The sequence below is a fragment of the Diceros bicornis genome, unplaced genomic scaffold (assembly GCF_020826845.1).
Source record: "Diceros bicornis minor isolate mBicDic1 unplaced genomic scaffold, mDicBic1.mat.cur scaffold_56_ctg1, whole genome shotgun sequence".
In the NCBI taxonomy this organism is placed as follows: domain Eukaryota; kingdom Metazoa; phylum Chordata; class Mammalia; order Perissodactyla; family Rhinocerotidae; genus Diceros; species Diceros bicornis.
Genome location: NW_026691440.1, coordinates 180,512 through 466,548, shown reverse-complemented (window position 1 = coordinate 466,548; position 286,037 = coordinate 180,512).

The window sequence follows — 286,037 nt, the reverse complement described above, 5'->3', positions numbered from 1 at the left end:
TAGATTCCATGGACTATGATCACAATAATTTCCTTGGAAAAATAAAAAATTCCTTACCACTCATTTATTTTGCAAACCTTCAAACCCAGAAGATCTCGATTATCTGCCATGCCACAGCTACTGCTGGTCTTATGACACGCTGAAGAAAAAGCACGAAACATGATCTTTTTGTACCACTGTAAATACAAAGCCATCTGCATCAACAGGAAAGCACCCATAATGCCTGGAAATTTTGTTCTCTTTTTTTGTTTGGCTCAAAAACAAAAAGACAAATCAATTTAAAAAATGGTCAAGGCACCAGAGTAAAATTTTTCCAGTGAAGACATACAGGTGGCCAACAGGTGTATGAAACGGTGTTCAGCATCACAAATCAGGGAATGCAAATCAAAACCACAATGAACTATCATTTCACACCTGTTATGATGGCGATTATCAAAATAACTAAAGATGACAAATGTTGGTGAGGATGTGGAGAAAAGGAAACCTCGTCGGAATGTAAACTAATACAGCCATTATGGAAAACAGTATGGAATTTCCTCCAAAAATGAAAACTAGCCTATGATCCAGCAATCCCACTTCTGGTATACAGCCACAGGAATTGAAATCAGGGTCTCAAAGAGATACTTGCCCTCTAATGTTCATTGCAGCAAATTCGCAATAGCCAAGATGTGGAAGTAACCTAAACGTCACTGATGGATGAATGGATAAAGAAATAGAATATTCGTCAACATTGAAAAAAGAAGAAATTGCTGCTATTTTTGACAACATGAATGAACCTAGAAGACATTGTGCTAAGTGAAATAAGGCAGACAGAGAAAGGCAAATATTTCCTTATTTGTGGAATCTAGAATAGTCAAACTCACACAAGCAGAGGTTAGAATGGTGGTTGCCAGGGGCTGGGGAGATGGAGAAATGGGGAGCTAATGTTCAAAGATACAAAGATTCAGTTATCAAGATAAATAAGTTCTGGAAATCTAGGATAAGGCATAGTGCCTACAGCTAACAAGACTGTATTGCATGCGCTACATGCATACATATTAGCTACATTTGCTAATAGAGTAGATATTAAGAGTTCTTACCAGAGAATAATAGTAATAAAGGAGGTGAGAGAAAACTTTGGGAGATGATGGATATGTTTGTAGCCTTGATGGTGGTGACAGTCTCAAGGGTGTATGCTTATGTCCAAATTCATCAAGCTGTATATGGAAAAGTATGACATAATCGTTGATTCTTCTGCACCTTGAAATATGCCATATCCTCATCACAAGAGAAAAAATTTGTAACTCTATATGGGGACAGATGTTAACTGGACTTATTGTGGTCATCATTTCAACATATATACAAACATTGAATCATTATGTCATACCGCTGAAACTAATTTAATGTTGTATGTCAACTTTATCTCAATTAAAAAAACACAACAGACAAAACCATTTGAATACTGTATATGAATTCAGTGAATCCCTGAAACTGCCCCATTCTCATATGGGAATTACAGGAAGCAGAGAGGATGAAGTAAATGGAAGAAAGTTGTATAAAACAGTATTCAAATTAAAATCATTTAAGTTGCTATCAGCTCCTTTTGGCAAAGTTCTGCGAGCACCGATCTACTCTCACATTTTTCCTGGAAAAACATACTTTCACATCCAACCCATAATAGTTTCATCATTTTCTCTAATAAGAAAATTTCAACTTAATAAATAAAAAGAAAAGCATCTCTTATGTATGAATAAAGTTAGTGAACTTTATAGAGAAAAGAGCATATTTGCACAATCCCAATAAAGTAAACAGAAGAACTGAATGATGATCAAGTCTCATTCAAGTTTATCTTTGAAAGCCAGTAAAACCAGGCTATCTTTTCAAGGATGTGTGTAGAGCTGTCAGCCTTGGAAGATAGAAATAGTGGCCTACTCTGGAGCAAAGGGCAGGCTTGCTTACTGTCCAGTATAATAAAAATAACACCCCCCAGGGCAAAGGTTAGCAGACATCCTCCCCGTTATCAAAGATTTGAATTCCTTAGGCTCTGAGATCTTGCAACCCTCTGCATGTCACCTGGCCCACTGTGTATCACCCTGTAGGAAGTGAGATTTAGTGAACCGGTGCAAATGCTGATACTCTGGCCACTGCTATTGTTGTGTCATTAAGTCCTTTGTCTCTGAGGCATGGGACTCCTGACTTTTGCCAGCATCTGTAAGACCATTGTAGGCTAACTAATTGGTTTGCACGTAAGGTAGAACATCAAACCTTTCACAGTTCCCGACAAGCCCTTAAAATAACTAGTAGTCTTAGGAACAGAGAGCTATCCAGAACAATATGCATGGATGGTCTTCATAGAAGACTTCATGCAACCAAAACTTTAATAAGTCTCTCTAATCTCTTTTATTTCTACCCCAAGTAGAAGGAGAGGCACCAAGCTATTACAGACCTAGGGCTTGTGCAAGCCACCTGGAGACCTAGTGACCAGAAACTTCCCATGGGGAGCAAAGACAGATGGGCATATTTCCAAAATGGACCCATGTGCCTCCCGGTCATCAAAAAGACAGTGCATTATCTTAATTTATGGTTATTTGAGTCATTAAAATCTTGTGATGGGCCAAAGATACACTTCTAAGAGGAGTGAGGCACATGGCAGTTGTAAGCAGATTAACACACTTGGTGAATATCAAACTCTGAACTAACTTTAGTGTTCTAATCAATTAAAAGGTACAACAAATTTAATTAGGTAGATTAAATGATATTTAATGGTATCCCTGATTATTACTCTACAATAATGAACAAGAGGCTCATGTAAATAACTATAATTGGTCTTACTTTAAAACATGATAGTCAGGACTGTTTGAGATAAGCTGGAGAGAAGGAAGGGGAGAAATAGACAAAAGTTAGCTGCTCTGAAGCCACTGTCAAGACCTCTGGATCTGCATGTAACCCAGGAGATCGAGGCAGACGGCTATGCCCCTATATCCTCCTGCACTGTGTTTCTCTGGGATGTCACAGGGCTGAAGCAGCCTCCTAAATCGTGTTTACATATCCATGTGTACAATACCCCTGACCGTGGGGATGAACCACCATTCAATCATCCCTTACACCCCTCTAATTAACAATTAGCTTTCAGAATCATTGTATCATTACATGATAATTTATTCCTCAAACCTGTAGGATGCCGAGCTAAAAGAAAATCAAATATCAATGGCTTCTTTTCTTTGCAAGACCAAGATGTTCTTTCACACTTGGAATCCTGATTAGAGGATAAATCCATCAAATCAATGGAAACAACTTAAGAAATGGACAGAGGGATATTTCATTCGTATATATACATTTTGCATTGTTGCAAAAATAAAGTTACATTTAAAAAAATTAGAACTTTTTGAAATTTCATAGATATTAAAGACTTTGTTCTGCATGTACTCCCTTTGGTTTACCAAATCAAACTCACTCTTTAATGGGCATTTCTAGCATTCAGTGCTAGTAACAACAGTTTTTTTTAATTCTTATTTTTCCCAGGTCAAGGAACAAGGGCAGAGGTCATAGAGAGGTCAAGTCTAATCTACCTAGGGATGTGGCAGCCTTAACTATGGATGTTCAAGCCAGACATTGCCAGCAGAACCACATCTCTTCATCCATAGGTGAGTTTTTACTAGTAATCACAGAGACTTGAGGATATCAAAGGAAATTCTTCATTAAGATCCAAAGTTATAGATTCTTATCTTGGGTTCATTACTTTGAATTTTTGACCCAAATCGTATATATCGATTGGACCATGTTCAATTCTATGATCTTTAGATGATGCAGCCTACAGCTGAAGAGAAACAGATACAACACCAACATCTTATCCTCTCTGAAGCCCAACTGAGAGCCCCTGGAGTCAGAAGTTTTCAAGACAAGATAAAGTCATCCTTCTTCTGAACAAAGACTGTAGAGGCTATACAAACATTCAACTTTATTTATTTTGTTTTATTTTTGTTTTGTGAGGAAGATCTGCCCTGAGCTAACATATGACAATCCTCCTCTTTTTGCTGAGGAAGACTAGCCGTGGGCTAACATCCATGCCCATCTTCCTCCACTTTATATGGGATGCCGCCACAGCATGGCTTGACAAGCAGTGCGTCGGTGAGTGCCCGGGATCCGAACCTGCAAACCTCGGGCCTCCGCGAACCCCGGGCCGCCGCAGCGGAGCCCGCGCAATTAACCGCTTGCGCCACCGGGCCAGCTCAAACATTCAACTTTAAATTGTTAATCTGACTTGTTAGAATGTGATGCAGCAAGCATAATACCTTCTAAGTTTCATGATTTTTCTCCAGAATACTGAGATGGTTGACCTTGAAGTCAAGTTTCCCCATAAATGTCTTTATTCAGAGATAAAATTAATTTCCCTATAAAATAATTCCCATAAAATTGTTACAAATATATCATAGTCTCTGACTAAAAGGGAACAAAGCAAATTGAGCAGTTGAGTAGCAGTGTAATAAATTCCATACAAGGATCTTACTGCAGCATTATGTATAATAGTGAAACTGGAAATAACCCCATCTCTATCAAAGAAGAAATAAACAGATCGTGGTATTCCTGTTCTTTGGAGTAGCTCCAAAACTTCTAAACAGCTAAGTTAGAGTGACGTACACTGATAAGGAGAGACATCTATGATATATGGTTTGGGAAACAGCAAGTTGAAAAACGATGTAGTTATGTAATTTATGTTAAAAAAACTTTATGTGTATTTATAAATTCATTGGAAATGTCCAGAAGAATAAGCTGCAACCTCTTAACAATAGTTCCTTCTGAGTAGGGGAGTGAGTTTGCAGGGAAGGGGATGGAAGGGGAAGGTTTCACTTTACTCTACATAGATCTGTATAATTTGACTTTTTTTACAAAGTATGTAATTCTTTCATAATTAGAAAAATGAGTGATGTGACCGTTTGGTGCAGGACAACAGTATGATGTTCACCAGTCTCTGTTCTCTATGTTACTGCACAGCATGGGCTGTAGGAGAAAGCCCAGAGGAGCAAGGAAGACAAAGAAGACACGACACCTGCAGAAAGTCAGTGGAGTATTTCTCCATAAGAAACCTTCCAGGCGAGTGACGGTCAGTATCTTCCACTGCTCCAGCTCTCGCAATAAACATAGAATCTGCCCAGGGTAGTCCGGACAACCACGCCCTGCTAGTCCACTCCCCACCCAGGGCCTGTTTGTGCAGGGTGACTGCCAACAATCAGACAATGGACTCAGGATGGGCCGTGTGCCTTTGGGGCGGCTGGCAGAGAGGGACAAAGTGGAACACCTGCTAAGTGCACACACCTGAGAGGCGGAGCTCCAGGTGGAGACTCAAAATGCACCAAGAAACTGTCTCAGTGTCCCCCCTGTAAAATGGGGATCACAAGTCTACTTCACAGAGCTGTTGGGGAAGATACATAGAAGTGCCTGTGACAGCCAGTGTCACATTATTAACAAAGTCGTATCCTACTTCAGAATAATCGATGAAAAGAATAATGTGATGAGACCAAAGACGAGATGCCCAGCTTCGTAAACAGCCCCAGCAGCATGAGAATGAAAGGAGCTCCGAGTAAGCAGGGTTCTTCACAGCTCCACTTTAGAGGATGAACATGGGCTACACCAGGATAAATGGCTGTTGTACAGTGACTCGTGTAGTGAGGGTGGGTCCCTAAAGACACTGTGAAATCCAGTTACACACAGTGGCTCCTAGGAAACAACTACAAAGCAATCAATGCAGCAGTTAGGAATGGGAAGGGGGTGAGCAGAGGAGGGTCAGAGCCACAAAATCTGATGGAAGACACTTCACCACGACGAGCGCCCAGCTCTGTCAACAGCTTCTGTGGTTGCACCAGGAGATCAAATGTCTGAGGCAGCCATTGTGGGGACTGCTGGGAGCACAGTGGTGACTGAAGCCACACTCCAACAGCAGTGCTTTGGAGCACACAGACCCAGAGACTTTCCTCTCCATTAATCCTTGTTTCAAGATAAGGAATATCCTCATGTTACAATGTCTCCTTCCAACACTTGTGGACGAGTGTCATCAGAACCCCCTGAAGAGGTCACAGGCCAGAGTAGGATGGAACACTGGGGGCTGGGGGAGCGGCGTTGCACCTGACAACACGGACTATCACCCGGGCCTGTTGAACAGGAGAGAAGAACCCGAGGATGTGGTCTAATGATAATTCCCCATCTTGCCACATTCAGAGACACTGCAGAGTTTCTCATCCTTTCTTTACAAAAACGTTAAAGAATTCATGTGTCATTAATTCATAAAGAGGCAAATTCTTGACAAAGTGACAGGGTCTAGTTTCCATGATCAGGTTTTCCAGTTGTTTTGATAATATTCCACATTCAGTAATCAGAAATGTAACCTATTGGGATGTGTAATATAAACAAGGACTTGTTTTCATTTAGCTCAATGCCCAGACTTTTAAGGATGACATAAATCAGGAAAACAGCTAATCATCCCTCCATAGGTTTCAATAAGACTTTTAAGTTAATTTACCAATCTCAGGAAAAGAGAATATGACAATTCAAGTTTTTTGTTTCTGCATTCAAGCGTACAGTACAGCCAAGAGAATGAGCAGAAAAAAATTAACAAGAAAGTCTTGCTTGCATTTTATCTTTTGCAAATGAGCAGGATATCTAATGTTCTGTTCTTTTCACTGCTGTAATCAATTTTTAAAGAATACGGTACATCTGACTGTCCCTAGGCATGTTTATCCGGGAACCTTGCCTGAATCCAAAGCAGAGATGTTAAAGCTGACGGGTTTCAAATGTTGCCCAGGTGCTGTCTACCATGAACATCCCTCTCCCAAAGCTGGACCACCAATCTCTTCCTGAGGGATCAGAGTCGCCAGCCCTGTCCCTGAGAGACTGGCCACTCAGGACTGAGCTGAGATTAGGTGATTAATCTAAAGAGCAAAATACTTAAGCTATTCTCATCTTAACGGTGCTGTTTAGGAGGCCTCTGCACTGGAATGGGTTGGTGAAAATGGCCTACTAGATACTTGCCTGGGAATTGATTTGTTCTCCTCTGCTCTTAGCGGATCCTGGGGAAAACAGTGATTAACCTCACAGATGCCTCAACTTCCACATCTGCAAAAAAGGCAAGCAACAGCCAATGTTACCACCCTACAAAGCTCTTAAGTTGTGCTTTCAAGAGGGGCCACAAGGGCGAATGTCTCCCAAAAGCTGATGAAATGATGGCACTTTGGCTGGAGAAGGCAGAGGGCAGCAGGCAAACTGGAAAGTTTCTGGGATGTCAAACCAGCTCCCATAAGCAGTTTAGAGAAGCACCTGGCCCTGGACTAGGTAGGAGGCTGTGGAAAGACCCACAGGCACACAGGGGGGAGGAGGAATCAAGCAAAGGAGGGAGGCGGTGGGGAAGAGGCACGAGTCCAGCTTCAATTTTGGACAAAAGCAGTTGCACTCTGCAGGCCCGCGGCTGCCCATGCAGCTGCCACACCCAGACTCCCTGGTCCCTCTCGTCCCGTCACATCCCTCCGGTACTCAGTCCAGTTGGAGCCGGTGCAGGACCAGAGTCCTGAGTCAATGGCTGTTTGGCCCTCAGGCAAGCCTTCACCGCCCTGCTCCTCCCCCCAGGGCTAGGCACAGCCCCGTGCCCAGAGCAACTTGGGAGTTGTAGTTCTGCAGTCCTTCAAGCTCCCAGCCAGGAATGGTTAAGAGACAAAAGCACTCAGCATGCACAGCTAGGGGACCCAACTCCCACCTCTCCCTCCACCCCTGGCCCACGCCCCTATGCTTCTACACCCCACCTTCTACCCCGCCTCTTCTCTGTACGATGCCAACTCTACATGCCTTGCCCACCCCCCAGAGTATTTGCTGTGTGGTTGGGCTGCATCCTTTGAGGCCAGTACTCAGGTAGGAGTGGGGATCACCAGCCTGGCTATTGCTGAGAATGCTTGCAGCCCTGGTGGACGCTCCCTGGCCAGTATTTGAAATGTAAATTCAATATCTAAAATGGAAATACCGGGTGCATGGGATCCTGGAATTTGCCTTTTCAAGGCCATCTGTCCTACCATCCCCTGCATCCATCCAGCCTGCCATGATCTTCCCTCTGGACCCCGTGATCAGGGTCGCTGCAGAGATCCTCCCCTTGGAACCCACCCACCTTAAGGGTCCATACCCATCATAAAAACTCAAAGCCATACCACTTGCCAAATTGAAGCAAAAATGGAACGACCCGGGGGGCCACTCAAGGGTGAGGGCATTACTAGATACTTGGGAGTATTAAAATCCATCTGATGATGTCATGAGTGAACGTGTTCCACTTTAAAACAAAACACTGCTGTTATCCTGAGATATTGAGTTAGGATCTTTTTGCAAACATGCCAGATTTAAAATGTTTATTGATGTATAACATGCGTGTAGAAATATATGCAGAAGTCATCCATGTAAACCTCAAAGAATTATTACAAAGTGAACACACTCGTGTGACCAAGAACTAACACCAGCTTCACTCAGGTCCCAACAATCCCTTTCTCCCTCCTTCCTCCCCAAAGGTAGCTGACATCTTACCAGCGAACACTATATATTGAGTTTGTCTTCTTATACAAGTGTTTTATTACAGAACAATTTAAACAATATACAAAATAAACAAAACAGCATAGTAGGCTTGTCACCCAGCTTCAACAACTACTAATCATCTGGCATTTTTGTTTCTTCCACACTCCATCCCATTCCCACCTCACTTTATTATTCTTTTAGTCCTTTGTGTGTGTGGGGGTGTAAGAAGTACGCACACTGAAAGGCACAAATCTCAACCTTACATTTTTGGCAAATAAACATACCCATATAACCTTCACCCCTTTAAGACTAGGATATTTCCATCACCCCCAGAAAACCCCTTCCTCTTCCTTCCTAGGCAATTTTTTCCTTCCCCCGAGGCAACCACTGTTCTGGTTTTTTCAGCATAGGTTCATCTTGGCTGAAATCATCCCACTTGTATTGTTTTCTGTCCAGCTTGCTTCCCTCAGCATGAGGTTGATGAGTCTCTCCCAACATGTGTGTGTCAGCGTTTGCTCCTCGGCACAGCTGAGGGCGTTCTGCTCTGAGGATGCCCCGCAGTGGGCTCTTCTTCCTCCTGGGGACGTGCAGGTCATCTCCTGCAAACATTTTTGTACAAACCATTTTTGTATGCTGTTTAATTCCTTTATTAGCATTTAAGTGACACACCTTGGCATTTTTGGTGGTTGGTCCAGATTACAATATGCATCTTTAACGTATCACAGCCTACCTAGACTTAATAGTGCACCAGTTTAATCAACGTAAAATATGGAAGACTTGCTATAGAACAGTTCCATTTACCTCTGTCTGTCCTTTGTGCTATTGTTGTCATAAATTTTACATCATCCCATGTTATAAATCCCACAATACAGTGTTATAATTTTTGCTTTCAATAGTCATAGGTCTTTTAAAGTAATTAACAGAAAAACGTTATGTAGTTTGAGGCAGATGATTTGAGGCTCTGCAAATTTTTTTTTTTTTTAAGTTTCACCCACAGTTTTTGCATTCATCAGTCAGCCTAACCCACAATAATTATTACTGTGGTGTTCTAGTGGCGATTTTCTATTTCATGCTATCCAGCCACATTTATTATTTGGAATTCTGTGAGGAAGATTCCCTCCCTCCTTCTCCCGTCCTTCTTCCTTTCTTTCTCTTATTCTTTTTTATTCCTGTTTCTTTCTTCCTTTCTTATTTAATCTATTTTATGTCAGTATAGACTCATGGATATTTATTTTATTCTCTGTGTAATAATCCAATGCTACCATTATTTATTATGTTGCTCACAGTTTTCCAGCTTGAGCCATTGAGAAATTTTTCAGATTGATTCCTTTTGACACATCTCATCATTTGCTGTGTTTTATTTAAAGCACTTTTCTACTTTCTGGCACTACAAGATGGTCCAGCCTCATATTGTATTTCTCATCTCCAGCCCTAGAATTAGCCATTTCTCCAAGGAAACCTGGTTCTTTTTATTGGAGAATGATATTTAGAAACCAAGATCTGGGAGCTAAGTGTGCTCATTGATACTAGGGTGTCACTGCTTCTGGACCCTCTCAGCAGAGCCTGGAAATGTATGTATGAATATAAACTCAGGTATACACATCTATCTATCAATCTACCAACATATCAATCTATCCATCTATCTGGATAGATATATTAGAAGAGACACGGTTTCATACTGATACTTCCAACTCCTATCCAACACCACAGAGTTTATTCTAGCATTCTCCTTTTGTTTATTTTTAACTTCTTTCACCAACAGTGAGAAACTTAACTCCAGTTAGCTACAATATATTTACTAATGTGTCAACCAGTTTCAGAATTGCTAATCCATACCCTTATGAAAAACAAATTTACCACCTAGAGTACAGTGTTTGTGTACAGTACTTTAGTTTTACAGTATCCCATCTAAACACTGTCTTCCCAAGTAACTTAGGTCAGGACTTTTCATCCCCACCCATTATGTGTGGCTATGTCACATGCTTGTAATACAGTGAGATTCATTTTTCACTGCATTTCATCTGAGTTCCCCAGCATCCTGATTTTTAAAATTTGCAGAGTAAAATTCACTCTTTGTAGTGTACAGTTCTGTGGGTTTTGACAACTTTATGGTCATATATCCACCTCCACAGTAGCATACAGAGCTGTTTTTCTCACCCCTCAAAATTCTCTCATACAGTCCTTGTGTAGTCAACCCCTTCCCCCATTCCATCCCTTGGCAACCACTGATCATTTTTCATGTCTGTAATGCTGACTATTCTAGAAAGTCATACAAATGAAATCATATACTGTACAGCCTTTTGAATTGTGCTTCCTTCACTTAGAGAAATGCAGCCAAGATTCATCCATGTTGTTGTGTGAATCAAGAGTTTATCCTTTTTATTGCCAAGTAGTATTCTAATGTCCCAATTCACCACAGTTTCTTTCTCCATTCACCTGATGAAGGACATTTAATTTATTTCCAGCTTGTGGCAATTATGAATAACATGGTTATGAAGATTCACCCAAAGATTCTTGTTTAAACATTAGTTTCAATTTGCTTGAGTAAATCCCTAGGAGTGGGATATCTGAGTCATATAATAAGTGTATGTTTAACTTTATAAGAACCTGCTAAACCGTTATCTGAATGCAACTATCATGTTGCATTCCCAGTTCTAGTTGCTCCTTGTCCTCACCAGCACTTGATATTTGCAATTTTATTTTTTATTTCAGCCACCTAATAGGTGTGCAGAATACTATTGTGGCTTCTGCCTCCTTTTTGAAAGTGAGATCTGCTAAATATAGAATCCTGTGTTGACTTTTGGGTTTTCTTTCTACACTTGAAAGATGTAATTTTGTTGTTGATTTGTCTCTTTTGTTTTTGATAATATATCATCCATCATTGACATTATTTCTCCCTGTATGTATTGTCTTCCCCTTTATATATGTATTTTCCTGACTGCTTTCAAGATTTTCTTTTTATCTTTGGATTTTAGCAGCTTGACTATCATGTGTCCAGGTCTGGTTTTATTTTGTATTTTATTTTCTGGGTTTGCTGACTTCCCTGGATCTAAAATTTTAGATTTTCTACCAAATTTTGGAAGTTGTATGCTATTACTTATTGATTTGCATTTCTGCCTCATTTAATTTTTTCTGTCTCTCTCCTCATTGCTGGGGACTCAATCATCTCACAAGTAAGGCTCTCTTCATTTTTCTTCAAAATTTTTACATTCTTTGGTTCAGACTGGATAATTTCTATTGCTCTATCTTCATGTTTCTTCTACTGTTCCTTTTTATTTTTAATTAAATTAATTAATTTATTTATTTTTCACCCCAAAGCCCCAATAGATAGTTCCATGTCATAGCTGCACATCCTTCTAGTTCCTGTATGTGGGATGCAGCCTCAGCATGGCAAGAGAAGCGGTGCATCAGTGTGCGTCCGGGATCCGAACCCCGGGCCACCAGCAGTGGAGCACGCATACTTGACCGCTAAGCCTCGGGGCCGGCCCTCTTTTACTGTTTCTAATGTACATGTAAACTCAAAAGCATTTTTTTTATCTTCCTATTTGGTTCTTTTTTGTAATTTCCATTTCTCTGCTGAGTTTCCAGATATGTTCATTCATTATGAGAATATTTTTCATGCCACCTTGATCATCTTTATAATAGCTGCTTTCTTATCCTTGTCAGATAATTGCAACACCTTGGGGAGAGTTTCTACTCCCTGCTTTTGGTCATATATGGATTACATTTTCCCATCTCTTCAAATCTCATGACTTTTTAAACTGTGTACTGGAAACCATGAATGATAGTTATAGAGACTCTGGATTCTATTGTATTCCTTTGAAGAGTGTTGTTATTTTTCTAGCAGGGAGTTAACTTGGCTGGACTGAAACTCCAATCTTCTCTCCTTTACAGTGGGCATAGCTGAAATCCTCATTCACTTCTCTCATCTTCCAACTGCTGTTTTTACACTAGGCCTTCTGGGGCCTACCCTGCATGGGTGTTGTTCAAAGATCTGCCAATTTGGTGTGTGTGTGGGGGGGAGACTTACATACATATTTTGAGATTTTCCTCTTTGTGTCTCCCTCCCTTCCAGAATTTCTCCCTTAACTTTCCAGCTACTTTGTTAGCCCCAAAATACATCCTCTAACATTACAAGTAAGACTGTAGTTTTTCCCGTCTGTGCCATGTACAGATTTTAGAATGCTTTGAGGCAAAAGACTCAAGCTTGCAAATATCTCCTGGTGCAATTCCCATCATTTAAGGGAAGACTCCCTCTCAGTTCTGCTTGCTTTCGGAAGATATTTATGCATACACACATATACACATTTATTATATGTGTATTACATATAAATACATGATTCTATATATAGACATATAATATTTTGTGCAGATTTTATCATTGTTATCTGTGAGAGTGTTAGTTCAACAAGCCACTCCACCATTACTGGAAGCCAGACCTCGGTTTTGTTTCTTTTTTGGATTTTATATAAATGGAATTAAAAAATATATAGCCTTTTGAATATAATTTCTTTTATGCAGCATTTTGGTTGTGATATTCATCCATGCTATTGCATGTAGCTAGTGTTTGTTCATTTGTTGAAAATAATTAATTTTTTTAAATGGTCATAAAATATGCATAACCTAAAATTGACCATTTTAACCATTTTTAAGTGTACAGTTCAGTGACATGCAGTACATTCACATTATTGTGTAGCCATAACCTCCAACCATCCACAGAACCATTTTCACCTTGCACTGAAACTCTGTACTCATTAAGCAACAACTCCCTGTTGTCCCTCCCTCTTGCTCTTGGGAAACACCATTCTCCTTTCTATTCCTATGAATTTGAGTACTCTAAGTACCATATATGAGTGGAATCATACAGTATTTTTCCTTTTGTGGCTGGTTTTATTTCACTTAGCATTAAAGTCCTCAAGGTTCGTCCTTGTCATAGCATGTGTCAGAATTTTTTCCTTTCTAAGGGTGAATGGTATTCCACAGTCTGTATACACCACTTTTTTTTTGTCACTTCATCTGTTGATGGACACCAGGTTTGCTTCCAGCTTCTGGCTATTTTGAATAATCCTGTTAAGAACACAAGTGTACATTTATGTCTTTATACCTCTGCATTCAATCATTTTGGGTGTATGCCCATAAATGGTGTTCTGAGATTCATTTTTTCACACGTGGGGGGTTCCCCACACCTCCAACAAGCAATTCTTGGAATACCAGCTAGTCGTCAGATAATTCAACTCAATTTGATGCTGTCAACCCAGAGATACATCAGATTCCACAGGTTGAGGGCCTTCTCTTTGGGTCACTAATGTGATTTCTTAAATGAGATATGTTTTGTTCTTTGTGAAATAAATACACCTAAATGAATTTTTCTTAAGGTCCTTATTTTAAGTATGGCCAAAACTATGGCTAGGATTGAAAGTTTTACGTTTAGAGCAACACTGTTTTCTTGATTTGTTTGGCCTGTAGTCTGATAGAGCAATGTTACTTCTTATTTGCTAAGCTGTATAGAATTTAGATTATGACTGCTAAGTTTCCCCTTTAGCATTTTCAGCTGTCCCAGTAAGACATATGGAAACGACACAGATTCTAGAACGCTTGACTCTACTCTCTGCCAGTGAACTTATACCATAGGCAGAAGTATTAACATCCAATATGAACCAGCTATTGAATTCAGGGGTTCTGTGGAGAATGCTTCAAACAGTCAATAAACTATGGATGGTTCTTAATACTGTGATGCCTAGAAGGTAATTTCAGTGTATTGTTACACATAATAGATAAGTGTATAGCAGTGATTATATACAATAACCTAAACTTAATGGTTAAAAAAAATTGTTGAGTGTTTAACAATATAAATCCCCTCTGAAGACTACTAATTAAAGAGTCATTATAACTTCCAGAAAAAGCATAAATTTGATCTTAAGAAACAGAGAGAAACTATCAAGTATTTCCAACTTGAGAAACTTCTTTAAAAGTGAGTTCTCCTCTATAGACATCTGTCATTTGTGGCTAATTGTGATTTAGATCACTGTTGTGTCTTGCATCATTGTGGTGGCTCCAAATTTTGCTGCACATTAAAATCACCTGGACAGCTGTTAAAACTCTTGATCCCCAATTGGAACCCATGTCAATTAAATCAGAATGTCTGCGGTTGGGAGTCAGGAGTTAGTATTTTTTTTTTTAAGATTCCCCAGTTGATTCCATTATGCAACAATGTTTAGAGAACACTTCATTAATTATTTCTTCTTTAGTCAAATGGGTCTCTGCTGGTCCATAGATTGTATCAGAAACACCTGGTCAGCTCTGAAAAACAGGATACTGGGCTGGCCTTCCCTGAGATATCAGATGCTGAATGTTCAATCAAGTAAGTTCGATGTGAAAAATAAAAGCATACACTTAAAAAATACTGTAAGAATTTTCATATTTTTAAACAAGGCAGTTTTGTAGTCTTCTAAGATTAAATACAGCGGTCCTGTGTTCTTTTGTTTTGTTTTATTTTAAACTGAGGCTTTGGAATATTTTATGTGAGTAGGAAACCTCTAGGAGTTCAAAATGTTGAAATAAATGGTTTCTAACTAAATGCAGCGCACATTCTTGGATCAGTTTTCAAAGGCTGGTCAAAACCTGCTGTGTTTAAATAACAACATGCTGTTTTTCATCACATTCGTTGATGATGTAAACAAAATGTGTAACTATATTAGTAAATGTTAATATTCATGTATTTTAAGTTAAGGTTACAAAATTTGTCACAATGTGATTTTTTTTATTCAAGTGAAAACAGATGTGTGCAGCTATTTTGAATATTGGTTTATAAACATTCATATTCTTTATCAAATGAACTTGTAGTTTTTTGTGTTTTCTTTCACTAACGTTCACCTGAAAGGAACAGTTCAAGGGACTGGAATCCAGGATTGTCTGGCTCCAGAGCCTACGTGTATCCATTTCTGTTAACGCCACACACGTCAAATGGCCATACAAGGCTAGAGTCGGTTGAGAGCCTTAGGAATTGAGCGGAGGAAAATAGAAAATCGTAGTAGTTTCCCTGGAGCAGTTACTTAAAGGATTTGATATTTAAAAAAATTGTAAAAGCAGAATAAAAATTTGAAGATATTTTTAAGTATAGATAAATTGTCCTTCATTCCACTGTTTTAACAGTAAGTTACATTTTTTATACTTTCCCTCCATCTTTGCTTATGCATATATATTTTCACATAATGGAATTCATAATACCCTGTAGGGAGTCTGCTTTCTTTCATTTAACTTTATATGAAATTTTTTTTGCAAGTTGTTTACTTTTGATAATTATTTTATTGGCTTCCTAATGATCAAACTGATGTATCATAACCGTATATGGTGCTATTACTAGACCGGGAGGTTGATGACTTTTTTCAGGATTACAATAGGCAATGTTATCAATTTAGATATTTTTACTTTTTCTTTCTTTTGGATTACTCTTTTAGGATAAATTTTTGAGCCTGAGATTACTAAATTAAAAGGTAGAATTTATTTTTAGCGCTGTACATTTTGCAATTGGGGAAGATGCAGTAAAACTGAAAGGGAAGCAAACAAATCCACTCTCCTCCCGCTGCTCCGCCTGCATAAAACCTCTCCCCAAACTAGTTGCTCAAACTTGAGAAACTGTCTCACGTTTTACTTTTTTGAGACACTAGTATCGGAGCCAAGCTTAGGCTATTCAGAAATTGACAAAATCACACTTTGGAGAGATCACGATTAACTCCCTACCTTTGAGGAAACTGAAGTGTACTTCGTGGCAAAGAATAACAACCCGGTTTTAGGAGGGACAGAAGGCGGGTGAGCCTTGAAGGAGCAGAAGTGACCGGGGCGGGAGCGCTCTAGGGCGTTGATCTGGTTGAACTCGCTATCCGGGGAAGCCTGGAACATCCTGAGGGTCTGCGGCCACTCATCAACCAGCCTTGTCGCCTGGCCGGGCTCAGGCGTTTGGCAGTTCCCGCCTCCGTCTGTGCGACACCCGGGCCACCGTGAAGTTCGGAAACGTGAGCAGAGCGGCACTGACAGGCGCTCTGGGAAGAACTCGGCAAGGCTTTCCTTTCGCTTGGTCTACAGACCTGAAGAATGAGACTGCGAGTTTCCAAGGAAACGGATGCACGGGTTAAGTCGCCAGTTTCAAAATCTCAAAACGGAGAAGAATTTCCTTTAAACCCTGCGCTGTGCTCCCATCCTTTGCTGTTCAAGCGTTCGCCTCCGGGCCACGAAATACTTTGCGTTGGTTTTTATTGCGGAGGCTTCCCTCGGGGGCCAGGGTTCTCGCCCCCTAACCTCACGCCAGGATTGGTTGCTTGGTTTCTGCTCTGGCGGGTGATTGGGTGCTGGGAGTCGAGGGGGCGGGAGGCGGGTATTCGTCCGGGAGAGCGCTGTCGCGCGGCCTGGAGAGAGCGGAGGAGGGAGCGGGTGAGGTGCCGGAGTCCGCGCTCGGCCAGGGAGTGGCAGCCCGGTGAGGAGGCGAGAGGTTTGGGGCCTCTCCTCTCTGCCAGGCTCCACAGTGTGTACTCGTAGATACCATTTCCTTTTCTCCCGGGACTCGGAGCCCAGGAAGCGCAGCCTCGGTTTTCCTCAGAACAGGCCAGCCTGTCTCTCCTGGGGTGGTGTGCAGCCTGCCCGAAGAGAGCATTCTGCTCTCGCCTGGCCGCATGCGGGCCGTCGGGGTGACCACGTCCCTGGGCCTCCGGGTTCTGAACGTGCGGAGGCCGGAGGGAGACTGTCCTAACCCCCAGGGAGAGGCCCCGGGCCCCCTCTGACCCCCGGTGACTCGTGGCGGCGGGGACTAAGGCGGGAGGCGGATCGGGGGCTCGTGCTTTATCCCCTGGGGGATTGCGGCAACTGTGGGCGGGATGGATTTCTAGGCTGTATCTGAGGAACTAGCCGGCGTTGCGTTATTGGCTGGGGTGAAGGGGTTAGAGTCCACCAAATCTCTACACAAGAGTTGCACAGATAGAATCACAGAATAGTAGAACTGGGAAATACCTCAGAATAGTGGTTCTTAGCTTGTTTTGAAACACATAGGCTAGGGGTCAGGGTATAATTGGCTTCATAAGCTGTTGAATTACTCTTTTAACCATCCCTCCATTCCCAGGTCGAATTTGCCATTTTTTTTCACTATTGCAAGGAAGTCCTCAGTTGATAACAGTGCATATCAGTCTCCCCTCTGTTTTCAGTTATTTTATTAGGATATAGTTCTGGGAATGAGAAATCCACGGACTTTCTCTTCAGAGAAACGCAGTCATGTACCAAGACTTCTGCACGCAATAGCAAGAGAGCACAGTCTCTGACTTACGTCTCTGGATCCTAGATTAAGCATAGGTGGTTTAGAAGAGGTGGAGATTAAAGTAGATCACCTCCTCTGTGTCAAATACTGGAGTTTAGGCAAGTTCTATCCATTACCTTATTTAATTCTTAACTCAATGCCTGGCTAATTTTCATCAAAACTCTATCGGGTAGATAATCTTATCTCCATTGCACAGATGAAGAAACAGACTGAGGTTCAGTGATTCACACAGTGGGACTCACACTTAGGCTTGCTTTACTCCAAAGCCCATCTTCTTTTCATTATACCCTTCTGACCTTTAAATCAGAATTATCAAGCACCTACTGTGTGCCAAGGCATATTATCCCTTACAACAGTTTTTCAATTAGGGATTATTACAGATGAGGATCTTAGTCTAGAGAAGTGAAGACATGATCAAGGAAACACATCTGAGTTGTGGGAACCTGATCTAGAACTCGTACTTCTACCTCCTGGTCCACAGCTTTGGCAGAGTAGGGATACAAATCCGGATTTGTCAGATTCCGAGACATGTTCTCAACCACTGTGATGGTTAAGACTAGGAAATTCTTTTACTTGCATTTGTTTTGTTGATACATTTAGGAATCCCCTTTTTATTTCTAGACTTCTGTCCTAGTCTAGTTGGGTATCTGGTTTTCTTTGAATGGCATTGTTTCAGTCTTGATTTTCGTTTCTGATGCAGTTAGGAATCTAAGTAAACAGGAAAGCATGACTCTTCAATATGGTCTGAATGTACAGTTGGTGGGGTGAAGATGAACTTTCCTTGTAAAGCTTGTCCATCATAGCTTGCTATAATGAATTCTGCAAGTATTTTTCAGCAGTTAAGTCTTCATTAAGATAAAGATGCTGATTATTCATAACGTATACTGAATCTGTGACTACATTCATTTTCTCAGATAGTAAATGGATTGAAAATATTTGCTGAGTTCATGGAAGAACATGTAACTTTTCGAAAAATAATCCTGATTGCTATAAACTGTATATGGTTTGTAGGCAAAGGAGAATATTCTGAAAACTATTCTCAGCTCATTTGGCACTTCTATTTACAGAATTACTACCTTCTACAAAGTATTTACTGTCTTTTACACAGAATACTATATTTCTCACCATATTTTTTGAGATGTTTCAATCATTTAGAAAATTAATAGACCAATGAGTAAGCCAACTTTCCAGAGTTGTTCAATCTTAATATTTTGCCGTATTTACTTTATACCTTGTTTGCAAGTAACATTACTAGTATGCTGAATTTATTCTTTTTCTTTCCTAGACGTGTTGTTATACTTTTGTTACATACGTATGTATCCGTAAACAATATAGAGCATTACTTTACCTGTTTTTAAACTTTGTACAATGATATGATACTGTACCTATATTTGTTCAGAAGTGTTTTTAGTTGCTTAACATTATTTTTAAGAAGTAGCCTTATTGATTGTTAATCTATTTTAATTGCTATGTAGTATTCCATTGTATGAATATACCAGAATTTTTTTATCCACTTTCCTTTTGACAGACATTTAAGTTGTTTACATTCTTTTGCAATTCTAAACAATGCTGCTATGAACTTTCTTATGCATGTTTCCTTATGTTCCTGTGGGACAGGTTTTGGATATATACATAGGACTGGACTTCCCGGTGTTGGGTAACTTCAACTTTGCTAGTAATTGTTAATTTCTGTCCAAAGTGGTTGTAGCGATTTATACTCCCCCTAACAGTATCCTCCATAAAGTTTTCATCCAAGATATTAGTGTACTCTTGTTTTACACAAATGACGGTGTTTGCATCATTAAGGCACAAATTGCTTTGTTCATTTCTTTTATGCCTATATGCTTTTAAGTCCAACATAATTTTAGGGAGAAAGATAAAGGCATAAGGTCTAGATTGAACTTAATACTAATTCTCCCTTCTGCTATTGCTATGTTCCCTCAAGTACAACCTTACTTCTTGTTGTGTTTGTACTTGTGATGGAGACAGACCCTAATGAAGTAAATTGTTTACTGATTTTTTTTATTGTTTTTGTGTCAATAGATTGTCCAAGTATTAAAAAGTAAGCAGCATTGTTTGTTGGAGAGCCCTACAGAAAGTGGGAAAAGCTTAGTCTTACTTTGTGCTGCTTTAGCGTGGCAACAGTCTCTTCTTCGTGGTGAGTATTTGGTTGATATATTCAGCTTGATTATTGGGACTTGAAAAAAATATAATAAAGTGCTTTTTATCCAGAATGATTCATTTAAAGAAATAGCAGTAACTAAGAATATACTTTTGGTCTTTCTTTTAATCCTCTCTGCTTGATATTTTAATAAGTCTCAATATAAACGAATACTCAAGCGGTTGTGCCTTTATTACATTATTAATCTTTCACTATTATCTTTTTGTAAGTTATGCAAATTGATGATAATTTCTCTATAAATGTCTCTGACATCATAAGTCTTTCTCTCCTGTCCTAATTTGATGCTACAGATAGGGTGACCAACTTGTCTAGATTTGCCAGGTACTTTCTCAGGTTTAGCACTGAAAATCTTACAGCCTGGGAAACCTCCCAATCCTGGGCAAATTCGAGTGGTTGCTCATCGAATTTGCTCACTGTAGCTGCAAAGGATGATTAATGTTTTTTGAATTAGAAATATTATAAATAGAGGTTCTTTCACTTTTAGGGAAGCCAGCGGATGAAAGCTTAAGCAAAAAAGCTGAAGTACCATTGTCACGTCGTTGTACGTGACATTCAAAGAATTTTACAAACAATGGCGAGGACCGAAAAACTTCACCTCATTTCAACAGTCCAAGTACACCACCTTCTGAAAGAAATGGCACTTCATCAACTTGTCAAGGTAGGTTATAGTTTTGCCTGGGTCTGTTGGTATGTGTAACAGGAACCTTCATTACTGTTGTTATGAGACCTAATTTGATAAATTTGATGAGCATAATTGATTAGGTACCTCCATCTAATTTCTCTGAAATTAATTTTAGGTAACACAAGAGTGGTCAGAAATCCTTGGACTACTTTATTCTTGGTTTGGCTTTTAATTGATTTGGACATTTTGCTAGCTTAAATCATTTTTTGAAGCAGGCAAGACAAAATAAATGATATTCAGAAATTGATGTTATTTGTAGGCAGGATTGTTAATTATAGGTTAGAATTTTAGAAAACATTAATTTGTATTGTAAGACAAAATCTAGTTAGCCTCATTCATTCTTGATAAGTCTGCATGAACTTCTGAAGCCAGTATCCTGCATGAGGATGAGATATGTTTTAGGTATGATCCTTGACTAGTTCTAATTAGGTTTATTTAAGAGAAATATATTAAGAATAACATAAGACTATTCATTTTTAAAAAATATTTCTCTGGCTTTGACTATATGGAAAAGATTGATCGTTATTTGCCTAAGCCAGAAACCTAGGAGACATCGTGTACACGTTGCTCTACCTTATTTCTCCGTGCAAATCTCTATCTCCATTGACAACTCCCTGGTCCAAACTACCATCTCTTGTTTAGAGCATGCAATAACTTCTTTTCCTGCTTTCACTCATGCCATTCTTTAACTAATCACTGGCAGGGAGAAAAGAGGTGGCCATGACTGACTTAAGTCTCAACAGTATCCACTTCCTAAAATCAAGAATAGAGTCATCTTTCTCTAAAGCACATGACTATGTGTGGAGGAGGGTGGCTGCTGGAACCCAACTGTGATTCTGTTAGGAGTGAGGAAGAGGAGATGGAATAGTTACTAGAGAGGTGACCAATAGTGTTGTCTACACTGTTTTGACCCTTAGCCCTTTTGACTTTCTTTCCATTCCTTCAAAGGGTCATGCTTTCTTCTGCCTCAGAGCCTTTGCTTGTGTTAGTGTCTCTTCGGAGGAAAGTTACATCTTCAACTTGTTATCTTCCTCTTCCATTAGGTGTTGCTTAAATGTCGCTTCTTTGAGGGAGCCATACTGACATTTCCGTTAGATCAGATTTGGTTTCCCTGTTATTTTGTGTCATCTCACTGTGTTCGTCTCCTTGACAGCACTTGTCTGTGAAGTTTTTATTATCCATGTGTCTGTGTGCATCTTTTATTAATCTCTGCTTCCCCTAGCAGACTGTGTTCTCCATGAGGTCAGGAACCATGTCAGTTTGCTCACCATTGGAACCCTGGAACCTAGCAGAGTGCTTGGCATATAGTAGGTGCTAGAAAAATATTTGTTGTGTGAATGAATGGAGTTGATTTTGAGCTAATTATAGGAAGTCTGGTTCACAATATTTATATACAACCTGTATTATTTTTAGAAAAGCTTTATTGAAATATACTTGAGAAAACAAACTGCATTTATTTAAATGGTATGCTTTGATAAGTTATGACCTCCACCATAAGGTGTACCTCTATGAAACTTTCAGTCAGTGTCAAGATAGTGAACATATCCATTACCTTCAAAAGTTTTCTCATGCACCTTTGTTATCCCTCCTTCCCACCCCTCTGTGACTTACTCTCCCCAAAGAACCACTGATTTGTTTTCTATCACTAGAGATTAGTTTGCATTTTCGAGAGTTTATATAAATGGAATCAGACAATTTGTACACTGATTTTGTCTAGCTTCTGTCACTTAACATAATTATTTTGAAATTCACCCATGTTGTGTGCATCAACAGTTTGTTCCTTTGTGTTGCTGAGTAATGTTCTGTTCTGTGGATATACTACAAATTGTTTATCCAGTCACGTGTTGATATATATGTGAGTTGTTTCTAGTTTTGGGCTATTGCAAATAAAGCTGCTATGAACATTTGTATGTAAGTCTTTGTTATGGACATGTGCTTTCCTTTTTATGGGCAAATACCTAAGAGTGGAGTGAGTGGATCACTTATGTTGAACTCTTTAAGAAATTTCCAAACTGTTTCCCAAAAGGTTTATTCATTATACCATTTTACATTCCCACCAGCAATGTCCAAGAGTCCCCATTTCTCTACATCTTTGCTTACACTTGGTATGGTCAGTCTTGTCAGCCATTCTAATAGGCATGTAGTGTTGTATCTCATTGTGGTTTTAATCAGCATTTCTCTGATAACTTATGATGTTGAGCATCTTTTTGTGTGCTTATTAGCCATCTGTGTATCTTCTCTGATAAAATGTCTGTTCGAATCTTTTGCCTGTTTTTTTTTTCTTATTGTTAAGTTTTGAGAGTTCTTTATATATTTTGAATACAAGTGTTTTTCTATCAAATATAGTTTTAGGTTTTACCATTAAGTCTAAAATCCATTTCGAGTTATTTTTGGTATATGGTGTGAGGTATGGATCCAAGTTCATTTATTTTGCCTATGGATAGCTCATTGTTCAGCACCATTTATTGAAACGGCTACCCTTTATCCACTGCATTGCCTTTGTGCCTTGGTAAAAAATCAGTTGTCAATATATACAAAACTTGCATTTTAACATCATTGTGAGTTAGAGCTAGAATAGGGTTTAGAATAGTCTCTTGAAGCATCAGATGCGGTAAATCAGGGTTGTATTCTTTATATTTTTAAGCAAATTCTTTAATAAGATATAAGCTAAATACAGAAAAGCATACAAATCCTAAGTGTATAGCTTGATGAATTTTCACAAAGTAAACACACTCGTGTATCTACCACCTAGATAAAAATAGGACATTCCCAACACCCTACAGCCCCTTCTCATGCTTCTTTCTAGTCACTATCCTTTCTCTGCGCAGGTATTTGCTCTCCTCCCTTCTGTCACCATTGATGAGTTTTGCCTCTTTATAGAAATGGAGTGATATCTGTACTCTTGAGTCTGCGTACTTTTGCTTAACATTGTATTTTGGGGATTCATTTGTGTTGTTGCATATAGTAGTAGTTCTTGTTGTGGTATATTATTTCCTTCTATGAACATATCACAGTTTATTAATCCATTCTGCAGTTATTAGACATTTGGATGGTTTCTCCTTTGGGCTTTTAATGCTTTTATGAACATTCTTGTTCATTTTTTTGCAAATAGGCAAGTATTTTCTGTTGGATATATCTCTAGGAATGGCATTGCTGGTCATAGTGTATGGATATGTTCAGCTATAGTAGAGACTGCCAACATTTTCCAAAGTGGTTGAACCAGTTTATGCAACCCCTTCACTACATCCAGTTGTATATGGGTATTATGTTGTTCAGCATTCTTGTTAACACTTGATATGTCCAGTCTTCTAAAATTTTAGCCATTCTGGTGCATGGATGGTGTTCTCGTGAGTTTGAATTGATATTTCTCTGGTGACTAATGAGGTTGAGAATCTTTATATATGTTTATTGGTCATTTGAATATTCCTTGTAGTGAATTGTCTATTCAGATTGTTCATATTTCTATTGAGTTGTTTATTACTGATTTCTATGAGTTTTTTTTTTTAATATCTTCTGGCTATGTCTTGTTTCTTTATAACTTTGTATTTTAAAGACTTAACCCCTCCAATAAGCTTCCTGCCAACGTCACTGCTATAGAGAACAGGAAGATAAGCCTTTTGGTCAATGCAAATAATATGATTTTTTTTTAATGAATTGGGGTAAATCTCATTGGCATATGGCAGTTCAGTTTTTCTAAAATTAAATTATTGTTTTTGGTAGACATTCCCTGGCCTTTAATGGGCACATGCAAATTTGCCCCTTGATTTATTTGGGACAGGGTTTCTCAAAAGTGGCACTATTAAAATTTGAATGGGATAATTCTTTGTTGTGGCAGCTGTCCTGTGCACTGTGGGGTGCTTAGCAGCATCTCCCAGGCCTCAACCCACTAGAGGCCAGTAGTACCTACCCCCCACTTTGTGACAACCAAAAATGTTTCCAGACGTTGCTGAATGTCCCTGGGGTGGGAGGTGGGGGTGTTAAAATTGCCCTGGTCGAGAACCACTGATCTAGATTTGTTTTGTGGGTATTTTACCAGTTTGCCAGGAAATTAGGGAGCTCAAAATTACGTGTGTTTTCTAAAATACATATGGAAATACAAAGGACTAAGAATAGTCAAGATATTTTTTAAGCAGCAGGTCAAGGTGAGAAGACTTGTTCTATGAGATATCCTGATTTATTATATATAAAGCTATAATAACTAAAGCACTTTGGTATTAGCACAGTATTAGACCAGTGGAAAACAGTAGAGAACCCAAATCCAGTTCCGTGTGTATCCAGAAACTTGATTTCTTTTAATAGTAGTGCTCTTACAGAGCAGAAGGCAAAGAAGGGGCGTTTCTATAAGTGGTCCTGGGACTATTAGATATCAGTATGGAAAAAATTCAAATTGGTATCCTACTTTACTCCGTACACAAAAATCCATTCCAGGTAGATTAAAGACCTAAGCATGAAAGGCAAAACTACTAAGATGTTAGAATATAGTGGTTTTCAAACGATGTTCTAAAGAGTCTTAGAAAAAACATGGCTTCTAGTGGGAAGGGGACAGTGGATCAGGGAAGTTCTAGGTCTTGAGTGCTCTTTTGGAAATTTTAAACGCTATTTCTTAAAAAACTGTAGTCCTCCTCAGAAAAGGCTTGAAAACCTGTGCTGTGTGGCATAGAATGCCTTCTGTGTTTTTGCAGACTCAAACCTTATTTTTTTTTTGAAAATAGTATTGGACTTGCTTATAGTGCTTTCTCCCCTAATAGTCTGTAAATCCTTCAAGGCCAGGGACTGGTTTTTTTTCATTGTTTTTCCATGGGGTCTGGAATTGTATGGACTCAATAAAATAAATGCTTGTTAAATGAATTCAAGCACTGGGAGTGGAGGGAATGTATAGAGAAGAGCAGAGAGGAAGGAAGGTACTTTGAAGAACACTCTCATTTACAGGAAGCGAGAAACCACTGCATTGCAATAGTTAAGAACCGTGTTACAGACATTAAGGAAAAAGCAAATGCATTTATTCTGTTGCAAGAATACAGAGTGTTACGTTTGGCTGTATACCTAGAGGTTATGCTTATGGATTTTAGAATCAGACAGCAGGAGTCAGTCATATCTAGGCTCTGCCTCTTACTAGCTAAACAATATTGGGCATGAACTTGACTTCTTTCAAACCTAGTATTCGCACTTATAAAATGGGAATAATATTATTCGGTGATTTAAGAGGTCATTGATGACCTTGAGATAGAGCTTTCCGGATTGTGGGATTAAAAGCTAGATTATAGGAGCTTGATTCTACTATATTGTTAAGCCTAAAGAACATTGAGAAGCTCAGTAGGAAAAAAACATTGAGACACTGTAAAGAACGATTTTTATAGAAATGAAATACATTTTCTTGAGAGAATCTTACAGTTATATTTTTTAAGCCACATTATTGGGAGTGGTCTACAAAAGCATAAAGCTACAATTGGACTTTCCTGTTGAAAGTATATTTCTCAAAATGTTTGCTATATCTTTGTTAAGGTAAACTGAGTGGTAAAGTGCTTTTAAACATGTTGAGCATTTCATGTTTTAAAGTATGTTATGAAATTTTTAGAAATAAATCATACATCTTGATTCCAATATTTTTCCAGAAAAATTTCCTGGAGCAACCCCTGATGGCCTAGCGGTTAAAGTTTGGCACGCTCCGCTTCGGCGTCCCAGGTTCAGTTCCCAGGCGCGAGCCACACCACTCGTCTCTCATTGACTATGCTGTGGCGGTGACTCATGTAGAAGAACTAGAAGGACTTACACGTAGAATATAGAACTATGTACTGGGGCTTTGGGAAGGGAGAAAGAAGAGAGGCAGATTGGCAACAGATGTTAGCTCAGGACAAATCTTTCCAAGCAGGGAAAAAAAAAGAAAAAGAAAAATTGCCTAAGTGTAAGTTATTTATACCCATTTTTTATGACTTCTTATATAAGACTCTCCCGAAAAAAACTATACTGGCTGCAAAGCTATCTGCCATTAAACAGGTATCCATATGGAGAGAAGAAAATGGTGATTTTCAAGTAGAGAAGAATTCAACCCTTATAAACTACACGGCAGGTAAACAGAATTTGTTGGCAGTGAAATATTCCCGTTATTTCTAGTAGAACAAGGTAGCCAAGCATCACTCAAGATTTCAGTGGTGCTTGTAGAGAGTAGTTGGGTCATGTCACAGACGTGAATTGTAAATTATTGTAACTTCATTTTATATAGTTACTCATTACAAAGGAGTTTATTATTATACTAGATTATTGAGGCTAACATCATTAAAATGAAACTGCATGGTGCTTTCTTATATAACAGGAATTTGACAGTAAACTATTTACTTAAGGCATATACTGATAGTATAGCTACTTTGTACTTTTAATTCTTCTGTTGTTTTGATCTAATAATGGCATTTTGGGGGGTCAAAATACCTTTTTTTAGAAACCTTGATACAACCATATGCTGTCTTCAAAATCTTACTTCAAATAAAGCAATAGAGGCAAGTTGGAAGTAAAAGCATGGAATACATAAACAAAATAATAAGGGAATTATGGTGCCAGTTATCAATGGATTGCCCCTGTGTAACAACATCAGAGTGTTGCCCTCTATTGTCTGTTCTGCAATAATGGAGCTGCACCCAGTAGACATTTCTCTTTTGCACCTGGCAGGGGTTAAGCTTTGTCAGAGAAAGTTTAGGACAAAGGGCCTTCCTTCCTAATTCCAAGGTGCTTCCATTCTTTCCTTTTTCTTTCTCCTGCAGTACAACCAGCAGTGGCACAATTCAAGGGTGTCTACAGGGACTCACCCACAGTGGGTGATCCACAGTGGATTCAGTGGATCCCCTTGGATGGCTTAATAAGGAGAATGAGTGGCACCCCTGCAAGTGGAATCCCAGTGAATCCAGTAGACATCCCAGCCTAAGCCTACCTGCCCCCGGGATGGGACAGGGCTTTCCTGTTTGCCAGTCTCAGCCTGCTGTTCCCTACCTGCTGAGCTCTGCCCTGATCAGGGACTGGTACTGGCCTTGGGAAACATGACAATCTTCTCCACCATCCCTGTGTTGCAATCATTCCTTCTCCAACAAGACCTGAAGGCAGCCTTGGTGAAGGGGTCCTCTCCCATATTTGTTTCTTTCTTAACTACTCTACTGTAATTCTGGGCTATTCTCTATAGTTCCCTTTAAAGGTTTATGGTTAATTGTTCATTATATAAACTGTCCCTGCTCAATCTATTGGTTGGTTTCCCTGTCCTGAGTGAACACTGATTCTTATCATTATATATTATTTTATAGGATGTTAGTGCTAAGGGGAAAAATAAAAGGGGGACAAGTTGGATAGGGAGTGTCAGGACAAGAGGATAGTTCATATTTTAAATGACATGTTCAATACAGCCTCACCAAGATGACATTTGAACACAGAATTATAGATAGTGAAGAAGATGAGGCATGAAATCATCATGTGGAAGAGGATTCCAAATGGAAGGAACATAGAGTGCAAGTCTACAGGTGGGAGAGTGTCTGGCATGTACCAGGAGCATAATGGAGTGCAGAGGTACAGGGGATGACTGGCCAAAGATGATGTCAGAGAGAGTGTGGGACCAACTGTATGGTGCTTGAGGTCCAGCATAAGGACTTGAACTTTCCTCCTGAGAGAAATGGAGAGCCCCTTGAGAGATTTCACAATGTCAGGGTGTGACATCTGGTTTTAAAGGGTCACTCCAATTGGTGCATTGGGGATAGATTGTGGGTCAAATATAGAGGCAGAGAACCCAGTTAGAAGGATACAGCGATAATCCAGGCCAGAACAATGGTGCAATGTGGTCCACCCAGCCATCAGGGAGTAACAGGGTGTGGACTTACATACCCACTGCAAGCAAAGAAAAAACTAGTCAAAATACGTGATATGATTATTTCGCTAATGATCAGTCTACAAATGCAGTGGGTGAAAGTCCACAAGGCCAGAGAAAAGCAACCTTCGTGTAAAGAAAAATTCTGAGGAACTGTGAGTCACACCACCTGCAACAACCACAGATTCTAGAATTATTTGAGATGCCAAGACAATGAGGAGGGAATAATCGTTTCAACAAGTAGTGCTGGGACAGGTGGATATCCACATGTGAAAGAATAAAGGTGAACCCCTACCTCACACCATATAGAAAAATGTTACATCTTCTTACCATCAAAGATGTAAATGTAAGACCTAAAACTATAAAACTCTTGGAAGAAAACATGGCCCTGGATTAGGCAATGTTTTTGTAATTATGGCACCCAACACAAAAGCAACCAAAGGGAAAACAGATCAATTCAACTTCATCAAATTAAAACTTGAGTGCGTTGAAAGACAGGATCAAGAAAGTGAAAAGACGACTCACAGAAGGGGAGAATATGTTTACAGATCTTTACATATCTGATAAGGGTCTACTATTGAGAATACATAATACGTTCTCGCCTTTCGACAATAAAATACAAATAGCACAATGAAAAATGGGCAATGCATGTGGATAGGCATTTCTCCACAAGAAATATATGCCTGCCTGGTGCTGTGCTGTGCTGTCCCTGCCTGAGGCTGCAGTTCCTGTGCTGGCCATCAAGTGGCAGCCTCCTGTGTCAGTGGTGCCCACTGAGCTTTGCTGGAGCAATTGGAGAAAGGAGGAGTCATGCAGAAGTCATGCTGACCCTCCTCCTGCCTCAGGACCCACTTGCACTTCCTATTACTAGTGTTCCTCTTCATCATCTGAGTGGAGCAAAAGCAGGAAGGACGGATTCAAGATGCCCCTATTTGTTCATTCAGCAGCCAGGTGCCAAGCCCTCACCCTGGGCCAGGAGCTCTGGTGGACCCAAGGGTGGTGCTGAAATCTACCCAGCTGTCCCTGCCCACCAGGAGCTCAGTCTGGAGACAGATTGACAAAAGCACAAAATCAGAGACACGTGAAAGAGAAGAGCATGAACTGGAATGAAAATAAAGAGTGTCCTGCAGGGAGAGCTGAGGTCTCACTGGGTAGGAGTGTCTGAAAGGCCTGACTGAGGTGACATTAGCTGTGACCAGAATGACAGGAGGACCCAGCGCTGCACTCACCTGTGATCAGCATGCCAAGGAGAAGGCACTGCTGGTGTGGAGACAGCCAGGCAGAAGTGAGTTTGGCCAGAGGAGGTTAGAGAGGTGGGCACTGTGGCTGCAGAGAGCCTGGAGGGGAGAGGAGGGAGAAGGGCAGGCCAGACCCGAGAACTGGGAGATGGTGTGGGGTGTCTCCTCCTCTCTGACAACACGGCTCCCCACCCTGCATCTTTAAACCGCAAATATTCTCTCTCTCTCCATCTCTGTGGACCAGAAATCCTGCACAACTGAGCTGGAGCCTCTGCTCGTGGTGACTTCCAGGTTGGGGATGTGGCCTCCACTGAGGCTGGACCATGATGAGATGTGCTGTCAAGCTAACTCCTGTGGGCTCGATCAGGTGCAGCTTCACTGAGAGCCCGGCTCCTTTCTGTCTGTTGGCCAGGGCACTCCCTTGGTTTCTTCTGTGTGGGCCTCTGCATAGGGGAGCTCAGGACATCCATGTATTTCCCCAGGTCCAGGGGTCAGACAGACTGAGAGAGGGGAGCAAAGGGAGAGGGTCGAGGGAACACAAGAGAGCGAGTGAGAGAGAATGACAGCCTCGGTGGTGGAATCTGGGAAGGGTCGTCCTGTCACTTGTGCTGAGTCTGCTCGTCAGAAGCCAATACCTAAGCTGTCATTGGTCCACAGGGACGTATAGAACAGGCAGGGAGATCATCCCTGCAGGGGCACACTGACCTTGACTCGATTGTCCTGGTGGTGAAAGGCTCCCTTCCTACCTGGGCTCATCCTACGTTGAGCTCAGATCTTCCTCCTTGGGAGTGTTGCTCGTCGGGGCCCGGGTGTGTGCTCTCCCGGGTTCCCTGGGCTCCTGTTCCCTCCAGGAGGGAGATGTACACTGAGGGGGCTGAGGCCAGAGCAAGCAAGGATCACTCTACCCTCCCAGCTCATTTGCTTCCTTCTCCAGGTGGGCCAACTCCTCAGGAGCCTCTCCTCACTGCTCACCATCTTCTCTGCTCTGAGAGCACCTCGTTTCAGTCTCTGAAGAAGACCTGGGGAGAAGTTTGCAGGTGGGAAGGCCTCTCTCCATGGGAGCCCCAGAGTGGACAGGGAACTTCGACAGGGCTGGGCATTGTCCCCTCAGTCAACTTGGACTTCCTGGGAGGCAGCAACACCTGGGGGCAGGGCCTAGGCTGGTGGAAGGTCTCTAAGCTTCCCCACAATGCCCATCTTCCTGGTCTCTCCTGATTGGGCACAGGCCTGCACAAGCACACAACATTTCAGACCCCCTGGGGTCATGTGCAGCCCATCAAGGCCGCTGTGTCTGTCTCATTGTGTGGTTGTCCGTCTCACTTTCCTGGCTGATTCGCTGCTCTGTTCTAGATCCAACCTCAGGCGGCTGCAAAGTTGACTTGCCACGTCAGCTTGCCACTGAGATGGCTACTGTTTCCAGAAATGCTTAGGGGCCGGGCTTTGTCCACCCATGGCGACATCAAGTGGACAACCTCTGACAGTGAAACCACCCCCCTTCAGGCTTGCGCTGCTCACAGGGCCGTCACACTGAGGGGGTGGGGACAGGACCTGCCCCGGGCAAAAACACCACGACTCTCACTGTTCTTCCCTCAGCTTCAAATGCTCCTCAGTTGGTTGTATGTCTTTGGTCTCTTCCCAGAGGTTGTTTTCTGACAGCGCTTCCGGTGTGACCATGGCTTCCGGAAAGAGGATTGGCTGAATTCCTCACTCCACCATTCGGTGTGTCCTGCCACCTCACACCGATCACTTTCTGAAGGCGCATCCTTTCAGCAATCTGAGGACCCAAGATTGTGAGTCTGTGTCCTGGAGGGATTTTGAGAAGAGCTGGTGGGATTGCAGTATTGCAAAGCATAAAGTCTTGCTTCCAGAAAGCTGTCTGGGATCCTCAGCATCTTGCTGTTTTGGAGTCAAAGCCCTGAGATCTTTAAAAAGCCAGCAATGTTAGAACATGGGCAGGACAAACAAAAGTCTCTGGGCTCCAACAGCAACTAAAATATTCTGAATTTCTAGTAACCTGAGATGAGTGGAAAGGAATTGGGAGTGTGGAGTGGAGGGGCGGTTTGGGCCAACTACGCATCTGGGAGGAGAAATGCCATGCAGAGCAGCCTTTCTGGGGGCATAAGTGTGGGACATGTGTGCAGATCCCCCCTGCAGACATTGCTGCTGCTGCCCTTCAGTTCCCTCAGCCCACTTGAGTCCCTGCAGTCCCTGGGAGCCAGTCCCCAGCAGGTCCACAGTGTCCCCCTGGAGCACCTGCATCCACTCTCTGCCTGAGGGCTCTCTCCTGCACCGGGAGCTTCCTCTCCTGCAAGCCTGTGCCAGCCTGTAGCACAGAAGCCTTCATGACCCGGGGTAAACCCTCCACCCACGGGGACAGAGCCAGTCCGGGTGGGATCTCGTCTCCCAACAGGACTAGGATGGATGCTCACCTCAGTGCTCCCTTGTCAGGCCCCGCACTGGCTCACCTCCTCCATGCTCCCTTCCCCTTGGCCTCCCTCGGGCCTCCTCCATCACCTGCAAACAAACCACTTGCCCTACATCCTTGTCTACTTTGTGCCCAAACCCTGCCGAGATTCCACACTGGAAGCGACTTGGAGCAGGTCGTCCAGCCTTCAGGACTTGAGCTTCCTCATCTGTAAGATGGGGACAAAAGGCCTGCCTCCCGGAGTCGTCAGAGGAGACACAGCGTGGGAAGATGCAAACCGCTGCAAAGAAGGATGTCAGATGATCACTCAGTGAAAACACCAACCTTGCCAAAGAAACAGAAGCTCTTGAGGCTGAGGGAGAAATGCGGGCAGCCTGTCCAAAAAACTTGGAGAGTCACTGACGAGTGTGGGCGTGCAGGGTAGGCCCCCAAACAGTGGAAGAGCCATTCGACAAGGAGGCTGACAGGACAGAGGCTTCCAAGGAGAAAGATTTAAGCGTTGGAGGATCACAGAGGCCTTAGAAAAATCGTGAGGCCCTGGAACAGGTTTACTGAAATACTATTATTGGCCAGAAAAATGTGTTACAAATACCCAGTCCACTCTGGATTACTTCTCGTTGGTTGTAGGAATGAGTGCACACTTGTGATTAGAACCCACATTTTGTTAAATATAGGATATCTTTATTTTTCTTAACTTTTAATTATTTTTTTTGTCGATGAAGTGCCAAGCATGGGTTTTCTCCGTTCTTCTCTTTGCATGGGTGGCCTCTACTTTCAGAAGTGGATTCCTGGTGCTCATCACCCCTGCTAACCCGAGGGACAGCCCTCTTTCAGGTCACACAGTGGATGTGAGCTCCAGGTGGGCAGGGACCACGTCGGGTCATACTCACTGGTGAAGTTACAGTGCTCAGCCCATGGCAGGGACCAGATCGTATTGGCTGAATGAGTGAGGGAAACAATGAACGAATGCATGAATGAGTACATGAGTGCAGGAGTGAGTGAGTGAAGGAATGAGTGAAGGAATGACTGGGTGAATGAAGCAGTAAGTGAATAAACCACAGAAGCTGGATCCACACAAGAGGAGCCTTTATCTGTGTTGGGCTCACAGGGTGTCACAGCACAAGCCCTGCACCGTCGCATGGAGCATGTCCAGTTGTCCTTCCAGCGTTGAGCCTCCGTCACCTGCAACACAGTGTGGTCCTGGATCTTCTTCAGCTCCTCCTCAAAAATTGCTGAATGTTCCCGGGAGCAGGGCAGCAGGAAGGGAACCTGAGGAGGGACTTCCCAGACCCTGCGCCCTGGAGGACCACTGTGACAGCCTGGCAGGGGGCTCTTAACATGCTCCAGGCACCAGGCTAGAGATGCTCAAGCCATTCCGCAGGGAAGTCTCCCAACAGCCCATCAGGAGGCCAAGTTATTTCCTCATTGTACAGATAAGGAAACTGAGGCTGAGAGCCTTACCTGCATTACCAGCTAGAAAGAGGCTGAGCAGGGACTAGTACCCCTGTTTCTCTGACTTTGGATCATTCCAAACCACTGTCCTGCACTGCGGCCTCCTCGGGCTCCGGGGTCCTGGCCTCCCTGGGGCCTGCACCCTTCTGGCCTCCAGCCATCACTGAACTAAACGGACAGGGCCACTCCGTCTGCCTGGGGCTGGGTATGGTGGCCGGGGAATGGCCAGCCGTGGGCGCTGTGGGCTCTCCCAGTACCAAGGACCAGCCTATCCCCCCGCAGAGTAAGGTCTCTGTGGGCATCAGGACCAAAACTTGTCAGAACTTTAGGGAAAAGAGGTCCCTCCCTCAGCATGGGGGAGCCCTTCTCAGGCAGGCCCCATGGGGTCTAAGAGGCACTGGGTTCAAATCCCGGCTCTGCCACTCTGCAGGGCACAGAGGGAGCAAGTCTCTTTAAGCCTCAGTTTCCTCATCAGTGAAATGAAGACAATAATTGCTCCTCCCCCAAAGAGTTGTGGGGAGGATTCATGGAGATAGCTGAAGAGGAGAACAGAGGCCCCGGTAAGTGCTCATCACCGTGAGCTGTTCCTGCTGATGTCACCCCACTGAGAGCCCCCTGGGGCCCTTCTCTTCTGCCCACTCTGATCTCCCACCAGGCATGCCCTACTCGCTCTGACTCCGCTGTTCCTCTGGAATGCCTTTCTCCACCCCATCTCGTCCCACGGCAGTCAGCCAGCCAGGTGGGGATCCAGGACCCAGCCCCATCTCTCCTCCCGTGATTCCTCTTCAGTAGAGCTAGTAGCTGTTGAGATCTGAGAAGGTGCAGGGCACTCCAGGTGCAGCCTCAGCGAACTTGTCTGACACCACCGTGAAAGCTCGGCTGCCACCCCACTTCACAGGTGAGGAAACCGAGGCTCCAATGGCAGTGCCTCTCCGAGGTCACCAGGGCTCTCTCGCTCATCCCCACTGAGCAGGGCCCCTCCATCGCAGAGGCTGAATGTGCTGGATATGTGGGCTGGGGCTGGCACAGTGCCTGAGGCAGCCATCACTCCTGGAAGACCCTGAGGTGTGCTTTGGGCACAATGACCTTCTCCAAAGCCTCCAGCCCTGTGCTCTGACCTTCTGGCACCTTCTATGACACCTCCACTGTGTCTTGTCAAAGTCACTTCTGCTCACACAAGCTCCAGTGGGTCCTGCTGTTGCAACTGAGAACTCCCCGTGGAGGGAGCATGTTCAAGGAGGTCCCTGTGACTCACTGCACTGCCCTAGATGTGCTTTCCCTACTGAGGATGGGGCTCTCTGCTTGGAGGGAGAGGGAGCAGGCAGGAGTGTCCAGACCCTCATCATCATCTGTCCTGGATGGCAGGCCAGGCTGCTCAGCTCAGGTGAGTTAGGGAGCAGGAGGGGCATGGGCAAGGCCAAAGCGGAGTCAGGTGTGCTAGGTGCGGGGCCAGGGGTGAGGGGAGTGGTAGGGACAGAAGGAACAGGAGCGGTGCCTTCCAGCTGGGCAGGTCACCCCAGGTACCTTCATCCCCTGCATCCTAGCTGCTCCTCCTTCTCCCTCCCTCCCTCAGGTCTCTGCTTCAGGGTCTCTGAACTCCCTGTTCCCAAAGAAGATCACAGCGTAGAAGGAGACCTTGGGTGTCAGAGACTGTGCCCAACACCTTAACATCATGTTTACATTATGAGCCAGAATCTCCACCTCTAGGGAGCGGTCCTAAAGAAGTAGAGATTTATGGATGCAGGTTTTCCTTTCAGCATGCTGACGGGAGTGAAAAATCAGAAATGATCCGTGTTGCCCAGCAGAGGCTCTTAGGAAATTCTGAGGCCGACGCAGAGGAGGAAGAGGATTCACTGGCCAGGGTCCAGCCCTGGGGAAATCAGGTTCCAGAAGAGCACACTCCCTGAAGTCCTTCCCACAAGATAGCCGCAAGTGCACACACACACACACACTTGCACATAGACATACCTATGTGCATACAGATGCACACAGCTGAATGGGCACATGCACACACGTGCACACACACGTGCATACAAAGGCAAAGGACTGAAACGGTGAACACTGCCTGTTAAGGGCACTCCTCAGTTTCCACTTAATTCTTAATTCCCTTAGAATTCATTCTTTTATTCTAATAAACGTTCACTGTCTTTGTAATAAAAACCTTTACAAAGAAAAACTAAATAATGTACTTCAGTCCAAAGATGAGTGATAAATGGATAACATTAACCATGTGATTTTAATCTTGTTAGAATTATAAGAGGAATAGAGGCACATTTTATCAAGTTGAAACATCACGCAGGCCCCTAAAGGAGAAGAGAAGTGAGTGGCAATTCCCATCCCCAGAGGTGAACCCCATGGACTATTTGGTGCATATCTCTCTGGCTCTGTCTCTCTCTTTGTGTCTGTCTATCTCTGTCTCTCTCTCACACACAGATTCATTTTCGTAGATGCGTGTCTCCCGGCTGATATCACATATACGTGGTCTTACAGATGGGACAAATGGATCCCATCGCCTCGCCATGGACAGTAGCACTCCTTCCAATTGCTTGCTATTGCAACCAGTGCTGTGATGAATAGTCTGGAAAATACATCTTTGAAAAGTTGGGCAGGAATTTCTGTGGGATGAAGTCCAGGGATCAGCACCGCCGCCACAGGAGTGCCCCTGGGGACTGCGATGTGTCCTGCAGGCTGGTCTCCAGAGAGGAGTGTCCTTTAACACTTGTCACTAGGGGTCTACTGGGGCCTCTGCTTCCTCACATTGTCACCAGGGCTTGTCATCACCACACTGGAACCCTGCCCGTCTGATGGGGCCCTGTGCCCTCTCCACAGTGTGCGCGACACTGGAACCCTGCCCGTCTGATGGGGCCCAGTGCCCTCTCCATGTGCGCGTCTCCTCCTTGGGGAGCTCGAGCTTCTCTGACACATGCTGCCCCTGTGTATCACGTCTCGTTGGCGTTCAATGTGTTTGCTCTTTATCTCTTTTTAGAACTCTGACTTTCGAGCATTTTTTTGGACCACAAGGATGCATAACCTTTCCCTGGTCTTGTGTTATGAGGAATACTTGCTGGTTTGTGTTTTGTCTTTCCAGCTTTCTACCCTTTCTTGTTTTAGTTTTGGCAGCAGGAAGCGCAACGTGTTTCGTGTGTGGCTTCTGGCTCTGGTGTCCCACTTAGAACAGCAGTCTGTACCCCAAGATTATGCACATATGTACCAAAAGGTCTTTCTTTGATACATCAAGTCTAGACTCCATCTGGGATTTTCCTATCAAATTAGAGAAATTCTATTTCAAATAAAAACAAAAGGAAAACCTATCAGGCCGTGTGAAAATAAATGGGCAGACAGACATGGCTACCTACGGCATGATTTCACTTATAGGAAACATGCAGAACAGATTAAAAAAAAAAAACAGTGACAGAAAACAGATTAGGGGTTGCCAGGGCCTGAGGGAGAAAGTGGGAGTGAGTGCTTTTAGAACAGGGTGTTCTTCTGGAGAATGAAATATTCTAAACCCATACAGCGGTGATGGATGCACAGCATTGTGAATGTACTTAATGCTCATGAAGTGTACAATTTAAAATGTAAAACAGTAAAGTGTTAAACGACGAAAGTGAAATTTATTTTAAATAATCAAGATATAAACAATAAAAAAAATCAATGAAAGGAAACATGAAATAGAGAAACAATTAGGAGGGTGGCGAAGGAAATTTGTGGTAAGGGAGTAGGTGGAACAGGTGGGACTGGAGGTTCTAATGAGGGAGGTTCCCAGACCAGCTCTCCCAGGCTGCAGAGATTGGCCTCAGCTGCCTCCGGTTCTCCTGCAGGAGCTTGTGCAGGGGATGGCTCTCCCTGCACGGAGGCTGGGGCCTCAGCTGCCTCTCATTCTCCTGCAGGAGCCTGTGCAGGGCATGGCTCTCCCTGTACAGAGGCCGGGGCCTCAGCTGCCTCCTCGTCTCCTGCAGGAGCCTGTGCAAGGCGTGGCTCTAACTGCACGGAGGCTGGGCCATCAGCTGACTCCTCTTCTCCTGCAGGAGCCTGTGCAGGGGATGGCTTTCCCTGCACAGAGGCTGAGGCCTCAGCTAACTCAATGTCTCCTGCAGGCGCCCAGGCAGGGGATGGCTCTCCCTGCACAGAGGTTTGGGCCTCAGGTGCCTCCCAGTGTCCTGCAGAAGACTGTGCAGGGGATGGCTCTCCCAGCACAGAGGCTGGAGCCTCAGCTGCCTCCTGGTCTCCTGCAGGAGACTGTGCAGGGGATGGCTCTCCCTGCACGGAGGTTGGGGCCTCAGCTGCCTCCTTTTTTTCCTGCAGGAGCCTGTACATGGGATGGCTCTCACTGCTTGGATGCTGAGCCCTCAGTTGCCTCTTGGAGTCCTGCAGGAGGCTGTGCAGGAGATGTCTGCCCCAGCACGGAGGCAGGGATCTCAGCTGCCTCCTCGTCTCCTTCAGGAGGCTGTGCAGGCGATGGCTCTCCCTGCACAGAGGTTTGGGCCTCTTCTGCCTCCTGGTATCCTACAGGAGCCTGTGCAGGGGATGGTGCTCCCTGCACGGAGGCTGGGGCCTCAGCTGCCTCCTGGTCTGCTGCAGGACATGGTGGATATGATTGTTCTCCCGGGATTTAAGCTGGGTCCTCTGGTGGTTCTGTGGGTTTTATCACTGTCACTACAGACCCTCTCCCGGTAGCTGCTGATCCAGTCCTGTGGGACTCCGGTGCCTCCATCGGGGAGATGGATGGGATATCCCCTTCCACCAGCTCCACGCTGATCTCCTGTCTGGAGCTCTGCAAAGACAGTGACTGGCTCTGTCCCAGAGGCATCAGAGCCCTGCCCAGCTGTCCTTGCTGCTGCTTCTGCCCTCTGGACCTAATTCTCCCAGATCAGGCAAACACCTGTGTCTGCACAGTATTCCACCCCTGAGGAAAGACCTACACCTCAGGGGCTTGTAATAAACCTCAGGCAGAAGGGCGCCACCCCCACACTCCACGTCCCACCCAGCTGGCCTTGACCTGGGCTTTGAACCTGACTGACCCCCCCAGGCTTCTAACACCTCACCGACTGCTCCTGGTCACGGTGGTCCACCCACATGAACCCGCCCTTCCAGGCACACATGGGGAGGTGATGTAGGGCTGCTCAGATGGAACCACAGTGGTAGCCTGGTTTGGAATGGCCTTCCCTGGGCCTCCCGGTGTTACCTTTCCGTCCCTCCGGGTAAACGGCCAGAGCAGTCGGCCGTGAGAGGGGCACCAGCATCTGCATCAGTCTTTGGGGGCTTTCCTGGGGCTCTGGCCCCTGGTCATTGGGAAGCAGCAACTAAACATGTTGCTCCTTCTAGACAAGTGCTAGAGAAGTGAGCTCGCTTGGGGGCTGTGTTTAGGATGTGGGTGCCTAGTTACCAGGGTTCCAAGTTCTGTTGGGCTCTGTGAGGTCACTTCCTGGGATCCCCTTACCTAAGCTTCCTCCTCACACAAGACCTTCCTAAGGGCCCCCCGGGCTGCTGACTGCTCACTCTCCATCTCCATACCCTGTCCAGACACAGTCACACCAACACAGTCCACCCCACAGCCTCTGGGGAGGTCTGGACACAACCAGGGCCCCAGCTTTGAGGACACAGAGTTGAATTCAGTCCCGCTCCTGCTTCTTGCCAGTGATGTCACCCTGGACAACCCTGCGCCGTTCAGGGCCTCCCTTCTCAGGGTCTCTCCTGTGTTCATGTCCCTCTCTGTGTAGTGGGGGTCATTCTAGCATCTACTTCCTAGGGATGTCATCAGGTGTATAGACCTAGAGATCCCTTCAGAGTCTGTGAATCCCGTGGGCTGCTCCCACACGTAGCTCCTGCACAGACTTGGCAGTGCAAGGATTACAGAAAGGGCTGGCTGTGGCAGAGAATACAATGCAAAGAGGCTTGGGTCTGCTGGGCGTCTGGGAGAGGCACTTCCCCTCTTGCCTGTTTCCCAGTGTCCCTAGGGAGGGTTGAAATGAAATGACGTTCAGACATCATCTCCTTCTGGCTCGCAACCCTCCAGGGCCTCCTGTTATGTTTAGACTCAGGTCCAAGTACCTGAGTGGCGGTCATCTCAGCCTATGTGGTGGGCAGCCCACACAGTGGCCCCAGCGTTCCCACTTCCTAGGCACACATCCTATGTAATCCCCGCTCCTCAATGAGAATGGACTTTGCGGCTGGCTTCTAACCAACAGAATAGGGCCGAATGATGGGATGTCACTTCCACGGTCGGCTTAATGAAAAGTCTGTGACTTCTGCCTGGTTCTGTCTCTCCTGTGTTCATTCTATCTCTCTGTCTCTGTCTCTCTGTCTCTGTCTCCCTGTCTCTGTGTCTCTGGCTGTCTGTATATCTCTTGGTCTCTCCCTGTCTCTCCGTCTCTCTCTTTGTCTCTCCTCTCTGTATCCCTGTCTCTGTCTGAGTCTCCTCTCTTTGTCTCTCCTACCCATCTTTCTATCTCTGTGTGTCTCTGTCTCTCTTTCTCTCTCACTTTCTGTCTCTCTGATCCACTATTCAGGAGAAGACAGATCAGATATTATGAGCTTGCTTCCCTATGGCACCCCCTAATGCAAAGAACTGGCAGAGGGTCCCGGCCCACAGACAGAAAAGGCCTGAAACCCCCCATCCAAACTGAATCCTACCACTGCCCCGATACTTGTGAATGATCTCCGAGATGGCTCCTGCCTCTATCGAGCTTCAGTTGAGAACACAGCCCCAGCCTCCTGCTAGACCTTGACAGGGAGCCTCCCAGCTGACCTGAGCCTGGACCCTGGTAGAGACACTGTCAGATGCTCAATGACAGGTCTCGTAAGTGCTAAGTGAGGCTAAAGCTGTCACCCAGCATAGACAGCTAGTACCTCCTTCCAAGCCTGTGTCTGGCCCTACCATCGTCTCTCCCTCACTTCTCTCCTCCTCAGCTCACTCTAGCCACACTGGCTCTTTTCTCACCTCCTCTCTCGTCAAATTCTCTTCTGCCTCCAAGTCTCTGTGCTTTTGAGCTTCCCCCCAGCACGATGTTTGCAGACAGATGCAGGGCTGGTTCCTCTTGTCCTTCTGCTCAGGGCACAAATGTCCCCAGGGGGGCCCTTTACACCCACCTAGGGGCTCCAGGCCCTCCCTCCCTCCAGCACCCTGCTTCATTGCCCTGTATCACCTGCTCTTCTTTTTCGCATGGATTTGATCATGATTTTGTCCCTTCCACCTCCAGGCTGTGAGCTCCTGGAGGACAGGGACCATGTGGGTGCTTTCAGCACTGCCCTCAGGACTAACATGGGCCCTGCTCAGAGTGAGTGCTGGGGCCACAGTAGCTGACAGAATCATGAGAGGATCTCAGAGTCCCCTCCCGCCTCTGATCAGCTCCCATTGTGGACGTGGATATCAGTGATCAAAGGTGCCTGTTGCTTTAGACAGGGGAACACCCAGAACGAGCCCTGGGCATCCCTTCCCTGCTCCACTTGCTCCATTGAGCACGAGTGGACACAGGACACCCCTGGTGGTCAGCCCCAGCCTTGCAGCCCCACGCAGGAAAGCAGAACGCAAAACACACACCTTTCTTTGTTTGGGGTCCTCAAGGCAGTGGTTCCACCAGGCACGAGGGTGCAAAGCAGCAGGACCTGCAGGCTCCAGGAGTGACGTGAGGGACCTCAGAATCCTCTCTTGCTCCCCGTTTTCACTCCACTGGCCCTGGTGTGTCCAGTTGACTCACAAGGCCTCCTCACCCCAGCCAGGGCAATGACTCCACCTCACTTCCAAAGGAGGACCCCGAGGCTCCGACAAGGATAGCCTTGTTCCTGGTCCCCAGACAAGTCGACCAGTGCTCTACCATGTTCTGCACTGCCTGGGTCCCCAGTCCCCAAGGTCTCAGGCTGCCCTCTGCAAAGCAAGACCTCGAGGGAATGGAATGCATTTTACAACGACTCAGAGAACAGTGGGTCATGGATGGAGAAAGAAGGTCAATAGACTCGTCTACAAGCCTGTGGGACCCTGAGAGTCACCCCATCTATGCACCCCAATTACAGAGGCCGAAGATCAGGCCTTCTCTCCTGTAGCCCCTCCCCCCTAGGGGGTCACATCCTAGTTCCCGGTGCCCAGAGTGGTGGACACAGGACGCCAGACCTGGTTCTCTGCAGGCTGCTCTAGGGATGGCCCCAACCCCTGCATCTCCCTGTGCAACTTGGGGACCCCCTGCACACCAGTCTGGCATCTCTCCCCTTCATGCTATGGGCCTGGGCATGTGGCTAGGGGACCGGATGCCCCTGCCCTATGGCAGAGCTGCCTCCAACCTCTTTCTTCCTTCCTCCTGTCACCTCCCCAGTGTGCACTTCCCTTCTGACACAGGACTGGGCAGTCAAAGTGTGTGTGTATGCTTGTGTGTGTGAGTGTGTCCACGTGGGGATGCGTAGAGGAAAGGGCCCTACATGGGGGGGTGTTGGCAGGGGTGCCGCAGGATCTTAGGGGCTCTCATTCCCAAAGCAAACCCCTTGGAAGTGTTGAGGCTGGCCTAAGAGCTTGGAATGCTCTCTTCTCCTCTGGACTCTGCCCACCTCGTGGGCCCAGGGCCTGTCCCTACTTCTCCTGGCCTCAGTTTCCCAACTCTCCTGTGAGGGTTGGACACGGAACAACATCAGCCCCGATGAGCATGGACATGGCCCGGGATCTCAGTCCGCATGTGTGTGGCAGGGATACACTCACGGTCTCACAGGCCTCTCTCCTGTGGGGCAACCAGGCCTCCTGTCCATGGTCAGGCACACAGAGGGGCCATGCGTACAGCACTTCTGGGTGACAAGGCCCGCAGCACACATGTGTAACACAACGGTCCCCTGAGATGGCTGCTTTCGTCTGTCCCCTCCCCAGCCAACTGCTCGGTGACCCTCACATCCACTACGTCCTGGGAACAGGCCACACAAGCCAGGTGGGCCAACGGTGCGCAGTTGGGTAGGTTGGACACCTGGGGAGGTGAGGGTCACTGAATATACACCGACCTCACTGTCCTGGTCCAAAGACTGCATCCCAGGGCCCAGCTCCATGACTGGCTGGTCCTGTGGACATGAAGACTGTGGTGGACACAGACCTTGGGCAGGGAGAAGGCCAGTCTGCCCTTTTCCCTCCTCCTCTACACCCCCTACCGGCCACATGATGTCCAGCCAGTTCCTGCCTGCGGCCCTGGTGGGTTTAGGAGGAGCTGAAGGAAACCCAGCTGGGCAACAATTGGAGGGAGTTACTGTTATTAGGGAGCCCTCTGCGTCCTGAGTGATTGCACCCCATTTTACAGATGACCAGTGGTCCCAGCATTCAAGGTCACTCTACTCTAAGTGACCAATCCAGACGTGAACAGGGGACTAGAATTCCTTGCTTTTCACCAGCTTTGAGCCCAGCTTTGACCATCGAGTCCTTGTCGTGCATTGGGGCTCCCCCAGCCAGGCGACCTCCTGAGTCCAAGCACTTTAGGCACCTTCTTCTCCCTGCTTGAATCCCAACACACCCTCCTGAGGTCAGAGTCACTGACTCCAATTTTCATGGAGTAAACTGAGGCTCCGAGAAGACACCACATGAACTTGCCTGTCACAGGGCTGTGAGGTGACCTAGCTGTGTGTTTGACCCCAGGTCAATCTGACCCTAAAGGCTCTGCTAGCACAGGAGCCTGAGGAGGTGGCCTGTGAGACCAGCACGGAGGTGAGTGCATCCTGGATAGGGGCATGGGGGAGGGGCACGGTAGGCTAGGAGCTCTGAAGGGGGCAGGTGCTTGGCAGGGTCCTTGGGGAGGAAGGCTCTAGGGATGGTGGGGTGCGGTGCGGGGGTGCACTTGGGGACGATGTCTGGACCAGATCACACAGGGCCGTGACTCAGGCAAGGAGTCGGGTCTCACTACAGGTTGGTTGGACGTGAACGAGCAGTCTCATCAGAGTCTCAGGCGCTTAGATCCTAGATTTGGAGGGAGCTTGGTGGGCAACTTATCCACCTCCACTCAAGCCCAGATCCCCAAGAACCAACACGATGAGAAGGCTGCTTCCATTTCCTCCCATGTACAGTGGGGACTGTGGCGGTCGCCTACCTGCTCCCAGGGCTGGGCATGCTGCGTGGAGGGCCCAGAGAGGGCTTCTTGTCAAAGTAGCCATTCAGGACAGGTCTGTGCTCAGAGAGCTCTGAGTGATGGGACCAAGGGCATGTCCCACCAGTGGGCTAAACAAGATGCTCCTGTCCACGTTGCTGTTGTTTATTCCAGGTGGACAGGGATGATGCAGCATCTCCCACCGGGTGGATGGAGAGGGCCAGCGAGGAGCTATTGTTGAAGAGCCTGAGAGACAACGCTAGTGTGTGACCAAAGCTGCCATGGGTGTGGTGGAGGCTGACCAGGAAGAGGTGCTGCTGGAGACCAAGATGAAACCAGAGACCATAGGGGACCAGGGGGCGGTTGATTTCCATAACTGCGGGGAATGGCATGATCTGCAGATTCTCTGGACACCCCGACAGGACACCCCAGGCCGGCATCCAGCTCCTGGGCTTCTTGGCCCTTTTGTGGGTATGGATGTGGAACACTGGTCCCGGGCAAGAAGGGACTGGGAATGCGCTGTCAGGGAGAATGGGTAGGGCAGCCACCTTCTTTTCCTTGAAATCAGGGGACTCTGGGTCAAAACTCATGTTGCTCTCCTCCACTTTGGAGCTGGAGGAACCAGCCAAGGGCTCGCTGAGCATTGGACAATGTCCCTGCCACTGAGGTCCTAGCCCCATCTGAGGTGTCCCAGCAGTTGGATTGGGAGCTGTCCCTGGTCCTGAAGCCTGTGTTGGGGCCTGGAGGATTGGAGGCTGGATGGAAGGGTTGCATTTGCAGAGGTCAGGCCCCCTGGGTGAGTGGGGACTCTGGGACACCTGATGTCACAGATGCAAGTGACCAGCACCTGGGAAGGTGTGACTGAGGTGCACAGAGGGCAGTGCCTCAGTGGCAGGCAGGGCTTCATGCCCATGGGCAGCACTCCTTGGCAAAGGTCAGATAGTCCTTTGGACCCTAGAGGGCAGAAGGCACCTAAGGATGCCAGTGGTCCACAGGAGGCCAGGACAGCCTGCTGACTGGCAGGCATCAGGCCTGCAGCAGGAGAGGTTCAGGGTGAAACTGCTCCTGGATAGCCTGGGACAGCGGGTTGGACAGAAAAGATGGCCACCTGGTTTTTGTCACTCTAGTCTGTACATGCTCGTCTCCCCAGCTAGCCAGACCCTGGGAAGGGTGGCCCTGTGGCTGAACAGCACTAGGGACTGAGGAGAAGGTGCCCTTGGCAATATCAAGTCCCTCCTCTTCATGTGAGGCCGGTTGAGCTGGCTCCATGCCTGACCTCACCCCCTTGGTGACGATGGGCTTCTTCAGGTCCAAGTCATACTAGGCTTCGGGTACTGAACACATTGCCATCCTCAGGGGTCTTCAGCATGGGAGGGAGGGGCCAAGGAAGTGTTGCCTATGCTCAGGACAGCCACACCAGGGACAGGGTAATGCACAGAGACAGTAAGCAGATCAGTGCTTGTCATGGGGTGGGAGAGTGGATATGGGGGCATGGCTGCTTCGTGGGTACAGGGGTTCTGGTGGGGTGAAGCAATGATCTGGAACTAGATAACGGCGACGGTACACAGCGCAGAGGATGTAGTTAATGGCCGGCCCTGAATTGTACAACTTTAAGTGATGAAAACATTAAACTTTATTGAATCTAAATTTGAACACATAAAACATAAAAAGTCATAAAACATAGAAAAGGGAAAAGACATCCTGCCCTCACAGGCAAGGTGAAGGACAGCTCTAGGGTGGAGCTGGAGCCGGCCGTGCCTTAGTTGCTGGCGGTGCTGCAGCTGCTCTAGCACTGGAGCCACTGCTGTGGCTGATGCTAGAGATCCCACCAGCTCTGGCTGTGCAACTGGTCCAGGAGCTGGACCTGATGTGGGGCTGGAGCTCGGTCTGTCTCAGGCGATGGTGCCTGATCTGCTTCTAGAATTGGCTCCAGTCCTGAGACTGACTCTAGCTCTGCATTGTTGACAGATTTGGTGCGGCAGCTAGTGATGGAAATGGCTGCTGCTCTGGAGCTGGTCAAGTGTGGGAGCTGGAGAGAGCTCTCATTCTGGAGCTGGCCGCAACTGAGCTCTAGAGTTGGCACCAGAGCTCTCACTAGTCCACAGCTGGAGCAGGATCTGGTGCCATGTGGCTCTAACTTTGTAGGTTGAGGTAACTCTGGCTCCGCTGCAGGTGACCGAGCCTTCTCTAGCTCCACAGCTGGTAAAGAACGTGTCCTGACCTTTAGATGGGGTCAGTGACATCACCAACCCATCATGAGCTGTCCATCAGATGGTGGGAGCACTCCAGCAAATAGGATCTATTAGATTAGTGTTATTTCATCTCAGTTCTAGTTACATATTTATTTTAAATATACTTAGAAGGAGAATAGGATAACAGAAACCATTTACTCTTTGCTGAGAATTAACAGAGCACACCTTATTGATGTCGTTTTTTAAGAAATATTACACAGTGGAAGACACCATTCTCCTTCCTCTCTCTTTCCTCCCCAGAGGTAACTACCGTCTTGACGTTAATATATGTATTCTTTACACGTTGTCTTTTGCAAAAAGACAATCATCCCAAATTTGCTGAGATTTTTGTTATAAGTGGCCATCAAAGATATGCGTCCTAGTGGATACTGTTAAAAACTCTGTCCTTTCAAAGTAAAGACAACAGTTCAACAGTTAGTTGCAAAGGTACCTGCTTTGTAGATAACGTTTATAAAAGAGAGGTTTGAAAATATCTCCATTATGTTACCATTGACCCTCCTTATTTGGAAGAGTTATGTTCTGTCAATTCTTTGCTGACACTGCATGAGCAAGAATGAACCAGTGCTCCCAGGGGAAGGACAAGGTGAGGTTTCTGCAGCCTCTGGTCGTGACATGTTTGGGAACCTCTCAATGCACAACCTTGTCTTATGTGTGTCTCTTGAAAGACACCTTATTTCATATAGATTGTTGATTCATTAGTTGAACTCTCGGCCAACAGCACTATCTGTAACTCATGCCTGAAGGAAGCTCATCTAACACAACCATTTTCTACGAAAGGCCCATCACAGGCTCCTTGTGCTTACGAACACTACACAACACTTCAGTACTACGTTTGAGGGCCATTCTAAAGAGCTAAAGCACCAAGGAGAAGCACAAAAGGTGACAAACGTAGCATTCCATAGATTAGAAAAAGGACATTTGTTGACGTGAGAATTAAAACAAGAGTTTTAATACTGTAATAGCAAAAACTGGAAACAACCCAAATGTGCACCAAAAGAAGAACAGTCAAAGGAGATGTCGTTTACTCATACTAACATGTAACAGTGAAAAAGAATGGCATAGGTCCAAGCAAATTGTTACAAAAATATCTCCAATGTAGTTTTGAGTGAAAAGAGGAGGTTGCAGAACCAGGTCCATGCCTCACAGGAACAGGTCTGCCTGAGGTTTGATCTCCAAGCAGCTCTATCCAGCCTAATGCCAACTGCTGTGAAAAAGGAAACAAAAATTCTGTTTCTGGAATGTGCTATTTGCCTAAAGAAAATTTTGCAAGCATGTGGCTGGTAGGTTCATCTAAAAGGACAGAGAGCTGAGACTTTGCTGAGCTTACAGAATAGGATTTACGAGTTCTTTCATTCCCTGATTCCTAAGGAATATTTTTAAGTAAATGTCTGCTTGTGTGACAACATTTCACGTGAGACTCGCTTGCATTATAACCTGGTAATGAGGTTGTGGGCCTTAGCTAACCATTACCAAGGCAAAGTTTTGCTGGCTCTCCTCTCTACCAAAAGCAACCTAAAGTTGGGCAGGACTATTTTGGTGTATCTGGTGTTATTTGGGCTGGTTTGCAGCACACACCCCCAAGAAGTCTCTCACCTCTGGGCCTCTGTACTTGAGGTAGCCTCTGCCTAGAACCTCTACCCAGGATGTGTAAATGGCTCACTCTTCATTTATCATGGCTTGGCTCAAATGTCCTCTGAGAGGTGGACACCAAGACAGGATTAAACGGGCAAGGATTTTATGAGGGGAAATGCTTCTGTAACAGAAAATGGGGTGGGGGAGCCTGGCAAAGTGGGAGAGCCATCAGGCCATGATGCAAGTCTGACTCTAAATGAGGGGGAGATAGAGGGAAGGATGGGTCCAAGTGTCCTACACTGCTGTATAGTCTAAGGAAGGCTTAGGAATGCCACTGGGGAGTCCTTGAGCACAAGCAGATCAGCAGAGGAGTCCATGCCTCCCAGGAACAGGTCTGCCTGAGTGTCTATCCCTGCCTCACTCACTGATTCAGAGCAGTCCAAGGGAAGCACGACCTCAGTGCAAACAGAGGATAGATCTCATAGCCCAGCAGACTACTGACTTCATAGCTTTGGTTAATTACGTTTGCTGCAGGTGGAGGCCTTCGAGGAGCAGTCTCCTGGATACCATATCTTATCAGTCAGTTTTCCCTGATCACTCTCTGCAAAACAGCCCCACAGAACAGTAAAACATCCACCACATTTCACCAGGAAACAGTAAAAACACATTTCAGACTGGATACAAGGCACATTCCAGGACAACAAGGTAATCTGAACTGGTGTTGGGAGTAGATTAAAACTGGATTACTTCTAGGGATCAAGCAATATCAAGAGAAAGAGAGAGAAGGAAGCAAGGGAGGGAAGACAGAGGGCGTTGGCCCTCAGCATTTGGGGCTAGTATTTGGGCATGCCCACCAGGGATCATAACCGGCTGCAAGACATCCTACAAGCCATAAAGTCAAAACACCTCATTCATTTTAAAAATATCATTTCAGGTATTGACTTTTGTTTTAACCCGTCCCCTCATTTCAGACAGGAGATCCAGAAAAGGGAGACAACTAGTCAGTAGCCGAAGCAGGACTAGAAACAAGGGCCCCAGACTCCTGGTCATTCATTCAGGAGGACATCCCTTGTTCCTGGCCGCCTCCCAACCTGTAGGAGGACAACATTGGTGAGGACAACCTGAAGGAACTGAAGTACTTGCTTTCACAGAAGTTCAAAGGAGGTGCTTGAGCTGGATCTTAGAAGATGACTAGGAGTTTGCCAGACATCTGAAGGGCATTGGAGGCAGTGCGTGCAAAGTAGGGAGGCCTGAAACAGCGGTGGGATCAGAAGGCACAAGTGGAGCCCTCTGCTCAAGTGGATGAAGCGCTGAGGAGTGAGGTGAGCCGGGGAGGAGGATGCACTGTGGAAGACAGTGGGGAATGCCTGCAGGGGTTTTGGCAGCGAATGCCAATAGGAAGAGCTACCCTCTAGCTCACTGTGGCTGGAGCAGGGACTGAGTTGCCTAGTAGCTGATGAGGGTGGGGAACGCCCACGACAAGGCCAGGGAAGAGATGACAACGGACAGTGGCAAAGGGACTACACAGGGCAGGGGAAGGACTTACCTGGAGATGCGCGGAGGGCGCCACCCCTCCAGCGTTTCCCAGGCTGATGCCAAGAAGCAAAGGACCTGGCGACAGGAAAGCGCCCTGCGCCCTGAGGAGCCGGGCAGATGCTCGGGAAACGTGTGCTCCGCGGGAAGGGGACGGCGCTCAGGCGGAGCTGGAGCTCAGAGGAAGGTCGCGCACCAGGTGGCAGGGCCAGGACCTGGGCCCCATCCACCACCCTGAGGATCGCAGGTCCCCGGCTCCGCCCAGCCCAGCCACCCCCCCTGGATGCGCCACTGGGGTCCCTCAGCACCTCTGCCTTCAGCCAATAGGAAACCTGGAGGCGGGCGCATTCGCCAGGGCGTGGGGTCAAGGGTCACACAAATTGGCCTCGCTGGGTGGCCTGGAGGGGTGAAGCGGCGATGGCGCCGGCGGCGAGGGCCCGGCTGGGGCGCCGGCTGGGCTGCCCCGGGGGCGGGGCGAGGGCTCTGAACGGCGGCCGTGTGCTCACCGAGTCGGCAGGAGGCGGCGGAGGCCGGGGGCGCGCCTGTGGGCCTGTAGGTTGGCGAGCGCGCGGCCGGCGCCGACTGCATCCTCGTGGGAGGCTGCAGCTTTTCGGGGCGCAGGGCGCCCCCCCTTCGTGCTGCCCAGCTCCGGGCGGAGCCCCGCGCCAGCTCGCGTCCGCGCCGCCGGGTCGAGCCGCTGCCATCCCTCCTGGAGCTGGAGCGGAAGGAGCGGGCGGCCCCTCCCTCGGCGCGTTCCGGCCACTGCCGCCGCTGCTCCTCCCCGTGCCCTCGGCCTCTTGAGAAGCTGCCACGCTGGAGGGTGAGACTCCGGGAGGGCGCCCCTCGAGCGGCCACAGGCACAGGAGGGGGAGGCGACAGGGGCGCTGCCTGCCTTGATGGAGGCGCGGAAACGGCGGGGTTGTGGCGGCCCGTGGGAGCCACACCTCCCCGGCGGGTCGGGGTTGTCCCCACATATCAGGGAGCAGAGGGAGGCTCAGACAGGTCAAAGGACAGGCCCCAGACCCCACAGCTGGTAGGGGGAGGTACAGTGGGATCAGCACTCGGGTGGTTGGCCCCGGAAGTTCTGATGTTAGGACAGACGGCTGCAAAAGCTCTGGGACCTTGCGGGCCGGCTGGAGTCGGTGGGCCAGAGGGAAAGGAAGCGTTAACTGGAGCAGGTACAGGGATGAGCGAGGAGGAGCGGAGGTCCGCACACACTAGGGTGTTTGCACAGGAGGCGTCTGCCTTGACTCAGGTTTGAAAAGATGGCAGCAGAGGGCGACCTGCGGCAGCTTCTCTTGGAGCCAACAGTCAGAAGAGCAAAACGAGGTGCTTGGGATAGGTTCTTGTTGGGGATGCTTGTGGGAATCTCGATGCAGGATGAAAAAGCAGCAGATTGGACCAGTTTGGCTTCTGACTTGTCTGTCAAGGGTAACAAGTGATCTTGAACTGAAAAGGGGAGATCAAGAGAAACGGGGCATTGAAGCTCCAGAGGAATGACAAGTTGCGTTGTTTTTTCCTTAATATTGAGTTGTAAGAGTTATTTATGTGTGCTGGATAGAGGTCCTTTATCATATACATGATATGTGCGGATATTTTCTGCCAGCCCACGGCTTTTCTTTTGATTTTCTTAAGTGTCCTTTGAAGAGACAAATATTTAAATTTTAATGAAATTCAGTTGATCAGTTTTTCTGCTGTGGATTGTGTTTTTGGTATGTGTAAGAAGTCTTTGCCTAACCCAAGATCACAAAGATAGTTTTCCTATATTCTCTTGTAGGAGCGTCATAGTTTTAGTTCTTCTGTTTAGGTCTATGAGCCAGCCATTTGACCTGGTATTTGTGTATGGTGTGGGGTAGGGGCCTTTTTCCATGTGGATATCCCATTGTCCTAGGATCATTAGTTGAAAGACTATCCTTTCCTTATTGAATTGTTTGGCACCTTTGTCCAAGTCAGTTGCCTGTAAACAGTCAGGGTTTATTTCTGAACTGTCAGTTCTGTTCCGTTGATCTATATGTCTAACCGTATGCTAAAATTATGCTCTTTGATTACTGTAGCTTTATAATAAATTTTGAAATTGGGAAATGTAAGTCCTCCAGCTTGTTCTTGTTTTTAAAAATTGTTTTGTCTATTCTGAGTCTTTTGATTTTCCACATAAATGTTAGGATTAGCTTGTCAGTTTTTGCAGAAGTACTTGCTGGGATTTTGGTAGGGATTATGTTGAATTTGTAGATTGATTTGGGCACAAATGCCCTCTAACATTCTTTTGTCTTCCAATCCATGAACGTAGAATCTCTCATTTAAGTAGGTCTTTAATTTCTCTCAAGTATGTTTTGTAGTTTTCAGTATACAACTCTTGCATTTCTTTTGTTACAGTTATTCCTAAGCATTTTATCCTTTTTGATGGTATTTTGAATAGAATTGTATTCTCAACTTAATTCTTGGAGCTTTCCTTGCTAGTATATAGAAATACCTTTGGTTTTTGTACATTGACCTTCTATCTTTTGACTTTGCTGAACTTGTATATTAGTTTTATATGTTGTTGTGTATTCCTTAGGATTTTCTACATACAGGATGGTGTTGTCTGGTTGTCTGTGAATCAAGACAGTTTCACGTCTTCATTTCCAATTTGCATGCCTTTGTTTCTTTCTCTTGCCTAATTGCACTGGGTAGAGCCTTCAGTACAGTGTTGAATTGAAGTGCTGTCCGTGTTCTGTTCCTGATCTTAGGGAGACAGCATTCAGTCTTTGACCATTGCGGGTGATGCGAGCTGTAAGGTTTTCACAGATGTCTTTCCTCAAGTTGAGGAAGTTCCCTTCTTGTCCTACCTTATGCGGAGTTTCTTTTCTTTTTTAAAATCCTGAATAGGGACTAGATTCTGTCAAATGCTTTTTGTATATCTGTTGAGGTGATCATGTGATGTTTGTCCTTTATTCTGTGAGTAGGATATATTACGTTAGTTGATTGTTGGATGTTAAACCAGCTTGCATTCCTGGGAGAAATTCCTCTTGTTCTTGGACAATAATCCTTTTTCCACTGGGTTGGTTATGCTAACATCTTATTGAGGATTTTTTTCTTGTGATGTCTTTGACTGGTTTTGGTATCAGGATATTCCTGGCCTCATAGAATGAGTTTCTGGAAAAGTTTGTGAAGAATTGGTGTTATTCCTTAGGTAAATGTTGGGTTAATTTACCAGTGAAGTAAGTTATCTGGGTCTGGACTTTCCTTGGTAAGAAGAGCTTGTTTTATTACTAATTTAATTTTTTTAAGCTTGTTATAGGCACATTAAAATTTTCGATTTCTTCTTGAGTCAGCTTGGGTAATTTGTGTCTTCCTAGGAATGTGTTTTTTCTTGTTAGTTATCTAATTTGTTGGCATAAAGTTGTTTCTAGTATTCACTTCTGATCTCCCACAGTTCTGTACGTTGGTAGTAATCTTCTTTCTTTAGTTCCCGATTTTGGTAATTTGTATTTTCTCTTTTTTCCTTTGTCAGTCTAGCTAAAGAATTGTCAACTTTATTAATGTTTTGAGAGAACCAAATTTTTGTTGAATTGATTTTCACTATTGATTTTCTGATTTCTGTTTGATTGATTTCTAGTTGTATTTTTAGTATTTCCCTTCTTTGCTTGCTTTCGGTTTAGTTTGCTCTTTCTAGTTTCTTAAGGTGGAAGGTTTGGCTATTGTCGAGATCTTTTTTCTTTTGTCATGTAGGTATTGAAAGCTACATTACAAGCTTTAAACTAAAGTTTAAAGCTAAAATTATAATTTTGTCTCTAGGCACTATTTAGCTACAGCCCATAAATTCGGATATGTTGTATTTCTTCTGTCTTCATTTACCTTCAAGTAGTTTTCAGTTTTCTTTGGAATTTCTTCTTTGACCCTGGAGTCATTTAGAAGTGTTTACTTTCCAAATATTGATGGTTTTCCTAATTTCTTTATTTGTGGATTTCCAATTTCATTCTGTTGTGGTTAGAGAACATACTTTAATTTCAGTCCTTTTACATGTATTGAGACTTTCTTTTTTCGCCTAGAATATGGTCTATCCTGGAGAATGTTCCCTGTGTGTTCTAAAAGGATGTGTATTCTGCTGTTGTTTGGGTGCAGTGTTCTAGAGATGTCAGGTCAAGTTGGTTGATAGTTTCTGGGTTAATCTATATTGTTTGCTCCTACTATTATGCACCACCCAGGCAGCTTTAATGTTCGTTATTAGCCTCTCATTGTTTTCAACAGACACTCCAGGAGGAAAGGCTGTTTGTTTTGGGTGATATCTGCATCAGGTCAGAAAAATAGAGCCTTGTTAATGGGGTCTTGCAGGGCACTACCAGACAGATGAAACGCGAGTTCTCTGGGAGTGGGGCTTTGCAGTTGTTCCAATCCTTTTCTGCCTCCCCCCATGGCTGCCAGATTGCTGATTTCCACTGAAATTGTGAGCTGTTTGTGTTGAGGGCTCCTGCAGAGCTGAGGAGAGGTGGATGGGAATAGGTCAGATTAAAATGCGACCAAGCTTGCTGTTCTGACTGAGAGTCAGCTGCTTTCCTGGAGTAAACATCCCCCAGATTGCTTGAAGTCTTTGGTTCTTTGTCAGAGTTTTGAAAAGTGGATTCTGACAGTTTCCCAGTGTTTTTGTTGCTCCACTATTTTCACCGACATTGCTCAATCCATGTCCTTTGAATGTAGTTACGGATGTGGTCGGATCACATCTGCCATTTTGCTCTGTTTCTTTATGTCATTTTTTTCTCTCTGCTCTTCCTTTGAGGCCCTCTTTTGTGGTTAATAGTTATTTTTCTAGCGGACTTTTTAAATTCCTTTGTTTGGTGTTTTACTATATTTTGTTTGTTTTTTTAGTAGTTGCTCTTGGGATTAAAATATGTGTCCTAATTTATCACAATCTACTTCAGGTTAATAGTGACCTAATCCTGAGGAAACTAACTTTGTTTCAACATTGCTCCATTTCCTCCTCTCTCGTTTGTGTGGTTGTTGTGATCTATACCACATCTTTCTACATTTGAAGCCCAGCAAAGCAATTTATAATTATGATTTTGTGCGATTGTCCTTTAAATCTCTTAAGTGATGAAGATAGACAAAATATATTTGTGCAGTGTTTTATATTTACCTTTATAATTACTTTGACTGATGTTCTTCATTTCTTCTTGTGATTGTTACTGACCATCTGCTGTCATTTCCTGTCAGCCCGAAGGACTTCTTTAGTTCTTGTTCAGACGCGTCTCCTCTCAGTGAATTCTGTCAGTCTTTGTTTGGTCATGTCTTTATTCCAGCTTCAATTTTTTTTAAAGTGTAATTTTGCTGGATATAGAATTAATGCTTGGTTGACAGTTTTTGTCTTTCAGACTTTGAATATGTCATTCTATTCGTTTCTGGTCTCCGTAGTTTCTGATGAGAAGTGAGCCGTGAATCTGATTGTTGTTGCCTTGTACCTGATGAGTCCATTTTCTTTGGGTGCTTTCCAGAGTTTGTTTTTTAACAGGTTAACTGTGTTTTGTTGAGCATCTTTGATCTTAGATTTATGTTTTTTCATAAAATTTGGTGGGTTTTCTGCCATTCTTTCTATAAGTGTTTTGTTCTACTTTCTTTCTCTCTTGCCCTTCTGAGACTCCCATTTCCTGACTGTTAATACAATTGATGTTGTGCCACAGGTCTCTGCAGCACCATTCGTTTTCTTTTTCAGTCTTTTTTTTCTCTATTTTTCAGAATGAATACTTTCTATTGCTATTTCTTCAAGTTCACTGATTCTTCTGCCATCTCAAATCTGCTGTTGAGCCTATATAGTGAATTCTTTATTTTGTTATTTTGCTTTACAACTTTAAAATTTCTATTTAGGATTTTTGTGTTTGTTTTTCTGTATTCAGCGTCCGTATTTGTCAAGTCATTGTCATCATGTATTCATATGGTTTTTTAACATGGTCTTAAAATAGTCTTTGAAAAACAGTTCATTGATATCTTTGATAAATCTAACATCTGGGTCAACTGCGTGTCAGTTTCTGTTGGCTGCTTTTTTCCCCCTGGTATATGTCACTCTTTCTTAATTCTTGTATTTTTTTTTTTGTTAAAAACTGGAGTTTTTCATGATATATTATAACAATTTTGGATTCTGATATTTTTCATGCTGAGGATTTTTTCTTTTGTTTTGTTTTTTAATTTTTATGGACTTGATCTATAGCCTCAGCCTCCTGGGTTGTGCGTGGCCACTGATGTCTTTGCTCGGTTCCTCTTATTTTTTTAGCCTGACTTCCTGAGGGTTGCCCCCAGTCTGCATCCCTTTGTGGTCAGCCAATGATTTGGGCAGAGGTTGTGCTCAAACAACTTGAGCTTCTAAGGTTTCTACCCTCTACCTTTGATTGTCTGTAGGTTGGAACCACATCAAAGTTCAGCCTGTTCTCCAGTCTCCTCATCTTTACTTTCCACCGGTGCTCAGGTCTCATCTGTCCATTCGTGCAGTTTCTCAGAAAGCCGTGGATGTGGGCAGAGGCTTCTGTCGCTCTCTCCTTTCTAGCATTTTCCCATGAAATTTCTGGCTGGTCTGCCTCTCCTCTTGCCCCAATCACCATTGCAATCAGGCTCGTCGAGTTGTGCATTTTACTTGTTTGTTTCCTACTAGTTTGCTGATGGGCATGAGTTTGCACCCTCCAGTTTCAGCATCCAATGAAGGTCTGTGCATTCTGGCAACAAAGCTGAAGGTTTTCATGGCCAGCCCTGTCCTGTTCAAACTTCTGTGCTAACTGAGCTGGGGCGGAAGGAACAACACAAGACAGGAAGTCTGAAGTCTCCAGCTGTTCTTACCTGTAGTTCTCACAGTCTTCTGTGAATAATTCCTCAGTTTCTTTGTGTTTTATTGATTTCCCAGGCCGTGAAGTGGTGTTTTTTAAATAATTTTGTCCAGTTTTGCAGTTCTTTTTTGGTGAGAGCTTCACTAACTTCTTCACTCCACCATAGTTGGAAGTGCTCTGCTGGCACATTATTATAACACACATTACCGAATGCTGACTCTGTGTCAGGTGTTGTTCGAAGCCTTTTCCCATACTAGCAGATTTAATAACACAGTAGGTGCTCACCAAGTATTTGTTGAGTGTTGAATCAACAGCTACCACAAGCAATGAGAGAAAGCATAGAGTGCTGGGCATCCTCTGTGGACTCGCTTCTTTTCTATGTTTCCTGCCGTGTGGTCAGGGGCTGGCTCCTGCCTCCCCAGTGGGTCGTTTCTGTGGACCCAAGCCATTCCCAAAGGCCAGGGAACTGAGCTTTTTGACTCACACAGGGGTGCATGTGTATATGTTCCCTGTGAATGTGAGGAGAGAAAATATCACAGGGAAAAAGGAGGGATATGTCACTTTGGGATGACTTGATTAAACAAGTCACCAACACGTCAAATTTAAAGGAAATATTTAGCTAGCTTTCCTCAGGCCATGCTGCAAGTAAAAAGAAAATCTTTCTTTTGCTGAGGAAGAGTCACCCTGAGCTAACACATGTGCCAGTCATCCTCTATTTTGTATGTGGGTCGCAGCCCCAGCCTGGCCACCAGAAGTGGTGTAGGTTTGCATCCTGGAACCAAACCCAGGCCACCCTAGCAGAGCGCGCCGAACTCACTCACTGGGAACTAGTCCACATGGCCGGCACCCCCGCCAAGAAAATTCTTCACATTTGCTCGTTATTGGTCAGCTGGCTTTTCCTAAGGATTAGGTTTATATATAGTCTCTGAGATTGACTACAGAGGCCTGTGATAAACTGTAAACAGCCAAGGGACAGTGGGGCGTCATTTGGGTCACTGTAGAATTTGTTGTCCAGTTTGTTCGAGAGTGAACGTTGGGACATCAGGTGTAAGCTAGGACTATCCCAGGCCACCCGGGAAGGTGCTCACTCTGGGTTTTATGGGAAAGGAGCCGATTCTAAAGCCAGGCTGCCCTTGGCTTCAGCCCTACCAAATCCTCCGTTTCCTCATGTGGCCAGTGAAAGTGAGGATTGATAACATCACATCGCGTTTGGGTGAAACACCCAGCAGAGTCACTGGGCTGTGAATGTGTCACTTTCGCTGTGGCTGTGGTATGAATGCTTCTTCATGGCAGGGCTTTGAGAATGTCACAGTGCAGTATCAGGGTCAAGAGGGTGCATTCTGGAATCAGACAGCCTCCACATCTTAGCCGCGTGACTGTATTAGACAAGTTACTTAATCTCTAGGAGCCTCGATTTTCTCCTCTATCGACTACTCCTCTTACTACCACCAGTAATGATAGTGAGTACGTGCCGTCGCTCTTACACATTAAGTCAAGTACTATTCACTGTAGGGGCTTTAGCTCTATTAACTCATTTAGTCCTGACAACAACCCAATAAGAGAGATATTGTTCTCAACTCCAGTTCACATAGAGGGAAACAGACACAGAGAGGTCAAGCAGTCTGTTTCAGATCACACAACTGGTCAGGGTCTACCAGCTGTAGACCCTCTGGTGTTGCCAAGATTCAAACTAAGGTAATGTTCAACTTTACTGCTTTGCGAGACTGTGTCTTGGTGAATGGGGAGGATCTGATAACTAGATCCTTGGGTGAGTGTGAAGATGAAATGAGATAGTGCATCTCAAGCACTTAGCATGTAGCAAACATTCCATAAGTGTTGGTTGCTGTGTTAATAGTGTGTGTTCTTGGAATGGGTAAACAAGCTGCCATTTATTGCTGGAAAAACTGGACGTCCCAGATCAGTGAATGCTTTATGGGAACTTTTTTTCAGATTTCACCTGCCGCCTGTGGCCATGGATTCACACTGCTGTCTTCTAAAGCTAAGGATGGGACGAAAGTTTGGTAGATGGAACTCAACAGAGATTCTCAGTTTGGATTTCACAGGAGCCGAAAAGAGAAAATTGAGGCTCTCGCCTTGGCTTTTTCTGCTGTGATTTGCTGAGGAAGCTCCCTCTGATTTTCAAGAATCTGATGACATAAAGCAAACCGTAACAACAACATAGATGGAGTCTTGAAAGGCACATTGTTTGGAACTATCTGGACTAGATTATTTTCAGCCTGTTTGGTAAAGGTCCTTTGCTGATAAGTAGGGATGTTATTTTTTGGCCCCAGAGTGATGACCTTTGTTTCCTAGCTTGAGATATCCTGAGGCACTCTACAGTGCCTAGAATGTGGTCTGGGCAAAAAATTCAATGAAAGCCTTAAGATGGAGGCTTTATTCCAGATATTTGAAATTGGATTATAAAATGTTAGAAATGATTTATGATATTTGCAAAAGTAGACACGAGTCAATCAATATGATGAGGACAATATGAAACATTTTTTAAAATAAAGGGGAATTACCCAGAAATACATACTGGACAAATCTTTCTTTTCATTTTTTTCCCTCTTCCCTCATTTGTATGCAAATGTCTGTTTATAGAATTTTGATCACAGTGTATATTTTGTTTTCTGCCTTTTTTCACTGAATTTCATATCAGAATCCTTTTACCCTTAGTATTGAAGTCTTTATTGGCTGTACGATGCCAAATGACATTTCTTTTTACCTTTTGTTAAGAATGATTGTAGACATATGCAAAAGTGGATGGAATAAGATAATGCACCGCATGGGCCATCACCAGCTTCCACCATCATCAGCTCATGATGATCTTGTTTTACACATTTCCCCCATGTTCTCCCTCAGCAAATTTAGAGCAAATCATAAGAAAATTGATTTCATTCATAAATATTTCAGTACATATCTAAAAACATAAGGACTGAAAAGAGTGGTAAGTATAGCATCACACCTAAAAATAATTAACAATGTAATCCCTTAATATCAAATAGTTTGTCAGTGTTCAAACTGACAGTTGTCTTATAAGTGTCAATAGATTTTTATTTTATTTTTAAAAATTTATTTGAATCAAAAGCTGGATAAGGTCTAGACATTGCAAGTGGTTGAGAAGACTTTTATAGTCTTTTAAGTCTGTTTGAATCTTTTATCCTTGAAATGCATTTAACGAAGAAATCTCATTGTTTATTCTATAGAATTTTCCAGTCTTCAGTTTGTTGAATGCATCCCTGTGGTGCTGGTTGACATGATCCTCTGTCCTCTGTATTTCCTGTCAATAGGTAGTTGGACCTAGAGCCAGTTTCCCTTTCAATGTTATATATTAACTTTTCCCAGGCCCTTAGGGGTCCATGCAGATAGTAATGGGGGATGTGAATCACTTGTCAGTATTTTAAAGTACTTCATATTTTCAGCTACTAATATGAGCTAACAACATTGTCCATTTTCTTTGATTTTGCCTAGAATCACATCATCTCATTGTGATAAACCAGTTATTTCATGCAGATCAAAAGCTCTGTCTGCAAATTATATCAGTCACTGATGAATATGGATGGGCAAGTATATTATTATAACATTCATAATGCCATTTATTTGGTGGATGAGATGTTTTTAAAGATGAGGATTATAGGAGAAGATAGGGGGTCATTAGTGAGGAGTATGTTGAGAACCAGTGCGTTTGCAGATCTTCTCCTCAACTCCAGACTCCACTGTAAATAGTCAAAAGTTCATTGTTTAAAACCTGTCAGAGGAATTCCATACATAGACCAATCTGGCCTCTCCAGTAGGATTATAAAGAACAATAAGTTTCTGCTTTAATTCCTTTATTTTTTATTATTTATTTTTTGTGAGGAAGATCAGCCCTGAGCTAACATCCGATGCCGATCCTCCTCCTTTTTGCCGAGAAAGATCGGCCCTGAGCTAACATCTGTGCCCATCTTCCTCTACTTTATATGGGACGCCACCACAGCATGGCGTGACAAGTGGGGCGTCGGCGCACGCCCAGGATCCAAGCCAGCGAATCCCGGGCCGCCGAAGCACAGCGCGCACACTTAACTGCTTGCGCCACCTGGCCGGCCCCAAGTTTCTCTTTAGAGTGACTTCTAGACAACATTTCATCTTACATGCTTATTTAAAAATTAAAATTTTCTATTTTGAATAGGTAACATATTTGCATAATTTAGAATCGTAATGGCGCCATAGAACATATGATGAAGAGTCTGCTTTCCACCTCTGTCCTCCCAGGATCATGATTTTTCTCCCTGTCGACAACCTGTGTTAACAGTTTCCTGTTTATCCTTCTGGAGAGATGTAATGCATGTGCGAGCAAATGCATCTACAAATGTATTCTTTTTGCTTCCTTTATTAGAAGTGGTGTCATATAACATGTGCTGTTTTTCACCATACTGAGAAATCCTAGTGGCTATTGCAGAAAGTGGCTATTGCTTTTACTTTCCTGAAAAATTCAAATGGTGTGAAATGACATGTGAAGAGCTTTCTTTAATAAGACTAAGGATGCTTTTCAGTAACCCCATGTGTCATGAGGCAGTGTGGTGCAGTGGGTTGGACTTGGGGGCCAGGGTTCTGGTCCTTGCTGTGCCACTAACTTATGTGGCTTGAGTAAGTCATTCCGATCTCACTGTGTAACAATGTAGGGGTGGGGCAGTGTCATCTCTCATGTTAGAAGTGCTCTGACTCTGCGTCAGTGCACTCGCCCTGGTTGTGTTTGTTTCAGCGAGGGGAGACGCGTGTGTTTTGGAGCTCTCACCCGTCCCACTGCCTCTGGACAGACCTCAGGAGACACAGGTGCTACAGGTCTCCTTTGGCAGCGCCCACTGTCGTCCTGACAAGACGGTGAAGGACGTGAATTGACCTGTTCAAGATTGATGGATGGTGGGGGGACCACTTTCTTGCCCTAGGGCCTGAAGTGGCCCATTTGATTGACCCACATCTGATTGTGAGGCTGTTGGAATTTCCCGAGCAAATCAGGAGCATGGCTCAAGAGACTATGTTGGGCAGACTTGGCTGACTCTTTTCTGTTCTCTGCTCTCTGTGGTTCTTGGGAAATCTGAGGTATATGTAAACATGACAGTGCACACCAGGCAGCCTCATCAACGCCTGCCTTTGTTGTGAAGTCACTGAGCTGGGCTACGTGTGTAAACGGCTTTTCCCTTGTACTGAGAGAAGCCTGTTTGCTAACACTTCCTCCAAGACGCGGGGCTTTCAGAGTCCAGGCTCCTGGGTAACCCCGACCGTCTCCAAAAAAGTGGTTATTCCAGGGAAGGCCAACTTGATGAAATTCATCACATTTCATTTTCTGGCTAGGGTTCTTTGTAGGAAAAGCCGAAGGTGGTGTTTAGGAACTCTTTCCAGAGGGGACTTGGCCTTGAGGGCAACCTGGTGACAGGTGCAAGGAATGGGGTGTTATGAGCGGTTCGGGGGATTCGATTGGAGACGTAAAAGAAACTCCACTCCAAACAAATGGACTGAAGGTATATTTTATTATACAGAGGATAGTAAAGGCGGTAGTCCTCCAACAGATCAGAATAGGTCAAATAATAAGAGGGAAAAACACCAGCTCCATCAGAATGGGAAACCCCTGATCAGCTGAGATAGCGGCAGATTCGAATAGGTCATATAATAAGAGGGAAAAACATTGGCTCGATCAGAAATGGAAAAACATTGGCTCGACCAGATCGACTGAAGGGAAATGACACAAGGCAACCGGAAAGAGAAACACCAGGTTGACCGAAAAGAGAACACATCAGATCAATTACTTCACAATAAATCCATTACTCACAACATCCACGCCCCAGTACCGAGAGAGTCCTGTCAATCGACATGGGTGTGTGGGAATCACACGTCCTGGGCAAGGCGTCCCTTCCACAAGTGGAACTCTCACCAGGCCTCGCTTTCCAGCAGTTTATATAAGCAGTTACAGAGTTTACAGAGCAAGCATTCAGTGTTTCCATGCACAAAAGGTTATCAGTGGCGTACATGCACTGAGCACCCTGGCTGTTGTCGCAGCCCAGTAGTTGTGTACGTGCATTGGTTTGTGGTTATCGTCCCAGCCCAGCACAGATGGTCAGTCAGGCCCAGGCTGCGGCGCCCGAGGGCCTTGAAATTTTTACACATTGCAACTATGTTCATGGGAGAAGGGCCAGTTCCCACCACTCAGAAAGCAGCTTTTATATTTCTTTTTGTGCTGGTGGCTGTAGGTCAATGGAGTGGCCAAACATGGCTGTACTCATGTCAAGACAAGGGGGTGCTGAGTCCTTTCACAGGAGGTGCTCGCCTCTCATGGAATTCCTGAGAGGCAGAACGAGGGCCCAGAGGAGAAGCAGAGGGAAAGTACAGGTGGCCCAGCCTGTTGCAGCATGTCTGGACCCCAGCATGCCTGGAGGTGTGCCTGCACTGGCTGGGAATATTGGAGAAGGAAACCCAGTGGCAGTTGGGTGAGCAGTTGGACTAGGACCACTTTCCAGACCCCCTTCCAGTCCTGACATTCTTGGGTTCCACACACCTGTAGAACTGATTTCATTGGTGGTGGTATTCTTTAGTCTTCAGCCTGGCAAACAGCTATTACGGACAATGTGGAAGGAAGGTGGTGGAAAATGAACCTTACAGGTGAGTTCCCACAAGGACTACCCCTCCCCAAGTTGTGTTGAGCATTAAACATCTCTGGAGTGATTACTGTGTGATAGAGTCACAGAGCAGTACCAAGCAAGGTTCCTCAGGCCTGAGAGGAGCAGTGAGCGCTCCACGGAGAGCTGTGGAGAGTGTTGTTCCATCTCAGGGGGAGCTCCGTGCATCAGCCTGGTGGGAGGGCAGGTGCATGAGCATTGATTGGGATGGCTAGACCTTCTTTGGATTCCTTCTTTATTTTTAGCCAAATTGATTAACTTCAAAAATTCCTCTGTTTCAGTTCTATTTCTGTTGGTCTTTAAAAAAATTTCCCTCTAGTTCCTCGCGTTATGCTGGTGGGTTTAAACACCAGTCTCAGCTCTGGCAGCATATTAAAATCACCAAGCGATTTAGTTTGTATTATTTTACCTTTGCACCTGTGTCTAACTCTGCCTTCTTTTTGACCTAGAGAGTTTCCCTAACAGTTACTATGTGTGTGTATGGGGCCGCCAGTGAGGAATGACAGAGGAGAGGCCAGAACCCCACAATGCTTACCGTGACCATATGTCTTGCTTCTCCCCAGATGGCCCTCAGCCATTAGCGGAAGTCACAAAGTCCATAGAACGCAGGCCTTCGATGGACAGGTGGTCCAGGTAAGAGGCGTGGGCTGAGAGCTACTCATTCTGCCCCTTGGGGCACTTTTGAAAGGGGGAAACTAGGGGGGGGTGATGGGAAATTTTTAGGCGGATTTTCTGAATTAATAAATTATTTTATACAAATGGTCGCCTGGCTACTGTAGGCCAGGATGTTCAGTACTGGAACATGGGGTACCAAGTTGAATAAGGTTTGGGGGGAAAACACTCTAGTGGGAGAGACAAGTTGAAAAAACTGGCTGTACCTGAGTGTGCCCAGGCTCTGTGTGTGTTTCAGGCTGGCTTTATCTTGTTCACCATTTATTCCCATGTTTGGGGCAGTTCCTGGCACATGGTAGATATCTATAATCAATACTTAAATACATAAATGAATGCATACCGAAAGTGCTATAAGAGTAGCAAAGGGGAGTCATTAAGTCTTCCGGGGATGGAATGGAAGGCACAGAAGGCATCGTGGAGGAGGTGACAGAGGAATTTACCAGATAGACCAGGAATGGGTGGTGGGAAAGGTTTCATGGCAGAGGGGAGGTGGCAGGTGGAGCCTTTAACTGCTGAGAGCATGTGGGGTGGCTGGAGTTTGGTATGCTTACAGGGGAGTGCTGTGGCATAGGCTGGAAGACAGGTGGAGAGTGAGCGATGCAGGGTTTTCTAGGGTTGGGGGAGGAGGTGATGAAGGCCACTTGGGAAGGCGTGGGGAGAAGGGACATGTGGAGAGACATGTAAGGAGGATTGACCAGATTTGGGGCTTGATAAGAGGTCCAGGGAGTGAGCTAGAGGGAATGGAGCCTGACTCCACTGGCAAATGAGTGGCTGCTGATGTTCTCAACCCGGATGGGGAAGTCCTAGAGGAGGAGGCTCGTGTTGAGTGGGAGAGAGAAGCAAGGAGGAGGTAGAGAGTGAAATTGTTTTTAGTATGCAGTAGAGTATAGTGCGTCTTGCACAGACTTGAAAGTCCCATGGATGCGAATTCAAGTCCCTGCTTCCCCACATATTAACTGGATGACTTTGGTCAAGTTACCAACCTTCTCTGAGATTCAGTTTCTTCGTAGGTGTTCTTGGTTATTGACTTAGCACAGTGCCTGGCATAATAAGCATTTAGTAAACGGTGCTTTTCATTAGGCAGTTAGAAAAGCAGGTCTGGAACTCAGTAAAGTTGTTGGGAATGGAGATAGCAGTGTACAGGTGACAGAGAAAGCCTTGGAAACGGATGCAGCCTCCCAGGGGAGTGTGAAGAGGAGGAGAGAAGAGGGCAGAAGACAGACCTTGGAGAAGGATTCCAACACTGAAGGGTAAGGAGTAAGGCTGAGCTAGGGAGCAAGACTGGAAGCTATGGGAGAGGCAGAAGAGAGAGATGGGGAAGAGAAAGGCTTGTGGAGAAGGGAGTGGTTCTTCAGGGATGGACTGGGATGGAGGAGCTCTTGGGTCTTCTCCTTAGGACATCTGGCCCTTTCCTTTAGCAAGAGCCGCATCAGTGGAGGGGCAGGCAGAAACCAGGCTGCAGTGGAGTGAGAAAGAATAAGAAGTGGAGGTTGTGTGGGGCAGCCTGCCTGGACTTGGCCCCCTCAGGTTCAGGAGCAGTAGGGAATGCTCCCGTGCTTTGGGTCCTTTGAGCAGGACACTGGGCTGCCAAAGATTTCTTCTCATCAACCTTCCCTCTGTTTGTCTGATAGATCGCTTGTGGTCAGGACCATAGTCTGTTCCTAACGGATAAAGGAGAAGTCTATTCTGATGGATGGGGCCCAGCTGGGCAAACAGGTAGTGGACCTTACACCTCCTTGGGATGGTGCAGTCTGGAGCTGTGAGCAGTGGGGCTCTCATGGGCTAGAACCACCTGCCTTCATTTGACTCTTACCTCTCTTATCACTTCCTGGGGACACTGTTCTGTTTGTCCCTTCCCAGTTCCCTCATCCCCAGCTCCCATGGAAAGGAACCAATAAAGGATTGGGTGGAGGATTAGAGCCACCCCTCAGCAGAGGAGCTGTGAGCCTTTCTCTCAGCAGAGACAGGAAACTGTGTGAGGCTTTCAAAGAGAAAACAAGTGTCCCCTAAAAGGAGCTTGATGTTCACTGATTTGAGAAGAATGTGATTAATGCAGGGAGGAATGATTGACACATTTTCTCAAGCTTGTATATTTAACCTTTTTGTTTCTGATATTGGTCTGAAGAGAGGGCCATTAATATAAGACTAAATCTTGTAGAAATCCTCAGTAATCCTACCAGCAGATGAAATCATCTTTGTTCATTGTCTACTGTTTTCTTCCAATCCTCGTTCATATGTGCACATTTTTTCCCCCAAAGCCACAGTAGATAGTTGTATGTCATAGCTGCACATCCTTCTAGTTGCTGTATGTGGGACACGGCTTCAGCATGGCCGTAGAAACGGTGCGTCGGTGCGTGCCCAGGATCCGAACCCGGGCCGCCAGCAGCAGAGCGCGCACATTTAAGGGCTAAGCCACGGGGCCGGCCCTTTTTTTTGATGAGAAAGATTCGCCCTGAGTTACCATCCGATGCCAATCCCTCTCTTTTGTCTAACGAAGATTGCCCCTGGGCTAACATCTGTGCCCATCTTCCTCTACTCCACATGGGATGCCGCCACAGCATGGCTTGACAAGTGGTGCATCGGTGCACGCCCGGGATCAGTACCTGGGAGTCCCAGGTCGCCGCAACGGAGCGTGCACACTTGACCGCTCCGCCACAGGGCCGGCCCCCATTTGTGCACATTAGTATACAGTAATCACAGCATAGGTGTGGTTTTATATGCTTGTTTTATCATTTATACTTACATAAAGCATTTTTACATGGTGGTAATATTTTCACAGTTACAGTTTTTAATATTTGTATGATATAGCATCAATTTAATTTATCATAATTAATAATTAATTTAACCATTTTATTATAAAATTACATGAGCATTTCCCTGTTGTCAGGTGGCATACTTCTTTGGAGACGGAGTGCGGTGGCCGTTGGAGATATTATGACATTTATCTTGTGTGCATACGTGACTTTTTCTTTCGTTTGGATTATTGCTCTAGAATAAATCCCAGGAGTGTCAAAGGAGTAGGATATTTTTATTCTTGTCAGTATGTATTGTTAAATTGCTTTCCAGAAGTTTTATCAGTTGATACTGCCAGCAGCAGTGGGTAGAAGTACCACTTGAATTTTGTGGGTGAGGCATCGTGGGGGGGCTTAGCTGGGTCTTTGGCTCTGAGTCTCTCAAAGGCTGCAGTCATCGTAGGGTTCCACTGGGAAGGCTCTGCTTCCAGGAGCACACCGATGGTTGTTGGCAGGATGCAGGGGCCCCAATTCCTTGCTGGTAGTTGTCCAGCAAATGGTTGCTGGCCAAGCCTTCCTCGGTTCCTTGCCATGTAGGCTTCTCCATGTGGCAGCTCCCAACATGGCAGCTGGCTTCGTCAGAGTGACCAAATGAGAGGGTAAGACGGAGTGCCAGTGAGACAGAAGCCAGTGTCCTCTCATTTAATCTGGGCAGTGACCTCACCTTCACTTTTGCTGGCCTTCTGCTTGTGAGAAGCAAGTCACTAGGTCCAGCCCCCACAGAAGGGTGGGGAGTACACGTGGGTGTGAACAGCAGGAGACAGGGCTCACTAGGGGCCATTATAGAAGTAGCCTGCCACAACCATGATCTTGACTGTGGCCTGAGCCTCCCTCTGTCAGTGACAACAGTGATTTCTTTCCAGTGGCCCTTGCCAGAGCACAGTTAGGTAAAGAAGCTCTCTGCGAGCCAGGCAGCAGAGGCCAGGCCCCAGCTCTGCCAGCCTCGCTCACCTAGGTGCCAGTAACCTAGGTGTCACTAGGTTTCTGGGTCAGTAAACCCCTCTTTTCCTTTTGAGTCAACTTAGGGACCGTTGGTGTGCCGCGGTCTTCACCAAAGCACTTAGAATCTGTCTTTCCAAAGTTATCCCTCAGCAGAGGCACCAAGATCAAATCCTGCTGGAAAGCTAAGTTGGCCACACTTCGTCCTCCAGACCGCTGACCCTCCCATCTTTCACTCTCAGCAGAAGAACCTGCCTCCTGTTTCATAGGGGAAACAGATGCCGTCAGCTGAGAAAGCCCTCAGTTTCCCACTCGGACTCCTGCACACTTGCCTCTACCTGTCCCCGCCCTGGGTCCCTTCCCTTTATAGTGGTGGGGGAAGCGTGTCTCTTCCTGCTGAAGCTGATGATTCTCTCTGTGCCCTGGATCCCTTCTCCCCCCGTTCCTCAGAAGCCTCACTCCATCTGCTGGGCCTTCTTCCCCACAACTTCAGCCTCTCCCTCTCTACTCGTCCCTCGCCATCAGTCTTGACACCTGACTCAGCTGTCTTCCATCTTAAGAGGCCCTGTGTGGAGCCCTCCACATCCTCCCATTCCCCCAAGTCCCTCCCCTTCGCTTCACCTCCTGCCTCCCCTTCTAGGCGAGAGTTCTCAGGAGCTGCATTGACTTACTGTTCCCATTTCTTCGTCTCCTTCTCATTCCTCTGTCCGTTCCACTCAGCTTCCACACTGATCAGTTTGCTGAGTGGCTCTTGCTAGGGTTACGGTGACCTCCATGTTGCTGAAAACAATAATAAAGAACCTGGAGACCATTGTCCAATCTTTCCCTTTCTTGATCTCTCAGCAGCGTTTGACATTGGCCGTGACGTGCTGAGCATCTTGGTGAAGAGCGGTCTTCCTTTCGCCCCTGTGACTGGGCTCTCCGAGGGCTCTCTTCGTTTCTCGTTCCTTCTGGACTCATTTCCTGGCTCTCCTCCTGGGCCAGGCCCTCCCATGTCGGAGGTCCCCGAGGCGGGACTGTGCTCTCCTCCTTTCCTCTGCCTTCTCCTTCAGAAGGTCTCACCCTCACCGTGGTTGCAGTCACCGTCTGTGTGCTCAGGACTCTCCAGCTGGCTGGTGAGGCCAAGCCTGCTGTTCGGAGGTGCGAACATCTCTCAGTGCCACTTGACGTTTTCCCCTGGCCGTCTCTAAGCACTGTGAGTTCAGTGGGTCCAAAAGTGAACCCCTGCTCGTCACCCCCCCCCCGCTCCTTCTCCACTGTTTGCCACGTCCACTCACGTTCCCCTCTAGGAATCATGTCCCTTCCCTACTTAGAACCCTTACCGTCTCCCCATTGTGCTTAGAATAAAGACCAGACCCTTCCGTGGTCTACAGCATCCTGCATGACCTGCCCTCCCTGCTCCCCACTGGCGTCTTGCAAATATTCCCCCTCGTCCCCTGGCTTCATCCACTCGGCCCTTGTTTAAACTCCCTCGGTGGGCCATGGCCCTTCCCTCCCTGTGCAGGTGCTGTCTCCCCTACGTGGAATACCGTGCTCTCCCCTCCCCTCCACACTCCTACTCATCCCTCAGACTACGTGGATAGAGTGAAGCCTCCCGACCGCTCCTGCCCATGAACTACATCAGGCTCCCTGACGTTCCCTCACGGAGGCCCCTGTCCTGCCATCCTTGCAGTCAGCACAGATTAACTGGGTGTTAATTTTGGCTGACCTCTGCCTCCTCCACTAGACTGAACTCAGAGAGAGGGACCGGGTCTCTTCCTTCCCCTCATGTTCCCATCACCAGTTAGATGTTTAGCTTATGTTTACTGTTTGGGACATATTTGTGGGGTGAATGAATGACCTGGCACTTATCTGCTCTTTCCGTTCACCAGAATCCTTCCAAGTTCTCACAAGTTTGTCTTCCTAACAGTATGGACCCTTCCTGTGACTCGGGTGAATGTCCCCCGATACTTGCCCTTCTCAGGAGTGGGGACGGTTAAGCATGTGGCGTGTAGGGGCACAGGCTGTGCTGTATGAAATGGTGAGAGCCTCTTGCAGGCAGGTCATTGGCAAGGTGTAGAGGGGTCGATGGCGAAGGGTCGGTGTCTGTTGGATTCACAGGCACAGACCTCAGCCTGAGGGAGGGAACGTGGCTGTGGGAAGACCTAGTTAGAGTGAGTTCAGTTAATAGAGGGTGAGGGTGACGTTCCTGACAGAACGATAGTAGCCCTGGTTTCTCTGTAGACAAATAACTAGCCCAGAGCTTAGTAATTCTGTAGTAAACCTCTGGAGTGGAGAAGGAACTGCTTTCTCCCCTCCTGTCGCCTGGGCCAGAGACTCTGGCCCTGCCTTCTCCAGAGAGGCTGCACCAAGAAACAGAGACAGAGGGAGAAGAGCCTTAGGGTTTCGACGCTGAGGTCCATGCCCCTGGGATGAAACATCTGGCACCACTGATGAGTATTCCACTTTTTATAAGCAAAACATCATTTCTGAGAGTTTTCAGCATCTGGCCAGAAGTTGTTTTATATTTGGCTTGCTCTCCTGGTCAGTGTGAAACTTAGAGCTGTTAGTAGGGGGATAACTGCCCTTCTGAGGCTCTCCTGTGTTCACATGGGGTTTCTGGGTGATTTGTTGACTAGGCCCCTCCAGGTTGCCCTCCAGGTGTGGGAAGTTTGTATTCTGAGCTTGGTTTGTTTGCTTGACATACGCCAAGAGTAAGAATTTAAAAGAGGAGAAAAGAAACTGATTCTTTTCCAAGTGTCATTAACGTGATTTTGCCAACCAAGGAGGAGAAAACAATCCCTGTGTATCGAAAGCATCCGAGCGGTGCAGTTTGAATTCCTGGTGAGGAGAGCTGCACTTGGTTTGACTTACTGACCGCTGTTTTTACTGTCATGTAGAAGGACATGTTTTTGTCTGAGGCTACGGAATTCTTGGCAACGGAACAAACCTAGTGGAAACCGCTCTTCCGGAAATGATTCCACCCACTCTCTTCAGCTTGATGGAGTTCAACCCAGAAGTCCAGGTTTCCTGCATTTGCTGTGGACTCAGCCACTTTGCTCCCCTTACCAGTAAGTGGCGAAGCCTGTGTGGCCCCAGTGACGGGCCGAGCTGCACTCTCTTGGGTTCACCCTAAGCCGTGGGCAGCTTTCAGTGTCCATCCATCCAGTGGAGGGGCGCCCCGCGTGGATAATTACAGTGAGCAGCTCATCCAGATGTTGTTTGGCTTGAAGTTGTATAATGTGTGTCTTTTTTCATCCTGGAGTTTTGTTTTTGGTTCCTTTGGTTTGTGGTTGGGCTCATGTGAAAGTGAATTTTCTCAAGAGGATGCCAGTCGGTGGTAGGAGGTGGACCCTCGAGAATGTCAGGGTGCTGGGGAACCCAGCAGAGGTTTGATGAATCCCCGGGAGAGCCATCGGGAAATGAAAGTGTGGGGCTCATCCCGCTCCTGGCCAAGCCCAAACCCTGACCCAACCCAGGAATGAGGGACGGCAGGACGCTGATTTGTCAGATACCCTGGGGTTTTGTGGAGGGAAATATGCCCCATTTCTCCAAAGTGCCAGGACAGAATGATCAAAGCCAAGGCTGGAATGGAGCTGTTCTTGAAGGTTTGCCCAGTTACAAAGCCGTCAGACACCCAAGTGCCTCCCGCCCTCGGATGTGCGCTTTCCTTGATTGCCTCTCCCGTTCCACCACAGTAACTGTCAGGTCAGTCTGCTGCTCTTTAGTTGACCTGACTGGTAAGACTGAAGAAAATTAATTTCATTTTGTGGGGATCCTCACGTAAATTCGCTATTTCCTTGCACCTAAGAATGTTAATTTGTAAATCTCAATTACTCATCTCTGGTGAGTCATTGTTTTCTATTTAGGCGTCTGGGCCGGGACAGAGTGGGGTCATCCTCGTTAGTGTTCTCTGGCCCTACGCTACTGTGAGGACTATCCAGAGGCCCCCCCGACCCAGAGTCCTGACTGCCCTTCAGTTGTCGTCTGAGGTTCAGATCTCAGGCCTGTAACACACACGGGCTGTGGCGTGGACTGTGGGGGAGTGACTGTGTGCACAGCACCCTCGGTCGCAGTGATGACCGGGGTAGTCCCTCAGCACCGTCACTCGGAGTCAGCACTTCCATATGCTAATGTCTTGAGGATGCCAGACTCTTCTAAAGCTATTTTGATTTAAAAACTAAGAGTCATTATGGACTCAATCTGGAGGTATCAATGATCTATGGCTTAAACTGTGCAGAGTCACATCCTTGGAAATCCATATGAAATGTGCAAAATGTTCAACTAGAGTACACTGTTTTCTGTTTGCTGTCATGCCATGTGGACGTTTTGGGTCACACCGAAATGAAATCCGCTTCTAGATTTCCCCCGAGACCCCACAGCCACCCTCCAGGTGCCGTGACTGTCCTAAGTAGAGGGAGCATCAGAGCTTGGGTATTTCTCCTTCTGTGCCCAGCGTTTGCATGTGGTCAGCTGGGAGTTGGACTTGGTTGGTTTCCCCTGAGATCTGCTAACCTTTTGGGGGCCAGACTGAATTGTTCTATTAAACACGTAAAATCTGAGGGTGGAGTCCCCAGGGTGGTGGTCAGACCAGAGGGGCTCTGATGGATGGGAACAAAAGGATTCCTTACTAATCAGCCAGATTATTTTAGTCCTGGCTTCTCCATGTCTTGTCTACTTCTTCTGCTTCTCAGGTGGAGGTGGTAAAATGGGGCCTCTGTGCCAAGGAGTGCCCAGAGCTGATGTGGACAGAAGTGGGGTCTGAAGGCTGGGTAGCAGGAGGCTGCCCCACCAGGTCTGGGGTCCCGTCCAGAGGTGGGCATTCCCGAGCCCAGTCTAGATTTGTTCTCCTGGACTGTCCTCTAGAGCACTTAGTCCGTTCTTGTCCCTCGTGGCACTTTTTACAGTTTGTAAACACGTATATATTGGTTTGATCGTTTGTTTCTTTCTAACTGTTTGACTAGCTCTTGTCCCATGAGGACAGGAACCGTACGTGTTCACTCACTGTCGTGTCCCAGCTCCCAGCACACAGACATCGACCCGGCCCAAAGAGGTGCCCAGTCACCCTGTGTCCCTTGACCAAATGCTCCCGAGATGTGGAAACCCAGACAAGGGATGACGGATGGAGGTCTCCCTCTATTAGGGCATGACCAGGACTGGAGGGTGCTCAGACTTCACGACGTGTGGAGGGCAGGGTGTGGTCGGATGTGACTGTGGGTGAGGGGTGTGCATAAGGGACGAGCAGAGTGGGCCATGACTGTGGGTGAGGGGCGTGCATATGGGGCGAGCAGAGTGGGCCGTGTCCAGGAGCCTCCTGGGCCTACAGCTCTGTGCATGTACTCTTCTCCATGCGACGGACACACCGTCATTCTGGGCTTGCACATGTCTTTGGTTTGGGGATAGTATACCTTTCCCTTCAAAAGGAGGCATTAATGCCTGGTAGAAATTGAAGTTTAACATTGGGCTCTGTTTGTACCTGGTTCTAGAAAGCGTATTCTCATGACCCTTCCTCTTCTTGGTGACTTGCCTCTGGCCTAGCCCAGCCAAGCCACCCTTTTCCTTTCTGTGCAGACAAAGGAGAGCTGTTTGTGTGAGGCAAGAACATCCGAGGGTGCCTGGGAATCGGTTGCCTGGAAGACCGGTATTTGCCATGGAGCGTAAGGCTGGACTGGACGGGCGTGAGTGCGTGCCCACAGAGCAGACTACCTGATGTGGCAGCAGCGTCCAGTGTGCGGCTGGGCCAGGACCAGTTCCCTGGGCACTGCTTCCCCTCCCAGGTCCCAGCTGGCCTCCTCCTGCCCCAGCGCACCCTCTGCCAGGGCATCAGGAGAGACCGCGTAGTGGTGAGGAGCCAGAGCGAGCGCCCAGCAGCAGCTTCTCAGGCTGCAGGCTCCCTGGCGCTGCGCTCCTTCCTGGGGCTGTGAGTGAGCAGCCTGTGCAAGCAGGGGGCAGCCTGACCAAGGGTTCCAGTCCCCCTGTGCCCTGGAAGAGGCCCTGTCAGAGGCTGTCCACGGGCACGTGGAGCAGAGAAACAGAGGCCCCCCGGGGCCTCAGAGAGGCAGAAGCTACAGGCCAGGCTCCACAAGGCCCAGAGGGGCTCCCAAGGGGGAAAGATTTGAAATGACAAAGCTGGCGTGCCAGGAGCTGTTTGCAGAGGCCCGTTTGGAGGAATGTTTTACATGCATTTAAAAGAAAGCAGGATATTTAATATTTAGAGTGCCTTACCACAGCCACCAAAGTGAAAAATAATGTTTTTCATACCGGGGAGAATGCAATTAGACCAAAAGGCTCATTTCAGTGTTAAAGTGTTCTTTCTTAAATTGTAGTTTATATTACTGTTTACTAAATCAGTTCTTCTAAACAAAGCTATTGATGTTTTTGAACACGGAACATACGTACTTGGTACAAAGTGTCTTATGAAAACTAAGTCTCCCGTCTCTTGTCCCAGAGGCACCACCGGTTCTGGTTCTCATGTTGCCTCCAGAGACAGACTGCGGAGAGAGCGTGTGTGTGCCTGCGCGCGACCGTATGCACGCACAGGCCTAAGTATTTCCTTTGAAGGCTGGATTCTAATAATGTCTTTTGAAATTGTGAAAAGCATTTTTAAAAAACACTTGTAAAAATGTATAATTTAAATACAATAAGGATTTATCTTTCAAAAACCCACTGCAGAGTGTTTCGAGGCACTTTGGTGTTTCAGGGGCTGTTTCCATCGGGCCTTCCCTCTGCCGCTGGCTCTGTTGGCTCCCTGTGACCTCGGCAGGCCCACAGACACAGAAACTGTTTCCACCATTAGCTTCGTTGCTATAATTTATCCTTTTTTTCCCTGCGAAAAGTCTGTCTGCAGGCTCCGGGCTCCTGTCAGTTCAGCGAGTGTGTGAGGACACCCTGAATGCAGTGACCATGGGCCACTCCGACGTGTCTTCTGGCTGTCCTGACTTCTTACACTCAGGCTCTGTCCTTCTGCATGTATTGGGGTCTATAGAGGAGGCCAGTGCACAGCCCGAGTGGCAGGTGTGGCCTGAGAAGGTGGAGGGACTCTCATCACACGGTGGCCACCATTATCTCCCTCAGTGGATAGCCGTTCCCAGGGGCATAGGTCTCAGTCTTCTGTTCCCTGAGCACCCGCCAGGTGTACATGCTGCCAGTCCATGATGATTTCTGGCGGGGACGGGGGTCTCTTGCTGGCACACAGACCCTGACATCAGTGAATCCAAAACACTTGGCCTGCCATTCTCGTCAGGTCCACCCCTGACTCACTCAGGAGAGTCTTGTCCTGATCATGCTTGTTTCTTGAATATGTGGTTGGCTCGCATTTTCACGAGGTCAGGAAACACCTACTGTGCACTCACTGTGTTCATGTGACACAGTCAGACGCTGAGAACCACGCGGCAGGAAGAGTGCTCTGACTTGGCACAGCGGGTGACAATCTCGCTGAGCACCTGGCACAGGGTAGACACTCGGGCTGCGTTTCTGAAGATCCACACTGTTCTCTCTCCTCATGGGCAGCCCTGGTCAGGTCCCAGCACCTCCTGACAAGCAGCAGAGTTACTCACAACTCTGAGGGCCGTTCTCCCCGCAGGGGCAGCATGGGAGCTGCTCATTGCCTCGGCCTAACCATGCAGCCTGACATTCCCAGAGACCACTTCAGATGGCCTTGGGGGTGGCCCCCAGCACTGAGGTGGCTCTGTGAGGTCTCCATTCTCCTGGGGCCTGCCCTGCCCCAGGATTGAGCCCCAGGAATGTATCCCCTCCCCCAAGGAGCCCACACTTGCCTTTCTCTCTCCCAGGGTGCATCACCCAGCTACCCTCAGACGCTCATGCTGTGGCGACCAAGAAACCCAACCTTTCTTCCACACCAACCTTGATATTTCTCATGGAACAGCCCAGATTGAGCTTGAGCTGGAGACAGTGCTTGGAGTCCCTCTTGCTGTGATTTTCTCGGGGCCACACTGAGGGCATGCTGAGCAGTCAAGTTTAAAAGGAAAAATCCCGAGAGTGTGGTCACCTCCTCGAACCAGGAGTCCATTGTCTTGCTAGGGAGACAATCAGGTGGGATGTAGCTGGTGTGGGGGTTGCCCATGAGGAGCGGAGAGACTTGGTCTTGCTGTCGCTCTGGTAGGGTGGTGCCAGCTGAATTGCCAGAGAAAAGCACAGGAATCTGTGCCCATCAGAAAAATAGCCCTTGTGAGTCCACCCTCAGAGACGGAAACTGAACAGGCTCAGGCTCATGACCGGAAGCTGTTCTACAGCTAAGTCATCCACCCTCATTACAGCGGGAGAACACTGAAGATGAAGCAAAGGCCTGATAGGGTCCCTGTTCCTGTCTGACTGTACGCCAGGAGCTGCCAGGTGCAGGGGATGCAGTGGTGAGAAGGACGCGTTCATTCCAGCTGGCGCATCTGGGTGCAGGCTGCCTCTAATGAGTCTGGCCTCAAACTAGGAAATCAAGATGAGGCCGCCTGCTCTGGGGGCCATGTTCATGAGGGGATTCCTTTGGGCAGATTCAATCCCTCACCCTGGGCCTCACAACCTTGCCTGTATGATAGAATCATCTGGGAGGTTACTGATTGATTGTTTTGATGTATGCGAATGATCCAAAAAAAATAAAACGCTGGGCCAATGTAAAACTCGTACATGAAGTTCTGGCATTATTCATAATAACCAAAAAGTGGAACCACCCAAATGTCCACCAACTGTTGAATTCGGTACAAGTGTCTGTGTGAACGTGTTCTCAGTTTTCTCAAGTGTATACCTAAGGAGTGGGATCACTGGTGCCTTCATTTAATTTTTTAAGTTTGGACACTTTTACCACGTATTTCATGACACGCTCAGTGATCTTGAGTCCAAGACACCGAGTATTAATTGCCCTGAAAACAACGCGGGGCTGTTCCCTACAGGATCCTCAGAGGCTCTGCCTGCACTCCGAGGTTCTCCCGGGACAACAGGACCCTCCCGGTGCCGCATGCTCATCAGGGTGAGAGATGGGCCTGGGTCTCGCTGACGCTGCACAGCTTCCCGCTGGATCAGCTCAGGTCCAGAGCTCCTGGAAAAACAGCTCAAATGAGATGCTCCCCCACCAACATTTGCGAGGTGGGAGCTCCCGGTTCTTGCATCCGTCCTCATCCTCCTTCTCTGTGCTGCCTCCACCATGTTGATAGGGACTTCCTTTAACCCTCAAGAGTGTCAGAATAACTCACATTCTTTCTTGGCCATCCTTCACGCCCAGCATCCATTCCTGTTGCTTTTTCTACCACATCGATATTTTTAAAACATTGACATGTGAGTCACATGATGTAGGACCATTTTAAAGTGTACAATTAAGTGGTTTTAGCGTATTGTCTATGTGGTGCAACCACCCCCACGATCTCATCCCGCACATTCCCTTTGGAGAGCTCGTTTTGACCATCATGAGCCCCCTGCTCCCCCAGAGGAATATCACATGATAAACCCGGGGGGCCATGTGACCACAGTTGCTGCTGTTCTGTGGCCCAGTTCTTTACATTACCTTTTGAGAGAGGGTGGGGGACGTTTTACACCGATATTTTATCCAAGAGAAACTGAATCAGACACTTGGGGGTGGAGTCCTGGCATGGGTAACCCCCGTGGGGGTCTGAATGTGAGCAGTGGTGAGAACCTGCCACAAGCAGCCAGAGCTGCTCCAGGAGGAATTATGCCCTGGTTGGGCGAGGGGCACAGTCATGGTTCTGAGGGCTGGCTGGACATCTGCTGGTCCCCTGATACTCCGCTGCCTCCACCACCCCAACTCTGCACAGGGACGACTCTAGAACCAGCCAGGGGCCTCCTCCTGAGAACTGAGGCCAGGACCCTGGCAGTTCCCCTTTCCTGCTCCTATCAGCCCTCTTCATAACGAAGACTCCCACTCAGATGCTAAGTTGGGTCCCCTGCGTGGAAGTCCTCAGTGGCTCCCCATGGCCTATAGGAGGGTGAGGCCCCTGGCGGACCTGAGCACCCACCTTGCATTTCAGCCTCATCCCCTACCTGCCGCATCAACTCCTCCCTCACCCGCCGCACTCGTCCATTCCAGCCAAGGTTCCCTCTGGCCCTCTCCGCCTTTGCTCCTCCCTCTGCTGGGTCCCCATCTTACCAAGCTCAACCCTAATGTCCTGGTTTCTTGGTCTGCCCCCTACTACTGGATAGTGGTCATTCCCTCCCCCTGGGCACAGCACACCCTTGTGGTCTAGCCTGGCCTTGCACTCCTTGGAATAGCTCCTTTCCCTGTCTTCTCACCTCCTAGAGAGACGCAGGTCCAGGGGCCACAGCCTGTTCCTCGGGGTCCCCAGCACCTGGCACAAGGTCCAGCACCGCCCGAGTGACAGTGACTGTGAGTGAGTGGTGGGAAAGGGAGATCGGGCCCTGGAGGTCTTTGTAACTTTTGAGATTTTGGGGGAAATCAAGAGTCCCCGTGGATGTCCCAGCTCCAATGGGGTCTCTGAAGGAATGAGGGGGGCGTAGTCTGAAGACCCCAGAAGGGAAAGCATTCACAGCATCCAGAACTTTCTTGGGCTCAGGGTAGTGAGTGAACTTCATCCTCATTGTCACTCCCTTCAATCCCCAGGTCAGCTTTTCCTGCGAGCAGGGGTGAGACAGGTGGGAATGGAGGTTGGTGGGGTTCAGTGCAAGCTCAGGTCTTCAGCACTGCCTTGGTCACACCGGCCCGCTATGGAAAACGTCAGAGAGGGGCAGTGAAGGGTGTCCAAAGTACAAGACCTCTGTCCTGCCTGGGCATCCCCCATGCCTACCTGTCAAAAGGGCAGGAACCAAATGCCAGAGCCCTTGTGGGAGGGACGCTGGGCACAAAGCCCTCCCTCGTGCCCCTAGGGTATCTTGTCAGGAGACATCAGCTCCTGCGCTTCTAGCACCAAGGACCTTCCTGGTGGTGTGACATCCACAACAGGGCTCCAGGCTTGTGCCAGAGGCCTTGTGGCCCGGAATCCAGCCCCGGATCCTCCCCATGCACCAGCAAGGCCCTGTTCTGCTCCGCAGGCCCCCTCACCCCCAAGCCTGCCTCTGCCAGAGGTTTGGGAGGAATGATGGGCACAGTAGCCGGTCTCCAAGATGACCCCAATGACCTTGCCCTCTTGGTTTCACACCCTTGTGTGTTCTCCTCCTGTGTCAAATCAGAGCGGGGCTATATGGTGACAGAGTATGGTGGAGGCAGAGGCGTGTGAATTCTGAGGCTCGGGGCCAAAAAACCATTTTGGTTCCTACACTGGCCCTTGAATCCCTTGCCCTGGGGGAATCCGGGCACCGTATTGTGAGGACACTCAATCAGCCCCATGGGGAGACCCATGTGGAGAGGAACAGGCTCCCTGCAAACAGCTGAGCCCAACTTGCCAGCCTTGTGAATAAACCACCTGGGAAGTAGATCCTCCCTTCCCAGCCAGGACTTCAGATGATTGCAGCCTCCCGAGGGACCCTGAGTGGACTGCTCAAACTGCTCCCGAATTCCTAACCCACAGAAACCGTGACACGTAAACAATCATTTTAATCCATTGCATTTGGGGCAACTCGTTACTCTGCATCAGGTAACTAATAAAGCCCCTCTCGCTCTGGGGATGTGTCCTCTCTCAGCCACTGGGTGTGGACGGGGAGGTTGTTCTGCCTTCCTCTCAGCCCCTGGCCATGTTCCCCGACCATGGAATGGAGAAGGAAAGAGATGAGATGTGGCCCTGGAGCAGCACAAAATCAGACGCCCTCAGCCAACATGATATTTTTCTCCGTTTTAATTAATACTTTACAAAGTACAAAATACATTGCATTTTTGGAGGAACAGTTGGTATTTGTTTCTCTCCATCACACAGTACATGAATCTTGAGGGTCTCGTGTTTCTTCAAGAAAGAAAGAAATCGTGAGTGTCCCCACCAGGGTGTAAGGCTGCCCACTTCTCCCCTCTCCAGACCTTGGGACAGATGTAAGTGCCACTGCTACTGCTGGTGACCTTGGGCAGGCCGGGTGTGGGCCAGACCCCCGAAGACGAGGTCCTGGGCAGGGCAAGGCCCCCCAGAATACCATTGTACCCCCAACATCCACTCACCCCATCTCAGGGTAATGGAAATGATCTTTGCATAGAGGAGGAGGTTGGCTTGGAATTTTGTTTGTTACCGCCTGACCCCAGCTTTGGAGCCAACCCTGCCCAGCACTCTAGAACATTTCCTGAATAGGTAAACTGAGGCAGGGAACAGGGAAATTCACTGGGCTTGGCCTGTGACTTGGGACATGAATTTGGCCTATGTTTCATCCCCCCTTTCCGCCCCCTCTCCAACTTGCTGGACCCTCATCAGGGACGAGCCCCAGTAGGCGAGGGGGCACCAACACCCAAAACCTCTCCCTGTGAACAATGTCCTCAAGGACTGGATGCTTCTGAAGTGCCGGCTCAGCAGGTCTAGCCCCTTTGGGCTGCATGGACTGCCAGGCCTCGCGCTGCACAGCAGAGCCCCTGCTGGAGACACCTCTGCCCCCTCCACAGAGCAGATTTACACAGTCAAGTGGGCTGGGGCAGTCCTGCATGCAAGGCCTGCCACACCCCCATCAACTCCACATGTGGCCTCTGGGTAAGAATGCTACTGAGGCCTCAAAATACAGGATGAGCCAGTCCCTCAGCTAGGATTTGGGCTCTGCACACGTTGCTGGCACACACCCTATTGTGGATGACACAGCACATGCTCACACTTACATGTGTGTGTATGAACACACGTTTGCCGTGTACAGAACACTGTCCTGCCCCCAGGGCAAGGTCCACCTTGCACTCCTGACTCTCACAGCCTCCCACCTCCTTGAAGCAAGAGCCACAAACTCCCTCACCACCAGGCTGCCCACAGACGCCAGGGGACGGGCCGCAGGCTCCTACCTCCCATCCAGCCGCTCCTGGTGCCGCCTGCCTCAAGGCCAGAAGCTGCCTCAGCCACCAGCTCCTGCCTTTACCTTCCCAAGAGAGCAGGCGTCATAGGAGGGGTGGACATCAAAGCTGAAAGTACGGAAAGGGGATGAGAGACAGGTAAGCTTGTCCTTTTGCTGCCTCTAATTTGAAAATGAAAGAAAGAAAAGAGCCAGATGAGCTCTGAAAGGTAGGGAAAGGTCTCTCCTACAGCAGGGCTCCACTCCCCTCAGGACAGCCCCGCCACTCTTCCCAAGCCTGCCCTCTGCTGGGCCGACCACCGTCCACCACCCTAGTTTCTCCCCTCCCAGGAGGTCTCTGTGAATGGAGGGCTGCTGCCCCTCCCTCAACACGGTATCCAGGAACCTGAAAGGCCAAAGCTCATGTCTTTCCACTGCTGGGAGACTCCATCATCCTCCCCCAGGCTCTTCTAACTAAGCCAATCACCAACTCCATTTCTCAGTGGATGTGACAGCAGTGACTGGCTGCTCCCTGCCCTGGCTTACAGTGGGCACACATATATTGGGGGTATTTTCTTCCTAACCCTGCCCAGTGTTCACTCAGAGAGTGGCATCAAAAATTTCTCAGTCCCAGGGCTGGAGTGCTCTGTTATCATATGAGAGCTCCTCAAGGTTCCCTCTCTTAGCCGGGGTTGGCAAGGGCCCTAGTTGTCCCCACCTCCAGATCCAGAAGCTCAGAGAGGTGGACCAGGGTAGCTGTGAGACTCCTAAAACTATTCCTGGGAAATACTGCCAGGAGGGGTTGGTGGTGGGTGAACAGGTTCATATTCAATGATCAGGCAACTGGTGCCTTGGCATGGGGTGGGGGCCTGGCCCTTCCTATCTCCCCAGAGCCTTCTCTCCTGACCTCCATAGCCTCCTCTGTCACCAAAAAGGGCCAGGCTCCACCAGAGCGTGCATCATCTTCTGGACACCACACTGGTCTCTGAGGCCATGGTGACTGGTGGGGGGAGGTCACAGTGGGCAGCTCTGAGTCACCTGGCTCCCTCTCTTCCCTCCAGGGGTCTGTGGCCTGGGGTTGGTGGGAGGGGGAGAATGCTGGTGCTTGGGGGGCTCTGGACCCTCTGAATCTTTGGGAGTTAGTTCTGCACACCTCTCCATCTTGGATGAGTGCCCTGGGCTGAGGGCAGTGGCATGGGTAACACCTCTTGGGGGCTTTGGAGACCCCCATGGAGGAAGGAGGTGCAGAGTTGGCACTGTCCATCTCTCTCCTGGGTCAGGACTGAGGTCTGAGGGAGAAAGATGTTTCTTGGGAACCAGGGGAACCAATGCCAAAGGTTGAGCCAGAGCAGATTTTTCTACTTGGTGGGGGAGGGAAAGGGGTGGTCAGGGCTCCCCCTGCCCCTCACTCTCCTCTCCTGGAGCTCTCACCACTCTGGATGGGGCAGGGAGGAGCGAGGGTGGTGTAGAGGGTTTGAGCTTTTCTCACCAGGGGGAGGCACGGAGGCAAAGACACACACGGGAGTCCAGGTGGTGGATCTGAGTGCCCGCTCACCCTGCCTTTTGGCAGCCTGGCCCAGGAGCCCCATTTCCCTCCTGCGCCACCTGCCTCCCCAGTCAGTGCCCAGAGATCCTCAGCCCCCACGGGGCATCATCCTCAGGTCTCCCTGAGCCATTGGCTGCCCTTAGCACCCACCTTCACCTTCAGCCGTTGGGAAATGTGGCCCCCAGCTCTTCTGCTGGGGCATGGGGTCAAGGATCATGCAAGACGGCAGTGCCCAGCATGGGTTTTCTCTGAACTTTTCTCTGCATGACTGGCCTCTATTTTCAGGTGTGGATTTCTGGTGCTCATCACCCCTGGTACCCCCAGGGACTGCCCTCTTTTATGTCACACAGTGGACGTGAGCTCCACGTGAGCAGGGACCACATCAGGTTGTGCTCCCTGGTGAAGTCACAGTGCTTGGTACACAGCAAGGACTGGAGGATGTTGGCTGAATGATTGAATAAATGAACCAGTGAATGAACGAATGAGTGAATGAATGAGTAACGACTGAATGAATGAGTGTAGGAATGAATGAGAGAATGACTGAGTGAGTGATTGAAGGAATGAGAGAGTAAACGAAACAATGAGTGAATGGGTGAGTGAATGAAAACACAGAAGCAGGTGTGATCTAAACAGGAGCAGCCTTTGTTTCTTCCCCTCTAGACTCTGCCCATCTCATGGGCCCGGGCCAGTCCCTGTCTCTCCTGGCCTCAGTTTCCCAACTGTCGCCTGAGAGCCTGCTCTTGGAACTGCATCAGCCAGCTCAGTGTGGACGCGGCTCGTGCTCTCCCCGGCGTGGGGGCGGTAGGGACGTGCTCGGGGCGCACGGGCCTTCCTCCAATGGGCGGTCGCGGGTGGACCCGCGCGGGGCAGCCGGGCCTCACGTCCCCAGCCGGGCGCGCGCTCGGGGCCCACCCACAGCACATGCACGTGACCCCGCTCCTCCGCGCGCACGCACAACACCAACAGCTGCCACAGGGCTGGTCCCGAGGGCCCCCACTCCGCTGACTGCTCTGTGACCCCCACATCGGGTGGGGCATTGGAAGAGGCCCTGGATCCCGTGTGGGGCCGGGTCGTGGGCGCTGTGGGGTGGAGGACAGCGTGTGGGGACTCCTGTCTCCCCAGAACTCCCAGCCCCGCGTCTTGGTACAGCCGGCGCCCAGGGAGAGGTTTCAGAAGAGGCTGCGGCTCCTGGAGAGACTGGCCTCCGAGCCCGAGAGAGACCCGCCTTTGGTTCTGCCTCCGGGCTGCACGCGGGGGGACGATGAACCCTTTGCTCTGTGTCCCGGGCCTTTGTCACGGAGGCCTGCTTGTTCGTGTGTGCAGGGACAGCTGGAGACCTCCATCGCCTCGGTGAGGGAGATGGGCCCTGACCCCGCCAGCCTGCAGGTGAGAGAGCTGGTCCCAGTCCCCAGAGGCAGCACCGTCCCACCCACTGTGCCCGCCCGCTGTCTGGGCACCTGTGGGAGAGACGGGACCTGGTGGCAGGAGCACATCTGTCGCGAAGGTTGATGCTACTTGGCCGAGGAGACAAACGTGTTTCGGCTCATTGATGTTCATTCATGATGAGCTGATACATTTATTGTGGGTCGACTATGTGGACTGAGGGGTCAGGACTCCAGTCAATTTGTTCCAATCTCTGTGGGGATGAACTAAAAATGGCAACTTGCCCTAGAGTTTTCTCTTGTCCAGTAGCCTGTTTTGTTTCTGTGTCAGGGAAAGAACTAAAATGATCCTATAGGGCCGGCCCCGTGGCTCAGAGCTTGAGTGCGCGCGCTCTGCTACTGGCGGCTCGGGTTCGGATCCCGGGCGCGGCCCGACGCACCGCTTCTCGGACCATGCTGAGGCCGCGTCCCACATACAGCAACTAGAGGGATGTGCAGCTATGACATACAACTATCTGCTGGGGCTTTGGGGGAAAAATTTTTAAAAATTTAAAAAAAGGCAGCTTTCTTTGAAAATGTCTTAAGGATCAGCCCATTTCTGGCATAGAGAGGAGAGTTCTTCGTGTCTCCCCAATGAGAGAGTGCCCTGGACCAGAAGTCAGAGACACTCCCAGTGTGTCCTTGAACCCTCCCTGGGCGTCAGTTTCCTCATCTGTAAAATAGGGCTAGTGTGGAGGTCGTAAGTGGTTTCCAGAAGTTCTTGCAGCTCTGAGAGTGATGCCTTAAGCTACCAAATGTTCCTGAAGCCATGAAGGAGGGGTCACAAATGGTGTTGTTACCGCTTAACAGTCATAAGCTAGTAAATATGAAAATGAGAGGGGCCCAGCTCGCAGATGCATGATTCCAGTGAAACTCCTTCACACCTTGTGTGTCATGGAAAGTTCTCCTTTACATGCTCCCTGCGCAGGTCCTGCTCCTTACCTATTGCCAGAGTTCATCGTTGACCTTGGGCACTTTCATTGGTCTTTTGGGAGGATTTCTGTTCAACTTGATGAGTTCCTGAATATCGTACCCAGTGAATCACTCCCAATATTACTCATTAATTCCAAGTCCTATTTTTTAAAATCCCATCTCCAGCCCTATTCTGGGCAAGTTGTCTAAGCAAACCTCAGTGTCTTGGTCCAATTGAATTGTAGTGAAAATATCCCCGTGTACACTCATGTTTTCTCCCCTTTGATGTATTTCCCACATGGAATAGCTGCTTTGAAAATCAAAAGATAAAATTTCCTCTCTGTCCTCTGCCAGCTACCCTCCTGCCAAGAGAGACACTCTAAGCTGCACGTGCTTCACCTTGGGAAGATCAAGGCGTAAATTCAAGGTAAAATTTCATCAGTGTGAAGGTTAGGGTTAGGGCTGCTCGTGCCCATGCTGCTGGCTGGACCAAGTCTGCACCCCCTCCTCCAGTGGCCAACCCCTCCATCCATTCCTTCTGAGGACGTCTTTCCCCATTTCCCTGGGGGTGGGCTTTGTGAAGGTGGGTTTTGTGGGGTTGTGACCCATATCGTTTGGATGGGTTGGGTCTTGGTGTTATAGCAAGTGCCTAGTCCGGCTGCTCCTGGGACCAAGACACATCTCCAAGTTGAAACAAATTATCTTTCTCTGTATTTTCGTAAAACAGCTGTATTGAGATATCGCTCACATGCCGTGTAAGCCACCCATTTAAAGTGTACAAATCAATGGCTTGTAGTAGAGTCACAGAGTTGGGCAACCATCACCACAACAGTGGAACATTTTCATCACCTCAGAATGAAACCCTGGACCCATTAGCAGTCACTCCCCCTTCCCCCATCGCCACAGCCCTAGACAACCACTCCTCTACTTTTTCTCTCTCTCGATTTGTCTATTTTGGACCTCTTATATACACAGAATAGTACAATGTGTGTTCTTTTGTGATAGCTCCTTTAATATGTCATGTTTTCAAGGTTCATCCTTGATTGTAGTGTATCGGTAATTCTTTCTGTTTTGTGCCAAATGATTTTCCGTTGCATAGATATACTGTATTTTATTGATCCATTCATCGGTTGAGGGACATTGGAGTTGTCTCCACCTTTTGGCTATTATAATAATGATGCTATGAACATTCACGTACAAGCTTTCATGTTTTCATGTCTGTTGGGTACACACCTAGAGTGGAACTGCTGGGTCATATGAAAACTCTCTAAATTTTGAAGAATTGCTAGACTATTTTCCATCTTTATTCCTGCCAACAATGTATGAGGATCCCAGTTTCTACCTATCCTTGACAAGACGTCTTAATATCTATATTTTTAATTTACAACCATCCTAGTGGATGGGAAATGATACTTATTGATTGTGGTTTTGATTGCATTTTCTTCCTGGATAATGGTGTTGAACGTTTTTCATGTCTTTATTGGCCATTTGTATATCTTCTTTGGAGAAATATCTGCTCAGCTCCTTTCCCCATTTTTAAATTGGGTTATTAGTTTCTTTATTATTGAGTTGTAAGCATTCACTCTATCTTCTATTTGCAAGTAGCTTGTTATATATATGGTGAGCTGGTATTGTGTCCCATTCAGCAGGCTGTCTTCTCACTTTCTTGATACTGCCTTTTGATACACACAAATTTTTAATTTTGATGAAGTCCAATTTGTTTATTTTTTATTCATGTGTTTTTGATGTCCTATCTAAGAAATCATCACCTAACTCAAGGTCAAAAGTTATATTCCTAGGGCCGGCCCAGTGGCGCAAGCGGTTAAGTGCCCGTGCTCTGCTGCGGCAGCCCAGGGTTCGCTGGTTCGGATCCCGGGCGGGCACCGACGCACCGCTTGTTAAGCCATGCTGTGGCGGCATCCCACATAAAGTAGAGGAAGATAATGGATGTTAGCCCAGGGCCAGTCTTCCTTAGCAAAAAAGAGGAGGATTGGCATTGGGTGTTAGCTCAGGGCTGGTCCTCCTCACAAAAAAAAATAAATAAAATAAAAGTTTTATTCCTGTTATGAGAGGTTCGGGGATTCGATCGGAGATGTAAAAGACACTTTCCACTCCAAACAAATGGACTGAAGGTATATTTTATTATATAGAGGATAGTAAAGGTGACAGTCTGCAAACAGATCAAATAGGTCAAATATTAAGAGGGAAAAAACATCAGCTCGATTGGAAAGGGAAAACACCCACATCGGCTGAAGAGAAATGACACAAATCAACCGGAAAGAGAAACACCAGGTTGACCGAAAAGAGAACACATCAAATCAATTACTTCATATCAAATCAATTACTTCATATCAAATCAATTACTTCATATCAAATCAGTTACTCACAACATCCACGCCCCACTGCCGGGAGAGCCCTGTCAATCGACGCGGCTGGGCAAGGATCACACGTCCTGGGCAAGGTGTCCCTTCCACAGGTGGAACTCTCACCAGGTCTCAGCTTCCAGCAGTTTATATAAGCAGTTACAGAGTTTACAGAGCAAGCATCTAGTGTTCCCATGCCCAAAACAGTTATCAGTGGCATACGTGCACTGAGCCCCTTGGCTAACGTCCCAGCCCAGTGGTTGTGTACGTGCATTGTTTTCTTTGGTTATCATCTTAGCCCGGCACAGATGGCCAGTCCATCCCGTGCTACCACGCTCCAAGAGCCTTGAACTGTTACAACTTGCAACTCCCTCCATGGGAGAAAGGCCAGTTCCCGGGAAAAGGCCAGTTCCCACCACACAGAAAGCAGCTTTGTATTTCTTTGTGTGCTGGTGGCTATAGGTCAATGGAGCGGCCAAACATGGCTGTACTCATGTCAAGACAATTCCCATGTGTTTTCTTGTAAGAGTTGTATAGTTTTGCCTCATATTTAGCTGTTGGATCTATTTTGAGTTCATTTTTGTAAGTACTGTAAGCAAGGAGTCCAACTTCTTTGCGTGTGAAAATCCAGTTGTTTCAATAACATTCGTGGACAACATTGTTCTTTCCCCATTGAATTGTCTTTTCACTCATCAAAAATCAATTGACTGTAAATATGTAGGTTGATTTCTGGACTCTCAATTCTATTCCATTGGTCTGTATGTCTATTTTTTATGACAGCACCACACTGTATTCATTATGGTAGCTTTGTAATAATTTTTGAAATTGGGAAGTGTGAATACTCCATCTTTGAACTTCTTTCTCAAGATTGTTTTGGCTCTTGTGGCTCCCTTGCATTTCCATATGAATTTTAGCCTTGGCTTGTCAGTTTCTGCAAAAACAGGCAGCTGGGAGTTTGCTTGGAATTCCACTGAATCTCTAGTTCTATTTGTGGAGTATTGCCACCTTAATAGTATCAAGTCTTCGCATACATGAAGATGAAATGTCTTTCCATTTATTTTGGTCTTCATTAATTGCTTCCAATAATGTTTTGTATCTTTCATTGTACAACTCTTGTACTTCTTATGATAAATTTATTTCTAATTATTTCATTGTTTTGGATGCTATTGTAAATTAACATATCTTCTTACTTTTATTGTCAGATTTTCCTTTGCTAGTATATAGAAATAAAATTGATATTTTAAAACTTGACATATGATATTATATTAGTTTCAGGCATATAACATAATGATTCTATATATGTATATATTACCAAAGATCAACACAATAAGTCTGGTTAACATCCATCACCTCACATAGTTACAGATATTTTTCTTGTTATCAGGACTTTTAAAATCTGTTCTCTTAGCATCTAACAGATGTACAATACACTATTGCTAACTATAGTCACCATGTTTTTTGTTACATTTCCAGGACTCATTTATTTTCTAAGTGGAAGTTTATACCTTTTGACCCCTTCATTCATTTGCCCAACCCCCACCCCCTGCCTCTGGCGACCACCAAGCTGTTCCCTGTATCTGTTAGCTCAGTTTTTGCTTTTTTTTTTAATTTTAGATTCGCCATTTAAGTGAGATCATATGGTATTTGTCTTTCTCTGTCTGACTTATTTCACTTAGCATAATGCCCGTCTATGTTGTTGCAAGTGGCAGGATTTCTTTCCTTTTTATGGCTGAATAAGATTCCGTTATATATATATATACTTACACCACATTTCTTTACCGGTTCATCCATCAAAGGACACTTAGGTTGCTTACCGTGTCTTCACTATTGTAAATAAATGCTGCAATGAACAGTGGGGTGCAGATATCTTTTTGTGTTAGTGTTTTTATTTCCTTTGGATAAATATTCATAAGTGGAATTGCTGGATCACATGGTAGTTCTATTTTTAATTTTTTGAGGAATCTGCATATTCTTTCTCATAGTGGCTGCACCAATTTATATTCCTATACAATGGATTTTTTAAATTAATCTTGTATCCAGCAGCTTTGCTAATCTCATTTCTTAGTTCCAATAGTTTTTCCATGTATTCTCTGTGATTTCCTCTATATGTGGTCACATCATTTGAGAATTGAGATAATTTTACTTCATCTCCTCCAATCTAGATACCTTTTACTTCATTTTCTTGCCTAATTGACCTGGCTAAAACCTCCAGCAAAATGTAGCATAGAATTGGCAAGAGTGGCCAATGCTCATCTTGTTCTTGACCTCAGGGGTGGCGTTTCCAGTCTTTCCCCACTGACTATGACGTCGGTGAGCTGTGGACTGTTCACAGATGCCCTGGACGAGGCTCAAGATATTCCCTTCTGTTTCTAGTTTCTTGAGTGTTTCTATCACGAAATGGTGTTGGATTTTGTCATACGGTTTTTCGCACCTAGTGGATATTAGCTTTTGCAGCAGCTTTTAAACCATGAAATCGTCTTCCCTCCCCTCTTCCTCCATCTTTCTCCCTCACACAAACACACAGAACCTCTCTGGAGGCAAACCAGAACCCACATATTAAATACTTGCTGAAAGCCAGTCGAATGACTAGTCTAGACCTTTTGATCCCGTCATCCCTGCCCTGGCTGCTGTGTAACTGGGGGGTGGGCCCACTCCAAACAGGTGACGACAGATATTCACATACTCATGGTGATTCCGAGGATGATGGCTCCCTCTGGATTGCGTTCTCCGTCGTGTTCTCTTCTCTTTACTGACTGTAGAGTGAAAATATTTAGCATGAAGGGAGAGGATTGTGCAGGAAAGAGCATATATCAAGTGTGTGTGCTGAAAGGTAACAATAAATAGGCAAAAATCTTGACTTCTTCAAGAAATGTGTTAAAGGAAATATGACATATTCTCTACAGACCTTCCTGGCATGGAAGCCCACATTCTGAAAATATGGTGTCTGGTTAATTTTCTGAGGCCTCGTGTATCACTTTTCTCTTGCAGGAGTCTGGGTGCTGACCCTGTTGTCGGCCGGCCTCACGAGGGTGAGCTTTCTGTTCCACATTTTGCCCGGTTTCAAGTAAGAGGCCTTTGGGGTCATTTGCATGTCCTCAGCAGGAAAGCGTCAGCCACGCTTTCTCAGAATTACCAGGCAGTGCCGGCAGAGCCCGACATGCAGTACGAGGTCTGGATTGGACAGACACTTCGTCTACAAACTTCCTATGGCACTGAGTTTCCGAAGCCCTTAAAGAACAGTGATTCTAAAGTGGAAAAAGGAAGGACAAAGGCATTTCAGCATTGTGTTTGTCAGAGTTCTCCAGAAAACAACCAACAGGATACATATGCACGTGCACACATACACACACACACACACACACACACACACACAGATGTGTGTATATGTATGTGTAGAGAGAGAGAGACTGATTCTAATATATTGGCTCATGTGCTCATGAGGGCTGGCAAGTCCAAAATCTGTAGACCAGGCTTGCAGACTAGAAAGTCAGGCAGGTGTCTAGATGCTGGAGTCTCGAGGCAGATTTTCTTCTTTGGGAAACCTCAGTGTTTGCTCTGAAGGCCCTCAGCTGATGAGGCCCACCCAAATTATTGACAGTAATCTCTTTCTCTTGAGGTCAACTAATTGTACGTGTTAACCACATCTACCGAATACCTTCACAGCAAGACATGATTAAATATCCAGTTTGATTAAACAGCTGCATACTATGGCCTGGTCGGGTTGACACACAAGACTAACCATCAGAGCCCACGCTCCCTCAACTTGGCGCCCACTCACATCTCCTTTAGCCGCATTTAATCTCCAAATAAGGACAGGAAGAAAGTCATTCTTCCCTCTAACATGGTACCCCTCTCCTGTGGACAACTCAAAACACAAATACTCTCCCCAAGGAGGATGCAAAGTTCTTGGGTGATGTGCACTCCTTTCCTTGATATCCTATGACTTAAATACTATCATGTGAAGTTAACTGTTATTGATACATCTAGTTACATATGATGTTCTGTGATAAGAAGATAAGGAACAGAAGAAAAAAATTTATTTGATACATGCACACTGTCTACAGTCTGGGAAGGCTTCCTGGAAGGCTTCTTGGATCCTTGGGCTGGGGCTTCTCTGGAGGGCAGCGGGGCGTTTTCTGTTTTTGGAAAGGCACGTGGAAAGGCAGTCATGTTGCTGAACATTTGTCCTCTCGAAGCACCAGTGCCTGCTCTAAAACAAGCTTCAGAGCTAGTGCCAGCTCCACCACCAGCTCCACAGCTAGCACCGCCTTCAGTGTCAGACATCACACCAGCTCTAGTACCAAATCTGAAGTTCGAGCCATTTCTTGCCCATGTCCAAGAGCTAGATGTAGTACCAGCCACAGAGCTAGTGCCAACTCCAGAAAACGGTCAAAAGCTGGGGCCAGGTCCAACACCAGCTCCAGCAGCAGCTCAAGAGCTTGAGTGTTCTCTGGAGCCAGCTCTAGCTAGAATCCTGACTCAGAGCCATTTTCAGGACCAGCTTCAACACCCAAGCCACTGCACGAACCAGTTCTATTACAAGCTCCAGAACTAGAGCCAGTGATAGGTCTATAGCCAGAGCTAGCCCCAACACCAGCTCTACCAACAGCTCTAGCACCAGAGTTGGGGCCAGCTCCATAGCTAGAGCTAACCCCAGCTCCCACAGTTGCACAAACTCCTGAGATAGAGCAAGCTCCACCTTCAGCTCCAGTGCTAGTTGCAGGGTCAGGGCCGGGGTTCTCTCATGAGCTAGAGCTGGCTTGAACACTAGCTGTAGCATCAACGCTGGAGATAGAGGCAGCTCTATCACCAACTCCTGTGCCAGTCCCAGTGATGGTTCTAGTGCTCACTTTAGAGTGAGAACCAGGTTGAAGCTAGTTTACAGTCAGTGCCAGGTTCCAAGGAAGAGCGAGCTCCAGCATCAGCTCTAACACTGGCTCCAGAGTTAGAGCCATTTCTGGCACCAGCTCGAGAGCTAGAGTCAGCACCAAGTTCAGAGGCAGAGCCTGCTCCAGCAACAGATCTAGTACCAGCTGCAGAGCTAGATCCCCCACAAGTGCTGGAGCAAGAGCTGGCTTGGGTACCAGTAGCAGACTTAGAGCCAATGCCAGCTCAAGAGAAAGAACCAGCTCTGGCAACAGCTCTAGCACCAACATCAGAACTAGATCATGCTGTGCTACCAGCTCTACCACCGATTTCAGAGATGGAGGCATCTCTATCACCAACCCCCCAGCCGGAGCCTGTGCTGCTCTAGTACCAGAATCTGCCCCAACACCAATTCCAGAGGTGGAGCCGGTGCCAGAGCTACAAACCAATCCACCACCAGTTTTAGCACCAGCTACAGAGCTAGAGCTAGGACTGGTTATACAACTAGAGCCACAAGAACCAGGTCTAGAATGAGAACCACAGTTAGAGCCACTTACAGCAATAACTCTACACCAGCTCCAGTGCAAGAGTTGGAGCCAGCTCAAGAGCTTTATCAAACTGCAGAAGCAGGTCTAGATTATCTCTGGAGGTAGTTCCAGCTCCAGTGCCTTCCCCAGAGCTAGAGATACTGGCGGCTATAGAGATAGCGCAACTCCAACACAGGCTCTCGCATGAGCTGCTGAGATTGAACCAGCTCCAGCTTCAGCTCCAGTTCTAGAATCAGAGCCATGTTTTGAGCTAAAGCAAGCTCCAGCACCAGCTCTAGCACCAGCGAGAGGACTAGCCCATGACATCACCACGATGGGTGGGGCCAGGTGTTGGGCTGAGGGGTGGGACATTTTCTGCCAGACAGCTCACTCCCAAGTACCGTGATCACATCCACTGCCAGCTCCTCGTCCTCCCTCACTCCATGAGGTCCCAGCCCCGGGGTCTCTGTGGCCCTGCTTTCCCAAAGAAGGCTCAAAGCTGACAAAGAGCCCTCTGGTGTTGGAAACTGGGGCCAGTTCATTAAAAACAGTATACATTTTGACCCAGAAACTCCACGTCATGGATTCTGTCCTAAACAGAGATTTGTGGTTGCAGGTGTTCCCTTCAGCACGATTCAGAGAGTGAAAAACTGGAAATGGCCCCTGGTCCAAGCAGGGGGTCTTCATAAATTCTGATGCCAGGACAGAGAAAATACCAAGTGGAATAGGATTGCCTGGCGGTGGCCATGCCTGGACAAATCAGGCTCTAGAAGAGCACACACCCTGGAATGCTCCGTTCCTGACACCCACAAGCGCACACACACATACGCACGCATGTGCACACACGTGCACACACTGTACAGACTTTCTGTGGGATGAAGTCCTGGGATCAGCACCGCCAACACAGGCGTGCCCCTGGGGGCTGTGATGGGTCCTGCAGGCTGGTCTCCAGAGAGGAGTGTCCTTTCACACTTGTCTCTAGGAGTCTGCTGGGGCCTCTGCTTCCTCACATTGTCACCAGGGCTGGTTGTCACCACACTGGAACCCTGCCCATCTGATGGGGCCCAGTGCCCTCTCCACAGTGTCTCCATGTGCGCGTGTCCCCCTCGTGGAGCTCGAGCTTCTCTGACACATGCTGCCCCTGTGTATCACCTCTCATTGGCGTTGAGTGTGTTTGCTCTTTATCTCTTATTAAAATACTGAATTTCAAGCATTTTTTGGAAGCGAGGGATGTGTAGCCTTTCCCTGGCCTTGGGTTATGAGGAATGCTTTCCGGTTTGTGGTTTGCCTTTCCAGCTTTTTACCCTTGTCTTGTTTTTGTTTTGGCCACAGGCGTTTCATGCCTGGCTTCTGGCTCTGGTGTCCCACTTAGAACAGCAGTCTGTACCCCAAGATTATGCACATATTTACCGAAAGGGCTTTATTTGATACATCAAATCTAGAATCCACCTGGGATTTTCCTATCAAATTAGAGAAATTCTATTTCAAATAAAAACAGAAAAGGAAAACCTATCAGGCCCTGTGAAAATAAGAAGGCAGACACAAATGGCCAGTTATGGCATGATTCCACTTATAGGAAACATCCAGAATAGATTTAACAAAAAACAGTGACAGAAAACAGATTAGAGCGGGCCAGGGCCTGAGGAATAAACGGGGAGTGAGTGCTTTTAGAACAGGATTTCCTTTTGGAGTGTGAAATTGTCTGAGCCCAGATAGCGGTGATGGATGCACAGCAATGTGAATGTCCTTAATGCTCATAAAGTGTACAATTTAAAATGAGAAAACATAAATTTTAAAAAATCGAAACATTTAATTTAAATAATTATTAAGAACTAAACAATAAAGAAAAATCAAAAAGAGCAACTAAGAAGGAAACAAACACATTAATGAGGGTAGGGAAGGAAATTTCTGGTGAGGGAGCAGTTTGAATGGGTGGTACAGGAGCTGCTGATGAGAGACATTGCAGAGCCAGCTCTCCCAGGCCAGATGGTTTGGCTTCAGGTGCCTCTTGGTCTCCTGCAGGACCCTCTTCAGGGGATGTGTCTCCCTGCTTGCATGGTGGGGCCTCAGTTGCCTCCTGGTCTTCTGCCGGAGCCCGTGCATGGGATGGTTCTCCCTGCACGGTGGCTGGAGCCTCAGCTGCCTCCTGGTCTCCTGCTGGAGCCTGTGCAGGGGATGGCTCTCCCTGCACGGTGGCTGGGGCCTCAGCTGCCTCCTGGTCTCCTGCTGGAGCCTGTGCAGGGGATGGCTCTCCCTGCACGGAGGCTGGGGCCCCAGCTGCCTCCTGGTTTCCTGCAGGAGTTGGTGGTAATGATAGTTGTCCGGGATGGATGATGGGTACTGAGGTAGCTCTGAGGCTTGTCCAACAGTCAGTGCAGACGTTCTCCCCACAGCTGCTGATGCAGTCTTGTGTCACAGCTGCTCACCCCTGGGAGTGAGGGATTGGATGTCCCCTTCTACCAGCTCCTCGCTGATCTCCTGTATGGAGCTCTGCAACGGCAGTGACCGGCAGCCGACCCAGAGGCATCCGAGCCCTGCCAGCTGCCCAGCTGTCCTTGTGCTGCTTCTGTCCTCGGGACCTAATTCTCCCAGATCAGGCACATACCTGTGTCTCCACAGAATTCCACCCCGGATGAAAGACATACACCTCAGGCAGAAGGGTGCCACTCTAGCACTCCACATCCCACCCAGCCGGCCTTGACCTGGGCTGTGAACATGACCCACCAGGGTCATGTTAGAAGCCCACCAGGCTTCTAACACCTCAGCGACCTGCTCCTGCTCACGGTGGTCCACCCTCATGAAACCGCCCTTCCACACACACACATGGGGAGGGGATGTAGGGCTGCCCAGATGGGACCACAGTGCTGGTCTGGTCTGGATTGGCCTTCCCTAGGACTCCCTGTGTTACCTTTCTGTCCCTCCGGTTAAATGGCCACAATTGTCGGCCATGAGAAAGGAACCAGCATCTGCATTGCGGGTGGTCTTTGGGAGCTTTCCTGGGGCTCTGGCCCCTGACCATCGAGAAGAAGCAACTAAACACGTTGCTCCTCCTAGACAAGTGCTAGACAAGTGAGCTGGCTTGGGGGCTGTCTCTAGGATGTGGGTGCCTAGTTACCAGGGTTCCAAGTACTCTTGGGCTCCATGAGGGTACTTCCTGGGGTCACCTTACCTAAGCTCCCTCCTTACACAAGACCTCCCTAAGGGCTCCCGGGGCTGCTGACTGCTCACTCTCCATCTCCACACCACGTCCAGACACAGTCACACCAACAGAGTCCACCCCACAGCCTCTGGGGATGTCTGAACGCAAGCAGGGCCCCAGCTTTGAGGACACAGTGTTGAATGCAGTCCCGCTCCTGCTTCTTGCCAGTGATGTCACCCTGGACAACCACGTGCCTCTCAGGGCCTCCCCAGTGTCCTCATCTGTGCAGTGGGGGTCATTCTAACATCTACTCCCTCGGGATGTCATCAGGTGCGATATAAGATATTTTATGTTTTCAAGTATATGTGGAAACCATTCTGGTTGGAACCTGATTTGGCCTGAAATTTATTTGAAGCAAAGAAACCTGACTCATGGCTTGTCAGACATGCATTGTCTGTGTACTTTAATCGTTACCCTAAAGTAAAGAATGTACTCTTTGAAGATAAAAAAGCATTCCTCCCTTCCTTTGATGCCAGCACCCTTTCAAGATAAGACTGAATGCCTCATTTCCTCCAGCGCCGAGGCCATGGTGACTTGCTGTCTATGTGCTCATCAATAGCAAAATATCTCCTTGAATGCTTGAGAGAATGTGCACCTGTCATGCTTGATGTGTGTCTCTGTCTTTGGAAACGGGATGTAACTCTGCTGAAAACCACTCTTCTTCACAGCGCTTTCTTCCCTTGCAAAGATGTGCTCCGGGCTAGAGTCCTCAAATGAAATTGGGCTCAAATAAAACTTTGAGCTACAGAACGATTATTGATTATTTGCGGCACCTTATCCTGGCAACCACGAAGGGACTTCTGAGACACCCACCTGAGACCAGGTGGAGCCTACTTTCAACCAACACTGGTACCACAGGGGACCGTTGAGCTCCACTACCCCTCCTCCCCCCCGGGTTCACTGCACTCTTCAGGTGGTCTGGTGAGTGCTCCCGAAATCTGGACCTCCTTATTTAAGTTGACAGTCCTGAATTGTTATTCCAGCTGTTTTGGGTCTGAAGACTTCAACATCTTAAGGGTGTGTTGGTACTCTTCCTAGGTAAGAGGAACCTGGGGGGGACATTTCCTAGGTGAGGGGAGCCAACAGGGAGACATTTCCTAGGTAAGGGGAACCAAGGGGGAAGTTTGGAGTGAACTGGGTTAGCTGACCTCTTTAATTTGGCTTTCAATTGAAAAAGAGACATGTTGATAAAGTCTGAACAAACTGACAGCAAAATGAGAGACTGAATTTGTTTTGTTCTGAAGAAAAGGGGCACTTGCTCTTTCCAGCCACAAGTTGTTCTCAGGTGACTGAGAACCTGGTGTAAGTGTCTGAGGACAATCTCCATGACAAGCGGCAGTCCCATAGGGAACTCAGTCACCATCATTCACTTTAAATAATTAATGTCTTGTCGAGGGGCCCGCACACAAGGATTGTTCATCCAGTGCTCTGCACCCCTACGGTAGTTGTAGACTGCCCGCAGGAGAAGCTAAGACACGTGAGAGAGTGTTCATCACCTTTTAGGAAGTGACACTCACAAGCAGCACAGTTTTGACCAGCTACACTGTCCTTAGAAATTGTTCAGACTTGATATTAAAATGAAACTAAAAGAAAATGAGAAACCACACTTTCAAAGCCAACAATGCCAGATGGGCACCCACCCACTGGAACTCTGGCTGGCTCTGTGTACAATATGTATGGAGCCTTTACTTGCAAGTACTTAACCAAATGGGGATAGCTGTAATTGGCTGAATCTTTGGATCAGGATAACCTGGGATAATTTAAAATTACACTGGCCACCTTTGGGGATCCTTTGAGCTTCCAAAACTTGTCTTTTTGTGCACTAGATTTGAGAACCGTGGAACAGACAGATTAAATGCAATCTTTAATCTCTAAAGAGTTAAGCATGCCACCTTCCAGCACACCTGCTCGAAAACTAAAGGTTGCAGAAGTTGTAAATATTTAAAACAACAGCAAAATCTTGCTACGCTTGTATTGTGTCCTGAGAGCTTGGCTTAGTAACCATCAGGTTGGGCGCCCCAAAATATGGTCAGACAGAATTGCGGGTTGCACCCAATTTGCAGTCAGGTATGGTTGGACAGAAATATGGGTTGAACTCCATTTGTGGCTAGGGTCCTACCAAAATGCCACCAGCTTCAAGGGTGTTACATTGGCCATTAGAAGGAATGATCTAATTAGATAAGATTGCTTAAGATGTGCACTTAAAAGCAAAGCCTTCAAAATTCCAAAAGAGCCCTACTGAAAGTTTGGTTGCAAAAAGCTAATAAAAAATTAAGCTATAAAAGGTACCTAAAAGTCTATTAAATTATTGCTTTACAGACACCCCCATAATCGACATTCAAAGAGGGGCCCAGTATGAGCCCCTCTCAGAGTTAATGAGATCATAAGAGATTTTCTGGGAAACTTAACGTTATTCCCTTAAACAGTCAATGGGAAACTTAAATTAAAAATTAATAGAGTTGTTTAATACTGCCAAAAACACAGTTTGGATCCAACTATTCTTTTTTAAATTAGTGAGTTTTGTATTGTACCCGATTCATAGGAAACATTTAACGAAAACCATTTAAGGTCTCTGCTTGTGTCTGTCTGTGTATCTATGTATGTCTATGTGTACGTCTTATATATATGTGATATTTTTCTACCTCTGGATGATGTAATTTCTAAAAGAGCTCCATTAGCAGGCTTAAAGTAAGCATTTATATAAATTGTTTCTAAATGTAATGGAAACTATCCCAAATGTTTTTCAAGTTAACATGATATCATCTTTAGTAAATGAAAGCTTATTTAAGTTTGTTGGTTTGATGAACATAAGCATGTTTTCAGTATTCTAAAAATTATATAAAATTCCTAAAAATCTGATATGTCTTGGTATAATTCTAGTCGTTATCTTAAAATGTGGCTTATAAAATAACCAAATTTCCTTGTAATTACATTATCATGTTAAGTCTTTTGTCATTGCCAGATCGTCACTATTTTACTCCAGTGGTTTTACAAATACATTTCATCTTCAGAGAAATTCGCAACAAGGCCTCTGACACATCCAACATTTGACACACATGGACAGAAAGCTTCTACAGTACGTTGGTTGTGTGATTTATCCTTTTTTGCTGTGAAAAGTCAGTGTTGGCAGGCTCCAGGCTCCTGTCACTTCAGCAAGTGTGTGAGGACACCCTGAATGCAGTGACCACGGGCCACTGTGACGTGTCACCTGGCCGTTCTGTCTTCTTACACTCAGACTCTGTCATTCCACCTATATTGGGGAAGAAGCGAGGCCAGTGCAGAGCCCGAGTGGCAGGCACAGCCTGAGAAGGTGGAGGGACTCTTGTCACACGGTGGCCACCACCGTCTCCCTCAGTGGACGGTCGTTGCCAGGGGCCTGGGTCTCCGTCTTCCATCCCCTGAGCCCCCGCCGGACGTGCAGGCTGCCACTCCATGATGACTTCTGGAGAAGGGGCTCTTGCTAGCACACAGACCCTGACATCAGTGAATAAAAGACACTTAGCCTGTCGTTCTCGTCAGGTCCGCCCCTGACTCACTCAGGAGAGTCCTGTCCTGACCACGTTTGTTTCTTGAATATGTGGTTGGCTCACATTTTCAGGAGGTCAGGAAACACCTACTGTGCACTCACTGTGTTCATGTGACAGTCAGACGCTGAGAACCACGCTGCAGGAAGAGTGCTCTGACTTGGCACAGCAGGTGACAGTCTCGTTGAGCACCTGGCACAGGGTAGACACTCAGGCTGCATTTCTGAAGATCCACACTGTTCTCTCACAGATTACGCTCAGGTCCCAGCACCTCCTGACCAGCAGCAGAGTTACTCACACCTTCTGAGGGTCATTCTCCCCGCAGGGGCTGCATGGGAGCTGCTCAGGTGCCTCAGCCTACCGTGCAGCCTGACGTTCCCACAGACCACTTCAGATGGCCTTGGCGGCCTCAGCACTGGGGTGGATCTGTGAGGCAGCCATTGTCCTGGGGCCTGTCCTGCCCCATGGTTGAGCCCCAGGAATGTATCCCCTCCCCAAAGGATCCCACACTTGCCTTTCTCTCTCCCAGGGTGCATTACCCAGCTATCCTCAGACGCTCATGCTGTGGCGACCAAGAAACCCAGCCTTTCTTCCACACAAACCTTGATATTTCACACGGAGCAGCCCAGATTCAGCTTGAGCTGGAGACAGTGCTTGGAGTCCCTCTCGCTGTGCTTTTCTCAGGGGCCACACTGAGGGCATGCTGAGCAGTCAAGTTTAAAAGGAATAATCCAGAGATTGTGGTCAGCTTCTCAAACCAGGAGTCTATTGTCTTGCTAGGGAGGCAAACAGGTGGGATGTAGCTGGTGGGGGAGCTGCCCATGAGGAGCAGAGAGACTTGGTCTTGCTGTCGCTCTGGTAGGGTGGTGCCAGCTGAATTGCCAGAGAAGAGAACAGGAATCTGTGCCCATCAGAAAAATGCCATGTGTGCATCTACCCTCAGAGATGGAAAGTGAACAGGCTCAGGCTTGTGACCCGAAGCTGTTCCTCAGGTGCAGTCATCCACCTTCATTACAGCGAGAGACCACTGAAGATGAAGCAAAGGCCTGATAAAGTCCCTGTTCCTGACCGACTGTACGCCAGGAGCTGCCAGGTGCTGGGGATGCGGTGGTGAGAAGCATGCATTCATTCCAGCTGGCGCATCTCGGGGCTGGCTGCCTCTCATGAGTCTGGCCTCAAACTAGGAAATCAAGATGAGGCCGCCTGCCCCCAGAGCAGCCGAAGGAGGCCGTGTTCATGAGGGGATTCCTTTGGGCAGATTCAACCCCTCCCCCTGAGCTTCTCAACCTTGCCTGTATGATAGAATCATCTGGGAGGTTACTGATTGATTGTTTTGATGTACCGTATTCAACATTTGGTGGACATTTGGCTGGTTCCACATTTTGGCTATTATGAATAATGCGAGAACTTCATGTATGAGTTTTACTTGGCCCAGCATTTTATTTTTTGGATCATTCGCATACAAGTGTCTGTGTGAACGTGTTCTCAGTGTTCTCGAGTGTATACCTAAGGAGTGGGATCACTGGTGCCTTCATTTAATTTTTTAAGTTTGGACACTTTTACCACGTAATTCATGACATGCTCAGTGACCCTGAGTCCAAGACACCGAGTATTGATTTCCCTGAAGACACCTCGGGCTATTACCTACAGGCTCCTCAGAGGCTCTGCCTGCTTCTCCGAGGTTCTCCCTGGACATCAGGACCCTCCCGGTGCCCCATGCTCATCAGGGTGGGAGATGGGCCTGGGTCTCGCTGACGCTGCACAGCTTCCCGCTGGATCAGCTCAGGTCCAGAGCTCCTGGAAAAACAGCTCAAATGAGATGCTCCCCCACCAACATTTGCGAGGTGGGAGCTCCCGGTTCTTGCATCCGTCCTCATCCTCCTTCTCTGTGCTGCCTCCACCATGTTGATAGGGACTTCCTTTAACACTCAAGAGTGTCAGAATAACTCACATTCTTTCTTGGCCATCCTTCACGCCCAGCATCCATTCCTGTTGCTTTTTCTACCACATCGATATTTTTAAAACATTGACATGTGAGTCACGTGACGTAGGACCATTTTAAAGTGTACAATTAAGTGGTTTTAGCGTATTGTCTATGTGGTGCAACCACCCCCACGATCTCATCCCGCACATTCCCTTTGGAGAGCTCGTTTTGACCATCATGAGCCCCCTGCTCCCCCAGAGGAATATCACATGATAAACCCGGGGGGCCATGTGACCACAGTTGCTGCTGTTCTGTGGCCCAGTTCTTTACATTACCTTTTGAGAGAGGGTGGGGGACATTTTACACCGATATTTTATCCAAGACAAACTGAACCAGACACTTGGGGGTGGAGTCCTGGCATGGGTAACCCCCGTGGGGGTCTGAATGTGAGCAGTGGTGAGAACCTGCCACAAGCAGCCAGAGCTGCTCCAGGAGGAATTATGCCCTGGTTGGGCGAGGGGCACAGTCATGGTTCTGAGGGCTGGCTGGACATCTGCTGGTCCCCTGCATGCGCCACTGCCCCCACCACCCCAAATCTGCACACAGAAGACACTTGAACCACCAGGGACCCCTCCTGAGAACTGAGGCCAGGACCCTGGCAGTCCCCCTTTCCTCCTCCTATCAGCCCTCTTCATAACCCAGATCACCACTCAGATGCTAAGTTTGGTCCCCTGCGTGGAAGTCCTCAGTGGCTCCCCATGGCCTGTAGGAGGGTGAGGCCCCTGGCGGACCCGAGCACCCACCTTGCATTTCAGCCTCATCCCCTACCTGCCCCATCCACTCCTGCCTTCCCCTCCGCACTCCTCCATTCCAGCCAAGGTTCCCTCTGGCCCTCTATGACTTTGCTCCTCCCTCTGCTGGGTCCCCATCTTACCAAGTTCAACCCTAACGTCCTGGCTTCTTGGTCTGCCCCCTGCTGCTGGACAGTGGTCATTCCCTACCCCTGGACACAGCACACCTTTGTGGTCTAGCCCGGCCCTGCACTCCCTGGAATAGATCCTTTCCCTGTCTTCTCACCTCCTAGAGAGACTCAGGTGCAGGGGCCACAGCAGGTTCCTCGGGGTCCCCAGCACCTGGCACAAGGTCCAGCACCGCCCGAGTGACAGTGACTGTGAATGAGCGGCGGGAAAGGGAGGTTGGGCTCTGGAGGCCTTTGTAACTTTTGAGATTTTGGGGGACATCAAGAGTCCCCGTGGATGTCCTAGCTCCAATGGGGTCTCTGAAGGAATGAGGGGGACATAGTCTGAAGACCCCAGAAAGGAAAGCATTCACAGCATCCAGAACTTTCTTGGACTCAGGGTGGTGAGAAAGCTTCAGAGGCATTGTCACTCCCTTCAATCACCAGGTCTGCTTTTCCTGCGGGCAGGGGTAAGGCGGGTGAGGATGGAGGTTGGTGGGGTTCAGTGCAGGCTCAGGTCTTCAGCGCTGCCCTGCTCACACCAGCCATCCATGGAAAATGTCAGAGAGGGGCAGTGAAGGGTGTCCAAGGTCCAAGACCTCTGTCCTGCCTGGGCATCCCAAGTGCCTGCCTGCTAAAAGGGCAGGAACCAAATGCCAGAGCCCTGTGTTAGGGACGCTGGGCATGGAGCCCTCCCTCGTGCCCCTAGGGTATCTTGTCGGGAGGCATCAGCTCCTGGGCTTCTAGCACCAAGGACCTTCCTGGGGGTGTGACATCCACAGCAGGGCTCCAGGCTTGTGCCAGAAGCCCTGTGGCCCGGGATCCAGCCCCTGATCCTCCCCCTGCCACCAGCAAGGCCCTGTCCTGCTCCGCAAGCCCCCTAACCCCCAGGGCCACCTCTGCCAGAGGTTTAGGAGGAATGGTGGGCACAGTAGACAGTCTCCAAGATGGCAGCAGTGACCTTGGCCTCTTGGTTTCACACCCTTGTGTGTTCTCCTCCTGTGTCAAATCAGAGCAGGGCTGTATGGTGACAGAGTATGGTGGAGGCAGAGGGGTGTGAATTCTGAGGTTCGGGGCCATAAAACCATTTTGGCTCCTGTACTGGCCCTTGAATCCCTTGCCCTGTGGGAATCCGGGCACCGTATTGTGAGGACACTCAAGCAGCCCCATGGGGAGACCCACGTGGAGAGGAACAGGCTCCCTGCCAACAGCTGAGCCCAACTTGCCAGCCCTGTGAATAAACCACCTGGGAAGTAGATCCTGCAGTCCCAGCCAGGACTTCAGATGATCGCAGCATCCTGAGGGACCCTGAGCCAGCTGCTCAAACTGCTCCTGAATTCCTAACCCACAGAAACGGTGACACGTAAACAATCAATTTAATCCATTGCATTTGGGGCAACTTGTTACCCTGCATCAGGTAACTAATACAGCCCCTCTCGCTCTGGGGATGTGCCCTCTCTCAGATGCTGGGTGTGGATGGGAAGGTTGTTCTGCCTTCCTCCAAGCCCCTGGCCATGTTCCTTGACCATGAAATGGAGAAGGAAAGAGATGAGATGTGGCCCTGGAGCAGCACAAAATCAGACGCCCTCAGCCAACATGATATTTTTCTCCGTTTTAATTAATACTTTACAAAGTACAAAATACATTGTCTTTTTGGAGAAACAGTTGGTATTTTTTCTCTCCATCACATAGTACATGAATCTTGAGGGTTTCATGTTTCTTCAAGAAAGAAAGAAAGCGTGAGGTTCCCCACCAGGGTGTAAGGTTGCCCAGTTCTCCCCTCTCCAGACCTTGGGACAGATGTAAGTGCCACTGCTACTGCTGGAGACCTAGGGAAGACCAGGTGAGGGCTAGACCCCCGAAGATGAGGTCCTGGGCAGGGTAAAGCTCCGCAGAATCCCAGTATACCCCCAACATCCCCTCACCCCATCTCAGGGTAACAGAAATGATCTTGGCATAGAGCAGGATCTTTTGTTTGTTACCGTCTGACCCCAGTTTTGGAGCCAACCCAGCTCAGTTCTTCCCTGGACCATTTCCTGAATAGCTAAACTGAGGCAGGGGACAGGGACACTCACTGGGCTTGGCCTGTGACTTGGGACATGAATTTGGCCTATTTTTCAAACCCACTTCCCACCCCTTCTCCAACTTGCTGGACCCTCTTCAGGGATGAGCCCCAGTAGGCGAGGGGGCACCAGCACCCAAAACCTCTCCCTGTGAACAGTATCCTCAGGACTGGATGCTTCTGAAGAGCCGGCTCAGCAGGTCTTGCCCCTTTGGGCTGCATGGACTGCCAGGCCTCGCGCTGCACAGCAGAGCCCCTGCTGGGGACACCTCTGGCCCCTCCACAGAGCAGATTTACACAGTCAAGTGGGCTGAGGCAGTCCTGCATGCAAGGCCTGCCACACCACCATCAACTCCACATGTGGCCCCCTGGTAAGAATGCTACCGAGGCCTCAAAATACGGGATGAGTCACTCCCTCAGCTAGGATTTGGGCTCTGCACACGTGTGCTCACACAGACACTAATGTGGATGACACGGCACATGTTCACACCTAACATGTGTGTGTTAACACACGTGTGGCTGTCCACAGAACACTGTCCTGACCCGAGGGCAGGGGCCACCTGCACTCCTGGCTCTCTCAGCCTCCCACCTTCTTGAAGCAAGAGCCACAAACTCCCTCATCACCAGGCTGCCCACAGACGCCAGGGGCCGGGCCGCAGGCTCCTACCTCCACTCCAGCCACTCCTGGTGCCGCCTGCATCAAGGCCAGAGGCTGCCTCAGCCACCAGCTCCTGCCTTTACCTTCCCAAGAGAGCAGGCGTCATAAGAGTGGTGGACATCAAAGCTGAAGGTATGGAAAGGGAATGAGAGACAGTTAAGCTTGTCCTTTTGCTGCCTCTAATTTGAAAATGAAAGAAAGAAAAGAACCAGATGAGCTCTGAGAGGTAGGAAGAGGTCTCTCCTTCAGCGGGGCTCCACTCCCCTCAGGACAGCCCCGCCACTCTTCCCAAGCCTGCCCTCTGCTGGGCTGACCATGGTCCACCACCCTGGTTTCTCCCCTCCCAGGAGGCCTCTGTGAATGGAGGGCTGCTGCCCCTCCCTCAGCACAGTATCCAGGAACCTGAAAGGCCAAAGCTCATGTCTTTCCATTGCTGGGAGACTCCATCATCCTCCCCCAGGTTCCACTCACGAAGCCACACCTACTTCATTTCTCCATGTAGGTGACAGCAGTGACTGGCTGCTCCCTGCCCTGGCATACAGTAGGCACAGATATATTGGGGGTATTTTCTTCCTACCCCTGCCTAGTGTCCACTCAGAGAGTGGCATCAGAAATTCCTCAGTCACAGGGCTGTAGTGCTCTGCTCTCATGTGGGTTCTCCGCAAGGCTCCTCTCTTTGCTGGGGCTGGCAAGGGCCCTAGTTGTCCCCACCTCCAGATCCAGAGGCTCAGATAGGCGGCCCAGGTTGGTCGTGGGACTCCTAAAGTTCTTCCAGGGAAATGCTGCCAGGTGGGTGAGCCGGTTCATCTTTGATTATCAGGCAAATGGTGCCCTGGCTTGGGGTGGGAGCCTGGCCCTTCCTATCTCCCCAGAGCCTTCTCTCCTGACCTCCATGGCCTCCTCTGTCCTCTCAGAGGGGACAAGCCCCACAAGACCAGTCGTATTCTTCTGGACACTACACTGGTCCCCGAGGCAGTGTTGCCTGGTGTGGGAGACCACAGTGGGCAGCTCTGGGTCACCAGGCTCCCTCCTTCTCCTCAAGGGGCCTGTGCCCTGGAGTTGGTGGGAGGGGGAGAATGCTGGTTCTTGAGGGGCTCTGGACCCCCTGAATCTTGGGGAGGAGAGTTCTACATGCCTCTCCAGCTCAGATGTGTGCCCTGGGCTGAGGGCAGTGGCATGGGCAACACCTGCTTGGCGGCTTTGGAGACCCCCGTGGAGTAAGGAGGTGCAGAGGTGGCACTGCACGTCTCTAATGGATTAGCTTTGGGGGCTGAGGGAGAAAGGGGTTTCTTGGGAACCAGGGGAGGCCATGCTGACGGTTGAGCCAGAGCACATTTTTCTAATTGGGGGTGAGGGACAAGGGGTGGTCAGGGCTCCCTCATCCCTCACTCTCTCCTCCTTGAGCTCTCACCACTCTGGAATGTACAGGGATGGTGTAGGGATGGGCGAGGCGTGAGTGTTTTGCAGAGGGTCTGAGCTTTCCTCACAGGGAGAAGCACAGAGGCAAAGACACACCCGGGAGCCCAGGTGGGGGCTCCAGTCACTGACCCACCCCGCCTCTCGGCAGCCTGGCCCAGGAACACCATTGTCCTCCCGTGCACGTGTCTGTCCAGCCAGGGCCCAGAGATGCTCAACACCAACAGGACACACTCCTCAGGCCTCCCTGAGCCATTGGCTGCCCTCACTGCCTTTGCCTTCAGCCAGTAGGAAACGTGGCCATGGGCCCTTCCACTGGGGAGTGAGGGCAAAGGTCATGCAAGATGGCGGTGCCCAGGAGAGCTGAGGCATGAAGCAGAGAATGGCACTGGCAGCCCTGGCATTTTGCTGATGTGGGATTTCCACCCCTGCGCAGATGGCTGAGCTTGCCAGATGCAAGTCCCCTTGTCAGCCCAGCAGAGTGAAGGAGAACAGCCTCAGATCACTGATGGTCCAGCTCAGGGCTGCCCCAGGTGTCCTGCACCAAGCACAGAGCAGAAGGGACTGGGGACCTCCCTAACCACCACCCAGATGAGAAATCTCCGGGAAAACCTTGGCCCTGAGTCCCAGAACTCCCTGGTCCCATGAATGGCCCAGAGTAGAGTTCACAGGGCTGTGGGGAGGACAGGATAGGGGCTCAAGGTGGGCGCTGGTATTTTAGATGAGTGGGAAGGCATGAATTTTACCACATTTTATCCTTAGGAGTGTTGGAGGAGCAGGTGCAGTCGTGTCTCCATATCTGCCCTCCCTGCGTTGATTCTACTCACCTTGACAACTACCGCTGCACTGCCTGCTCCACATGCACTGATCTCATTCAACGGCACAGAATCCCCACCCTGGGAGCAGCATTGTCCCCATGTCATATGGGGAATTGGAGGTGCAAAAAGTGTCACCAATGCCCTCCTTCAGCTAGCAAGTACACCTGGTGTGGAACTGACGGTCAGGAAAAGTGTTCCTGGAGTTTCTACCTGCTGAGCTTGGCCGGGTTCTCACACTGCCCTGGGCGGCACCGTGTCTCCCGGGTTTTGGGAAATGTGTGGAGGCTCTTTGGGCTGTGCCAGCGAACGGGGGAGACCACTGTCATTTAAGGAGGCAGAACATGCCACAGACTGAAGAATTGTCGCCACCCCCAACCCACACCCAGGGTGCCCAGGTAAGAACCCCTGGGAAAACTGGGGAAGGACATTCTAGCTCTGACCTCGCTTAGTCACTGGGGATAAAGAAGGTGCTCCTAATCAGCACAGGTGGCTGGTCCCTGAAGGCATGGGCACTCTGCACTTGGAGCATATTAACAAAGACTTTGAAACACTTAGAGCCCCAGAGTGCTCTGGTCCTTTCACCTTCTGTAAGGAAGGATCCCCTTGGCCTTGGAGCTGGATTGAAGGCCACAGGGTCAGGGGCCTTGTGTGACCTTGAGGGAGACTCTTGTCAAGGGCAGCCCTGGGAAGCTTCCTTGAGCCCCACTGACCCCACTGTGCTCCTTAGCATCTCTCAGACATATCCCCGCCCCTTGTCAACCCTTGGTTCATTTGCTGGGACTCCCTCCCAGGCCCCTGCTCTTCTTTGCCCCAGCCCCTGTCCAGCCTCCCACCACCACTCTCCAACTGAGCTACCAACCCTCCTCGGTCCTGCCCACCTGTGACCAAGATCACAAACTAGGTCCTGCTGGTCAGTCAGAGGCCACCACTCAGCTGGGCTTCACCCTGATGGGGGCCACCTGCAGCAGGAGCTCTGCAGCCACACTGGTGGGGCCTGGTGGACACCTGAAAGGCTCTGGGGAAGGAGAACCTGGGCCAAGCAGGGTCAGGGCTGCCTGCACTGCCCACTGTTCTCCCTCCAGCCCTCCTGGGGCCAGGAGGGATAGGGGTGCACAATCTCATCTCTCCACCTTTTGTTGTGACTCACAATTGCTGCTGGTTTTCTCCTGGTGAAGTGAATGTGCTTTTAAAAAATGTGAGAAATTGAGAAAGGTGTAAAGAAGAAATTAATAATCGCTGCTAATCCCTGCCCGTGTAACCGAGCAAAGGCTCCTTCCGCTTGCTGCAACCTTGAAGCCAATCAATCACAAGATGAGTCGGTGGTGAGGAAAGGGATTTACTCGATTAGCTAGCAAAATCGGAAGATGATGGACTCATGTCCCAGAGACCATCTTAAACAAGCACATAATCTGAGGCAGTTCTGTAGGGACTAGTGGGCTGTGAAGGGGGCTCAGGAACATTGACCATCTGGCATCGGAGACTGGAGACATCACACCAGGTCTTTCAGTTGTCATCGATGATGGATGCCGGCATAGACGATCTTCCTGAGGAGGTCGTCATGTTCCTAAGAAACTCAAAAGAATAAAGTAATCATCGATCACTCTTGGGATGTACGTGTGTCAGCCAGGATTATTTCCGAGAGCTGTTTATCTGCTAGGCTAAGTGCAAGGTAAAACACACAGAGCTTGAGTGAGCTAGTCAGACGTTACTCTAAGTTACAACACGGCTTCCCTCGAGTCAACTTGCTCTAGGCCAGTATCACCCACGGGTAACATTTGGCAAATTTTCTCCTAGGCCCTGCTGCATTTGTGCTTTCACTTCTTGTTTTCCTCATTCACATTAATTCGTAAGCATTTTCTGAAGTCAGCACAAATATTTTTCCAGCTGTATTGAGGTACGATTAACAAAGAAAAGTTGTATATATTGAAGGTGTACAATGTGATGATTTCATGTATGTGCACATTGTGAAATGAATACCACAATCAAGCTAATGAAGAGTTCCGTCACCTCCTGTAATAACTCCCCCTTCTTTTAATGCTAAGAACTCTTAAGATCAATTCTCTTGTGTATACAATGCATTATTATTAACTCTGGTCACCTCGTTCTATATTAGATCTTGAAAACATCCTCATGTTATAACTGAAAGTTTGTACCCTTTGACCAACATCTCTCATTCCCCTCGCACCCACCAACCTCCATCCCTTGTAGGCACATTCCACTCTCTGTTTCCACGAGTTTGACGTTTTTAGATTCCACGTGTAAATGAGATCATGTAGTGATTGTCTTTCAGTGTCTGGCTTATTATGCTTAGCATAATGTCCTCCAGGTTCAACTGTGTTGTCAGAAAAGGCAGGATTTCTCTCATATTGAAAGCTGGATAATATTTAATTGTAGACACATGTAATGTTTCTTAATCCAATCATCCATCAACAGACACTTAAGTTGTGTCCATATCTTGGCTATTGTTGTCACCAACTAACTGCCCCGAGTAATTCAAAGGCAATTTCGAAAGCACTTAACTGTTTCTTTTTTGTTGTTTTGGTGAGGAAATTAGCCCTGACCTAGCATCTGTTGCCAATCTTCCTCTTTATGCTGAGGAAGATTTGCCTTGAGCTAACATCTGTGCCCATCTTCCTCCGTTTGATATGCGGGACGCCTGTCATGGCATGGCTTGATGAGCGGTGCATAGGTCGGCACCAGGGATCCGAACCTGCGAACCACAGGCTGTTGAAGCGGTGCGCCCAAATCCAACCACTACGCCACCAGGCCGGGCCCTTAACTCTTTCTCAAAGTTGTTTCTCTGTTACGTTAAGAGACGCAATCACCAACCACCCTGAACCAGTCCAAACTGCACTGCAAAAGCAACGCCTGCACAGATGGGCCAAGAAGTCTCCAAAGTTACTTTTGCTTCATTTTAATGTTAAGATCTCCACCCCAGGAGGAGCTTAAGCCTTATTAGCATAACATGAAAGGTAGGGAAAAGCACGTTTTCAAACTACGCCTGGGCTGGCTTATACCCACCTCTATACGTGAGGACGAAACTTTCCTTTTGAATATTTATTCCCTACCAAAAATAAAAGGCACTTGTTTTCCCTTGCTGAGAGAGCCACAGCTTTGGAAGTGATTCCCTATGGTCCCCTTATTTGCGGCAAATGAATTGTACTTTGTGTGAGAACAACTTCTAGTAAAGGCTTTGATTTCAACTCACCAAATAGGGAACTCATTTTGGTTCGGTAACATTGTGACAAGTGCTGCAGTGAATATGGGAGGGCAGATATCACTTGAAGATACTGATTTCATTTCCTTTGGAACTATACCCCGTAGTGGGATTGCTGCATCATATGAGAGTTCCATTTGTAATCTTTTGAGAAAACTCTGATCTTTAATCTTTGAGAAAACACTGTTTTCCATACCGGCTGTACCAACAAAAATCAATTCCAGGTGGATTTTAAATCTAAACGGGGGTTTCTACAACAACTTCTCTAGTAAGTACCTTAGAAAAACAGTTTCAAGATCTTGGGGCAGCCAAAGATTTCGCAGAACACAAAGAACAGTAAACATAAGGAACCAAAAGATAAACAGGAAATTATTAAAAATGAGAACTGTCAGTGAAAAGAAACTTTTAAGAGAGGAAAAAGGGCAGGCACAAAGGGGATAAACACTTGCCATGTATTTATCTGACACAAGACTCTCATATAAGATATTTGACTAACTGGCATAAATTTATAAAAATATTACAGACAATCCACGAGAATAAAAGGGGAGATTTCACTAGGCACTTCAAAAAAAAGATAACCAAATGGGAACAATGAAATGGAAAAGGGCTCCACGTAATTACTCAGGAGGAAAATGCAAATTAAAACCACAATGAGCTACCACTACACATACACCACCACGGTTAAAATCAAACCTCTGACGGCACCAAGGGTTGGTGGAGATGCGGAGAAACTGGAACTTTTATACACAGCTGGGAGTGCAAACTGTTTAATCCGCTTTGATACTCTTTGATAGTATCTCCTAAAGGTGGACGTACACATACTCCATGACCCAACAATTCCACGCTTAGGTATATACCCAACACAGATATGTTCATATGTTCACCAAAAGATGTACAAGATGTCCAGAGCAGCATTTTTTGGCATATCATCAAATTGTAGACAACCCATTCTGCATCAGTAGTGGAATGGATAAATAAAATGGGTTATATGTTTTATAGTGGAATACTATACAGAAATAAAAATTAACTACAGCCACATTCAAGAATATTGATGAATCTTACAAGCAAAATGAAAGAAGCCAGACACCAAAGAAGACACTCTGTATGACTCCATTTAAATAAAGTTCAAAGACAAGAAATACAAATTCAGAAGTTAGAATATTGGTTCCCCTTGGGAGACAGAGGGAAGTGACCTGGGAGGGGCGCATAAGAGGGCCGTTGGAGGGCTAGTCATGTTCTATTTTTTGTGGGTACTGGTTAGCGGTTTTGTTCCCTTTGGATAATTCACGGATCAATGCAAGTATGATTTCTGTACTTGCTGGTATGTATGCTATGCTCCAACTTGCAAATCCAGTCTCATGATTATAAACTTTTTTACTGATTAGTCCCAAAGCACACGTGTTAGTGCGAGACTCCAGACTTATGGGTCTACATTCATATCCTGGATGTAACCTCTTCCTACCTCAGAAACCCTGGCCATGAGATTAACTCTCTGGGCTTCAGTTTCTTCATTTGTAAAATGGGTGACTTTTGGAACCTCTCTCTTACTCGGTGAGATAATTAACTCCTTGCTGGCACAGGGCAAGAACTTCATAACTAATGGCTCTTGTAGTTGTTCTTGCCATCCTTAACTCTTTGGGCTGGGGAGCTGGTGAGCGATGGCCTGTGGTGGAGGGTGGTGCAGGATGGGGATCCAGTCAAGACACATGCTCCAGGTGAGGGTGAGGGGACAGAGCAGAGCTGATGCTGAGGTGCAGGAGGAAGGGCCAAAGGCCTGGGGCTCCTCCTTCCTTCCCCATCTCGGTTCCTGCCCCTCTATAAATACAGGAGGTTAACTAATCGGGTGATCTCTAGCTGGTTAGTCCTTCCAGCGTGGACATTGGAGAGTCGGAAGGGTGATGGAAATGCCATGAAAAGCCAAAATCAAATTTCCCAGTTTGATCCACACTCAAACCCAAGGAAACAGACCTGGGAGTTAGGGGAGGTGGATATAGTGGTGGGATTATGGGTCTTGTCTATACTCTTCATTGTACTTTTTTCTATCTGGGACAGGAGCCACCTGAAACAAGGAGCCACCTGGGTGGCTGAGGGCCCAGGGGTGCTCCCCTTATCTGAAGACACCACATGAAAGGGGGTCCCTTGGCCCGGGAGAGCAGAGACTTGCCCTCTGTGGATGGGATGGTGTGGAACTCCCTGGGCTCAGGGGTTGCTCTGTCCACCCTGCTACAGCCCCTCCATGAGGGACATCCCTGCATTTGACGTCTTGCAGGGGGTCCACACCAAGAGGAGGGGGTTCAGGCTGTCAGTGCCCGGCCTCCAGGAGCCAGTGACCTTACACTCTCTTCCCCCTCACCTGAATCAGCCCCCAGCCTCCACTCCTGAGTGGAGTCCCATCTTCCCAGCTTGGCCCATTAGAACCTGAAGCCCTCTGAGATGTTCATCTTGGAGAGGGGACAGTCTCTTGGTGTGGCCCTTGTCCCTTCCAGGGTGTCTTCCCCTCCCTGCCGCCTGGGCCTGGCCTCTCCCTGGGGGAGTCTGAGTCTCAGAAGCTGCACCTCAGCCCTCTCCCAGCTGGCAACATGTGTGCACACCATGCCCACAACCTGCTCCACCGAACCGTGCACACTGCAGTGTCCACAATCCATGCACTGAGCCTTGTTAGCGGTAAAGGTTTGTCCTGCACAGGGAAGCAGGGGTGGATGGTGAGGAGAGAAGGGACATGTGAAATGCACCTAGAGCGGGGAGGAGTGAGGTGACCTAGGGACACTGGGAGGGGTGTGGGCAGCACCGTGGGACCTTGTGGTCTGCCGTCATGATGTGACGGTGGGACCAGCCCTGGCTCTGCACCAGCCTCTGCCCCTCTCACAGCTGGGGCAGGTGCAGAGAAGGTGCAGAGCTGGGTCCCAGGGTGGATTTCACCTGGCCAGGACCATGGAAGGAACAGGACAGAGCTGCAGGACAGGAGCGTGGGGCTGTCCTGGAACTCAGTGTGTGCAGAGGAAGGAAGGACGTGACGTAGGGGAAGGAAAGCGAACGTGGAACAAGGTTGGCAGACGGAGACCCAGTGGGCTGAGGACTCATCAGGGGAGGGAACCTCCAGTGGGTGGGCTGGAGAGACACTGGTGGGTACTAGCTAGAATGGGCTGGCCATAAATGGGGGTGTCGGTCATGGTGGAGATGGTTAAATGCTCAGAGTGATGCCAAGGCAGTGGGTGGTGGGAGTTGAGTGAAGGTGGGCGGAGGACAGGGCCTGAGGGTCCAGGATGTCAGAAAGATCATCTGGGTGGATGCAGGGTGACAAAAGGGGTCGATTCACAGTGGTGGTGGAGAGACAGACAGTGCGGCCTTACACCCACACCTTGAAGTGCACACACAGGTGAACACACAGACACACACTCCCCCATCAGTGCACAGGGTGCAGTTTGGCCCATAGGCTCAGTGCAGCTGCTAGATGTGCTGGCCCAGGTAGGTATCCCACTCTATGTGGCCACACCACTGCTTTTAAGGCCCCTCCTGCCCTGTGGAGACCCCCACTGAAGAGCTTCATCATCTGCATGTCCTGGTTATTCATCTTGTCTTGGAAGTAAGCAATGCCATGGTCCCTCTCCAGGATGAACTAGGTGTTGATGATGGGTCTCCACCCTGGAAGCAATATGGGTTAGGGCCATTTGGACTTGTTGGGGTTCATGCAGTTGGGGAGGGTCTTAATGCCTGAAGGCGGGAGAACAGAGTGGGTGAGGCCCCAGTGCAGGGAGCTGCGAGGTCAGGAGGGATGCAAGCTCAGATCCCCAGCAGTACAGAGTAGACGTGTCTGGTGGCTGGCAGGGATGCTGTCCACCCCAGGTCTCTCTGCTGGCCTCAGATCACTGCCATCAGCCAAGGCTTCCTGAGGCTTGTTTGGACAAGTATTCCCATATGTTGCAGGGAGCTTAGGAGCAGCTGACCTGAACCCCAAACTTCTTTACTGGGTCTCTGGATGGAATAAGAGAAGATGATGGAACTGTATCAGCATGGTGTCATGTCCCCTGAGGGTGATGACTCTGTGAGGTAGAGGAAGCACAGGTGTCCTGTCCCTGGGGATGGGGCCAGTTTCAGTGAGAAAGGCTCACAGGTGGAGGGGTGCCCAGCAGAGTGTGTCTGGGCTCTGGGAAACTGGAGAAAGTCGGTTCGTGGATATGGTGTGGAAAGAACACGAGCTGCGTGTGGGGACCAGCCGGAATAACTGATGGCTCTGAGCAGTAGAGGGAAAACTGTCTCCCGAGGTGATGATCTGAGGTTTTCAAGGGACAGGCGAGGGGGGCTCTATCACATGAGTCCTCATCCAAATTCACAGTCTAGGTGGTCACCTGGCACATTCCTGCAGAAATGCTGCCCCCTGGAAGCCCAGGCCCTCCATGTAGCTGAGCCAGTGGCCACTTACAGGTTTTGAATTTCGAGGTGATGATTCCACAAAGGGCACTTTAAGTACTTTCAATCCACTGGGCTTCCTGGACAACAGAAGCCACCTTGGAGCCCTGTTCTGGTGATGGAAGCATCCCAAGGTCTCCAGGGGGTGAGCCCCGACTGTTGAAACCAAAAGGCACCCTCCTCATTCTTCACTCAACGCCCATCCCGCCTCCCCCAACCCAGGGAAGCGCCACTAGCCTATCCATTCGGCCCAGCCCCTGCCTGGCCTGGGGTTCTGAACCATCTTTACTCAAACAAAATTAAAGGATAGGGTCAATCCTGTAGCCCCTTCCATCACCTCTCATCAGCCTCCACTACCATGATCTTCTGAGCTCACGGACCCCCATGACCTCCCCCACCAATGTCCCCAGGAAGTACCAATGTGGCCACATAGAATGAACGGTCAGGAGATTGTCCAATGAATCTTGCAAACTCCTCCTCCCCCAATCTCAGCCAGGAACACACTCCTTGGTGAAGTCCTCGCATCTCAAGCATGATGAGGCTGCGGGCTGCAGGTGGCAGGACTGTCATTCCTCTTGGGACAAGCTTGTCCATCTGCTGCTCAAGGAGACGGTGAAGGTTGGGCTGAAGACTCCATCTGATTTCTCTTTGTGTCTCCAGAGACCAGGATGTTATAAAACAACACCCAGCAAGTGTGGTGGGCGGAGAGAATGATCTACGGAACATTCAACCTCCTGACTAATTCCTCTTGTCCCTGAAGGATGGGAATTTTGGCCTTTCATTAACAGATTTCAGAATTGCCCCCTCAAGCCTATTCTAAGGACTTATAAAGCTCATCTTGCTGACAGCGCCCAACAGGATCCTGAAGAGGCTGTCAGCCTACTGTGGGGAATATCCCGCCCATCGCCCCCGCCCATCCCACTTACAGTGCTGAGCCGACAGGTGAGCCTACCTGGGCCGCACCGGCTATAGCAGGATGACAGTGGTACTGTCTTCCCCTTGCCCATTTGCCCACCTGTCCTGTAGACAAGAGACCTCTGTTCCTTGTCTCAACAGAAGCCAGTCCGAAGCTTATATTCCAGGCTCAGAGATCACCAATAACTATCAATCTATCGAATTTCTAGCTCACATGAGAAGTACAAAGACTCCCCTTCCTCAAGCAACCGCAGCACAGGGCTTTTGCAAGATGTGAATGAGGTAAGGTGGGTAAAGCATTTTTCAGAGAACCACCCCAGAATTAGTTCTCAGTACACAATGGTGACTCACGGTTACGTTCGTTACCATCACCACCATCTTTATTGTGTTGAGTCTGCTAGAAAAAACAGCACATTAATAATGTAGAGGATGTTGGATCAACTTGGCAGGCTGCGGCCTGGCTCCAGAGCACAGGTGGGGGGTGAGGTCTGTTTCCAGGACCCCAGGCTCAGGATTGAGGAGCTTGGAAGTAGGAGGGGAGGGAAGAACACCCACATGATGAGCATCTTGAAAACCAAATGACCTTGAAGTTCATTGTGAAGCTGAAGGGCAGCAGGGCTGATACCACTTTTCCTCGAGGTTACTGGTCTAGCCCAGGGCTTTCTATACCATTTTCCTCAAAGCTGGAATAAAAGGATGTCTGTAATAAGAGCTTTAGGGAGAAAAATGCAAAAAGCTGATAGAACTGAGCCCAGATGTCTCTAAAATGACTAACATCGGAGCAGATGTGCATAGCTCAAGGAATATGGACTGTGAAGTTGGATGAAATAGAGAAAGAGAGATCAAATGGTTGAGGGAGCTGTGGGAGACAAACAGCCATGTGTCCCCACACTTGGGTTCACCCTCCCATCTGATCAGCATAGGAAGCTTACACTAATAGGAAACGTCCTGTAAGATTTCCATAGGAGCTGCCATGGCCCTAAGATCCTGAAGAGGAGGGGCAGTTAATGGGCCCTTTGAGAGGAGAACTCCAAAAGAAATTGGATCCCTCTCAGAACTGAACATGCCCCCAATCCAGATCAAGGAAGGTGTGAGCAAGCAAGAGGAGAGGATGGAGCAAGTGTGCATGGAGCTCACAGTGATGGTCAAGTGGATCTAGACCCCATTACCTTAGAGGTGTCCATGTGTGCTTTAGTAATCCTGGCCTCATAGGTATCCATCGATCCATCTATCCATCCATCCATCATGCATCCACCCATGATCCATCCATCCACCATTCATTCATCCATTCATCTATCCCTCATTCATCCATCCAACGGTAAACCACACATCCACCCACCCCTCCATCCATCCATTCACCCATCCACTCACTATCCTTGCATCAACTACCCTTTCATCCAACCATTCATCATCCATCCATCCAGCATCCATCCGACCATTCATTTAATTGAGGACCATGGGATGAAAATTATAATGATTATGTGTCCAGACCTTCCTTTGTCCTGACACCGTTGAAGGCCTCAGGTCCTCTAACCATTACTATTGCCAAACCGTTTCCCCTGAAATCAAGTACAGTTTCATTCTGATGATGAGCACACATTGCATGATATTCCCCAGGTTTTGGGTGTGACCAACCACCAGGATCTGGTTTCCCAGCACCAGCTCCCACCTCACTCCTGGGTCTGCTGTGAATCACTTTCCTTGAGAGGCTAAGGACAACTCTCAGAACTGAATGAGACCAGTCTTTTCAGGGGTAGGGGAGATGGAGGACCTAGACATGGGCATTTAAGAAGGAAAAGGCAAAGAGAGGGGAACTTGGGTCCTCAGGCCCGGGTGGACAAGACTGAGGCCGGCATGTTGACCAGCTCCGAGAGAGGGACAGTGGGCATAGGGAGGCAAATGGGCAGACAGGGGGCAGGAACCTTGTACTGTACAGTTGGGGATGCCTGGAGCCCAGGCCTGAGTGTCAGGGATGTCCAGGTCACATAAGTACCAACAAGAGGCACAGAGGGCTCACAAAGAGGTGAGGCTGTGACGGTCCCTGTGGGAGGGTGGTGACTAGGGACTGGGTGGCACTTAGATATTTGCAGACCTCAAATATTGTTCCAACAGCACCATGGATTTTTGAAGTTGACAACACGTTTTGTAACAATGTGTTTGATTTTTAATGGCAACCCCAGCGCAGTAGTCTTGCAAAATATAAACACATAATAGGGACAACAGTCCTCACATTTATAGATGGGCTTATAATATGTAAAGTTTCTTCCAAAACATGACTTTAGCCTCTGAGGAAACTATGTCTTGGAAAAGCTACCTGACTTGCCTATAACTTCACCAGGAGTAAGGGGTTAGCAGGGACCCATTGTGGATGGAAATCTGTCCAAGGCCTCACTGAGTTCCCCTCTCCCCTGCTGGGCAGGAAGATGTCCCGCTCTGCCTGGGAGACACCATCAAAGACACAAGAGAGCAAATTCTGGCCCAAGTCCACCTGGGGTTCTGAACAACAGGACTGAGACCCTAACCCAGTGCAGGTGGCTGACCTGGGACACACACGTGCCCACTGCCCAGCCCTCCCAGAGACTCTCAAATGACCTCCACAGGGTGGGTAGGAATAAACTGGGTCCCTCAGCTCACAGCACGAAGAGCAGACTCAGTCCAGCAGTCACAAGGGACAGCTGCAGGGCTGGGTGGGGGACCCTACACCTCCTCCCTGCTCACCTGTCTGGCCCTGGGCTGACCTGGAGACAGGATCCTGCCCCTCCCTCATCTTCATAAAGGCCCCTCATTTTGACTTGTAGGTGGTGATTAAATCATTTTTTGGGGGGATCCTGTGAATTTATGTTCTTAATTTTGCATAATTAGCCATCATTACTCTTGGGTTTGATTTCTTCTGAGAAAGCTTATCTGGAAGGGAGAATGTTATCAGAATGGGAAGCAGTACACCTCTGCATTAAGAGCTAGCAAGATAAAGCAATGGCTTCCTCGTATGTACCCCCTACTCCCATGGTCTTTGCTGCCCTAGCCCCAGGGATCCTGGACCAGCCCTGGTCACTCCAAGCTCCCCTGAGAGAGCTGGTCCTAGTCCAGGCTCCAGCTCCAGCCTTGGAGCTGATGTCGCCACCCCGCCCTTTCCTACCAGACCTCTTGAACTACAAGCAAAGTGTCCAGCCTGCTCTAAATGCCCCCACCAGGATGCCCATGGCTCCCATTGCAGCCCCCTCACCCCTTGCAGGCTGAATTGATCTCCTTTCCCTCAAATGTACCCTGGCTCCTGTGTTCTGTACTCCCATCAGTGCCCCCAGTGACCCTGGGAGACCACATTGACCTTCATGTCTGCTACCCATACCACCAGGTCTGCTGGCCCCACACACGCCCCTAATCCACCTCCTCCCTCTATTACTGCTGCTCTTCCCCCGTTCCAGACTTGTGAGTACTGGGGTGACTGCACTGACTGACACACCCTGAGTGGTCTCTGCTTTCCCTGCCCCTCGTTCCTACTCCATTCTGCTCCCAGAACTTTCTACCAAATGCAAATGGCATCATCTTGCTCCTGTGCATGTGTGGGTGCATTTGTGTGTTTGTGTGCATGTGGGTATGCCTGTGTACACATGTCTCTCTGTGCATATGTTTCTTTCTATTTGTATGCAGCATGTGTACACGTGCATATATGTCTTTTGTGCCCACACATATCCATGTGTATGTGCGTAGACGCATGTGTGCATGTGTGTTTTTTGTGTGCATATGCAGAGTTGTGTATGTGTCTCTGTGTGTGCATATTGTGCTGCATATGTGTCTGTGTGTGAGTGCATGTGTATGTGTGTGTGCCAGTGCATGGCAGGGGGAAGGCTCCAGAACATTCCCACTGCTACCAAGTTCTTGCTCCAAGGGGTGGGTGAATCCAACTTTACCAGGCCCCATAACCTTCTGTGAACCCTCTAGCCCCAACCATGCTGCACCCCTGCTGGGGTGCATCACGCATATGGGAACCACAAAGCTCAGGGCTCTCTTTTTTGAGACTTCTTCCAGCTGCTCCTGAGGAGGGTCAGCCACCCTGTTGTGTTCCCCTTTCATGGCTCCTCACACACCAATGACTCCATCAATGGCTGCTGTAGGCAGGAAGGTATATTTGCATTCTGTGTTCACTGCCCCACCCAGAGGCCCTTGGAATTGTTCATGTCAGAGAGACGGATCCTCACTGATTCTCTAACAACACTACATGCAATGCCCTTCCCATCCAGTCAAGGGCCAGAACCTCTGAATATGTTAGGTTTCAAGGCAAAGAGACATGAAAGTGCTCATGGATTAAGGGGCTGGTCAGCTCACCTTGAGATGGGAGACATCCTCGATTGTCCAGGTGGGCCCGGAGTAATCATATTTCTTACAAGTGGAAGAGGGAGTCAGGAAGGTCAGAGGAGAGAAGACGTGAGGACGGAGGCAGAGTCAGAGTGATGTGATGTGAGGAGGACTCTGCTGGACACTGCCGGCCTTGAAGTTGAAGGAAGAACCCAGGAGCTAAGGGATGCAGTGACCTCTAGAGGTTGGAAAACGTGAGAAAATGGATCCTCCCCAGAGCCTCCAGAGGGAACCTGCATGAATTAGAAAAACAACACTGGTCTGTTGAAATTGGTGATTTGAGCAGCACCACTTCAGCTGAGTCAAGAAGGCTTCCTGTTGTCCAGTAGACAAGGAGGCAGGGGTGGTCTGCACAGAAAAGGTACAGGAGGTGTGTCTATGTGAAGATACCTGGCCCAGCCCCTGCAGGACCACAGGCAGAAGTTGTTCTCCAGTCTTCAAGTGGGCGTTTCAATGGGTTGTGATTCAGCCTGAGGTGGAGAGCACTACCCCTGGGCATGAGATTGGCCTGTGTGAGTGTGTGTGTGTGTGTAAGTTTCTTAGGACTGTTGTAACAAATCACCACAATGTTGGTGGTTTAAAATAACAGAAACATTCTCTCACGGTTCTGAGACCAGGTGTCTGAAATCAAGGTGTTGTCAGGGAGCTGTGTTAACACAGCGCAGATCCCAATGAGTGATACCTGTGGCCTCAGCCCCATGTCTGAAGGCCTAGGGTCGCCTACTGACTGGGCTCTTCCTAGGGTGGGGCTGGGGTGTCCCATGGCCCCCTGCTTGCTGCACATTCTCCAGGCCGATTGTCCAGACATTTGTGAATTCTGTGAACTACAGGATCATCTCCTTGTAGTATATTTCTGCTTAAATTAGCTAGAGTTTCCTCTGGTATTTGTAGTCAATTACCCTCATTGGTCCAGATGCTCATAAAGAAAAAATTCACCCCTGTGACCCTTGCACTTTGAGATCGATGGCAAAACTAGCTTTCCAGTGTCCTTGGACTGGGTCTGCCAGACAGTAGGACAATGAAACGTACAGCTTGTGAAGGGAAATAGAAAACTCCTGGAAGGTGCATTGAGAGCCTACAAAACTTGTGTGATCCAAAGAATTGCGACAGGGACTCAGACAAGTCCATGAATGAGCATGTTCATTGCAGCATTATTCACAATAGCCAAAGGGTGGGAACAACCCAACTGTCCACCAACGGAAGAATGGATAACCAAAGGTGGTCTCTCCATGCAATGGAATATCATTTAGCCATAAAGAGGAATGAAGTTCTGACACACACTTATAACATGGATGAACCTTGACAACATCATGCTAGGTATTTTCATATTGTAGGATTCCGTTTATAAGAAATGTCCCAAGTCAGCAAATCCATAGAGATAGGGAGTAGATTAGTGTTTGTCAGGGGGTGGGGAAGGGAGGGAGGAGTGAGAAGTGACCGCTAATAGGCATGAGGAAGCTTTATAGGATGATGAAAGTATTCTGGATTAAGACAGTGGATGGAGGAGGTGTGGCCGGGGGCTGTGCCTCTCAGAAGGGGCAGTGGAGGAGTTGAGTGGAGTTTCTGAACTTGATGTGGAGCAAAAGTGCAGTGATCAGTCACCTTAGCTGGACTAGTGGCCTTTGCAACCCCCACCTATGGCTGGGACCTCTCAAGGCTGACCCCAGCAAGGTTAGGGTTGAGGTCAGTGAGCCCCCACAGGGCCAGCTTCTTGGCTGTGGGTCATTTCCTTCTGCTGAGTTGGATGGCAGGGCCTTTGAAGTGCTGGGCAGACTCAAACTGAGTTCCTCTGGGAGGAGACCAGCGTGACTCCTGCTCCAGATGGTTCTTCCCAACACTTTCGTAACTAGACTTCAGTGGGCAGGCAGCTCTTATGTGCAGACCAGTTGCTCCTAGGCATAGTGATCATGAGTGGACATGCACCGCCCTCTTGACCAGCGTGTGAGCAGAAGGAAGTCTGGCATCACCCACCCGGGGAACGACTGAGATGAGGGGGTCTCAGGGTGAGTAGCATTGAGAAGGGACAGCTGAGGGGAGGCAATGACAGTCAGATTGGCCCCAGGACCAGCTGCAGCAGGTCGGGGCTGTGGTTTGACCACTGACCTCCCTCTTCTGAGTGTCCCCTCAGGAGGTACATTTCCTGGACCCGGAGAATCTGCTCCCCAAAGGTGAGCAGGGGCATTTACCTGCACACATGACACGGCAGATGGGCTGTGTTGTCCTCACAGAGCACCGCTCAGAGCCTCTTCACAAGAGAGCTCGCCACTGAGCTGCAAGACCAGCAGCTAGCTGAAAGCCACCTGTGGCAGTGCCCCAGGATGGAGCACATGGGGAGATTTGGGGAGGAGGGTGCTGGGCTGGGCTTTCCAATCTGCAGGCTCCTCCAGGGGCAACCATGGCTCCCACCTCCCTGCTGGGCCAGTGAGGCTCCTGGGAGGGTCTCCTGCCTCTTTGGGCTTCCTTCTCCTTCATATCAGGCATCAGCCCCCACACCCCTCTCGCTCTCCTACACAGCTCAGCACCCACTTCCCAAAGGACCCAACTGAGTAAGAAACCAAAAAAAGGCGCCAGGAGTAGAAAGGGAGAAATAGAAATGTTGTGTCTGCAGGAAAGATGAACTCTACATGGTCAAACCCCTTGGGGTCCCAGTGTCTCCATGATGAGCTCTCTGGATGTCATGTGTGTTCCTGGAAAAAAGGCTTTGCTGTATTGCATGTGTAGAGAGTAACTTGTTCTTGCAGACATAGCGTGAATGTCCCAGTATGGGAATGAAGAGTGCGGCCAAATGGGGCGGCCACAGAGCCCTCGGCCCCAGCATTTCAAAAGGCAAGCATATGCTTTGGTTCATACTTTTTGAAGCTGAGGGCCAAGTTGTCGCTGCTAGAAAAAGTCCCACCCCAAAAATAGAGAGTATGGGCGTTGACACCAAGTAGGTCAAGAAAGGATCGGATGCCCATAGACAGCACGTGCTAGCAGTGTGTCCTGCCCAGCCAGCAGGCTCAGAGCCCCACATCTTGGCATCTGGGTCCTCAGCCACTGGCAGCAAGTCTGGTATTTCTCAGGCCTGGCACTCGATCAAGGCCCTGCAAAGATGAGACCTTCAGATATGGAAACCCGTGAACACAATTCCTACAGGGTTATTTTGTCATATTGTTTTAATAATGCGGCACGTTAGCACCAAAAGTCTGTCTTATTTAAGGACATTTGGGGACAAATATTGTAAAGACTCAATCCATTCCTGAGAACTCCACCCTCTACTTTTCCACGCCTCTTGAGTGATGCCTGCGATGGGTCTAAAGTATTCCTTAGCATCCTTTTCATCATTGCCCCTCTGGCACCTGCCACAGGCAGACACTCCATAGATGCAGGTGCACTGAATCCAGCCCAGCGTCTCGTCTGGGGTGGGGAAAGACAACAGCAATCAGAATAATAATAAGTGAGCATCGGCACATACTATGTCTCCCTGAGTCCCCCTATCCAGGAGGCACTGGGCCCATGGTCACATAGCTGGTCGGACCCATCTGACACCTAAGGCCCCAGCCTTGGCCCCTGCTCCCTGGGACTTCAGAGAGCCCAGAGCTGAATGGGAGTGAATGGGGTCACAGGAAGTGTGCTCTGGTGTTGCTCACACCGGCTAACCCAGCAATAGCTGTCATGCATCTCCAACATCCCCTCTCCTCTCAGGACTCCTTCACCGTCCATTTGGTCTCAGTTGTAAAGATGAAATGTGTCTAGTCAGGAGCAATGAATGACAGATGGAAGATGTTATTTTCCCCCCCAAAACATCCTCTGTTCTTTTGGAATCCCTGCAGTGCAACTTGGACTAGCAGGTTTGGGGAGCAGGTAAGCACCCTACTGGTTGCTGGTCTCCTCTTCCATCAGGCCGAGTGGAGGTGTTGGGGACAGGCTGGACAACACCTGGTGTGGGCCAGGGACTCTGACACCCACTGGGGCCTAGGAGCACCCTCCTTCACCGTGCATCCACACAGACCAAGGCAAGGAACTGCCCTTGAGGATGGTGTCCAAGTCTTCATGGCTGGTTTCTCCTAAATTTTAAATGGCTCCAGGGGCTCAAATCTTCCCCCGGTGGCCCTCCCATGCCAGGGTGCAGGGTTTTCCAGTCTGATGTCTACAGCCTGCAGGGCTGCGTTTGGGCTCTGGATGGTCACCTGGATCCCACAGCAGCAAGTAAATCTCAGAAGGAGGTGAGGAGCTGTAAGAACCAAGGCTTATTTTTGTTCTGACATGTTAATTTTGTAAACGTGTATGAGCTGTGCATTAGACACCAGCTTTTAGTCACTCTCATCTGATCTTTCCACGTTTTTCTCCCCTCCAGATAACTCTTGTGTTGTCAAGCTACCAGACCATAGTAGTGTGTTTCCTTCTTCCAGGAGAGATTCCTCTGCTGTGGGGTCCCACATTGCCTATGGGTTCAGAAGTCCAAAAGAGAGATTGTTTTTTGAGTGAGTTGTCAGTGTCTCTGCATTATGCCTCTGTCTTCCCTGGGTGAGGTTGAGCTGAGGCATGTGGAGCATCCCTGGGGCTCAAAGTTCACAGAGACTGGTACCCGACACCTGTCCCAAGGCTCTAAAGGCAGAGACTGGCCAACTCCCAGGTCCTCAGGGCCACAGCGAGCTGTGTGAGGCTGTGCATGCTTCCCAGGCACCAGGCGTGAATGCTGGGAGGAGGCCCAGGCTGAGCTGTCTTCAGGGGGACTCTGCCTATGATGAGAGTGGACCTCAGAGGCCAGGCCTGAAGGGCTGTCACAAGCTGTCAGCTCAGAGCACCATCACCTCTGTCCGGGGCTTGAGGACAGAGACCATCAGCTGGGGGGAGGTCTGAAGACCCACAAAAGCACTTCCTTAGAAATGGGGTAAGCATTTGGACCTCCACTGAGCCCAGTGGACACCCAAAAGAAGAGTCAAGAAGGATTTTGCTTCTCTCTAGCCTTTCCTCTGTGGCCTGTGTTGGCCCCACAGGCTCATTTGGAAACCTGGTACGCGTGGGTGAGGGACAAGTACAGCAGCTGCAGCAGCACTGGTCTTTCCTTCTGTCCTGCTCCCTGCCCAGCTCCTGCCTCTCTGGTAACAGGACTAATGGGGACAGACTCTGTTCTTCTGCTCCCTGGTGTGGGCATCGGACTGGAATCATGTTTTAAACCTGTTACTTTCCCAGTAAATGACCAGGTTAAGTATCTGAAGAGGTTGGAAGGGACTAACGGCCAGACATAGTTGGGTATGAGCTTAGACTTCTTCCTCTCTTCCTCCTGCAAAACTCACAGTGGTGGTCCCCAGGCTCACTGGCAGAGCCCAGGCAGGAGTCTCTGCAGGCTGGGGTGGGTGTCCACTACTCGCTCAAGGAGAAGGGTGGAAACCAGGTTGGCATCCAGGCAGGGTGAGCCACCAGCCAGATAGCCACCATGGACAGGCTGCTTAGAGCTAATGCCCCAATGTACGTGATCATAGAGCAGGGCGCCCTTGAAGACTCCAGGGAGGCAAGGCCAGTGTTCGCTTCTCATTGAGCTTCAGGTGCTGAGAAAGACAGGTGGATGGCACCCACAGACGCAGATGTGGCAAGAAAAATGAAGAGTCGAGAGCCAGGCAGGGCAGGGCACACTCAGAACTGCAGGACAAATTCCCTTTGATGCTACTACATGCAAAACAACATGTATCAGTTTCTCTGAGACTAAAACAAGCGAAATCAGATGTTCTGTGCTGCTGCGGCTCCAAAGACTCTCTGAGGCACCACATGTGAAATGTGGCCTACAAAAGGCTGCTGCTGGCCTTTTGTAGGCCTCTCCAACCAAAAGTGAACTCGGGTCACCCATCATCATAGCTGCCATCCTGGGTGCTTGAGCCCACCTGGGGGACTGTGGGGAGAGGGAGGCACCCCAGAAGGAGGAAAGAAGGAAATAACTCCACCCTAAATCTTGCAGTTCTGCCCAGAAACCAGTGCTGAAGTGATATTTGCCATGACCGGCTTGCACGTGCAGCCTCCACCCTCATGCCACACACACTCTGGGAAAAGAGGGGGTGTGCATTAGGAAGATCCCTTCTACTTGTTCTAAAACTGATCAAATCTCTGAAATCACTTAGTGAAGACTAACTAACTGCTCTAAGATTTCTGATGGATTTTTCTTTATAGTTTCAATCTCTTTTGTGAAAAAATTCCTGATTTCATTGAATTGTCTGTTTTCTTATATTTCATTGAGCTTTTTTATGATAGCTATTTTGAATTCTCTGTCATTAAGGTTATACATTTCTGTGCTTTCAGGGTTGATTTCTGGGTGCTTGTCGTTTTCCTTTTGGTCTGGAGATTTAATATATTTCTTGGAAATCTTTTCATGTCAGTACATGTGGATCTACCTTATTGTTTCTAATTGCTCTATAATATTCCACAGCATAGAATTACTATAATAGTTTTAGTGTAAAACTGTCATAGAAATAGTGATATTTTTGAAATTTAATTTTTTTAATAATATTTTCTTTTTTTTAATAACGTTTGAGTGTGTTTTTTTTGGTTTGTTTCCTGGAAGTTGGAATTTTCTTTTTCTTTCTGTGTTATGGTTGGTTTCAAGGAGGAACATGAAGCTTCTTTGGTCATCTTCAGCCAGGTGTCTTCATTTATTTACTCGTATCTTTGCATAATCTAATTGCAAAGAAATTATGTTGTATTTGGCAGCATTTGGGAACTGTTTTATTGAAGAGATTATGAAATGTAGATTGATTTGTACTATTGTAAGCAGTCACTTGTATGACTGTTTTTGGAAATTTTTTTTGTTTTGTTTTGTTTTTTTATGAGGATGATCAGCTGTGAGCTAACATCCATGCTAATCCTCCTCTTTTTGCTGAGGAAGACTGGCCCTGAGCTAACATCCATGCCCATCTTCCTCCACTTTATGTGGGACGCTGCCACAGCACGGCCTCAGAAGTGGTGCCTCAGTGTACATCCGGGATCCGAACCCAGGCCGCCAGCAGCGCAGCGCACGCACTTAACCACTATGCTGCGGTGCCGGCCCTGGGATAGTCTTCACTGTACACGTACTTGTGCATTGAGACTTTCGAACTTTAAAATTATACCACTTTTGATTGTTACTGTGTCTTTTCAAACAGAAACATCAATTTTAAGCAGTTTCTATGAGAAAGGAAGCAGATACCATCTCTACTGGGACTAAGCACTGGTAACATTTGATTTAAGTTGCATGAGAAGTTGATGATTGTATCTAAAGTACCATTGTTGCTACTAATATTATTACTAGTATACTTACAACTCTGATAACGATACTAGTAGTATAGTAACAAAAATATTTGTTAAGTATTTATGTGCCAAGCACTTAGCATAGTGGTATCTCATATATCTAAATAGGCATTTTTACAATATCATCATTTACTTTCTCATTATTGATATTACACAATAATAGTCATGAATAGTCAAACCATGGTATAAGCAAAAGGTTAAAAACAAGCATTAGATTTACAAAAAGGAAGCTTTCCCATTCCTTTGGGGCTTCCTTAACCCTTCTTGAAGGAAGACAAATGCATCCTCTTGTGGGTATCACCAGTACTGCTTCGACTGGCTGACATAATTAGCTGTGTGGCTTTGGGATATTAATAAATGTCTTTCAGCCTGTTTCCTTACAGTAGAATGGAGACAATATTGCTTACCTTGTAGGAATGTTAGGGTGAAATGAGAAAATATACATAAAGTGCCTGAGAACTTTTAGGTATTTAAAGTGAGCAACTTGAATTTTACCCATGTATAGCAATGATTGTCAACTGGGTTGGAGGAGAGGACATGTTCTCCTATAGAAACCTATCAGAATTTCTTTTTTTTAAATTTTTTTGGTGAGGAAGATCGGCCATGAGCTAACATCCTTTGCCAACCTTCCTCTCTTTTTTTTGCTTGAGGAAAATTGGCCCTGAGCTAACATCTGTGCCCATCTTCCTCTATTTTGTATGTGGAATGCTGCCACAGCATGGCTTGATGAATGGTGTGTGGATCTGTGCCCGGGATCCGAACCTGCAAACCTGGGGCCACTGCAGCAGAGCATGCAAATCACTACACCACTAGTAATCAGAATTTCTGAGTGAGGCCTTTTTAAAATCATATATGATCTCCCCCAAATGGACATTCTTTTCTCCTCTTTTTCTTTCCTCCCCCTCTCAACTCTTGAACTATGGCTATGTCAAACAACTTTTCCTGATGAAAGACTTTTATGTTGGGATAGAGTGGAAGAAAGCTTGAGAACTTTTGATAAAAGTAGTAGTTTCCAACTTCCCTGTATCAGATCACTTGGGGATTTTTATCTAAGCAGATTCCCTGGCTGAACTACCTAACAGAAATTCTCAAACTGTAGTATGCATGCACAAGAAGTGCAACTTCCTTTGGATTGCTGAGAGTGAAAGGGAGAAGGGAGGGGGAGAGAGGAGAGAGATGAGTTTTGTCTTTAAGAATGAAGAATCCAGTTGACTTTCTGTAAATTTTTAAGGGTCGCATTCTGCTTTACTATGTCTCCTTGTAACTAACTACTCACATTTATGCATTGTGAAAGATTGGATCTGTGAAGAAAAAATCACAGGGACTGACGCCCTGTTAAGGGAAATGCTCCTGACTAATAATGCCAAAAACCACTCTCCTAAACAACTCCAAGAAGGTATAGTAGATTGATACTCCTTTTTCCCCTTTAGTAGTGCAAAGAGATGTTAGGCTCATTGAAATCTTAAAATCATGCAGAATTTCCCTGGGGATATAATAATGTTTTCTGGAATATAATTTTAATAATTCTCTTTGAGTTTAAGGAGTTTTAACCATTTATTTCTGATATGCTTGTATCTGTTACCTCATAGGTCCTACGTTATATCACTGAACAGGTTGTGTGAAAGGTCGATAGAAAGAAGTCAGAAATAAGTGCCATGGAATAGAGCAACGGACTTGCGGTTACTGGATAGCGTTCTAGATCACCACTGTCAAATAGAAATAAGACGCAAGACACACATATAATTTTAACATATAATTTGAAACTTTCTATAGCCACATTAAAGTAAAAAGAAAGGCAAAATTAATTTTAATAATTGTTTCATTTAACCCAATATATCTAATATATTATTTCATCAGGTGCTCGATATAAACAACGATTAATGAGATATTTTACTGTTGTTCCATACTAAGTCTTAGGAATCCAGTGTATATTTTATACTTACTGCACATCTCATTTTGGACTAGCTACATTTCAAGTGCTCAACAGCCAGATGTGGTTAGTGTCTGTTCTATTGAAGAGCACAGGATTGATATTATTGAATAACAGCAATCTGCTGAGTGCTTATAACCTATAAAGGGGGCCACCTTTATAGGTATCAACAAACTCCCATCTTTCAAATGAATGTGACTACCAAAGGCAATACTTGTGTATATTTTCATATTTCAATCAATTTTTAAAATCTTTCTGAATCACCAAGGAAATGAACCTTGTCTTTGGGTCACTAATGTGATTTCTTAAATGAGATATGTTTTGTTCTTTGTGAAATAACTACACCTAAATGAATTTTTCTTAAGGTCCTTATTTTAAGTATGACCAAAACTATGGCTAGGATTGAAAGTTTTACGTTTAGAGCAACGTTGTTTTCTTGATTTGTTTGGCCTGTAGTCTGATAGAGCAATGTTACTTCTTATTTGCTAAGCTGTATAGAATTTAGATTATGACTGCTAAGTTTCCCCTTTAGCATTTTCAGCTGTCCCAGTAAGACATATGGAAACGATACAGATTCTAGAACGCTTGACTCTACTCTCTGCCAGTGAACTTATACCATAGGCAGAAGTATTAACATCCAATATGAGCCAGCTATTGAATTCAGGGGTTCTGTGGAGAATGCTTCAAACAGTCAATAAACTATGGATGGTTCTTAATACTGTGATGCCTAGAAGGTAATTTCAGTGTATTGTTACACGTAATAGATAAGTGTATAGCAGTGATTATATACAGTAACCTAAACTTAATGGTTGAAAAAAATTGTTGAGTGTTTAACAATATAAATCCCCTCTGAAGACTACTAATTAAAGAGTCATTATAACTTTCAGAAAAAGCATAAATTTGATCTTAAGAAACAGAGAGAAACTATCAAGTATTTCCAACTTGAGAAACTTCCTTAAAAGTGAGTTCTCCTCTATAGGCATCTGTCATTTGTGGCTAATTGTGATTTAAATCACTGTGTGTCTTGCATCATTGTGGTGGCTCCAAATTTTGCTGCACATTAAAATCACCTGGACAGCTGTTAAAACTCTTGTTCCCCAATTGTAACCCATGCCAATTAAATCAGAATGTCTGCGGTTGGGAGTCAAGCATTAGTATTTTCTTTTTTTAAGATTCCCCAGTTGATTCCATTATGCAGCAATGTTTAGAGAACACTTGATTAATTATTTCTTTAGTCAAATGGGTCTCTGCTGGTCCATAGATTGCATCAGAAACACCTGGTCAGCTCTGAAAACCAGGATACTGGGCTGGCCTTCCCTGAGATATCAGATGCTTAATGTTCAATCAAGTAAGTTCGATGTGAAAAATAAAAGCATACACTTAAAAAATACTGTAAGAATTTTCATATTTTTAAACAAGGCTGTTTTGTAGTCTTCTAAGATTAAATACAGCGGTTCTGTGTTCTTTTGTTTTGTTTTATTTTAAACTGAGGCTTTGGAATATTTTATGTGAGTAGGAAACCTCTAGGAGTTCAAAAAAGGTTGAAATAAATGGTTTCTAACTAAATGCAGCGCACATTCTTGGATCAGTTTTCAAAGGCTGATCAAAACCTGCTGTGTTTAAATAACAACATGCTGTTTTTCATCACATCCGTTGATGATGTAAACAAAATGTGTAACTATATTAGTAAATGTTAATATTCATGTATTTTAAGTTAAGGTTACAAAATTTGTCACAATGTGATTTTTTTATTCCAGTGAAAACAGATGTGTGCAGCTATTTTGAATATTGGTTTATAAACATGCATATTCTTTATCAAATGAACTTGTAGTTTATTTATGTTTTCTTTCACTACTGTTCACCTGAAAGGAACAGTTCAAGGGACTGGAATCCAGGACTGTCTGGCTCCAGAGCCTACGTGTATCCACTTCTGTTAACGCCACACACGTCAAATGGCCATACAAGGCTAGAGTCGGTTGGGAGCCTTAGGAATTGAGTGGAGGAAAATCGAAAATCGTAGTAGTTTCCCTGGAGCAGTTACTTAAAGGATTTGATATTTAAAAAAATTGTAAAAGCAGAATAAAAATTTGAAGATATTTTTAAGTATTGATAAATTATCCTTCATTCCACTGTTTTAACAGTAAGTTACATTTTTTATACTTTCCCTCCATCTTTGCTTATGCATATATATTTTCAGATAATGGAATTCATAATACCCAGTAGGGAGTCTGCTTTCTTTCATTTAAATTTATATGAAATCTTTTTTGCAAGTTGTTTACTTTTGATAATTATTTTATTGGCTTCCTAATGATCAAACTGATGTATCATAACCGTATAGGGTGCTATTACTAGACCGGGAGGTTGATGACTTTTTTCAGGATTACAATAGGCAATGTTATCAATTTAGGTATTTTTACTTTTTCTTTCTTTTGGATTACTCTTTTAGGATGAATTTTTGAGCCTGAGATTACTAAATTAAAAGGTAGAATTTATTTTTAGCACTGTACATTTTGCAATTGGGGAAGATGCAGTAAAACTGAAAGGGAAGCAAACAAATCCACTCTCCTCCCGCTGCTCCCCCTACAGCAAACCTCTCCCCAAACTAGTTGCTCAAACTTGAGAAACTGTCTCACGTTTTACTTTTTTGAGACACTAGTATCGGAGCCAAGCTTAGGCTATTCAGAAATTGACAAAATCACACTTTGGAGAGATCACGATTAACTCCCTACCTTTGAGGAAACTGAAGTGTACTTCGTGGCAAAGAATAATAACCCGGTTTTAGGAGGGACAGAAGGCGGATGAGCCTTGATGGAGCAGAAGTGACCGGGGCGGGAGCACTCTAGAGCGTTGCTCTGGTTGAAGTCGCTATCCGGGGAAGCCTGGAACATCCTGAGGGTCTGCGGCCACTCGTCAACCAGCCTTGTCGCCTGGCCGGGCTCAGGCTTCTGGCAGTTCCCGCCTCCGTCTGTGCGACACCCGGGCCGACGTGAAGTTCGGAAACGTGAGCTGAGCGGCACTGACGGGCGCTCTGGGAAGAACTCGGCAAGGTTTTCCTTTCGCTTGGTCTACAGACCTGAAGAATGAGACTGCGAGTTTTCAAGGAAACGGATACATGGGTTAAGTCGCCGGTTTCAAAATCTCAAAATGGAGAAGACTTTTCCTTTAAACGCTGCGCTCTGCTCCCATCCTTCCCTGTTCAAGCGTTCGCCTCCGGGCCACGAAATACTTTGCGTTGGTTTTCATTGCGGAGGCTTCTCTCGGGGGCCAGCGTTCTCGCCCCCTAACCTCATGCCGGGACTGGTTTCTTGGTTTCTGCTCTGGCGGGTGATTGGGTGCTGGGAGTCGAGGGGGCGGGATGCAGGAATTCGTCCGCAAGAGCGCTTGCGCGCGGCCTGGAGAGAGCGGAGGAAGGAGCGGGTGAGGCGCCGGAGTCCCCACTCGGCCAGGGTGAGGAGGCGAGAGGTTTGGGGCTTCTCCTCTCTGCCAGGCTCCGCAGTGTGTGCTCGCAGATACCATTTCCTTTTCTCCCGGGACTCGGAGCCCAGGCAGCGCTGCCTCGGTTTTCCTCAGAACAGGCCAGCCTGTCTCTCCTGGGGTGGCGCGCAGCCTGCCCGAAGAGAGCCTTCTGCTCTCGCCTGACCGCCATGCGGGCAGTCGGGGTGACCGCGTCCACGGGCCTCGGGGTTCTGAACACGCGGAGGCCAGAGGGATCCTGTCCTGAACCCCGAGGAGAGGCCCCGGGCCCCCTTGAACCTCCGCTGACTCGTGGCAGCGGGGACGATGGCGGGAGGCGGATCGGGGCTCGTCCTTTATCCCCTGGGGGGTTGTGGTGAATGCAGGCGGGATGGATTTCTAGGCTGTATCTGAGGAACTAGCTGGCGTTGCGTTATTGGCTGGGGTGAAGGGGTTAGAGTCCACCAAATCTCTACTCAAGAGTTGCACAGATAGAATCACAGAATAGTAGAACTGGGAAATGCCTCAGAATAGTGGTTCTTAGCTTGTTTTGGAACACATAGGCTAGGGGTCAGGGTATAATTGGCTTCATAAGCTGTTGAATTACTCTTTTAACCATCCCTCCATCCCCAGGTCGAATTTGCCGTTTTTTTCCACTATTGCAAGGAAGTCCTCAGTTGATAACAGTGCATATCAGTCTCCCCTCTGTTTTCAGTTATTTTATTAGGATATAGTTCTGGGAATGAGAAATCCACGGACTTTCTCTTCAGAGAAACGCAGTCATGTACCAAGACTTCTGCATGCAATAGCAAGAGAGCACAGTCTCTGACTTCTGTCTCTGGATCCTAGATTAAGCATAGGTGGTTTAGAAGAGGTGGGGATTAATGTAGATCACCTCCTCTGTGTCAAATACTGGAGTTTAGGCACGTTCTATCCATTAACTTACTTAATTCTTAACTCAATGCCTGGCTAATTTTCGTCAAAACTCTATCGGGTAGATAATCTTATCTCCATTGCACAGATGAAGAAACAGACTGAGGTTCAGTGATTCACACAGTGGGACTCACACTTAGGCTTGCTTTACTCCAAAGCCCATCTTCTTTTCATTATACCCTTCTGACCTTTAAATCAGAATTATCAAGCACCTACTGTGTGCCAAGGCATTTTCTCCCTTACAACAGTTTTTCAATTAGGGATTATTACAGATGAGGATCTTAGTCTAGAGAAGTGAAGACATGATCAAGGAAACACATCTGAGTTGTGGGAACCTGATCTAGAACTCGTACTTCTACCTCCTGGTCCACAGCTTTGGCAGAGTAGGGATACAAATCCGGATTTGTCAGATTCCGAGACATGTTCTCAACCACTGTGATGGTTAAGACTAGGAAATTCTTTTATTTGCATTTGTTTTGTTGATACATTTAGGAATCCCCATTTTATTTCTAGACTTCTGTCCTAGTCTAGTTGGGTATCTGGTTTTCTTTGAATGGCATTGTTTCAGTCTTGATTTTCATTTCTGCTGCAGTTAGGAATCTAAGTAAACAGGAAAGCATGACTCTTCAATATGGTCTGAATGTACAGTTGGTGGGGTGAAGATGAACTTTCCTTGTAAAGCTTGTCCATCATAGCTTGCTATAATGAATTCTGCAAGTATTTTTCAGCAGTTAAGTCTTCATTAAGATAAAGATGCCGATAATTCATAACGTATACTGAATCTGTGACTACATTCATTTTCTCAGACAGTAAATGGATTGAAAATATTTGCTGGGTTCATGGAAGAACATGTAAACTTTCAAAAAATAATCCTAATCGCTATGAACTGTATATGGTTAGGAGGCAAAGGAGAGTATTCTGAAAACTATTCTCAGCTCATTTGGCACTTCTATTTACTTTACGGAATTACTACCTTCTACAAAGTATTTACTGTCTTTTACACAGAATACTATATTTCTCACCATATTTTTTGAGATGTTTCAATCATATAGAAAATTAATAGACCAATGGGTAAGCCAACTTTCCAGAGTTGTTCAATCTTAATATTTTGCCATATTTACTTTATACCTTCTTTGCAAGTAACATTACTAGTATGCTGAATTTATTCTTTTTCTTTCCTAGACGTGTTGTTATACTTTTGTTACATATGTATGTATCCGTAAACAATATAGAGCATTACTTTACCTGTTTTTAAACTTTGTACAATGATATGATACTGTACCCATATTTGTTCAGAAGTGTTTTTAGTTGCTTAACATTATTTTTAAGAAGTAGCCTTATTGATTGTTCATCTATTTTAATTGTTGTGTAGTATTCCATTGTATGAATATACCAGAATATTTTTATCCATTTTCCTTTTGACAGACATTTAAGTTGTTTACATTCTTTTGCAATTCTAAACAATGCTACTATGAACTTTCTTATGCATGTTTCCTTATGTTCCTGTGGGAAAGCTTTTGGATATATACATAGGACTGGACTTCCTGGTGTTGGGTATCTTCAACTTTGCTAGAAATTGTTAATATCTGTCCAAAGTGGTTGTAGCGATTTACACTCCCCCTAGCAGTATCCTCCATTAAGTTTTCATCCAAGATATTAGTGTACTCTAGTTTTAAAGAAATGACGGTGCTTGCATCATTAAGGCACAAATTGCTTTGTTCATTTCTTTTATGCCTATATGCTTTTAAGTCCAACATAATTTTAGGGAGAATGATAAAGGAATAAGGTCTAGATTGAACTAAATACTAATTCTCCCTTCTGCTATTGCTATGTTCCCTCAAGTACAACCTTACTTCTTGTTGTGTTTGTACTTGTGATGGAGACAGACCCTAATGAAGTAAATTGTTTACTGATTTTTTTTATTGTTTTTGTGTCAATAGATTGTCCGAGGATTAAAAAGTAAGCAGCATTGTTTGTTGGAGAGCCCTACAGAAAGTGGGAAAAGCTTAGTCTTACTTTGTGCTGCTTTAGCGTGGCAACAGTCTCTTCTTCGTGGTAAGTATTTGGTTGATATATTCAGCTTGATTATTGGGACTTGAAAAAAATATAATAAAGTACTTTTTATCCAGAATGATTCATTTAAAGAAATAGCAGTAACTAAGAATATACTTTTGGTCTTTCTTTTAATCCTCCCTGCTTGATATTTTAATGTCTCAATATAAACGAATACTCAAGTGGTTGTGCCTTTGTTACATTATTAATCTTTGACTATTAACTATAAAACTCTTGGAAGAAACCGACCCTCCTTTATGTGAACTTGGAGACAGAGGCCAAGGTGAAGCCTTGGTGCCCCTCCACACTAGTGAGCTGCAGAAGGGCTGCAGAGTCCTGTGAATCTTTGGCGCCCCTCCTGGCTCCCTCCCGAGTTGGCATTGCCTGCACAGAGGAGCCCAGCTCCTTACAACGTCATGCTGACGTCACTCATCCAGGCCTGTTTTGAGTGGTGGTCTGTGCTACCTGTCACCCCTTCTTGTTATTCTTCCATCTCTAAGTTTGTGCCTTAGGTTCATGTGACACCAGCCCACAGAGGTAATAGATATTATGTCATATACACTGGGCGACATCTCTAGGAAGTAGATTCTAGCCTGATCCCCATGGTGCAGGTTTAGAGACTGGGGAGGACCTGAGAGGTACAGGGACTTTCTCAGGATGAAGAACTGGTAAGAAAAAGGAGGTCTGCATTCATCTCTGTCTCCTCAAAGCTAGGACCCGACTTAGGGTTCCAGGGAGCTGTGGCTAGGGCTGTGTAGGCTCCTTGTGTACAGCTCAGGAGATGACATGGGGGAGGAGGGTTAGCAGCCAGGGCACAGGGGGCAGCTCTGGACAAGTCTGATTGAGAGAAGGGGCCTAGGTAAAGGAGTCTTGAAAAAAGACCTCACTTCCTTGGTCATAGACCTCAAAAGATCTTAGAACTCTGGTAACCAGGCACCCACAGCCCCCCATCCAGCTCACTTGACTGGAGACAGTCAACAGGAAAAAATATTTTGTTGTTGTATCCCAACTTTTGGAGGATCTAGGCACAAAAAAACCCAGAAAGAGAAACTTTTTGGTCGTTGCTGACGTTGGCTCAGCCCTCATCCCCGACGCCTCTGGGTGTCTGGCAGGAGGCAGTGAAGGGTAACACGGGGCAGCCCAGGAAAGGCTAGTGCAGGCCAGGTCACAACTGTGATCCCACCTGATCAGCCCCACACCCCTTGTCCCTCATCTTGTGTGTGTGTGTGTCTGTGTGTGTTTGTGTGGAGGGGAGAAGGCAGGGTATGAGGGGCAGGCCATTCCTGGGCAGGAGCTGCTTGTTAGGTGTCGGAAGTGTGGTGGGCCTGTCATGTTCATAGCCCAGGTCATGGCTGGCAGCATGAGAAGGTGAGCTCCTCTACTCTTATGTTACTGAGCCATAGAGGTTTCATCTCTTTTCCTGCCTGACCATAGTTCTTTGCAGGGATGTCCCTCTGTGCCTGAACTGAGGAGCAGACTTTCTCTTGGGGGATGACCCCAGTGGCAGTGTGCAGGCAGCCCCTGATTCCTTCAGGCCCAGCTCCGGAGCAGTCTTTGCAGATCTCCAGTAAGAAGATCATCGAGGAGCTGCCCAATGGTTTCAATTTCACCAACTCACTAGGCAAGGGGAAGGTGCCTGAGGCCACAAACACCATCCAGTGCTGCTCTGAGATGAGAACAGGAACAGAGGGTCTCCACACTCAGGACCTTGAGATGACCAGGTTGGACCAGAACTAGGGAGTGACCAGACTGGGGCTGTCCCTTTTTCAAGCTAAAGGGGATGTACATGCAGGTAACCTTGCCTGTTTCGGAGCTGAGCTGCCATGACCCTCTTACCCTTGCCTGATGTGAGCTTCTGGAGGCCACTGAGGCAGAGGCAGAGGGTAAGGGGGACTGCAGGCTGGATATTCCTGGAAGGGAAGTGGGATTTTTCCTTTGTTCAGAAGGACACATGGAAAGTCAGCTATGTGGGTGAATCTTTCTCTTTATCCCACTGTAGCGCCAGCTGCAGAGCTCCAGTCAGTGGCAGAAGCAGAGCAGTGGGCAGTGGTGGAGGTAGAGCTGGCTCCAGCTCTGTTGACAACACCCCTTCTAGCGTTGGAGCCAGAGTCACCTCCATCAGCAGTGTTGGAGCTAAAGCAAGGGCCAACATTGGCTCCAGCAGGAGTGGGAGCTGCTGAGCTGGAGTCACCTGGATCATCATTTCTAGTGGGAAGTCCGTCTCCACCTGTGGCTGTTAAGGAGCATGAGAAGAAGCCCAACCTCACGGCCTTCTCTCCTAAGCAGGTGGTAGAGCAGTTGACCGTGATGGATGCAGTGAGCAGCTGGGCTCTCAGGGCGGGGTGGAACAGGCCTTCCCTCTGCCATCGTTGCCCCAGTTCTGATCCAGACTCCCATGATCTGGGCCCAAATCCCAGCTCCACCCCTTACCAACCATATGACCTGGGCAACTCCCGGAACCCTCAAGCCTTTGCTGTCCACATGCAGACCGTAGAGGTGGACACTAACAGGACCTGCTCCACAGAGTGCCTGTGCTGGCTCCATGAGGTAGAAGAGATGGAAAGCTGGGCAGGGCCTGGCCCATCAGTGGTGGAGGGGAGCTCAGTGTGTGCAGCCAGGTCTACGGTGGCCCAGCCGTCTCCTCAGGAGGCTCAACAGCCTCAGGACTTGACACCTGATGTGTGCTTCACTACAAGGGTGACAGACAAGGCCAGTGGTTGTAGCTGCCACGGGGGAATGTGCATCAGAATGGAGAGTGGGACCAGAGTGGAGATCAGGGTGGTGGCAGATGCCCCCTTGGGATGAGCAGAGTTGAGCCATCATCTGGAGCTTGGAGTTAGCCAGGACGGGCTGGGTGCAAATACCCCTCTCCCTTCCCTACCGTGATTGGGCCCTGGGTCATCCTGTGTTGGGTACCCTCGGTGGACAGAGAAGAAAACCCAGGGACTCTCACAAGGCTCAGGCCACATCCTGAGCTTCCTGAGCTCTAGCTGTAAACTGTGAAAACTGTGTGGGACTTTAGTGGCTGTGGACACAGAGGTGGCCTGTGGCAGGGCTGGATGACACTTCCCCTGTCCCCCAGGAGCTCTTCTGGAAGGTGGTGCCCTCTCAGTGCCTGGGATCCACCTGGCACAAGAAGAATAAGCCTGGCAGTGAGCACTAGACACCCACCATCCAGGCCACCATCGACCAGTTCAGAAGGGTGGCCAGCCTCGTCATCACCACCTGCCTCGGTGACGCAAGCATGACAACCCAGTACAGGGCGAGGGTGGTAGAGCACTGGGTCCAGGTGGCCCAGGTGTACCGTGGGAGGACCAGTGGAGCCCCTCTCTGGAGACTTGGGAACTGCCTCTCCACCTTTATCAGCTCCCAGGATTGAAGTGTGTGGTCTAAGCTCCTGCAAGTCCCTAGGCCCTTCCTGCCAGAGGCCTTACTGACCTTGATTCCAGGTCCCAGTGGGAGGATGCTCACTTCCTACCTGGCTCCTTCCCTGGGTTGAGCTAAACTCCTCCTCCTTGTGAGTGTTACTTTCTGGGTCCTAAATGTCCTTCTGGGGCTCCCTGAGAATCTGTCTCATCCAGGAGGGGAGATGTAAATAGAAGGGGACTGAAGCTAGAGCAAGCGGGGCTCCAGTGCCCAACCTCACACCTCATTCTCTTCCCTTCCCCAGGAGTGTGAGATCTGGAAGAACTTCTCCTCGTCCCGCACTTTCATCTCTGCTCTGCAGAAAACCTCCACAAGCCACCTGAAGAACACATGGGGGTAAGTTTCCCTGTGGGTAGGCCTCTCTGCGTAGGAGGACCAGGATGGATGGGGGATCTCCTGTATGTCTGCCATTGGTGCCTCAGTCAGCCGGGAACTCCTGGGAGGCAGCAAATGATGGGGACAGGGCCTGGGAGTGGGTAGTTGGTCTCTAAGTCTCCTGGTGTCCTTAGTGAACCAGTTCTGCTTCAGGACTCGGTTTCCCTAAATGTCAGCTATTGGGTTGAGCCACATTGGAGATTTTCAAGTGTTTATAGCAACAGAACTCTATGGTCAGTTGAAATTCATAGTGGTCAAAACAGAGCTGCTCTGTAGAGCTGGAGAGTGGAGACCCCAGTGACTAACAGGAGAGCCCCCTCCCAGTCCCATGAGACCTTAGTGCTCAGAGGAGCCCAGTGAGAACACTCCTCCAGGCAGGTTGAATCTCTTGGGTTGTCAAAGAAAAGGGATTTGCACTCAGACCCCTCACATTATCCCTAAATTTATCCTTCCCTCTTTCCCCTCCCCTAAGGTAAAGCTCTGAAAAACTTAAGGAGCTCTATAGCCAAGATGAGTCCTTGAGCAGAGAACTGATGACCAAGATAGAGTGGAGGCTGCGAGTCTGGAAAAAGAGGAAGGGGGAGAGGGGCAGGGTTACTGGGCAGGCTGTGGTTTTGATAGTTTCTCACTTGAACTTTCTCTGAAACATTACAGTCTATCTTGTCCAGGTTAACAAGCAGAGGGATCTGTTCAGCTAATGGGCAGCAGGGTGCCATTTTTGGGCAGGAGGCCCTGGTCATGGGACACAGTGGTGTTGGTTGGGCTGTTCCAGGAGGAGTGGCTGAGCTGGTGCCATCAGCAGGTCTCTGGCTTCCATGCACGTATATCCTGCTGGATGTAGCTTCTTCCAAGCTGTTGCAGTGGGTTTAGCCCTCAGCCTTAACCTGTCCTCAGGAAGCCAGGCCCCTGCTGCTCCTTCTGTCTTCACCACGTCTCCAAGGGGAGGACACCCTGCCTGTCCCAGGGACATGCATGGCAGAGGATTCCCATGGTCCAGGTGGACAAACAGGCTGCTCATCCTTGGGCCTGAACGGCTAGACCAGAGACAGATGTGTGTGCTTTCGGGGACCCCCCCCGGACCCTTAGAGCAGTCACTCGAGTCAACCACAAGAGTCTCATCTGAGTGCCTGGTTAGCAATGACATATGCCCCCAGGGGCTTATAAGAAGCATCTAGGCAACTCATGGATTCTTAGTGGATCCTGCTGAAAGGACGTTAGGAGCTTCACGTAAATGAGGAAGCAAAGCGTCCTGTCACCACCTTCCCTGTGGATCAGAGGTGGCACATTGGGGGTTCAGTTCCTGAGTGGATAAAGAAAGAGTTCAGGGCAGGGGAATGTCCTGAGGGGTTCCTTGGGGAGGAGAAGGCTTTGGCATGGCCTCTGGCCAAGCCTGGGGGCCAGACACTCCACGAGACTGGGGCAGGCAGGAGCCATGCAACCAGACGCCCAAGACACCCCGTCCTCTCCACTGCTCGGCCCAGGACCAAGCTGTGAGAGCTCAGAGGACAGGACTGTTGTCAGTGGTGGGGCTGCGGGTTAGGTGAGGATGTGGGAACAGGGCATCTGGCTGGGAGGGGCAAGCGGCCTCTCCTCTTTGGGCCCCTGAGCAACTCACTGCCCCTGTTTGGGTCTCTGTCTCCTCATCAGGGAAGGGAGGGATGGTGATTGTGTGGTGCAGGCCTCACAGGGTGGTGATGAGTTAAGAGGGTGGACAGGACTGTGGGAGCTTTCTGCCTGCTCCACCTGGAGGGGTGAGGGCGAGCACAATGATGACAGTCATGTGACACTGAGTCATCAGGAGTACTTGTGAGGTAGCTGGAGTTCTCACACCTTCCATATGAGAAAACAGGCTCAGGGAGGCCAGACAGAAAGCCCAAGCTCACACCCAGAGTGAAAGTTGGAGCTGGGCTTGTTCTAGAATCACAACATCTTGGAGGATGTATTGGCATTGGTACCAGTTGACTCGAGTCAGATGTCCAGGTTCGGAGGCCAGTGGTGCTGGAGAGAAATGGGGTGAGGGGAGTATGGCCCGTTGACACTCTCCTCGACCCTGGCAGGAGGGGCCCTCCACGTTTACCCCCCCGCAGATCAGCCCCAATAGAGTGCAGGAGAAGCAGCAGCAGCAGCAGGTGAGTGTGCCTGTGGGGGAGGGGCTCTGCCCTCCCAGCTGGAGGCCTCAAATCAAGAGAGGACGGTCCTTCCTCTTGCTGCCACAGTGCCTGAATCCCCCAGTAGAAGTGACCAGGAGGAGGGCCTGGGAGATCTGGTGCAGGATGGTTGTTGTGGGGAGGACCAGGGACCGCATACCCTGTGATTTGCCAGAAGCCTCCCCTGGGAGGTGAGGAGGAGGAGTGTGGTGTTCTTGGGGTGTGAAGGGAGGAGGAATTGAGGGGAGGCTGCTAAGGGTCCTAGGCTGCTCCCCGTGGGAACCCTGGGGTGGGCCAGGAGGCTGAGGGTGAGGACTTTTCAGGGGAGGGTCTGCAGGGGGCCGACTTGAGAGCAAGGACTCATCCCACCCACACTCTGATGTCACAGAGTGTCATCCCCTATATTGGCACTTTCCTTGGTCACCTGCTGATGCTGCACCTGCTGATGGGTGATAATCTCGAGGTGGGTGCACCTGAGGACCAAGCATTGAGGCCCAGGATCCTGAGCATTGGGATGTGGGAGCCCCTGAACTGAGCTCTGAGCTCTCAGCACTTGGTACATCTCTCCTGAGAGCCTCACAGCTGCCTCTGGGAGCTGGGGCATCAGGCACATCTTAGGGATGAGTGAACAGAGGTTCCACCTGAGACACCCATTCCGGTTCCCCAGGCTGGGGAAGCTCAGAGCTGCCTGATGGCACAGCTGCGTGAGGTTTTATCTGAGCTGGACTCAGCCTCTCCCTCCCATGCTGCCCATGGAGGGAGAGAGGATTCGGGCCCCTCCAAGTCAGGCAGCACATAAGTGGCTGAGCAGTCCCCTCTGCCTGAGGCCTCAGACTCCAAGTCTGTCATCAGAGAGGGTTGTGCTGCCAGGTCCCTTAGCCTCTCCCCCATGTCCCCCTTCTCTGGATCCCAGAGCCAGGCCTAGGTCCAAGTCCTGTTTTCTCTGCATGCCCGGCCCCCTCTGGGGACCTGGCAGTAGTGCAACATGAGAAGGGGTGGGCATAGGGGGCTAGTCAGGCTAGGGGGCTCTGTCTGATGGACTCTGGCTGTCTGCCTTCCAGGAGAATGAGATCAACCTGACAAGAGGACTGAAGTGAACAGCTGCCGCACCCCCTTCAGGGGAGGGGAAGGAGGAGGAATTCAGAGACCCTCTGGACAGAACAGTCCCTGGCTCCACCCCCTGTATCTTACATTGAGTGGACGAGTTTGATAACAGAGAAGTGGGAGACCCATCCAGTTGGCAGGTGGGTTGAGGGGAGGATGGCATCAAGGAGAAAATCCTGGAGGAGGCGCTGCTTATTCCCATTCTGAGAACAGGTAAAACCTGGTAGGAACTGGAGGGAAGGACAGTTCCCAGGACTGGTCCCTGCCCCACCCCTGACACCCGACAAGGCCCATGCAGCATCCCTCACCCAGGCCCTAACTTCAGCCTCTCATTCCCTTTGGTCCCAGGAATACCCAGTCATGAGGGAGATCCTGCTGCTCCAGGTGGCCACAAAGAATTACAACCTAGAGCCCGAGGAGCGATTTGGGGCCTGGTTCCAGGACATGGAGCTGCTCAAGGAGAATGATAGGTGAGGCCGGACAGGAGTTGGATAAGGGCAGGGGTGGACTCTCCCTGTTGGCCAGTCCAGAGATCCTGTCTCCGTGGCCCCCCACTCAGCCCCAGGCCTTATTGCATGGCGACCTCTGGGACACTCAGACTCCAGCTGCTGGGCAGGCAGTGAGGGGACACCTGAGTGTGGTTTCTCTTAGGTTCACAGGAGCCTCTCTGTCCTGGAGCTACAGCCTTTCCTGCGAGCTGGACCCCCAGACCTAGTTGGCCAGCAGAATACTCAAGGCGAAGAAGAACCCGCCATCATCAAGGTCAGGGGTGAGTGAGTGTCTGGGCCGGGGTGACTGACTTCTATAGGTTCAGTTAGGCTTCGGGCTAAGCATGGCCTTGGGTAGTCGAACAGCTGGCACTGGGATCCCAGCTGCACTACTGAGCAGTCCTGTGATTGGGGTGACTCTCTTCAGCTTCCTGAGACTCCATTTCACCCTCTGTGAAATAGGTGATACTAAATGATCGCTCGAGTGGCAGGGACAAATGGGGTACTGGTGGCTGACAGCACTGAGCACAGGGTCTGGAGCACCCAGTGCAGTGGGGACAGGGTGGGGGCCATGATTCTTCCAGGCCACCATGATAACCCGACTCTTCTACTCAGTCCCCAGGCCCCAACAGTGAGCCCCATACCAGTGGCCGATCACAGCCCCATCCTCAGCAGCGGGGACACAGCTGGGAGGCTTGGGATACACTGGGCCAGCTCCTCCCACCTGATGGGAAGGGGAGCATTGTAAGCTGATTCCTGCGACCCCTGACGCCCAAGAGAGAGGGGACACACCCACCTCAGCTCCCTGATATCTCTACCCCAGCAACTATTCACCCACTGGGGAGGCACAGAAGTTATTTGTTGTAAACAATAAATGCCATATTTGAATATTATATTAAAGTCCTGTTCCCTTTACAGTCTGGGAGTTGTGGTGTGGTTCTCTAGCTTTCTGTAGGCATGTAAGTGAGACACTGAATCTCACATTTCTCCTTGAATCACGAACTCTTCCGGGTCATCAGCTTATTGTATGTGGGAGAAGGGAGAAGGGCCAGCCCCTTCCCTGGCTAGTGGGGACACCCTCAAATCCCCCTAATTCCGAAGACCAGTTCATTTCAGTATCATTCAACTCCTCCAGGAGCAGACATGGCCCCCCGCCCGTTCTCTTGGGATTTAAATGTTGAAGGTACTTTCACAGGCAGAGCAACAACCACTGAAATGTGGGTGTCTTTAAAACAGCACTACCCAGGACCATGTCGTGCCACAGGCAGGGGCTGCCTTTCTACATTCTTGAGGAACAGGGAACATTTTCTGCTTCTCTTGTTGAGATTTCTTTTGACTAAATTTTAGGAACTTGTAGTTTTCTAGTTCAATCTCTGGAATTGCATCAGCTCTAAGTGGGGAAAACAATGTAAAAAGATCAAAACGTGCACTTGGAGAGGACAAGGCCCAAGGAAGCTCATTTGCAAATGGACTAAAGACAGGAAGGATCTAGCTCCTGAGGCCCCTCTAGGGGCTCCCTGTTCACCCCTGACCTGGATTTGAATCCTGCTGTGATCCTTGTCTAAGACTCTGAATTCCTTTTCCTGCTTGTTTTGTATCCAGGCGGAAAGATTTGTGATGCAGCTTTTAAGGCTACTGCTGGGCCTCGTTCCATAAACATGACTGCTCCCTGTGAACTAGGATTTTCAGCACCCCTGCCTTCCTTAAGCAATTCCCTTTAGGGCAGAAATTCCCTAGAAGGTCCCAAGCCTCCTCTCTGGCTTGGCCAGAGGATCCCCGGTGAGCTCTACTTTGACAGTATAAGGGACCATAATCCTGGCCAGTGAGTGACTCTACACTGGCCCTTGCTGTCCAAGGTGACATCTGAGCCCGTGTCGTTCTTAGGTCCGTGATCTTGGACAATCCTCCAGTTTACATACTAAGTGTTGGTGTTACCAACTCGTCCAAATGGGGCAATTGGGCCCAAGCCCTTAAAATGTGTCACCCCTGGGTGGTTGTGTTTTTTTCCCCAATCCTGTGCTGTGGTTACATTATCACAACCTCCTGGGTGTGAAGACTGTTTGGAGCTTTGAAAGATGAGGTATGACAGGGGTGTGGGGGGCTCCAGCAGGGAATGCCACTGAACTGATGGTCCATGGACGTGCATGAACACAGCCTTATCAATTAAAATACTGAAATGCTTCCCATCTGGTGCTGAACAGACACTGCTCTGAGCTCACACAGAGAACCCACCCCATGACTAGGAGATTTCAAATGGTTACCAAGTGGCATTTTGAACCTCATCACTTGGGAACACCCTGTAAGACAAGGGACAGATGAATCGCTTGGCACTTGTGAGGTATCCCCTCCTTTCTGATGGCTGCAAGTGTCACCCAGACACACAGGCTGCACTCTGCCAGGGAAGCCTTGTCAGAACAGCCAGAATTTGAGGATGAACCCTGGTTCCCGTCATCTCAAGACCTTCCTGACATGGCACAGCCACCCAGGAAAGTGATTTGGTAATGGAAATCCTGGGAAGGCCGTACTTTCCCTCCAAAGAGAAAGAGAAGTGCCAACAGTGAAAGCTTGATCCCTCAAATAGACAACTAAATCCCAACAAGCAGTGGTTTCTTTCAGCATTACTGATGCTGAAAAGTTCTCTTTCGGTAATAGCACGATCCCCCAACTGCCATGTCCATTTCCATGAATCACATTTCCAACACATATGGATCTAAAAAACTGTGGGAAATCTGGTATTTCCTTAGATGCAACTCTGAATTGGCATGCAACAGAGAACAGAAAAATGGAGACCTAGAAGTAAATATCTAATTTGAGAACGTAGACACAAAAGTGATTTGAAATAATATTTTGGAGTCTATTGGAATATTACACAAAAAGAATAATCCACTTTATGTAGGTTTTACTGTGACTGTGATGGGAAAAGCTGAATCATCCCGTGACGTTGATAACTGGCTGCTGACTTTAAAATACAAATAAATATTGTACATAGTAAAGGAAAATGAGAAAACAGCATGAAAAAGGAAGATCTTTCTCTCCTCACCTGAAACTCAACCTCTCACCTCAGAAAGAAACCTCTATCTATATTTTCTATGTCACGCAGCAGAGTTTAATACAAGAAAAGTATTGGTATATTTTAAAAGTTCAAGAGCTCAAAGCAAGGAAACATTAGGGACGCAGCCATGAGACCTCACTGAGGTACCTGCTCCTTTTCATCTGCTGTCAGGATGGCCTTCTTGGCCCCTCACTTTCTCTGCCTCACTAGCAAGTCTGTCCGCCATCAGTGCTATCACCAGTATCGCTCCTGTGCTCTTCACTGCCCTTTCCTCCTTCCTGATACCTTCTTCAGTCGTCAGAAATTGTTGGCAGTCGAGCTGTGGAATGCCCATAGCAGCTCCTGGAATCATCTCTGCCAAATCTGAAGACCAGCAGGAGTGCTCAAGGGACCTGGAATGCAGACCACCTGCGAGCACACCTGGCAGGGATTCACCTGTGTGACTAGGTGCAAGTTTTTGCAATGCTTTGGCCAGATTGAAAGGACTTACGAGTTGTCCTGCACTACTGCAGGCCTGGAGTCCTTGCGGTCTCTCGGCCCAGCAGACTTGGTGGGGCTGGTCCAAGGAATCCTCCCAGAGACCCGTCATTGCCAGCATGTGATGGCATTCTAGTCATCGTCCTCTTGAATATGTCACTGGACATCCTCAAAGGCATGGAGATGCTTAAACCAGGCTATGGTTTGGACTGGTTTTCACAGTTATGCTCCTTCCTCTGCGAAGACATGACTGTCATCCTTCTTATCATCCTTCTTTTCCTCTTATCCTACAAAAACCAATCATGAAAGTGGGTCAAATGATAAAAGAATCCTGCCTTTTTAGGACAATTATCCTGGCTGTTTTGTACTTCCACCCCCCCTCTATCCTCTGGGGATAGATCTGACCTGTGTCCTGGGATGTCATCAGGCAGATTTGCATCAAGAACAGAAAGCTCAAGGTCAAAATTCAAGGCTACTCCAGATCATTTCTCCCCCTCCATCCTGTTAACACCCCCTCCTTGTTTGAGTGTGATTCTATTCTCTTCTTGTCCTTGTCACTCTCAACCGCACAAGTCCTGGCACTCCCACTCAGGACAGTCAGTCCCCAGTCCTTACTAAAACCCAAATCTTACCATTTCTGTGTTTTCTGTCTACTCATTTGCTTAATCCATTGACCACTTGGTGTTCATAGAGGTTAAATCAATGGTGATATTATCAACCACCCCCTGTTAACGACTTCCTCCAATCTCCCAGATGTTCACATAATCCTAGTGGTTATGTTCAAAAGTAAATAATTCAGAAAACATATTCACCCACCACAAATTCCTGTTCCCTAATATTTTTATTCAAACACTCATACAGTAGATACCTGTCCCTCAAGATCAGAAGTAATGCCAGATCACCAATCCTCACCTTAATTTCCTCCTACACCTATCTAATCCTGGATTCCATGGACTACGATCACAATAATTTCCTTGGAAATATAAAAAATTCCTTACCACTTATTTATTTTGTAAACCTCCAAACCCAGAAGATCCCGATTATCTGCCATGCCGCAGCTACTGCTGGTCTTATAACAAGCTGAAGAAAAAGCACGAAACATGACCTTTTGGTACCACTGTAAACACAAAACCGTCTGCATCAACTGGGAAGCACCCATAACGCCTGGAAATTTTGTTCTCCTTTTTTTCTGTTGGCTCAATAACAAAAAGACAAGTCAATTTAAAATGTGGGCAAGAGATCATAATAGACTTTTTCCAATGAAGATATACAAGTGGCCAACAGGTGTATGAAAAGGTGTTTGGCATCGTTAATCATCAGGGAATGCAAATCAAAACCACAATGAGGTATCACTTCACACTTGTTAAGATGGCGATAATCAAAAAAACTAAAGATGACAAATATTGGTGAAGATGTGGAGAAAAGGAAACCTTGTGGGAATATAAACTAGTACAGCCATTATGGAAAACAGTATGGAGGTTCCTGCAAAAAAGAAAACTAGCATATGATCCAGCAATCCCACTTCTGGTGTATACCCACAGGAATTGAAATCAGGGTCTCAAAGAGATATCTGTACTCTAATGTTCATTGCAGCTAATTCACAATAGCGAAGATATGGAAGTAACCTAAACGTCATTGATGGATGAATGGATAAAGAAATGGAATATTTGTCAACCTTGAAAAAAGAAGGAATTCCTGCCATTTTTGACAACATGAGGGACCTAGAAGATATTATGCTAAGTGAAATAAGACAGACAGAGAAAGGCAAATACTTATATGTGGAATGTAAAATTGTCAAACTCATACAAGCAGAGGCTAGAATGGTGGTTGCCAGGGGCTGGAGGGATGGGGAAATGGGGAGCTGATTATCAAAGGATACAAAGTTTCAGTTATCAAGATAAATAAGTTCTGGAGATGTAGGTTATTGCGTAGTGTCTTCAGCTAACAAAACTCTATTGCATACATCACATTTGCTACTTGAGTAGATACTAAGAGTTCTTACCACAGAATGATAGTAATAAAGGAGGTGAGAGAAAACTTTGGAAGGTGATGAATTTGTTTGTGGTCTTGATGGTGATGACAGTCTCAAGGGTGTATACTTATGTCCAAATTCATCAAGCTGTATATAGAAAAATATGACACCATCGTTGATTCTTCTGCACCTTGAAATATGCCATGTCCTCATAACAAGAGAAAAATATTTGTAACTATGTATAGACGAATGTTAACTGGACTTATTGTGGTGATCATTTCAATATATACTCAAACATTGAATCATTACGTTGTACCCATGAAACTGAGATAATGTTGTATGTCAACTTTACCTCAATAAAAAAAAACACAACAGACAAAACCATTTGAATATTGTAAATGAGTTCAGTGAATCCCTGAAAGTGCCTCATTCCCATATGAGAGTTAAAGGAAGCAGAGAGGATGAAGTAAATGGAAGAAAGTTGTATAAAACAGTATTCAAATTAAAATCATTTAAGTTGCTATCAGCTCTTTGTGGCAAAGTTCTGTGCGCACTAATCTTCTTTCACATTTTTCCTGGAAATCATACTTTCAGATCCAACCCATAACAGTTTCATCATTTGCTCTAATAAGACAATTTCAACTTAATAAATAAAACCAACAGCATCCCTTATGTATGAATAAAGTTAGTGAACTTTACAGAGAAAAGAGCATGTTTGCACAATCTCAATAAAGGAAACAGAAGAACTGAATGATGATCAAGTCTCAGTCAAGCTTATCTTTGAAAGTCAGTAAGACCAGGTTATCTTTTCAAGGATGTGTGTAGAGCTGTCAGCCCTGGGAGATAGAAATAGTGGCCTACTCTGGAACAAAGGGCAGGCTTGCTTACTGCCCAGTATAATAAAAATAACACCCTCCAGGACAAAGGTTAGCAGACATCCTGCCCCTTATCAAAGATTTGAGTTCCTTAGGCTCTGAGATCTTGCAACCCTCTGCATGTCACCTGGCCCACTGTGTATCACCCTGTAGGAAGTGAGATTTAGTGAGCCGGTGCAGATGATGATACTCTGGCCACTGCTATTGCTGTGTCATTGAGTCCTTTGTCTCTGACCCATGGGTCTTGTGTCTTTTGTCAGCATCTGCTAAACCATTGTAGGCTAACTTATTAGCTTGCAGGTAAGGTAAAATATCAGACCTTTCACAGTTCCCGACAAGCCCTTAAAATAACTAGTAGTCTTAGGAACAGAGAGCTATCCAGAACAATATGCATGGATGGTCTTCATAGAAGACTTCATGCAACCAAAACTTTAATAAGTCTCTCTAATCTCCTTTATTTCTACCCCAATTAGAAGGAGAGGCACCAAGCTATTACAGACCTAGGGCTTGTGCAAGCCACCTGGAGACGTAGTGACCAGAAACTTCCCATGGGGAGCAAAGACAGATGGGCATATTTCCAAAATGGACCCATATGCCTCCCTATCATCCAAAAGACAGTACATTATCTTAATTTATGATGATTTGAGTCATTAAAATCTTGTGATGGGCCAAAGATACACTTCTAAGAGGAATGAGGCACATAGCAGTTGTAAGCAGATTAACACGCTTGGGGAATATCAAACGCCGAACTAAACGCAGTGTTCTAATCAATTATAAGGTAAAACAAATTTAATAAGGTCAATTAAATGATATTTAACGGTATCCTTGATTATTACTCTGCAATAATGAACAAGAAACTCATGTAGATAACTACAATTGGTCTTACTTTAAAATATGGTAGTCAGGACTGTTTGAGATAAACTGGAGATAAGGAAAGGGAGAAATAGATAAAAGTTAGCTGCTCTGAAGCCACTGTCAAGACCCCTGGATCTACATGTAACCCAGGAGATCGAGGCAGACGGCTGTGTACCTAGATCCTCCTGCACTGTGGTTCTTAGGGATGTCACGGAGCTGAAGCAGCTTCCTGAATCGTGTTTACACGTCCATGTGTACAATACCCCTGACCATAGGGATGAACCACCATTCAATCATCTCTTACACCCCCCTAATTAACAATTAGGTTTCAAAATCATTGTATCATTACATGATCATTTATTCCTCAAACCTGTGGGATGCCGAGCTAAAAGAAAATTATATTTCAATGGTTTCTTTTCTTTGAAGGACCAAGATGTTCTTTCACATTTGGAATCCGGGTTAGAAGATAAATCCATCAAATCAATGGAAACAACTGAAGAAATGGACAGAGGGATACTTCATTCATATATACACAGTTTGCAGTGTGGCAAAACTAGAGTTATATTTTTAAAAATTAGAATTTTTTGAAATTTTATAGATATTAAAGAATTTGTTCTGCTTATACTCCCTTTGGTTTACCAAACCAAACACACTCTTTAATGGGCGTTTCTAGTATTGAGTGCTAATAACTGCAACTTTTTTAAATTCTTATTTTTCCCAGCTCAAAGACCAAGGGCAGAGGTCATCAAGAGGTCAAGTCTAATCTACCTACAGATGTGGCAGGATTAACTATGGATGTTCAAGCCAGACATTGCCAGCAGAACCACATCTCTTCACCCATAGGTGAGGTTTTACAAGTAATGACAGGGACTTAAGGATATCAAAGGAAATTCTTTATTAAGAACCAAAGTTATAGATTCCTATCTTGGGTTCATTACTTTGAATTTTTGAACCAAATCATATATATCGATTGGACTATGTTCAATTCTATGATCTTTAGAAGATGCAGCCTATAGGTGAAGAGAAATAAATACAACACCAATATCTTACACTCTCTGAAGCACAACTGAGAGCCCCTGGAGTCAGAAGTTTTCAAGACAAGAAAACGTCATCCTTCATTTGAACAGAAAGAGTAGAGGCTATTCAAAGATTCAACTTTAAATTGTTAACATGACTTGTTAGAATGTGATGGAGCAAGCATAATACCTTCTAAGTTTCATGATTTTTCTCCAGAATACTGAGATGGATGACCTTGAAGTGCAGCTTCCCCATACATGTCGTTATTCAGTGATAAAATTAATTTCCCTATAAAATAATTACCACAAAATTGTTACAAATATATCATAGTCTCTGACTAAAAGGAAACAAAGCAAATCGAGGAGTTGAAAGCAGTGTAATAAATTCCACACAAGGATCTTATAGCAGCATTATGTATAATAGTGAAACTGGATGTAATCCCTTTGCTATCAAAGAAGATATAAACAGATCATGGTATGCCTATTCTTTGGAATACCTCTAAAACTTCTAAAAAGGTAAGTTAAAATGATGTGCACTGATAAGGAGAGAGGTCTATGATATATGGCTTGGGAAACAACAAATTGAAAAACGATGTAGTTATGTAATTTATGTTTAAAAAAAAACTTTGTGTATTTACAAATTCATAGGAAATTTCCAGAAGAATAAGTCACAACCTCTTAACAATAGTTCCTTCTGAGTAGGAGAGTGAGTTTTCAGGGAAGGGGATGAAAGGGGAATGTTTCACTTTACATAGATCAGTGCAATTTGACTTTTTTTACAGTGTGTACTTGTTTCATAGTTAGAAAAATGAGTGATGTGACCGTTTGGTGCAGGGCAACAGTATGATGTTCACCAGTCTCTGTTCTCTATGTTACTGCACAGCATGGACTGTAGGAGAAAGCCCAGAGGAGCAATGAAGACAAAGAAGACATGACACCTGCAAAAAGTCAGTGGAGTATTTCTCCATAAGATACCTTCCAGGTGAGTGACGGTCAGTATCTTCCACTGCTTCAGCTCTCGCCATGAACCTAGAACCTGCCCAGGGTAAGCCGGAGGACCATGCCCGCTAGTCCACTCCCTGCCCGGAGCCTGTTTGTGCAGGGTGACTGCCATCAAGCAGACAATGGACTCAGGATGGAGCGTGTGCCTTTGGGGAGGCTGGCAGAGAGGCATAAAGTGGAACACCAGCTAAGTGCACACACCTGAGAGGCGGAGCTCCAGGTGGAGACACAAAATGTACCAAGAAACTGTGAAGTGAAGGAAGCTACTCCATCTCTCTGAGCTTCAGTGTCCCCCCTGTAATGTGTGGATCACAGGTCTACTTCACAGAGCTGTTGGGGAAGATACATAAAAGTTCCTGTGACAGCCAGTGTCACATTATTAACAAAGTCATATCCGACTTCAAAATAATCGATGAAAAGAATAATGTTAATGAGACCAAAGACGGGATGCTCAACTTCGTAAGCAGCCCCAGCAGCATGAGAATGAGAGGAGCTCCGAGAAAGCAGGGTTCTTCACAGCTCCACTGGAGACGATGAACACGGGCTACACCAGGATAAGTCGCTGTTGTACAGTGACTCGTGTAGTGAGGGTGGGTCCCTAAAGACACTGTGAAATCCAGTTACACACAGTGGCTCCTAGGAAACAACTACAAAGCAATCAACTCAGCAGATAGGAATGGGAAGGGGGCGAGCATAGGAGGGTCAGAGCCACAAAATCTGACGGAAGACACTGAACCACGAGCGCTCAGCTCTGTAAACAGCTTCTGTGGTTGCACCAGGAGATCAAACGTCTGAGAGAGCCATTGTGGGGACTGCTGGGAGCACAGTGGTCACTGCAGCCACAACCCAACAGCAGTTGCATCGGGGCACACAGACCCCGAGACATTCCTCTCCATTAATCCTTGTTTCAAGATGATGAATATCCTCATGTTACAATGTCTCCTTCCAACCCTTGTGGAGGAGTGTCATCAGAACCCCCTGAAGAGGTCACAGGCCAGAGTAGCATGGAACACTGGGGGCTGGGGGAGCGGCGTTGCACCTGACAACACGGACTATCACCCGGGTCTATTGAACACGAGAGAAGGACCAGAGGATGTGGTCCAACGAGAATTCCCTGTCTTGCCACATTCAGAGATACTGCAGAGTTTCTCGTCCGTTCTTTAAAAAAATGTTAAAGAATTCATGTCATTAATTCATAGCGAGGCAAATTCTTCACATACTGACAGGGTCCAGTTTCCATGACCAGCTTATTCAGTTGTTTTGATAATACCCCACATTCAGGAATTGGAAATGTAACCTATTGGGATGTGTAATATAAACAAGGACTTTTTTTCATGGAGATCAACACCCAAAGTTTTAGGGAGGACATAAATCGTGAAAGCTGCTAACCATTCCTCCACAGGTTTCAATAAGACTTTTAAGTTAATTTACCAATCTCAGGAAAAGATAACTTTTCAATTCAAATTTTTTTTTATGCATTCAAGCGTACAATACAGCCAAGAGAATGAGCATTAAAAAATTAACAAGGTCTTGCTTGCATTTCATCTTTTGCAAATAATCAGGATATTTTATGCTCTGTTCCTTTCACTGCTGTAATCAATTTTTAAAGAATACGTTACATCTGACTATCCCTGGGCATGTTTATCCTGGAACCTTGCCGGAATCCAAAGCAGAGATGTTAAAGCTGACGGGTTTCAAATGCTGCCCAGGTGTTGTCTACCATGAACATGCCTCTCCCAAAGCCGGACTACCGGTCTCTTCCTGAGGGATCAGAGTCATCACTTATGTCCCTGAGAGACTGGCCACTCAGGCCTGAGCTGAGATTAGGTGATCAATCTGAAGGGCAAAATGCTTAAGCTATTCTCATCCTAACGATGCTGTTTTGGAGGCCTCTGCACTGGAATAGGTTAGTGAAAACGGCCTACTAGATACTTGCCTGGGAATTGTGTTGTTCTCCTCTGCCCTTAGCAGATCCTGGGGAAACCAATGATTAACCTCACGGATGCTTTAACTTCCACATCTGTGAAAAAGGCAAGCAACAGCCAATGTTACCACTTTGCAAAACTCCAAAGTTGTGCATCCAAGAGGGACCACAAGGGTGAATTTCTCCCAAAAGCTGATGAAATGATGGCACTTTGGCTGGAGAAGGCAGAGGGCAGCAGGCAAAGTGGAAAGTTTCTGGAATGTCTAACCAGTTCCCATAAGCAGTTTAGAGAAACACCTGGCCTTGGATTAGGTAGGAGGCTGTGGAAGGACCCACAGGTACACAGGGGGGAGGAGGAATCAAGCAAAGGAGGGAGGCGGTGGGGAAGAGGCGCCAGTCTGGGCTTCAATTTTGGACAAAAGCAGTTGCACGCTGCAGGCCCGCGGCTTCCCATGCAGCCGCCACACCCTCCTAACTCCCTGGTACTTTTCGTCTCGTCACATCCCTCTGGGAATCAGTCCACATGGAGCGGGTGCAGGACCTGAGTCCTGAGTCAATGGTTTGGCCCTCGGCCAAGCTCACACCGCCCTGCTCCTCCCCCCAGGGCCAGGCACCGCCCTGTGCCCAGAGCATCCTGGGCGTTCTAGTCCTGCAGCCCTACAGGTTGCCAGCTGGGAGCGGTTAAGAGAGAAAAGCTCCCAGCATGCACAGCTCCTGGCCCCAACTCTTGCCTTGTCCTTCGGCCCCTGGACCCCACCCCTCTGCTTCTCCATCCCACCCTCTTCCCCACCTGTTCTGTATACCACGCCCAATCTCCATGACCTGCCCACCCCCCAGAGTATGCGCAGTGTGGTTGGGCTGCATCCCTTGAGGCCGGGACTCAGATAGGGGTGGGGCTCACCAGCCTGGCTATTGCTGAGGTGGCCTGCAGCCCTGGTGGAAGCCCCCTGGCCAGTATTTGAAATGTAAATTCAATATCTAAAATGGAAATATCGGGTGCCTGGGATCCTGGAATTTGCCTTTTCAATGCCACCTGTCCTACCATCCCCCCTATCTCTCCAAGCTGCCATGATCCTCCCTCTGGAACCCGTGGTCAGGGTCGCTGCAGAGATCCTCCTTTTGGACCCAATCTGCCTGAAGGGCCCATACCTTGGTCAGGAGTCTTAGAAGGACTGCCCTGAGCCATGTCATAAAAAGGAGAAAACATCACATTGGACAGCCCCAATACCTGCATTATACAGACAGGAAACTCAGGTGCACTGGTAAGTGACCCCTAAGCCACTTCAGGGGAACACATGCATGCCCCTATTTCCACGCTGCACACAGGCTGGTTCACTGGACTTTCTTATCCGAGTGTGGACCTCTTGGCCTCGTTAACATAGGCAACAACACCGAAACTTCCCATTGGTCCTTCCCACAGTGTTAGGCAAGTTTGTGCAGGAAGGTAATATGCAATTTCTGCTCTAGTATAGGGCTGGCTCCTTGGGAACTAGTTTTAATATTCCTGTTTAAATATACCTGCAGAATCACAAAATAATTAAGCAAAATAATTTGTTGCTGTGGAGGGTTATGGTGATAATTCTCTGAAGTCGTTTTTCCATTTAGCTTTTCTGATTGACTCCAAATACTACAGCACCACACGCTTCTTAGACTGGTGGATGCACAGCTCCACTTCTTTCCAGGGAGAACGCACAACAGCAGAATATCCGTGGCCTGACTTTCTGGGGCACCAGTATTACTACAAGATTTGGAAGAAGCAAAGTTAGGTCATTTCCAAGGTAAGGAATTAAAAACTTAACACTAAGATGAGGTGGGAAAGTCATATGCCATTAATAATTGTCAGTAATCTGTGCCTGAAATGTCAGACTTTCTCTGAGAAAGAACTCTGAGACCCTATTTCCCATTGTTTTAAATAGGAAAATCTAGAAGGCATAGCAAATCTATCGAAAAACTATACCAATTTCCTAAGTCACAATATGACACCTAGACTTAAGTTACGAACATCATGTGCTCCTCATTTTGTTCCTTCCAACCCAGTCCCACAGGTCTTGAGTGCATGCTGTGAACACGGCACTGTGCTAGGTCTCGAGGCCTTGGTGAGCATCGTGGTGGGGGTGGACCTTGCTGGAGAAAGATGACATCATGAAATCTCAAATCCATGCCACTTACAAAACTGAGGCAAAAATGGAAAGACCCAAGGGACCATGCAAGGATGAGGGCATTAATAGATACTTGGAAGTATTAAAATCCATCTAATGGTGTCATGAGTGAATGTGTTCCACTTTAAAACAAAACACTGCTGTTATTCTGAGATATTGAGTTAGTATCTTTGTGCAAATATGCAGGATTTAAAATGATTATTGACATATAACATGCGTACAGAAATATATGCAGAAGTCATCCACGTAAATCACAAAGAATTATTAAAAAGTGAACACACTTGTGTGACCAACAACTAGCACCAGCTTTACTCAGGCCCCGACAATCCCTTTCTCCCTATTTCCTCCCCAAAGGTAACTGATATCTTACCAGCGAACACTGTATGTCAAGTTTGTCTTCTTATACAAGTGTTTTATTACAGAACAATTTAAACAATATACAAAATAAACAAAATAGCACAGTAGGCCCGTCACCCAGTTTCAACAACTACTAATCATCTGCCATTTTTGTTTCATCCACACTCCATCCCATTCCCACCTCACTTTATTATTCTTTTAAGCCTTTGTGCATGTGTGGTGAGTAAGATGTATGCACACTGAAAGGCACAAATCTCAACCGTACAGTTTTGGCAAATAAACATGCCCATATAACTTTCATCCCTTTAAGAATAGGATATTTCCATCACCCCCAGAAAACTCCTTCCTGTTCCTTAGCGGTTGAGTGCTCGCGCTCCGCTGCTGGCAGCCCGGGTTCGGCTCCCGGGCGCGCACCGATGCGCTGCTTCTCCGGCTATGCTGAGGCCGCGTCCCACATACAGCAACTAAAAGGATGTGCAGCTGTGACATACAACTATCTACTGGGGCTTTAGGGGGAAAATATAAATAAATAAAATCTTTAAAAAAAAAACAAAAAACGTTTTTTGGCATGCTGTTTAATTCCTTTATTAGCATTTAAATGACACACCTTTGCATTCTTACTGGGTGGTCCAGATTACAATATGCACCTTTAAGATATCACATCCTACCTAGACTTAATAGTTCACCAGTTTAATCAATGTAAAATATGGAAGCCTTGCTACAGAACAGTTCCATTTACCTCTGTCCTTTGTGCTATTGCTGTCATAAATTTTACATCTACTCATGTTATAAATCCCACAACACAGTGTTATAGTTTTTGCTTTAGGTAGTCATAGATATTTTAAAGAAATAAGAGGGGCCGGCCCCGTGGCTTAGAGGTTAAGTGCATGCGCTCCGCTGCTCGCGGCCTGGGTTCGGATTCCTGGCACACACCGATGCACCACTTCTCCAGCCATGCTGAGGCCGTGTCCCACATACAGCAGCTAGAAGGATATGCAGCTATGACATACAACTATCTACTGGGGCTTTGGGGGGAAAATAAATAAATAAATAAAATCATAAAAAAAAGAAATAAGAGAAACAAGTTAAGTGTTTGGAAAGGAAATGCTTTGAGACTCTGCAAATGTACTGTTTCTTCTTTAAGTTTCATCCACAGTTTTTGCGTTCATCAGTCATTCTTTCCAAAAGTAATTATTACTGTAGTGTTAAAGTGGCGATTTTCTATTTCATGCTATCTAGCGCTTTTATTATTTGGAATTCTGTGAGCAAGATTTCTCCCCCCCTTCCTTCTTCCTTTCTTTTTCTCATTCTCTCATTCTTTTTTTTCCCCTTTTTTCTTTCTTCCTTCCCTTCCTTTCTTGTTTAATCTTTTTTATATCAGTATAGCCTCGTGGATATTTATTTTATTCTCTGAGTAATTATCCAATGCTACCATTATTTATTTTGTTGCTCAGAGTTTTCCAGCTTGAGTCATTGGAAAGTCTTTCAGATTGATTCCTTTTGACACGTCCCATCATTTTCTGTGTGTTTTTTTTTGAAAGCACTTTCCTACTTTCTGGCACTACAAGATGATCCAGGCTCATCTTGTATTTTCCATCTCCAGCCCTAGAATTAGCCATTTCTCCAAGAAAATCTGCTTTATTTTATTGGAGAATGATATTTAGAAAACAAGATCTGGGAGCTAGGTGTGCTCATTAATACCAGAGTGTCACTGCTTCTGGACCCTCTCAGCAGAGCTTGGAAATATATGCATGAATATAAACTCAGGTAGACACATCTGTCTATCGATCTATCCATCTATATATCAGTCTATCTATCTATTTGGATAGATATATTAAAAGAGACATGGATTCATACTGATACTTCAAACTCCAATCCAGCACCACAGAGTTTATTCTAGCATTCTCCTTTTGTTTATTTGTAACTTCTTTCACCAACAGTGAGAAACTTAACTCCAGTTAGCTACAATATATTTACTGTGTCAACTAGTTTCAGAATTGCTAATCCATACCCTTATGAAAAACAAATTTACCACCTAGAGTACAGTGTTTGTGTCCAGTACTTTAGTTCTACAGTATCCCGTCAAATCACTGTCTTCCAAAGTAACTTAGGTCAGGACCTTTCATCCCCACCCCTTCTGTATGGTTAGGTCACATGTTTGTAATACAGTGAGATTCATTTTTCACTGCATTCCATCTGAGTTTCCCAGCATCCTGATTGATTTTTAAAATTTGCAGAGTAGGGGCCGGCCCGGTGGCGCAAGCGGTTAAGTGCGCGCGCTCCGCTGCGGCGGCCCGGGGTTCGCTGGTTCGGATCCCGGGCGCGCACCGACGCACTGCTTGGTAAGCCATGCTGTGGCGGCGTCCCATATAAAGTGGAGGAAGATAGGCACAGATGTTAGCCCAGGGCCGTCTTCCTCAGCAAAAAAAAAACAAAAAAAAGAGGAGGATTGGCGGATGTTAGCTCAGGGCTGATCTCCTCACAAAAAAAAAAAAAAAAAAATTTGCAGAGTAAAATTCACTCTTTGTGGTGTACAGTTCTATGGGTTTTGACTTTATGGTCATGCATCCATACCCACAGTACCATACAGAGCTGTGTTTTTCACCGCCAAAGTTCTCTCATGCTATCCCTTTGTATTCAACCCCTTCCCCTACTCCATCCCTTGGCAACCACTGATCATTTTCCATCCTTGTAATTCTGCCTTTTCTAGAAAGTCATATAAATGGAATCATATACTGTACAGCCTTTTGAATCTGACTTCCTTTACTTGGAGAAATGCATCCAAGGTTCATCCATGTTGTTGTGTGAATCAAGAGTTTATCCTGGGGCCGGGCCCGTGGCCTTGCAGTTGAGTGCATGCGCTCCCCTACTGGCGGCCCAGGTTCGGATCCAGGGCACGCACTCACACATCGCTTCTCTGGCCATGCTGAGGCCGTGTCCCACATACAGCAACTAGAAGGGTGTGCAATTATGACATACATCTATCTATTGGGGCTTTGGGCGGAAAAAAGGAGGAGGATTGGCAATGGATGTTAGCTCAGGGCTTATCTTTCTCACACACACAAAAAAAGAGTTTATCCTTTTTACTGTCAAGTAGTATTCTAATGTACTGATGCATCACAGTTTCTTTCTCCATTCACCTGACGAAGAACATTTAGTTTATTTCCAGCTTTTGGCAATTATGAATAAAATGGCTATAAAGATTCCCACAAAGATTTTTGTTTAAACATTAGTTTTCAATTTTCTTCAGTAAATACCTAGGAGTAGGATATCTGAGTCATATAATAAGTGTATGTTTAGCTTTATAAGAACCTGCTCAACTGTTTTCTGAATGCAACTATCATGTTGCATTCCCAGTTCTAATTGCTCCTACTCCTCACCCACCTCCTCATGTGGTATTTGCAATTTTATTTTTTATTTCAGGCACCTAATAGGCGTGCAGTATCTTATTGTGGCTTCTGCTTCATTTTTGAAAGTGAGTTCTGCTAAATATAGAATCTTGTGTTGACTTTTGGGTTTTCTTTCTGCACTTGAAAGATGTCATTTTGGTGTTGAGTTGTCTCTTTTGTTTTTGATAATATATCATCCATCATTCACCTTATTTCTCCCTGTATGTAATGTCTTCCCCTGTATATATGTATTTCCCTGAATGCTTTCAAGATTTTCTTTTTATCTTTGGATTTTAGTAGCTTGACTATCATGTACCTAAGTATGCTTTTATTTTATATTTTACTTTGTGGGTTTGCTGACTTTCTAGGATCTAAAATTTTAGATTTTCCAAGAAATTTTGGAAGTTTTATGCTATTACTTATTGATTTGCCTTTCTGCCTCCTTTAATTTTTCTGTCTTTCTCCTCTCTGCTGGGGACTCAATCATCTCACAGGTCATAAGGCTCTCTTCATTTTTCTTCAAAATTTTTACATTCTTTTCTTCAGACTGGATAATTTCTATTGCTGTATCTTCATGTTTTTTCTACTGTTTCTCATCTACTGGTAAACTCAAAAGTATTTATTTCATTTCATCTTCCTATTTGGTGCTTTTGTGTAATTTCCACTTCTCTGCTGAGTTCCCACATCTGTTCATTCATTATGGGAATATTTTTCTTTACCACCATGATCATCTTTATAATAGCTGCTTTCGTATTCTTGACTGCTAATTGCAACACATTAGGGAGAGTTTCTACTGCCTGCTTTTGGTCACATATGGATTACATTTTCCTGTTTCTTCAAATCTCATGATTCTTTTAAATTGTGTACTGGAAATCATGAAAGATAGGTATAGAGGCTCCGGATTCTATTGTATTTCTTTGAAGAGTGTTGTTACTTTTCTAGCAGGGAATCAACTTGGCTGGACTGAAATTCCAATCCTATCTCCTTTACAGTGGGCATAGCTGAAATCCTCAGTCAGTTCTTTCATCTTCCAACTGCTGTTTTTACACTAGGCCTTCTGGGGCCTACCCTGTATGTGTGTTGTTCAAAGATCTGCCAATTTGGTGTGTGTGGGGGAGAGACTTACATATATATTTTGCGATTTTCCTCTTTGTGTCTCCCTCCCTTCCAGAATTTCTCCCCTAACTTTCCAGCTACTCTGCCAGCCCAAAAATACATCCTCTAACATTACAAGTAAGACTGTAGTTTTTCCCCTGTCTAGGCCATGAACAGATTTTGGAATGCTTTGAGGCAAAAGATTCAAGCTTGCAAATATCTCCTGGTGCAATTCCCATCATTTAAGGGAAGATTCCCTCTCAGTTCAGCTTGCTTTTGGAACTGATTTAAACATATACACATATACACATTTATTAAATGTGTTTTACATATAGCTACACGAGTCTGTATAAATATATATAATATTTTGTGCAGATTTTATCATTGTTATCTGTGAGAGTGTTAGTTCAACAAGCTACTCCACTATTAGTAGAAGCCAGACCTCGGTTTTGTTTCTTTATTGGATTTTATATAAATGGAATTATAAAATATATAGCCTTTTGAATATAATTTCTTTTATACAGCATTATGTTTGTGATATTCATCCATGCTATCGCATGTAGCTAGTGTTTGTTCATTTGTTGAAAATAATTAATTTTTTAATGGTCATAAAATATGCAGAACATAAAATTGTAACCATTTTTAAGTGTACAGTTCAGCGACATTCAATACCTTCAAATAATTGTGTAGCCATAACCTCCAACTATCCACAGAACTATTTTCACATTGCACTGAAACTTTGTGCCCATTAAGCAACAACTCCCTGTTATCCCTCCCTCTTGCCCATGGGAACCACCATTCTCCTTTCTATTCCTATAAATTTGACTACTTTAATTACCTTATATGAGTGGAATCATACAGCATTTTTCCTTTTGTGACTGGCTTTATTTCACTTAGCATAAATTCCTCAAGGTTCATCCATGTTATAACATGTGTCAGAATTCCTTCCTTTTTAAGGGTGAATAGTATTCCACTCTGTGTATACACCACATTTTTTTGTCAGTTCATCCACTTATGGACACCTGGCTTGATTCCAGCTTCCGGCTATTTTGAATAATGCTTTTAAGAACATGGGTGTACATATATGTCTTTATACCTCTGCGTTCAGTTCTTTTGGGTGTATACCCATAAATGGTGTTCTCAGATTCACTTTTTCACATATAACAGGGTTCCCCACACCTCCAAGAAGCAATTCTTGTAATGCCAGCTGGTTACCAGATAATTCAACTCAATTTGATGCTGACAACCCAGAGATACATCAGATTGTACAGGTTGATGGCTCCATCCTATAATTCTGCACACCCACCCAACCTCACCTTTACTTCAGATGCCAGTTACAAGCCCAGGTTGTTACATGTACTTCTGACTTACTGGCTATAAACCAGAGGTTCCCACAACCTCCTCCTTGGGTTTAATTAATTTGCTAGAGTGGCTCACAAAACTCAGAGAAACATTTACTAGATCACCAGTTTATTATAAAAGGATATAATTCAAGGAGAGCCTGTTGGAAGTGGTGCATAGGGAAAGGTATGGAGATAATACACAAAGATTTCATGCCATCTCCAGGTGCACCACTCTCCAAGCAGTCCTTGTCATTACCAACCTGGAAGCTCTCTGAACCGCCTTCTATTGGGATTTTTATGGAGGCTCTCTCACATAGGCGTGATCAATTATTAACTCAGTTTCCAGCCCCTCTCCTTTCTCTGAAGGATAAGGGGTAGGGCTAAAAATTCGAAGCTTCTAATCAGGGCTTGGTCTTTCTGGTGACCAACCCCCATCCAGGAGCCATCCAGGAGCCCACCCAGAATTGCCTCAATAGGACAAAAGATTCTCTTAGTGTTCTTATCACTGGGGAAATTACAAAGGTTTTAGGAGCTCTGTGCCAAGAACTGGACGCAGAGGCCGATAAATATGTTTTTTATTATTTCAGAACCCATAAGAGAAATTTCTAGATCATATAGTAATTCTATTTTTAATTTTTGAAGGAACTGCCATACTGTTTTCCACAGTTTTATATTCTCACACTCAGAGCACAAGGGTTCCAATTTCTCAACATCCTTGTCAACACTTGTTATGTTCTGATTTTGTGATAGTAACTATCCTAACGGGTGTGAAAAGGTAGCTCATTGTGCTTTTATTTCACTTTTTCCTGATACTTAGTGATGTTGAGCATCTTTTCTTGTGTTTCTTGTTCATTTTATATTTTCTTTGGAGAAATGTCTATTCAAGTATTTTGTGCATTTTTAAATTGAGGTTTTTTTTTATTGTTGAGTTGTAGAAGTTCTTTATTTATTCTATATATTAATCCCTTATCAGATTTGTGATTTGCAAATATTTTCAACCATTCCATGGTTTGCCTTTTTACTCTGTTGATAGTGTCTTGTGATACAGAAAACTTTTTCGTTTTGATGAAGTCCAATTTTTTATTTTTTTGTTACTTATGTCTTTGATGTCATATTAAAGAAATCATTTTTGCAATGGCATTTGGACCCAATGACATACAGCTTTTACCATGTGTTTTCTTCTAAGGATTTTATAGCTTCAACTCTAATATTTATATCTTTGATCCATTTTGAGTTAATTTTTGTATATAGTGTAAAGTAAGGGTCCAAACTCATTCTTTTGCATGTGGGTATTCAGTTTTCCCAACAACATTTGTTGAAAAACTGTTCTTTTCTCCAATGAATGATCTTTGTCCCTTTGTCAAAAATCATTGGACCATATATGCAAAGTTTTATTTCTGGGCTCTCTGTGCTATTTCATTAGTATAGTGTGTGTATTTATGCCAGTACCACACTGTTTTGATTACTTTATAGTAAGTTTTGAAATCAGGAAGTGTGAGTTCTCTAACTTTGTTCTTCTTTTTCTAGATTGTTTTGGCTATTCAATGTCCCTTGAGAGTCCATATGAATTTTAGGATAGATTTTTCTAATTTTGCAAAACCATCATTGGAATTTTTACCTCTTTGAGTAAGTTGATTCTTAAGTATTTTATTCTTTTGTTGCTATTGTAAATAAAAATGTAAAGTTTTTAAATTTCTTTTTCAGATTACTTATTATTAATGTATAGAAGAACAATAGTTTTTGCGTGTTGATTTTGTGTCGCACTACTCTGCAGAATTTACTAGTTCTAACAAATTTTTGGTGGAAGTATTAGGGGTTTCAACATATAAGATACTCTTTGTAAACAAATATAATATTACTTCTTCTTTTCAAATTTGGATGCTATTTCTTTCTTTTTCTTGCCTAATTGCTTTGGCTAGAACTTCTAATACCATGTTGAATAGAAGTGGTGAAAATGGGCCGTCTTGTCTTGTTCCTGATCTTAGAGAAAAAGCTTTCAGTCTTTCACCCTTGAATATGATGTTCTCTGTGGATTTCTGTATATGGCTTTTATTATGTTGAAGTAGTTTCCTTTTACCCTGAGTGTTTTTTTAGTGATTTTAGCATGAAAGCATGTTGAGTTTTGTTAAATGCTTTTTCTGCATCCATTGAGATGATCATGTGTTTTCTTCCTTCATTCTGTTAATGTGGTTTATTACATTAATTCATTTTCATATATTGGAACATCCTTGTATTCCAGGAATAAATCCCACTTAAAAATGCTGTATAATCCTTTTAATATGCTGATGAATTTAGTTTATTACTATTTTATGGAGGATTTTTATATCAATATTCATCAAAGATATTGACCTATAGTTTTCTTTTCTCTTAGTGTCTTTGGCTTTGATATCAGGGTAGTGCTAATCCCATAGGATGACTTTAGAGGTATTTTCTCCTCTTCAACTTTTGGAAAGAGATTGAAAATAATTGGTGTTAGTTAATTAAAAAAAAAGTCTTTGGACCCAGGAATAAATTCAGCATAAAATAAATACAAATAAATATTTTTTAAAAATATGAAAAAGTTTTTTACTAAAAAAATTTAAAAATTAAGCAAGTACATCACTTATCACTTTATTTCTAAAAAGTTTTTTAACCTACTAGTAAGCATGAACAAATTGTTAGAATTAAAATGACTGAAGTGTTCATTTTCTTCATTGCAAGTTTTCTGACAGAAGTATATGATGCCATCATGTATGACATCTTTTATGAAAAAATGGTCATTTTTTGTAGTATTTGAGAATATTATGAATTTTCCCAGTGGCCTCTGACAATACTCTGATATGCAAAGTTATCTTTTCAACATGTATGTCTCATCATCATCCTTATCAACTTAACAAACTCAGGTGCTAATTAATCAACTACTTTTCATATGATTCAGGTTCTCCACCACCAACTTCCCTAAGCATCAGGAAATTCTACAACTTCTGCAAGATTAACGATTTTATCTTACAATGTATATATCTCATGTGGTTTAAAACATCCAAAAATCTTTGATAAACTGACCCTGCCCAGACTAAAGCATTGTGAATTATAAAATATGGTCTCTGTTAAGTGGGGAGGGATTTCAGGTTGAACTTAATTTTATAAGTGGTCAATTTATTACAGTGTACTGTTCTGTTATGTATTTCACTTCTTTTCTAAAAAAAAGTGATAGTTGAGGGCACTTAGATAATAAAAATTTGAGAAAATAAGGAACTGATACACACTGTAAGCTTCAAATGTTTTCAAGCATAAGATACAATAAGAACTAAAACTACGAATTGGCGGAGGAAATAGAGATAAGGGGATGAAGTTGCAAAAGTGAATCTATAATAATATCTCAATTGCTAGAGTTGTGGTGCCAAGAAGGTGGTGAAGTCAAAGAATTCATAAAGATGATAATAAACACACTACAAAGAAAAAAGACTGAAATTTTCATAGAGAGAATTTTTACAGTGATATGACAGATAGAGAACAGGGAAGAGAAGTTTGAGTGAGAGACTATCTGCTTCTTAAATTATTTCCACTGTAGAGAACAACAAACCAATTTGCTGAAATCTTTATTCCCCTCTATGACCCTATCTTTACCTGCAAAATCTCAGCCCTGAATCGATGTCACAGTCCAGCTTTTCCATCCCTGGAGAACAGAGCAATTTATCTCATATGAAACCTCAACAGCTCAGGCTGTGAAACAAGGCCGGCCATCCATTCTCACAGAGGAGCCAACTGGAGGTAGGATTTTTGGTTCTGAATTCAGCTAAATATCTTCAAAGAATTGTATCTGGCCTTCCTTATCCAGGGCTATCAGTGAAGTGCTGGCTGGCTTTCAGAGAAGAGCAATTCACAGTCAGTGGAGACATTTTCTGTTGAGCTCTCTAGAGAAGGCTGTGGAGCTTGTCAGTAAGAGTTGATTTCTATGGGGATTATATTTTTTTATTTTATTCAGAGATTTATAAAGAAATTTACATGGTAAGAATTATTATCAACAAAATCCGTTATCTATTCTCTGGTCATTTAAGCAAAATCTTCCTCTCAGGGCCAACCCGTGGACAAAGCCCAGATTTAGTCTCCAAGAGTCTGCTAGGCACTCTGTGGTCCATGGGAAGCCCTCAAGTTGGCAGCCTGTTTCCTTGTGTGCTGTGCTGGTGTTCAATCTTCCATCTCTTCCGGGTACACCTAGACAGACGCCTATCAGATCATCAAGGGACTTGACCTTGGAGAAATGTACTTTTCATTATCTTTAGACTTCTACACTTTTCAAAAAGACTCTCAGCATTTCCAGTAATTTTGCAGCAGTTTACCCAACACTAAGGTTCTCACTATTAAAAGTTAAAAGAAATAAATTTTGAAAAGGAAAAAGTGATCTTTGCAATTTTGTACAGAATCTACATAAAGGGGGCATCCTTATAAATGGAGGTAATGGTGATCAGGGCAAGCTACCCCATTAGTCACCACCCTGGTGTGTGTATTGTTTCGAGCTGAAGACAATAAGGACTCAGAGAACTCAGGAAGAATATTTGAATTTCCCCTCCCAAACTGCCTAAAGAATTTAAAACAAAAAATCTGTTTCAGGAAGGAGTTATTATCATGATGGTTGTAAAGATAACGTAGGATAGAGGTTACAATAGGAAAGGCACCAAGCCACTTTTATCAAAAACTCTATCTCTCACTGACCACATTATCTATAGATGACCATGAGAAGAGTTGTCAGGCAAACATTTGCATTTCTATCTCCATGTGAGTTGTCTTCTTGCCCTCTGTGGTCTTAGACCACTACCCACCCCCAACACCTTCCTCCTCTTTAGCTACAATACTTAAGTGGGCAGCTTAGACAGAGGGACGAGTTGCTCATTTCTGAGTTTCTCCCATGTATACATGTTATTAAACTTGGTATTATTTTCTCCTGCTAACCTGTCTTGTTAACTATTTGGCCAGCCATGAGAACCTTAAGAAAAGGGAAAAGGGAGATTCTCTCACTCCCTCAACAGTTTTTGCGCCCAACGTGGGGCTACGCTGGCTGGCAAGTTGCATTCTCTGGCTGGAAGAAATGCCTTCTCCCTAGATTACTGCAGGGGATGAAATACGGGAACCCCTGACGATAGCCGGTAAAATGTAAGACTTCTTACCACGTCAGCCTCCCGGAATCTCTACCTGTGGAGTCCGGTGGAAGGAGGTGGTGAGAAATTTTTTCTCTTTCGAAATTTAGATTGGCAGGAGAAAATATTTGGGAAACTAGTTTCTTGTGATTTTAGTGACGCTGGTAAATTTGGTAGAGTACTCTTGGTTTTGATCTTGATCGCTTTTCCTCCCAGAAATAGTCTCTGTTTTTCTCTTTTGTCTCTGTCTTTTGTATCGTGTGTCATAAGAAGGAAATACCATAGGGTAGGACGCAGGCATAGACCCTATAAGCCTACTGTCCGAGCCGGCCCCACAGACTGGTGAGTTTGCGGGTCTCACCAGACTGGCGTCTATTTACACAAACTTTGCTGTGGGTTAATATGCACATGAAGTGAAGGCCATTGCCAAGGGCATCTTGGAAGCCAAAAAGGCTGCAAATTTGGTGGGCACAGGTCGAGAAGTTAAGAGCCATTAGGGCGCTCGCCACTTTCAGAAGACTCCCGTGACAGGATAAGCTGTGTCACGGAACGGGGTAGAAGACACATGTCCCCCGCCAACTGCAAGAAAATGTCCATGCAATGACGAGGTACTCTGTAAAGCACACAATCCCCAACCCCGTGGCACCTCCCCACCAGGTATTATTCTGACTCCAAGAGACCTAAGGCGTGGCTAAAGCTGTCATTGTGCACATAAGAAAAGAACCGGATGAGGTTTTTCCTTCTGTCTTGTTCTGTGTCCTGAGAAAACTTGGCTTTGTGACCAGTGAGAATATTCTCCTTGGTCTCCACCATACGGAAGGTGCATTTACCGGGGTGCCCCTTGGTGGCCAGTCGAGTAGACTGGGGTTCTGAACTGTCTCTTTGTCCGGCTGTGCCAAGCTCTCAGGGGAGTTTGTCATAAAGGACCCAGTCCATAAGGGCTTTTGTCGTCTTAACCTTCGTTGCTTGTTAGTGCTGGAAAAATCCCACTCCAATATTGCCTGCCTGGTGTCACAGATTAGCGGGTCTGTGACTGGAGGCGTCCCACACTATTGTAGGAGACCGGAGACACCGTTTTCACTACACCATCCTTACCGCCTGTGTAACGAAGGTCTTTACTTTCTCTGAATATCTTTGGGAGTGAATTCTGTGGATCATGGGGGCTACATCATCTGCGCCCTCACCAGGGACGCCTCTTGCGTCCATGGTAAAAATTTACTCTAAGCATGGGAAAGTTACCACCGGGTCTTTCCTTAAAAAGGCTTATTGGATCCAGTCACTATTGGAATAAATATACAAATGAAAATCCTACTCGTCAATGGCCAGACAACAGATCCTTTGAATTGGGAAAACTTCTAAATTGAGGAAAAAAAATATGTTTTGAGAGCTCTCACACAATTGTTTAATTGGTACCTAAAAAAGGGCCATAAAAAGGAAGGGAAAAATTTAAATAGCCTTAAGAGCTTGACTCAGGTTACAATTGAATTGAGAACATGTAAAAGTGTAAGTGTTGATAAGATTATAAAGGTTGGAATGTTTGAGCTAATTTTATATAAAGAGGTTACATCAACTTTGCCTGTGTATGTTTTAAAATGTCTGACTGGGAATGCTTCCCTCGTCCAAAATTAGAAGACCAACACCTATTGATAAAAATCTTAATGATAACTATTTTTAAAGGTATAAGAGGTGATGAAATTTACATGAACTTTTGTAAAAAAAACTGATGTTATTTCTATTACAGTACTGGTTAACAAAAATAGTAATTTAAATGATGGCTAATTTTATCTAATGTCTTATGAAGTCTTATAGACAATCTAAATAATTATTGGCAACAAGTAACTAAATAGTTGTGAAAAAGATGAATGTTGGGCGAACTTTAAATAATAATTTTGTGTTATGGTGTTTACAGCTTCCAAAATCTTTTTGGTGACTTAAAACTTTAGAGTTTTGCTAAATTTTGTGATAAAAATTCACTGAGTATCATCATTTCCAAATAAGATAAGATATTAGACATTGATTGCGAAAGTCACGATTGTCTACATTTGGCTTTTCATTACAGGAAAACTAAAAGGTGTTTTGGGTCTATTGGTAAACATGTGTTTTATTAAAAGATTGTACTATAAAGTAACATATTTCTAGAAGTTATGAAGTGTTTATAAATTTTCCAAGCCACAATATACTAATGTAAAAGAAAGTTTATCATGGTTTACTTAGTTTTTACTTACAAATTCGGGTTTCTAAGAGTTAAAATTTCTAATTAGTGTATGTGATTGAAGCTACTAAATATTAAGAAAAAATATGTATGTGTACAAGGAAAGTAAGATGTATAAAGCAGGAACAAAGAATGGAAATATTTTGTTTGATTGATTAAGAAAGATAAATTTGTCTTCAAGTACTAGGAGGGAAAAGAAAGACATGGGACAAATTCTGAATGTAAAATGAAAGTTATAGGTTTGTGGAAGAGGAATTCTGGAAAAGGAGTTTTTGTATGGTGAAGTTGGCTCAGATTGAAATGAATTTAATTAAGTTAATGAATTTTAATATCAGAAGGAAGCTGGTACAAAATTATAATTTGGTCTTCTTTCTCTTAAAAGGATAATTTTCTTGAACTTGATAAAGAGGTTATAAAAGATTTTTCTTTACCTTTGGATAAGTCTACCTAAAAGACAGAAAAAAAAAAAACTGTTAAAATAATTTCCTGTGTTCAAAAGACTGAGGTTTCTCTATTAAGGTTTTTGGGCTGTTAATGATCTCTTTGCTTTAACGTTTTCTATTTTTGACAAGCTCCCCAAAATTCATATCTTAAATAAAGTGTTTTTTTTACTTTTTTTCTTTGAGAATTTTCAAAGGGCCCTAGAACTTCTTAAAGAAATTTGCTCTCTTCCTATAATGGGAAAGATACTAAGTTTATTAGGCTTATTCAGTATGTTAAATTGCATGGAAAGCATTGTCAGACAAGTGATGATAAGTCTGCTTAGGTGCTATTATGTGAGCAAATGTTATCGACATAGGTGTTTTAAAATTGTATAACATTACTGAAATTCTGATCTGTCCTGATTATCAGTCATATTTCTGGTTATTATTATTTTAAAGTGTTGTATGTCACAAAATTAATCAAATTTCTCTGTCAATTGCCATTTTGAGGTCTTGTTGTTTACAGACTTATTTCTTTGCTCTAATGCTTTTGCAAAATATTTCAACTTCAGAAAAATTCATGGAAAGGACTCTGGCATTTACACTGGAGTACAGGTTTCTGACAAACTTTCTGATCATAAAACTGACCTTGGTAAGAAATTACAGAAACCTGATGGAAAGACTGATAACTTCATGAAGCTGCTAACAGAAAGATTGGGATCAAGAATGGATTACACAGGACTGAATGAACTGATAAGGATGATTATAATTTTTATGATTTTTCATTTGAAGTATTGCTGAATTTTTAATGTTTTGTTTTTTCAGAGTTAAGGAAAACTTTTTCTCTTTTCTCCTGAGCTAGCTATGACTTATAACAATTTGGCAAATGATATTTTTATAAGTAAAATTGAAATATTTCTCTATTTCTTAGATCTGATCCCTCGAATTTGGAAACTCTTAGTAAGTGAGTATTGTTGTTTTCATGGCAATATAGTTATTTGCATAAGTTCAATAAGAATCTGTTCTCCTTATAACAGGACATAATTGGAAACACTGGTTATATTACCCAGGCTGTGACTGGAAGATCATATTTGCGATATAACCATACAGCTTTTGAGGAATGAAGATTGGACTTTATGGAATAAAGCCACGTGGAAATATTGGCCTGGTACCTTATGTTCCAAGCAGCACTTACCAGGATAAGTAAAGAATGTCACTTATCTGGCAAACACAAGGAACCTCGAAATATTTTGGGGGAACCTAGGAACAGAGGAATTCACCCAAATCTGTAGGTATTACAGGCAAAGTCTGATGACAAAATCCTTGGCTTGACTTTTCTGGCCTGGAGAGGCCTTTAAAGTTCAATCTGAGATTCCTTATAAAAAGTTCCAGCAAAGCAGATTTAAAAGAGCCTATGTGATCAATTGCTATTCTTGCTGTACTTATGTAAATAATTGGGCCAACACTATTGGAACTAGATTTATTTTGCAAACTAGTTAGTTTTAATTTGTCTATCTTTGATAAAAATGAGGGTGATCTTAGAAAGAAAAATTATATTTCAGTAAAAACTATAGTGTACATTTGCGGATATTAGATCCTAGTTTTGTTAATTGTCTGTTAAGGTTTTTGTTTTATATCTGTTGACTGGACTGGATCCTGATTTCTTCTAGTCTAAAATATCTGCCTACAGATGTCCAAACTAACGTTTTTGATTTTTTCCATCATTTTCATTTGAAATCACTGAAAACTGAACCTCCCCTTTTTCCTGAAGCCTTACAAACTGAAGCTGATGGACTTGATATAAACTTAAGAGGTTACCCGATGAAATCATCAGAGACATTTTAAACTGCAAAAGATGCTTTGATGCTGACATCTAAAAATCTTCTTAACTAGCTGTCCCCTATACTCAGAAACTGCTTTACAAATTGCTCCAACCATTAACCTTCTTTTTCTTTCGTTTACATAGAAATGCTTCCATTAAATACTTGATTGCTTGCTTCCACAATATAGGCATAACTTTGAGAGCCCACCTGCATCACCACTGTCAGGGGAAGAGGGGGAAACTCCCTCTGCCCTTTTCCTTAAGGTTCTTATGACTGGCTAAATAATTAACAAGACAGGGTAGCAGGAGATAATAATACCAAGTTTAATAACATGTATACATGGGAGAAAGCAGGGACACTGCGTTTCTCAACACAATAGCAGATTCTCGTCTTAAATACCATGTCCAACCAAAGACAAGGAGGATGTTGGGGGTGGGAGTGTTAGTTACAGGAGATTATCACTAAAGCACTGTAAACAAGAGTAAGATTTATTATGCCGTTATAAGGCCTCACCTTCTACATTGATAAGTCTCTAGAAATGAGGTCGTCCCCCCTCTTCCCAATACAGAGAGGAAGATACTTTTACAAATGGAGACTTCCCTTGTAAATGATTGTCTGGTAACTCCTCACAGGGCCATCCAGAGCCTGTGGCCAGAGAGACAGAACTTCCGATAAGATGGGCTTGTTGGTGCCTTTTCTATTGTAACCTCTATCCTACATTATCTTTATAGCAGTCATGATAATAACTCCTTCCTGAAACAGATCTTTTGTTTTAAATTCTTAAGGCAGTTTGGGAGGGGAAACTCAAATATTCTTCCTGAGTTCTCTGAGTCCTTATTGTCTTCAGCTGGAAATAATCCGTATACCAGAGCGGTGCTTCCTGGGGTAGCTTGCCCTGAGCACCATCAGTTCCCTCCTCTGAAACTTCCCTAGAAGTTTCACATATTAAAAGCTGAGCTGGTAACTGTGGAGAGAGAAATCGTTTTAGTATCTGAGTGATAAGAAGTCTGCAAAGAGAGAAAAGAACGCAGATTAGGATGAGGATGAACAAGCAGAAAAGAACAAATCGGAGCACATTTCCCCACACCCCATTAAACCAGTCCCCCAATCCTGGAAATAAGTCAGTCCAATAAAATGTGTGAGCTTCGTTTATCTGATGAAAAATGTCAATCTTCTCTTTTAATAGATTTAAGTTAGATATTACTTGACCTGTTTGATTCACATAAAAGCAACATTTTTCTCCAATGATTGCACATGCTCCTCCTTGCTGGGCAGTGAGTACATCCAGAGCACGTCAATTTTGGGGCACCACAGATGCTAGGCTGTTAATACCTGACTGGAGTATGTTCAAGGTTTGCATGGTGGTGTTGAACTCTTGCTCCATTACCATAGAGAGATTTAAGGTTGCCTTTTCCAACTCACAGTCTCCAAAGCTGGGGAATAGGACTCTCAAGGCTGAAAAGAACTTGGAGTTGCGATATACAAGTGGATTTTCCACGATTTCTCAACTGGCACGTTTATGTGGCACAATCTTATTAACAAACGAACCCAGGTTTGTAATTTGGCTGGCATTTCAGGTGGAGTGTTTGGTGACAGAAGGAGCCAGGTATCCAAGTCCACATCGTCCTGACCAATTAGATGGGAATCCTTTATACACTTTGTTGCCGCATAAAATGAAAAGACCAGTGTAGTTTAAAGACAAAGTTAGAATTGAGTCTGTAGTTCCCAGGATCTGGACTATTTCATGATCTGTGCCACTTGCACTGTTACTACCTAAACATCTCCATTTCCCATGAGCTCCTGTCAGTCTGCGAGAACAGAACAGATTGCAGAATAGCTGGTAGAGGAGGCCTGCAGTCTGATTTTGGCAGCTATAAAGCCTGGTCTTGTCACCTGACCAGGTGAGTCCAGATCTTTGATCCACCCGTATATAGTCTGTGGCATTGGGCAGCTTAACCATGCGGATAGCTGCGATACCCCAAGTTGCACACGGGTGGCTCGTAAGCCATCCAGAGCACTTGGTGATTTGGCAAATGTTTGTGCCAGAGGGAGTAGTGATAGAGTCACTTACAATTCCCTTGAGAGTTCTGAAGATGCCACCTGCGGAATCAAACCACAGAGTTTGACTGCAATATTGTCTCAGTATGTCACCCAGGAAAGGTCCAGCGCCATGTTTACTTTCAATGCAGAGGGAAAAACTTTCACTTATTGCTTGTACTTGGGCAAGGGACAGTCTTTGACTTTTTAAGTAGTCTTTCTGGGGCCCAAGTGACTCACCAGGAGACGAAGCAGAGTGAAGTTTCCCTTGTTGCGGATATCATACTCTGTTATTCATCCATTTTCCATACTTAGTCCACCAGGTGTTCATATCAGCAGGAAGAAAGACTAGTTCAGGTTCTTTTGCACTATCTAGCTGTTGACATAACCAACAGTCAGATTGATTAGTTAGCGTTACTAGGGCTTGGTAAACTGGCATAAGGGGATGTTTGGTCTGTGCCCGACCTGTTGAAAAAGAGAGGGTTAGTAAAAGCAAGACACAGATTGGAAAAGAGCCCATAGCAGAGACTTAGAGAGGGGAAGAGGGACAGATAGAGACCAGCACTCTCCAGTCAGCTTTCTAATAAATGATTAAAAATATATATATAGGGAGTGACGTCAGCATCATGGCGGAGTGAGCTTTCCCGTGAATTCTTCCCCCACAAAATACAACAAAAGTAACAGCCACAGACCAACAACGGAATCCCAGACAGTGAAAAGCTGGAGCGGAGGGATCCACACTGCCACACATCTGAGAGCGGAACGTGCTGGGCCCCCGGAGGAAGTGGGGAGAGGTAAGGAGAACTCCGCTCCCTCCCCATCAGATCAGCAATCCGGTCCGCGCGGCTCCCAGACAGGGGGGAGTGGCGGCCCTCGGCGGGAAACTGTAGCTCTTCGGGCTCTCTCAGCCAGTGGGAAACTCCCGCACAGAGGGCTCAGAGGAGCCACAGGGCTACCATCAACATCTGAGCAACCCAGAGAGCGGATAAAGAGGGGCAAACGAGAAGCCTCCCACGTCAGGGACCCAGAGGGCAAAAGAGAGAGCTCCCCCCTCCCCGCAACCCGGAGTCTGCAGCTCGACCAGATCTAGCGGTCCGAGGCAGACCTGAATAAACTGGACTGGACCCGTGGATCGCAGTGGGGAAAAGAAACAAAACAAAACAAAACAAAACTGCGGATCGCAGCAGAAAAACTGGGGCAGAGTGCAGGGGGCTTAGACTACACAGCCCTTTACCACCAGACAGTGGCGGCAGGTGGAAATTGCAACCAGAGACTTCCAGGATGAGGAAAATCAAAACCAACACAGGAACCACAATGCAAAAATATATGAAATCACCAGACCAGAAACAAAATGACAAGCACCCAGAAATCAACCCCGAAGACACAGAAATCCATAAACTAAATGACAGAGATTTCAAAATAGCTATCATAAAAACACTCAACGAAATACGAGACAACACAGACAAACAATTAAATGAGATTAGGAGTTTCTTCACAAAAGAGATTGAAATCATAAAGAAAAACCTATCAGGGCTGATGGAGATGAAGAACACAATGGAGGAGATAAAGGAGAATCTGGAATCTTTAAAGAACAGAGCTGACAATATGGAGGAAAGAATTAGTACTTTAGAGGATAGGAATACAGATATACTCCAGATGGAAGAAGAGAGAGAACTAAGACTAAAAAGAAATGAAGAAAGACTCCGAGAAATATCGGACTCTATTAGAAAATGTAACATAAGAATTATAGGTATTCCTGAGGGAGAGGAGAGGGAAAGAGGAACAGAGAGCCTATTCAAGGAAATAATAGCTGAAAATTTCCCAAATCTGGGGAAGGAGCAGGAAATACCAGTAAGTGAAGCCAACAGGACTCCTATATATATTAACAGACAAAGGCCTTCACCACGACACCTAGTGGTAAGGCTAGCCAGGGTCAACGACAAAGAAACAATATTAAGGGCAGCTAGACAAAAACAAAAAATTACGTACAAAGGAACTCCCATCAGGCTCTCAGCGGATTTCTCAACAGAAACTTTTCAGGCTAGAAGAGACTGGAATGATATATTCAAAATACTAAAAGACAAAAACTTTCAGCCAAGAATACTCTATCCAGCAAAAATATCCTTCAAATATGATGGAGAAATAGTAACTCTCCCAGATAAACAAAAGCTAAGGGAGTTCATGGCCACGAGACCGCCACTACAAGAAATACTCAAGAAGGCCCTCAGGCCTGAAAACAAGAAGAGAAAGGGAACACAAAGCTTGGAGTAAGGAGAAAAGTAGGTAGACAAAATCAGAGAAATAGTAGATCTTTACCGGAATAGGTTAGCAACCACTTAAATACTAAACTCAAAGATCAAAGGAAGAAATTCACCAAAAATAAATTTAACCTCATCACTGTAAACACACAGCCACAACACAAGATAGAATAAGGTATAACAAGAGCAACTTAGAAGGGGAAGAGGAAAGTGACTGAATTGACTTAGTATAAGGAAATAGGAGGCTATCAGATAATGGACTATCTCATACAGAAGATTTTTCGCCCAAACCTCAAGGTAACCACTAAACAAATAATCAAATTAAAACCACATATGATAAACAAAGAGAAAAGTAGAAGAATCATAAGACAGAACAACCAAACTGAATTGGCAGTCCAAAACAAATGGGACAAGAAACAAAGGAAATGCAAAAGAACCAGAAAATAAGTGACAAAACAGCAACATTCAACCCTCATATTTCAATAATTACCCTAAATGTAAATGGATTGAACTCTCCAATCAAAAGATACAGAGTGGCAGGATGGATTAAAAAGCAAGACCCAACAATATGCTGCCTTCAGGAAACACATCTTAGCACTAAAGACAAGCACAGGCTCAGAGTGAAAGGATGGAAGACAATACTCCAAGCTAATGGCAAACAAAAGAAAGCAGGTGTTGCCATACTCATATCAGACAAAGTAGACTTCAAGATAAAACAGGTTAAGAAAGACAAAGAAGGGAAATATATAATGATAAAAGGGACACTCCATCAAGAAGACATATCACTTATAAATATATATGCACCCAACATAGGAGCACCAATGTACATAAAACAACTATTAACAAACCTAAAAGGAGAAATCAACAACAACACAATAGTAGTAGGGGATCTTAACACCCCACTTACAGCAATGGATAGATCATCCAGACAAAAAGTTAATAAAGAAATATTAGACTTAAATGAAAAACTGGACGAGATGGACCTAGTAGACATATACAGAGCACTCCACCCAAAAACAGCTGACTACACATTCTTCTCAAGCGCGCATGGAACATTCTCTAGGATAGACCATATGTTGGGAAACAAAGCAAGCCTCAATAAATTTAAGAAGATTGAAATCATAACAAGCATCTTTTCAGACCATAAGGCTATGAAACTGGAAATGAACCAGGAAAAAAAAACTGGGAAAGTGACAAAAATGTGGAGATTAAACAACATGCTACTGAACAACCAATGGATCATTGATGAAATTAAAGGAGAAATCAAAAACTATCTGGAAACAAACGAAAATGATAACATGCCATATCAAACCATATGGGACGCAGCAAAAGCGGTCCTGAGAGGGAAACTCATAGCGATACAAGCCCACCTTAACAAACAAGAAAAAGCCCTAATAGGCAACCTTAAATTACACCTAACAGAACTAGAAAAAGAAGAACAAACAAAGCCCAAAGCCAGTAGAAGGAGAGAAATAATAAAAATCAGAGCAGAAATAAATGATATTGAGACCAAAAAAACAGTAGAAAGGATTAATGAAACAAAGAGTTGGTTCTTCGAGAAGATAAACAAAATAGACAAACCCTTAGCCAGGCTAACTAAGAAAAAAAGAGAAAAGGCTCAAGTAAATAAAATTAGAAATGAAAGAGGAGAAATTACAACGGATACCATGGAAATACAGAGGATTATAAGAGAATACTATGAGAAATTATATGCCAACAAATTGGACAATCTAGAAGAAATGGATAAATTCTTAGACTTATACAACCTCCCAAAATTGAACCAAGAAGAAATGGAGAATCTGAATAGACCAATCACAAGTAAAGAGATTGAAATAGTAATCAAAAACCTCCCAAAAAATAAAAGTCCAGGACCAGATGGCTTCTCCAGTGAATTTTACCAAATATTCAAAGAAGATTTAATACCCATCCTCCTCAAACTATTCCAAAAAATAGAGGAAGATGGAACACTTCCTGAATCATTCTATGAGGCCAACATCACCCTGATACCGAAACCAGACAAAGACAATACAAAGAAAGAAAATTACAGGCCAATATCGCTGATGAACATTGATGCAAAAATCCTCAACAAAATATTGGCAAACCGAATACAACAATATATTAAAAAGATCATACACCATGATCAAGTGGGATTTATACCAGAGACGCAGGGATGGTTCAACATCCGCAAATCAATCAACGTGATACATCACATCAACAAAACAAAGAATAAAAACCACATGATCGTCTCAATAGACGCAGAGAAGGCATTTGACAAGATACAACATCCATTTATGATAAAAACTCTCAATAAAATGGGAATAGAAGGAAAGTACCTCAACATAATAAAGGCCATATATGACAAACCCACAGCTAACATCATACTCAACGGGGAAAGACTGAAAGCCATTCCTCTGAGAACAGGAACGAGGCAGGGCTGCCCACTCTCACCACTCCTGTTCAACATAGTACTGGAGGTTTTGGCCAGAGCAATTAGGCAAGAAAAAGGAATAAAAGGAATCCAAATAGGTAACGAAGAAGTGAAACTCTCACTATTTGCAGATGACATGATTGTATATATAGAAAACCCTACAGAATCTGTTGGAAAACTGTTAGAAACAATCAACAACTACAGCAAAGTTGCAGGGTACAAAATCAATCTACAAAAATCAGTTGCATTTCTATATGCTAATAATGAACTAACAGAAAGAGAGCTCAAAAAGATAATACCATTTACAATTGCATCAAAAAGAATAAAATACCTAGGAATAAATCTTACCAAGGAGGTGAAGGACCTATACAATGAGAACTACAAGACATTATTGAGGGAAATCTACGATGACATAAAGAAATGGAAAGATATCCCATGCACGTGGATTGGAAGAATAAACATAGTTAAAATGTCTATATTACCTAAAGCAATCTACAGATTCAATGCAATCCCAATCAGAATCCCAATGACATTCTTCACAGAAATAGAAAAAAGAATACTGAAATTTATATGGGGCAACAAAAGACCCCGAATAGCTAAAGAAATCCTAAAGAAAACGAACAAAGCAGGAGGCATCACAATTCCTGACTTCAAAACATACTACAAAGCAATAGTAATCAAAACAGCATGGTACTGGTACAAAAACAGACACACAGATCAATGGAACACAATTGAAAGCCCAGAAATAAAACCACACATATACGGACAGCTAATTTTCGACAAAGGTGCTGAGGACATGCAATGGAGAAAGGAAAGTTTCTTCAATAAATGGTGTTGGGAAAACTGGACATCCACATGCAAAAGAATGAAAGTGGACCATGTGCTATCGCCATTCACAAAAATTAACTCAAAATGGATCAAAGACCTGAAGATGAGACCTGAAACTATAAAATTCATAGAAGAAAATATAGGCAACACGCTATTTGACATTGGGTTTAAAGGAATCTTTTCGGATGACATGCCTACCCAGACTAGGGAAACTAAAGAAAAAATAAACAAGTGGGACTTTATCAGACTAAAGAGCTTTTATAAGACAAATGAAACCAGAATCAAGATGAACAAACAACCAACCAGCTGGGAGAGAATATTTGCAAAACATACATCTGACAAGGGGTTGATCTCCATAATATATAAAGAACTCACACAATTGAACAACAAAAAAAACAAACAACCCCATCAAAAAATGGGCAGAGGAAATGAACAGACACTTCTCCAAGGAAGATATACAGATGGCCAATAGGCACATGAAAAGATGCTCAACATCACTAATCATCAGGGAAATGCAAATCAAAACAACACTAAGATACCACCTCACGCCCGTTAGAATGGCTATAATCACCAAGACAAAAAACAACAAATGTTGGAGAGGATGTGGAGAAACAGGAACCCTCATACACAGCTGGTGGGAATGCAAATTGGTACAGCCTCTATGGAAAACGGTATGGAGATTCCTCAAAGAATTAAAAATAGAGATGCCCTATGATCCAGCCATCCCACTACTGGGAATCTATCCAACGCACCTGAAATCAACAATCCAAAGAGGCTTATGCACCCCTATGTTCATTGCAGCATTATTAACCATAGCCAAGAAGTGGAAGCAACCTAAGTGTCCCTCGACTGACGATTGGATTAAGAAAATGTGGTATATATATACAATGGAATACTACTCAGCCATAAAAAAAGACAAAATCGTCCCATTTGCAACAACATGGATGGGCCTGGAGCGTATTATGTTAAGTGAAATAAGCCAGAAAGAGAAAGACAAACACTGTATGATCTCACTCATATGTGGAATATAAACCAACACATGGACAGAGAAAACTGGACTGTGGTTACCCGGGAAGTGGGGGTGGGGGGTGGGCACAAGGGGTGAAGGGAGTCATATATGGGGTGATGGACAAACAAAAATGTACAACCCAAAATTTCACAATGTTAGAAACCATTAAAATATCAATTAAAAAAAAAAATATATATATATATATCCACTAATAGTTTGTGTGTGTGAGTGTGTATATATATCCTGAGTTTTAAAGCAAGGGGGAGGAAATGGGTCAAAGTAGGTTTTCTTGATCCGTGATTTTGGGAAGAGCTGTCTACTTCATGATGTCGGCTGCTTCTGGGGCCTGGGTTTTGACCTTCGAAATCCTTAGTTTAAGGTCACTTGTGGGGATTATCTCTCAGTTGTCTTGAGAGTGATGTTCTGGGTGATTTTGGTGTGGCTTGCATGGATCCAGGAAGATTTTTTTTTTATTTTGATGGCAGTGCAGGTCGTCAGTAAGGCTTCATAAGGTCCTTCCCAGCGAGGTGACAGTGCGTGTTTTCTTCTAAAGACCTTGATGTACACCCGGTCTCCTGGTCGAAAGGGATGACAAGGCTTGTCAGAAGGTGGGGGCCACGCCTCTTTTACCTGTTGATGATATGCTTCAAGTATACTAGTTAATTTTTGTATATAACTAGTCATAGCATCAAATTGTTCACTTAAGTTCCCATAATAGTCATTTAATCCAGGAATTGAAGGTTTAGAGACACCAGTAGGCATCAGACATCCAAAAACTATTTCAAATGAGTCAGTCCATGCTTTTTGTTTGGAGTATTTTGAATCTTCATAAGGGCCAAGGGCAGAGATTCTGGCCATTTAAGTCCAGTTTCTTGACAGACTTTTCCTAGAGTTCTTTTTATATCTAGATTTTTATGTTCCACTTGCCCTGATGACTGAGGGTGATATGGGGTATGAAATTTTAATGAATATCCCAGAGTTTTTGCAAGCAAGTGGTTTATCTCTGCTGTAAGTTCCTTGGTCTGGTTCAATCTATAAAGGAATGCCAAAGCGAGGAATAACTTCAGTTATTAATTTCTTTACCACTGTTGTGGCATCTGCATGTCTGGTCGGATAGCATTCAGTCCATCTACTAAACATGCAGACAATAACCAAACAGTGAGAGTAACCTAAAGCTGAGGGCAAGTCCATAAAATCCATTTGGAGTGCCGCAAAAGGCAGCATGGGCCTGGGAGGACTTCCTGGATCACACCGATTTCTCCCAGAAACTTGGTAAGATTTGCAAGTTGTGCACTGGGAGGTGATTTGGTCAGAAATTTTATGGATGCCAGGGTAAAACCAATTGTCTTTTAGTTCTTTAGCTATCCCCCGTTTGCACATATGTCCCATTTGGTGGGAGATAAGTGCAAGCCAAAAAGTCAAAAGAAAAGGAGCTGCTGGAAGTCCATTTGGTCCAATGTATAATCCATCTGATAATTGTGTGGCACCCTTTTGTATCCAATTGTCTTTTTCAGATTGTGGGGCATTTGTCTGATAGTTAATAACATCAGTCAGGGATAAAGGCAGGTTTAAAAATTGGGTGGAAAACGGATAAGGGGGTATATAGTGAGCTGCATGTTTAGCAGCTCTGTCAGCCCTGTCATTCCCTGAAGATATGACATCAGTCTCCTTAGTATGGGCTGAACATGGAACAATGGCAATTTTTGAAGGAAAGTGAATAGCTTGTAATAAGGCTGTAATTAAGTGTCCATTAGCAATAGGAGTTCTTGCAGAGGTTAAGAATCTACGGGATTTCCAAATTGTGCCAACAACATGGCAGACTCCAAAAGCCTATTTGGAGTCTGTGTAAATAGTGGCAGTTTTTTCTTTTGTTAATGTGCAGGCCCTAGTAAGAGCTATGACTTCAGCAGCTTGGGCTGATCTTATGGTGGGCCAAGAATAAGCTTCAAGAGTTTCATGTGGGGAAACTGTGGCATAACCAGTTATTATGGTTCCCCAGGAATTCCGTTTACAGGAGCCGTCACAAAACAGAAGTAAGTCTGGATTGTCTAAAGGGATGTCTGAGAGATCCTCTCATGGCTTTGAGACCATTTCTATAGTTGCAAGGCAATCATATGGAATGGAGTGGGGCTCTCCATCATCAGGAAGGGGCAGTAAAGTAGCTGGATTTAAAGTGTTGCAACGATGTAAGATGATGGAAGGGTTAGTTAAAAGAGCCTGCTCATAGGTGGTCTGTCGCCGTGTAGAGACGTGTTGTGTCCTATGAACTTGCAAAATAGCTGACACAGAATGTGGGACATAGAGGTGAATGGGAGAGCCTAATGTAAGAGTACTGGCCTTATCAATCAGGGTGGCAGCTGCAGCCACCGCACGTAAGCATGGGGGCATGCCTGATGCCACAGGGTCTAGTTGGAATGAGAAATATACTATAGGACGTATTTGAGAGGCAAAAGATTGCCCTAGAATGCCTGTAGCAATTTCATTATTTTCATGACAGTATAGATGAAAAGGCTTGTCAAAATTAGGTAAGCCAAGAGCTGGAGGCATGGACAAAGATATTTTTAAGGCCTCTAAGGAGTTTAATGCCTCTGAGGGCCAGGAAATAGGCTCTGGGGTGATATCTGGGAGAAGAGAATACAGAGGTTTAGCAAGGGCTGCAAAATTAGGAATCCATTGGCAGCAGTAACCAGCAGCTCCTAGAAATTGACGTAGCTGTTTCTTTGTTTTGGGGAGATGGATGGATAAAATTGACTCAAGGCGTTTAGGGGTTAGCTTTTGAATGCCTTGAGATATCTCATGCCCTAAGTAGGTAACAGTCATTTGCACCCACTGAAGTTTAAACCTGGAGGCTTTATGGCCTCGTTCAGCTAGGGCTTTCAGGAGAATGAGTGAATCTGTAAGAGCCCCCTGCTTAGTTGGATTACAGAGTAAAAGGTCATCAACATATTAAACAAGAGTGGAGCTTTGAGTAAAGACTACAGAATCCAAGTCAGCTTTAAGGACCTGGGAAAATATTGAGGGGGACTCACAATATCCCTGAGGTATTCGAGTCCATGTAAATTGTCTCCCTTTAAATGTAAATGTGAAAAGAAATTGTGAGTCAGGGTGTAATGGGATTGAAAAGAAAGCTGAGCAGAGGTCAACTACTGTAAAGCAGGCTGCATCAGCAGGTATTGAGGTCAGGAAGACAGCTGGATTAGAGACCACAGGATGCCGAGGAATTACAAAAGAGTTTATGGCTCTGAGGTCTTGTACAAATATATAGATTTGGTTCCCTTCTGAGTCAAATTTGCCTTCCTTTTTTACTGGCAAGATTGGAGTGTTACAGGGCAAGGAAGTAAAAGCTAGTACACCCTGTTGCAAAAGGGAGTCTATTATGGGTTGAATTCCTCGCTCGGCATCTCTGGAGAGCGGGTATTGGGCTACTGATGGAAACGGTTTATTTTTTTTCCAAGTAACATGCACGGGCTCAGCACTAAGCAACAATCGTACCTCATTTGCATGTGTAGCCCAAAGACTGGTTGGGACATTCTTTAAAGACTCATCTTCCTCAGAAGGATTTAAATCAGGACAAGTTTCCATCATGGAAAGTAGGAGACTTGGGGCTTGGTCAGAAGGCAAGGAGATAAAAACACCTTTTTCATTACAATTTATAGTGGCATTGAATTTACATAACAAATCTCGGCCAAAGAGGTTTGCTGGTGAACAGTCAGAAACTAAAAAAGCATGATGAGTGTTAAGGGGGCCTAAATATATTGGAGTGGGCTTAGATATAGGCAGTGAAATAGGCTGTCTAGAGACTCAAACAGCTTGATAGAATCAGAGGTAACAGGTAGAGATAAATCCTTTGAACGGATAGTAGAGAATGTCGCACCAGTGTCAATTAAGAAATCCAGTTTTCGAACCTCTATTTTAAGTTTAACTGTAGGCTCAGGAGTGCGACTAAGGATCGGCTGACCCCATCATTTGAGGAAGAAATGCCCCTCAGGTAGAGAAAAATGAGCCTTTTGGTGGTGCTGGGGTCAAGCGGGAACATTTTTTAAACTGTCAGGGGAAGAGAGAGAATCTCCCTCTGCCCTTTCCCTTAAGGTTCTTCTGGCTGGCCAAATAATCAACAAGACAGGTTAGCAGGAGAAAATAATACCAAGTTTAATCACATGTATACATGGGAGAAAGCAGGGACACTGCGTTTCTCAACACAATAGCAGAAATTCTCGTCTTAAATATCATTTTCAGCCAATGACAAAGGAGGATTTTGGGGGTGGGGGGAGTCAGTTACAGGAGATTACCACTAAAGCACAGTAAACAAGAGTAAGGTTTATTATGTAGCTCAAGGCCTCACCTTCTACATTGATAAGTCACTTGAAATGAGCTCATCCCCCTCTCTTCTCCAAACAGAGAGGGAGATACCTTTACAAATGGAGATTTCCCTTGTAAATGTAAATGATTGTCTGGCAACTCTTAGCAGGGTCATTCAGAGAATGTGGCCAGAGAGACAGAACTTCTGATAAGAGGGGCTTGTTGGTGCCTTTCCTATTGTAACATTTACCCTACGTTATCTTTACAGCCATCATGATAGATCTGTTCCAGGAAGGAGCCACCATGTCAAATTCTTTAGGAAGTTAGTGGGGGAAGTCAAATGTCCCTAGAAAAAACAACCAAGGTAAAGAGATAGATTTCAGGGTGGCCAAATCCCGATCTCCCACAAAACTTTCCCTTCTCTTAAGAGCGGCACACGCCCTTTTCCAATGCCTTCGTTTCTTGCAATACCTATAATTGTCTGAAGGCAAATAGGGAGACCTCTGAGTGGGCTTTAGTTTACTTTCAGGGTTGAATTTTTGTTTTTCAAAAGATTCAATTTGCAAAGCAAGAAGAATTGTCTTTAATTATTTTTATTTTTTTTGCTTTCTTTCTGACAATTTTCAAAGAATTGTGTAGCAGCCTCCATTATTACACTTAATGGTTGCCCTGCCCAAACAACCACACTGTTTTGAATTTGTTTCTTTATATCAGGAAGAAAATTTCCAACTAAAGCAGAAATTAGGAGATTCTTATGCTCTGGAGCTTCCAGATTCAATGCAGTGTGCCTTTGGAAAGTCTGAGTAAACCGTTCAACAAAAGCTTTATGTTGTTCCCCCTCGTTCTGAGTGCATAATTCAATTTTTGACCGATTAACTTTAGGAGGAAACGCCTCTAGAATCGCTCCTATTAAACCTTGAATATCAGCCTGTAGCTGTGCCACTTCCTGGTCATCTGCAGGAGGGTCTGGGAGAGGGTCTGGCCATGTATTTCCTCTATGAGGGGGGTTTTTGCTAGGGGGCCGTCTGGCCTGTCTGATAACTACAGTGTAGTCATGGGATGGAAGAACGCCCCTTAGCAGCCAGTCAAGGTCTCGGTGGGTGGGGCTATGAATAGCCACTAATCTTTCTAATTCTTCTCTAAATTTAGTAGGGTCTTCTGGCAATGGAGGCAGGAGAGTTTCATAATTTAAAAGATCAGCTGCTGTCCAGGGGACATGAATTCTCTGCAGCGGAGGTCCAGGATACATCTTCAGTGGATACTGCATAGGAATGTCTGAAGCTGACAGACCCTGATTACAGAGCCCTGGAAAGTAGGAGGAGTTGTAAGACACAGCAAAACGAACCTTCTTGCCCTTCCTGGGTGTTTCTACTAAATTTATTTCTTGGTTTATAACATTTACACAAGTAACCTGTATGCCCCTTGCTTGGAGGTCAGGCCTAAGCGCCCCCTGTAAATCTTCAACAGTGAGAGAAGATAAAACAGGCAGCTGGATGAACTGCAGAGAAGTTGGAGTCCTGGGACCTAAGGGAACTGGCTGAGGAGGTGACTGAGGAGATAAGTCTTGAAGAGGAGGATTTGGGCCAGGGACCCAGAAATCAAAAAGATATTCTTGGGAGTCAGGGACAGGGAGTTGGGGATATAAGGGAGTGTAGGAGGGAGGAGACAGGGAATTTTCAGTAAATTTGACTTTCAATCTTTGCTCTAACTCCGACTTTTGTTCTTTTATATTATAAAGATATTCCCTAAGGCTAGCCATAATACTATTCTGGGTTTTCTTTTCAATTTGATCTACCCATAAATACCAATAAGGCAGCTGCTTGGGATGAGTCAAATATCCATAGAAAGAAAAAGGGCTGGGTTTTCCAAAGATGTAACAAGAATGATCAAGTCCCGATTCACACCTAGATATCCTGCTCCTGTTCTCCATGAATTGTAAAATTGAAGTTAATTATCTCGTTCATTTTGTCTAAATCTATTGGGTCACTTTGGCACTGAGCCCCTAAGCTGGTCCACAGCCTGCTTCAGCAGACACCAAACTCTCTCTCAAGTGCCTGCATTCGTGTGCTGAGTAGGTATTGTATTTATTTAGATCGTATTCAACAAAAGATCTTCACGGATTCACTCAAGTACTTAAGTATCTACTATGTGCCCAAAGGTCTTGAAATGTTGGGGGTCTGCAAGGAAGACAGATATGCCTAAACAGATAAATTACACTACTGAAATCATTTGAATGAAAGAGATGTGAATAAACTGCCGTGGGACTCCAGGCAAAGAACCCCCATGGGTTGACCTACAACTAAGAGATACAGCTCTGTCCTGGGGCTCTGAGGAGAAAAACAGCCACCATGGGGGGTGGACAGGCTCTGTACCATCTAAGGAAAGGAAAAGGAAGGGAGAGAAGATAAAGAGAAAACAAGAGAAACGGAAAGGTTTTCTTCTTCTGAGTGTTTCTGCCACCCACTTTTGGAGCACACTGCTTGCTGATGTCCTTTCCGGCCAGTCTTATCCTTCAGGCGGCTTCAGGAGACTTCAACAATTCGATTGAAAGGAGCTGGGCTCCTCCGTGCAGGCAATGCCAACTCCAGAGGGAGCCAGGAGGGGAGCCAAAGATTCACAGGACTCTGCAGCCCTTCTGCAGCTCACTGGTGTGGAGGGGCACCGAGGCTTCACCTTGGCCTCTGTCTCCAAGTTCACATAAAGGAGGGTCGGTTCCTTCCTCGCTAGATGAGCGTGGAGAGAAACCTCCTTCACAGAAGGGATTATGGAATAATTAAAGTCAGAGCCTTGAACAAGGCAAAGGGTTAGCACCATGAATCTGAAGTGACTGGACATGTGAATTAGTAACCAGTAGGACGAGGAGCTGAAGACAAAAAAAGAAAAAAGGCAAGAAACCAGTTCTCGATTTTCTAAGATGGAAATGCAAGTCTTTCTTCTTCCAAAAGAAAAAAGTCATTGAACCCTTTCCTTGAAAATAAAACTGAAAGGGGCCACATGTTGCAAAGAAGGGTTTTAACCGTGATGTCACTACACAATCATGTGTAGCCATCAGTTGTTAAGTGCACTGCAAATAGTTCACACCTTAACAATTATGTTACCAAAGTTCGCAGTTGAGAAATATAGACACACACACATATACATATATATACATGTAAGAAAAGAGTAGAGTGTGTGCCAATTGCTCACTGTACTATTGACAATATCACTCTTACAACTGAAAGCATGACTAGGAGAGAGAAGGTGGTGTGACCCTAGATTGCTAGAGTCACAGCAAGAAAAGTTAAGAAAGTGCCATCAGGTCATTTGGACAAAAGAATGCTATATGGATGTTGGGTTTATAAGAGATCCATTGGAGAAAAACAAGTCACTACATTAAATTATTTTCTACTTACCTGCATCACCCTCTCCAAGAACACATATTCTAAAATGAGACAAGTTATTACATTAAAAATGACCGGCTCTGGCATTTGGAAAACTACATCAAATAATGAAGTAAAAACTGGGTTACAAACATCCTGGTATCAACTCCAACTACCGTCTTTTACCAAACTAAAACTCTAATGATCACTAATTCACTTGCAATCTAGTGCTCCTCCCATATACAAAATCAACAACTTCCAATGTGTCATAACTTTTTTAAAATTTCCCTAACATTTTAGAGGATAATGTAAATATGTCTCCTGGAAAAGTTGAGAAAGATGGAGACACTAGGAAAGGAAAAGTCGAAAATACTCCCCTAATCAATGATGTAAAACACAAGGCATGAACAACTGTTAAAAGAATTCTCTATGACATTGATCAAGTCTACTATCTCTATGCCTGGCTCTTTCCTATCAGTCATTTGATACATAAACAAATAGAACAGTGTATTTCATGGGATCAATTCTTTTAGTGGCGTGCTTTCCCTTTGACCACTACATATGCTTTTATGTGTTTGCTTTATTTTCAGGCGGCGTCACATCAGAACACCCTCATCTCGGCAGATCTTTGCCTTAAGGAACTCTACCTCGGCCCTTGATCAACTGTACTCTGTGTTATGGTCAACTCAGAGCCCTACATGGATCAGTGTTTCCTACCGCCTCTCTCCCGTGCGTTGCTCATGTCAGGGAGTATAGTCCACCGAGTGAACAGTAAGCAGTCTTCCCAAAGCATCAGATATGAAAAGGAGGAGACGCGGGGTTGGGTGTGGGACCCCATTCCGTGCCTCAGTGCAGACAAGCTAGAGGTCAATGCATCCCTCCAGAGACTGGGAGAAAAACAGGAGGTTATGAGCACGAGGTTCCCTCTGCAGGCCTTGAAGCAGGGACCTGGAATCAATCTGCTGACACCGTGGATCGTGGTTGGTTTGACAGGGAACTCACGAGGAAGATAAGGACGTGAAATAATGAAAATTATAAGAACAGCAGCGAACACTTCTACTGAGCCAAGGACTGCACCCTGAATGTAAACGCTGTGCTGGAACATATCTTAACTCACATGACCCTGAAAGCATCCCGACGTAGTCAATGTTGTTCTTTGCACCATTTGCTAGATGAAGAGACTGGGTACAGTGGCTAGAAAACTCAGCCAGGTTACAAAGCGGAGAAATGGCCGAGCCCAGGCTCAGTGCTCTTCTGTGATGCTCTTGGACTACAACTCCAAGTGAAGTCTCTAACGGCTATCTCCGCTCGCACTGCCAACACCATCGTCCTCCGTGGAGTGGATGGAGGCAGGCGTGGGCAGGGCAGGGAGCCGGGTGTGGCAGGCCGCCAGATCTAAGGTCTGGCACACAGGTTGCCAGGTGGCTCCCTCCTCTGAGGGGGCCCAGCACACGCCCCAGGGGACTTGGCGGCAGGCCCCAGGGCCCTTTCCCCCGGATCTTGTCCACTTGAAAGGGGCCTGGCCCAGGTGGCCGGTTGGGCTGGTTGGCCAGCCTCCTTTGGACAAAGCAGGCGAGCCCAGCCAGCCTTCCAGTCGCCCCCGGCGTGGCACCAGCGCCCTCAGGCCGAGGGCCTCACGCGTGCCCTCCAACGCGGATTTCTCCTCAGAGCCGTGGCCTGGGCACTAGGAAGGCCAGGCCCTCCCGACTCCAGAGATGATGCTGGGACCCGTCGCCGGAAGGGCCTGCCCGTGTGGCAGCGGCTCCCCAAGCCGGCGGCCTGCTGGGGCCTCACTCACTGCTTGGCCATAAGCCTGTCTCGGCCCTTCGGATTCCACAGAGCCTTTCCTCCACCTGGCTGGAGTCGACAAGTGCGGGCGTGGGGTGAGGCCGTGGTTTTGCCTTTCCAGGAAGAAATGAGGCCCGGGCAAAAGCAGCTGGCCGAGGCAGAGCCTTGACTTGGCACCCCAGTCGGCCTTTGGCCACCAGGTCCAGACCACCGCTTCCAAAGAAGGGAAGCGGCCGGCCAGCTGATTGCAAGTGGGGGATGGGAGGGAGACAACGGCTGAAGCCAAGTCCAGCAGGGCATTGGCGTTCCTTCTTCAGCTGGGACTGGCCTGGCCTGGGCTGGCGGGCGGGCGGGGCCTTCACTGAGGACCCCCGAGGCCCGCCCTAGGCCCTGGCGGTGGCGGGTGGCGCATGCGCCCTTGGCCTCAGGGGTTGAACCCAAGCCCACAGGGCACTCAAAGCAGCTGGAGAAAGAAGGGGCCAGGGGAGAGGAAGGCATGTAGGCGAGGCGGGCAGGGCTCGCCCACCTCTTCTCCTCAGGTCCCCGAGAGAGAAAGAGAGAGAGAGAGAGAGAGTGAGAGACAGACAGACAGACAGGCAGGGAAAGAGTGAGAGATCCCTGACCTCTGAGTATCTGCATCCACCACTGCTGCCAACTCACAGGCCATCCCACTTTCCCCCTCCATCCCCATCCCCAGGTGAGGCCCCCCGGGGCCAGCCACACCACAGAGAGGCCCCTTCATGGTCACCTCCGTGCTGTCCCTTCCGGGCCTGACCCCACTGCAGGGGAACCGGTTCAGACAATCCAATCGTCTACATGTCCCTCTCCATGACAATTGTCTTCTCCAGTCTCACATGCCCAAACCGCACCCCCAACATCCTCCTTTGTCTGCAGCTGGAGATAGGAGGAGAATCTCTGCCATTGTGTTGAGAGACTCAGTTTCGCGGGTTTCTCCCCTGTACACGTGTTCTTAAGCTGGGTATTAATTTCTCCAGCGAACCTGTCTTGTGAAGTATTTGGCCAGCCATAAGAAGCTTCAGGGAAGAGGCGGAGGGGCCTCCCACACCCGGGTCCTGTCCTGCCCAGGCCCCCCGAGGGAGGATGATGGTCGTGGCAGTGGCGAGCGGGCTGGGGCCCAGCCTGCCCTTGGATGCCCCGGGGAAGGGCGTCGGGGGATGGGCTGCCCCTGGCCAGGTCTGAGGGAGCGACCCAGCTAATGACAAATGTGGATGTCCTGGGTGGGCCTGTGGAATGGGAGAGGGGAGGGACTGGAACAGAGGTGAGCAGGAACAGGCCTCTCTGTGGTGGGGAGCTGAGGAGAGTAAGATGGCGCCCCCTGCACACCTCACCTACCTCTCCATGGGCCCTTCTTTCTCTGGCCGCTCCGGGAGCCCTGCAGGCTTGGCTTCAACCCCCCACCCACAGCACAGGCCAAGGGCGCATGCGCGACCGCCGGGGCCTAGGGCTGACCTCGGGGGTCCTCAGTGAATGCCCCGCCCTCCCTCCAGGCTCTGACCCAGCTGCAGCTGTTCCTTTGCCGCCCTTCTGGACTCGGCTTCAGCTGTTGTCTCCCTCCCCTCCCCCACTCCCACTCAGCTCGGAGGCCGCTTCCCTGCCTTGAAAGCATTGCTCTGGCCCTGAGGGCCACAGACCTACTGGGCTTCAAGCTCAAGGCTCTGCCTGGGCCTGCTGCTTCGGCCAGGGGCTCATTTCTTCCTGGAAAGACAAAGCCATGGCCTCACCCCACGCCTGCACTTTGCCACGGCAGGCAGCCCAGGTGTAGGAAAGGCTCTGTGGAGTCAGAAGTGTCGAGACAGGCAGATGGCACCAGAGGGTTTGGGGGCCAGGGCGCAACTGGGCTAGCCCCTCCTCCCGGAAGTCGGGGAGGCCCGGCCTTCCTAGTGCCCAGGCCACGGCTCCGGGGAGAAACCCGCCATGGAGGGCACGCGGGAGGCCCTCTGCCTGAGGTGGCAGGTGTCACGCCAGGGCCACTGCAAGCCTGGCTCGGATTGCCTGCTTTCTCCAAAGGAGGCTGGCCGACCAGCCGAACCTGGCACCTGGGCCAAGCCACTTCCAAGGGGACGAGTTCCAGAGGCTAGAGACCTGGGGGCGGCTGCCAAGTCTCCTGGGGCGTGTGCTGGGCCCCCGTCAGAGGAGGAAGCAGCCTGGTAAACGGTGTGCCAGGCCTGAGATCTGGAGGCCTCCCACACCCGGGTCCCTGTCCTGCCCAGGCCCCCCGAGGGAGGACGATGGTCGGACAGTGGCGAGCGGGGTGGGGCTGGCGCCGAGCCTGCCCTTGGATGCCCTGGGGAAGGGCGCCGGGGGATGGGCTGCCCCTGGCCAGGTCTGAGGGACCGACCCAGCTCGGGGCTGTCGGGGGCAGAGAGAGAACCCCCCTCCGACCTTTCCCTTCAGGTTCTTAGGGCTGGCCAAATCCTTCCCAAGACAGCTTGTCTGGAGAAAATCAGACCCAGCTGAAGAACATGTGTCCATGGGGGAAACCCGGGAAACTGAGTCTCCCCACACAATAGCAGAGATTCTCATCTTGCATCCTCTCCTGAGCTAATGACAAAGGTGGATGTCCCGGGTGGGCCTGTGGAATGGGAGAGGGGAGGAAGTCTATTGTCATGCAGAGGGACATGGAAAGACTTGTCTGAAGCTTATCCCCTGCACTGGGGTCAGGTCGGGAAGGGACGGCACAGAGGTGAGCAGGAACCAACCGGCCTCTCTGTGGTGGGGCTGGCCCCGGGGCAGGCGTGGGGGTGATGGCTGGAAGTGGGATGGCGCGTGATTTCGCACCAGCCAGCGGTGGAGGCAGAGACTCAGAGGTCAGGGATCTCTCTCTCTGTCTCTGTCTCTCTCTCTCTCCCTCAGGGAGCTGAGGAGAGTAAGGTGGCTCCCCCTGCCCACCTCGCCTACCTCTCCATGGGCCCTTCTTTCTCTGGCCGCTCCGGGAGCCCTGCGGGCTTGGGTTCAACCCCCCACACACCGCACAGGCCAAGGGCGCATGCGCGACCGCCGGGGCCTAGGGCTGGCCTGGGTGGGGGTCCTCAGTGAAGGCCCCGCCCTCCCTCCAGACTCTGACCCAGCTGCAGCTCTTCCATCGCCGCCCTTCTGGACTCGACTTCAGCTGTCTCCATCCCCTCCCCCACTCCCACTCAGCTTGCAGGCCGCTTCCCTCCCTTGAAAGCATTGCTCTGGCCCTGAGGGCCACAGACCTACTGGGCTTCAAGCTCAAGGCTCTGCCTGGGCCTGCTGCTTCGGCCAGGGGCTCATTTTTTCCTGGAAAGACAAAGCCATGGCCTCACCGCACGCCTGCACTTTGTCACGGCAGGCAGCCCAGATGTAGGAAAGGCTCTGTGGAGTCAGAAGTGCCGAGACAGGCAGATGGCACCAGAGGGTTTGGGGGCCAGGGCGCAACTGGGCTAGCCCCTCCTCCCGGGAGTCGGGGAGGCCCGGCCTTCCTAGTGCCCAGGCCACGGCTCCGGGGAGAAACCCGCCATGGAGGGCACGCGGGAGGCCCTCTGCCTGAGGTGGCAGGTGTCACGCCAGGGCCACTGCAAGCCTGGCTCGGCTTGCCTGCTTTCTCCAAAGGAGGCTGGCCGACCAGCCGAACCTGGCACCTGGGCCAAGCCCCTTCCAAGGGGACGAGTTCCAGAGGCTAGAGACCTGGGGGCGGCTGCCAAGTCTCCTGGGGCGTGTGCTGGGCCCCCGTCAGAGGAGGAAGCAGCCTGGTAAACGGTGTGCCAGGCCTGAGATCTGGAGGCCTCCCACACCCGGGTCCCTGTCCTGCCCAGGCCCCCCGAGGGAGGACGATGGTCGGACAGTGGCGAGCGGGGTGGGGCTGGCGCCGAGCCTGCCCTTGGATGCCCCGGGGAAGGGCGCCGGGGGATGGGCTGCCCCTGGCCAGGTCTGAGGGACCGACCCAGCTCGGGGCTGTCGGGGGCAGAGAGAGAACCCCCCTCCGCCCTTTCCCTTCAGGTTCTTAGGGCTGGCCAAATCCTTCCCAAGACAGCTTGTCTGGAGAAAATCAGACCCAGCTGAAGAACATGTGTCCATGGGGGAAACCCGGGAAACTGAGTCTCCCCACACAATAGCAGAGATTCTCATCTTGCATCCTCTCCTGAGCTAATGACAAAGGTGGATGTCCCGGGTGGGCCTGTGGAATGGGAGAGGGGAGGAAGTCTATTGTCATGCAGAGGGACATGGAAAGACTTGTCTGAAGCTTATCCCCTGCACTGGGGTCAGGTCGGGAAGGGACGGCACAGAGGTGAGCAGGAACCAACCGGCCTCTCTGTGGTGGGGCTGGCCCCGGGGCAGGCGTGGGGGTGATGGCTGGAAGTGGGATGGCGCGTGAGTTCGCACCAGCCAGCGGTGGAGGCAGAGACTCAGAGGTCAGGGATCTCTCTCTCTGTCTCTGTCTCTCTCTCTCTCCCTCAGGGAGCTGAGGAGAGTAAGGTGGCGCCCCCTGCCCACCTCGCCTACCTCTCCATGGGCCCTTCTTTCTCTGGCCGCTCCGGGAGCCCTGCGGGCTTGGGGTCAACCCCCCACACACCGCACAGGCCAAGGGCGCATGCGCGACCGCCGGGGCCTAGGGCTGGCCTGGGGGGGGGTCCTCAGTGAAGGCCCCGCCCTCCCTCCAGACTCTGACCCAGCTGCAGCTCTTCCATCGCCGCCCTTCTGGACTGGGCTTCAGCTGTCTCCCTCCCCTCCCCCTCTCCCACTCAGCTTGGAGGCCGCTTCCCTGCCTTGAAAGCATGGCTCTGGCACTGAGGGCCACAGATCTACTGGGCTTCAAGCTCAAGGCTCTGCCTGGGCCTGCTGCTTCGGCCAGGGGCTCATTTTTTCCTGGAAAGACAAAGCCATGGCCTCACCCCACGCCTGCACTTTGCCACGGCAGGCAGCCCAGATGTAGGAAAGGCTCTGTGGAGTCAGAAGTGCCGAGACAGGCAGATGGCACCAGAGGGTTTGGGGGCCAGGGCGCAACTGGGCTAGCCCCTCCTCCCGGGAGTCGGGGAGGCCCGGCCTTCCTAGTGCCCAGGCCACGGCTCCGGGGAGAAACCCGCCATGGAGGGCACGCGGGAGGCCCTCTGCCTGAGGTGGCAGGTGTCACGCCAGGGCCACTGCAAGCCTGGCTCGGCTTGCCTGCTTTCTCCAAAGGAGGCTGGCCGACCAGCCGAACCTGGCACCTGGGCCAGGCCCCTTCCAAGGGGACGAGTTCCAGAGGCTAGAGACCTGGGGGCGGCTGCCAAGTCTCCTGGGGCGTGTGCTGGGCCCCCGTCAGAGGAGGAAGCAGCCTGGTAAACGGTGTGCCAGGCCTGAGATCTGGAGGCCTCCCACACCCGGGTCCCTGTCCTGCCCAGGCCCCCCGAGGGAGGACGATGGTCGGACAGTGGCGAGCGGGGTGGGGCTGGCGCCGAGCCTGCCCTTGGATGCCCTGGGGAAGGGCGCCGGGGGATGGGCTGCCCCTGGCCAGGTCTGAGGGACCGACCCAGCTCGGGGCTGTCAGGGGCAGAGAGAGAACCCCCCTCCGCCCTTTCCCTTCAGGTTCTTAGGGCTGGCCAAATCCTTCCCAAGACAGCTTGTCTGGAGAAAATCAGACCCAGCTGAAGAACATGTGTCCATGGGGGAAACCCGGGAAACTGAGTCTCCCCACACAATAGCAGAGATTCTCATCTTGCATCCTCTCCTGAGCTAATGACAAAGGTGGATGTCCCGGGTGGGCCTGTGGAATGGGAGAGGGGAGGAAGTCTATTGTCATGCAGAGGGACATGGAAAGACTTGTCTGAAGCTTATCCCCTGCACTGGGGTCAGGTCGGGAAGGGACGGCACAGAGGTGAGCAGGAACCAACCGGCCTCTCTGTGGTGGGGCTGGCCCCGGGGCAGGCGTGGGGGTGATGGCTGGAAGTGGGATGGCGCGTGAGTTCGCACCAGCCAGCGGTGGAGGCAGAGACTCAGAGGTCAGGGATCTCTCTCTCTGTCTCTGTCTCTCTCTCTCTCCCTCAGGGAGCTGAGGAGAGTAAGGTGGCGCCCCCTGCCCACCTCGCCTACCTCTCCATGGGCCCTTCTTTCTCTGGCCGCTCCGGGAGCCCTGCGGGCTTGGGTTCAACCCCCCACACACCGCACAGGCCAAGGGCGCATGCGCGACCGCCGGGGCATAGGGCTGGCCTGGGGGGGGGTCCTCAGTGAAGGCCCCGCCCTCCCTCCAGACTCTGACCCAGCTGCAGCTCTTCCATCGCCGCCCTTCTGGACTGGGCTTCAGCTGTCTCCCTCCCCTCCCCCTCTCCCACTCAGCTTGGAGGCCGCTTCCCTGCCTTGAAAGCATGGCTCTGGCACTGAGGGCCACAGATCTACTGGGCTTCAAGCTCAAGGCTCTGCCTGGGCCTGCTGCTTCGGCCAGGGGCTCATTTTTTCCTGGAAAGACAAAGCCATGGCCTCACCGCACGCCTGCACTTTGCCACGGCAGGCAGCCCAGATGTAGGAAAGGCTCTGTGGAGTCAGAAGTGCCGAGACAGGCAGATGGCACCAGAGGGTTTGGGGGCCAGGGCGCAACTGGGCTAGCCCCTCCTCCCGGGAGTCGGGGAGGCCCGGCCTTCCTAGTGCCCAGGCCACGGCTCCGGGGAGAAACCCGCCATGGAGGGCACGTGGGAGGCCCTCTGCCTGAGGTGGCAGGTGTCACGCCAGGGCCACTGCAAGCCTGGCTCGGCTTGCCTGCTTTCTCCAAAGGAGGCTGGCCGACCAGCCGAACCTGGCACCTGGGCCAAGCCCCTTCCAAGGGGACGAGTTCCAGAGGCTAGAGACCTGGGGGCGGCTGCCAAGTCTCCTGGGGCGTGTGCTGGGCCCCCGTCAGAGGAGGAAGCAGCCTGGTAAACGGTGTGCCAGGCCTGAGATCTGGAGGCCTCCCACACCCGGGTCCCTGTCCTGCCCAGGCCCCCCGAGGGAGGACGATGGTCGGACAGTGGCGAGCGGGGTGGGGCTGGCGCCGAGCCTGCCCTTGGATGCCCCGGGGAAGGGCGCCGGGGGATGGGCTGCCCCTGGCCAGGTCTGAGGGACCGACCCAGCTCGGGGCTGTCGGGGGCAGAGAGAGAACCCCCCTCCGCCCTTTCCCTTCAGGTTCTTAGGGCTGGCCAAATCCTTCCCAAGACAGCTTGTCTGGAGAAAATCAGACCCAGCTGAAGAACATGTGTCCATGGGGGAAACCCGGGAAACTGAGTCTCCCCACACAATAGCAGAGATTCTCATCTTGCATCCTCTCCTGAGCTAATGACAAAGGTGGATGTCCCGGGTGGGCCTGTGGAATGGGAGAGGGGAGGAAGTCTATTGTCATGCAGAGGGACATGGAAAGACTTGTCTGAAGCTTATCCCCTGCACTGGGGTCAGGTCGGGAAGGGACGGCACAGAGGTGAGCAGGAACCAACCGGCCTCTCTGTGGTGGGGCTGGCCCCGGGGCAGGCGTGGGGATGATGGCTGGAAGTGGGATGGCGCGTGAGTTCGCACCAGCCAGCGGTGGAGGCAGAGACTCAGAGGTCAGGGATCTCTCTCTCTGTCTCTGTCTCTCTCTCTCTCCCTCAGGGAGCTGAGGAGAGTAAGGTGGCGCCCCCTGCCCACCTCGCCTACCTCTCCATGGGCCCTTCTTTCTCTGGCCGCTCCGGGAGCCCTGCGGGCTTGGGTTCAACCCCCCACACACCGCACAGGCCAAGGGCGCATGCGCGACCGCCGGGGCATAGGGCTGACCTGGGGGGGGTCCTCAGTGAAGGCCCCGCCCTCCCTCCAGACTCTGACCCAGCTGCAGCTCTTCCATCGCCGCCCTTCTGGACTGGGCTTCAGCTGTCTCCCTCCCCTCCCCCTCTCCCACTCAGCTTGGAGGCCGCTTCCCTGCCTTGAAAGCAAGGCTCTGGCACTGAGGGCCACAGATCTACTGGGCTTCAAGCTCAAGGCTCTGCCTGGGCCTGCTGCTTCGGCCAGGGGCTCATTTTTTCCTGGAAAGACAAAGCCATGGCCTCACCGCATGCCTGCACTTTGCCACGGCAGGCAGCCCAGATGTAGGAAAGGCTCTGTGGAGTCAGAAGTGCCGAGACAGGCAGATGGCACCAGAGGGTTTGGGGGCCAGGGCGCAACTGGGCTAGCCCCTCCTCCCGGGAGTCGGGGAGGCCCGGCCTTCCTAGTGCCCAGGCCACGGCTCCGGGGAGAAACCCGCCATGGAGGGCACGCGGGAGGCCCTCTGCCTGAGGTGGCAGGTGTCACGCCAGGGCCACTGCAAGCCTGGCTCGGCTTGCCTGCTTGCTCCAAAGGAGGCTGGCCGACCAGCCGAACCTGGCACCTGGGCCAAGCCCCTTCCAAGGGGACGAGTTCCAGAGGCTAGAGACCTGGGGGCGGCTGCCAAGTCTCCTGGGGCGTGTGCTGGGCCCCCGTCAGAGGAGGAAGCAGCCTGGTAAACGGTGTGCCAGGCCTGAGATCTGGAGGCCTCCCACACCCGGGTCCCTGTCCTGCCCAGGCCCCCCGAGGGAGGACGATGGTCGGACAGTGGCGAGCGGGGTGGGGCTGGCGCCGAGCCTGCCCTTGGATGCCCTGGGGAAGGGCGCCGGGGGATGGGCTGCCCCTGGCCAGGTCTGAGGGACCGACCCAGCTCGGGGCTGTCGGGGGCAGAGAGAGAACCCCCCTCCGCCCTTTCCCTTCAGGTTCTTAGGGCTGGCCAAATCCTTCCCAAGACAGCTTGTCTGGAGAAAATCAGACCCAGCTGAAGAACATGTGTCCATGGGGGAAACCCGGGAAACTGAGTCTCCCCACACAATAGCAGAGATTCTCATCTTGCATCCTCTCCTGAGCTAATGACAAAGGTGGATGTCCCGGGTGGGCCTGTGGAATGGGAGAGGGGAGGAAGTCTATTGTCATGCAGAGGGACATGGAAAGACTTGTCTGAAGCTTATCCCCTGCACTGGGGTCAGGTCGGGAAGGGACGGCACAGAGGTGAGCAGGAACCAACCGGCCTCTCTGTGGTGGGGCTGGCCCCGGGGCAGGCGTGGGGGTGATGGCTGGAAGTGGGATGGCGCGTGATTTCGCACCAGCCAGCGGTGGAGGCAGAGACTCAGAGGTCAGGGATCTCTCTCTCTGTCTCTGTCTCTCTCTCTCTCCCTCAGGGAGCTGAGGAGAGTAAGGTGGCTCCCCCTGCCCACCTCGCCTACCTCTCCATGGGCCCTTCTTTCTCTGGCCGCTCCGGGAGCCCTGCGGGCTTGGGTTCAACACCCCACACACCGCACAGGCCAAGGGCGCATGCGCGACCGCCGGGGCCTAGGGCTGGCCTGGGTGGGGGTCCTCAGTAAAGGCCCCGCCCTCCCTCCAGACTCTGACCCAGCTGCAGCTCTTCCATCGCCGCCCTTCTGGACTCGACTTCAGCTGTCTCCATCCCCTCCCCCACTCCCACTCAGCTTGCAGGCCGCTTCCCTCCCTTGAAAGCATTGCTCTGGCCCTGAGGGCCACAGACCTACTGGGCTTCAAGCTCAAGGCTCTGCCTGGGCCTGCTGCTTCGGCCAGGGGCTCATTTTTTCCTGGAAAGACAAAGCCATGGCCTCACCCCACGCCTGCACTTTGTCACGGCAGGCAGCCCAGATGTAGGAAAGGCTCTGTGGAGTCAGAAGTGCCGAGACAGGCAGATGGCACCAGAGGGTTTGGGGGCCAGGGCGCAACTGGGCTAGCCCCTCCTCCCGGGAGTCGGGGAGGCCCGGCCTTCCTAGTGCCCAGGCCACGGCTCCGGGGAGAAACCCGCCATGGAGGGCACGCGGGAGGCCCTCTGCCTGAGGTGGCAGGTGTCACGCCAGGGCCACTGCAAGCCTGGCTCGGCTTGCCTGCTTTCTCCAAAGGAGGCTGGCCGACCAGCCGAACCTGGCACCTGGGCCAAGCCCCTTCCAAGGGGACGAGTTCCAGAGGCTAGAGACCTGGGGGCGGCTGCCAAGTCTCCTGGGGCGTGTGCTGGGCCCCCGTCAGAGGAGGAAGCAGCCTGGTAAACGGTGTGCCAGGCCTGAGATCTGGAGGCCTCCCACAGCCGGGTCCCTGTCCTGCCCAGGCCCCCCGAGGGAGGACGATGGTCGGACAGTGGCGAGCGGGGTGGGGCTGGCGCCGAGCCTGCCCTTGGATGCCCCGGGGAAGGGCGCCGGGGGATGGGCTGCCCCTGGCCAGGTCTGAGGGACCGACCCAGCTCGGGGCTGTCGGGGGCAGAGAGAGAACCCCCCTCCGCCCTTTCCCTTCAGGTTCTTAGGGCTGGCCAAATCCTTCCCAAGACAGCTTGTCTGGAGAAAATCAGACCCAGCTGAAGAACATGTGTCCATGGGGGAAACCCGGGAAACTGAGTCTCCCCACACAATAGCAGAGATTCTCATCTTGCATCCTCTCCTGAGCTAATGACAAAGGTGGATGTCCCGGGTGGGCCTGTGGAATGGGAGAGGGGAGGAAGTCTATTGTCATGCAGAGGGACATGGAAAGACTTGTCTGAAGCTTATCCCCTGCACTGGGGTCAGGTCGGGAAGGGACGGCACAGAGGTGAGCAGGAACCAACCGGCCTCTCTGTGGTGGGGCTGGCCCCGGGGCAGGCGTGGGGGTGATGGCTGGAAGTGGGATGGCGCGTGAGTTCGCACCAGCCAGCGGTGGAGGCAGAGACTCAGAGGTCAGGGATCTCTCTCTCTGTCTCTGTCTCTCTCTCTCTCCCTCAGGGAGCTGAGGAGAGTAAGGTGGCGCCCCCTGCCCACCTCGCCTACCTCTCCATGGGCCCTTCTTTCTCTGGCCGCTCCGGGAGCCCTGCGGGCTTGGGGTCAACCCCCCACACACCGCACAGGCCAAGGGCGCATGCGCGACCGCCGGGGCCTAGGGCTGGCCTGGGGGGGGGGGGTCCTCAGTGAAGGCCCCGCCCTCCCTCCAGACTCTGACCCAGCTGCAGCTCTTCCATCGCCGCCCTTCTGGACTGGGCTTCAGCTGTCTCCCTCCCCTCCCCCTCTCCCACTCAGCTTGGAGGCCGCTTCCCTGCCTTGAAAGCATGGCTCTGGCACTGAGGGCCACAGATCTACTGGGCTTCAAGCTCAAGGCTCTGCCTGGGCCTGCTGCTTCGGCCAGGGGCTCATTTTTTCCTGGAAAGACAAAGCCATGGCCTCACCGCACGCCTGCACTTTGCCACGGCAGGCAGCCCAGATGTAGGAAAGGCTCTGTGGAGTCAGAAGTGCCGAGACAGGCAGATGGCACCAGAGGGTTTGGGGGCCAGGGCGCAACTGGGCTAGCCCCTCCTCCCGGGAGTCGGGGAGGCCCGGCCTTCCTAGTGCCCAGGCCACGGCTCCGGGGAGAAACCCGCCATGGAGGGCACGCGGGAGGCCCTCTGCCTGAGGTGGCAGGTGTCACGCCAGGGCCACTGCAAGCCTGGCTCGGCTTGCCTGCTTTCTCCAAAGGAGGCTGGCCGACCAGCCGAACCTGGCACCTGGGCCAGGCCCCTTCCAAGGGGACGAGTTCCAGAGGCTAGAGACCTGGGGGCGGCTGCCAAGTCTCCTGGGGCGTGTGCTGGGCCCCCGTCAGAGGAGGAAGCAGCCTGGTAAACGGTGTGCCAGGCCTGAGATCTGGAGGCCTCCCACACCCGGGTCCCTGTCCTGCCCAGGCCCCCCGAGGGAGGACGATGGTCGGACAGTGGCGAGCGGGGTGGGGCTGGCGCCGAGCCTGCCCTTGGATGCCCTGGGGAAGGGCGCCGGGGGATGGGCTGCCCCTGGCCAGGTCTGAGGGACCGACCCAGCTCGGGGCTGTCAGGGGCAGAGAGAGAACCCCCCTCCGCCCTTTCCCTTCAGGTTCTTAGGGCTGGCCAAATCCTTCCCAAGACAGCTTGTCTGGAGAAAATCAGACCCAGCTGAAGAACATGTGTCCATGGGGGAAACCCGGGAAACTGAGTCTCCCCACACAATAGCAGAGATTCTCATCTTGCATCCTCTCCTGAGCTAATGACAAAGGTGGATGTCCCGGGTGGGCCTGTGGAATGGGAGAGGGGAGGAAGTCTATTGTCATGCAGAGGGACATGGAAAGACTTGTCTGAAGCTTATCCCCTGCACTGGGGTCAGGTCGGGAAGGGACGGCACAGAGGTGAGCAGGAACCAACCGGCCTCTCTGTGGTGGGGCTGGCCCCGGGGCAGGCGTGGGGGTGATGGCTGGAAGTGGGATGGCGCGTGAGTTCGCACCAGCCAGCGGTGGAGGCAGAGACTCAGAGGTCAGGGATCTCTCTCTCTGTCTCTGTCTCTCTCTCTCTCCCTCAGGGAGCTGAGGAGAGTAAGGTGGCGCCCCCTGCCCACCTCGCCTACCTCTCCATGGGCCCTTCTTTCTCTGGCCGCTCCGGGAGCCCTGCGGGCTTGGGTTCAACCCCCCACACACCGCACAGGCCAAGGGCGCATGCGCGACCGCCGGGGCATAGGGCTGGCCTGGGGGGGGGTCCTCAGTGAAGGCCCCGCCCTCCCTCCAGACTCTGACCCAGCTGCAGCTCTTCCATCGCCGCCCTTCTGGACTGGGCTTCAGCTGTCTCCCTCCCCTCCCCCTCTCCCACTCAGCTTGGAGGCCGCTTCCCTGCCTTGAAAGCATGGCTCTGGCACTGAGGGCCACAGATCTACTGGGCTTCAAGCTCAAGGCTCTGCCTGGGCCTGCTGCTTCGGCCAGGGGCTCATTTTTTCCTGGAAAGACAAAGCCATGGCCTCACCGCACGCCTGCACTTTGCCACGGCAGGCAGCCCAGATGTAGGAAAGGCTCTGTGGAGTCAGAAGTGCCGAGACAGGCAGATGGCACCAGAGGGTTTGGGGGCCAGGGCGCAACTGGGCTAGCCCCTCCTCCCGGGAGTCGGGGAGGCCCGGCCTTCCTAGTGCCCAGGCCACGGCTCCGGGGAGAAACCCGCCATGGAGGGCACGTGGGAGGCCCTCTGCCTGAGGTGGCAGGTGTCACGCCAGGGCCACTGCAAGCCTGGCTCGGCTTGCCTGCTTTCTCCAAAGGAGGCTGGCCGACCAGCCGAACCTGGCACCTGGGCCAAGCCCCTTCCAAGGGGACGAGTTCCAGAGGCTAGAGACCTGGGGGCGGCTGCCAAGTCTCCTGGGGCGTGTGCTGGGCCCCCGTCAGAGGAGGAAGCAGCCTGGTAAACGGTGTGCCAGGCCTGAGATCTGGAGGCCTCCCACACCCGGGTCCCTGTCCTGCCCAGGCCCCCCGAGGGAGGACGATGGTCGGACAGTGGCGAGCGGGGTGGGGCTGGCGCCGAGCCTGCCCTTGGATGCCCCGGGGAAGGGCGCCGGGGGATGGGCTGCCCCTGGCCAGGTCTGAGGGACCGACCCAGCTCGGGGCTGTCGGGGGCAGAGAGAGAACCCCCCTCCGCCCTTTCCCTTCAGGTTCTTAGGGCTGGCCAAATCCTTCCCAAGACAGCTTGTCTGGAGAAAATCAGACCCAGCTGAAGAACATGTGTCCATGGGGGAAACCCGGGAAACTGAGTCTCCCCACACAATAGCAGAGATTCTCATCTTGCATCCTCTCCTGAGCTAATGACAAAGGTGGATGTCCCGGGTGGGCCTGTGGAATGGGAGAGGGGAGGAAGTCTATTGTCATGCAGAGGGACATGGAAAGACTTGTCTGAAGCTTATCCCCTGCACTGGGGTCAGGTCGGGAAGGGACGGCACAGAGGTGAGCAGGAACCAACCGGCCTCTCTGTGGTGGGGCTGGCCCCGGGGCAGGCGTGGGGATGATGGCTGGAAGTGGGATGGCGCGTGAGTTCGCACCAGCCAGCGGTGGAGGCAGAGACTCAGAGGTCAGGGATCTCTCTCTCTGTCTCTGTCTCTCTCTCTCTCCCTCAGGGAGCTGAGGAGAGTAAGGTGGCGCCCCCTGCCCACCTCGCCTACCTCTCCATGGGCCCTGCTTTCTCTGGCCGCTCCGGGAGCCCTGCGGGCTTGGGTTCAACCCCCCACACACCGCACAGGCCAAGGGCGCATGCGCGACCGCCGGGGCATAGGGCTGACCTGGGGGGGGTCCTCAGTGAAGGCCCCGCCCTCCCTCCAGACTCTGACCCAGCTGCAGCTCTTCCATCGCCGCCCTTCTGGACTGGGCTTCAGCTGTCTCCCTCCCCTCCCCCTCTCCCACTCAGCTTGGAGGCCGCTTCCCTGCCTTGAAAGCAAGGCTCTGGCACTGAGGGCCACAGATCTACTGGGCTTCAAGCTCAAGGCTCTGCCTGGGCCTGCTGCTTCGGCCAGGGGCTCATTTTTTCCTGGAAAGACAAAGCCATGGCCTCACCGCATGCCTGCACTTTGCCACGGCAGGCAGCCCAGATGTAGGAAAGGCTCTGTGGAGTCAGAAGTGCCGAGACAGGCAGATGGCACCAGAGGGTTTGGGGGCCAGGGCGCAACTGGGCTAGCCCCTCCTCCCGGGAGTCGGGGAGGCCCGGCCTTCCTAGTGCCCAGGCCACGGCTCCGGGGAGAAACCCGCCATGGAGGGCACGCGGGAGGCCCTCTGCCTGAGGTGGCAGGTGTCACGCCAGGGCCACTGCAAGCCTGGCTCGGCTTGCCTGCTTGCTCCAAAGGAGGCTGGCCGACCAGCCGAACCTGGCACCTGGGCCAAGCCCCTTCCAAGGGGACGAGTTCCAGAGGCTAGAGACCTGGGGGCGGCTGCCAAGTCTCCTGGGGCGTGTGCTGGGCCCCCGTCAGAGGAGGAAGCAGCCTGGTAAACGGTGTGCCAGGCCTGAGATCTGGAGGCCTCCCACACCCGGGTCCCTGTCCTGCCCAGGCCCCCCGAGGGAGGACGATGGTCGGACAGTGGCGAGCGGGGTGGGGCTGGCGCCGAGCCTGCCCTTGGATGCCCTGGGGAAGGGCGCCGGGGGATGGGCTGCCCCTGGCCAGGTCTGAGGGACCGACCCAGCTCGGGGCTGTCGGGGGCAGAGAGAGAACCCCCCTCCGCCCTTTCCCTTCAGGTTCTTAGGGCTGGCCAAATCCTTCCCAAGACAGCTTGTCTGGAGAAAATCAGACCCAGCTGAAGAACATGTGTCCATGGGGGAAACCCGGGAAACTGAGTCTCCCCACACAATAGCAGAGATTCTCATCTTGCATCCTCTCCTGAGCTAATGACAAAGGTGGATGTCCCGGGTGGGCCTGTGGAATGGGAGAGGGGAGGAAGTCTATTGTCATGCAGAGGGACATGGAAAGACTTGTCTGAAGCTTATCCCCTGCACTGGGGTCAGGTCGGGAAGGGACGGCACAGAGGTGAGCAGGAACCAACCGGCCTCTCTGTGGTGGGGCTGGCCCCGGGGCAGGCGTGGGGGTGATGGCTGGAAGTGGGATGGCGCGTGATTTCGCACCAGCCAGCGGTGGAGGCAGAGACTCAGAGGTCAGGGATCTCTCTCTCTGTCTCTGTCTCTCTCTCTCTCCCTCAGGGAGCTGAGGAGAGTAAGGTGGCTCCCCCTGCCCACCTCGCCTACCTCTCCATGGGCCCTTCTTTCTCTGGCCGCTCCGGGAGCCCTGCGGGCTTGGGTTCAACACCCCACACACCGCACAGGCCAAGGGCGCATGCGCGACCGCCGGGGCCTAGGGCTGGCCTGGGTGGGGGTCCTCAGTAAAGGCCCCGCCCTCCCTCCAGACTCTGACCCAGCTGCAGCTCTTCCATCGCCGCCCTTCTGGACTCGACTTCAGCTGTCTCCATCCCCTCCCCCACTCCCACTCAGCTTGCAGGCCGCTTCCCTCCCTTGAAAGCATTGCTCTGGCCCTGAGGGCCACAGACCTACTGGGCTTCAAGCTCAAGGCTCTGCCTGGGCCTGCTGCTTCGGCCAGGGGCTCATTTTTTCCTGGAAAGACAAAGCCATGGCCTCACCGCACGCCTGCACTTTGCCACGGCAGGCAGCCCAGATGTAGGAAAGGCTCTGTGGAGTCAGAAGTGCCGAGACAGGCAGATGGCACCAGAGGGTTTGGGGGCCAGGGCGCAACTGGGCTAGCCCCTCCTCCCGGGAGTCGGGGAGGCCCGGCCTTCCTAGTGCCCAGGCCACGGCTCCGGGGAGAAACCCGCCATGGAGGGCACGCGGGAGGCCCTCTGCCTGAGGTGGCAGGTGTCACGCCAGGGCCACTGCAAGCCTGGCTCGGCTTGCCTGCTTTCTCCAAAGGAGGCTGGCCGACCAGCCGAACCTGGCACCTGGGCCAGGCCCCTTCCAAGGGGACGAGTTCCAGAGGCTAGAGACCTGGGGGCGGCTGCCAAGTCTCCTGGGGCGTGTGCTGGGCCCCCGTCAGAGGAGGAAGCAGCCTGGTAAACGGTGTGCCAGGCCTGAGATCTGGAGGCCTCCCACACCCGGGTCCCTGTCCTGCCCAGGCCCCCCGAGGGAGGACGATGGTCGGACAGTGGCGAGCGGGGTGGGGCTGGCGCCGAGCCTGCCCTTGGATGCCCTGGGGAAGGGCGCCGGGGGATGGGCTGCCCCTGGCCAGGTCTGAGGGACCGACCCAGCTCGGGGCTGTCAGGGGCAGAGAGAGAACCCCCCTCCGCCCTTTCCCTTCAGGTTCTTAGGGCTGGCCAAATCCTTCCCAAGACAGCTTGTCTGGAGAAAATCAGACCCAGCTGAAGAACATGTGTCCATGGGGGAAACCCGGGAAACTGAGTCTCCCCACACAATAGCAGAGATTCTCATCTTGCATCCTCTCCTGAGCTAATGACAAAGGTGGATGTCCCGGGTGGGCCTGTGGAATGGGAGAGGGGAGGAAGTCTATTGTCATGCAGAGGGACATGGAAAGACTTGTCTGAAGCTTATCCCCTGCACTGGGGTCAGGTCGGGAAGGGACGGCACAGAGGTGAGCAGGAACCAACCGGCCTCTCTGTGGTGGGGCTGGCCCCGGGGCAGGCGTGGGGGTGATGGCTGGAAGTGGGATGGCGCGTGAGTTCGCACCAGCCAGCGGTGGAGGCAGAGACTCAGAGGTCAGGGATCTCTCTCTCTGTCTCTGTCTCTCTCTCTCTCCCTCAGGGAGCTGAGGAGAGTAAGGTGGCGCCCCCTGCCCACCTCGCCTACCTCTCCATGGGCCCTTCTTTCTCTGGCCGCTCCGGGAGCCCTGCGGGCTTGGGTTCAACCCCCCACACACCGCACAGGCCAAGGGCGCATGCGCGACCGCCGGGGCATAGGGCTGGCCTGGGGGGGGGTCCTCAGTGAAGGCCCCGCCCTCCCTCCAGACTCTGACCCAGCTGCAGCTCTTCCATCGCCGCCCTTCTGGACTGGGCTTCAGCTGTCTCCCTCCCCTCCCCCTCTCCCACTCAGCTTGGAGGCCGCTTCCCTGCCTTGAAAGCATGGCTCTGGCACTGAGGGCCACAGATCTACTGGGCTTCAAGCTCAAGGCTCTGCCTGGGCCTGCTGCTTCGGCCAGGGGCTCATTTTTTCCTGGAAAGACAAAGCCATGGCCTCACCGCACGCCTGCACTTTGCCACGGCAGGCAGCCCAGATGTAGGAAAGGCTCTGTGGAGTCAGAAGTGCCGAGACAGGCAGATGGCACCAGAGGGTTTGGGGGCCAGGGCGCAACTGGGCTAGCCCCTCCTCCCGGGAGTCGGGGAGGCCCGGCCTTCCTAGTGCCCAGGCCACGGCTCCGGGGAGAAACCCGCCATGGAGGGCACGTGGGAGGCCCTCTGCCTGAGGTGGCAGGTGTCACGCCAGGGCCACTGCAAGCCTGGCTCGGCTTGCCTGCTTTCTCCAAAGGAGGCTGGCCGACCAGCCGAACCTGGCACCTGGGCCAAGCCCCTTCCAAGGGGACGAGTTCCAGAGGCTAGAGACCTGGGGGCGGCTGCCAAGTCTCCTGGGGCGTGTGCTGGGCCCCCGTCAGAGGAGGAAGCAGCCTGGTAAACGGTGTGCCAGGCCTGAGATCTGGAGGCCTCCCACACCCGGGTCCCTGTCCTGCCCAGGCCCCCCGAGGGAGGACGATGGTCGGACAGTGGCGAGCGTGGTGGGGCTGGCGCCGAGCCTGCCCTTGGATGCCCCGGGGAAGGGCGCCGGGGGATGGGCTGCCCCTGGCCAGGTCTGAGGGACCGACCCAGCTCGGGGCTGTCGGGGGCAGAGAGAGAACCCCCCTCCGCCCTTTCCCTTCAGGTTCTTAGGGCTGGCCAAATCCTTCCCAAGACAGCTTGTCTGGAGAAAATCAGACCCAGCTGAAGAACATGTGTCCATGGGGGAAACCCGGGAAACTGAGTCTCCCCACACAATAGCAGAGATTCTCATCTTGCATCCTCTCCTGAGCTAATGACAAAGGTGGATGTCCCGGGTGGGCCTGTGGAATGGGAGAGGGGAGGAAGTCTATTGTCATGCAGAGGGACATGGAAAGACTTGTCTGAAGCTTATCCCCTGCACTGGGGTCAGGTCGGGAAGGGACGGCACAGAGGTGAGCAGGAACCAACCGGCCTCTCTGTGGTGGGGCTGGCCCCGGGGCAGGCGTGGGGATGATGGCTGGAAGTGGGATGGCGCGTGAGTTCGCACCAGCCAGCGGTGGAGGCAGAGACTCAGAGGTCAGGGATCTCTCTCTCTGTCTCTGTCTCTCTCTCTCTCCCTCAGGGAGCTGAGGAGAGTAAGGTGGCGCCCCCTGCCCACCTCGCCTACCTCTCCATGGGCCCTTCTTTCTCTGGCCGCTCCGGGAGCCCTGCGGGCTTGGGTTCAACCCCCCACACACCGCACAGGCCAAGGGCGCATGCGCGACCGCCGGGGCCTAGGGCTGGCCTGGGTGGGGGTCCTCAGTGAAGGCCCCGCCCTCCCTCCAGACTCTGACCCAGCTGCAGCTCTTCCATCGCCGCCCTTCTGGACTCGACTTCAGCTGTCTCCATCCCCTCCCCCACTCCCACTCAGCTTGCAGGCCGCTTCCCTCCCTTGAAAGCATTGCTCTGGCCCTGAGGGCCACAGACCTACTGGGCTTCAAGCTCAAGGCTCTGCCTGGGCCTGCTGCTTCGGCCAGGGGCTCATTTTTTCCTGGAAAGACAAAGCCATGGCCTCACCCCACGCCTGCACTTTGTCACGGCAGGCAGCCCAGATGTAGGAAAGGCTCTGTGGAGTCAGAAGTGCCGAGACAGGCAGATGGCACCAGAGGGTTTGGGGGCCAGGGCGCAACTGGGCTAGCCCCTCCTCCCGGGAGTCGGGGAGGCCCGGCCTTCCTAGTGCCCAGGCCACGGCTCCGGGGAGAAACCCGCCATGGAGGGCACGCGGGAGGCCCTCTGCCTGAGGTGGCAGGTGTCACGCCAGGGCCACTGCAAGCCTGGCTCGGCTTGCCTGCTTTCTCCAAAGGAGGCTGGCCGACCAGCCGAACCTGGCACCTGGGCCAAGCCCCTTCCAAGGGGACGAGTTCCAGAGGCTAGAGACCTGGGGGCGGCTGCCAAGTCTCCTGGGGCGTGTGCTGGGCCCCCGTCAGAGGAGGAAGCAGCCTGGTAAACGGTGTGCCAGGCCTGAGATCTGGAGGCCTCCCACAGCCGGGTCCCTGTCCTGCCCAGGCCCCCCGAGGGAGGACGATGGTCGGACAGTGGCGAGCGGGGTGGGGCTGGCGCCGAGCCTGCCCTTGGATGCCCCGGGGAAGGGCGCCGGGGGATGGGCTGCCCCTGGCCAGGTCTGAGGGACCGACCCAGCTCGGGGCTGTCGGGGGCAGAGAGAGAACCCCCCTCCGCCCTTTCCCTTCAGGTTCTTAGGGCTGGCCAAATCCTTCCCAAGACAGCTTGTCTGGAGAAAATCAGACCCAGCTGAAGAACATGTGTCCATGGGGGCAACCCGGGAAACTGAGTCTCCCCACACAATAGCAGAGATTCTCATCTTGCATCCTCTCCTGAGCTAATGACAAAGGTGGATGTCCCGGGTGGGCCTGTGGAATGGGAGAGGGGAGGAAGTCTATTGTCATGCAGAGGGACATGGAAAGACTTGTCTGAAGCTTATCCCCTGCACTGGGGTCAGGTCGGGAAGGGACGGCACAGAGGTGAGCAGGAACCAACCGGCCTCTCTGTGGTGGGGCTGGCCCCGGGGCAGGCGTGGGGGTGATGGCTGGAAGTGGGATGGCGCGTGAGTTCGCACCAGCCAGCGGTGGAGGCAGAGACTCAGAGGTCAGGGATCTCTCTCTCTGTCTCTGTCTCTCTCTCTCTCCCTCAGGGAGCTGAGGAGAGTAAGGTGGCGCCCCCTGCCCACCTCGCCTACCTCTCCATGGGCCCTTCTTTCTCTGGCCGCTCCGGGAGCCCTGCGGGCTTGGGGTCAACCCCCCACACACCGCACAGGCCAAGGGCGCATGCGCGACCGCCGGGGCCTAGGGCTGGCCTGGGGGGGGGTCCTCAGTGAAGGCCCCGCCCTCCCTCCAGACTCTGACCCAGCTGCAGCTCTTCCATCGCCGCCCTTCTGGACTGGGCTTCAGCTGTCTCCCTCCCCTCCCCCTCTCCCACTCAGCTTGGAGGCCGCTTCCCTGCCTTGAAAGCATGGCTCTGGCACTGAGGGCCACAGATCTACTGGGCTTCAAGCTCAAGGCTCTGCCTGGGCCTGCTGCTTCGGCCAGGGGCTCATTTTTTCCTGGAAAGACAAAGCCATGGCCTCACCGCACGCCTGCACTTTGCCACGGCAGGCAGCCCAGATGTAGGAAAGGCTCTGTGGAGTCAGAAGTGCCGAGACAGGCAGATGGCACCAGAGGGTTTGGGGGCCAGGGCGCAACTGGGCTAGCCCCTCCTCCCGGGAGTCGGGGAGGCCCGGCCTTCCTAGTGCCCAGGCCACGGCTCCGGGGAGAAACCCGCCATGGAGGGCACGCGGGAGGCCCTCTGCCTGAGGTGGCAGGTGTCACGCCAGGGCCACTGCAAGCCTGGCTCGGCTTGCCTGCTTTCTCCAAAGGAGGCTGGCCGACCAGCCGAACCTGGCACCTGGGCCAGGCCCCTTCCAAGGGGACGAGTTCCAGAGGCTAGAGACCTGGGGGCGGCTGCCAAGTCTCCTGGGGCGTGTGCTGGGCCCCCGTCAGAGGAGGAAGCAGCCTGGTAAACGGTGTGCCAGGCCTGAGATCTGGAGGCCTCCCACACCCGGGTCCCTGTCCTGCCCAGGCCCCCCGAGGGAGGACGATGGTCGGACAGTGGCGAGCGGGGTGGGGCTGGCGCCGAGCCTACCCTTGGATGCCCTGGGGAAGGGCGCCGGGGGATGGGCTGCCCCTGGCCAGGTCTGAGGGACCGACCCAGCTCGGGGCTGTCAGGGGCAGAGAGAGAACCCCCCTCCGCCCTTTCCCTTCAGGTTCTTAGGGCTGGCCAAGTCCTTCCCAAGACAGCTTGTCTGGAGAAAATCAGACCCAGCTGAAGAACATGTGTCCATGGGGGAAACCCGGGAAACTGAGTCTCCCCACACAATAGCAGAGATTCTCATCTTGCATCCTCTCCTGAGCTAATGACAAAGGTGGATGTCCCGGGTGGGCCTGTGGAATGGGAGAGGGGAGGAAGTCTATTGTCATGCAGAGGGACATGGAAAGACTTGTCTGAAGCTTATCCCCTGCACTGGGGTCAGGTCGGGAAGGGACGGCACAGAGGTGAGCAGGAACCAACCGGCCTCTCTGTGGTGGGGCTGGCCCCGGGGCAGGCGTGGGGGTGATGGCTGGAAGTGGGATGGCGCGTGAGTTCGCACCAGCCAGCGGTGGAGGCAGAGACTCAGAGGTCAGGGATCTCTCTCTCTGTCTCTGTCTCTCTCTCTCTCCCTCAGGGAGCTGAGGAGAGTAAGGTGGCGCCCCCTGCCCACCTCGCCTACCTCTCCATGGGCCCTTCTTTCTCTGGCCGCTCCGGGAGCCCTGCGGGCTTGGGTTCAACCCCCCACACACCGCACAGGCCAAGGGCGCATGCGCGACCGCCGGGGCATAGGGCTGGCCTGGGGGGGGGTCCTCAGTGAAGGCCCCGCCCTCCCTCCAGACTCTGACCCAGCTGCAGCTCTTCCATCGCCGCCCTTCTGGACTGGGCTTCAGCTGTCTCCCTCCCCTCCCCCTCTCCCACTCAGCTTGGAGGCCGCTTCCCTGCCTTGAAAGCATGGCTCTGGCACTGAGGGCCACAGATCTACTGGGCTTCAAGCTCAAGGCTCTGCCTGGGCCTGCTGCTTCGGCCAGGGGCTCATTTTTTCCTGGAAAGACAAAGCCATGGCCTCACCGCACGCCTGCACTTTGCCACGGCAGGCAGCCCAGATGTAGGAAAGGCTCTGTGGAGTCAGAAGTGCCGAGACAGGCAGATGGCACCAGAGGGTTTGGGGGCCAGGGCGCAACTGGGCTAGCCCCTCCTCCCGGGAGTCGGGGAGGCCCGGCCTTCCTAGTGCCCAGGCCACGGCTCCGGGGAGAAACCCGCCATGGAGGGCACGTGGGAGGCCCTCTGCCTGAGGTGGCAGGTGTCACGCCAGGGCCACTGCAAGCCTGGCTCGGCTTGCCTGCTTTCTCCAAAGGAGGCTGGCCGACCAGCCGAACCTGGCACCTGGGCCAGGCCCCTTCCAAGGGGACGAGTTCCAGAGGCTAGAGACCTGGGGGCGGCTGCCAAGTCTCCTGGGGCGTGTGCTGGGCCCCCGTCAGAGGAGGAAGCAGCCTGGTAAACGGTGTGCCAGGCCTGAGATCTGGAGGCCTCCCACACCCGGGTCCCTGTCCTGCCCAGGCCCCCCGAGGGAGGACGATGGTCGGACAGTGGCGAGCGGGGTGGGGCTGGCGCCGAGCCTGCCCTTGGATGCCCTGGGGAAGGGCGCCGGGGGATGGGCTGCCCCTGGCCAGGTCTGAGGGACCGACCCAGCTCGGGGCTGTCAGGGGCAGAGAGAGAACCCCCCTCCGCCCTTTCCCTTCAGGTTCTTAGGGCTGGCCAAATCCTTCCCAAGACAGCTTGTCTGGAGAAAATCAGACCCAGCTGAAGAACATGTGTCCATGGGGGAAACCCGGGAAACTGAGTCTCCCCACACAATAGCAGAGATTCTCATCTTGCATCCTCTCCTGAGCTAATGACAAAGGTGGATGTCCCGGGTGGGCCTGTGGAATGGGAGAGGGGAGGAAGTCTATTGTCATGCAGAGGGACATGGAAAGACTTGTCTGAAGCTTATCCCCTGCACTGGGGTCAGGTCGGGAAGGGACGGCACAGAGGTGAGCAGGAACCAACCGGCCTCTCTGTGGTGGGGCTGGCCCCGGGGCAGGCGTGGGGGTGATGGCTGGAAGTGGGATGGCGCGTGAGTTCGCACCAGCCAGCGGTGGAGGCAGAGACTCAGAGGTCAGGGATCTCTCTCTCTGTCTCTGTCTCTCTCTCTCTCCCTCAGGGAGCTGAGGAGAGTAAGGTGGCGCCCCCTGCCCACCTCGCCTACCTCTCCATGGGCCCTTCTTTCTCTGGCCGCTCCGGGAGCCCTGCGGGCTTGGGTTCAACCCCCCACACACCGCACAGGCCAAGGGCGCATGCGCGACCGCCGGGGCATAGGGCTGGCCTGGGGGGGGGTCCTCAGTGAAGGCCCCGCCCTCCCTCCAGACTCTGACCCAGCTGCAGCTCTTCCATCGCCGCCCTTCTGGACTGGGCTTCAGCTGTCTCCCTCCCCTCCCCCTCTCCCACTCAGCTTGGAGGCCGCTTCCCTGCCTTGAAAGCATGGCTCTGGCACTGAGGGCCACAGATCTACTGGGCTTCAAGCTCAAGGCTCTGCCTGGGCCTGCTGCTTCGGCCAGGGGCTCATTTTTTCCTGGAAAGACAAAGCCATGGCCTCACCGCACGCCTGCACTTTGCCACGGCAGGCAGCCCAGATGTAGGAAAGGCTCTGTGGAGTCAGAAGTGCCGAGACAGGCAGATGGCACCAGAGGGTTTGGGGGCCAGGGCGCAACTGGGCTAGCCCCTCCTCCCGGGAGTCGGGGAGGCCCGGCCTTCCTAGTGCCCAGGCCACGGCTCCGGGGAGAAACCCGCCATGGAGGGCACGTGGGAGGCCCTCTGCCTGAGGTGGCAGGTGTCACGCCAGGGCCACTGCAAGCCTGGCTCGGCTTGCCTGCTTTCTCCAAAGGAGGCTGGCCGACCAGCCGAACCTGGCACCTGGGCCAGGCCCCTTCCAAGGGGACGAGTTCCAGAGGCTAGAGACCTGGGGGCGGCTGCCAAGTCTCCTGGGGCGTGTGCTGGGCCCCCGTCAGAGGAGGAAGCAGCCTGGTAAACGGTGTGCCAGGCCTGAGATCTGGAGGCCTCCCACACCCGGGTCCCTGTCCTGCCCAGGCCCCCCGAGGGAGGACGATGGTCGGACAGTGGCGAGCGGGGTGGGGCTGGCGCCGAGCCTGCCCTTGGATGCCCTGGGGAAGGGCGCCGGGGGATGGGCTGCCCCTGGCCAGGTCTGAGGGACCGACCCAGCTCGGGGCTGTCAGGGGCAGAGAGAGAACCCCCCTCCGCCCTTTCCCTTCAGGTTCTTAGGGCTGGCCAAATCCTTCCCAAGACAGCTTGTCTGGAGAAAATCAGACCCAGCTGAAGAACATGTGTCCATGGGGGAAACCCGGGAAACTGAGTCTCCCCACACAATAGCAGAGATTCTCATCTTGCATCCTCTCCTGAGCTAATGACAAAGGTGGATGTCCCGGGTGGGCCTGTGGAATGGGAGAGGGGAGGAAGTCTATTGTCATGCAGAGGGACATGGAAAGACTTGTCTGAAGCTTATCCCCTGCACTGGGGTCAGGTCGGGAAGGGACGGCACAGAGGTGAGCAGGAACCAACCGGCCTCTCTGTGGTGGGGCTGGCCCCGGGGCAGGCGTGGGGGTGATGGCTGGAAGTGGGATGGCGCGTGAGTTCGCACCAGCCAGCGGTGGAGGCAGAGACTCAGAGGTCAGGGATCTCTCTCTCTGTCTCTGTCTCTCTCTCTCTCCCTCAGGGAGCTGAGGAGAGTAAGGTGGCGCCCCCTGCCCACCTCGCCTACCTCTCCATGGGCCCTTCTTTCTCTGGCCGCTCCGGGAGCCCTGCGGGCTTGGGTTCAACCCCCCACACACCGCACAGGCCAAGGGCGCATGCGCGACCGCCGGGGCATAGGGCTGGCCTGGGGGGGGGTCCTCAGTGAAGGCCCCGCCCTCCCTCCAGACTCTGACCCAGCTGCAGCTCTTCCATCGCCGCCCTTCTGGACTGGGCTTCAGCTGTCTCCCTCCCCTCCCCCTCTCCCACTCAGCTTGGAGGCCGCTTCCCTGCCTTGAAAGCATGGCTCTGGCACTGAGGGCCACAGATCTACTGGGCTTCAAGCTCAAGGCTCTGCCTGGGCCTGCTGCTTCGGCCAGGGGCTCATTTTTTCCTGGAAAGACAAAGCCATGGCCTCACCGCATGCCTGCACTTTGCCACGGCAGGCAGCCCAGATGTAGGAAAGGCTCTGTGGAGTCAGAAGTGCCGAGACAGGCAGATGGCACCAGAGGGTTTGGGGGCCAGGGCGCAACTGGGCTAGCCCCTCCTCCCGGGAGTCGGGGAGGCCCGGCCTTCCTAGTGCCCAGGCCACGGCTCCGGGGAGAAACCCGCCATGGAGGGCACGCGGGAGGCCCTCTGCCTGAGGTGGCAGGTGTCACGCCAGGGCCACTGCAAGCCTGGCTCGGATTGCCTGCTTTCTCCAAAGGAGGCTGGCCGACCAGCCGAACCTGGCACCTGGGCCAAGCCCCTTCCAAGGGGACGAGTTCCAGAGGCTAGAGACCTGGGGGCGGCTGCCAAGTCTCCTGGGGCGTGTGCTGGGCCCCCGTCAGAGGAGGAAGCAGCCTGGTAAACGGTGTGCCAGGCCTGAGATCTGGAGGCCTCCCACACCCGGGTCCCTGTCCTGCCCAGGCCCCCCGAGGGAGGACGATGGTCGGACAGTGGCGAGCGGGGTGGGGCTGGCGCCGAGCCTGCCCTTGGATGCCCTGGGGAAGGGCGCCGGGGGATGGGCTGCCCCTGGCCAGGTCTGAGGGACCGACCCAGCTCGGGGCTGTCGGGGGCAGAGAGAGAACCCCCCTCCGCCCTTTCCCTTCAGGTTCTTAGGGCTGGCCAAATCCTTCCCAAGACAGCTTGTCTGGAGAAAATCAGACCCAGCTGAAGAACATGTGTCCATGGGGGAAACCCGGGAAACTGAGTCTCCCCACACAATAGCAGAGATTCTCATCTTGCATCCTCTCCTGAGCTAATGACAAAGGTGGATGTCCCGGGTGGGCCTGTGGAATGGGAGAGGGGAGGAAGTCTATTGTCATGCAGAGGGACATGGAAAGACTTGTCTGAAGCTTATCCCCTGCACTGGGGTCAGGTCGGGAAGGGACGGCACAGAGGTGAGCAGGAACCAACCGGCCTCTCTGTGGTGGGGCTGGCCCCGGGGCAGGCGTGGGGGTGATGGCTGGAAGTGGGATGGCGCGTGATTTCGCACCAGCCAGCGGTGGAGGCAGAGACTCAGAGGTCAGGGATCTCTCTCTCTGTCTCTGTCTCTCTCTCTCTCCCTCAGGGAGCTGAGGAGAGTAAGGTGGCTCCCCCTGCCCACCTCGCCTACCTCTCCATGGGCCCTTCTTTCTCTGGCCGCTCCGGGAGCCCTGCGGGCTTGGGTTCAACCCCCCACACACCGCACAGGCCAAGGGCGCATGCGCGACCGCCGGGGCCTAGGGCTGGCCTGGGTGGGGGTCCTCAGTGAAGGCCCCGCCCTCCCTCCAGACTCTGACCCAGCTGCAGCTCTTCCATCGCCGCCCTTCTGGACTCGACTTCAGCTGTCTCCATCCCCTCCCCCACTCCCACTCAGCTTGCAGGCCGCTTCCCTCCCTTGAAAGCATTGCTCTGGCCCTGAAGGCCACAGACCTACTGGGCTTCAAGCTCAAGGCTCTGCCTGGGCCTGCTGCTTCGGCCAGGGGCTCATTTTTTCCTGGAAAGACAAAGCCATGGCCTCACCGCACGCCTGCACTTTGTCACGGCAGGCAGCCCAGATGTAGGAAAGGCTCTGTGGAGTCAGAAGTGCCGAGACAGGCAGATGGCACCAGAGGGTTTGGGGGCCAGGGCGCAACTGGGCTAGCCCCTCCTCCCGGGAGTCGGGGAGGCCCGGCCTTCCTAGTGCCCAGGCCACGGCTCCGGGGAGAAACCCGCCATGGAGGGCACGCGGGAGGCCCTCTGCCTGAGGTGGCAGGTGTCACGCCAGGGCCACTGCAAGCCTGGCTCGGCTTGCCTGCTTTCTCCAAAGGAGGCTGGCCGACCAGCCGAACCTGGCACCTGGGCCAAGCCCCTTCCAAGGGGACGAGTTCCAGAGGCTAGAGACCTGGGGGCGGCTGCCAAGTCTCCTGGGGCGTGTGCTGGGCCCCCGTCAGAGGAGGAAGCAGCCTGGTAAACGGTGTGCCAGGCCTGAGATCTGGAGGCCTCCCACACCCGGGTCCCTGTCCTGCCCAGGCCCCCCGAGGGAGGACGATGGTCGGACAGTGGCGAGCGGGGTGGGGCTGGCGCCGAGCCTGCCCTTGGATGCCCCGGGGAAGGGCGCCGGGGGATGGGCTGCCCCTGGCCAGGTCTGAGGGACCGACCCAGCTCGGGGCTGTCGGGGGCAGAGAGAGAACCCCCCTCCGCCCTTTCCCTTCAGGTTCTTAGGGCTGGCCAAATCCTTCCCAAGACAGCTTGTCTGGAGAAAATCAGACCCAGCTGAAGAACATGTGTCCATGGGGGAAACCCGGGAAACTGAGTCTCCCCACACAATAGCAGAGATTCTCATCTTGCATCCTCTCCTGAGCTAATGACAAAGGTGGATGTCCCGGGTGGGCCTGTGGAATGGGAGAGGGGAGGAAGTCTATTGTCATGCAGAGGGACATGGAAAGACTTGTCTGAAGCTTATCCCCTGCACTGGGGTCAGGTCGGGAAGGGACGGCACAGAGGTGAGCAGGAACCAACCGGCCTCTCTGTGGTGGGGCTGGCCCCGGGGCAGGCGTGGGGGTGATGGCTGGAAGTGGGATGGCGCGTGAGTTCGCACCAGCCAGCGGTGGAGGCAGAGACTCAGAGGTCAGGGATCTCTCTCTCTGTCTCTGTCTCTCTCTCTCTCCCTCAGGGAGCTGAGGAGAGTAAGGTGGCGCCCCCTGCCCACCTCGCCTACCTCTCCATGGGCCCTTCTTTCTCTGGCCGCTCCGGGAGCCCTGCGGGCTTGGGGTCAACCCCCCACACACCGCACAGGCCAAGGGCGCATGCGCGACCGCCGGGGCCTAGGGCTGGCCTGGGGGGGGGTCCTCAGTGAAGGCCCCGCCCTCCCTCCAGACTCTGACCCAGCTGCAGCTCTTCCATCGCCGCCCTTCTGGACTGGGCTTCAGCTGTCTCCCTCCCCTCCCCCTCTCCCACTCAGCTTGGAGGCCGCTTCCCTGCCTTGAAAGCATGGCTCTGGCACTGAGGGCCACAGATCTACTGGGCTTCAAGCTCAAGGCTCTGCCTGGGCCTGCTGCTTCGGCCAGGGGCTCATTTTTTCCTGGAAAGACAAAGCCATGGCCTCACCGCACGCCTGCACTTTGCCACGGCAGGCAGCCCAGATGTAGGAAAGGCTCTGTGGAGTCAGAAGTGCCGAGACAGGCAGATGGCACCAGAGGGTTTGGGGGCCAGGGCGCAACTGGGCTAGCCCCTCCTCCCGGGAGTCGGGGAGGCCCGGCCTTCCTAGTGCCCAGGCCACGGCTCCGGGGAGAAACCCGCCATGGAGGGCACGCGGGAGGCCCTCTGCCTGAGGTGGCAGGTGTCACGCCAGGGCCACTGCAAGCCTGGCTCGGCTTGCCTGCTTTCTCCAAAGGAGGCTGGCCGACCAGCCGAACCTGGCACCTGGGCCAGGCCCCTTCCAAGGGGACGAGTTCCAGAGGCTAGAGACCTGGGGGCGGCTGCCAAGTCTCCTGGGGCGTGTGCTGGGCCCCCGTCAGAGGAGGAAGCAGCCTGGTAAACGGTGTGCCAGGCCTGAGATCTGGAGGCCTCCCACACCCGGGTCCCTGTCCTGCCCAGGCCCCCCGAGGGAGGACGATGGTCGGACAGTGGCGAGCGGGGTGGGGCTGGCGCCGAGCCTACCCTTGGATGCCCTGGGGAAGGGCGCCGGGGGATGGGCTGCCCCTGGCCAGGTCTGAGGGACCGACCCAGCTCGGGGCTGTCAGGGGCAGAGAGAGAACCCCCCTCCGCCCTTTCCCTTCAGGTTCTTAGGGCTGGCCAAGTCCTTCCCAAGACAGCTTGTCTGGAGAAAATCAGACCCAGCTGAAGAACATGTGTCCATGGGGGAAACCCGGGAAACTGAGTCTCCCCACACAATAGCAGAGATTCTCATCTTGCATCCTCTCCTGAGCTAATGACAAAGGTGGATGTCCCGGGTGGGCCTGTGGAATGGGAGAGGGGAGGAAGTCTATTGTCATGCAGAGGGACATGGAAAGACTTGTCTGAAGCTTATCCCCTGCACTGGGGTCAGGTCGGGAAGGGACGGCACAGAGGTGAGCAGGAACCAACCGGCCTCTCTGTGGTGGGGCTGGCCCCGGGGCAGGCGTGGGGGTGATGGCTGGAAGTGGGATGGCGCGTGAGTTCGCACCAGCCAGCGGTGGAGGCAGAGACTCAGAGGTCAGGGATCTCTCTCTCTGTCTCTGTCTCTCTCTCTCTCCCTCAGGGAGCTGAGGAGAGTAAGGTGGCGCCCCCTGCCCACCTCGCCTACCTCTCCATGGGCCCTTCTTTCTCTGGCCGCTCCGGGAGCCCTGCGGGCTTGGGTTCAACCCCCCACACACCGCACAGGCCAAGGGCGCATGCGCGACCGCCGGGGCATAGGGCTGGCCTGGGGGGGGGTCCTCAGTGAAGGCCCCGCCCTCCCTCCAGACTCTGACCCAGCTGCAGCTCTTCCATCGCCGCCCTTCTGGACTGGGCTTCAGCTGTCTCCCTCCCCTCCCCCTCTCCCACTCAGCTTGGAGGCCGCTTCCCTGCCTTGAAAGCATGGCTCTGGCACTGAGGGCCACAGATCTACTGGGCTTCAAGCTCAAGGCTCTGCCTGGGCCTGCTGCTTCGGCCAGGGGCTCATTTTTTCCTGGAAAGACAAAGCCATGGCCTCACCGCACGCCTGCACTTTGCCACGGCAGGCAGCCCAGATGTAGGAAAGGCTCTGTGGAGTCAGAAGTGCCGAGACAGGCAGATGGCACCAGAGGGTTTGGGGGCCAGGGCGCAACTGGGCTAGCCCCTCCTCCCGGGAGTCGGGGAGGCCCGGCCTTCCTAGTGCCCAGGCCACGGCTCCGGGGAGAAACCCGCCATGGAGGGCACGTGGGAGGCCCTCTGCCTGAGGTGGCAGGTGTCACGCCAGGGCCACTGCAAGCCTGGCTCGGCTTGCCTGCTTTCTCCAAAGGAGGCTGGCCGACCAGCCGAACCTGGCACCTGGGCCAGGCCCCTTCCAAGGGGACGAGTTCCAGAGGCTAGAGACCTGGGGGCGGCTGCCAAGTCTCCTGGGGCGTGTGCTGGGCCCCCGTCAGAGGAGGAAGCAGCCTGGTAAACGGTGTGCCAGGCCTGAGATCTGGAGGCCTCCCACACCCGGGTCCCTGTCCTGCCCAGGCCCCCCGAGGGAGGACGATGGTCGGACAGTGGCGAGCGGGGTGGGGCTGGCGCCGAGCCTGCCCTTGGATGCCCTGGGGAAGGGCGCCGGGGGATGGGCTGCCCCTGGCCAGGTCTGAGGGACCGACCCAGCTCGGGGCTGTCAGGGGCAGAGAGAGAACCCCCCTCCGCCCTTTCCCTTCAGGTTCTTAGGGCTGGCCAAATCCTTCCCAAGACAGCTTGTCTGGAGAAAATCAGACCCAGCTGAAGAACATGTGTCCATGGGGGAAACCCGGGAAACTGAGTCTCCCCACACAATAGCAGAGATTCTCATCTTGCATCCTCTCCTGAGCTAATGACAAAGGTGGATGTCCCGGGTGGGCCTGTGGAATGGGAGAGGGGAGGAAGTCTATTGTCATGCAGAGGGACATGGAAAGACTTGTCTGAAGCTTATCCCCTGCACTGGGGTCAGGTCGGGAAGGGACGGCACAGAGGTGAGCAGGAACCAACCGGCCTCTCTGTGGTGGGGCTGGCCCCGGGGCAGGCGTGGGGGTGATGGCTGGAAGTGGGATGGCGCGTGAGTTCGCACCAGCCAGCGGTGGAGGCAGAGACTCAGAGGTCAGGGATCTCTCTCTCTGTCTCTGTCTCTCTCTCTCTCCCTCAGGGAGCTGAGGAGAGTAAGGTGGCGCCCCCTGCCCACCTCGCCTACCTCTCCATGGGCCCTTCTTTCTCTGGCCGCTCCGGGAGCCCTGCGGGCTTGGGTTCAACCCCCCACACACCGCACAGGCCAAGGGCGCATGCGCGACCGCCGGGGCATAGGGCTGGCCTGGGGGGGGGTCCTCAGTGAAGGCCCCGCCCTCCCTCCAGACTCTGACCCAGCTGCAGCTCTTCCATCGCCGCCCTTCTGGACTGGGCTTCAGCTGTCTCCCTCCCCTCCCCCTCTCCCACTCAGCTTGGAGGCCGCTTCCCTGCCTTGAAAGCATGGCTCTGGCACTGAGGGCCACAGATCTACTGGGCTTCAAGCTCAAGGCTCTGCCTGGGCCTGCTGCTTCGGCCAGGGGCTCATTTTTTCCTGGAAAGACAAAGCCATGGCCTCACCGCACGCCTGCACTTTGCCACGGCAGGCAGCCCAGATGTAGGAAAGGCTCTGTGGAGTCAGAAGTGCCGAGACAGGCAGATGGCACCAGAGGGTTTGGGGGCCAGGGCGCAACTGGGCTAGCCCCTCCTCCCGGGAGTCGGGGAGGCCCGGCCTTCCTAGTGCCCAGGCCACGGCTCCGGGGAGAAACCCGCCATGGAGGGCACGTGGGAGGCCCTCTGCCTGAGGTGGCAGGTGTCACGCCAGGGCCACTGCAAGCCTGGCTCGGCTTGCCTGCTTTCTCCAAAGGAGGCTGGCCGACCAGCCGAACCTGGCACCTGGGCCAGGCCCCTTCCAAGGGGACGAGTTCCAGAGGCTAGAGACCTGGGGGCGGCTGCCAAGTCTCCTGGGGCGTGTGCTGGGCCCCCGTCAGAGGAGGAAGCAGCCTGGTAAACGGTGTGCCAGGCCTGAGATCTGGAGGCCTCCCACACCCGGGTCCCTGTCCTGCCCAGGCCCCCCGAGGGAGGACGATGGTCGGACAGTGGCGAGCGGGGTGGGGCTGGCGCCGAGCCTGCCCTTGGATGCCCTGGGGAAGGGCGCCGGGGGATGGGCTGCCCCTGGCCAGGTCTGAGGGACCGACCCAGCTCGGGGCTGTCAGGGGCAGAGAGAGAACCCCCCTCCGCCCTTTCCCTTCAGGTTCTTAGGGCTGGCCAAATCCTTCCCAAGACAGCTTGTCTGGAGAAAATCAGACCCAGCTGAAGAACATGTGTCCATGGGGGAAACCCGGGAAACTGAGTCTCCCCACACAATAGCAGAGATTCTCATCTTGCATCCTCTCCTGAGCTAATGACAAAGGTGGATGTCCCGGGTGGGCCTGTGGAATGGGAGAGGGGAGGAAGTCTATTGTCATGCAGAGGGACATGGAAAGACTTGTCTGAAGCTTATCCCCTGCACTGGGGTCAGGTCGGGAAGGGACGGCACAGAGGTGAGCAGGAACCAACCGGCCTCTCTGTGGTGGGGCTGGCCCCGGGGCAGGCGTGGGGGTGATGGCTGGAAGTGGGATGGCGCGTGAGTTCGCACCAGCCAGCGGTGGAGGCAGAGACTCAGAGGTCAGGGATCTCTCTCTCTGTCTCTGTCTCTCTCTCTCTCCCTCAGGGAGCTGAGGAGAGTAAGGTGGCGCCCCCTGCCCACCTCGCCTACCTCTCCATGGGCCCTTCTTTCTCTGGCCGCTCCGGGAGCCCTGCGGGCTTGGGTTCAACCCCCCACACACCGCACAGGCCAAGGGCGCATGCGCGACCGCCGGGGCATAGGGCTGGCCTGGGGGGGGGTCCTCAGTGAAGGCCCCGCCCTCCCTCCAGACTCTGACCCAGCTGCAGCTCTTCCATCGCCGCCCTTCTGGACTGGGCTTCAGCTGTCTCCCTCCCCTCCCCCTCTCCCACTCAGCTTGGAGGCCGCTTCCCTGCCTTGAAAGCATGGCTCTGGCACTGAGGGCCACAGATCTACTGGGCTTCAAGCTCAAGGCTCTGCCTGGGCCTGCTGCTTCGGCCAGGGGCTCATTTTTTCCTGGAAAGACAAAGCCATGGCCTCACCGCATGCCTGCACTTTGCCACGGCAGGCAGCCCAGATGTAGGAAAGGCTCTGTGGAGTCAGAAGTGCCGAGACAGGCAGATGGCACCAGAGGGTTTGGGGGCCAGGGCGCAACTGGGCTAGCCCCTCCTCCCGGGAGTCGGGGAGGCCCGGCCTTCCTAGTGCCCAGGCCACGGCTCCGGGGAGAAACCCGCCATGGAGGGCACGCGGGAGGCCCTCTGCCTGAGGTGGCAGGTGTCACGCCAGGGCCACTGCAAGCCTGGCTCGGATTGCCTGCTTTCTCCAAAGGAGGCTGGCCGACCAGCCGAACCTGGCACCTGGGCCAAGCCCCTTCCAAGGGGACGAGTTCCAGAGGCTAGAGACCTGGGGGCGGCTGCCAAGTCTCCTGGGGCGTGTGCTGGGCCCCCGTCAGAGGAGGAAGCAGCCTGGTAAACGGTGTGCCAGGCCTGAGATCTGGAGGCCTCCCACACCCGGGTCCCTGTCCTGCCCAGGCCCCCCGAGGGAGGACGATGGTCGGACAGTGGCGAGCGGGGTGGGGCTGGCGCCGAGCCTGCCCTTGGATGCCCTGGGGAAGGGCGCCGGGGGATGGGCTGCCCCTGGCCAGGTCTGAGGGACCGACCCAGCTCGGGGCTGTCGGGGGCAGAGAGAGAACCCCCCTCCGCCCTTTCCCTTCAGGTTCTTAGGGCTGGCCAAATCCTTCCCAAGACAGCTTGTCTGGAGAAAATCAGACCCAGCTGAAGAACATGTGTCCATGGGGGAAACCCGGGAAACTGAGTCTCCCCACACAATAGCAGAGATTCTCATCTTGCATCCTCTCCTGAGCTAATGACAAAGGTGGATGTCCCGGGTGGGCCTGTGGAATGGGAGAGGGGAGGAAGTCTATTGTCATGCAGAGGGACATGGAAAGACTTGTCTGAAGCTTATCCCCTGCACTGGGGTCAGGTCGGGAAGGGACGGCACAGAGGTGAGCAGGAACCAACCGGCCTCTCTGTGGTGGGGCTGGCCCCGGGGCAGGCGTGGGGGTGATGGCTGGAAGTGGGATGGCGCGTGATTTCGCACCAGCCAGCGGTGGAGGCAGAGACTCAGAGGTCAGGGATCTCTCTCTCTGTCTCTGTCTCTCTCTCTCTCCCTCAGGGAGCTGAGGAGAGTAAGGTGGCTCCCCCTGCCCACCTCGCCTACCTCTCCATGGGCCCTTCTTTCTCTGGCCGCTCCGGGAGCCCTGCGGGCTTGGGTTCAACCCCCCACACACCGCACAGGCCAAGGGCGCATGCGCGACCGCCGGGGCCTAGGGCTGGCCTGGGTGGGGGTCCTCAGTGAAGGCCCCGCCCTCCCTCCAGACTCTGACCCAGCTGCAGCTCTTCCATCGCCGCCCTTCTGGACTCGACTTCAGCTGTCTCCATCCCCTCCCCCACTCCCACTCAGCTTGCAGGCCGCTTCCCTCCCTTGAAAGCATTGCTCTGGCCCTGAGGGCCACAGACCTACTGGGCTTCAAGCTCAAGGCTCTGCCTGGGCCTGCTGCTTCGGCCAGGGGCTCATTTTTTCCTGGAAAGACAAAGCCATGGCCTCACCGCACGCCTGCACTTTGTCACGGCAGGCAGCCCAGATGTAGGAAAGGCTCTGTGGAGTCAGAAGTGCCGAGACAGGCAGATGGCACCAGAGGGTTTGGGGGCCAGGGCGCAACTGGGCTAGCCCCTCCTCCCGGGAGTCGGGGAGGCCCGGCCTTCCTAGTGCCCAGGCCACGGCTCCGGGGAGAAACCCGCCATGGAGGGCACGCGGGAGGCCCTCTGCCTGAGGTGGCAGGTGTCACGCCAGGGCCACTGCAAGCCTGGCTCGGCTTGCCTGCTTTCTCCAAAGGAGGCTGGCCGACCAGCCGAACCTGGCACCTGGGCCAAGCCCCTTCCAAGGGGACGAGTTCCAGAGGCTAGAGACCTGGGGGCGGCTGCCAAGTCTCCTGGGGCGTGTGCTGGGCCCCCGTCAGAGGAGGAAGCAGCCTGGTAAACGGTGTGCCAGGCCTGAGATCTGGAGGCCTCCCACACCCGGGTCCCTGTCCTGCCCAGGCCCCCCGAGGGAGGACGATGGTCGGACAGTGGCGAGCGGGGTGGGGCTGGCGCCGAGCCTGCCCTTGGATGCCCCGGGGAAGGGCGCCGGGGGATGGGCTGCCCCTGGCCAGGTCTGAGGGACCGACCCAGCTCGGGGCTGTCGGGGGCAGAGAGAGAACCCCCCTCCGCCCTTTCCCTTCAGGTTCTTAGGGCTGGCCAAATCCTTCCCAAGACAGCTTGTCTGGAGAAAATCAGACCCAGCTGAAGAACATGTGTCCATGGGGGAAACCCGGGAAACTGAGTCTCCCCACACAATAGCAGAGATTCTCATCTTGCATCCTCTCCTGAGCTAATGACAAAGGTGGATGTCCCGGGTGGGCCTGTGGAATGGGAGAGGGGAGGAAGTCTATTGTCATGCAGAGGGACATGGAAAGACTTGTCTGAAGCTTATCCCCTGCACTGGGGTCAGGTCGGGAAGGGACGGCACAGAGGTGAGCAGGAACCAACCGGCCTCTCTGTGGTGGGGCTGGCCCCGGGGCAGGCGTGGGGGTGATGGCTGGAAGTGGGATGGCGCGTGAGTTCGCACCAGCCAGCGGTGGAGGCAGAGACTCAGAGGTCAGGGATCTCTCTCTCTGTCTCTGTCTCTCTCTCTCTCCCTCAGGGAGCTGAGGAGAGTAAGGTGGCGCCCCCTGCCCACCTCGCCTACCTCTCCAGGGGCCCTTCTTTCTCTGGCCGCTCCGGGAGCCCTGCGGGCTTGGGGTCAACCCCCCACACACCGCACAGGCCAAGGGCGCATGCGCGACCGCCGGGGCCTAGGGCTGGCCTGGGGGGGGGTCCTCAGTGAAGGCCCCGCCCTCCCTCCAGACTCTGACCCAGCTGCAGCTCTTCCATCGCCGCCCTTCTGGACTGGGCTTCAGCTGTCTCCCTCCCCTCCCCCTCTCCCACTCAGCTTGGAGGCCGCTTCCCTGCCTTGAAAGCATGGCTCTGGCACTGAGGGCCACAGATCTACTGGGCTTCAAGCTCAAGGCTCTGCCTGGGCCTGCTGCTTCGGCCAGGGGCTCATTTTTTCCTGGAAAGACAAAGCCATGGCCTCACCGCACGCCTGCACTTTGCCACGGCAGGCAGCCCAGATGTAGGAAAGGCTCTGTGGAGTCAGAAGTGCCGAGACAGGCAGATGGCACCAGAGGGTTTGGGGGCCAGGGCGCAACTGGGCTAGCCCCTCCTCCCGGGAGTCGGGGAGGCCCGGCCTTCCTAGTGCCCAGGCCACGGCTCCGGGGAGAAACCCGCCATGGAGGGCACGCGGGAGGCCCTCTGCCTGAGGTGGCAGGTGTCACGCCAGGGCCACTGCAAGCCTGGCTCGGCTTGCCTGCTTTCTCCAAAGGAGGCTGGCCGACCAGCCGAACCTGGCACCTGGGCCAGGCCCCTTCCAAGGGGACGAGTTCCAGAGGCTAGAGACCTGGGGGCGGCTGCCAAGTCTCCTGGGGCGTGTGCTGGGCCCCCGTCAGAGGAGGAAGCAGCCTGGTAAACGGTGTGCCAGGCCTGAGATCTGGAGGCCTCCCACACCCGGGTCCCTGTCCTGCCCAGGCCCCCCGAGGGAGGACGATGGTCGGACAGTGGCGAGCGGGGTGGGGCTGGCGCCGAGCCTGCCCTTGGATGCCCTGGGGAAGGGCGCCGGGGGATGGGCTGCCCCTGGCCAGGTCTGAGGGACCGACCCAGCTCGGGGCTGTCAGGGGCAGAGAGAGAACCCCCCTCCGCCCTTTCCCTTCAGGTTCTTAGGGCTGGCCAAATCCTTCCCAAGACAGCTTGTCTGGAGAAAATCAGACCCAGCTGAAGAACATGTGTCCATGGGGGAAACCCGGGAAACTGAGTCTCCCCACACAATAGCAGAGATTCTCATCTTGCATCCTCTCCTGAGCTAATGACAAAGGTGGATGTCCCGGGTGGGCCTGTGGAATGGGAGAGGGGAGGAAGTCTATTGTCATGCAGAGGGACATGGAAAGACTTGTCTGAAGCTTATCCCCTGCACTGGGGTCAGGTCGGGAAGGGACGGCACAGAGGTGAGCAGGAACCAACCGGCCTCTCTGTGGTGGGGCTGGCCCCGGGGCAGGCGTGGGGGTGATGGCTGGAAGTGGGATGGCGCGTGAGTTCGCACCAGCCAGCGGTGGAGGCAGAGACTCAGAGGTCAGGGATCTCTCTCTCTGTCTCTGTCTCTCTCTCTCTCCCTCAGGGAGCTGAGGAGAGTAAGGTGGCGCCCCCTGCCCACCTCGCCTACCTCTCCATGGGCCCTTCTTTCTCTGGCCGCTCCGGGAGCCCTGCGGGCTTGGGTTCAACCCCCCACACACCGCACAGGCCAAGGGCGCATGCGCGACCGCCGGGGCATAGGGCTGGCCTGGGGGGGGGTCCTCAGTGAAGGCCCCGCCCTCCCTCCAGACTCTGACCCAGCTGCAGCTCTTCCATCGCCGCCCTTCTGGACTGGGCTTCAGCTGTCTCCCTCCCCTCCCCCTCTCCCACTCAGCTTGGAGGCCGCTTCCCTGCCTTGAAAGCATGGCTCTGGCACTGAGGGCCACAGATCTACTGGGCTTCAAGCTCAAGGCTCTGCCTGGGCCTGCTGCTTCGGCCAGGGGCTCATTTTTTCCTGGAAAGACAAAGCCATGGCCTCACCGCACGCCTGCACTTTGCCACGGCAGGCAGCCCAGATGTAGGAAAGGCTCTGTGGAGTCAGAAGTGCCGAGACAGGCAGATGGCACCAGAGGGTTTGGGGGCCAGGGCGCAACTGGGCTAGCCCCTCCTCCCGGGAGTCGGGGAGGCCCGGCCTTCCTAGTGCCCAGGCCACGGCTCCGGGGAGAAACCCGCCATGGAGGGCACGCGGGAGGCCCTCTGCCTGAGGTGGCAGGTGTCACGCCAGGGCCACTGCAAGCCTGGCTCGGCTTGCCTGCTTTCTCCAAAGGAGGCTGGCCGACCAGCCGAACCTGGCACCTGGGCCAAGCCCCTTCCAAGGGGACGAGTTCCAGAGGCTAGAGACCTGGGGGCGGCTGCCAAGTCTCCTGGGGCGTGTGCTGGGCCCCCGTCAGAGGAGGAAGCAGCCTGGTAAACGGTGTGCCAGGCCTGAGATCTGGAGGCCTCCCACACCCGGGTCCCTGTCCTGCCCAGGCCCCCCGAGGGAGGACGATGGTCGGACAGTGGCGAGCGGGGTGGGGCTGGCGCCGAGCCTGCCCTTGGATGCCCCGGGGAAGGGCGCCGGGGGATGGGCTGCCCCTGGCCAGGTCTGAGGGACCGACCCAGCTCGGGGCTGTCGGGGGCAGAGAGAGAACCCCCCTCCGCCCTTTCCCTTCAGGTTCTTAGGGCTGGCCAAATCCTTCCCAAGACAGCTTGTCTGGAGAAAATCAGACCCAGCTGAAGAACATGTGTCCATGGGGGAAACCCGGGAAACTGAGTCTCCCCACACAATAGCAGAGATTCTCATCTTGCATCCTCTCCTGAGCTAATGACAAAGGTGGATGTCCCGGGTGGGCCTGTGGAATGGGAGAGGGGAGGAAGTCTATTGTCATGCAGAGGGACATGGAAAGACTTGTCTGAAGCTTATCCCCTGCACTGGGGTCAGGTCGGGAAGGGACGGCACAGAGGTGAGCAGGAACCAACCGGCCTCTCTGTGGTGGGGCTGGCCCCGGGGCAGGCGTGGGGGTGATGGCTGGAAGTGGGATGGCGCGTGAGTTCGCACCAGCCAGCGGTGGAGGCAGAGACTCAGAGGTCAGGGATCTCTCTCTCTGTCTCTGTCTCTCTCTCTCTCCCTCAGGGAGCTGAGGAGAGTAAGGTGGCGCCCCCTGCCCACCTCGCCTACCTCTCCATGGGCCCTTCTTTCTCTGGCCGCTCCGGGAGCCCTGCGGGCTTGGGGTCAACCCCCCACACACCGCACAGGCCAAGGGCGCATGCGCGACCGCCGGGGCCTAGGGCTGGCCTGGGGGGGGGTCCTCAGTGAAGGCCCCGCCCTCCCTCCAGACTCTGACCCAGCTGCAGCTCTTCCATCGCCGCCCTTCTGGACTGGGCTTCAGCTGTCTCCCTCCCCTCCCCCTCTCCCACTCAGCTTGGAGGCCGCTTCCCTGCCTTGAAAGCATGGCTCTGGCACTGAGGGCCACAGATCTACTGGGCTTCAAGCTCAAGGCTCTGCCTGGGCCTGCTGCTTCGGCCAGGGGCTCATTTTTTCCTGGAAAGACAAAGCCATGGCCTCACCGCACGCCTGCACTTTGCCACGGCAGGCAGCCCAGATGTAGGAAAGGCTCTGTGGAGTCAGAAGTGCCGAGACAGGCAGATGGCACCAGAGGGTTTGGGGGCCAGGGCGCAACTGGGCTAGCCCCTCCTCCCGGGAGTCGGGGAGGCCCGGCCTTCCTAGTGCCCAGGCCACGGCTCCGGGGAGAAACCCGCCATGGAGGGCACGCGGGAGGCCCTCTGCCTGAGGTGGCAGGTGTCACGCCAGGGCCACTGCAAGCCTGGCTCGGCTTGCCTGCTTTCTCCAAAGGAGGCTGGCCGACCAGCCGAACCTGGCACCTGGGCCAGGCCCCTTCCAAGGGGTCGAGTTCCAGAGGCTAGAGACCTGGGGGCGGCTGCCAAGTCTCCTGGGGCGTGTGCTGGGCCCCCGTCAGAGGAGGAAGCAGCCTGGTAAACGGTGTGCCAGGCCTGAGATCTGGAGGCCTCCCACACCCGGGTCCCTGTCCTGCCCAGGCCCCCCGAGGGAGGACGATGGTCGGACAGTGGCGAGCGGGGTGGGGCTGGCGCCGAGCCTGCCCTTGGATGCCCTGGGGAAGGGCGCCGGGGGATGGGCTGCCCCTGGCCAGGTCTGAGGGACCGACCCAGCTCGGGGCTGTCAGGGGCAGAGAGAGAACCCCCCTCCGCCCTTTCCCTTCAGGTTCTTAGGGCTGGCCAAATCCTTCCCAAGACAGCTTGTCTGGAGAAAATCAGACCCAGCTGAAGAACATGTGTCCATGGGGGAAACCCGGGAAACTGAGTCTCCCCACACAATAGCAGAGATTCTCATCTTGCATCCTCTCCTGAGCTAATGACAAAGGTGGATGTCCCGGGTGGGCCTGTGGAATGGGAGAGGGGAGGAAGTCTATTGTCATGCAGAGGGACATGGAAAGACTTGTCTGAAGCTTATCCCCTGCACTGGGGTCAGGTCGGGAAGGGACGGCACAGAGGTGAGCAGGAACCAACCGGCCTCTCTGTGGTGGGGCTGGCCCCGGGGCAGGCGTGGGGGTGATGGCTGGAAGTGGGATGGCGCGTGAGTTCGCACCAGCCAGCGGTGGAGGCAGAGACTCAGAGGTCAGGGATCTCTCTCTCTGTCTCTGTCTCTCTCTCTCTCCCTCAGGGAGCTGAGGAGAGTAAGGTGGCGCCCCCTGCCCACCTCGCCTACCTCTCCATGGGCCCTTCTTTCTCTGGCCGCTCCGGGAGCCCTGCGGGCTTGGGTTCAACCCCCCACACACCGCACAGGCCAAGGGCGCATGCGCGACCGCCGGGGCCTAGGGCTGGCCTGGGGGGGGGTCCTCAGTGAAGGCCCCGCCCTCCCTCCAGACTCTGACCCAGCTGCAGCTCTTCCATCGCCGCCCTTCTGGACTGGGCTTCAGCTGTCTCCCTCCCCTCCCCCTCTCCCACTCAGCTTGGAGGCCGCTTCCCTGCCTTGAAAGCATGGCTCTGGCACTGAGGGCCACAGATCTACTGGGCTTCAAGCTCAAGGCTCTGCCTGGGCCTGCTGCTTCGGCCAGGGGCTCATTTTTTCCTGGAAAGACAAAGCCATGGCCTCACCGCACGCCTGCACTTTGCCACGGCAGGCAGCCCAGATGTAGGAAAGGCTCTGTGGAGTCAGAAGTGCCGAGACAGGCAGATGGCACCAGAGGGTTTGGGGGCCAGGGCGCAACTGGGCTAGCCCCTCCTCCCGGGAGTCGGGGAGGCCCGGCCTTCCTAGTGCCCAGGCCACGGCTCCGGGGAGAAACCCGCCATGGAGGGCACGCGGGAGGCCCTCTGCCTGAGGTGGCAGGTGTCACGCCAGGGCCACTGCAAGCCTGGCTCGGCTTGCCTGCTTTCTCCAAAGGAGGCTGGCCGACCAGCCGAACCTGGCACCTGGGCCAGGCCCCTTCCAAGGGGACGAGTTCCAGAGGCTAGAGACCTGGGGGCGGCTGCCAAGTCTCCTGGGGCGTGTGCTGGGCCCCCGTCAGAGGAGGAAGCAGCCTGGTAAACGGTGTGCCAGGCCTGAGATCTGGAGGCCTCCCACACCCGGGTCCCTGTCCTGCCCAGGCCCCCCGAGGGAGGACGATGGTCGGACAGTGGCGAGCGGGGTGGGGCTGGCGCCGAGCCTGCCCTTGGATGCCCTGGGGAAGGGCGCCGGGGGATGGGCTGCCCCTGGCCAGGTCTGAGGGACCGACCCAGCTCGGGGCTGTCAGGGGCAGAGAGAGAACCCCCCTCCGCCCTTTCCCTTCAGGTTCTTAGGGCTGGCCAAATCCTTCCCAAGACAGCTTGTCTGGAGAAAATCAGACCCAGCTGAAGAACATGTGTCCATGGGGGAAACCCGGGAAACTGAGTCTCCCCACACAATAGCAGAGATTCTCATCTTGCATCCTCTCCTGAGCTAATGACAAAGGTGGATGTCCCGGGTGGGCCTGTGGAATGGGAGAGGGGAGGAAGTCTATTGTCATGCAGAGGGACATGGAAAGACTTGTCTGAAGCTTATCCCCTGCACTGGGGTCAGGTCGGGAAGGGACGGCACAGAGGTGAGCAGGAACCAACCGGCCTCTCTGTGGTGGGGCTGGCCCCGGGGCAGGCGTGGGGGTGATGGCTGGAAGTGGGATGGCGCGTGAGTTCGCACCAGCCAGCGGTGGAGGCAGAGACTCAGAGGTCAGGGATCTCTCTCTCTGTCTCTGTCTCTCTCTCTCTCCCTCAGGGAGCTGAGGAGAGTAAGGTGGCGCCCCCTGCCCACCTCGCCTACCTCTCCATGGGCCCTTCTTTCTCTGGCCGCTCCGGGAGCCCTGCGGGCTTGGGTTCAACCCCCCACACACCGCACAGGCCAAGGGCGCATGCGCGACCGCCGGGGCATAGGGCTGGCCTGGGGGGGGGTCCTCAGTGAAGGCCCCGCCCTCCCTCCAGACTCTGACCCAGCTGCAGCTCTTCCATCGCCGCCCTTCTGGACTGGGCTTCAGCTGTCTCCCTCCCCTCCCCCTCTCCCACTCAGCTTGGAGGCCGCTTCCCTGCCTTGAAAGCATGGCTCTGGCACTGAGGGCCACAGATCTACTGGGCTTCAAGCTCAAGGCTCTGCCTGGGCCTGCTGCTTCGGCCAGGGGCTCATTTTTTCCTGGAAAGACAAAGCCATGGCCTCACCGCACGCCTGCACTTTGCCACGGCAGGCAGCCCAGATGTAGGAAAGGCTCTGTGGAGTCAGAAGTGCCGAGACAGGCAGATGGCACCAGAGGGTTTGGGGGCCAGGGCGCAACTGGGCTAGCCCCTCCTCCCGGGAGTCGGGGAGGCCCGGCCTTCCTAGTGCCCAGGCCACGGCTCCGGGGAGAAACCCGCCATGGAGGGCACGTGGGAGGCCCTCTGCCTGAGGTGGCAGGTGTCACGCCAGGGCCACTGCAAGCCTGGCTCGGCTTGCCTGCTTTCTCCAAAGGAGGCTGGCCGACCAGCCGAACCTGGCACCTGGGCCAAGCCCCTTCCAAGGGGACGAGTTCCAGAGGCTAGAGACCTGGGGGCGGCTGCCAAGTCTCCTGGGGCGTGTGCTGGGCCCCCGTCAGAGGAGGAAGCAGCCTGGTAAACGGTGTGCCAGGCCTGAGATCTGGAGGCCTCCCACACCCGGGTCCCTGTCCTGCCCAGGCCCCCCGAGGGAGGACGATGGTCGGACAGTGGCGAGCGGGGTGGGGCTGGCGCCGAGCCTGCCCTTGGATGCCCCGGGGAAGGGCGCCGGGGGATGGGCTGCCCCTGGCCAGGTCTGAGGGACCGACCCAGCTCGGGGCTGTCAGGGGCAGAGAGAGAACCCCCCTCCGCCCTTTCCCTTCAGGTTCTTAGGGCTGGCCAAATCCTTCCCAAGACAGCTTGTCTGGAGAAAATCAGACCCAGCTGAAGAACATGTGTCCATGGGGGCAACCCGGGAAACTGAGTCTCCCCACACAATAGCAGAGATTCTCATCTTGCATCCTCTCCTGAGCTAATGACAAAGGTGGATGTCCCGGGTGGGCCTGTGGAATGGGAGAGGGGAGGAAGTCTATTGTCATGCAGAGGGACATGGAAAGACTTGTCTGAAGCTTATCCCCTGCACTGGGGTCAGGTCGGGAAGGGACGGCACAGAGGTGAGCAGGAACCAACCGGCCTCTCTGTGGTGGGGCTGGCCCCGGGGCAGGCGTGGGGGTGATGGCTGGAAGTGGGATGGCGCGTGAGTTCGCACCAGCCAGCGGTGGAGGCAGAGACTCAGAGGTCAGGGATCTCTCTCTCTGTCTCTGTCTCTCTCTCTCTCCCTCAGGGAGCTGAGGAGAGTAAGGTGGCGCCCCCTGCCCACCTCGCCTACCTCTCCATGGGCCCTTCTTTCTCTGGCCGCTCCGGGAGCCCTGCGGGCTTGGGTTCAACCCCCCACACACCGCACAGGCCAAGGGCGCATGCGCGACCGCCGGGGCCTAGGGCTGGCCTGGGGGGGGGGTCCTCAGTGAAGGCCCCGCCCTCCCTCCAGACTCTGACCCAGCTGCAGCTCTTCCATCGCCGCCCTTCTGGACTGGGCTTCAGCTGTCTCCCTCCCCTCCCCCACTCCCACTCAGCTTGGAGGCCGCTTCCCTGCCTTGAAAGCATGGCTCTGGCACTGAGGGCCACAGATCTACTGGGCTTCAAGCTCAAGGCTCTGCCTGGGCCTGCTGCTTCGGCCAGGGGCTCATTTTTTCCTGGAAAGACAAAGCCATGGCCTCACCCCACGCCTGCACTTTGCCACGGCAGGCAGCCCAGATGTAGGAAAGGCTCTGTGGAGTCAGAAGTGCCGAGACAGGCAGATGGCACCAGAGGGTTTGGGGGCCAGGGCGCAACTGGGCTAGCCCCTCCTCCCGGGAGTCGGGGAGGCCCGGCCTTCCTAGTGCCCAGGCCACGGCTCCGGGGAGAAACCCGCCATGGAGGGCACGCGGGAGGCCCTCTGCCTGAGGTGGCAGGTGTCACGCCAGGGCCACTGCAAGCCTGGCTCGGCTTGCCTGCTTTCTCCAAAGGAGGCTGGCCGACCAGCCGAACCTGGCACCTGGGCCAGGCCCCTTCCAAGGGGACGAGTTCCAGAGGCTAGAGACCTGGGGGCGGCTGCCAAGTCTCCTGGGGCGTGTGCTGGGCCCCCGTCAGAGGAGGAAGCAGCCTGGTAAACGGTGTGCCAGGCCTGAGATCTGGAGGCCTCCCACACCCGGGTCCCTGTCCTGCCCAGGCCCCCCGAGGGAGGACGATGGTCGGACAGTGGCGAGCGGGGTGGGTCTGGCGCCGAGCCTGCCCTTGGATGCCCTGGGGAAGGGCGCCGGGGGATGGGCTGCCCCTGGCCAGGTCTGAGGGACCGACCCAGCTCGGGGCTGTCAGGGGTAGAGAGAGAACCCCCCTCCGCCCTTTCCCTTCAGGTTCTTAGGGCTGGCCAAATCCTTCCCAAGACAGCTTGTCTGGAGAAAATCAGACCCAGCTGAAGAACATGTGTCCATGGGGGAAACCCGGGAAACTGAGTCTCCCCACACAATAGCAGAGATTCTCATCTTGCATCCTCTCCTGAGCTAATGACAAAGGTGGATGTCCCGGGTGGGCCTGTGGAATGGGAGAGGGGAGGAAGTCTATTGTCATGCAGAGGGACATGGAAAGACTTGTCTGAAGCTTATCCCCTGCACTGGGGTCAGGTCGGGAAGGGACGGCACAGAGGTGAGCAGGAACCAACCGGCCTCTCTGTGGTGGGGCTGGCCCCGGGGCAGGCGTGGGGGTGATGGCTGGAAGTGGGATGGCGCGTGAGTTCGCACCAGCCAGCGGTGGAGGCAGAGACTCAGAGGTCAGGGATCTCTCTCTCTGTCTCTGTCTCTCTCTCTCTCCCTCAGGGAGCTGAGGAGAGTAAGGTGGCTCCCCCTGCCCACCTCGCCTACCTCTCCATGGGCCCTTCTTTCTCTGGCCGCTCCGGGAGCCCTGCGGGCTTGGGTTCAACCCCCCACACACCGCACAGGCCAAGGGCGCATGCGCGACCGCCGGGGCCTAGGGCTGGCCTGGGTGGGGGTCCACAGTGAAGGCCCCGCCCTCCCTCCAGACTCTGACCCAGCTGCAGCTCTTCCATCGCCGCCCTTCTGGACTCGACTTCAGCTGTCTCCATCCCCTCCCCCACTCCCACTCAGCTTGCAGGCCGCTTCCCTCCCTTGAAAGCAATGCTCTGGCCCTGAGGGCCACAGACCTACTGGGCTTCAAGCTCAAGGCTCTGCCTGGGCCTGCTGCTTCGGCCAGGGGCTCATTTTTTCCTGGAAAGACAAAGCCATGGCCTCACCCCACGCCTGCACTTTGTCACGGCAGGCAGCCCAGATGTAGGAAAGGCTCTGTGGAGTCAGAAGTGCCGAGACAGGCAGATGGCACCAGAGGGTTTGGGGGCCAGGGCGCAACTGGGCTAGCCCCTCCTCCCGGGAGTCGGGGAGGCCCGGCCTTCCTAGTGCCCAGGCCACGGCTCCGGGGAGAAACCCGCCATGGAGGGCACGCGGGAGGCCCTCTGCCTGAGGTGGCAGGTGTCACGCCAGGGCCACTGCAAGCCTGGCTCGGCTTGCCTGCTTTCTCCAAAGGAGGCTGGCCGACCAGCCGAACCTGGCACCTGGGCCAAGCCCCTTCCAAGGGGACGAGTTCCAGAGGCTAGAGACCTGGGGGCGGCTGCCAAGTCTCCTGGGGCGTGTGCTGGGCCCCCGTCAGAGGAGGAAGCAGCCTGGTAAACGGTGTGCCAGGCCTGAGATCTGGAGGCCTCCCACACCCGGGTCCCTGTCCTGCCCAGGCCCCCCGAGGGAGGACGATGGTCGGACAGTGGCGAGCGGGGTGGGGCTGGCGCCGAGCCTGCCCTTGGATGCCCCGGGGAAGGGCGCCGGGGGATGGGCTGCCCCTGGCCAGGTCTGAGGGACCGACCCAGCTCGGGGCTGTCGGGGGCAGAGAGAGAACCCCCCTCCGCCCTTTCCCTTCAGGTTCTTAGGGCTGGCCAAATCCTTCCCAAGACAGCTTGTCTGGAGAAAATCAGACCCAGCTGAAGAACATGTGTCCATGGGGGAAACCCGGGAAACTGAGTCTCCCCACACAATAGCAGAGATTCTCATCTTGCATCCTCTCCTGAGCTAATGACAAAGGTGGATGTCCCGGGTGGGCCTGTGGAATGGGAGAGGGGAGGAAGTCTATTGTCATGCAGAGGGACATGGAAAGACTTGTCTGAAGCTTATCCCCTGCACTGGGGTCAGGTCGGGAAGGGACGGCACAGAGGTGAGCAGGAACCAACCGGCCTCTCTGTGGTGGGGCTGGCCCCGGGGCAGGCGTGGGGGTGATGGCTGGAAGTGGGATGGCGCGTGAGTTCGCACCAGCCAGCGGTGGAGGCAGAGACTCAGAGGTCAGGGATCTCTCTCTCTGTCTCTGTCTCTCTCTCTCTCCCTCAGGGAGCTGAGGAGAGTAAGGTGGCGCCCCCTGCCCACCTTGCCTACCTCTCCATGGGCCCTTCTTTCTCTGGCCGCTCCGGGAGCCCTGCGGGCTTGGGGTCAACCCCCCACACACCGCACAGGCCAAGGGCGCATGCGCGACCGCCGGGGCCTAGGGCTGGCCTGGGGGGGGGTCCTCAGTGAAGGCCCCGCCCTCCCTCCAGACTCTGACCCAGCTGCAGCTCTTCCATCGCCGCCCTTCTGGACTGGGCTTCAGCTGTCTCCCTCCCCTCCCCCTCTCCCACTCAGCTTGGAGGCCGCTTCCCTGCCTTGAAAGCATGGCTCTGGCACTGAGGGCCACAGATCTACTGGGCTTCAAGCTCAAGGCTCTGCCTGGGCCTGCTGCTTCGGCCAGGGGCTCATTTTTTCCTGGAAAGACAAAGCCATGGCCTCACCGCACGCCTGCACTTTGCCACGGCAGGCAGCCCAGATGTAGGAAAGGCTCTGTGGAGTCAGAAGTGCCGAGACAGGCAGATGGCACCAGAGGGTTTGGGGGCCAGGGCGCAACTGGGCTAGCCCCTCCTCCCGGGAGTCGGGGAGGCCCGGCCTTCCTAGTGCCCAGGCCACGGCTCCGGGGAGAAACCCGCCATGGAGGGCACGCGGGAGGCCCTCTGCCTGAGGTGGCAGGTGTCACGCCAGGGCCACTGCAAGCCTGGCTCGGCTTGCCTGCTTTCTCCAAAGGAGGCTGGCCGACCAGCCGAACCTGGCACCTGGGCCAGGCCCCTTCCAAGGGGACGAGTTCCAGAGGCTAGAGACCTGGGGGCGGCTGCCAAGTCTCCTGGGGCGTGTGCTGGGCCCCCGTCAGAGGAGGAAGCAGCCTGGTAAACGGTGTGCCAGGCCTGAGATCTGGAGGCCTCCCACACCCGGGTCCCTGTCCTGCCCAGGCCCCCCGAGGGAGGACGATGGTCGGACAGTGGCGAGCGGGGTGGGGCTGGCGCCGAGCCTGCCCTTGGATGCCCTGGGGAAGGGCGCCGGGGGATGGGCTGCCCCTGGCCAGGTCTGAGGGACCGACCCAGCTCGGGGCTGTCAGGGGCAGAGAGAGAACCCCCCTCCGCCCTTTCCCTTCAGGTTCTTAGGGCTGGCCAAATCCTTCCCAAGACAGCTTGTCTGGAGAAAATCAGACCCAGCTGAAGAACATGTGTCCATGGGGGAAACCCGGGAAACTGAGTCTCCCCACACAATAGCAGAGATTCTCATCTTGCATCCTCTCCTGAGCTAATGACAAAGGTGGATGTCCCGGGTGGGCCTGTGGAATGGGAGAGGGGAGGAAGTCTATTGTCATGCAGAGGGACATGGAAAGACTTGTCTGAAGCTTATCCCCTGCACTGGGGTCAGGTCGGGAAGGGACGGCACAGAGGTGAGCAGGAACCAACCTGCCTCTCTGTGGTGGGGCTGGCCCCGGGGCAGGCGTGGGGGTGATGGCTGGAAGTGGGATGGCGCGTGAGTTCGCACCAGCCAGCGGTGGAGGCAGAGACTCAGAGGTCAGGGATCTCTCTCTCTGTCTCTGTCTCTCTCTCTCTCCCTCAGGGAGCTGAGGAGAGTAAGGTGGCGCCCCCTGCCCACCTCGCCTACCTCTCCATGGGCCCTTCTTTCTCTGGCCGCTCCGGGAGCCCTGCGGGCTTGGGTTCAACCCCCCACACACCGCACAGGCCAAGGGCGCATGCGCGACCGCCGGGGCATAGGGCTGGCCTGGGGGGGGGTCCTCAGTGAAGGCCTCGCCCTCCCTCCAGACTCTGACCCAGCTGCAGCTCTTCCATCGCCGCCCTTCTGGACTGGGCTTCAGCTGTCTCCCTCCCCTCCCCCTCTCCCACTCAGCTTGGAGGCCGCTTCCCTGCCTTGAAAGCATGGCTCTGGCACTGAGGGCCACAGATCTACTGGGCTTCAAGCTCAAGGCTCTGCCTGGGCCTGCTGCTTCGGCCAGGGGCTCATTTTTTCCTGGAAAGACAAAGCCATGGCCTCACCGCACGCCTGCACTTTGCCACGGCAGGCAGCCCAGATGTAGGAAAGGCTCTGTGGAGTCAGAAGTGCCGAGACAGGCAGATGGCACCAGAGGGTTTGGGGGCCAGGGCGCAACTGGGCTAGCCCCTCCTCCCGGGAGTCGGGGAGGCCCGGCCTTCCTAGTGCCCAGGCCACGGCTCCGGGGAGAAACCCGCCATGGAGGGCACGTGGGAGGCCCTCTGCCTGAGGTGGCAGGTGTCACGCCAGGGCCACTGCAAGCCTGGCTCGGCTTGCCTGCTTTCTCCAAAGGAGGCTGGCCGACCAGCCGAACCTGGCACCTGGGCCAAGCCCCTTCCAAGGGGACGAGTTCCAGAGGCTAGAGACCTGGGGGCGGCTGCCAAGTCTCCTGGGGCGTGTGCTGGGCCCCCGTCAGAGGAGGAAGCAGCCTGGTAAACGGTGTGCCAGGCCTGAGATCTGGAGGCCTCCCACACCCGGGTCCCTGTCCTGCCCAGGCCCCCCGAGGGAGGACGATGGTCGGACAGTGGCGAGCGGGGTGGGGCTGGCGCCGAGCCTGCCCTTGGATGCCCCGGGGAAGGGCGCCGGGGGATGGGCTGCCCCTGGCCAGGTCTGAGGGACCGACCCAGCTCGGGGCTGTCGGGGGCAGAGAGAGAACCCCCCTCCGCCCTTTCCCTTCAGGTTCTTAGGGCTGGCCAAATCCTTCCCAAGACAGCTTGTCTGGAGAAAATCAGACCCAGCTGAAGAACATGTGTCCATGGGGGAAACCCGGGAAACTGAGTCTCCCCACACAATAGCAGAGATTCTCATCTTGCATCCTCTCCTGAGCTAATGACAAAGGTGGATGTCCCGGGTGGGCCTGTGGAATGGGAGAGGGGAGGAAGTCTATTGTCATGCAGAGGGACATGGAAAGACTTGTCTGAAGCTTATCCCCTGCACTGGGGTCAGGTCGGGAAGGGACGGCACAGAGGTGAGCAGGAACCAACCGGCCTCTCTGTGGTGGGGCTGGCCCCGGGGCAGGCGTGGGGGTGATGGCTGGAAGTGGGATGGCGCGTGAGTTCGCACCAGCCAGCGGTGGAGGCAGAGACTCAGAGGTCAGGGATCTCTCTCTCTGTCTCTGTCTCTCTCTCTCTCCCTCAGGGAGCTGAGGAGAGTAAGGTGGCGCCCCCTGCCCACCTCGCCTACCTCTCCATGGGCCCTTCTTTCTCTGGCCGCTCCGGGAGCCCTGCGGGCTTGGGTTCAACCCCCCACACACCGCACAGGCCAAGGGCGCATGCGCGACCGCCGGGGCATAGGGCTGGCCTGGGGGGGGGTCCTCAGTGAAGGCCCCGCCCTCCCTCCAGACTCTGACCCAGCTGCAGCTCTTCCATCGCCGCCCTTCTGGACTGGGCTTCAGCTGTCTCCCTCCCCTCCCCCTCTCCCACTCAGCTTGGAGGCCGCTTCCCTGCCTTGAAAGCATGGCTCTGGCACTGAGGGCCACAGATCTACTGGGCTTCAAGCTCAAGGCTCTGCCTGGGCCTGCTGCTTCGGCCAGGGGCTCATTTTTTCCTGGAAAGACAAAGCCATGGCCTCACCGCACGCCTGCACTTTGCCACGGCAGGCAGCCCAGATGTAGGAAAGGCTCTGTGGAGTCAGAAGTGCCGAGACAGGCAGATGGCACCAGAGGGTTTGGGGGCCAGGGCGCAACTGGGCTAGCCCCTCCTCCCGGGAGTCGGGGAGGCCCGGCCTTCCTAGTGCCCAGGCCACGGCTCCGGGGAGAAACCCGCCATGGAGGGCACGTGGGAGGCCCTCTGCCTGAGGTGGCAGGTGTCACGCCAGGGCCACTGCAAGCCTGGCTCGGCTTGCCTGCTTTCTCCAAAGGAGGCTGGCCGACCAGCCGAACCTGGCACCTGGGCCAAGCCCCTTCCAAGGGGACGAGTTCCAGAGGCTAGAGACCTGGGGGCGGCTGCCAAGTCTCCTGGGGCGTGTGCTGGGCCCCCGTCAGAGGAGGAAGCAGCCTGGTAAACGGTGTGCCAGGCCTGAGATCTGGAGGCCTCCCACACCCGGGTCCCTGTCCTGCCCAGGCCCCCCGAGGGAGGACGATGGTCGGACAGTGGCGAGCGGGGTGGGGCTGGCGCCGAGCCTGCCCTTGGATGCCCCGGGGAAGGGCGCCGGGGGATGGGCTGCCCCTGGCCAGGTCTGAGGGACCGACCCAGCTCGGGGCTGTCGGGGGCAGAGAGAGAACCCCCCTCCGCCCTTTCCCTTCAGGTTCTTAGGGCTGGCCAAATCCTTCCCAAGACAGCTTGTCTGGAGAAAATCAGACCCAGCTGAAGAACATGTGTCCATGGGGGCAACCCGGGAAACTGAGTCTCCCCACACAATAGCAGAGATTCTCATCTTGCATCCTCTCCTGAGCTAATGACAAAGGTGGATGTCCCGGGTGGGCCTGTGGAATGGGAGAGGGGAGGAAGTCTATTGTCATGCAGAGGGACATGGAAAGACTTGTCTGAAGCTTATCCCCTGCACTGGGGTCAGGTCGGGAAGGGACGGCACAGAGGTGAGCAGGAACCAACCGGCCTCTCTGTGGTGGGGCTGGCCCCGGGGCAGGCGTGGGGGTGATGGCTGGAAGTGGGATGGCGCGTGAGTTCGCACCAGCCAGCGGTGGAGGCAGAGACTCAGAGGTCAGGGATCTCTCTCTCTGTCTCTGTCTCTCTCTCTCTCCCTCAGGGAGCTGAGGAGAGTAAGGTGGCGCCCCCTGCCCACCTCGCCTACCTCTCCATGGGCCCTTCTTTCTCTGGCCGCTCCGGGAGCCCTGCGGGCTTGGGTTCAACCCCCCACACACCGCACAGGCCAAGGGCGCATGCGCGACCGCCGGGGCCTAGGGCTGGCCTGGGGGGGGGGTCCTCAGTGAAGGCCCCGCCCTCCCTCCAGACTCTGACCCAGCTGCAGCTCTTCCATCGCCGCCCTTCTGGACTGGGCTTCAGCTGTCTCCCTCCCCTCCCCCACTCCCACTCAGCTTGGAGGCCGCTTCCCTGCCTTGAAAGCATGGCTCTGGCACTGAGGGCCACAGATCTACTGGGCTTCAAGCTCAAGGCTCTGCCTGGGCCTGCTGCTTCGGCCAGGGGCTCATTTTTTCCTGGAAAGACAAAGCCATGGCCTCACCCCACGCCTGCACTTTGCCACGGCAGGCAGCCCAGATGTAGGAAAGGCTCTGTGGAGTCAGAAGTGCCGAGACAGGCAGATGGCACCAGAGGGTTTGGGGGCCAGGGCGCAACTGGGCTAGCCCCTCCTCCCGGGAGTCGGGGAGGCCCGGCCTTCCTAGTGCCCAGGCCACGGCTCCGGGGAGAAACCCGCCATGGAGGGCACGCGGGAGGCCCTCTGCCTGAGGTGGCAGGTGTCACGCCAGGGCCACTGCAAGCCTGGCTCGGCTTGCCTGCTTTCTCCAAAGGAGGCTGGCCGACCAGCCGAACCTGGCACCTGGGCCAGGCCCCTTCCAAGGGGACGAGTTCCAGAGGCTAGAGACCTGGGGGCGGCTGCCAAGTCTCCTGGGGCGTGTGCTGGGCCCCCGTCAGAGGAGGAAGCAGCCTGGTAAACGGTGTGCCAGGCCTGAGATCTGGAGGCCTCCCACACCCGGGTCCCTGTCCTGCCCAGGCCCCCCGAGGGAGGACGATGGTCGGACAGTGGCGAGCGGGGTGGGGCTGGCGCCGAGCCTGCCCTTGGATGCCCCGGGGAAGGGCGCCGGGGGATGGGCTGCCCCTGGCCAGGTCTGAGGGACCGACCCAGCTCGGGGCTGTCGGGGGCAGAGAGAGAACCCCCCTCCGCCCTTTCCCTTCAGGTTCTTAGGGCTGGCCAAATCCTTCCCAAGACAGCTTGTCTGGAGAAAATCAGACCCAGCTGAAGAACATGTGTCCATGGGGGAAACCCGGGAAACTGAGTCTCCCCACACAATAGCAGAGATTCTCATCTTGCATCCTCTCCTGAGCTAATGACAAAGGTGGATGTCCCGGGTGGGCCTGTGGAATGGGAGAGGGGAGGAAGTCTATTGTCATGCAGAGGGACATGGAAAGACTTGTCTGAAGCTTATCCCCTGCACTGGGGTCAGGTCGGGAAGGGACGGCACAGAGGTGAGCAGGAACCAACCGGCCTCTCTGTGGTGGGGCTGGCCCCGGGGCAGGCGTGGGGGTGATGGCTGGAAGTGGGATGGCGCGTGAGTTCGCACCAGCCAGCGGTGGAGGCAGAGACTCAGAGGTCAGGGATCTCTCTCTCTGTCTCTGTCTCTCTCTCTCTCCCTCAGGGAGCTGAGGAGAGTAAGGTGGCGCCCCCTGCCCACCTCGCCTACCTCTCCATGGGCCCTTCTTTCTCTGGCCGCTCCGGGAGCCCTGCGGGCTTGGGTTCAACCCCCCACACACCGCACAGGCCAAGGGCGCATGCGCGACCGCCGGGGCATAGGGCTGGCCTGGGGGGGGGTCCTCAGTGAAGGCCCCGCCCTCCCTCCAGACTCTGACCCAGCTGCAGCTCTTCCATCGCCGCCCTTCTGGACTGGGCTTCAGCTGTCTCCCTCCCCTCCCCCTCTCCCACTCAGCTTGGAGGCCGCTTCCCTGCCTTGAAAGCATGGCTCTGGCACTGAGGGCCACAGATCTACTGGGCTTCAAGCTCAAGGCTCTGCCTGGGCCTGCTGCTTCGGCCAGGGGCTCATTTTTTCCTGGAAAGACAAAGCCATGGCCTCACCGCACGCCTGCACTTTGCCACGGCAGGCAGCCCAGATGTAGGAAAGGCTCTGTGGAGTCAGAAGTGCCGAGACAGGCAGATGGCACCAGAGGGTTTGGGGGCCAGGGCGCAACTGGGCTAGCCCCTCCTCCCGGGAGTCGGGGAGGCCCGGCCTTCCTAGTGCCCAGGCCACGGCTCCGGGGAGAAACCCGCCATGGAGGGCACGCGGGAGGCCCTCTGCCTGAGGTGGCAGGTGTCACGCCAGGGCCACTGCAAGCCTGGCTCGGCTTGCCTGCTTTCTCCAAAGGAGGCTGGCCGACCAGCCGAACCTGGCACCTGGGCCAAGCCCCTTCCAAGGGGACGAGTTCCAGAGGCTAGAGACCTGGGGGCGGCTGCCAAGTCTCCTGGGGCGTGTGCTGGGCCCCCGTCAGAGGAGGAAGCAGCCTGGTAAACGGTGTGCCAGGCCTGAGATCTGGAGGCCTCCCACACCCGGGTCCCTGTCCTGCCCAGGCCCCCCGAGGGAGGACGATGGTCGGACAGTGGCGAGCGGGGTGGGGCTGGCGCCGAGCCTGCCCTTGGATGCCCCGGGGAAGGGCGCCGGGGGATGGGCTGCCCCTGGCCAGGTCTGAGGGACCGACCCAGCTCGGGGCTGTCGGGGGCAGAGAGAGAACCCCCCTCCGCCCTTTCCCTTCAGGTTCTTAGGGCTGGCCAAATCCTTCCCAAGACAGCTTGTCTGGAGAAAATCAGACCCAGCTGAAGAACATGTGTCCATGGGGGAAACCCGGGAAACTGAGTCTCCCCACACAATAGCAGAGATTCTCATCTTGCATCCTCTCCTGAGCTAATGACAAAGGTGGATGTCCCGGGTGGGCCTGTGGAATGGGAGAGGGGAGGAAGTCTATTGTCATGCAGAGGGACATGGAAAGACTTGTCTGAAGCTTATCCCCTGCACTGGGGTCAGGTCGGGAAGGGACGGCACAGAGGTGAGCAGGAACCAACCGGCCTCTCTGTGGTGGGGCTGGCCCCGGGGCAGGCGTGGGGGTGATGGCTGGAAGTGGGATGGCGCGTGAGTTCGCACCAGCCAGCGGTGGAGGCAGAGACTCAGAGGTCAGGGATCTCTCTCTCTGTCTCTGTCTCTCTCTCTCTCCCTCAGGGAGCTGAGGAGAGTAAGGTGGCGCCCCCTGCCCACCTCGCCTACCTCTCCATGGGCCCTTCTTTCTCTGGCCGCTCCGGGAGCCCTGCGGGCTTGGGTTCAACCCCCCACACACCGCACAGGCCAAGGGCGCATGCGCGACCGCCGGGGCATAGGGCTGGCCTGGGGGGGGGTCCTCAGTGAAGGCCCCGCCCTCCCTCCAGACTCTGACCCAGCTGCAGCTCTTCCATCGCCGCCCTTCTGGACTGGGCTTCAGCTGTCTCCCTCCCCTCCCCCTCTCCCACTCAGCTTGGAGGCCGCTTCCCTGCCTTGAAAGCATGGCTCTGGCACTGAGGGCCACAGATCTACTGGGCTTCAAGCTCAAGGCTCTGCCTGGGCCTGCTGCTTCGGCCAGGGGCTCATTTTTTCCTGGAAAGACAAAGCCATGGCCTCACCGCACGCCTGCACTTTGCCACGGCAGGCAGCCCAGATGTAGGAAAGGCTCTGTGGAGTCAGAAGTGCCGAGACAGGCAGATGGCACCAGAGGGTTTGGGGGCCAGGGCGCAACTGGGCTAGCCCCTCCTCCCGGGAGTCGGGGAGGCCCGGCCTTCCTAGTGCCCAGGCCACGGCTCCGGGGAGAAACCCGCCATGGAGGGCACGCGGGAGGCCCTCTGCCTGAGGTGGCAGGTGTCACGCCAGGGCCACTGCAAGCCTGGCTCGGCTTGCCTGCTTTCTCCAAAGGAGGCTGGCCGACCAGCCGAACCTGGCACCTGGGCCAAGCCCCTTCCAAGGGGACGAGTTCCAGAGGCTAGAGACCTGGGGGCGGCTGCCAAGTCTCCTGGGGCGTGTGCTGGGCCCCCGTCAGAGGAGGAAGCAGCCTGGTAAACGGTGTGCCAGGCCTGAGATCTGGAGGCCTCCCACACCCGGGTCCCTGTCCTGCCCAGGCCCCCCGAGGGAGGACGATGGTCGGACAGTGGCGAGCGGGGTGGGGCTGGCGCCGAGCCTGCCCTTGGATGCCCCGGGGAAGGGCGCCGGGGGATGGGCTGCCCCTGGCCAGGTCTGAGGGACCGACCCAGCTCGGGGCTGTCGGGGGCAGAGAGAGAACCCCCCTCCGCCCTTTCCCTTCAGGTTCTTAGGGCTGGCCAAATCCTTCCCAAGACAGCTTGTCTGGAGAAAATCAGACCCAGCTGAAGAACATGTGTCCATGGGGGAAACCCGGGAAACTGAGTCTCCCCACACAATAGCAGAGATTCTCATCTTGCATCCTCTCCTGAGCTAATGACAAAGGTGGATGTCCCGGGTGGGCCTGTGGAATGGGAGAGGGGAGGAAGTCTATTGTCATGCAGAGGGACATGGAAAGACTTGTCTGAAGCTTATCCCCTGCACTGGGGTCAGGTCGGGAAGGGACGGCACAGAGGTGAGCAGGAACCAACCGGCCTCTCTGTGGTGGGGCTGGCCCCGGGGCAGGCGTGGGGGTGATGGCTGGAAGTGGGATGGCGCGTGAGTTCGCACCAGCCAGCGGTGGAGGCAGAGACTCAGAGGTCAGGGATCTCTCTCTCTGTCTCTGTCTCTCTCTCTCTCCCTCAGGGAGCTGAGGAGAGTAAGGTGGCGCCCCCTGCCCACCTCGCCTACCTCTCCATGGGCCCTTCTTTCTCTGGCCGCTCCGGGAGCCCTGCGGGCTTGGGTTCAACCCCCCACACACCGCACAGGCCAAGGGCGCATGCGCGACCGCCGGGGCCTAGGGCTGGCCTGGGGGGGGGGTCCTCAGTGAAGGCCCCGCCCTCCCTCCAGACTCTGACCCAGCTGCAGCTCTTCCATCGCCGCCCTTCTGGACTGGGCTTCAGCTGTCTCCCTCCCCTCCCCCACTCCCACTCAGCTTGGAGGCCGCTTCCCTGCCTTGAAAGCATGGCTCTGGCACTGAGGGCCACAGATCTACTGGGCTTCAAGCTCAAGGCTCTGCCTGGGCCTGCTGCTTCGGCCAGGGGCTCATTTTTTCCTGGAAAGACAAAGCCATGGCCTCACCCCACGCCTGCACTTTGCCACGGCAGGCAGCCCAGATGTAGGAAAGGCTCTGTGGAGTCAGAAGTGCCGAGACAGGCAGATGGCACCAGAGGGTTTGGGGGCCAGGGCGCAACTGGGCTAGCCCCTCCTCCCGGGAGTCGGGGAGGCCCGGCCTTCCTAGTGCCCAGGCCACGGCTCCGGGGAGAAACCCGCCATGGAGGGCACGCGGGAGGCCCTCTGCCTGAGGTGGCAGGTGTCACGCCAGGGCCACTGCAAGCCTGGCTCGGCTTGCCTGCTTTCTCCAAAGGAGGCTGGCCGACCAGCCGAACCTGGCACCTGGGCCAGGCCCCTTCCAAGGGGACGAGTTCCAGAGGCTAGAGACCTGGGGGCGGCTGCCAAGTCTCCTGGGGCGTGTGCTGGGCCCCCATCAGAGGAGGAAGCAGCCTGGTAAACGGTGTGCCAGGCCTGAGATCTGGAGGCCTCCCACACCCGGGTCCCTGTCCTGCCCAGGCCCCCCGAGGGAGGACGATGGTCGGACAGTGGCGAGCGGGGTGGGGCTGGCGCCGAGCCTGCCCTTGGATGCCCCGGGGAAGGGCGCCGGGGGATGGGCTGCCCCTGGCCAGGTCTGAGGGACCGACCCAGCTCGGGGCTGTCGGGGGCAGAGAGAGAACCCCCCTCCGCCCTTTCCCTTCAGGTTCTTAGGGCTGGCCAAATCCTTCCCAAGACAGCTTGTCTGGAGAAAATCAGACCCAGCTGAAGAACATGTGTCCATGGGGGAAACCCGGGAAACTGAGTCTCCCCACACAATAGCAGAGATTCTCATCTTGCATCCTCTCCTGAGCTAATGACAAAGGTGGATGTCCCGGGTGGGCCTGTGGAATGGGAGAGGGGAGGAAGTCTATTGTCATGCAGAGGGACATGGAAAGACTTGTCTGAAGCTTATCCCCTGCACTGGGGTCAGGTCGGGAAGGGACGGCACAGAGGTGAGCAGGAACCAACCGGCCTCTCTGTGGTGGGGCTGGCCCCGGGGCAGGCGTGGGGGTGATGGCTGGAAGTGGGATGGCGCGTGAGTTCGCACCAGCCAGCGGTGGAGGCAGAGACTCAGAGGTCAGGGATCTCTCTCTCTGTCTCTGTCTCTCTCTCTCTCCCTCAGGGAGCTGAGGAGAGTAAGGTGGCGCCCCCTGCCCACCTCGCCTACCTCTCCATGGGCCCTTCTTTCTCTGGCCGCTCCGGGAGCCCTGCGGGCTTGGGTTCAAACCCCCACACACCGCACAGGCCAAGGGCGCATGCGCGACCGCCGGGGCCTAGGGCTGGCCTGGGGGTGGGGGGTCCTCAGTGAAGGCCCCGCCCTCCCTCCAGACTCTGACCCAGCTGCAGCTCTTCCATCGCCGCCCTTCTGGACTCGACTTCAGCTGTCTCCATCCCCTCCCCCACTCCCACTCAGCTTGCAGGCCGCTTCCCTCCCTTGAAAGCATTGCTCTGGCCCTGAGGGCCACAGACCTACTGGGCTTCAAGCTCAAGGCTCTGCCTGGGCCTGCTGCTTCGGCCAGGGGCTCATTTTTTCCTGGAAAGACAAAGCCATGGCCTCACCGCACGCCTGCACTTTGCCACGGCAGGCAGCCCAGATGTAGGAAAGGCTCTGTGGAGTCAGAAGTGCCGAGACAGGCAGATGGCACCAGAGGTTTTGGGGGCCAGGGCGCAACTGGGCTAGCCCCTCCTCCCGGGAGTCGGGGAGGCCCGGCCTTCCTAGTGCCCAGGCCACGGCTCCGGGGAGAAACCCGCCATGGAGGGCACGTGGGAGGCCCTCTGCCTGAGGTGGCAGGTGTCACGCCAGGGCCACTGCAAGCCTGGCTCGGCTTGCCTGCTTTCTCCAAAGGAGGCTGCCCGACCAGCCGAACCTGGCACCTGGGCCAAGCCCCTTCCAAGGGGACGAGTTCCAGAGGCTAGAGACCTGGGGGCGGCTGCCAAGTCTCCTGGGGCGTGTGCTGGGCCCCCGTCAGAGGAGGAAGCAGCCTGGTAAACGGTGTGCCAGGCCTGAGATCTGGAGGCCTCCCACACCCGGGTCCCTGTCCTGCCCAGGCCCCCCGAGGGAGGACGATGGTCGGACAGTGGCGAGCGGGGTGGGGCTGGCGCCGAGCCTGCCCTTGGATGCTCCGGGGAAGGGCGCCGGGGGATGGGCTGCCCCTGGCCAGGTCTGAGGGACCGACCCACCTCGGGGCTGTCGGGGGCAGAGAGAGAACCCCCCTCCGCCCTTTCCCTTCAGGTTCTTAGGGCTGGCCAAATCCTTCCCAAGACAGCTTGTCTGGAGAAAATCAGACCCAGCTGAAGAACATGTGTCCATGGGGGAAACCCGGGAAACTGAGTCTCCCCACACAATAGCAGAGATTCTCATCTTGCATCCTCTCCTGAGCTAATGACAAAGGTGGATGTCCCGGGTGGGCCTGTGGAATGGGAGAGGGGAGGAAGTCTATTGTCATGCAGAGGGACATGGAAAGACTTGTCTGAAGCTTATCCCCTGCACTGGGGTCAGGTCGGGAAGGGACGGCACAGAGGTGAGCAGGAACCAACCGGCCTCTCTGTGGTGGGGCTGGCCCCGGGGCAGGCGTGGGGGTGATGGCTGGAAGTGGGATGGCGCGTGAGTTCGCACCAGCCAGCGGTGGAGGCAGAGACTCAGAGGTCAGGGATCTCTCTCTCTGTCTCTGTCTCTCTCTCTCTCCCTCAGGGAGCTGAGGAGAGTAAGGTGGCGCCCCCTGCCCACCTCGCCTACCTCTCCATGGGCCCTTCTTTCTCTGGCCGCTCCGGGAGCCCTGCGGGCTTGGGTTCAACCCCCCACACACCGCACAGGCCAAGGGCGCATGCGCGACCGCCGGGGCCTAGGGCTGGCCTGGGGGGGGGGTCCTCAGTGAAGGCCCCGCCCTCCCTCCAGACTCTGACCCAGCTGCAGCTCTTCCATCGCCGCCCTTCTGGACTGGGCTTCAGCTGTCTCCCTCCCCTCCCTCACTCCCACTCAGCTTGGAGGCCGCTTCCCTGCCTTGAAAGCATGGCTCTGGCACTGAGGGCCACAGATCTACTGGGCTTCAAGCTCAAGGCTCTGCCTGGGCCTGCTGCTTCGGCCAGGGGCTCATTTTTTCCTGGAAAGACAAAGCCATGGCCTCACCCCACGCCTGCACTTTGCCACGGCAGGCAGCCCAGATGTAGGAAAGGCTCTGTGGAGTCAGAAGTGCCGAGACAGGCAGATGGCACCAGAGGGTTTGGGGGCCAGGGCGCAACTGGGCTAGCCCCTCCTCCCGGGAGTCGGGGAGGCCCGGCCTTCCTAGTGCCCAGGCCACGGCTCCGGGGAGAAACCCGCCATGGAGGGTACGCGGGAGGCCCTCTGCCTGAGGTGGCAGGTGTCACGCCAGGGCCACTGCAAGCCTGGCTCGGCTTGCCTGCTTTCTCCAAAGGAGGCTGGCCGACCAGCCGAACCTGGCACCTGGGCCAGGCCCCTTCCAAGGGGACGAGTTCCAGAGGCTAGAGACCTGGGGGCGGCTGCCAAGTCTCCTGGGGCGTGTGCTGGGCCCCCGTCAGAGGAGGAAGCAGCCTGGTAAACGGTGTGCCAGGCCTGAGATCTGGAGGCCTCCCACACCCGGGTCCCTGTCCTGCCCAGGCCCCCCGAGGGAGGACGATGGTCGGACAGTGGCGAGCGGGGTGGGGCTGGCGCCGAGCCTGCCCTTGGATGCCCCGGGGAAGGGCGCCGGGGGATGGGCTGCCCCTGGCCAGGTCTGAGGGACCGACCCAGCTCGGGGCTGTCGGGGGCAGAGAGAGAACCCCCCTCCGCCCTTTCCCTTCAGGTTCTTAGGGCTGGCCAAATCCTTCCCAAGACAGCTTGTCTGGAGAAAATCAGACCCAGCTGAAGAACATGTGTCCATGGGGGAAACCCGGGAAACTGAGTCTCCCCACACAATAGCAGAGATTCTCATCTTGCATCCTCTCCTGAGCTAATGACAAAGGTGGATGTCCCGGGTGGGCCTGTGGAATGGGAGAGGGGAGGAAGTCTATTGTCATGCAGAGGGACATGGAAAGACTTGTCTGAAGCTTATCCCCTGCACTGGGGTCAGGTCGGGAAGGGACGGCACAGAGGTGAGCAGGAACCAACCGGCCTCTCTGTGGTGGGGCTGGCCCCGGGGCAGGCGTGGGGGTGATGGCTGGAAGTGGGATGGCGCGTGAGTTCGCACCAGCCAGCGGTGGAGGCAGAGACTCAGAGGTCAGGGATCTCTCTCTCTGTCTCTGTCTCTCTCTCTCTCCCTCAGGGAGCTGAGGAGAGTAAGGTGGCGCCCCCTGCCCACCTCGCCTACCTCTCCATGGGCCCTTCTTTCTCTGGCCGCTCCGGGAGCCCTGCGGGCTTGGGTTCAACCCCCCACACACCGCACAGGCCAAGGGCGCATGCGCGACCGCCAGGGCCTAGGGATGGCCTGGGGGGGGGTCCTCAGTGAAGGCCCCGCCCTCCCTCCAGACTCTGACCCAGCTGCAGCTCTTCCATCGCCGCCCTTCTGGACTCGACTTCAGCTGTCTCCATCCCCTCCCCCACTCCCACTCAGCTTGCAGGCCGCTTCCCTCCCTTGAAAGCATTGCTCTGGCCCTGAGGGCCACAGACCTACTGGGCTTCAAGCTCAAGGCTCTGCCTGGGCCTGCTGCTTCGGCCAGGGGCTCATTTTTTCCTGGAAAGACAAAGCCATGGCCTCACCCCACGCCTGCACTTTGCCACGGCAGGCAGCCCAGATGTAGGAAAGGCTCTGTGGAGTCAGAAGTGCCGAGACAGGCAGATGGCACCAGAGGGTTTGGGGGCCAGGGCGCAACTGGGCTAGCCCCTCCTCCCGGGAGTCGGGGAGGCCCGGCCTTCCTAGTGCCCAGGCCACGGCTCCGGGGAGAAACCCGCCATGGAGGGCACGCGGGAGGCCCTCTGCCTGAGGTGGCAGGTGTCACGCCAGGGCCACTGCAAGCCTGGCTCGGCTTGCCTGTTTTCTCCAAAGGAGGCTGGCCGACCAGCCGAACCTGGCACCTGGGCCAGGCCCCTTCCAAGGGGACGAGTTCCAGAGGCTAGAGACCTGGGGGCGGCTGCCAAGTCTCCTGGGGCGTGTGCTGGGCCCCCGTCAGAGGAGGAAGCAGCCTGGTAAACGGTGTGCCAGGCCTGAGATCTGGAGGCCTCCCACACCCGGGTCCCTGTCCTGCCCAGGCCCCCCGAGGGAGGACGATGGTCGGACAGTGGCGAGCGGGGTGGGGCTGGCGCCGAGCCTGCCCTTGGATGCCCCGGGGAAGGGCGCCGGGGGATGGGCTGCCCCTGGCCAGGTCTGAGGGACCGACCCAGCTCGGGGCTGTCGGGGGCAGAGAGAGAACCCCCCTCCGCCCTTTCCCTTCAGGTTCTTAGGGCTGGCCAAATCCTTCCCAAGACAGCTTGTCTGGAGAAAATCAGACCCAGCTGAAGAACATGTGTCCATGGGGGAAACCCGGGAAACTGAGTCTCCCCACACAATAGCAGAGATTCTCATCTTGCATCCTCTCCTGAGCTAATGACAAAGGTGGATGTCCCGGGTGGGCCTGTGGAATGGGAGAGGGGAGGAAGTCTATTGTCATGCAGAGGGACATGGAAAGACTTGTCTGAAGCTTATCCCCTGCACTGGGGTCAGGTCGGGAAGGGACGGCACAGAGGTGAGCAGGAACCAACCGGCCTCTCTGTGGTGGGGCTGGCCCCGGGGCAGGCGTGGGGGTGATGGCTGGAAGTGGGATGGCGCGTGAGTTCGCACCAGCCAGCGGTGGAGGCAGAGACTCAGAGGTCAGGGATCTCTCTCTCTGTCTCTGTCTCTCTCTCTCTCCCTCAGGGAGCTGAGGAGAGTAAGGTGGCGCCCCCTGCCCACCTCGCCTACCTCTCCATGGGCCCTTCTTTCTCTGGCCGCTCCGGGAGCCCTGCGGGCTTGGGTTCAAACCCCCACACACCGCACAGGCCAAGGGCGCATGCGCGACCGCCGGGGCCTAGGGCTGGCCTGGGGGGGGGTCCTCAGTGAAGGCCCCGCCCTCCCTCCAGACTCTGACCCAGCTGCAGCTCTTCCATCGCCGCCCTTCTGGACTCGACTTCAGCTGTCTCCATCCCCTCCCCCACTCCCACTCAGCTTGCAGGCCGCTTCCCTCCCTTGAAAGCATTGCTCTGGCCCTGAGGGCCACAGACCTACTGGGCTTCAAGCTCAAGGCTCTGCCTGGGCCTGCTGCTTCGGCCAGGGGCTCATTTTTTCCTGGAAAGACAAAGCCATGGCCTCACCCCACGCCTGCACTTTGCCACGGCAGGCAGCCCAGATGTAGGAAAGGCTCTGTGGAGTCAGAAGTGCCGAGACAGGCAGATGGCACCAGAGGGTTTGGGGGCCAGGGCGCAACTGGGCTAGCCCCTCCTCCCGGGAGTCGGGGAGGCCCGGCCTTCCTAGTGCCCAGGCCACGGCTCCGGGGAGAAACCCGCCATGGAGGGCACGCGGGAGGCCCTCTGCCTGAGGTGGCAGGTGTCACGCCAGGGCCACTGCAAGCCTGGCTCGGCTTGCCTGCTTTCTCCAAAGGAGGCTGGCCGACCAGCCGAACCTGGCACCTGGGCCAGGCCCCTTCCAAGGGGACGAGTTCCAGAGGCTAGAGACCTGGGGGCGGCTGCCAAGTCTCCTGGGGCGTGTGCTGGGCCCCCGTCAGAGGAGGAAGCAGCCTGGTAAACGGTGTGCCAGGCCTGAGATCTGGAGGCCTCCCACACCCGGGTCCCTGTCCTGCCCAGGCCCCCCGAGGGAGGACGATGGTCGGACAGTGGCGAGCGGGGTGGGGCTGGCGCCGAGCCTGCCCTTGGATGCCCCGGGGAAGGGCGCCGGGGGATGGGCTGCCCCTGGCCAGGTCTGAGGGACCGACCCAGCTCGGGGCTGTCGGGGGCAGAGAGAGAACCCCCCTCCGCCCTTTCCCTTCAGGTTCTTAGGGCTGGCCAAATCCTTCCCAAGACAGCTTGTCTGGAGAAAATCAGACCCAGCTGAAGAACATGTGTCCATGGGGGAAACCCGGGAAACTGAGTCTCCCCACACAATAGCAGAGATTCTCATCTTGCATCCTCTCCTGAGCTAATGACAAAGGTGGATGTCCCGGGTGGGCCTGTGGAATGGGAGAGGGGAGGAAGTCTATTGTCATGCAGAGGGACATGGAAAGACTTGTCTGAAGCTTATCCCCTGCACTGGGGTCAGGTCGGGAAGGGACGGCACAGAGGTGAGCAGGAACCAACCGGCCTCTCTGTGGTGGGGCTGGCCCCGGGGCAGGCGTGGGGGTGATGGCTGGAAGTGGGATGGCGCGTGAGTTCGCACCAGCCAGCGGTGGAGGCAGAGACTCAGAGGTCAGGGATCTCTCTCTCTGTCTCTGTCTCTCTCTCTCTCCCTCAGGGAGCTGAGGAGAGTAAGGTGGCGCCCCCTGCCCACCTCGCCTACCTCTCCATGGGCCCTTCTTTCTCTGGCCGCTCCGGGAGCCCTGCGGGCTTGGGTTCAAACCCCCACACACCGCACAGGCCAAGGGCGCATGCGCGACCGCCGGGGCCTAGGGCTGGCCTGGGGGGGGGGGTCCTCAGTGAAGGCCCCGCCCTCCCTCCAGACTCTGACCCAGCTGCAGCTCTTCCATCGCCGCCCTTCTGGACTCGACTTCAGCTGTCTCCATCCCCTCCCCCACTCCCACTCAGCTTGCAGGCCGCTTCCCTCCCTTGAAAGCATTGCTCTGGCCCTGAGGGCCACAGACCTACTGGGCTTCAAGCTCAAGGCTCTGCCTGGGCCTGCTGCTTCGGCCAGGGGCTCATTTTTTCCTGGAAAGACAAAGCCATGGCCTCACCGCACGCCTGCACTTTGCCACGGCAGGCAGCCCAGATGTAGGAAAGGCTCTGTGGAGTCAGAAGTGCCGAGACAGGCAGATGGCACCAGAGGTTTTGGGGGCCAGGGCGCAACTGGGCTAGCCCCTCCTCCCGGGAGTCGGGGAGGCCCGGCCTTCCTAGTGCCCAGGCCACGGCTCCGGGGAGAAACCCGCCATGGAGGGCACGTGGGAGGCCCTCTGCCTGAGGTGGCAGGTGTCACGCCAGGGCCACTGCAAGCCTGGCTCGGCTTGCCTGCTTTCTCCAAAGGAGGCTGCCCGACCAGCCGAACCTGGCACCTGGGCCAAGCCCCTTCCAAGGGGACGAGTTCCAGAGGCTAGAGACCTGGGGGCGGCTGCCAAGTCTCCTGGGGCGTGTGCTGGGCCCCCGTCAGAGGAGGAAGCAGCCTGGTAAACGGTGTGCCAGGCCTGAGATCTGGAGGCCTCCCACACCCGGGTCCCTGTCCTGCCCAGGCCCCCCGAGGGAGGACGATGGTCGGACAGTGGCGAGCGGGGTGGGGCTGGCGCCGAGCCTGCCCTTGGATGCTCCGGGGAAGGGCGCCGGGGGATGGGCTGCCCCTGGCCAGGTCTGAGGGACCGACCCACCTCGGGGCTGTCGGGGGCAGAGAGAGAACCCCCCTCCGCCCTTTCCCTTCAGGTTCTTAGGGCTGGCCAAATCCTTCCCAAGACAGCTTGTCTGGAGAAAATCAGACCCAGCTGAAGAACATGTGTCCATGGGGGAAACCCGGGAAACTGAGTCTCCCCACACAATAGCAGAGATTCTCATCTTGCATCCTCTCCTGAGCTAATGACAAAGGTGGATGTCCCGGGTGGGCCTGTGGAATGGGAGAGGGGAGGAAGTCTATTGTCATGCAGAGGGACATGGAAAGACTTGTCTGAAGCTTATCCCCTGCACTGGGGTCAGGTCGGGAAGGGACGGCACAGAGGTGAGCAGGAACCAACCGGCCTCTCTGTGGTGGGGCTGGCCCCGGGGCAGGCGTGGGGGTGATGGCTGGAAGTGGGATGGCGCGTGAGTTCGCACCAGCCAGCGGTGGAGGCAGAGACTCAGAGGTCAGGGATCTCTCTCTCTGTCTCTGTCTCTCTCTCTCTCCCTCAGGGAGCTGAGGAGAGTAAGGTGGCGCCCCCTGCCCACCTCGCCTACCTCTCCATGGGCCCTTCTTTCTCTGGCCGCTCCGGGAGCCCTGCGGGCTTGGGTTCAACCCCCCACACACCGCACAGGCCAAGGGCGCATGCGCGACCGCCGGGGCCTAGGGCTGGCCTGGGGGGGGGGTCCTCAGTGAAGGCCCCGCCCTCCCTCCAGACTCTGACCCAGCTGCAGCTCTTCCATCGCCGCCCTTCTGGACTGGGCTTCAGCTGTCTCCCTCCCCTCCCCCACTCCCACTCAGCTTGGAGGCCGCTTCCCTGCCTTGAAAGCATGGCTCTGGCACTGAGGGCCACAGATCTACTGGGCTTCAAGCTCAAGGCTCTGCCTGGGCCTGCTGCTTCGGCCAGGGGCTCATTTTTTCCTGGAAAGACAAAGCCATGGCCTCACCCCACGCCTGCACTTTGCCACGGCAGGCAGCCCAGATGTAGGAAAGGCTCTGTGGAGTCAGAAGTGCCGAGACAGGCAGATGGCACCAGAGGGTTTGGGGGCCAGGGCGCAACTGGGCTAGCCCCTCCTCCCGGGAGTCGGGGAGGCCCGGCCTTCCTAGTGCCCAGGCCACGGCTCCGGGGAGAAACCCGCCATGGAGGGTACGCGGGAGGCCCTCTGCCTGAGGTGGCAGGTGTCACGCCAGGGCCACTGCAAGCCTGGCTCGGCTTGCCTGCTTTCTCCAAAGGAGGCTGGCCGACCAGCCGAACCTGGCACCTGGGCCAGGCCCCTTCCAAGGGGACGAGTTCCAGAGGCTAGAGACCTGGGGCGGCTGCCAAGTCTCCTGGGGCGTGTGCTGGGCCCCCGTCAGAGGAGGAAGCAGCCTGGTAAACGGTGTGCCAGGCCTGAGATCTGGAGGCCTCCCACACCCGGGTCCCTGTCCTGCCCAGGCCCCCCGAGGGAGGACGATGGTCGGACAGTGGCGAGCGGGGTGGGGCTGGCGCCGAGCCTGCCCTTGGATGCCCCGGGGAAGGGCGCCGGGGGATGGGCTGCCCCTGGCCAGGTCTGAGGGACCGACCCAGCTCGGGGCTGTCGGGGGCAGAGAGAGAACCCCCCTCCGCCCTTTCCCTTCAGGTTCTTAGGGCTGGCCAAATCCTTCCCAAGACAGCTTGTCTGGAGAAAATCAGACCCAGCTGAAGAACATGTGTCCATGGGGGAAACCCGGGAAACTGAGTCTCCCCACACAATAGCAGAGATTCTCATCTTGCATCCTCTCCTGAGCTAATGACAAAGGTGGATGTCCCGGGTGGGCCTGTGGAATGGGAGAGGGGAGGAAGTCTATTGTCATGCAGAGGGACATGGAAAGACTTGTCTGAAGCTTATCCCCTGCACTGGGGTCAGGTCGGGAAGGGACGGCACAGAGGTGAGCAGGAACCAACCGGCCTCTCTGTGGTGGGGCTGGCCCCGGGGCAGGCGTGGGGGTGATGGCTGGAAGTGGGATGGCGCGTGAGTTCGCACCAGCCAGCGGTGGAGGCAGAGACTCAGAGGTCAGGGATCTCTCTCTCTGTCTCTGTCTCTCTCTCTCTCCCTCAGGGAGCTGAGGAGAGTAAGGTGGCGCCCCCTGCCCACCTCGCCTACCTCTCCATGGGCCCTTCTTTCTCTGGCCGCTCCGGGAGCCCTGCGGGCTTGGGTTCAACCCCCCACACACCGCACAGGCCAAGGGCGCATGCGCGACCGCCAGGGCCTAGGGATGGCCTGGGGGGGGGTCCTCAGTGAAGGCCCCGCCCTCCCTCCAGACTCTGACCCAGCTGCAGCTCTTCCATCGCCGCCCTTCTGGACTCGACTTCAGCTGTCTCCATCCCCTCCCCCACTCCCACTCAGCTTGCAGGCCGCTTCCCTCCCTTGAAAGCATTGCTCTGGCCCTGAGGGCCACAGACCTACTGGGCTTCAAGCTCAAGGCTCTGCCTGGGCCTGCTGCTTCGGCCAGGGGCTCATTTTTTCCTGGAAAGACAAAGCCATGGCCTCACCCCACGCCTGCACTTTGCCACGGCAGGCAGCCCAGATGTAGGAAAGGCTCTGTGGAGTCAGAAGTGCCGAGACAGGCAGATGGCACCAGAGGGTTTGGGGGCCAGGGCGCAACTGGGCTAGCCCCTCCTCCCGGGAGTCGGGGAGGCCCGGCCTTCCTAGTGCCCAGGCCACGGCTCCGGGGAGAAACCCGCCATGGAGGGCACGCGGGAGGCCCTCTGCCTGAGGTGGCAGGTGTCACGCCAGGGCCACTGCAAGCCTGGCTCGGCTTGCCTGTTTTCTCCAAAGGAGGCTGGCCGACCAGCCGAACCTGGCACCTGGGCCAGGCCCCTTCCAAGGGGACGAGTTCCAGAGGCTAGAGACCTGGGGGCGGCTGCCAAGTCTCCTGGGGCGTGTGCTGGGCCCCCGTCAGAGGAGGAAGCAGCCTGGTAAACGGTGTGCCAGGCCTGAGATCTGGAGGCCTCCCACACCCGGGTCCCTGTCCTGCCCAGGCCCCCCGAGGGAGGACGATGGTCGGACAGTGGCGAGCGGGGTGGGGCTGGCGCCGAGCCTGCCCTTGGATGCCCCGGGGAAGGGCGCCGGGGGATGGGCTGCCCCTGGCCAGGTCTGAGGGACCGACCCAGCTCGGGGCTGTCGGGGGCAGAGAGAGAACCCCCCTCCGCCCTTTCCCTTCAGGTTCTTAGGGCTGGCCAAATCCTTCCCAAGACAGCTTGTCTGGAGAAAATCAGACCCAGCTGAAGAACATGTGTCCATGGGGGAAACCCGGGAAACTGAGTCTCCCCACACAATAGCAGAGATTCTCATCTTGCATCCTCTCCTGAGCTAATGACAAAGGTGGATGTCCCGGGTGGGCCTGTGGAATGGGAGAGGGGAGGAAGTCTATTGTCATGCAGAGGGACATGGAAAGACTTGTCTGAAGCTTATCCCCTGCACTGGGGTCAGGTCGGGAAGGGACGGCACAGAGGTGAGCAGGAACCAACCGGCCTCTCTGTGGTGGGGCTGGCCCCGGGGCAGGCGTGGGGGTGATGGCTGGAAGTGGGATGGCGCGTGAGTTCGCACCAGCCAGCGGTGGAGGCAGAGACTCAGAGGTCAGGGATCTCTCTCTCTGTCTCTGTCTCTCTCTCTCTCCCTCAGGGAGCTGAGGAGAGTAAGGTGGCGCCCCCTGCCCACCTCGCCTACCTCTCCATGGGCCCTTCTTTCTCTGGCCGCTCCGGGAGCCCTGCGGGCTTGGGTTCAAACCCCCACACACCGCACAGGCCAAGGGCGCATGCGCGACCGCCGGGGCCTAGGGCTGGCCTGGGGGGGGGTCCTCAGTGAAGGCCCCGCCCTCCCTCCAGACTCTGACCCAGCTGCAGCTCTTCCATCGCCGCCCTTCTGGACTCGACTTCAGCTGTCTCCATCCCCTCCCCCACTCCCACTCAGCTTGCAGGCCGCTTCCCTCCCTTGAAAGCATTGCTCTGGCCCTGAGGGCCACAGACCTACTGGGCTTCAAGCTCAAGGCTCTGCCTGGGCCTGCTGCTTCGGCCAGGGGCTCATTTTTTCCTGGAAAGACAAAGCCATGGCCTCACCCCACGCCTGCACTTTGTCACGGCAGGCAGCCCAGATGTAGGAAAGGCTCTGTGGAGTCAGAAGTGCCGAGACAGGCAGATGGCACCAGAGGGTTTGGGGGCCAGGGCGCAACTGGGCTAGCCCCTCCTCCCGGGAGTCGGGGAGGCCCGGCCTTCCTAGTGCCCAGGCCACGGCTCCGGGGAGAAACCCGCCATGGAGGGCACGCGGGAGGCCCTCTGCCTGAGGTGGCAGGTGTCACGCCAGGGCCACTGCAAGCCTGGCTCGGCTTGCCTGCTTTCTCCAAAGGAGGCTGGCCGACCAGCCGAACCTGGCACCTGGGCCAGGCCCCTTCCAAGGGGACGAGTTCCAGAGGCTAGAGACCTGGGGGCGGCTGCCAAGTCTCCTGGGGCGTGTGCTGGGCCCCCGTCAGAGGAGGAAGCAGCCTGGTAAACGGTGTGCCAGGCCTGAGATCTGGAGGCCTCCCACACCCGGGTCCCTGTCCTGCCCAGGCCCCCCGAGGGAGGACGATGGTCGGACAGTGGCGAGCGGGGTGGGGCTGGCGCCGAGCCTGCCCTTGGATGCCCCGGGGAAGGGCGCCGGGGGATGGGCTGCCCCTGGCCAGGTCTGAGGGACCGACCCAGCTCGGGGCTGTCGGGGGCAGAGAGAGAACCCCCCTCCGCCCTTTCCCTTCAGGTTCTTAGGGCTGGCCAAATCCTTCCCAAGACAGCTTGTCTGGAGAAAATCAGACCCAGCTGAAGAACATGTGTCCATGGGGGAAACCCGGGAAACTGAGTCTCCCCACACAATAGCAGAGATTCTCATCTTGCATCCTCTCCTGAGCTAATGACAAAGGTGGATGTCCCGGGTGGGCCTGTGGAATGGGAGAGGGGAGGAAGTCTATTGTCATGCAGAGGGACATGGAAAGACTTGTCTGAAGCTTATCCCCTGCACTGGGGTCAGGTCGGGAAGGGACGGCACAGAGGTGAGCAGGAACCAACCGGCCTCTCTGTGGTGGGGCTGGCCCCGGGGCAGGCGTGGGGGTGATGGCTGGAAGTGGGATGGCGCGTGAGTTCGCACCAGCCAGCGGTGGAGGCAGAGACTCAGAGGTCAGGGATCTCTCTCTCTGTCTCTGTCTCTCTCTCTCTCCCTCAGGGAGCTGAGGAGAGTAAGGTGGCGCCCCCTGCCCACCTCGCCTACCTCTCCATGGGCCCTTCTTTCTCTGGCCGCTCCGGGAGTCCTGCGGGCTTGGGTTCAAACCCCCACACACCGCACAGGCCAAGGGCGCATGCGCGACCGCCGGGGCCTAGGGCTGGCCTGGGGGGGGGGGTCCTCAGTGAAGGCCCCGCCCTCCCTCCAGACTCTGACCCAGCTGCAGCTCTTCCATCGCCGCCCTTCTGGACTCGACTTCAGCTGTCTCCATCCCCTCCCCCACTCCCACTCAGCTTGCAGGCCGCTTCCCTCCCTTGAAAGCATTGCTCTGGCCCTGAGGGCCACAGACCTACTGGGCTTCAAGCTCAAGGCTCTGCCTGGGCCTGCTGCTTCGGCCAGGGGCTCATTTTTTCCTGGAAAGACAAAGCCATGGCCTCACCCCACGCCTGCACTTTGCCACGGCAGGCAGCCCAGATGTAGGAAAGGCTCTGTGGAGTCAGAAGTGCCGAGACAGGCAGATGGCACCAGAGGGTTTGGGGGCCAGGGCGCAACTGGGCTAGCCCCTCCTCCCGGGAGTCGGGGAGGCCCGGCCTTCCTAGTGCCCAGGCCACGGCTCCGGGGAGAAACCCGCCATGGAGGGCACGCGGGAGGCCCTCTGCCTGAGGTGGCAGGTGTCACGCCAGGGCCACTGCAAGCCTGGCTCGGCTTGCCTGCTTTCTCCAAAGGAGGCTGGCCGACCAGCCGAACCTGGCACCTGGGCCAAGCCCCTTCCAAGGGGACGAGTTCCAGAGGCTAGAGACCTGGGGGCGGCTGCCAAGTCTCCTGGGGCGTGTGCTGGGCCCCCGTCAGAGGAGGAAGCAGCCTGGTAAACGGTGTGCCAGGCCTGAGATCTGGAGGCCTCCCACACCCGGGTCCCTGTCCTGCCCAGGCCCCCCGAGGGAGGACGTTGGTCGGACAGTGGCGAGCGGCGTGGGGCTGGCGCCGAGCCTGCCCTTGGATGCCCCGGGGAAGGGCGCCGGGGGATGGGCTGCCCCTGGCCAGGTCTGAGGGACCGACCCAGCTCGGGGCTGTCGGGGGCAGAGAGAGAACCCCCCTCCGCCCTTTCCCTTCAGGTTCTTAGGGCTGGCCAAATCCTTCCCAAGACAGCTTGTCTGGAGAAAATCAGACCCAGCTGAAGAACATGTGTCCATGGGGGAAACCCGGGAAACTGAGTCTCCCCACACAATAGCAGAGATTCTCATCTTGCATCCTCTCCTGAGCTAATGACAAAGGTGGATGTCCCGGGTGGGCCTGTGGAATGGGAGAGGGGAGGAAGTCTATTGTCATGCAGAGGGACATGGAAAGACTTGTCTGAAGCTTATCCCCTGCACTGGGGTCAGGTCGGGAAGGGACGGCACAGAGGTGAGCAGGAACCAACCGGCCTCTCTGTGGTGGGGCTGGCCCCGGGGCAGGCGTGGGGGTGATGGCTGGAAGTGGGATGGCGCGTGAGTTCGCACCAGCCAGCGGTGGAGGCAGAGACTCAGAGGTCAGGGATCTCTCTCTCTGTCTCTGTCTCTCTCTCTCTCCCTCAGGGAGCTGAGGAGAGTAAGGTGGCGCCCCCTGCCCACCTCGCCTACCTCTCCATGGGCCCTTCTTTCTCTGGCCGCTCCGGGAGCCCTGCGGGCTTGGGTTCAAACCCCCACACACCGCACAGGCCAAGGGCGCATGCGCGACCGCCAGGGCCTAGGGCTGGCCTGGGGGGGGGTCCTCAGTGAAGGCCCCGCCCTCCCTCCAGACTCTGACCCAGCTGCAGCTCTTCCATCGCAGCCCTTCTGGACTCGACTTCAGCTGTCTCCATCCCCTCCCCCACTCCCACTCAGCTTGCAGGCCGCTTCCCTACCTTGAAAGCATTGCTCTGGCCCTGAGGGCCACAGACCTACTGGGCTTCAAGCTCAAGGCTCTGCCTGGGCCTGCTGCTTCGGCCAGGGGCTCATTTTTTCCTGGAAAGACAAAGCCATGGCCTCACCCCACGCCTGCACTTTGCCACGGCAGGCAGCCCAGATGTAGGAAAGGCTCTGTGGAGTCAGAAGTGCCGAGACAGGCAGATGGCACCAGAGGGTTTGGGGGCCAGGGCGCAACTGGGCTAGCCCCTCCTCCCGGGAGTCGGGGAGGCCCGGCCTTCCTAGTGCCCAGGCCACGGCTCCGGGGAGAAACCCGCCATGGAGGGCACGCGGGAGGCCCTCTGCCTGAGGTGGCAGGTGTCACGCCAGGGCCACTGCAAGCCTGGCTCGGCTTGCCTGTTTTCTCCAAAGGAGGCTGGCCGACCAGCCGAACCTGGCACCTGGGCCAGGCCCCTTCCAAGGGGACGAGTTCCAGAGGCTAGAGACCTGGGGGCGGCTGCCAAGTCTCCTGGGGCGTGTGCTGGGCCCCCGTCAGAGGAGGAAGCAGCCTGGTAAACGGTGTGCCAGGCCTGAGATCTGGAGGCCTCCCACACCCGGGTCCCTGTCCTGCCCAGGCCCCCCGAGGGAGGACGATGGTCGGACAGTGGCGAGCGGGGTGGGGCTGGCGCCGAGCCTGCCCTTGGATGCCCCGGGGAAGGGCGCCGGGGGATGGGCTGCCCCTGGTCAGGTCTGAGGGACCGACCCAGCTCGGGGCTGTCAGGGGCAGAGAGAGAACCCCCCTCCGCCCTTTCCCTTCAGGTTCTTAGGGCTGGCCAAATCCTTCCCAAGACAGCTTGTCTGGAGAAAATCAGACCCAGCTGAAGAACATGTGTCCATGGGGGAAACCCGGGAAACTGAGTCTCCCCACACAATAGCAGAGATTCTCATCTTGCATCCTCTCCTGAGCTAATGACAAAGGTGGATGTCCCGGGTGGGCCTGTGGAATGGGAGAGGGGAGGAAGTCTATTGTCATGCAGAGGGACATGGAAAGACTTGTCTGAAGCTTATCCCCTGCACTGGGGTCAGGTCGGGAAGGGACGGCACAGAGGTGAGCAGGAACCAACCGGCCTCTCTGTGGTGGGGCTGGCCCCGGGGCAGGCGTGGGGGTGATGGCTGGAAGTGGGATGGCGCGTGAGTTCGCACCAGCCAGCGGTGGAGGCAGAGACTCAGAGGTCAGGGATCTCTCTCTCTGTCTCTGTCTCTCTCTCTCTCCCTCAGGGAGCTGAGGAGAGTAAGGTGGCGCCCCCTGCCCACCTCGCCTACCTCTCCATGGGCCCTTCTTTCTCTGGCCGCTCCGGGAGCCCTGCGGGCTTGGGTTCAAACCCCCACACACCGCACAGGCCAAGGGCGCATGCGCGACCGCCGGGGCCTAGGGCTGGCCTGGGGGGGGGTCCTCAGTGAAGGCCCCGCCCTCCCTCCAGACTCTGACCCAGCTGCAGCTCTTCCATCGCCGCCCTTCTGGACTCGACTTCAGCTGTCTCCATCCCCTCCCCCACTCCCACTCAGCTTGCAGGCCGCTTCCCTCCCTTGAAAGCATTGCTCTGGCCCTGAGGGCCACAGACCTACTGGGCTTCAAGCTCAAGGCTCTGCCTGGGCCTGCTGCTTCGGCCAGGGGCTCATTTTTTCCTGGAAAGACAAAGCCATGGCCTCACCCCACGCCTGCACTTTGTCACGGCAGGCAGCCCAGATGTAGGAAAGGCTCTGTGGAGTCAGAAGTGCCGAGACAGGCAGATGGCACCAGAGGGTTTGGGGGCCAGGGCGCAACTGGGCTAGCCCCTCCTCCCGGGAGTCGGGGAGGCCCGGCCTTCCTAGTGCCCAGGCCACGGCTCCGGGGAGAAACCCGCCATGGAGGGCACGCGGGAGGCCCTCTGCCTGAGGTGGCAGGTGTCACGCCAGGGCCACTGCAAGCCTGGCTCGGCTTGCCTGCTTTCTCCAAAGGAGGCTGGCCGACCAGCCGAACCTGGCACCTGGGCCAAGCCCCTTCCAAGGGGACGAGTTCCAGAGGCTAGAGACCTGGGGGCGGCTGCCAAGTCTCCTGGGGCGTGTGCTGGGCCCCCGTCAGAGGAGGAAGCAGCCTGGTAAACGGTGTGCCAGGCCTGAGATCTGGAGGCCTCCCACAGCCGGGTCCCTGTCCTGCCCAGGCCCCCCGAGGGAGGACGATGGTCGGACAGTGGCGAGCGGGGTGTGGCTGGCGCCGAGCCTGCCCTTGGATGCCCCGGGGAAGGGCGCCGGGGGATGGGCTGCCCCTGGCCAGGTCTGAGGGACCGACCCAGCTCAGGGCTGTCGGGGGCAGAGAGAGAACCCCCCTCCGCCCTTTCCCTTCAGGTTCTTAGGGCTGGCCAAATCCTTCCCAAGACAGCTTGTCTGGAGAAAATCAGACCCAGCTGAAGAACATGTGTCCATGGGGGCAACCCGGGAAACTGAGTCTCCCCACACAATAGCAGAGATTCTCATCTTGCATCCTCTCCTGAGCTAATGACAAAGGTGGATGTCCCGGGTGGGCCTGTGGAATGGGAGAGGGGAGGAAGTCTATTGTCATGCAGAGGGACATGGAAAGACTTGTCTGAAGCTTATCCCCTGCACTGGGGTCAGGTCGGGAAGGGACGGCACAGAGGTGAGCAGGAACCAACCGGCCTCTCTGTGGTGGGGCTGGCCCCGGGGCAGGCGTGGGGGTGATGGCTGGAAGTGGGATGGCGCGTGAGTTCGCACCAGCCAGCGGTGGAGGCAGAGACTCAGAGGTCAGGGATCTCTCTCTCTGTCTCTGTCTCTCTCTCTCTCCCTCAGGGAGCTGAGGAGAGTAAGGTGGCGCCCCCTGCCCACCTCGCCTACCTCTCCATGGGCCCTTCTTTCTCTGGCCGCTCCGGGAGCCCTGCGGGCTTGGGTTCAACCCCCCACACACCGCACAGGCCAAGGGCGCATGCGCGACCGCCGGGGCCTAGGGCTGGCCTGGGGGGGGGGTCCTCAGTGAAGGCCCCGCCCTCCCTCCAGACTCTGACCCAGCTGCAGCTCTTCCATCGCCGCCCTTCTGGACTGGGCTTCAGCTGTCTCCCTCCCCTCCCCCACTCCCACTCAGCTTGGAGGCCGCTTCCCTGCCTTGAAAGCATGGCTCTGGCACTGAGGGCCACAGATCTACTGGGCTTCAAGCTCAAGGCTCTGCCTGGGCCTGCTGCTTCGGCCAGGGGCTCATTTTTTCCTGGAAAGACAAAGCCATGGCCTCACCCCACGCCTGCACTTTGCCACGGCAGGCAGCCCAGATGTAGGAAAGGCTCTGTGGAGTCAGAAGTGCCGAGACAGGCAGATGGCACCAGAGGGTTTGGGGGCCAGGGCGCAACTGGGCTAGCCCCTCCTCCCGGGAGTCGGGGAGGCCCGGCCTTCCTAGTGCCCAGGCCACGGCTCCGGGGAGAAACCCGCCATGGAGGGCACGCGGGAGGCCCTCTGCCTGAGGTGGCAGGTGTCACGCCAGGGCCACTGCAAGCCTGGCTCGGCTTGCCTGCTTTCTCCAAAGGAGGCTGGCCGACCAGCCGAACCTGGCACCTGGGCCAGGCCCCTTCCAAGGGGACGAGTTCCAGAGGCTAGAGACCTGGGGGCGGCTGCCAAGTCTCCTGGGGCGTGTGCTGGGCCCCCGTCAGAGGAGGAAGCAGCCTGGTAAACGGTGTGCCAGGCCTGAGATCTGGAGGCCTCCCACACCCGGGTCCCTGTCCTGCCCAGGCCCCCCGAGGGAGGACGATGGTCGGACAGTGGCGAGCGGGGGTGGGGCTGGCGCCGAGCCTGCCCTTGGATGCCCCGGGGAAGGGCGCCGGGGGATGGGCTGCCCCTGGCCAGGTCTGAGGGACCGACCCAGCTCGGGGCTGTCGGGGGCAGAGAGAGAACCCCCCCTCCGCCCTTTCCCTTCAGGTTCTTAGGGCTGGCCAAATCCTTCCCAAGACAGCTTGTCTGGAGAAAATCAGACCCAGCTGAAGAACATGTGTCCATGGGGGCAACCCGGGAAACTGAGTCTCCCCACACAATAGCAGAGATTCTCATCTTGCATCCTCTCCTGAGCTAATGACAAAGGTGGATGTCCCGGGTGGGCCTGTGGAATGGGAGAGGGGAGGAAGTCTATTGTCATGCAGAGGGACATGGAAAGACTTGTCTGAAGCTTATCCCCTGCACTGGGGTCAGGTCGGGAAGGGACGGCACAGAGGTGAGCAGGAACCAACCGGCCTCTCTGTGGTGGGGCTGGCCCCGGGGCAGGCGTGGGGGTGATGGCTGGAAGTGGGATGGCGCGTGAGTTCGCACCAGCCAGCGGTGGAGGCAGAGACTCAGAGGTCAGGGATCTCTCTCTCTGTCTCTGTCTCTCTCTCTCTCCCTCAGGGAGCTGAGGAGAGTAAGGTGGCGCCCCCTGCCCACCTCGCCTACCTCTCCATGGGCCCTTCTTTCTCTGGCCGCTCCGGGAGCCCTGCGGGCTTGGGTTCAACCCCCCACACACCGCACAGGCCAAGGGCGCATGCGCGACCGCCGGGGCCTAGGGCTGGCCTGGGGGGGGGGTCCTCAGTGAAGGCCCCGCCCTCCCTCCAGACTCTGACCCAGCTGCAGCTCTTCCATCGCCGCCCTTCTGGACTGGGCTTCAGCTGTCTCCCTCCCCTCCCCCACTCCCACTCAGCTTGGAGGCCGCTTCCCTGCCTTGAAAGCATGGCTCTGGCACTGAGGGCCACAGATCTACTGGGCTTCAAGCTCAAGGCTCTGCCTGGGCCTGCTGCTTCGGCCAGGGGCTCATTTTTTCCTGGAAAGACAAAGCCATGGCCTCACCCCACGCCTGCACTTTGCCACGGCAGGCAGCCCAGATGTAGGAAAGGCTCTGTGGAGTCAGAAGTGCCGAGACAGGCAGATGGCACCAGAGGGTTTGGGGGCCAGGGCGCAACTGGGCTAGCCCCTCCTCCCGGGAGTCGGGGAGGCCCGGCCTTCCTAGTGCCCAGGCCACGGCTCCGGGGAGAAACCCGCCATGGAGGGCACGCGGGAGGCCCTCTGCCTGAGGTGGCAGGTGTCACGCCAGGGCCACTGCAAGCCTGGCTCGGCTTGCCTGCTTTCTCCAAAGGAGGCTGGCCGACCAGCCGAACCTGGCACCTGGGCCAGGCCCCTTCCAAGGGGACGAGTTCCAGAGGCTAGAGACCTGGGGGCGGCTGCCAAGTCTCCTGGGGCGTGTGCTGGGCCCCCGTCAGAGGAGGAAGCAGCCTGGTAAACGGTGTGCCAGGCCTGAGATCTGGAGGCCTCCCACACCCGGGTCCCTGTCCTGCCCAGGCCCCCCGAGGGAGGACGATGGTCGGACAGTGGCGAGCGGGGTGGGGCTGGCGCCGAGCCTGCCCTTGGATGCCCCGGGGAACGGCGCCGGGGGATGGGCTGCCCCTGGCCAGGTCTGAGGGACCGACCCAGCTCGGGGCTGTCGGGGGCAGAGAGAGAACCCCCCTCCGCCCTTTCCCTTCAGGTTCTTAGGGCTGGCCAAATCCTTCCCAAGACAGCTTGTCTGGAGAAAATCAGACCCAGCTGAAGAACATGTGTCCATGGGGGAAACCCGGGAAACTGAGTCTCCCCACACAATAGCAGAGATTCTCATCTTGCATCCTCTCCTGAGCTAATGACAAAGGTGGATGTCCCGGGTGGGCCTGTGGAATGGGAGAGGGGAGGAAGTCTATTGTCATGCAGAGGGACATGGAAAGACTTGTCTGAAGCTTATCCCCTGCACTGGGGTCAGGTCGGGAAGGGACGGCACAGAGGTGAGCAGGAACCAACCGGCCTCTCTGTGGTGGGGCTGGCCCCGGGGCAGGCGTGGGGGTGATGGCTGGAAGTGGGATGGCGCGTGAGTTCGCACCAGCCAGCGGTGGAGGCAGAGACTCAGAGGTCAGGGATCTCTCTCTCTGTCTCTGTCTCTCTCTCTCTCCCTCAGGGAGCTGAGGAGAGTAAGGTGGCGCCCCCTGCCCACCTCGCCTACCTCTCCATGGGCCCTTCTTTCTCTGGCCGCTCCGGGAGCCCTGCGGGCTTGGGTTCAAACCCCCACACACCGCACAGGCCAAGGGCGCATGCGCGACCGCCGGGGCCTAGGGCTGGCCTGGGGGGGGGGTCCTCAGTGAAGGCCCCGCCCTCCCTCCAGACTCTGACCCAGCTGCAGCTCTTCCATCGCCGCCCTTCTGGACTCGACTTCAGCTGTCTCCATCCCCTCCCCCACTCCCACTCAGCTTGCAGGCCGCTTCCCTCCCTTGAAAGCATTGCTCTGGCCCTGAGGGCCACAGACCTACTGGGCTTCAAGCTCAAGGCTCTGCCTGGGCCTGCTGCTTCGGCCAGGGGCTCATTTTTTCCTGGAAAGACAAAGCCATGGCCTCACCGCACGCCTGCACTTTGCCACGGCAGGCAGCCCAGATGTAGGAAAGGCTCTGTGGAGTCAGAAGTGCCGAGACAGGCAGATGGCACCAGAGGGTTTGGGGGCCAGGGCGCAACTGGGCTAGCCCCTCCTCCCGGGAGTCGGGGAGGCCCGGCCTTCCTAGTGCCCAGGCCACGGCTCCGGGGAGAAACCCGCCATGGAGGGCACGCGGGAGGCCCTCTGCCTGAGGTGGCAGGTGTCACGCCAGGGCCACTGCAAGCCTGGCTCGGCTTGCCTGCTTTCTCCAAAGGAGGCTGGCCGACCAGCCGAACCTGGCACCTGGGCCAGGCCCCTTCCAAGGGGACGAGTTCCAGAGGCTAGAGACCTGGGGGCGGCTGCCAAGTCTCCTGGGGCGTGTGCTGGGCCCCCGTCAGAGGAGGAAGCAGCCTGGTAAACGGTGTGCCAGGCCTGAGATCTGGAGGCCTCCCACACCCGGGTCCCTGTCCTGCCCAGGCCCCCCGAGGGAGGACGATGGTCGGACAGTGGCGAGCGGGGTGGGGCTGGCGCCGAGCCTGCCCTTGGATGCCCCGGGGAAGGGCGCCGGGGGATGGGCTGCCCCTGGCCAGGTCTGAGGGACCGACCCAGCTCGGGGCTGTCGGGGGCAGAGAGAGAACCCCCCTCCGCCCTTTCCCTTCAGGTTCTTAGGGCTGGCCAAATCCTTCCCAAGACAGCTTGTCTGGAGAAAATCAGACCCAGCTGAAGAACATGTGTCCATGGGGGAAACCCGGGAAACTGAGTCTCCCCACACAATAGCAGAGATTCTCATCTTGCATCCTCTCCTGAGCTAATGACAAAGGTGGATGTCCCGGGTGGGCCTGTGGAATGGGAGAGGGGAGGAAGTCTATTGTCATGCAGAGGGACATGGAAAGACTTGTCTGAAGCTTATCCCCTGCACTGGGGTCAGGTCGGGAAGGGACGGCACAGAGGTGAGCAGGAACCAACCGGCCTCTCTGTGGTGGGGCTGGCCCCGGGGCAGGCGTGGGGGTGATGGCTGGAAGTGGGATGGCGCGTGAGTTCGCACCAGCCAGCGGTGGAGGCAGAGACTCAGAGGTCAGGGATCTCTCTCTCTGTCTCTGTCTCTCTCTCTCTCCCTCAGGGAGCTGAGGAGAGTAAGGTGGCGCCCCCTGCCCACCTCGCCTACCTCTCCATGGGCCCTTCTTTCTCTGGCCGCTCCGGGAGCCCTGCGGGCTTGGGTTCAACCCCCCAACACACCGCACAGGCCAAGGGCGCATGCGCGACCGCCGGGGCCTAGGGCTGGCCTGGGGGGGGGGTCCTCAGTGAAGGCCCCGCCCTCCCTCCAGACTCTGACCCAGCTGCAGCTCTTCCATCGCCGCCCTTCTGGACTGGGCTTCAGCTGTCTCCCTCCCCTCCCCCACTCCCACTCAGCTTGGAGGCCGCTTCCCTGCCTTGAAAGCATGGCTCTGGCACTGAGGGCCACAGATCTACTGGGCTTCAAGCTCAAGGCTCTGCCTGGGCCTGCTGCTTCGGCCAGGGGCTCATTTTTTCCTGGAAAGACAAAGCCATGGCCTCACCCCACGCCTGCACTTTGCCACGGCAGGCAGCCCAGATGTAGGAAAGGCTCTGTGGAGTCAGAAGTGCCGAGACAGGCAGATGGCACCAGAGGGTTTGGGGGCCAGGGCGCAACTGGGCTAGCCCCTCCTCCCGGGAGTCGGGGAGGCCCGGCCTTCCTAGTGCCCAGGCCACGGCTCCGGGGAGAAACCCGCCATGGAGGGCACGCGGGAGGCCCTCTGCCTGAGGTGGCAGGTGTCACGCCAGGGCCACTGCAAGCCTGGCTCGGCTTGCCTGCTTTCTCCAAAGGAGGCTGGCCGACCAGCCGAACCTGGCACCTGGGCCAGGCCCCTTCCAAGGGGACGAGTTCCAGAGGCTAGAGACCTGGGGGCGGCTGCCAAGTCTCCTGGGGCGTGTGCTGGGCCCCCGTCAGAGGAGGAAGCAGCCTGGTAAACGGTGTGCCAGGCCTGAGATCTGGAGGCCTCCCACACCCGGGTCCCTGTCCTGCCCAGGCCCCCCGAGGGAGGACGATGGTCGGACAGTGGCGAGCGGGGTGGGGCTGGCGCCGAGCCTGCCCTTGGATGCCCCGGGGAAGGGCGCCGGGGGATGGGCTGCCCCTGGCCAGGTCTGAGGGACCGACCCAGCTCGGGGCTGTCGGGGGCAGAGAGAGAACCCCCCTCCGCCCTTTCCCTTCAGGTTCTTAGGGCTGGCCAAATCCTTCCCAAGACAGCTTGTCTGGAGAAAATCAGACCCAGCTGAAGAACATGTGTCCATGGGGGAAACCCGGGAAACTGAGTCTCCCCACACAATAGCAGAGATTCTCATCTTGCATCCTCTCCTGAGCTAATGACAAAGGTGGATGTCCCGGGTGGGCCTGTGGAATGGGAGAGGGGAGGAAGTCTATTGTCATGCAGAGGGACATGGAAAGACTTGTCTGAAGCTTATCCCCTGCACTGGGGTCAGGTCGGGAAGGGACGGCACAGAGGTGAGCAGGAACCAACCGGCCTCTCTGTGGTGGGGCTGGCCCCGGGGCAGGCGTGGGGGTGATGGCTGGAAGTGGGATGGCGCGTGAGTTCGCACCAGCCAGCGGTGGAGGCAGAGACTCAGAGGTCAGGGATATCTCTCTCTGTCTCTGTCTCTCTCTCTCTCCCTCAGGGAGCTGAGGAGAGTAAGGTGGCGCCCCCTGCCCACCTCGCCTACCTCTCCATGGGCCCTTCTTTCTCTGGCCGCTCCGGGAGCCCTGCGGGCTTGGGTTCAAACCCCCACACACCGCACAGGCCAAGGGCGCATGCGCGACCGCCGGGGCCTAGGGCTGGCCTGGGGGGGGGTCCTCAGTGAAGGCCCCGCCCTCCCTCCAGACTCTGACCCAGCTGCAGCTCTTCCATCGCCGCCCTTCTGGACTCGACTTCAGCTGTCTCCATCCCCTCCCCCACTCCCACTCAGCTTGCAGGCCGCTTCCCTCCCTTGAAAGCATTGCTCTGGCCCTGAGGGCCACAGACCTACTGGGCTTCAAGCTCAAGGCTCTGCCTAGGCCTGCTGCTTCGGCCAGGGGCTCATTTTTTCCTGGAAAGACAAAGCCATGGCCTCACCCCACGCCTGCACTTTGCCACGGCAGGCAGCCCAGATGTAGGAAAGGCTCTGTGGAGTCAGAAGTGCCGAGACAGGCAGATGGCACCAGAGGGTTTGGGGGCCAGGGCGCAACTGGGCTAGCCCCTCCTCCCGGGAGTCGGGGAGGCCCGGCCTTCCTAGTGCCCAGGCCACGGCTCCGGGGAGAAACCCGCCATGGAGGGCACGCGGGAGGCCCTCTGCCTGAGGTGGCAGGTGTCACGCCAGGGCCACTGCAAGCCTGGCTCGGCTTGCCTGCTTTCTCCAAAGGAGGCTGGCCGACCAGCCGAACCTGGCACCTGGGCCAGGCCCCTTCCAAGGGGACGAGTTCCAGAGGCTAGAGACCTGGGGGCGGCTGCCAAGTCTCCTGGGGCGTGTGCTGGGCCCCCGTCAGAGGAGGAAGCAGCCTGGTAAACGGTGTGCCAGGCCTGAGATCTGGAGGCCTCCCACACCCGGGTCCCTGTCCTGCCCAGGCCCCCCGAGGGAGGACGATGGTCGGACAGTGGCGAGCGGGGTGGGGCTGGCGCCGAGCCTGCCCTTGGATGCCCCGGGGAAGGGCGCCGGGGGATGGGCTGCCCCTGGCCAGGTCTGAGGGACCGACACAGCTCGGGGCTGTCGGGGGCAGAGAGAGAACCCCCCTCCGCCCTTTCCCTTCAGGTTCTTAGGGCTGGCCAAATCCTTCCCAAGACAGCTTGTCTGGAGAAAATCAGACCCAGCTGAAGAACATGTGTCCATGGGGGAAACCCGGGAAACTGAGTCTCCCCACACCATAGCAGAGATTCTCATCTTGCATCCTCTCCTGAGCTAATGACAAAGGTGGATGTCCCGGGTGGGCCTGTGGAATGGGAGAGGGGAGGAAGTCTATTGTCATGCAGAGGGACATGGAAAGACTTGTCTGAAGCTTATCCCCTGCACTGGGGTCAGGTCGGGAAGGGACGGCACAGAGGTGAGCAGGAACCAACCGGCCTCTCTGTGGTGGGGCTGGCCCCGGGGCAGGCGTGGGGGTGATGGCTGGAAGTGGGATGGCGCGTGAGTTCGCACCAGCCAGCGGTGGAGGCAGAGACTCAGAGGTCAGGGATCTCTCTCTCTGTCTCTGTCTCTCTCTCTCTCCCTCAGGGAGCTGAGGAGAGTAAGGTGGCGCCCCCTGCCCACCTCGCCTACCTCTCCATGGGCCCTTCTTTCTCTGGCCGCTCCGGGAGCCCTGCGGGCTTGGGTTCAAACCCCCACACACCGCACAGGCCAAGGGCGCATGCGCGACCGCCGGGGCCTAGGGCTGGCCTGGGGGGGGTCCTCAGTGAAGGCCCCGCCCTCCCTCCAGACTCTGACCCAGCTGCAGCTCTTCCATCGCCGCCCTTCTGGACTCGACTTCAGCTGTCTCCATCCCCTCCCCCACTCCCACTCAGCTTGCAGGCCGCTTCCCTCCCTTGAAAGCATTGCTCTGGCCCTGAGGGCCACAGACCTACTGGGCTTCAAGCTCAAGGCTCTGCCTGGGCCTGCTGCTTCGGCCAGGGGCTCATTTTTTCCTGGAAAGACAAAGCCATGGCCTCACCCCACGCCTGCACTTTGCCACGGCAGGCAGCCCAGATGTAGGAAAGGCTCTGTGGAGTCAGAAGTGCCGAGACAGGCAGATGGCACCAGAGGGTTTGGGGGCCAGGGCGCAACTGGGCTAGCCCCTCCTCCCGGGAGTCGGGGAGGCCCGGCCTTCCTAGTGCCCAGGCCACGGCTCCGGGGAGAAACCCGCCATGGAGGGCATGCGGGAGGCCCTCTGCCTGAGGTGGCAGGTGTCACGCCAGGGCCACTGCAAGCCTGGCTCGGCTTGCCTGCTTTCTCCAAAGGAGGCTGGCCGACCAGCCGAACCTGGCACCTGGGCCAGGCCCCTTCCAAGGGGACGAGTTCCAGAGGCTAGAGACCTGGGGGCGGCTGCCAAGTCTCCTGGGGCGTGTGCTGGGCCCCCGTCAGAGGAGGAAGCAGCCTGGTAAACGGTGTGCCAGGCCTGAGATCTGGAGGCCTCCCACACCCGGGTCCCTGTCCTGCCCAGGCCCCCCGAGGGAGGACGATGGTCGGACAGTGGCGAGCGGGGTGGGGCTGGCGCCGAGCCTGCCCTTGGATGCCCTGGGGAAGGGCGCCGGGGGATGGGCTGCCCCTGGCCAGGTCTGAGGGACCGACCCAGCTCGGGGCTGTCGGGGGCAGAGAGAGAACCCCCCTCCGCCCTTTCCCTTCAGGTTCTTAGGGCTGGCCAAATCCTTCCCAAGACAGCTTGTCTGGAGAAAATCAGACCCAGCTGAAGAACATGTGTCCATGGGGGAAACCCGGGAAACTGAGTCTCCCCACACAATAGCAGAGATTCTCATCTTGCATCCTCTCCTGAGCTAATGACAAAGGTGGATGTCCCGGGTGGGCCTGTGGAATGGGAGAGGGGAGGAAGTCTATTGTCATGCAGAGGGACATGGAAAGACTTGTCTGAAGCTTATCCCCTGCACTGGGGTCAGGTCGGGAAGGGACGGCACAGAGGTGAGCAGGAACCAACCGGCCTCTCTGTGGTGGGGCTGGCCCCGGGGCAGGCGTGGGGGTGATGGCTGGAAGTGGGATGGCGCGTGAGTTTGCACCAGCCAGCGGTGGAGGCAGAGACTCAGAGGTCAGGGATCTCTCTCTCTGTCTCTGTCTCTCTCTCTCTCCCTCAGGGAGCTGAGGAGAGTAAGGTGGCGCCCCCTGCCCACCTCGCCTACCTCTCCATGGGCCCTTCTTTCTCTGGCCGCTCCGGGAGCCCTGCGGGCTTGGGTTCAACCCCCCACACACCGCACAGGCCAAGGGCGCATGCGCGACCGCCGGAGCCTAGGGCTGGCCTGGGGGGGGGTCCTCAGTGAAGGCCCCGCCCTCCCTCCAGACTCTGACCCAGCTGCAGCTCTTCCATCGCCGCCCTTCTGGACTGGGCTTCAGCTGTCTCCCTCCCCTCCCCCACTCCCACTCAGCTTGGAGGCCGCTTCCCTGCCTTGAAAGCATGGCTCTGGCACTGAGGGCCACAGATCTACTGGGCTTCAAGCTCAAGGCTCTGCCTGGGCCTGCTGCTTCGGCCAGGGGCTCATTTTTTCCTGGAAAGACAAAGCCATGGCCTCACCCCACGCCTGCACTTTGCCACGGCAGGCAGCCCAGATGTAGGAAAGGCTCTGTGGAGTCAGAAGTGCCGAGACAGGCAGATGGCACCAGAGGGTTTGGGGGCCAGGGCGCAACTGGGCTAGCCCCTCCTCCCGGGAGTCGGGGAGGCCCGGCCTTCCTAGTGCCCAGGCCACGGCTCCGGGGAGAAACCCGCCATGGAGGGCACGCGGGAGGCCCTCTGCCTGAGGTGGCAGGTGTCACGCCAGGGCCACTGCAAGCCTGGCTCGGCTTGCCTGCTTTCTCCAAAGGAGGCTGGCCGACCAGCCGAACCTGGCACCTGGGCCAGGCCCCTTCCAAGGGGACGAGTTCCAGAGGCTAGAGACCTGGGGGCGGCTGCCAAGTCTCCTGGGGCGTGTGCTGGGCCCCCGTCAGAGGAGGAAGCAGCCTGGTAAACGGTGTGCCAGGCCTGAGATCTGGAGGCCTCCCACACCCGGGTCCCTGTCCTGCCCAGGCCCCCCGAGGGAGGACGATGGTCGGACAGTGGCGAGCGGGGTGGGGCTGGCGCCGAGCCTGCCCTTGGATGCCCCGGGGAAGGGCGCCGGGGGATGGGCTGCCCCTGGCCGGGTCTGAGGGACCGACCCAGCTCGGGGCTGTCGGGGGCAGAGAGAGAACCCCCCTCCGCCCTTTCCCTTCAGGTTCTTAGGGCTGGCCAAATCCTTCCCAAGACAGCTTGTCTGGAGAAAATCAGACCCAGCTGAAGAACATGTGTCCATGGGGGAAACCCGGGAAACTGAGTCTCCCCACACAATAGCAGAGATTCTCATCTTGCATCCTCTCCTGAGCTAATGACAAAGGTGGATGTCCCGGGTGGGCCTGTGGAATGGGAGAGGGGAGGAAGTCTATTGTCATGCAGAGGGACATGGAAAGACTTGTCTGAAGCTTATCCCCTGCACTGGGGTCAGGTCGGGAAGGGACGGCACAGAGGTGAGCAGGAACCAACCGGCCTCTCTGTGGTGGGGCTGGCCCCGGGGCAGGCGTGGGGGTGATGGCTGGAAGTGGGATGGCGCGTGAGTTCGCACCAGCCAGCGGTGGAGGCAGAGACTCAGAGGTCAGGGATCTCTCTCTCTGTCTCTGTCTCTCTCTCTCTCCCTCAGGGAGCTGAGGAGAGTAAGGTGGCGCCCCCTGCCCACCTCGCCTACCTCTCCATGGGCCCTTCTTTCTCTGGCCGCTCCGGGAGCCCTGCGGGCTTGGGTTCAACCCCCCACACACCGCACAGGCCAAGGGCGCATGCGCGACCGCCGGGGCCTAGGGCTGGCCTGGGGGGGGGTCCTCAGTGAAGGCCCCGCCCTCCCTCCAGACTCTGACCCAGCTGCAGCTCTTCCATCGCCGCCCTTCTGGACTGGGCTTCAGCTGTCTCCCTCCCCTCCCCCACTCCCACTCAGCTTGGAGGCCGCTTCCCTGCCTTGAAAGCATGGCTCTGGCACTGAGGGCCACAGATCTACTGGGCTTCAAGCTCAAGGCTCTGCCTGGGCCTGCTGCTTCGGCCAGGGGCTCATTTTTTCCTGGAAAGACAAAGCCATGGCCTCACCCCACGCCTGCACTTTGCCACGGCAGGCAGCCCAGATGTAGGAAAGGCTCTGTGGAGTCAGAAGTGCCGAGACAGGCAGATGGCACCAGAGGGTTTGGGGGCCAGGGCGCAACTGGGCTAGCCCCTCCTCCCGGGAGTCGGGGAGGCCCGGCCTTCCTAGTGCCCAGGCCACGGCTCCGGGGAGAAACCCGCCATGGAGGGCACGCGGGAGGCCCTCTGCCTGAGGTGGCAGGTGTCACGCCAGGGCCACTGCAAGCCTGGCTCGGCTTGCCTGCTTTCTCCAAAGGAGGCTGGCCGACCAGCCGAACCTGGCACCTGGGCCAGGCCCCTTCCAAGGGGACGAGTTCCAGAGGCTAGAGACCTGGGGGCGGCTGCCAAGTCTCCTGGGGCGTGTGCTGGGCCCCCGTCAGAGGAGGAAGCAGCCTGGTAAACGGTGTGCCAGGCCTGAGATCTGGAGGCCTCCCACACCCGGGTCCCTGTCCTGCCCAGGCCCCCCGAGGGAGGACGATGGTCGGACAGTGGCGAGCGGGGTGGGGCTGGCGCCGAGCCTGCCCTTGGATGCCCCGGGGAAGGGCGCCGGGGGATGGGCTGCCCCTGGCCAGGTCTGAGGGACCGACCCAGCTCGGGGCTGTCGGGGGCAGAGAGAGAACCCCCCTCCGCCCTTTCCCTTCAGGTTCTTAGGGCTGGCCAAATCCTTCCCAAGACAGCTTGTCTGGAGAAAATCAGACCCAGCTGAAGAACATGTGTCCATGGGGGCAACCCGGGAAACTGAGTCTCCCCACACAATAGCAGAGATTCTCATCTTGCATCCTCTCCTGAGCTAATGACAAAGGTGGATGTCCCGGGTGGGCCTGTGGAATGGGAGAGGGGAGGAAGTCTATTGTCATGCAGAGGGACATGGAAAGACTTGTCTGAAGCTTATCCCCTGCACTGGGGTCAGGTCGGGAAGGGACGGCACAGAGGTGAGCAGGAACCAACCGGCCTCTCTGTGGTGGGGCTGGCCCCGGGGCAGGCGTGGGGGTGATGGCTGGAAGTGGGATGGCGCGTGAGTTCGCACCAGCCAGCGGTGGAGGCAGAGACTCAGAGGTCAGGGATCTCTCTCTCTGTCTCTGTCTCTCTCTCTCTCCCTCAGGGAGCTGAGGAGAGTAAGGTGGCGCCCCCTGCCCACCTCGCCTACTTCTCCATGGGCCCTTCTTTCTCTGGCCGCTCCGGGAGCCCTGCGGGCTTGGGTTCAACCCCCCACACACCGCACAGGCCAAGGGCGCATGCGCGACCGCCAGGGCCTAGGGCTGGCCTGGGGGGGGGGTCCTCAGTGAAGGCCCCGCCCTCCCTCCAGACTCTGACCCAGCTGCAGCTCTTCCATCGCCGCCCTTCTGGACTCGACTTCAGCTGTCTCCATCCCCTCCCCCACTCCCACTCAGCTTGCAGGCCGCTTCCCTCCCTTGAAAGCATTGCTCTGGCCCTGAGGGCCACAGACCTACTGGGCTTCAAGCTCAAGGCTCTGCCTGGGCCTGCTGCTTCGGCCAGGGGCTCATTTTTTCCTGGAAAGACAAAGCCATGGCCTCACCCCACGCCTGCACTTTGCCACGGCAGGCAGCCCAGATGTAGGAAAGGCTCTGTGGAGTCAGAAGTGCCGAGACAGGCAGATGGCACCAGAGGGTTTGGGGGCCAGGGCGCAACTGGGCTAGCCCCTCCTCCCGGGAGTCGGGGAGGCCCGGCCTTCCTAGTGCCCAGGCCACGGCTCCGGGGAGAAACCCGCCATGGAGGGCACGCGGGAGGCCCTCTGCCTGAGGTGGCAGGTGTCACGCCAGGGCCACTGCAAGCCTGGCTCGGCTTGCCTGCTTTCTCCAAAGGAGGCTGGCCGACCAGCCGAACCTGGCACCTGGGCCAGGCCCCTTCCAAGGGGACGAGTTCCAGAGGCTAGAGACCTGGGGGCGGCTGCCAAGTCTCCTGGGGCGTGTGCTGGGCCCCCGTCAGAGGAGGAAGCAGCCTGGTAAACGGTGTGCCAGGCCTGAGATCTGGAGGCCTCCCACAGCCGGGTCCCTGTCCTGCCCAGGCCCCCCGAGGGAGGACGATGGTCGGACAGTGGCGAGCGGGGTGGGGCTGGCGCCGAGCCTGCCCTTGGATGCCCCGGGGAAGGGCGCCGGGGGATGGGCTGCCCCTGGCCAGGTCTGAGGGACCGACCCAGCTCGGGGCTGTCGGGGGCAGAGAGAGAACCCCCCTCCGCCCTTTCCCTTCAGGTTCTTAGGGCTGGCCAAATCCTTCCCAAGACAGCTTGTCTGGAGAAAATCAGACCCAGCTGAAGAACATGTGTCCATGGGGGAAACCCGGGAAACTGAGTCTCCCCACACAATAGCAGAGATTCTCATCTTGCATCCTCTCCTGAGCTAATGACAAAGGTGGATGTCCCGGGTGGGCCTGTGGAATGGGAGAGGGGAGGAAGTCTATTGTCATGCAGAGGGACATGGAAAGACTTGTCTGAAGCTTATCCCCTGCACTGGGGTCAGGTCGGGAAGGGACGGCACAGAGGTGAGCAGGAACCAACCGGCCTCTCTGTGGTGGGGCTGGCCCCGGGGCAGGCGTGGGGGTGATGGCTGGAAGTGGGATGGCGCGTGAGTTCGCACCAGCCAGCGGTGGAGGCAGAGACTCAGAGGTCAGGGATCTCTCTCTCTGTCTCTGTCTCTCTCTCTCTCCCTCAGGGAGCTGAGGAGAGTAAGGTGGCGCCCCCTGCCCACCTCGCCTACCTCTCCATGGGCCCTTCTTTCTCTGGCCGCTCCGGGAGCCCTGCGGGCTTGGGTTCAACCCCCCACACACCGCACAGGCCAAGGGCGCATGCGCGACCGCCGGGGCCTAGGGCTGGCCTGGGGGGGGGGTCCTCAGTGAAGGCCCCGCCCTCCCTCCAGACTCTGACCCAGCTGCAGCTCTTCCATCGCCGCCCTTCTGGACTGGGCTTCAGCTGTCTCCCTCCCCTCCCCCACTCCCACTCAGCTTGGAGGCCGCTTCCCTGCCTTGAAAGCATGGCTCTGGCACTGAGGGCCACAGATCTACTGGGCTTCAAGCTCAAGGCTCTGCCTGGGCCTGCTGCTTCGGCCAGGGGCTCATTTTTTCCTGGAAAGACAAAGCCATGGCCTCACCCCACGCCTGCACTTTGCCACGGCAGGCAGCCCAGATGTAGGAAAGGCTCTGTGGAGTCAGAAGTGCCGAGACAGGCAGATGGCACCAGAGGGTTTGGGGGCCAGGGCGCAACTGGGCTAGCCCCTCCTCCCGGGAGTCGGGGAGGCCCGGCCTTCCTAGTGCCCAGGCCACGGCTCCGGGGAGAAACCCGCCATGGAGGGCATGCGGGAGGCCCTCTGCCTGAGGTGGCAGGTGTCACGCCAGGGCCACTGCAAGCCTGGCTCGGCTTGCCTGCTTTCTCCAAAGGAGGCTGGCCGACCAGCCGAACCTGGCACCTGGGCCAGGCCCCTTCCAAGGGGACGAGTTCCAGAGGCTAGAGACCTGGGGGCGGCTGCCAAGTCTCCTGGGGCGTGTGCTGGGCCCCCGTCAGAGGAGGAAGCAGCCTGGTAAACGGTGTGCCAGGCCTGAGATCTGGAGGCCTCCCACACCCGGGTCCCTGTCCTGCCCAGGCCCCCCGAGGGAGGACGATGGTCGGACAGTGGCGAGCGGGGTGGGGCTGGCGCCGAGCCTGCCCTTGGATGCCCTGGGGAAGGGCGCCGGGGGATGGGCTGCCCCTGGCCAGGTCTGAGGGACCGACCCAGCTCGGGGCTGTCGGGGGCAGAGAGAGAACCCCCCTCCGCCCTTTCCCTTCAGGTTCTTAGGGCTGGCCAAATCCTTCCCAAGACAGCTTGTCTGGAGAAAATCAGACCCAGCTGAAGAACATGTGTCCATGGGGGAAACCCGGGAAACTGAGTCTCCCCACACAATAGCAGAGATTCTCATCTTGCATCCTCTCCTGAGCTAATGACAAAGGTGGATGTCCCGGGTGGGCCTGTGGAATGGGAGAGGGGAGGAAGTCTATTGTCATGCAGAGGGACATGGAAAGACTTGTCTGAAGCTTATCCCCTGCACTGGGGTCAGGTCGGGAAGGGACGGCACAGAGGTGAGCAGGAACCAACCGGCCTCTCTGTGGTGGGGCTGGCCCCGGGGCAGGCGTGGGGGTGATGGCTGGAAGTGGGATGGCGCGTGAGTTCGCACCAGCCAGCGGTGGAGGCAGACTCAGAGGTCAGGGATCTCTCTCTCTGTCTCTGTCTCTCTCTCTCTCCCTCAGGGAGCTGAGGAGAGTAAGGTGGCGCCCCCTGCCCACCTCGCCTACCTCTCCATGGGCCCTTCTTTCTCTGGCCGCTCCGGGAGCCCTGCGGGCTTGGGTTCAACCCCCCACACACCGCACAGGCCAAGGGCGCATGCGCGACCGCCGGGGCCTAGGGCTGGCCTGGGGGGGGGGTCCTCAGTGAAGGCCCCGCCCTCCCTCCAGACTCTGACCCAGCTGCAGCTCTTCCATCGCCGCCCTTCTGGACTGGGCTTCAGCTGTCTCCCTCCCCTCCCCCACTCCCACTCAGCTTGGAGGCCGCTTCCCTGCCTTGAAAGCATGGCTCTGGCACTGAGGGCCACAGATCTACTGGGCTTCAAGCTCAAGGCTCTGCCTGGGCCTGCTGCTTCGGCCAGGGGCTCATTTTTTCCTGGAAAGACAAAGCCATGGCCTCACCCCACGCCTGCACTTTGCCACGGCAGGCAGCCCAGATGTAGGAAAGGCTCTGTGGAGTCAGAAGTGCCGAGACAGGCAGATGGCACCAGAGGGTTTGGGGGCCAGGGCGCAACTGGTCTAGCCCCTCCTCCCGGGAGTCGGGGAGGCCCGGCCTTCCTAGTGCCCAGGCCACGGCTCCGGGGAGAAACCCGCCATGGAGGGCACGCGGGAGGCCCTCTGCCTGAGGTGGCAGGTGTCACGCCAGGGCCACTGCAAGCCTGGCTCGGCTTGCCTGCTTTCTCCAAAGGAGGCTGGCCGACCAGCCGAACCTGGCACCTGGGCCAGGCCCCTTCCAAGGGGACGAGTTCCAGAGGCTAGAGACCTGGGGGCGGCTGCCAAGTCTCCTGGGGCGTGTGCTGGGCCCCCGTCAGAGGAGGAAGCAGCCTGGTAAACGGTGTGCCAGGCCTGAGATCTGGAGGCCTCCCACACCCGGGTCCCTGTCCTGCCCAGGCCCCCCGAGGGAGGACGATGGTCGGACAGTGGCGAGCGGGGTGGGGCTGGCGCCGAGCCTGCCCTTGGATGCCCCGGGGAAGGGCGCCGGGGGATGGGCTGCCCCTGGCCAGGTCTGAGGGACCGACCCAGCTCGGGGCTGTCGGGGGCAGAGAGAGAACCCCCCTCCGCCCTTTCCCTTCAGGTTCTTAGGGCTGGCCAAATCCTTCCCAAGACAGCTTGTCTGGAGAAAATCAGACCCAGCTGAAGAACATGTGTCCATGGGGGCAACCCGGGAAACTGAGTCTCCCCACACAATAGCAGAGATTCTCATCTTGCATCCTCTCCTGAGCTAATGACAAAGGTGGATGTCCCGGGTGGGCCTGTGGAATGGGAGAGGGGAGGAAGTCTATTGTCATGCAGAGGGACATGGAAAGACTTGTCTGAAGCTTATCCCCTGCACTGGGGTCAGGTCGGGAAGGGACGGCACAGAGGTGAGCAGGAACCAACCGGCCTCTCTGTGGTGGGGCTGGCCCCGGGGCAGGCGTGGGGGTGATGGCTGGAAGTGGGATGGCGCGTGAGTTCGCACCAGCCAGCGGTGGAGGCAGAGACTCAGAGGTCAGGGATCTCTCTCTCTGTCTCTGTCTCTCTCTCTCTCCCTCAGGGAGCTGAGGAGAGTAAGGTGGCGCCCCCTGCCCACCTCGCCTACTTCTCCATGGGCCCTTCTTTCTCTGGCCGCTCCGGGAGCCCTGCGGGCTTGGGTTCAACCCCCCACACACCGCACAGGCCAAGGGCGCATGCGCGACCGCCAGGGCCTAGGGCTGGCCTGGGGGGGGGGTCCTCAGTGAAGGCCCCGCCCTCCCTCCAGACTCTGACCCAGCTGCAGCTCTTCCATCGCCGCCCTTCTGGACTCGACTTCAGCTGTCTCCATCCCCTCCCCCACTCCCACTCAGCTTGCAGGCCGCTTCCCTCCCTTGAAAGCATTGCTCTGGCCCTGAGGGCCACAGACCTACTGGGCTTCAAGCTCAAGGCTCTGCCTGGGCCTGCTGCTTCGGCCAGGGGCTCATTTTTTCCTGGAAAGACAAAGCCATGGCCTCACCCCACGCCTGCACTTTGCCACGGCAGGCAGCCCAGATGTAGGAAAGGCTCTGTGGAGTCAGAAGTGCCGAGACAGGCAGATGGCACCAGAGGGTTTGGGGGCCAGGGCGCAACTGGGCTAGCCCCTCCTCCCGGGAGTCGGGGAGGCCCGGCCTTCCTAGTGCCCAGGCCACGGCTCCGGGGAGAAACCCGCCATGGAGGGCACGCGGGAGGCCCTCTGCCTGAGGTGGCAGGTGTCACGCCAGGGCCACTGCAAGCCTGGCTCGGCTTGCCTGCTTTCTCCAAAGGAGGCTGGCCGACCAGCCGAACCTGGCACCTGGGCCAGGCCCCTTCCAAGGGGACGAGTTCCAGAGGCTAGAGACCTGGGGGCGGCTGCCAAGTCTCCTGGGGCGTGTGCTGGGCCCCCGTCAGAGGAGGAAGCAGCCTGGTAAACGGTGTGCCAGGCCTGAGATCTGGAGGCCTCCCACACCCGGGTCCCTGTCCTGCCCAGGCCCCCCGAGGGAGGACGATGGTCGGACAGTGGCGAGCGGGGTGGGGCTGGCGCCGAGCCTGCCCTTGGATGCCCCGGGGAAGGGCGCCGGGGGATGGGCTGCCCCTGGCCAGGTCTGAGGGACCGACCCAGCTCGGGGCTGTCGGGGGCAGAGAGAGAACCCCCCTCCGCCCTTTCCCTTCAGGTTCTTAGGGCTGGCCAAATCCTTCCCAAGACAGCTTGTCTGGAGAAAATCAGACCCAGCTGAAGAACATGTGTCCATGGGGGAAACCCGGGAAACTGAGTCTCCCCACACAATAGCAGAGATTCTCATCTTGCATCCTCTCCTGAGCTAATGACAAAGGTGGATGTCCCGGGTGGGCCTGTGGAATGGGAGAGGGGAGGAAGTCTATTGTCATGCAGAGGGACATGGAAAGACTTGTCTGAAGCTTATCCCCTGCACTGGGGTCAGGTCGGGAAGGGACGGCACAGAGGTGAGCAGGAACCAACCGGCCTCTCTGTGGTGGGGCTGGCCCCGGGGCAGGCGTGGGGGTGATGGCTGGAAGTGGGATGGCGCGTGAGTTCGCACCAGCCAGCGGTGGAGGCAGAGACTCAGAGGTCAGGGATCTCTCTCTCTGTCTCTGTCTCTCTCTCTCTCCCTCAGGGAGCTGAGGAGAGTAAGGTGGCGCCCCCTGCCCACCTCGCCTACCTCTCCATGGGCCCTTCTTTCTCTGGCCGCTCCGGGAGCCCTGCGGGCTTGGGTTCAAACCCCCACACACCGCACAGGCCAAGGGCGCATGCGCGACCGCCGGGGCCTAGGGCTGGCCTGGGGGGGGGGTCCTCAGTGAAGGCCCCGCCCTCCCTCCAGACTCTGACCCAGCTGCAGCTCTTCCATCGCCGCCCTTCTGGACTCGACTTCAGCTGTCTCCATCCCCTCCCCCACTCCCACTCAGCTTGCAGGCCGCTTCCGTCCCTTGAAAGCATTGCTCTGGCCCTGAGGGCCACAGACCTACTGGGCTTCAAGCTCAAGGCTCTGCCTGGGCCTGCTGCTTCGGCCAGGGGCTCATTTTTTCCTGGAAAGACAAAGCCATGGCCTCACCGCACGCCTGCACTTTGCCACGGCAGGCAGCCCAGATGTAGGAAAGGCTCTGTGGAGTCAGAAGTGCCGAGACAGGCAGATGGCACCAGAGGGTTTGGGGGCCAGGGCGCAACTGGGCTAGCCCCTCCTCCCGGGAGTCGGGGAGGCCCGGCCTTCCTAGTGCCCAGGCCACGGCTCCGGGGAGAAACCCGCCATGGAGGGCACGCGGGAGGCCCTCTGCCTGAGGTGGCAGGTGTCACGCCAGGGCCACTGCAAGCCTGGCTCGGCTTGCCTGCTTTCTCCAAAGGAGGCTGGCCGACCAGCCGAACCTGGCACCTGGGCCAGGCCCCTTCCAAGGGGACGAGTTCCAGAGGCTAGAGACCTGGGGGCGGCTGCCAAGTCTCCTGGGGCGTGTGCTGGGCCCCCGTCAGAGGAGGAAGCAGCCTGGTAAACGGTGTGCCAGGCCTGAGATCTGGAGGCCTCCCACACCCGGGTCCCTGTCCTGCCCAGGCCCCCCGAGGGAGGACGATGGTCGGACAGTGGCGAGCGGGGTGGGGCTGGCGCCGAGCCTGCCCTTGGATGCCCCGGGGAAGGGCGCCGGGGGATGGGCTGCCCCTGGCCAGGTCTGAGGGACCGACCCAGCTCGGGGCTGTCGGGGGCAGAGAGAGAACCCCCCTCCGCCCTTTCCCTTCAGGTTCTTAGGGCTGGCCAAATCCTTCCCAAGACAGCTTGTCTGGAGAAAATCAGACCCAGCTGAAGAACATGTGTCCATGGGGGAAACCCGGGAAACTGAGTCTCCCCACACAATAGCAGAGATTCTCATCTTGCATCCTCTCCTGAGCTAATGACAAAGGTGGATGTCCCGGGTGGGCCTGTGGAATGGGAGAGGGGAGGAAGTCTATTGTCATGCAGAGGGACATGGAAAGACTTGTCTGAAGCTTATCCCCTGCACTGGGGTCAGGTCGGGAAGGGACGGCACAGAGGTGAGCAGGAACCAACCGGCCTCTCTGTGGTGGGGCTGGCCCCGGGGCAGGCGTGGGGGTGATGGCTGGAAGTGGGATGGCGCGTGAGTTCGCACCAGCCAGCGGTGGAGGCAGAGACTCAGAGGTCAGGGTTCTCTCTCTCTGTCTCTGTCTCTCTCTCTCTCCCTCAGGGAGCTGAGGAGAGTAAGGTGGCGCCCCCTGCCCACCTCGCCTACCTCTCCATGGGCCCTTCTTTCTCTGGCCGCTCCGGGAGCCCTGCGGGCTTGGGTTCAACCCCCCACACACCGCACAGGCCAAGGGCGCATGCGCGACCGCCAGGGCCTAGGGCTGGCCTGGGGGGGGGGTCCTCAGTGAAGGCCCCGCCCTCCCTCCAGACTCTGACCCAGCTGCAGCTCTTCCATCGCCGCCCTTCTGGACTGGGCTTCAGCTGTCTCCCTCCCCTCCCCCACTCCCACTCAGCTTGGAGGCCGCTTCCCTGCCTTGAAAGCATGGCTCTGGCACTGAGGGCCACAGATCTACTGGGCTTCAAGCTCAAGGCTCTGCCTGGGCCTGCTGCTTCGGCCAGGGGCTCATTTTTTCCTGGAAAGAAAGAGCCATGGCCTCACCCCACGCCTGCACTTTGCCACGGCAGGCAGCCCAGATGTAGGAAAGGCTCTGTGGAGTCAGAAGTGCCGAGACAGGCAGATGGCACCAGAGGGTTTGGGGGCCAGGGCGCAACTGGGCTAGCCCCTCCTCCCGGGAGTCGGGGAGGCCCGGCCTTCCTAGTGCCCAGGCCACGGCTCCGGGGAGAAACCCGCCATGGAGGGCACGCGGGAGGCCCTCTGCCTGAGGTGGCAGGTGTCACGCCAGGGCCACTGCAAGCCTGGCTCGGCTTGCCTGCTTTCTCCAAAGGAGGCTGGCCGACCAGCCGAACCTGGCACCTGGGCCAGGCCCCTTCCAAGGGGACGAGTTCCAGAGGCTAGAGACCTGGGGGCGGCTGCCAAGTCTCCTGGGGCGTGTGCTGGGCCCCCGTCAGAGGAGGAAGCAGCCTGGTAAACGGTGTGCCAGGCCTGAGATCTGGAGGCCTCCCACACCCGGGTCCCTGTCCTGCCCAGGCCCCCCGAGGGAGGACGATGGTCGGACAGTGGCGAGCGGGGTGGGGCTGGCGCCGAGCCTGCCCTTGGATGCCCTGGGGAAGGGCGCCGGGGGATGGGCTGCCCCTGGCCAGGTCTGAGGGACCGACCCAGCTCGGGGCTGTCGGGGGCAGAGAGAGAACCCCCCTCCGCCCTTTCCCTTCAGGTTCTTAGGGCTGGCCAAATCCTTCCCAAGACAGCTTGTCTGGAGAAAATCAGACCCAGCTGAAGAACATGTGTCCATGGGGGAAACCCGGGAAACTGAGTCTCCCCACACAATAGCAGAGATTCTCATCTTGCATCCTCTCCTGAGCTAATGACAAAGGTGGATGTCCCGGGTGGGCCTGTGGAATGGGAGAGGGGAGGAAGTCTATTGTCATGCAGAGGGACATGGAAAGACTTGTCTGAAGCTTATCCCCTGCACTGGGGTCAGGTCGGGAAGGGACGGCACAGAGGTGAGCAGGAACCAACCGGCCTCTCTGTGGTGGGGCTGGCCCCGGGGCAGGCGTGGGGGTGATGGCTGGAAGTGGGATGGCGCGTGAGTTGGCACCAGCCAGCGGTGGAGGCAGAGACTCAGAGGTCAGGGATCTCTCTCTCTGTCTCTGTCTCTGTCTCTCTCCCTCAGGGAGCTGAGGAGAGTAAGGTGGCGCCCCCTGCCCACCTCGCCTACCTCTCCATGGGCCCTTCTTTCTCTGGCCGCTCCGGGAGCCCTGCGGGCTTGGGTTCAACCCCCCACACACCGCACAGGCCAAGGGCGCA